Below are 243,793 nucleotides of genomic sequence, written 5' to 3' on the forward strand. Positions count from 1 at the left end.
TTTGTTTGTTTGTTTGTTTGTTTTTTAAATGGCATTTTTAATGCAGATAGTTTGTTTGAAGAAACAAGAAAAGTCAAGAAACTTAGCAGATTCCCAGAGGGTTCCTTGCCAGCCTGGTATTCCAGCTTCCACTTTTTTGGTAACCTGTGTATTGGGTTGATTTCACAACTGGAGAGTTTCACGTTCTCCCTGTCTTACTGATAAACCTCTTAAGGCTGAAGGACACAAGTTTCTTATTGCATTGTTCCTGTTAGAAGCTGCAGAAGCCTGATGGAAACTCAAAAACTGTGAGGCTTTGAAGTGCAAGCCAGGGCTTATCATCTCCTCATTTTTCAGAGTAAGTGGCCCATTATAATTCCCTCTGCCACTGATTATCAGGCTTGTTTTAACTATGAATGGCTGTGATTAATTAAATTATTGTAACTGTAGTTTTACAATGCCAGAGAAAACCTGTCTTTGTAATAGTGTTTTAGGTTGTCTCTGGCTGGAGACTGTGCATGTGCTAGATGTAGTTGAGAATTCTATGGCAAATACTGGCTACGGGAAGCCTCAATCTAGGCTTTGTTATCCAGCCTTTCATGTCTCTGAATTCCAAATCTATCTGAAAGGAGAGAAAGCAAAACAAACCCTTTCTTAAATATAAGTGGTATTCTCCAGCTGGAATCCTGTTACACATCATCAGATACAAATATTGGTTTTAGTGAACTCCTCAAATTGGTGGCTTTTAAAAAATGTTCCACTGCACTTGGCAAAATGAGGAAAAAACCCATGTAATTGAAAATTTCTTTGTGATAAATAAAACATAGCTGCTATTAGCATTTAGATTTGTATATGATAAACACTATTTGTGTACAGGTTTGGTGATGATGTAACTTTGAGTCAATCTTAAATCAGAGACGTGGGTCTGAATCACAGCTAAACGAGTCTTTTTTTTTTTCTTCAGGGATCTTCAGCCTGGCTTTGTTCAATGAAACTGAATATGCCACATTAGAGCACAAGCAGATGATTACCAACAATGTTTATTGATGCTACCACTAAGAGAAAATGGCAGACTGATATAAAATAAAGAGACTTAGCAGATGGGATATTGGCATTTGAATTGGTTAAAATAGATTACTGATTTTACCCCAAACCTGCCCTTTTATGAACACTACAGTATTGTCGCTTGTTGAAGGACTGTAAATCATATTCATCCATATAAAATTATTTCTCACTGCAGACCCAGACTATTGTTACATATGCAAAGAATATTTTATTAACAGGGAAATCTAAAGCAGTGGTTCCTTGTTAGAGCTCCTGTCAGCACTGACTTTAGACATAAGCTGCTAGTGTAGAAAGTTAGATTAAAAGAAACATTTACTGTTTCTAGGCATCCCCCTAATATAAAACCAGCAGAAACAGAACTGAAAACAGAATTAGACACATGGCTCTAATAGAAATCAATGGAATTAGAAGCAATATCAAATAGCCTGCCTTTCATCAAACCCCTGTGACTGAGCAGTGCTGAGAACCACATGAGCCTGAAGCAGGATTCAGAAAGTCCAACTAAGGGGTAGAGCTGTGACCTGCCTTGAGTCTGCTAAAAACAAAATGCAGATGTAGAATAGGCCTAGGACAAGTGTAAGAACTTAGTGGAGTTTAGGCTATCTGAATCTGGCTCTAGGTGTCTAAATAAGGCTGTAAGGTCTTGGTCATGGTAATTCTCACGCCAGGTTAGCCTGAGGAGGCATGTAATGATTAATTAGCTCTTTGGTTTCAATATCTAGCATTTTGTGCTATGAGTGTCCAGCAAGCTCTGCAGGGACTATCTTCATTATTGGCAACCTTTATCATGGGTCAAGGAATGTTCTTTACATGTAGGTCATCAAAACAGTCCTGACTAGCCAATATTTGCTCTGGTGGCTTTTTGCACTGGATACAGTTCTTGATATATTTGAATTAACAGTGACCCTTAGTATCCAGGATGATTCATCACAATTGCCAATGCATATTTATAGCAGCAAAAATTCATTCAGTGCTAGTCAAGGAAATCATGTGTGAATTTAAGTCCAGTTGGCAAGGTAGTACAGTATCTGAAATGTTGGCTGTGCAGCAGCTGTCATTCTATGCCAATCTATTCTATCATACAGTAAGCAGGTGGCTCACACATATTGTTTTTACTACATATCATTTTAATTTTGCAATGTCTCACTGAAATAGGAAATGTGTGCTACTGATTTCAATAAGATTTTCTTTATTGAAGCCAGGAGAGCATGTTAATAGCATGCAGCAATTTACAGTGTAGTTAGAGTAATACAGCAGCTGGTGAACCTGTTTATTCCCTATGGCTGTAGTTGTGTATCAGTCTTAAGTGTAGCTAATTAAGTTCTATTCATTAGGGATTTTACATAAATTCAAGCAGAAAAGAGAATACAAGCCCCAAACACTTTGTGTTCCTTCAGCACCCTTTTGTGATGCCATACTGCAGCAACTTCTCCCCTCTGGTAGACATGCATTGTCCTCAGGCCAGCCCAGGGGGTTTCTCTGTGCTCTTCTGTATTTTTGAGATTGGCAATTTTTTGAGGGCTTATTCTGCTGAAGAAATTGCCTTTATTGCAATTTTGCATGCTGGTTGGTTTGTGCAATAATGATATATCGATGTATTATAAATAACAGTTTTCACAATACAGCCCTTTGGTGTTACTCCACTCATCAGAATCAGTGTTTGGGTAGGTCAGGTGAGGCTGGCAGCACACGGAGTGACAGTGTTCAGTTATGGACAGTCTTAGCACCCCTGTGCAAAATGTGGTCTCTCTGGTATTTGATGATCATCTTGGCTTGCTTGATTCTCAGTATCTTAGCTTCATCTTATTTTGGTTGGGCAAATATTTTCTTTCACAGTAAGCAGTATCTCCTAATCAATTTTTGTTCTCATTTATATTTTTAAATTTTCTGATACTTATTGGCCTGGGAGGATGTCTTGCTTGGTCTGATTGTAACCCATTCATGTTATGGAAAGCTCTTGTAAAATACTTCTCTTTATGAGAATTACTGTTGATAGAACTGGTAATGTATTATCTTTTTTTTTTTTTTTTTTCCTCTGTGAGTTGTTTGTTTGCCTTTCACTTACAAAGCACGTTGATAGCAGAACCCTTATTTTGGCAAGGTGTTTCAAAAACGTATCCTCTAAGGGGGTTTTTAAGTTAAAAGAAAAAAAACCCTCACCCAAAAAGAACAGAAATAATGAATAGGAATCAGGAAGGAGAAAAGGGGAGAATAAAGGCATATGGCATTGCTTCTTATCTCTTAGGCTGTAATGTGTCTGAATTAAAGATCTGCATTTTGGTGAAGATGAGTGTTTCCCCAGGTGAGCCAAAAGACAGCAATAGCCTACCTGACTCTTCCTAATAGCTTGTTTCATTGTCCCATTCTCTTTGTGTTCACTTTGTCCTTCTCTCACTTGCACATATTTGCTGAATGTCTCTTCTTGCTCCCTCTGATTCTGTCTCGTCTCCTGTGTCCTGCAAATTTCTTTCACTGTCCCTTCTTCTCTGCTGTTGATTTCTTTACTTCTTACAGCCGTGACAGTTTACCAGTTCATGTATCATTTCATGCTGAACGTCCAGTTCCTCTGAAAACCTCACTGTGACTTTTATGCTTTTCCAAAACAGAATTATGGAGGCTGAGATCAAGTGAAAGATCAGCCTCACCCTCTCTTCTAAAATTCAGCTATTTTCTATGAATTAATAAAGCATCGTTCCACTGTGTATCACGTTAGTGGTAGAGCAGCTCCCTGCAGTTGTGTCATTTGAACACTGAGTGGCACTAAAGCCCATGTCACTGACAACACAAGGTATTCCAAAATAAGGTCTTTAAATCACGAGGATGCAAACGACTAGATAATGTATGAGAGGGTTGTTGTATGGCTGGGAAGAGAGGTTTTATAGATGCAAACCTGTAACAGGCATTACATATATTGGGCGTGTTACCTCTCCAGTTATTTTTGAGGAGGAATTTATCTTAAGTTTTCCTAGGGATCATTCTGAAACCGTCGAAGAATTCTTTTGACCAGGATATTGACTTTTAAAAAAAAAAAAAATTGACTTTAATTCTTAGCTTCAAGCACGTTCAGTATATTAAAAGCAAGCCATTTTTCTAGAAGTCTGATATAAATGTGTAGTTCCAAAAAATTTCTCAGTTTGTTTAGCTCGGAGAAGGTGTGGAGAAATGGCCAACGCTTTAAATGCTATTCAACAACACTGACGTTGTTTCTAAAAATTATTTGTTGGCAGTAATTCATATTTTGCAATATGAATTGCATTGTTCTGGTGAAATTTTGTACAATTTAAAGTTAGTTGAGACCCAGATCCTACTTATTCAAAAGGTACAGTTTGATCAAAGGCTTTTAATCTTCCTCTGAAAAAATAGCTCCTGCTTTTGCTGTAGTAGCGCTGTTTTTGTGACTAGTTCATGACATAAACGTTACATACAGTTTTCTTAAGAGTCCAGAAACTTCACTTGAACAAAACACCTGAAACTTGACCTTAGACAGCTGTTCTTTGTGTTTGACAGTTTTTACTGGAGCCCAAGTCTAGGTCAGATTTGGCATGTTGCCCTCGTTTGTCATACTGAGGACGAGACCGAGACTGTACTCCGGGCTCTGACCTGAAATGCTGGAGGCATAGCTGTAGTGTGTGCTTAACAGTGAAACTCTGGGGAAAACCACCAATTTCAGGCATACCATGGTGGTCCTGTTTCAAAGCCTGACTTAGACGCAGCAAACACATCAGCTAAATGAAGCTAACTATAAAAATTATTTCCGTTCCTCTCTTTACTTATTTTCCATCTTTTCCTATGATGCTGCAGCAGTTGAAACATTTAATTTCAGTGCACTAAATCAATTTCTGAGTTTCCCATAGAATGGACTTTGGCTATTAATCCCTTCTGGAGAGTGACAGGACACATGGTATCATCAGCATCTTACTGTTTTTCTTACTTGATCAAATTTACTTCAGTTGTTGAATTGTGTATACAAGTGGCATGCCATATTTATTTAGTCACTAATCAGATTGTGCATTACTAATTGGAGTAGTACCTTCTTTCTCTTCACAGCTGGCAGATGGTTGTTAGGTACAGAAGGATTTTAAGTGGGTGGGGGGAGGATTAGTGGCACACATTACTTTTTGCCACCTTTCTTCTGCGCACTATGGCACTGCTTTGCTTCTTCACACCACTTTGAGGCAGGTAAAAACTTCTTCCAGTTAAGTGAAACTGAGCCAGCTGGACAAGGTCTGGCATCATCTGGAAAAGATAACAGTTTCCATAATGATCTACCTACACTTAGAGGGGAAAAACCTTAACTTCATGTCCAAGTACAGCTTAAGGTGAAATTGTAATTATAATTATATTATGATATAAATGATTTTTATCAGAGAATAGTAAATCAACTTTAATCTGCTGCAGGGTCTTTCAACTCTGTGGTTTGCATTAACTTTCTCACTGGCTCTGTATTTGAGATATGGGAAGGTGAGACTTCAGAATTTTTATAAGACTTATGCTTGTTTCCCACATCTGAACCCTGTTCAGCAGTATGGAAAGGGCCTTCTGCAAGTAGACCACCTCTTTTGCAGTATCTAGCTAGTAAGTAGCAGAAGCAGAACCAGTGACCAATGTATTTTCTGTTGTAAACATCCCATAATAATGTCATGGAAGAAGAACAGTTAATAACTTGATGCCCTGCATTCATACACTGCAAAAAATTTATATTTTTGTCATGTTTTGCTGAAATGAGAGAACTATATATATATAAAAATAAATAAACATAAAAAATATCTTGGTTGTATGGTCCGTGTTAAACATGGACCTGAGTCCATGGGGATCTGAGATTTTAGTGGATCTGAGTCCATCTGGATCAGACTGGATCTGAGTCCATCTGGATCTGAGTCTTAGAGGGATGTCAGACAAGATTCCTATTTTAATGTTAGTCGTTAGATAAAGTTTCAGGACCAGGTATATATGATGGAAAAACTTACTCATGTTCTTATTGCATGACTGTTATTGAGTTCCTATTCAAAATGGGGACTATTTTTGATATTTGCTTCTTCTGCAGCGGCAGATCAGAGTTACTGCAGGGAACCTTATGTCAAGTGTTCTGATGAACTCGTCAGGCCTCCATCTGTGCTTACACAACTAATATGTTCTTGTAGCTCCGTGTGTCATGTTTCAGATAATTCACTAGTGTATGGAGTTTCAGACAAGTGTAGAATTGCCTTTTCACATGACTCCAAGGCTCTATGCTCTAAGGCTTGTGGCATTGCATAGTTATCAAAAACTGTGCAAAATATGTTTCATAAATTTGGAGGAGATGTACTTATGATATAATCATGATTGCTTTAAATGACCATAGATGGTGGCAGTATCCGTTGTGTCTCAGAGGTTCTTCATGCTCTTTCTACAGATGAAATTTGGATACTGAATTCTTTCCTGACAGCAAATTCATTAGTAGATGGAGAATCTTCTTTACCTTCCTTCTATTTAATATCCCCAAACAGGTATTGACTGTTCTATGGTGTGAACTGTTTTCTCATATTTAACCCAGTCTGGTGATACATTGTCATTCCTGAATAGTTCTGCCTGGAAAATGAATAATTTATTACAGATGTTTCACAAGGAAGAGAAAAATGTCTTTCATTAAATTGTTTTTTACTATCTCTAGGCATTAAATGATATTCCTTTCTGATTGATGGTAGCCTTATGATTTGGACAAACAGCAACAATGACCTAAGGTGAAAATGTACTCCTCTCACCTGAGGGTTTCTCTGTGACCTAAAAAGAAATGGCAGAACTTGTGACAATATTACTCACAAGGGTATCTTGGGCTAGATTTCCCTTTGAGATACAGGCTTTTTCCACTTATCTTATTAGAAAATATGTTTAAATTTTGTTATCAAAATTTAGTATTTAAATACCATATTAATAATATTAATAATATGGTATTTACTATTTTTCTCATCATGCAGAAATGACAAAGTTTTCATGTTGAATTTGTTAAACACCCTTTCAGTAATTTTTTAAGTTTTTGAAGATGACCTATGGCATCATACAGAAATGCAAAGATGTGACCTTCATTTTGTTTTTTCCTTTTGAATGATCTCAAAATATAAATCACCATGACAAATCATACAGGGAGGTGCTCCTCAGTTATGCTCAGCATATCTTTACATCTGTTAGGCTGCCATGGTCATTATTAGGCAAATGGAAGTTAGACTTCCAATACTACCAGTTCCTCCAGAGGAGGACAGTTATTAAACAAACTTGCAGTGTACTTGGTGATACCACAGTCCCACTACCGGCATTATCATAGCTCAGATATGAACATGTGTGCTGCAACTATAGAAATATATTCTCAGAAATACTACCAAGACATATAATAAAATATAAATTATTTTCAATGCTGGGAGCATTGACATGCAAAAAAGTGCTCTTTCCTCTAAACAGGTTAATCTGCCAACGCTGAATATAATTCAAGTGACCTAACATACTCCAGTTGTGTATTTGTAGCTTGGCCTGAGGATGTGAGAGAAACTGAAGTCGGTATGGAGAGGAAACACCTCTCTTAGTATGGTGGGAGAAAATGGATATACTTCTGAACTTGTAATCTTTTCACTAGATCTAGCAAGAGGCAGCAAAATTCAAGCAAAATTTACATTTTACAAAAGTGGTCCAGACATGATGCTAGACATTTGAGACATGATTTTCTTATAGCTGATACCTGTAGCACTATCCTGATGACTGTTGGTTCCTGGAGTAGGGCAGTGTGATTTGTTCTCATGAGAAAGCTCTGGCATGCATGTGCTTTCCAGTCTCTCAGTTTTGAGTGCTTCATGGGGTACCTGGGACAAGCTCTGGGCTCTGGGTGTCCCACTTGTGTTGGCTGCAGCATACTATAGCTTCCTCATATCATAGTTTCCTCTTGTGGGAACCAGGGCACTGGAGGAAAAATGGTACAATGGTCTTGTTTTGATATGGATATGCCAGAGTGGGAACCATAGGGGATGAGAAACAGTCTTTGGTCCTTAGACAGTTTAGACATTACTGTCCAACAGTCTAGGTTGTTTGAGATGTTGAGCACAGTTTATGACATAATTTCTGTCAGGTTTAATCAGTTCATCACTGTTTTCAAAAAACAAACCCTGATGCCAGCATCAGTAGCGCCCCAAGGTACGTTTCCAGCAGTACAGTTTGGTCAGTGTGATATTTATGTTTGATGCTTCAGGTGATCCTGACAACCTCACACTTTCACTGTAATGTGTTTTCATGTGTGCAGTGTGAGAGTATTAGAGGAATTCTGGAAGCTTTGGCAGCTTCTGGTCCTGCCGGCAGGTGGTAACATAATTTACCTGTGACAAAGCATCGGCTCTGTTTTTTAGGAACAGATCATGATTCCTCAGACTAGAGCACTAATACAGGCATTGCTGGGTATAATGCAGTGGTTAGGGAGTGGATTTAATCCGTCTCCTTACACTTACAAACCTACAAATAACGTGGCATTTGCAGAAATGGCAGAGAGATTACATGTACTAAATGGCTTGTGTGTCTTTTTTTTTTTTTAATCTCTTAATGGGCTTAAAGACCCTATAAATAGATGAGATACAGAAACCTCACACTCGCTGTTTTAGAGATCCACAGACATGCAGATAAGATTTTTTGAGAACTCTTATCAGAGTTCTCTACTGCTCTGGTAAGAGTTCGTACAAATCATTTTATCTATGTGTTTAATGTTACAAAAGTAATTCCTGTAATGTTGCTATACTAGTACTTCTCATTTTTCTCTTTATACCTGGAGTTTTAATCTTATGAGGAAAGTACAATTGTATTTGAGCTTAATTTTTGCTTCTTTTCCCAAGCAAAAGTTTTGAGCTCAGTTCATGTGTTTAACAGTGGTCAAAACTGGACAAAAAGTGGAGTTCAGACCTTATGCTGATGTTTACTCTGTAAATGATCTCTCTTCAGGTGTAATGCAAGGCACCATGTGGGGTTACTCTGACAGCATTAGATGTGCCAAATACGGCTATTGGTATCTGAGCAATTTGTGTGAAATCCTTTTGAAGTCATTGGAGAGGAAAAGGTACTCCTACATCATGATTCACCTTAAATGTTTACCTTAGGGTGAGATGAATTATAGCTGAGAAATGCCTTTTTCTCTCTATAAACTAAAAAATGAGTCTAGACCGCCCATGGAAATTTAAGCTGTCAATGCTGTAAGTATATAATTTGAACAGACTCCAGTTTGTTGATCTTTCTCTGTGTATTGGGGGCCTGAAACCAGAGTCTTGTTATTTCAGATGTGGCTTTGTGAGTACTGAGCAGAGGGGAATAATCACATCCCCATACCTGCTGACTGTGATCTTGTTAATTCAGCCTATAGCGTTGACCCATATGAGGTACAGGACTCTGCATTGTTAGACTTCATGAGGTTTCTGTCAGCTCACTCCTCCAGTTTGCTGTGATCTTCATGAATGGCTGCCTGGTCCTCCAGTGTATCAGCCACTTACTCTAGCTGGATGCCTCTCCATGGGCTTCAGGAGGGCTTGTTCTGTCCCGTCATGTGGGTCGTCGATGTTAATCACTTGAGGCATGAGACAGGATCAGCCCCAAAACTGACTGACTGGAAATGGGCACCACTTGTAGCTGGCTGCAGTTAGATTTTGAACCACTAACCCCTAGACTTTGGGCAAAAGGCCCATCCAGTTTCTCACCGACTTTGTGGTTTACCCATTCAGTTTATACCTCTCCAGTTTCTCTGCAAGGATGCTGTGGGGGGACTGCATTGGAAACCTTGTGAATGTCAAGGTAGATGCCAGTGCTTGCCCTTCCCTTGCACACAAACACAGCAATTACACTGTGGAAGGCAATCAGGTTGGCTAGGCTCAACATGCTTGGTTTAGTTCTGAGCTTTAGGACAAATGCTGTGAATTACAGTTGCAGTTTACAGAATATGTCACTAATAGTTGTGTATTGTGATCCCCAATATGTTTTTATATTATTGTCACTGTTATCAAACATAATGAAACGGGGCTCTACCACATACTGTGTAGTCTTCCTGAGGGAAAACTAACGGGGTGAAATTCTTACAAAACCAAGGAATTGTTTTCATTGACTTCTGTGAGGCCAGTAACAATTTTGCTTTCTGTGTCCTAATTACCTGACTACTGGGGAACTTGGATGAATTTGTTCTCTTTGCAGAATTTAAAAGCTCAGGTGAAAACTATTTCTCTTTAAAGAGATTAGTTACTAACGTATTAATACATGAAGTTCTAAGCTCATCAATGGCATAATCAGAAATAAAACACAAGTTTCCTGTGGTTTAGTCTAATCATCTACACCTGGGTAAAGAAATACCTTCCTTTAATATATGACCAGGCTACAAAAGCTTTATGCCATCAGCCTTTTGATTAAATGTGCGTTTAGTTGGTTTGTCAACATTGCAAGGAAACAAAACCAATCCAGGCATTACTTTTTTTCTGTACCACAGCATGGAACATACTTTTTTATTTTAAAAAATGTAACAGAAAAAATGTAATCAGTACAAACCTAAAAAAAAAAAAGTTTTCAGGTGAGATCTTACTGCCACAGAAGTTGATAGCAGAATTTCCATGGACTCCATAGAGTCAAGACTTTGGTATTGTTAGGCTTCTCTGGGTTTACATCAAGGTAAGTACATTTTACAGAAATGTTTTCTTTCATTGTTTTCTTGTTCCTGAAATTAATTTGCAGTTTTACTTGAAATACAAATACCAGTAAAAGGTTGCAAATAAACCATCTTTTAAAGGTTTCTCTTTATTAAAGGAATATTTTTCTGATAAATTTCAACTAATCCTAGTTCTCTCATTGTTTGGTTTTGAATATTGTGTGAAGTTCTTCACTCTGATCCTAAAATCTGCTGGCATCCTTTTGAGTGCATTTTGGTTTATGAATTATGAAGGTGGAGAAAGCATCAGAGAGACATAAACAACTGAACTAGGTGGACTTCAAACATTTCTACTATGGGGACACTTTAAAATGTGTAGGCAGTACTTTTATTCAGTTTGGTAACTACAAAAGCCTAGCTCTGAGTGTCTGATGAGTTTTTGAGAATCAGATCTCAACTCCAACAGTTAATTTGGGTAACTTTTTTGCTGAAACTCTGTGGAAATCTAGAATTTGCTCCTGTGTATAGAAGCTATTAACTGTGCCTTTGCTGTGAATCTCATTGTTAATTCCATGCTAATCTGATTTTGAAGCAAATAGTGGCCACCCTGGCTGGGGACCATGCTAAATCAAAGGAAGTCATCGTAGGTGTGTGTATGTGTTAGGGAAGGGTGAGAAGGTCCATACCCGAGCAACCCTGAAGGGCTGATGACTATGACACCACATTAAATAAATACTGTTCTGATATTCCTTTCAAATGCAATCTCAGCTTTCTAGCTGGGTGAAACAAAGCCAAATATCTGTGTAAATTCCCGCTTCGCATCTAACAGCTCAGACCTGGCACGATGCAAACTCTGCACTGCTTCAAGGACCCATGTGGCTTGGGTGTGGATGGGTCTAGTTCTCATGGTTTAGTGCTTCTGTTTCTGGGATTAACACAGATAGCTTTGGTGTCTTAGATATGTGTGCTAAACATCACTGTTCATAAATCGTACACATCTCAAGGCATAGTTCTTTTTATAGATACATGAATACCTGTGGAAAAGCTTCTGGCTGAAGTTTTGTGCCTTTTGCCCAATCACAGTAAGGGCCATGTGATCCGTGTGGTCTCTTACAGAGGCTGACAAGGGCCTCTGCTGAAGTGCTTATAGTCTAAGGCAAGTGACAGACAAAGGATATGATTAGGATTTAAAAGGTGAAAGTAGGTACGTGCGCTTCATAATATATACTTTAGTATGTATTTGCAAATTTGAAGTATTGTAAACAAATAAAACCACAGCCAGCCTCATCCATCTTTCCCCGTAACCATTATCTGACCCTGTAGAAGCCCCTGTTAGGAACTCTCCTTGTGGTACAATGTTTGAGGGACTAATTGTGTTTCATGCTGTGGAAAACAGGGGATGATCCCAGAGGTCAAAGGCATATAGTCTGGCTTCTGAATGCTACATTTTTAAGCCAAGTTTTGGAATATTGTGGTGTTCTGTGCAAATTAGAATAGGTCAGAGGAGCCATGACAATGGTGGTAAGTGTTCTCTTGTGGTAAGGAATTAGAAGCACTATAAAGGAAGAGAAGTATTAACACAGTACTTGCCTATATAAAGAAAATGTTCCTGATGGTAGAGGACTTCTTAGCCTAGAAATAAGAGATGTAGCAAGATCCAATGACCTGAAGCTCAGTTTAAACTAATGTTGCCTTACATCTCTAAGTTCTATGTTTAGTTACAATTTGCTGTTAGAATAACTGAGCAAGAAACAATGTACTACCCCTCCCCTGCAGGTTTTCAAATAAGCATTATTTAGGTCAGTGACTAATCAGGGCCTGATTCAATGTATTTTATTTAGAAAGTCAGATTAAATGGATGATATGTCTGAGAAATTTCTTTCACTTGAAAAATATGCCTAGAAAGGGTAGCTGTCTTAACAAGCTAATGTATTGATTAATTCTATGTATTATTTAATTTTCTCTACCTCCTCCCTCCAGTGGTGCAGGAGGATGGGGAGTAGGGATTGTGGTCAGTTTGTCACATGTTTCTATGGCTCCCTCCTCCTCAGGGGCAGGACTCCTCACACTCTCTTTCCCTGATCTAGCATGAGGTCTCTCCCATGAGAGACAGTCCTCCATGAACCTTCTCCAACATGAGTCCTTCCCAAGGGGTGCAGCCCTTCAGGAACAGGATGCTCCAGCATGGGTCCCCCATGGCATCCCTAGTGCTGCCAGCACACCTGCTCAGCGTGGGCTCCTCTCTCCATGGGTCCTTAGTCCTGCCAGAAGCCTGCTCCAGTGTGAGCTTCCCACAGGGTCACAGCCTCCTTTGGGCACCCACCTGCTCCAGCGTTGGGTCCCCCATTGGTTGCAGGGGAATCTCTGCTTCAGCACCTGGAGCACTTCCTCCCCTCCTCCTCACTGCCCTTGGTGTCTGCAGAGGTGTTCCTCCCACAGATTCTCAGTCCTCTCTCTGGCTACAGTTGCTGTTGTGCAGAGCTTTTTTTCCCTTCTTAAATATGTTATCCCAGAGGTGCTGCCACTGTTGTTGATGGGCTTGGCCTTGGCCAGTGGTGGGTCCGCCTTAGAGCTGTCTGGCCTTGGCTCTGTTGGACACAGGGGAAGCTTCTAGCAGCTTCTCACAGAAGCCACACCTGTAGCCCCCCCGCTACCAAAACCTGGCTATGCAAACTCAATGCATTTAGGTAAAGAGTCTTTAACACCTCTTAATTTTATTTTAGATTTTAAAATAGTATTCTCTAATATTAATTTAGCAAATAGCAAAAATCAAAGTTCCAGCTTAGAATCAGAATACTGTAAAATTAATAACCTTTGGTATATGATCCATTTTGGGGAAAATTAAGGAGGTAACAAATATTTGGTGCTCTTTACCAACACAGATTGTCTCACTGTGTTACAGGATTTGTAGGACTGAGCTTGTGGACATAGACATATTTCATTGGCATTACTTCTTTTGGCTGAAAAATGTGAGAAGTTATATTAGCAAGACAATTATTAGAATGCTTTTTTCCAGTTCTGATGCCAATGGAAAAAAAGATTATGTTGCAATTGAAGAATACATCCCAATCGGCACTGAACCTTTTTGGATCATATTTCAAATGAATTAACTTAGAGTGAAATAATTTCAGAGAGAGTATATTAGCAAAAGAAAGAGCCGTTACCGCCTTCCAATGAAATGAGAAACATAACTGAGTACCACCTGTCACAAAGGCAGTACAATGATCCAGATGGTTATTTATTTTCAGATAGGGAGGAAGAATGGAGAGAGGAAAAACTGCTGCCAGAATTTTTTTTTTTTTTTTTTCTCCTCCCCTTTGTTACCTTCTTGTCAGAATAGTTTCTCTAATTACAGGAAAAAATTTCTTAGGAATAGAATGTATTGATGGGATGTTCCTTTTGATATCTTAAGGTAGTTCACTTTTTGTTTTTATTAGCATGAAATGTAGTTTGAGAGGTCCACCCATTATTATTTCATCTTGTATGATCAATAAGACAAAACTAGAATGAAAAGGATTTTGGCTGCTTGGTAGTGATTTCTTTGCCCCCTGAACCTTAGAAATTAATTTGCAATTTTATTTCAAATAGAAGTACCTGTAACAAGCTTGAAAAAAAGTTTTCCCTTCGTTAAATAAATATTTTTATGATAATTGTGCACAATATAAGCATTCCAACTAATATGTATTGTGCACGCATTTTATTTAGCAGTATATTTGAGGCTTGAGTTTAGGCAGGAATCAAGAGAGGGCAAACTAATCCTTTCTGATTTTGAATATTGTGTGAAATTGTTCACTATGCTGCTAAAATCTACTGGCAACCTTGTTAAGTCTGACAGAGTGCAGGTTCTTTTTGGAATTAAGAACATGGTGAGAGTATTGGACATAGATGTAAATGAGTGAATTAGGTTTCAAGCACATTTCTACTATGGGGATATTTTAAAGTAAGTAGTTCTCATGTTCAGTTTTGTAACTAACAACCACATGGAAATCAAGAGTTCACTCTTGCTTCGTAGCAATTCCCACTCCCCTCCATCCTGGTAGAGTGACATATTTTATGGCTGAACTGGGAGAAGAGCCAATACACCCAGGATGTCTTCCTAGAACAGGAATTGTATTCAGAGAAATGGTTTAAATAAAGCATTTCTTTTAAATTGTAGCTATATTTTCATCACAAAATGAAAACTGACAGAAAGGTATGACAGTAAAAATGTGAGTGGTACTGGGCCAATAAGTGATACTAGGCTTCTGTGACAGCTTTTATGCATATATAAAAATATACCTATACAAATAGAATCACTTATTATATCAGAATACCTTATTGGGACTTAGGTGGAGGAAGTAGCTGTCACTGTTGATAATTAGGGAGTACTCTTTAGGTAGAAAACCAGAACTTTTATTACAAAGACATTATAAGAGAAGTATTGCAAGACCTCCCATGAGCTTGAACTCTGATTTTTAGGTCTTTATTCTGGAACTGCATCTTATCACACATCTATTTTTATATATATAGAGCTTTATCAGTGATGGGCAAGCCAGAGAGAATTATTTAAATCCCTTACCATCTTTATGTCAAACCTGGATAGGTAGGTATGTGCCATATGCCTCCAAAAATCTACACTGTATACCTCCAGAGTGGTTTGAGAGTGGGCTGAGCCCTCTGAATGTATTTCCCCATATATATAAAACATACCCTTTGTGAACAGATTTTAAGGAATTAAACCTCTGTTCAGTGGGGTTTAAAACATTGATCATGATTCAGGAGAACACCTGAGTTACTGCCTTGCTGCAGGCCAAAGGGGTAAGAGTCCATGTTAGAAAGGAGAAGAATAAAAGTCAAATTTTGCTGTCTTTATTTTCTTCTGAAAGGTGACACCAGGCAGGGATCAGGTCAGTTTCTGACCTAAGTTCAGAATATCACTGAACAAGAAAAATATTTCCTCTTTTTCCCATTGAAGTTTGCTTTAGGACCTTTGTCATTGTAAAACTAAGTGTAGAAGCCCTTGCAATTTCATTTGTGTAATGCACTAGAAATCTGTATAAAGAAAAAATTAGTCTGACATAAATACATCACAAAAGTATTTATTTCAATAGTGCATCCTAGGTATCCTTAAAATCTTAAAATTTAAGTGTATCTGCATGTTGTGATTTCACAACATCTGCTCTTCTTGTGATCAAGTTTGTCAAATTATTGATGACTTGAGAACCTCCTCTTACTTTTTCCTCTTAGCTTTCATGTACAAAAGCTTGAAAGTATCTCCTAGTTGTGTACTAGAAGTTAAAACTTGATACTAAATCTTGCTCTATCTCATGATTTTAAAGCTTATTCTTTTGGGATGAGAAGTGGCATTGCTACTGTAATACAGTAATACTGCAAAAGAGAAGATTGCTGGACATGCCTGGGAGTATGGCTCACATCAGATGCCATAGTGAGAGAAGTCAATTTGAAGAAGGGAAAACGGAATTCAAATTCAATTATAAAGCAATTAGAGAATAACTATTACTTTCTCTTCATTCTCTCTTTGGTGTGATATATTGCTAGGATGTTACAAAAAAAAAAAAAAATCAGTATCTTAGTTATGTTTGATTAAAAATAGAACTTTTAGCTCAGTCCTTTATGTTTTTGCACTTTTGTATGTGGAAAGCCTTTGGCTTTGGAACTTTTGGATTCAACATTTTGGATCTTCATATTGAAGCATGTTTGTCACAGCTGTCAAGAGAATGACTTGCACTCTGGCTGTTAATTTGTGGTTTTGGAGGTCTGTGATATTTTTGGAGCAGGACAATACAGAATGATTTGGGGAGGTTTGTTATTTGACATTTTTTCCGTATTTCATTTGGTACTCAGTAATGGCAAGCTCCTGACTGAAAAGCACTCTGACAAGAGAACCTTTGCAAAAACAATTACATGACTGATCCTAACTCTCTTCTGATGGACCATTCAGTAACTCATTTATAGCTTGTGCAGATGATGCTTGTGGTCTTGATCCTGTTTCTTACTGTGAAATGTTGAGGAATAGCACCATGTACACAGTAAGCTGATACCCTTCCTCATGGTCTTTGTAAAATCTGATTTGTTATTGGGCTTTGCTTGTAGATGTGTGTGTGTGAATGAGTGTGTTCTGGGGGAGTCTTTTGGAAAGTGAAAGATGTGTACATGCTATTGAGCTTGATGTATAGCAGTATCTTACTAAAAAAATGCTCTTGGGCATGCTTGAGATATTTAGGCAGGGAAGACTAAGGATGCTTATAGTAATGCTCATTGAAATAGCTGCCTGTAGACCGAAGGTCTTTGCTGCTCCTGATTTCACAAGTGGTGTATTCACTTAAAATCTTTTTTCTTTAAAGAAGGAAAATCACTTTTAAACACATCCCTTTCCCAGCTTCATCATGACTTTTATAGCTTAATTATAAGCTCCTACAAATAATGTTTTATGGCACAGATGCTGACACAGCTTTACCTTTAGTGACCTGAATGGCCTCCTATGTTAATTACTGTAGTTCAGTAATCATGTTATAAAAATATGCATCTGGCTTCGGTCCTGGAATGTGGACCACAGTGTTGTCTATCTTTCTGTACAACGTTACATGTGTGTATCACTTTGTCCAAAGACCAAATTCTCAGCTGTGACTCAGAAAAATGGTCCCCTTCTTGGTAAGAATCAGCTTTGACTCCCCTTTTCTTTATACTACCTCCCCAGCTCTGTGTGTTGCTTGGCTGATGTACAAATAAATCAACCTGGAAGATCTTTAAGAGACTTGAAGAATATGCCTCATGGCAGATGAAATTAAATCAGATTTAGCCAAACTATTTATTGATCTATTTTTAGATTGCAAAGGATATCCAAAATATGGGGATGGCCTGCTGCTTCAGCAAGGAAATTAGTGTTAATAGGGAGATAGAGGTTTAATTGCTGGCTTACTTTTCCTAGTCAGGTCTCTGTTAATTTTGATTCTTACAGAGGTTTGGATGGGTATGTTTTCTGGGGGAAAGTGCTGGGAAGGAGGAGCACTTCTCTAATTCAGCTGTCTTGCTAGGCAGTATTGTGCTTGTGTCTTTAATAATACAAGTACTGTGGGTGCTCAGCTATCCCTATGCTCACTTGAATAGCCAAATTCGGCCTTCGACAACTATTTGCGTAGCTTGTTGGGGTTTTGATATGCCTGAAAGTAACCAGAGTTGCAGAGCCAGACAGATTAGAAGCTAAATGTGTAGCAGGCTTGAATGATGAAATTGGGTGAAGAAGGGGATAAGACTCCTATTAACTGTATCCAGAAGGATATGGTAACCAGATGTGAGTTTAGAACTTGCAGGTAAAAGGGGATGGTGGGGTTATTTTTGTGGAGAATAGGACAGTCCTCCGTTTTGAAGGTGCTGTCTGCGTCTAAGGGTCAACGCCCGGCAGGAGCGAGCAGGGGATCACTGGTTTCAGTGCTCTTCTGATGCTGATTAAATCAGAAAGCACCTCGGCCCAAGACTGCACTGAAGCAACAGCCTTGGGCGGACGGTGGCCGAAGCCTGGCGCCCGGTGGTGGACATTTTTTTTTTTTTTTTTTTTCTCCAGTAGCGTCACTCAGGCGTCGGTGGGGTCCGGGCCCTCCGCTCCCCGCTCCTTGCTCTTGGGACAGGGAGCCCGCTCCCGCTGCGGCCGCGGGCACTGGGCAGAGCCGGCCGCAGGGAAGGCGCCGTGCGGAGGAACTCCCGGCCCCGGCGCGCTGGGGCGCCGCTCGGCAGGCGCAGCCGCGCAGGGGGCAGGTCCGCCCCGGCGGGCGGGGGCCGGGGGGCGGCGGCAGGATCCGGCCGCATCCCGCAGGTGGATCCGGCTCCTGGCTCCCCCCGCGCTGGGGCCGGCGGTGCGCGGAGCCATGTGACTGCGCGCGCTTCCTGCCTCCCCGCCACCTGATCCGCGGAGGGAGCGCGGCGGCGCGCGGAGCGCAGCGCAGGCAGCGGCTCCCGCAGCGCCCGGGCAGCGCGCCCCGGCGGGCGGGCGGGCGGGCGGCGGGGGGAGGGGGGCGCGCCGCCGCGGCCCCGCCGCCGCATGGAGACCCAGGACCAAGGGGCGCAGATGGAGCCGCTGCTGCCCACGGTACGGCTGCCGCAGCGCGGCCCCGGCCGCGGGGGGGTGCGACGCGCCCCGCGGGGAGGCAGCCGGGGAGGGGGGCGCGGGGGGCCGCCTCCCTGCCCGCCGGCGCTGGGGGTCGGTGCCGGTTTCTCGGTGCGCGGGGAAGCGGGTTGGCTGGCTCCGGTGCCGGGCGACGTGGCGGCGGGGGTGTCTGGGCGCCAGGGATGGAGCGGTGTGTGTGCGTGTGTCCCGCCCGGGCGAGCAGCTGCCCTCCGCCTCCCCCCTCCTCGCTTCAGGCATCCCCTTCCCCTCGGTCCCCCCTGTCTGCACATCCCCCTGCCCCCGACATCTGCTTTCTCAGGCTCCCCCTTGTCCCGCCGCTCCCCGGCGGTGGGGCAGTGCTGGGGAGCGAGCACCTGTGGGTTGCTCCGTGGGGATCCCGCTCCAGCGCTGGGACCGTCTCTGCGGGCCCCCGGCCCTCCCTCGCTTGCGGACCCCAGAGGCATCTGCTGAGGTCTGGCACTTGCGGGGCAGGGTCCGTCTCCCCACGGATCCCGGTCTCTGCTTCGTGCCGCGGTGTCGCAGTTTCTTGTGCTCAGACACGGAGCTGGTAATCTGTGGGGTTATTGCCGTCTGGGGGGGTACGCGGTGCACCCTTGCCTCTGAGCACGGTGTGATTGCACAGCTACGGCTGGGCAGCGTTTCCCCAGCCAAGTAGGAAAGGGGTCAGTCGGTGGGGGACTTCTTACACTGTTAATCAGTGGAGACCCTCTTTCCTGCCTGTCCTCCCCCGAACACGGGGTCTGCAGACGCGCACGAGGTGTAAGTGTGGGTGTCGATCTTGCTCTCCTACTGAGATTCTGTTTGTGAATGGTGGTTCCTGCCTTGCACTGGAAATCAGACTGTCTGGGGCAGGGAGAAGTCTCTCGTGTGCATACACAAGCATCTGACTGCGTACACATCCCTGTGAACACACCACATAGGTCTGTCTGCAGAGGCTTCACTGGCTCCTGGAATAGCTCTGTGGTAGCACGACGAGCGGCACAACACTGACAAAGCTTGAAAGAGACAAGTCTCAGCTGCCACACGTTGTTGTGATACACTTGTGGCAAGCCCGTTTTTCGTAGGGTCTGTTCCCATCATCTGTTGATGTGGTCCATTTTGCAGTCAGGTGGCAGGTTGCTACACAGTGTGAGGTTATGTCTGGCATCTCCTTGCTCCTTGCGGCAGGGACAGTTTTTCCTGTTGCTCTCTCGATACCTTTTATGAATCCTAATCCGAATTCCTATTACTTGCTGCTCTTGTGGTTTCTGACACTGGAGCAGAAGAAGGTCCTGTCTTTTTTACTGCCAGACTGGCTGCCCTGTTCCTTTCCTTAGAGATAATTCAGTGTAAATCCAGTTTCCATCTGTGGTTCATGATGACTGTGGAAGGCTTAGCGTGTCAGTGTTTCACACCAGTGTGGAAGTCTGCAGCCAGTAGCAGTCTCGCTCTTGCTCGTACTTTGCTAGCCTGTGTGCTGGTCTTGCTGTGTCGATGTGTGTTGTCTCTGCTTGCATGACCGCCCCTGAGCAGGGAGTCGGGAGTCAGCTTTCAGAAGGTGCAACATACAGGATTGCCTTGTGCTGCTTGGCTTTAAATTCTGTTCCCCCAGGGGTGTGTGCAGGAAAAAAGGCTGTTGCCCTGATTGAGAGGGCCAAAGAAGATAGTATTTCTTGTGTGCTGATGAGGGGAAAATTGTCCCCAGTTCCCTCTGCAGCCCTTCCCTCTGAGCCCTGCCCTTCGTGCAGTGCCTGTGTGCAGAACTGCAGGTCCTCATCAGTGCTGTTGCTCGTTAGGTTTGTGGCCTGGTTCCTACCTCCATTTACTACAGCTATCTAGTTCAGCAGCTGTTGGATTTGCTTCAAGTAGAGAGTGACTTCTATACTCCATGTAATATATATTGTGGCATGTCCTCTTCCTCAGTCCTCTCTTATTCTTGCTGCTTCTGAGGGGGCCTCTGCAGGTCAACGACAACAATGGTAAAGGCACAGCTCCTTCAGTGTTCGAGATTTCCTCTGTCCTGGTGACATTTTCTCTGTGCGTCAACCAATAGTGTGTATGTGCTCTGGCAGTCTCAGCCTGGATGATGTCTAGAGCCCTGCATGTGGTAAGGCAGAAATGGCTTTTGCATGATGGGAGCCTTGTACCTGGAATCATCGCAGTGTTTAAGGAGAAGGAATCGGTGATAACTTCAGCTCTGTTACCCTGGGAGGTAACACTGCAACATAGAAATACCTTTAGAGTACTTTTGTCTTGGAAATCAGTCTTCATCTTGACTGGAAACAAATGGAACAGGAATGCAAGCTGTAAAACAGAGTTCTGTTCCCAAGCATCATCCCAGTTCGGTGGACTCTGGGTGAGAAGGAAAAGGCTCCTAGCAGAGCTTGTTTCCTTCAAGGGCTTAGTCTGATGGCTTTGGTATACACAACAGTTAATATATTTTTTGTGAAACTGTAACACATGATATGTTTTAATATATAGTAAAAAGCGGTTGTAGCCCTTGATTAATTTTATCTACTAATGGTGCTCAGAGATTGTGAAGACTCCGTATGATTTCCCACCAAAATTCCACAGTCCATACGAAGTGGAATCTATTGTAGTGTTAGTCATATGTTGTTACTGATTTATTATAGAAGCTTTTAATTTAAAAGCCAATCCCTAGAAATTTGCAAAATGTCAGAATATATTGTTGCATGTGGTTTTGAGGAGTTAAATAATTGCCCTATCAGTCTCTTTTCAAAAATTCCTTCTGGAAACAGTTCTTAGACAGTAACAGTATCTTTGTTAGCGGGTAGGCTGCTGCTTCTCAATTTTTTTGCGGTGTGGGCAGATTTCTGTGAAAATTATTAGAAATCTATTGCAAATTGTCTTTAAGCGCAACATTGTAGAAATAAATTCTACAGGCATTCTACAGGGAAATTGGTCACCTGGAAACATTCTGTTCAAACTGCTTTTGAAAATTCAAATAGTCTCATTTTTATTGTTCAGTACGTATACTAATATGGTAAAATAATGCTTTCTGCATCATCTGATGTTTTATTTATCCCTCATCAAGTATATTTTTCAGTATGATTACTCAGAGTGCTTTAAAATAGTTGTGAGTAATTGAAAGATTGAGTAATTGAAAGATTACCGAGGAGTCATCATTTGTTTACAGAACAGGAGAAACAATCTGCAGATCTTCTCTACAAAGATCTTTTATTGATTTCTAATCAAAGGACCAGATATTGTTACTTTGTATACATGTATACCGCACTGCATGTAAATTATTTTGCAAATTGTAACTTAAGGCAATGTTTTCATAGCAAAAGTTACTTGTAGAGTATTTGTTTCTGTCTGTTCTGGATCTCTCTTGTATGCAAGTCAAAACTGGCTTTCAAAACAGAGTTGTTATCTGACAAGTTTGGTATTTCAGATGTAAGGAGCATGCACAGACGAAGTGCAGATGTTTTTGTTAACTATGTTTATGCTTGGCATGTTGTTTTCCTGTGTTTTTTGAAGGCAGCAGTAAATGCCATGTATGGAAAGCCAAACTGACCCTTTCTAAGCTCATATTCTCTTGCCTCCCTCGTTAGATCTTAAAATTCAAAAACTGTTTCATTTTATTTATTTGTTTATTTATTTTTAAGATCTGGTAGATACAAGACCTTAAAGCATGCCACTGCTAATATATGTCCACAGATGTATATAATGCATATGCATGCACTGTGGTATGATACATACGCAGTAGGTAAGATATTGTTTGCATTGAGTATTCTTGCTGCTGCTGCAAATGGCACGCAGCTATTACTACTTAGGCCTCCATATGTGGGAGAATGGTATAGCGAGATCTTGGGTAGTAACTATTTATAATGTAGCAGGTGAGTGTGGGAAGCTGCTCACACTAACAGGCCAAATTCTTTTGCTTTTGTTAATGCTGAGTGGGACCTCCGACGAGACTTGCCGATGAAATGTATTGCTCATTATGAGAATGGATGGCAGAGCCTGACCCCACAGTTTCTATAACAGTACTAATTCCCAGTTCACCAAAATTTAGCGTTATAGCAACAGTTAAGGCAGGTTTATAGAGACTACTACGGGAATGTTGTGATTCTTTTGGAAAAACAGAGAGGCAGCATTACATTTTCAAGATCAGAGTATTGAGATACTGAGATAATGGCACCATTGAAAATAAAACCCTAAAACCTAATTATAAGTATAAATTTGGGATTGAATTGCTGCTTTGGGTATTGCCTTTTTACTGCCTGATTCCAACTGAAGAGTGAAAAGAAAAAAGAAATATTTTTCCAGGAAAATGCTAGAATGAAATGAAGTAACAGTCAGGGATGCATATTTATTACACCCCCCCACCCCCCCTTATATTTGTCACTGTCATGATTTAAAAAGATTTATCTGAATCGTATAGTATGTTACTGCTTAAGAATAATTGGCAGGCTGATATGTATTTGTGCAAAAATAAGAAAAAGTATGAATACTGTGTGGAAATCATCCCACTTTAATGCATCTATGTCTGGTTAGAGTTCTTCCCATAATTTTTACTTCTTAAATATACACTTTCAATTTCCTCTGCTAATAATTGCATCTTCCCTTTCTACCCTTTCCTTTGGGAAAAAATATAGAATCAATTCTGAACCAAAATACTTCACTGACATCTTTTAATGCTTCTTAAGTAATGTTTACAACCTCAGTGGTTGAGAGGATTTAAGCAGGTGAAGGAAAACCTAATCCACTGTAAATCGTCTTGAACAATTAGTTGTGGATCTGATATGAGAAGAAGAAGCCATAGGCATAGCACGTTCCTTTCATTTCTGTATATGTTCAGGTCTGCATTGTAAAAAACCCAGACTTTTGAAGATTTGTAGCACTGTGACTTCCTTTGCAATAATAATGCCATTTTTATGTTGTCCATATTAGTGGAGGACTGAATGTGTTCAACACGATTTTCAGCACTGGTGAAGTTTAAAAGTTATTCTTATGAAATGAAAAATAACCTTAGCATATTTAAAGATGATTAAAATCCACCCTGCTTCTACAAGGTTGTTGATTAGGATAGGCAAGGTGAAAGTTGGAATAGATGATAAAGGCAATTGCTAAAAATAGAAAGCAAGAAGTGTCTTGGGGGGAGGAAAAAAGAAGTTGCAGGGTGAAATGAGGGTAAAATTGAGAGTGTGAAGAGATTTGTGCAATTGTGGAGAATTGAGGCCATGGCTGACTGTGGTATGAAAAGAAAGAGGCAGCTAATTAAGTTGCACAGGGAAGAATTGATTTGGTTATGGCATGGGGAAAGAAGACAGAAGCAGAAAGGCCAGCTGATGCGCTTGTACAGCTGGGGCAGAACAGGGTCTTGGGTCCTGATTCTTCCAGATCTTTGCCTATTCCCGGGTCCATGTACTGGAGCCTTTTCACTTTGCTTAATTAGCTATTTACAAGACATTGTGAAGTTGATTATAAATAGATTTTGGAATTCAGTAGAAATGTGAAAGATAATGTCAAGATTTGCAAGTTCTCAATTCTGATCAAACAGACCAGGAACTTGCTGCAAAGAAACAGGCGCAGTAGCACATTTAGAAGTGAAGTCTTCAAGGTACATGAAGTAATGTTTGGCATTTGTAAGGTATTAGCTGATTAGTACAGTGCTGTGTGCTGTGTTTTGAGAAAAGAATAGCAATTGTAGAACAATTCAAGAAGAAGAACAAAAATCAGCATGAGTCTAAAAAATAAGGAAAAAAAATTGAAGAAACTGGGATTCCTTAGCCCAACCATGGAGACACACATTTAGTATGTAAAATGCTGCTGCTGCAAAGACGACTGTTTCTTTCTCATATCCCTACTGAACAGAAAAAGAAGAAAAGGCTATGGGACTATATTAAAAGGATATTAAGAAAAGCTGTGTAATGCTAAGGATAATGAAGCAATGAAACAAATTGTCTAGTATGTTTGTGGATTCTCCATTGTCCATCTGTAAGAACAAGACAAATATCTGACAGGAAAGACACATATCAGTTATTCCTGCTTTAGGGCTGAGTGATGTACTAGAAGACCTCATGAGATCTCATCTTGCCCTTCTTTGATGAGTGCTCAACCTTGTCTTTTTGGAAAGACTGTTTTACAGATGGATGATACATGTGCAAATTGAGGAGGAAGGAGTAGTTTATCTGGATTATAAACATTGATACCTTTGGTTAAGTCCACGTGAATCTTGAATTTACTACATTTACTATAAACACACTCAAAGAGTATATTAAAAATGTGTATTAAAAAAGAATATGCTTACTGTTCATCCAACTTAGTGATTGCAAGCAGGTTTTAAAACCATAAAAAAAATATGTAACATTATGAATTTTTATCTGCAAAATGCTAATCTTAAATGTAGATTTTTAAGCTTTAGCAGAGTCCTGTTGACTTTTTAAGGCCCAACTTGCAGTGGGGCTGCAAGAAGTTCCAGGACGAGTTTCACTGGGAGCAATCAGTTTGTAGCGGTCACGCTCCAAAATGCCAAAAAGTATCTCACGTTTGTGTTGCTTTTTGGAGAGACATTGGTATAGTTTTGTGCCTTTTTCTGGAAACTTGTATTAAATGTAGTGAAAATGCTATAAATTAAGAAAAACTGATCTGAAGCCACTGTTCTGAGGAATTTTTCCAGATATCAGTCACTAACTGTTCTGGATTCTCTCTAGAGACATTCAGAGTCACTGAAAATATGTAAGGATGGAAGAAAACCCAAACCTTACTATTAGATTCTGACAGAAATAGCAAATAGATTCTGCAAATCTATCATTAAATTCAATAGCAAAATGCCATGTCATTTCTGGAGAGGAAGATCATATGTACATGTAAACTTCCTTTTCAACATATGAATGTGTACAAGGGTTTTATTTTAGAAGTAAGCAGCCATCAGCAAGAATGTGATTTCATGGCAAATCTTTCTCAGTGAAACACTGAAAACTCTGTGGGGGTTGTGTGGTTTAAGGATGTTTATAGTGTTGTAAACATTATTAGGAAATGGTTTAAGGTACAAGCAGAATCATGGAATCATCTAGGTTGGAACATACCTTGAAGATCATCCAGTCCAACCATTAACCTAACATTGACAGTTCCCAACTGCACCATATCCCTCAGCACTATGTTGACCCGACTCTTAAACACCTCCAGGGACGGGGACTCCACCACCTCCCTGGGCAGCTCATTCCAATGCCTCACAACCCGTTCTGTAAAGAAATGCTTCCTAATACCCAGTCTAAACCTTCTCTGGTGCAACTTGAGGTCATTGTCTCTTGTCCTGTAGCTTATTACATGGTTAAAGAGACTCATCCCAGCTTTCTGCACCCTCCTTTCAGGTAGCTGTAGAGGGCGATGAGGTCTCCCCTCAGCCTCGTCTTCTCCAGACTAAACCCCCCCAGCTCCCTCAGCCGCTCCTCGTATGACCTGTGCTCCAGACCCTGCACCAGCGTCGTTGCCCTTTTCTGGACACGCTCGAGTCATTCAATGGCCTTTTTGTAGTGAGGGGCCCAAAACTGAACACAGGAATCGAGGTGCAGCCTCACCAGTGCCGAGTACAGGGGTCAGATCCCTTCCGTGTCCCTGCTGGCCACGCTATTGCTGACACAAGCCAGGATGCCATTGGCCTTCTTGGCCACCTGGGCACACTGCTGGCTCCTGTTCAGCTGGCTGTCAGTCAACCCCCCCAGGTCCCTCTCTGACTGGCAGCTCTCCAGCCACTCCTCCCCAAGCCTGTAGCCTGCTGGGGGTTGTTGTGGTCCAAGGGCAGCCCCCGGCATTTGGCCTTATTGAAACTCCTCCAGTTGGCCTCAGCCCATGGCTCCAGCCTGTCCAGGTCTCTCTGCAGAGCCTCCCCACCCTCGAGCAGATCAACACTCCCACCCAACCTGGTGTCATCTGCAAACTGACTGAGGGTGCACTTGATCCCCTCGTCTAGATCATCAGTAAAGATCTTAAACAGAAGTGGCCCCAACACTGAGCCCTGGGCGATACCACTCATGACCCCCTGCCAATTGGATTTAACTCCGTTCACCACAACTCTCTGGGCCCGGCCATCCAGCCAGATTTTTACCCAGCAAAGCGTGTGCCCATCCAAGCCACGAGCAGCCAGTTTCACCAGGAGAATGCTGTGGGAAACGGTGTCAAAGGCCTCACTAAAGTCAAGGTAAACAACATCCACAGCCTTTCCCTCATCCAATAAGCAGGTCGCCCTGTCATAGAAGGAGATCAGGTTTGTCAAGCAGGACCTGCCTTTGCCTTTCATAAACCCATGCTGATTGGGCCTTATCAGGGAGACTTGTGTATCAAATCATAAGTGCTTTAGATTTTTTTATTGGTACTGACTAGTAGTTTTCATGTTTTTTCTTTATAGAATCAAAGAATAAAATCCACATGGGAATAAAAATAACTTCATGATTGCAGAATTGTTCTTTCTTCTCAAGCATTTTAATTTTGGGGTTCAGCAAAATGCTACTGGAAAATCTGAATAATTGGATTTATGACTGTAGAATAGAAATTAGCAATAAAGAAGGGATGCATTATACTGATGTGCTCAGTATTTGTAAGATTTAGTAAAATTTTCTATTTTGTGTTTTGTTAGTGGACTGAAACACCAAGCTTCTGAATATGAAGATGAACTATTTAATTCTGTAAAGCTATATTTTTGTTATAAAATTAAGCACAAAAAAAATGTAATTCCAGGATAAGGTGCTGCAGTCTCTTCTAGATCTGGTTGGATCAAAGATGCAATCAGTAAATATGTGCTAGAGTATATTTCTAGAAAGAGGATTTTGCTTTCAACATCCATCCATCTATCCATCTGTATCTTTGACAGTTTCCCAATAGTCAAACAGGAACCCTCTCAGTTGTACTGTTAAAATTCAGCTAAGAAAAATATCAGTGTGTTTCCTCACAAATTAGAATGTTGACTTTTTTTTTTTTTTAAATGTATGCTGAAAAGAGAGAAAAGTATAAAAGCTTTCTTTTTGGAATTAAACCCCACAATGATGCCTGAAATCAGCTTGAGGAAGTTGCCAAAATTCCCATGCAACAATCAATAAAGTCTAACTGCAGCTCTAGAAATGCTCATCTTTTTTCAAGGCCCAACTTGCAGAATTGAAGATGTCATTCTCATTTGTGTTTAATTATTTAATCTACTTACCTCATAAAACAAAGTCTATTACAACAGCCGTAAACCAAATGTGAATCTTGAGCTTTTAGCTAATTCCATAAATTATATGCTCTGCTAGACATAAGAAGTTAATATTTTTCATTTGAACTGCAGCTAAATGACCACAAAGATGAGAATTAGAATTCCAAGTATTAGCCACTCATTTGCTCTGGAGATTTGTTCATTACCTTGGCATTCGAGGTTGAGCAGATTCTAGATACGCTGTTTCCAAGGACTGCTAAATACCCATGCAGAAGTGGTTGAACCACTATTGTCCCTGTTAAAAAAATTCTCACCTGTTCTACCCAAGTGGGAAATGGATAAAGTTTGATATCATCTCATAAGAATGAAGAACATTTTTTTATGAGATTGCACTACTAGCATATCAAGTATATTGATGCAAAATTGAAAAGATTGGAAGTTTGTGATCTGAAAATTTGTAAGGAAGATGATATATTCTTTTGCTCTGTAATATGAAGAATGTAACAAAAATTGTAATTTTATATTGCCTGTGGAAGTGCGCATTCTTCTACCTTTGATTTCATGAAAATGTGGATAACCTGTATAGTTTTTCAGAAAAATCAGCATGCTTTAAGAATTTCTTTTAATCATTTTTGTGACCTATTTAGTCAAGTACTGAAATAGAGACAGTGTCCCAGAACAATATGTTATTGTGCTGACATAAGGGATATTAAATGTATTGTTATTTTAAATGAATTTATAGAATAAAAGTAGTGTTCCCTTCTACCCCCTTAACCCCCAGATCTGTGCAGCAGTTGCTGCTAGCCATCTTAATGCTGTCCTCAGAAACAACCTGTTTTCCAGTTCTTTTGAGGCTTCTGCTACCTTGTTTGAGACTCGTATAAGTTCCGAAAGTATCATGACCAATACAAATGTTCATGCAGTCACTGCCAGTCTGTTGTGTTCTGAGACTACGTTTTTTTCAGAAAATTTCATAACTTATGTTGTAACCCGTATTATCCATCTCCTTCAATTACTGTCATCCTTTCCCTTTATTTGAAGAGAAGATAGAAATGCAGAAATGTTAGACTTCACTGACTATATAATTATCTTTTAAAAGGCTTACACTTTATTCTGTTTTTCCTCTTAATGACTGTGTTATAGTGAAATACTTAACTGCGTCCACTTGTTTTTATTGCAACATTATAATTGCTTTTGAAATTAAATGTGGTAATGAGCCGTAAAAGCACTCATAAAGCTATGTTTCATACTCGTATGAGAACCTTCTCACATGAAAATTCTAAGATTAGGTGAATTTAATCTTTTTTTTGAGAGAAGCATCTGAATAGATCCAGAATAGGTGAACATGTTCTCAAAATTGTAGTATTAAGCAGTACAGAAGCCTTCAGGTTTATCCTCACCAGTTTAATAGAAAAGAGTTTCTTCTGTAGCCATCCAGCTGGCTTTCTTCATTAACATCAAATGTGCCTCTTGCTGTTGTGTCTTTTCACTCAGTGAAACCTCACATAACTCACAGGACTTTGCTCTAAAAGGATGTTAAAAGAAAAGGTTAAGGACTTCTAAAGAAACTTTTAAAGGAAAAGCCAAATTCCTTTTTAGAGAGGATGAAATGTTTTTCAGTGATCTGTAGCTTTCATAGTTTGATTGTGTTCATTTCACTTCATCTTGCCTAGAAGTTTAGGACTCTATGACCACTGTATCCGAATTGATTTACTTTGTTTGGCCAGCACATATATGAAAATCTTTTTCTATTCATCTAGCCATAACTAGAAGTAGATGAGACATTTCTAAATGCAAGCCATTATTGCCCAGAGCAACAGAAAACTGCAGTTACCTCTGGAGCCAACCCATTGAAAAGAAGCTTAAGAAATTAAATGTGCAAAAGGCTAGTGACTTTCCACTGAGTATTTGTGAACTATGATATTTTTTGACTTCTCTGTCTAGTGCTTCTATATTGGCCAAATTTGGGCAAAAATGACAGAAATTAATTTGTTGGAGGCTGCACATGGGTAAACAAGACATGCAGCTGATAGAAGCAGGTTTGTGGAGGAAAAGAATTGGTTTTGAGAACTGGGTATCTCCACTGTACCTATGATGAGGGATTTGCTTTGGGCTAGCTTTTGCTGCAGGAACCGTGTTCCCATTAACAGTTACAATGAGAAGTAGCACATGGTAACAGGATTATAGCTCACAAGCCCCAGCCCCAAACCCCCAATTCCTAAAGCTACCTTACCTACCTCCTTCTCCCAAATTTTTCCATAAATACGCACCTTGTTAATGTATGTATGTCTGTGAAAAAAGTTAAGCTAGAGAGAACACATAGAACTTCTTAAAAGAATCTTTGAAAGAAAAATACAGAAATATTAAAGTGAAGACATCTCATGAAAGTTATTAGCTAAACATAAATGTGTAAAAGGTGACTAAAAGCTTTTGTTTGACTTTTGTTTATTCTTGTGTGAATGACTCAGATCTGTACAGTCCAGTCCTGCGCACATTCTCATACCATTTACATGTCTTGTGTAGTTCAATATAAAGAATGTAGGTTGCAATGAAGGATCCAATGTAGGATTTAACAAAGTCTTGTAGGAAAGTAGTGTTCTTGTTCTGAAGTCATTTTTTTGATCTTAAAGTCTGGAAGTTACGATTCCAGAAGCAATCTGGTATTTCCAGCAACTTGTCATCTAAAAATGCTGAGTAGGGTTTCAGTGACAATATTAGAAAAAGGTAATCTCTACAAACCCAGTTCTTGGTGACTCTTAGGCTACTAAAGTTGCTAACTGTGGCACTCATCTGAAGTTATTAATTACTTCATGTTTATTTGTTTATGTCTGTCTGTTCTCACTTGACTTGCATACAAAGGATGGCTGTATAAAAAAACTGCTGTGAGGAAGGTGGCATCAGAGCCTTCTTTTCTAATTACTTAGTTGCATGTGCTGACCTTACAGAAATGCAAGATAAGTTTTACCCTTGATAAAATTGGGGTAATCTGCTTTATGCTTGGCATCACATAAGACTAAACGCCATAGTTTATTACAGCATGGATAAGACGCTGTAAACAAGCCATCAAGTTTAGGTGGTTATATTTTTTATTTGTTCATGTGAAAAACTGGGATGAGGACCATATTGTTGTTCTGGTGGATGCTGGATCTGGCACGAGGGGGTCCTGGTCCATGACTGGCCAGTTCAGGAGCTAGGACAGTACACATATGCATAATGAACTTGTTTAGTGACTATAGATTTCTGGCAGTGCAAAAATAATAGAATCTGCTTCTTTTCCCTAGTTTGTTATTTTCATGTTTGCTCATGGAAATTACTAAATTATTGCAGCATAACCATTATGATTGCAATCACATAAAGTGCTTGCTTGTAAGACTGCAAATAATAATAACAGTTATAAATTGTGAATGGACAGAATTAAAAATACCTCTTAAGTTTGTGCTTTTATTTCTAGATTTGTTTTCCTTTTTAGACTAATAAAACTTTAATTTTCTTGACACAACAAATAGCAAATTTTATATTAAGGAAGTGCTGTTTTATGGATAAGAAATTAAAAAATTCTAGGGCATTACGATTAAACTAATTCAGATACTGTAACCCAGAGACTGTTATTCTGCTATCTGCTATACTTTAGTCTTTGAGTCTCAAATTATTAATTTCATAGTGATTGAAGAAGTAACTGTTTAGATAGATCTTCCATTATGAATATTCATTAAGAAGTAAGAAATATCATTAAAATAAGTCTGGAAAGATTGTCTTGAACAAAACCAAGAGTTGGTAAATGGTCTGTGCAAACTGTAATACAATATTGTTAATGCTTTACAGTTATAGTACAGGTTTTAATAACTCATTTTATTACTGAGTGGGTTTATTTCTGCTAATGATATATTTTGTATAGGAAAATAATATTGATTTATAATTATTATGAGGTATTGTTTATTTGTTTTAGTCCTTAATATAACTGATTGTTTTTCTGCTAACGTTTAGTACTTTTCCAGCAGGCTTTTCTTGTATGTTAAGAAAGGGTGTGGGTTTTGTGTCCATATATATGCAAATATGAAAATATATTTCATTCTAATGTGAATATTTTTAAAAATTTCTGCCTGGTTTTCAACTTCCAACAAATACATGACTAAATACATTTTTATTTGTTTTTGTTATTAATGCTATGTTTTAGTACTAGTTGTAGTCCATTTGAATTATCTAACCTAGGCTTTGTTTTGAGATGGCAGGTGCTCAGCATTTCCTAATGACCACATGTCTTCAAGGCACTAAAATCACATTGAGATTTGTTACTATATTCTAAGTCTTAAAGCAGCTTCCAACAAGTGTTAAAAAGAGTTGTAATATTAACAAACAGTGTCCGTCCGTCCCCCCCCCCCCCCCCTCCTATTTTTCGTTATTTGGAATGGGAAAGCAATTTAATCCACAGCAACAGGATTCCTTCACAAAGTCTCAATTTTCAAGTGTATCACTTTGTGTCTCTTGATTGGTAGGGACAGGAATACAAGTGATAGGAAAGTTTCTATAATTTGAAATTTTAAGATTACAGATGTGTAAGCAATCCAAGACATGCATGTGAATTGTGAATGTAATGGAAAGAGCAAGAAATTAAAAAGAAAATTCAGTATCAAATGATTATTGTCAACTTTTTTGTTTCTGCTATAATCTTGCAGTCTTGTAGCTTCAATACCAACACCTATATTCTAGATTTTTATTTAAAAGGTAAAAATAGGCAAGATTTTAGCTCTCATGGTAGAGATGGAAAATGTGAAAATGTCAGTCTTGATAATCCAGAAGGCAAAAATCATCCTATGTGTGGTTCTTTTTAAATCTCATCTTTTGAGCCAATCTCTTGATTTTTAGATGCTACTTCTGGCTCTCAGTATCCTTTTTCTGTAACAAATTCCATCTCTCCCTAGGATGGTTTTCTCTGCTGTCTAGCATGCTCAGTGTCCAGGTTATGCTCCTTTTCAATGCTGTGGTCTACTCAGGCATTTCTTCCTGCACTTCTGTTGCTTGTGCTTCACGCAAGTGTATGCCTATGTTTAAGGGGAGGTGAAGTTAAGTGGCTGCTGATGCGGACACAATATAAAAACCCCTTTCAGAACACCTTCTGCACATTTTTTTTCTTCCTTCAAGAAAAAATGAGGAATACTAAATGTTATTTGACCCGTCCATAGCTTTCATGTGGCAGTGATAGTCACCATCTGGAATGGTCTCCCATGTTACTGATGATACCCCTGAGTGCTGGTAAAATGGGACTGGGCTTTCCCTGTGTTTTCAGTTTTAGGACTGTGAAATCTGGATCATATTTTGAGGTTGTATCATTCAGCATTTTTTGACTGGTGGGAAAGTATTTTCTGTTCAAGTCAAAGCTATGTAGATTAGGAGTTGTTCCAGAAATGTGGCAATTCAGGAGAGAAAGGATATGATACCATGAAAAATAAAGAAAAAGTGAATACAGAATAAATTTTAAATATTTCATTATAGCAGAAATAATGAATTTCAATAAAAATATCAATCACTAATTTAAAAACAAGAGAAACACGTTTTCCAAAAAGCGTAGAGTTCAAGTGCAAAACTTAAAGTGATGTGGGTTATTGTGGAAGCGCAAGTGTAAATAGGTTAAAAAGGAATTAGGTAATTAAGCACAATGATCCTAATTCAACAGATGCAATCACCAGCTTAGGAAAACTTTAAACTGCTGATTATCAGAAACTGGGACTGAATACCAGAGGAAAGACCATTTGTTAGTTCCCTTTTTTCTTGTACTATATGAACCAAGTAGTGGGGCAGCCCGAGATAAGATACTGGCTTACAAAGTTTTCTGCAGTTCTGCTTTTGCTTTCCTTCACGGGGTCCATGAAACAGGGTTTGTCATTGTCAGCTTTGCAGTGATGGGTTAGGTCTCAGATGTTTTTGTGGGAAGAGAAAGAATTCTCTTTGGTCTTCCCAATGACTTGTTCATCTGTAGATGAGATAATTTTAAAATAGCATCTGATCCAAAATGAGTTGAGGTTGCCCATGCACTGTCTTTACTTTCTTGTGCCAAAGAGTTTATTTTCTTTCTGATCAGTTACATTTTTTGTTGACTTGGATATTTCAGGAGGCAGATGTTCCTGACTGAGAGGTCCCAAATGTAGGAAAATGTAGCACTTGTCAAATGCTTGCTGTTAGCAGTGGGCCACAACAATTTGGGAGAGGTCTGTCAGACTGCATTCTTTCTGAATTCAGTATCAAAGGAAGAGGAACCATGTTCTGCTCTGCCCATGCACTCTCATTTTTTTGCAAGCAAATGAGTTATCTATGGACAAATGGACAAGAAAATGGACATCTTCACAGACTTGCAAATTGCTGTCCTTCCTCCCCAAAGCACCTCCCTTTGCTGAATTTTTGGAGTTTTGTTAATGTCATGACAGATTGGATTTTTTTAATCCAGATTACTTTCAGGAAGTTTTGATGATCATTGTGTGTTGCCCAGCAATTTGTAGGCTACAGCTTGGCAGAACATGGCGAATACTTGCTTTTACAATGGGCAAATAGTTTTATATTCTTTTACAGATTCAGTTATGAACTTCAGAGGAGGGCACAATGCTGCCACTGAGCCAGGGAGAGTCACTGAAGGAGCTGATGATGATGGATGCCAAGTGCTTTCACTTTAATTGTATTAATGACAGACTATTGTAATGATTTTGCTTGGTTGATTCATTTTACCAGCTGTGTGTAATTCAACTGATGTGCCCTAGATGGCTTCTCGTTTGTCCCTTTGTAGCTGCTCTGCACACTTTCTTTGCATCCTTACTATGTGCTTTACTTGGGGAAAGAGAGCTCATCACCTGGATCATGTCAACACATGGCTGTTGAAGCAGAAAAACAGCATTGTAGCATTTCTGGGAGTTAGAAAATTTGTTGGTTTCAGAGGTCCCCACTAGTTTTGGTGGTTCAGTCTTTGGATACTGAAACTGAGATATGTTTATTTACTCTGCAATTTCATACAAGAGAATCGTGGTCTCTAGAATCAAGCAATATAGTCATGCACACTCTTAGTAAGATCTGTTCAGATGCCTAAACACTCAATATGTTGGGAATGAATAATTTTTTTTTTCCTGATTGTTTGACAGTACCACTGAATGCAAAATTAATGGTCGTTGTTTCACATAGAACTTCAGATGGATCAGGAGAGGCACAGAAACAGGTTTCTAATTTATACGACTGCAAATACTTACAAATAAGATTTAAAACAGTGTGCAGGTATGCTAGAATAAAAGTTGAATGCAAAGATCTGTAGAAAAGAGATGTTTATGAAACATTTTCCTTGCAGGACTGTGTAAGACTAGATGCTGTGTTGAAACATTCGTAAGAAGGAGATCTAAGAAAATATTCTCTGTGTCAGGATTAAAGAATTAAGTTCTCAGTTTTGGATTGTGTTTTGCTGAGAAATGAGCTTGAATTCTATTTGAAAGGTTAATGCTCAGGTTTAGAAGTTTGGGCTTAAAAAAAATCCCTCTTTTTTTTAAATCAGTATTTCAGTCTCAGTTTCTAGGTTTGGATCTGATCTATAATAAATAAATGTCCAGATACAGAAGTTTTTCTGTACGTATTTTTTGTTTATTTGGATGGTAAGACTTGATCAGATTTTATTCAGGAAGGTGCAGTGCAGCGTAATTTGGTTGAAACCAGCGGAATTGCCCAAGATTAAAATTAAAGACTGAAAATGGGATTTCTCTCTCAGGGTATTTCTATAGTAGTTTTACAGTTTACACAAACATGTAATAGCATCCTGTTTTTGTATGCTAACATCTTCATGCTTTCAATTTTATTTTGTTTTTCTCCTCTTCTTTGGTTCTTTGTCCATTGTGCCCCACCATCAGGAGTAGATTATCACATGGCGTGATTGTGCATATGGTTCCCTACAATATTGGTTTTCTGATCCTTACAGCTGAGAGCTATGACAGCAGCAGTCTGAAGTTAATTTAGAAACTCAGGATCCTAATCATTGTGTTTTGTGCTGCTTCAGCTGTCTGCACTTTCAGCCAGCTAAACCAAGGCTGTATATTACTTGCAGATGTGTAAGTGTGATAGAGCTGATTGATGGGTCAATTCAGGATTCATTCAAAGTTGAGAACCCAGATGGAAGTTGAAAAAGCAAGAAAGCCTTTTTTCACATATGCACACGGAATATATTGAAGAAGATGAGATCTAACTCTTGAAATTTAAAGGATATGTACACAAATTCTCAAAGACATTTAGACATCAAAAATACATGGAAGTTCCTACTGAGATTTAAAAAAAGTGTGTAACTAGGTTTGGTATAGTATTTTCACTGAACTAGACTCTTGTGCAACTTAACTGATTAAAAAAAACACAACAAAGAACCAACTAGCAATTAAATGCCATAATTTTCTGACAAAATAATACAAAATTAACACTGAACAAATGATATGTTAATAAATATATAGTCACCTAAGGAGCTATGTAAACACACATTGAATCCTCCTGGCTTTTAAAAACTGACCAGATATGTTGGATCTTGGTTTTCACTTCAGTATACTTGCAGTGTTATACTAATGAATGAGAATAGATCACTTTTTGGGAAAGTATCTACAAATCTAATGGCAAAACAACATCAAAATAGACTATTTAACTAAGATGACCTGCAAGCTCATTTAAATAGTATTTGCATCAATTTTATTTTAAATTGATCTTCTTTGCCTAGGGCACAGTACAAAAGGGCAGAACCTGGAGAGAGCTACACAGGCAGGATGCATGTGGCAAAGTCTGCTGTACATTTCATTAGTCAAATGCTTGAAGATGCTTGTTTCTCTAGGTACCTTTTAGTTTTCATCCTCTTCAGCAAGGATGAGTGTGTTGTCAAACTGTATTTTCTTTGTCATCCCTCTGATGGGTTACTTTCTGCTACTGGTTTCCATTTGGGGAAAAAAATCACTGTTCTCTCATTTACTTCTTTGTATATTAAGAGATATAAATCAGGTAGCAAAGATAAGCTTAGACTAAAATAGGAGCGCACTCTTGATGGTCCATTTGTGGCTTGAGAACATCTGGATCACTGTAACCGGAATAGATCAATATGACTGAAAATTCTAGATAATTAGCATCTGTATTTGATAATTCTTACTCTTTACAGAGTGTAGGGAAATCTCAGGTCATAGTGCTGAATATATCTGAATTGCTTCTATAATTTGTACTTGTTTCCAAAATGTATTATTTTGGGGACTTCTAAAACAAACAAGATAAAAGTAGAGGGACTCTATTTTTTACCTTGCAGCATTCCCTTAAAGTATGGGTGATCTAGTTGTGGTTTCTCTCCAGCAGCTGAGAGAGCACTTGAACACGTATCTCCCATTTACAGGGTGAATAACTGACCCACCCCAGTGAATCACAGCTGGACCTGCTAGTGGACCTTCATGGTACCATGCAGAAGATGGGGGTTACTGGTGCGTTGCAGAGGTTTCATGTTGTTTCACAATACATTGGAAAAGTTGTATAATAGATTACATGAGAGTTGTGATTATTTTCTTGTTAATTTACCTTATTTATTTTTAATTCATCCAGTTACTATAGTAATTGGTGGAATCTTCCTTCACTGAAGTCTTACAGCATAATTGAGTGCTTTCTGTACATGTCAACCTGTAAAGTTGGTTTTTTTTTTTTTTTTGGAGGGAGGATGGGGATTTTTTATTTTAAAATAATTTTTTTGTATGTTTCTTGTTGGCAAGTTTTTATTACATAAGGGTTGTGTAGTGTTATAACTATAATTTTTAGAATAGAGAGGCTTTAGTTAAACAAGACCACTTTGCACTTTTTTATAATGGTGCATGATTTGGCTGATCTACTGTGGGAGTTCATTCTAGAACCAGATTCTCTCCAGCCACAATTATTTTTCCACTGCTTTCTTAAATACTTAGGGATCTGCATTAAGAGAGCATGGTTAAGTCTTTGCACTGTTCATAGACTGTCATGCAATCTTTGATCTATATGTGATTTGACTAGGATCACAGTCTTCAGTTAAGAGTTGACTGTAAATATTTTGAAGAACTTGATCATGGGCTGGAATGCTCAGGATGGGCTAAATGAGGATAACCAGAGAAGGCTGGCAAAAAAAGGGGGTTGCACTCATGCATCATCAGTTGCATTAAATTACAGTAACTTATCTAGATGGAGAAAATGTCATACTTTGACTGCAGTGAAATTTTGAAATAGAAGGAAGGGGCAGCATTTCCAGGTTACTGGTATATATTTTTTACATGCTTATCATGTTTATAGGTTTATTTTTTTAACTGATACAGTTTTTTCGCTGTTCATAATTTGACACCACTTTATCGACTGTAGTTTCAAAATAGAAATGAAACATTGGCTTAATTATTATTTACAGAGGGGAAATATGGTAATTTTCCTAGCATAAATACCAAGGCTTTGAAAAGAAAAATCTTCACATACTGAACTGAAGGATTATGCTCACTTAAGGAGCCAGAATTTTCTCCAACTATTTATGATTCGAAAATGGATTTAATAGTCTCTCTCCCTCTGGAAAAGACTTGTTAAGGCTGAATGATACAAAATTTCTGAAAATAGGGCAACTGTTATTAGAATAAATGAAAAAAAATGTAGTGAAAGGCATTTATCATCTAAATAATGTATTTTTGCTTGGAGGCTTACTTGTGTTATATCACAGTTGTAATTTTTCAGTAGAAGAATCACAGCAGTAATTGTTCTGATACACTGGTAACAGATTTTGGCATATTCCTCAGCACCCCATTATAAATTTAGATGATGAAATATAAAGATGGAGATTTTTTTTAATGTTGTCTAAGTGATTTTGATGCTGATTAATTTTTAATGATGTCCAAAAATACCCTGAATATGTAACTTTATCCCTTTATTTTTACATTTATGACCATTCAAAAGTATTTCCAAATTTAATTTTCTTCCTGAAGTTGTAGAGCCTCATATAAATCTTTGCAGCATTTTTTTTTTTTAATTTCCATTTTCTTGTCGTGCTGACAAGATTAGGTTGGTTTTCTAAGTTGTGTCACCTATCAAGAAAGATTTTTCTCACCTTATGTGGTTATCTTCTGTTAAGGAATGAACAAAGAAAGGTCTGCTTGATTATTATTTGATTGCATCTCTTTACCTGATTCCCTTAGGCCAGAAATGTTCTTACCCTTTACAATTAAAAGCTAATTTAGCTGTGAGCCATTATCTGGGAAATGAATAAGATTAGTGAGGATATTTACTTCCTGACAATGCAGAGAATTTATTATTTCTATCAATTGTATTAGGAATGAGTCAGCTGCTACCTTGTATTTTGTTCAGTCTAGCATTTCTGGGTGTCTGGAAAGTTGCATTTTCAATTCTGTTTAATTTCTTGAGTTCCACAGTCTTTAATAATCTCATTGTTTAGAAGTTCTTGCTGAAGTTTAACTTGAATTTTACAATGGAAAATTTACTCATGTTGTTTTGAATTATGCCTGCTTAAACCGTCCTGAATCATTCTCCTTAACCCTCAGTTTAAATATTACTTTGTTAGCATCTCTCCTTAAGCCATTTAAGCTTCATGTTCATCATCTCTTCGTTTTTAAATGAACACATTTGTTGACCACTTAACTGTCTGGATTTCATGAAACTTTTAGGGAGCATTTTGAACACACCTCTCTTTACCTGCTTAGGTTCCTTAAGCCAAATTCAAAAGGTGAATTTTAAGACATTAAATCCTGGCCTACAGCCTAAATTTTGCAGGTTTTGGGACACTTGAAAATAGTTAGCTCTCAAAGCACAGGTATTGGTAAAACATAAATAGGAATGGAAGTGGGAATGATCTGTCCTTTCCTGGGAAGATTATTTGCTACATTTTTAATTTTTTAGGAATTATTTTAATGCTTACAATCTTGGTACCTGAGCTCCTTGCAAGGATGATGTTGTGTTGCTGTCTTTCAAAAGCAGAACTATCATTGTTCTTTCATCTATTTAACTTATTCCAGAAAGTATGATGTGTAATGATGATGAGAGACTCCTTGTTGGATTTCCTGGGTTCTTGTTAAGATGATTTTGAAATTTAAAACAAAAATCTCTTGCAGTTGGTTTGTACAGCTGAGCAGTAAAACAGTCAATCACTGCATTTTAGTTTAGGTATGGAAAATGCACTGGGGAAATATATCCCATGAAACTGGTTCAAGTTTTGCTTTTTGTGTATCTACAGGGCTTCATTAAATCAGCGCCCCTGTTTGAAAATAACTATATGCAAAATTGGACTTAATTATAATAAATCCTTTGCAAGTAACTAAGTGAAATGCAGAGAGAAAGGACTGGAAAGGGTGCATGTGCTGAGGGAAATGCTTGGCCAGTAGAGATACTTGAACTCTTGGTAGAGAAGTTATTTGTGTTTGATGCTATTCATGTGTCACAGAAATGTGTTACAGGAAATGTTGCAACTTTCTCCTGACAAAAGCTCTGCAGTTCCAATGCCATGAATTCTTCTGGAGGACAAACCATAACCAAAAAAAGCTGTTTCTTTAGTCACCTCAGTTAATTTTTAGGGCAAGAAACTTTATACAATGGTTGTGGTTCTTGTGAATTTGAGCGTAACTCACATTAATATGGTCTGCCCTGTGTATTTACTGTGTTATCCTCTCTAAGTAGGTATTTGTTAATGCTGGGCAGTGGTGTGGTATGTTCTTGAAGGAAGTTTACTTGAGACTAAATTTTCTCAGAGAGGTCATAACTGTGGAGAGGTGAAAGACCTTGCAACTGAGTGCTCAGAAGTTGGTGTTAATAAGCTTACACTTAAGCAGTGAGCATTAGGGATAATAATGTTTGTGAACCTTGTGGCCCATGGTGAGTTTGAGCTGGTTCCAGCAGTTCTCTTCAGACCTTGCCTGAAGGATGCCCACCATCTTGATGTGGAAAAACACACTAGGACAAAATTTGAAAATGTAATTCATATGCTTTTGACTGTGTGTGAATAAAATAAACCCAGAACTGGAGGCAGTTTTGCTGCAACAGTATGACACTGTGCCTCTGTTAACTACGACTTACTCAGGCGAGTATCTGGTTAGCCTGAGCAAACCAGGACACAGATGCAGCTATGCTGCTTCTGAGCTGGCAGCTGATGCAGCGTTGTGCTGGTGCACCAACTCACTTGAAATCACCCAGGTGTCTGACATTTGACAGGACTAAAGATTCTGTTTCCTGGGCATTTATGAAGGTTTTGGGCTTCAGTTTCAGGTGCAGACTTGTGAACTTGGTGCAGGTGTTGGTGCTCAGTGTGAGGGTCTGGGTTAGGTGCCTTGGCAGGGTGCCCAAGTATTGGCCTCCTCCCACAACTCCCCGACCCTCTCCTGTGGGAGAATGTGGCCATGCTCATGGCTTTCCTTGTATCAGTGGTTAATATAATTACACAGGACACGAGCAGACCTGGGTTCAGCTCCTTTCTGTTTTTTAAAAGGACAAACCCCTTTTTCTGTCTGTGAAACAGCTCTTGCCCCCCTCTCCCACTGGAGCTGTTTTCTAGAGCTGTGAGAAGAAAGTGTCTGAATCCATTTAGGTGGAGAATTGAAGCAGATCTGTGTCTCCCATATTAAAGTGGGGCAAACAAGCGTGGATGGCATTACAGTATTGCTAGAAAAAAAGCAGTGGTCATCTCAGTATTTTAGGTGGCATTGGACATGTTTTTTTCAGAGCAAGAAAGGTGAGCAGACACATGTGAGATAAGAGTAACACCTGAGCCCAGGCCCTGGCTGGCTTTAGGCTCTGGTTAGGAATCGAGATTCTTTGCCCTGTTGAGGCCAAGATGTCTCACAGCAGAATTTTAGCCACAAGTGGAACTTCAATATTAAAAAAAAAAAAGAGTGGCCTCTAGGCCTGTGTGGCTACCACACAGATGTCTAGATGGTAATCTAGATGTCTAGGTTGTTTTGTTTCTGTTTATATGTTTGTGTGTGTGGTTTTTTTTTTTTAAGCTTTAGACTTGCTTTTATCTAAATTCTATCCAGATTTCACTATGAGGTTCCCTTTCTGAATCTGTCTTTCTTAGTCTGTTATACTAGGATTCACTTTTTAATGACTAATAATATCTAGAGTGTATGCTGCTGAGTTTAAGAAAGAAATTAAGAGGTTTGCTTTTGTCCTGAGTAGTTTGCTATTTCCAGCATCTGTCGTCTTTGTTACTGTAATTATTCCAGTTGTCTTCTGAAGAAGGTACAGGCCTTTGCTTTAATGAGAGCCTTAACTGGATTTTTTTTCCTTTCTAATAACATGTACATCAAAACGCTTTCTAGGTTTGGTCATGCCCTTTAAAGTCAAGTGAAAAGCAGGGGGATAAGATATGAAATGAAAAAAAAAAAGTTTTAACATAAGCCCAGAGTATGTTTTAATTGCACATAGAGCATTACATGGGCTTTATTCTCAGTGCCAGGCATACGTATGTATATTTCCCAGCATTTGCCCTGTGTGAGTAGGAGTTTAATTAATAATTTTTTGCTTGTCAGTTGTTTTTCTAACCAAAGCATTTGATATGAAAGCCTTAATCTCAATTTTCATAATGTAAATGTAAAAAAACTGGGAAGTGTGTACAGGGAGAACTGTTAACTTGTACAAATAAAATCAGATTTTTGCCATTTTATTGACAACATCAGCAATTAAGTATTTCTTCCTAGACTCTGAATATGTAAAATTCCCAGTGACAGCACGTTGTTTATGGGCTTTGAAACGATACTTTCTTTGTTAGAGTGCCAGTTCCTTTGGTATGTATTTCCTCTGTCACCTGAGGCTATTTTTCCAACACATAACACATGTGATATTTTTTCTGCTCTCTGAATAATCAGCTTTTCCTTTTGCTCATTAAGCATAAAAATACAGCCAAGGTATTAACACAGTACAAGGTATTAACAGTGACCAGTCTCTACCAAATACTAAGTTGTTTTTGTCTATTACCTAATTAACATACTTTAATTAGTTCACTACATTTAATGAACATGTTATGTAAAACTCAACATTTTCTACCTTCAGGATAATCATGACATTCAATCTAATGTGTCAGACTGGACTCTATGAATAATTAATACAGTTTATATTTATTAATTTAGTATATGGACTAGTTTGGCAGACTGGGTAGAGGAGTGGTGCTCACCATGGGGGGTCAGGCAGCAGTCTGCTGGGAGAGGAGCAGGAGGAGCACCCTGGGAGGGCTCTGCCTTGGAGAAAAAAAAGGATGAAGGTGAACAGAAATTGTGAACAGAAATTGGGACCCTGCTGACACCAGGTGTCCCTGAGCCTGTCCAGGATCCCCTGTTGGGAGGAAGCAAAAGAAATACTTGGCTCTGTCTTCTCTTTTTGTGCCTTTCACCTCTTTTCATCACTATGCTGGTAGCACTGGTTCAAACCATAAGTGTCTAATAATGACGATAATAATTGATTTAAAATGCAGTACATGCATTTCTTTTTAAAAACTGTGCTCTTGAGCTATTAAAATCAGGAAGATAACTGTTGAATACTAATTTTTTAAGCTGCTTGAAAAATGAATTTTAGAAAGAGCCTGCTATTTTAATACTTATGATAGCTGCCTGAACTTCAGCATGTCTTGGAGTATGAGAAATGAAATTATGTACAAGAAAAAACTATGAAACTGCAAAAAAGGTTGAACTGAGTGGAAGTAGGTCTTTATTTTGTCATGTCAATGTGTTTTCTCTAACCAGAGTGGCCTGTTGTGCTTAGTAGCGTATGAGAATTTTTGGCTTCCTGATCATTTGAGAGGCTGGTGGTCAGCCTTTGGCATTGCTTTGTGCACCATCTGGGTGGAGGGCCCAGTGCTCCAAAATATCATGTATGATTAAGACACATGATGTCTCTACAAATCTTGAAATTGTCTAGAACTTCTTTTTAGAAGACCCAAGGGCTTTGCTTACCTTACTGGTAGCAAAAGTGATAGTATAAGTTTCCATGTGGTTGTAATGCCATTCAGCTATAAACAGCGGCTGTAAGGCTTTGCATAAAGGTCATGTTGATGACCTGGAAAATAGGCTTAGACTTAGGAATGTCAAGTTGGTAGAGGGGCTTGAGAGCATGACCTAGGGAGAGCAATGCATTTTTCTTGAAATAGATTATGATGGTGCTAGTAATGAGAGATTCAGATTTTTATTTACAGTGCATTTTTAGGCACTGTATTCTTGGGAGGAGTAATGAGGTGAGTACGTGGAGCATCTGTTTGAATCTCATTTCTCCTAGTCAGACGAATTCTGTTTCTCCTGATGGTGAAAGAAGCTTTTTGGTTTTCAAGGTGAGAGAGAGGCAACAGGCCTAGATATAATACTATCTTAAATTCAAGCTCTGATTTAGTTTCCCTAGCCACTTTTTTCTCTTCCTTGTCAAGTGAATGAGTGGTTTCTGATGATTTAGAATAGACTATATATAAGCCTATGGCCTATTGACTGCTGGAGGCTAAGTGAAGTAAGAAAGTAATTTTTAAAAAATGAAACATTTATGAGAATTTTCGTTTTATGATATGGTTGGAACTGCTTTTCTTGGCTCATAAGGCAAAGTACTGCCTTTTACATTAGCATGAATTATTTCTATTGCATTTATTCTAAATACTTATGCCACTGAGTGAATTTTATATTCTTTTGTTGCTAATCACTTTCTTGAATGAGTTATTTATAGGGATTCATGTTTGTAGGGATTCATGTGGTATTTAAAGTGATTTATGGTAAACTGGCTTTTGCATGAATTGTGTAAGAACTTTAATAACGAGGAAGAATTTATGAAATAATATATAGATGTCTCTCATCACCTTACTACCAAGTGGACGCTGGCTACCATATATTTGTTTTCAAAATAAGTTTGTTTTCTTCGCAAGGTAGGGAAGAGGCTGAAATTGTGATTTACATTGTCTCTGGCCAGCAATTAGAAAATGCTGTAGATAGCAAAATGTAGCTGAAATGTTCAAAACTTTCACTAGTAGTGTGTCAGGTACCATATTTGAATGATTCTTTTAATCATTTTCCTTTTATATACTATTCTCCTTTGAATTTGCACACAGTACTGACCATGTTATACTGTAGAACTTGTCCTTGAAAACAAAAATTGGGTTGGTGACTAGATGAAGAATCGTTATGTAGAAGTACTATATAGGGATTAATAATCAGTCTATTGAAATAACTCAGGTGTTCTTGGATTATATCTGAGGTGGTATTTGTGGTGTCCTGTATCACCTTGAAAGGCAGTAAAGAACTTACTGAAAAATAGATTTTGGAGGAGCTAATAAAAATATTATTCCTTACGTATACTTAATGAAGTTAGAATTCCAGTTATTTAGAACCAACTCAAATCTTCATATGTTTTTTCATCTCTTCAGCTTCACTTCTGAAACCTCTAACTTTTAGTAATTTATCTGAAAACTCTTCAAATAAATGAATGTGTCCTTTAATATTTCATTGCCTTTTGTTTTTATGTAACAAAAGTAGAAATAAATCCAACACTCAGAGGTCATCTGTTAGAATTCAGGTAATTTCTATAAGACAAGCTTGATAATTACAATATTCAGTGCTACTGTGACTAATGTCTTTGTGAGGCTGTTATCTCATTATAAAATTGCAAATAGCAGGCAGTTATAATTTGCATTATTTTTCTAAAAGTTTTTTCATAGTAAACTGTATTCATTATTTTTACCTAAAAGACTTTGTACCTTAAGCCAGTCCAAGAACCAAAGTCAATTGAAGAGTTATCTGGGTTGATGGTGTTCAGTAATGTGTTCCCTTATTTAGGTAGGGTATTTAAGTTTGAGACTTCAGTGTAGGGCATGATATGGCTAAGCAAGTCATGAAGTGACTCAGCAAGTTTGCAGATGACACCCAGGGGTCATCTGGGTGGGAGTGTTGATCTGCTCGAGGGTGGGGAGGCTCTGCAGAGAGACCTGGACAGGCTGGAGCCATGGGCTGAGGCCAACTGGAGGAGTTTCAATAAGGCCAAATGCTGTGGGCTGCCCTTGGGCCACAACAACCCCCAGCAGCGCTACAGGCTTGGGGAGGAGTGGCTGGAGAGCTGCCAGTCAGAGAGGGAACTGGGGGGGTGATTGACAGCCAGCAGAACAGGAGCCAGCAGTGTGCTCAGGTTGCCAAGAAGGCCAATGGCATCCTGGCTTGTGTCAGCAATAGCGTGGCCAGCAGGGACAGGGAAGGGATCTGACCCCTGTACTCGGCACTGGTGTACTTGATTCCTGTGTTCAGTTTTGGGCCCCTCACTACAAAAAGGACATTGAATAACTCGAGCGTGTCCAGAGAAGGGCAACGGAGCTGGTGCAGGGTCTGGAGCACAGGTCGTACGAGGAGCGGCTGAGGGAGCTGGGGGGGTTTAGTCTGGAGAAGACGAGGCTGAGGGGAGACCTCATCGCCCTCTACAGCTCCCTGAAAGGAGGGTGCAGAAAGCTGGGGATGAGTCTCTTTAACCAAGTAATAAGCGATAGGACAAGAGGGAATGGCCTTAAGTTGCGGCAGGGAAGGTTTAGACTGGATATTAGGAAGCATTTCTTTACAGAATGCGTTGTTAGGTGTTGGAATGAGCTGCCCAGGGAGGTGGTGGAGTCCCCATCCCTGGAGGTGTTTAAGAGTAGAGTCGACAGTGCTTAGGGATATGGTGTAGTTGGGAACTGTTAATGGTAGGTTAATGGTTGGACTGGATGATCTTCTAGGTCTTTTCCAAACTAGATGATTCTGTGATTCTGTGAAGTGTGGGTTTAAGTACACTTTTTTACTGCATTGATAACAAAAGTTTGCTTTGTACAGGAAATTTACAGTGTTTTATCCAGCTGAGTTTTGAAAGTCTCTGATAGCAAAGCTAGCACCGTTGCCCATGTGAGACTGTTCCACAGGTGATGTAGATCAAACTCAGTTTTTAACCATGTACTTTTGTGAATTTCACAGTATTAAATGTATTTCTTCCAAAAAAGAGAAAACAGCATAACATTTTTGTATCAAATTTGCAAACCTTTCTTGGAGTACTGAGAACATTTATGCCTAAGTGATGTGTATTTTAAAGAGGGTGTTGGAGAGTGAGGGAAAAATGGAAATCCTATCACTGAATGTTTCTCCAACGGATTGATGTCACATGTTTTTACCAGTACAAATTTAATGTTGCTACAGGCCTTCATTTAGTTCCTGAGTCTGGTCTAAAAACTCAGGTTATCAGGTACAAAGTATGGTCCAAGTTATCTGTCCAAGTACGTATGGTGGTGTCTTTTGAAATACTGGATGCAGCACAGGCTGAAGCCATGTAACCTCTGAGAAGTACAGTGAGGCTGCTAGACAACTGTCTGTGGTGAGAATGCCCTTGCTTTATAGTTACCCTTTTCTCTGAAATTTGTATGGAAATTGGCTCACAGCTGTAACTTAAGAGGAAGTCTTAAAAATGCTTTTGAGCAGGGGAGATTATAAGGGAATGTAATGTCTGTTTGCTTGCAGAAGCAGACTGACATCTTTTCCTTTCTCACTTAGCCTTGAGTTTCCTTCCAGACTAATCTGGTTTTTTCTCACCATCTTAGAAAACGTAAGTCTTTAAGAGAGCAGAAAGGCCTGAAACAGGGCTGTGCTGGTGGTCAGTGTATGGTTGTTCCACTGATGATCACTGGAGGGAGATGAGAGTAGGAAAGAAATCGTCTAATTCAGGAATCCTGGGTCTGCCATTGTCACTCTCCGGGGAGGTGGTTCCACTGCTGTTTTTCTCCCTCTCTGAGGGAGAGGAAAAAGAAAAGGTGATGTTGACTGTTGCTGAATTTCTCTTTCAGGGCAAAGAGGCAGGTTTATTATCCTGTATATATTTAGTCATGATAGATCTGATCATTTAGGTTTAGACTGTCAAACAGTAGCTACATTTTGTGTGTAATGCAGAAAAACATCTGTCAGGCAGTCCAAGTTCAGGCAGTAGTTTAGGATGAGAAATGGTAGACTTTCTTTATGTGTATGTATATGGTATATATATACACCTAAAAAGAGAGTGACTGTGAAGAATCGTGGAAATAAAAGTCTTTGCACCTTTGACACCCTCTCCCCCCCGAACCCAAAAAAAAAAAAAAAAAATACCCAGTTACACAGCACCACAGTTAATATTTATTTAAGGGTAAAGAGCCTTTTCAATGGAGCTATTCCAAAAGACATGTAGTTGTACTCTGGGTATTATAATTTTACTCTGGTGTTGCAGTATTCTTTTTGCTTAAAGCAGGAAACAGTGTTTAATAGAACTAGTATTCACAAGAATTGACTATTTTTTTTTAGGTGTTTTTTTTAATGTTGCTTAATAATTCTAAGACAAGCATATATAAAATCACCAAACCCTCTTCAAAACCAGGAAAGTCCCCCATGACTGGAATGTGTCTAAGTGTTACATTTTTAAAATTTCGGTGTTCTTTTATCTTTCTTTGTCCTTTACACTTATTCTCTCACAAGTGTCTCATACTGAAGTAGTTAGCTGAAAGGAAGTTTAAGTATAAAAGCAGGCAGTGTCTGACTTTTGAAGCTCCTCTGGGAGACTCTGTATGTTCCAGTGGGCATTTTGTCCCAGTTTTCTGTCTTTGAAGTAATCATTGGCTATTTTTTTTCTTGAGATTGTAACATTTTTATCTATATCCTTGCATTATTGAGTGTAAAATTGTGATTTAAATATTTTAAAAAATACACGGGGAATTAAATATTTAAAGTATTTTGAATTGGTCTAGAAAACATATCTTCCTTCCCATTTTTATTCATAAATAATTATGGATTTGTCTAGTTTATATAGTTTGTATCTCTAATTTAATAATTTAATCCAAAGCATCCCAACATCATCTTTGGGGCCTGCTCCTAGTTTGGGGGGACTTTTCTTTCTTCTTCCCTTTCTGTGTTCTTCCTACATCTACCAGAGGGGGGCTGCCCCCAGCCCTTTGCCTGTTTAGACTGTGGATGCCTTGCGCAGTCATAAATAAGATGTTTAAATTTTAGTGGTGTGTGCTGCTTGAATAGCTTTTCTGTGTCCCCTCCCAGAGAAAGGATAGCAAAAGAGAGCTGGTGCAGTTAATCTTGGCCTGTTTGCTCTCTGTGTTGCTTTCTTCCTGTCATATGTTTTTTGTCAAGACTACTAACCTAATCCTAAATTATATTCCTGTAACAGCTCTTTTGCTCCATTGCCTCCATTCAAAGCAGTGGCTTTCCCTCCCAACCTTTGAAATTCTCATTCCATGTTACAGTATTTTAAGACTCTTATAAGACCCTCCTAGGGCAAAGGGTATTTTGCATAGGACCAATTTTAGGTTTGGGCTCTGATATATTTAAGTGTACAAACCCACTTGTTTTTCGTGACTGAAATAAGCATTTAAAACAACAAGGAAATTTGGATGGGCCTTCACTGACTACTGTTGGCTAAAATTGATCTTTATTATCATTCTCATTTAGAATCAGTATATTTTATAGCAAATGAGAAGATTTTAAGTGTGTGTGTGGTAGATGAATTTTAAAAATATCTATATATCTATCTGTCTTGCCTGTTTATATTTTATTGATAAAAGTAAAACTTTCAAAGGACTGTGATGCACAATGATGTGTAAATAAGCTGCTATCTGGGTGTTCACAAAGGTATATAATGCACAGCTGAGTTTGTATTCAAAGTAACTATGCTGATATTTTTATATACAGTGAAGAAACTTGCCTTTTTTTCCCCTGTTTGATCTGAAGCAGAGTTTTGACTGATTTAGTTCTGAATATGTGTTCTAATTGTATATAATCTTTTTAGAGTTCTTCCTTTAAGAAAAATGTCTGGGTTCTCAGCTCACAATGAGTGTATCGGTGTTGAAGCTCAGCAATGTGCTGGGGTAATTCTCTAAGGCTCTACACAGATCAAAAAGATTATTGAAGAGTGCACAGACACCTTTTTGTGCTGAATCTGAAATAGAAGAGGCTAAATCCCCAGTGGGTAAAAGTTACATAATTTGGTGATGCTATGCTGATTTATGCCTCTTGAGAGTTTGCCTGCAGCAGAAGCTGGAGGTGATGAGAAGAGATTGGATGAGAGAAAGACCATCCAGGAAAAATTCATCAAATTTGTCATTCTTGAAAGGACCATCATAACATATGGTAAGGCATATCATTTACCTCAGGCATGGAGGAAAATGATTTCTGCTAGGAGAATATTAATTTTATTTCTTACAGGATCAGCTGACAGGGTAGGCTTTCTCCTGGCTGGTCTTCCCCTTCTGTTTTCTCTAAAAGGAAGGATGGAAGCTTGGAAATGTCTTATCTGTAGCAGACAAGCAAGTTGGCATTTTGCCATCATTTTCTGCTAGCAGAGAGGATAATGGTAATTATATGTCAAAATTTAACATTTCTTTTCCTTGAAAGAGAACTTTTTAATGCAAAATATTTAGGAAAGTCGGATCTATTCTGAGGCAGATAAGAAGCAAGGATTAGTGAACTGACAAATTTTTCATAAGAAAAAGGAGTTTTTCCTTCCTCTTCGGGGACAAGGGAGAGATAAAAAGGATCAAAAGAGAGAAGAGTATGAGGTGTGCTATATAACTAGGCTGAAACTTCAGTATTGTGTAATATTTAGGAGATACCCAGAGCAGCATCACCTGTCCTGCTGTTCTTTCTGTGGAAAGGCTGGTAGCACTTGCTTTGCTAACAGGTTCCAGCATTTTTGATGAAATAGTTATTATTTCATTTATCGGGAGAATAAATTACTGTTGTGCTGTACAATGTGCAGTCCAAATTCCACCATGACCTTTCTGAGGAGGTGAAAATGTTTTCCTATAATCAATTCTAGTGTCCCCAGTGGTCACAGATTAAGCCCTTAGGCAGCCATGTCCTTAGTTAATAAAAGGAGAAGGATTTTTCCAGGACATGACATGTTACAGTACTGTTGAGATGCTTAAAAAATTGGAAAGTTTTGCTTTCTTTAAAGTCAGAAAAGGAAGGCATGGTCTTTTTAATATAACCTATTCACCTTCTAGACACACATAAGCAATCCAAGAGGTTCCTCGAAAGTGTCGATGATAACTTCCTTCTCCAAGTGATGGAGGAGCCAATGAGGGGCGATGCTATGGCTGGACCTTGTTCTCACCAACAAGGAGGTGCTGATGGGGCATCTGAAGCTCAGCGGCAGCCTTGGCTGCAGTGACCATGAAATGGTGGAGTTCAGGATCCTTAGGGCAGCAAGCAGGGCATGCAGCAAGCTCAATACCCTGGACTTTGGGAGAGCAGACTTGGGCCTCTTCAGGGATCTGCTTGGCAGGTTAACATAGCATAAGGCCCTAGAGGGAAGAGGGGCCCAAAAACTTGGTTAATATTAAAGGTTCACCTCCAAGCTCAGCAGCAATGCATCCTAACAAAGAGGAAATCAGGTGAAAATCCCAGGAGGCCTGCATGGAGGAGTAAGGAACTCCTCAAGAAGCACAAACACAAAAAGGAAGCCTACAGAGGGTGGAAACAAGGACAGGTGGCCTGGGAGGAGTACAGAGAAACTGTCTGGGCAGCCAGGGATCAGGTTAGGAAGGCCAAAGCCCTGATAAAATTAAATCTGTCCAGGGATGTGAAGGGTAATAAAAAAAGCATTTACAGGTATGTTGGTGGTAAACAGAAGACTAGGGAAAATGTGGGCCCTCTTTGGAAGGAGAAGGGAGACTGGGTCACCTGGGATATGGAGAAGGCTGAGGTATTCACTGGCTTTTTTTCCTCAGTCTTCACTGTCCAGGGCTCCAGCCCACCATCCAAGATGCAGAAGGTAAAGGTGGTGACTGGGAGAAGGAAGAACCACCCACTGTAGGAGATCAGGTTTGAGACCACCTAAGGAAGGTGCACAAGTCCATGAGACGTGATGAGATGCATCTGCGGGTCCTGATGGAACTGGTGGGTGAACTGGCTAAGTCACTGTCCATCTTATTTGAGAAGTCATGGCAGTCCAGCAAAGTTCCCACTGATTGGAAGAGGGGTGACATAACCACCACTTTTAAAAGAGAAATAAAGAGGCCCTGTCAGTCTTAGCTCTGTGCCCAGCAAGATCATGGAGCAAATCTTTCTGGAAACCATGCTAGGGCACATGGAAAATAAGGAGATGATTGGTGATGGCCAGCATGGCTTCACTAAGGGCAAATTGTGCCTGACAAATTTGGTGGCCTTCTATAATGGGGTAACAGCATGGGTGGATAAGGGACGCGCAACTGACATCATCAGCCTGGACTCGTGCAAGGCATTTGACACTGTCCCACATGACATCCTTCTTTCTAAATTGGAGAGACATTAATTTGATGGATGGACCACTTGGTGGATAAGGAATTGGCTGAATGGTCGTGCTCAGAGAGTTGTGGTCAACAGCTTGATGTCCAAGCGGAGAGCAGTGATGAGTGATGTTCCTCAGGTTGGTGTTGGGGCCAGTGATGTTTTAACCTATTTGTTGGTGACATGGTCCGTGGGATTGAGTGCACCCTCAGCATGTTTGCTGATGACACCAAGCTGTGTGGTGCGGTTGACAGGCTGGAGGGAAGGGCAGTGCCATCCAGAGGGACCTGGACAGGCTTGAGAGCTGGCCCCATGTAAACCTCATGAAGTTCAGCAAGGCCAAGGTTCTACACATGGGTTGAGGCAACCCCATACACAAATGCAAGCTGGGCAGAGAATGGGTTGAGAGCAGCCCTGTGGAGAAGGATATGGGAGTAGCAGTGAATGGAAAACTGACTACAAGCCAGCAATGTGCACTTGTAGCCCAGAAAACCAACCGTATGCTGGGCTGCATCAAGAGAAGTGTGCCCAGCGGGTCAAGGGAGGTGATTCTCCCCCTCTACTCCACCCTCATGAGACACCACCTGGAACACTGTGTCCAGCTCTGGGGCCCCCAACATAAGAAGCACATAGGCCTGTTGGAGTGAGTCCAGAGGACAGCCACAAAGATGATCCGGGGGTTAGAGCACCTCCCTTAATGAGGACAGGCTGAGAGAGTTGGGGTTGTTCAGCCTGGAGAAGGGTCTGGGGAGACCTTAGAGCAGCCTTCTACTACCTAAAGAGCATCTACAAGAAAGCTGGAGAGGGACTCTTCATCAGGGAGTGTAGTGATAGGATGAGAAATAAACATACTTAAATTCACAGAGGTTAGATTTAGATGAGATATAAGGAAGAAATTCTTTACTGTGAGGGTGGTGAGTCACTGGCACAGGTTGCCCAGAGAAGCTGTGAATGGCCCCACTCTGGCAGTGTTCAAGGCCAGGTTGGACGGGGCTTTGAGCAACCTGGGCTAGTGGAAGGTGCCCTGCCCGTGGGAGGGAGTTGGAAGTAGGTGATCTTTAAGGTCCATTATAACCCTAACCATTCTGTGATTCTGTAATTTAAAATTTATAATTTCAATCTGGTTTGGCAAATAATTTTCTAGAATACATGGTTTATGTACATATAATTTTGCTAAGAAAATGTATGATTGCAAACTTTGCGGAGATTTTGTACTCTTTATTTTTTGTATTTTTCAACAACAAATAACAACCACCTCTTGTGTGCACTGTAAGTATAGGGTTGCTTCTCAGTCTGAGAGAGAGGAGATGTCTGCCTTCTACACTGTCTTCTGGGAAATGGGATGTCAGACATTTTAAAGCAATATTTCAAGCAAAAATACTAGATAGAAAGCTTCCTTTATTTTCATTGCTTTAAAACTGTTTATTATACATTTATTTTAATTTGTTGACATCACGTAGTGTAGTGATCTGTATCGTCAAGGACCAGCCTGAGATACAAACTTGAGGTTTAGTGTTAGTATACAGCAATACTGACAGTGGGGTATTTGGAATGGCAGGTTTTGATACAGCTACATTAACTGTTAGGCAGAAATGGAACCAAGCAGTTCGTTTGCAAATTTTGACTCTGCAGCCATGGTTCAGGTCTCCCGCTGCTCATTTTCTATTTTGTTTTATAAATATTTCAGGTTTCCTTTAACCACAGTCATGGTTATCCACAGACGAACTGATTAGATTTACTTTGAACAGTATCTCATTTAAGAGAACATAGAAGTACATCTATAAATATAACAAGTTTTTACTGAGTTAATAAATTTAAACTTAGATTCTCTAAATGACTTTCCTTTTTGCATACAGAAGGGTGCTTACACTTTATAACAAAAAATCCCCAATAATTTAATGGGAGAATTAAATAAGAGATATATATGTAGACTAGAGAAAGGTAGTAGAAACAGTCCTGTCATTAGGATTAAAGGGGAATGGGCTATCATTAATTACTTTTGAGCTTATTCCACTCAAGTAGAAAGATATTTTTTAATCTGTGTTGATCCGAGCAATTGGCTGAAATTTAAGTACTGATGAATTACTTTGGTTAAGAGAAATTGCTGAGCTATTTATATTGTTAATACCATTCTGTGTATTGAAATGAAAGTTCAGTGCCTTGAGTACTGGAGAAACCAACTATTATAGTGGGTTTTTTTGTTTACTCTTTTTTGATTCAGGGTTCTAAACTTATTTCCAGTTGAGCCCCAGGGCAATCTCCTGTTTTTCCTTAGGTCCTTCTCTTCGTACTAATCCTGCTGTGCCTTAAGTTTCTGCTTTTTTTTCCTTCACTTGTCTATATTTTCATGATCAACAAACCCATGAAGAGCACAAGAGTTTGTCACAATAACTATTATAGCTACAGCACACTTAATATAAAACTGCCGTTGTCGTGCCCCACACTGGGTGCCAAAAAAGACTGTGGTGGTTTGACTTTGGCTAAATGCCAGGTACCCACCAATTGCTCTATCACTTCCCCCCCTTTCCCCTTGTTTTCTCAACAGGGCAAAGAGGTGAAAGAAAATAAGATACAAAGGAAAGAAAATAAGATAGACCAACTCTTGTGGGTAAAACAAAAGCAGTTTTAATATAAACAAAGTGAAGCAAAGGTCCGTGCGTGGAAGCAAAAAAAAGAAAACAGATTTATTCTCTACTTCCCATTAAAGGTGATGTCGGGCCTTCTCAGGAAGCAGGGCTCCAACACGCATAGTGGTTGCCTCGGAGGACCAAGGGTTGACACCCCACCCCACCCTCCCTTCCTCCTTTCTCCCAGCTTTATACTCAAGCAGATGTCATATGGTCTGGAATATCCCTTTGGTCAGTTTGGATCAGCTGTCCTGGCTCTGTCCCCTCCCAAGATCTTCCCCACCCCATTCCACTGGGGGAGGAAAATGTCGGAAAGAGCCTTGGTGCTGTGTAAGCACTGCTCAGCAGTAGCCACAACACCATGTGCTATCAACACCCTGCCAGCTCCCAACATAAAACACAGCACCATGAGGGCTGCTGTAGGGGAAAACCAATTCCAGCTCAGCCAGACCCAGTACAATAGGACTGAAAGGCACACTCTTGGTATTTGAGTTTGATTTCCTGCTTCTGCAGACCTTCAATCTCTGATAGTTAAAAAAAGCCCCAGATATTAATGAGAACTTTGTATGCATTTGTGCTTGTTCCAAAACTGTTCTTTTACTTGAAGATTTTTTCTTTGGCACTTCTATATTGACACCTGCACAGATCTCGCCTTTAGTCTTTCATTTGTAAAGCTAAACAAATCAGTTCAGTTTCTTCTCAAAATTTCCCTGACCATTGAAGAAGCGTTTATCTCTTGCAGTTTGAAGTCCTTTTTTAGGCATAGATGATCAGATCAAGAACAGTAAGATTTTAATAGAGCTTCATGTTACTGTATTAATGTTGATGTCTATATGCTAGATATATCTTCACTGATAATTTTAAAATTTCATTTCCATAGGCACATCATGTTGGTAATTCATAATTACTCGGTGATCAGCTTTGTCCCCACAGTTTCACCCACTGTAGTTTTCAACTGCTGAGCTCTCAATTCTTAGAAGAAACTTAAGAATCTACAAATTCACATCTTCACATTTTGTGTTGTTGTGCTCCAGTTTTATTCTTGTGGTCCTAAAGGTAATCCATGTCTTCCTAGTGATATTCCATTCCTCATATATTAGAGTGCTATATGATATAAATTATATGCTGTATTAGATTCAAAGTGACCATTATTTCACCTTGCATAATCCACAGGAACTCTGAATTTGCTTTTTTTCTTTTTTCCTGTGAGGAAAAATGTAATAAAGGCAAACTGGATTTGTGAGTAATGTTTCTGTATGACATAATGTGATACCTGTTGATATGCTGCAGAGAACAGATTACCAGATTTTTGCTTTAACATCTCTCACAATAAATATCTATAATTCATAAAATAGTATTGTATTTATACCCTTTTTCTGTTTTAACATTGATAATGAAATGTTAAAGTTTTTGCTTTTGCAAAATAGTAAGCCATGGGAAAGAACATGGAATAACTTCTGGGAAAAGATTCCACTAGCTGGGATAATGTGCATGAAAAAACAACTGTCTATTTCTGAGAGCATTTATAATTTGTACTGAGATCCTAACCTAACTCAGTAAAATAGTCTTCTGTCTTCCCTTTTGCTTGAATTCTTCAAATGTCCAGCTGAGGGAGAGATTATGTACTCTTAGTGAGCAGAAACTCTTAAGTGATGCTTCTGACAGCTGCGGTTATAGCTGTTGTTTTTCACTCTTTAATTGGAGATATTCATGCAGTACAGGATTTGCACAGAGAGAGCCTACGTAATATTTATGAAAACTGATTGGCAGAATATATTTCCATCTTCTTACCATCTTGCTGGCCTTTGTATTGTAGCTAGGTGGCTTGTGGGGACTTGGAAGTGGTTGCCAGCAACTTACAGATGCAAGGTTGTACTCCCTTATGCAGTTGTACGTAGCTACTGGTCAGAATATAGTATTGCAGAACTGAGCATTTGCATAGGGGTAAATAACAATATTTAGTGCTGGGGGTTTTTTATTTCTTTGTTTTTTAAAATTACCTCTGGAAATAAAATTATTGCCTTGTAAGATATTCCCATTTCATACTGATTTGGGGAAAGCTGTTTTCTCCTTCTTTTAGTGCTGAATCACTCTCATCTATTTTTGGAAAGGTCTTTTGTCTCTCTGTGTGCATGCATTTATATCCTGTGGATGTAGATTTAGTAATATTTCCTAAGTTGAAAGTGAATTCATGAGTTATTCTGGAAAAACTGTTTAAGTGGCAGCTTTCAAGGACATTCACCATGTTCGGAGTGGCACCCTGACTGCCGCTGTCATCAGCAGTAAAAAGCCAGTGTCAGGTTGTTGGGCCTCAAGATTAACTCTCTTGGAGAGTATAAAAAGCAGCATCAAGTCTGGCCTGATCTGGTTCCCTCCTGTACCTTAAAGCCTCCTAGGGCTTCACTGACTAGCCTCTGCTAAGCTACCAGACACATCACCAGAGACTCTGTAGGAATGTATGGCTGAGTTCCCTTTCACTGTAGATGAGGCATCCTTACGTTGAGTCAGTTGTATACCGTACAAAGTGGATCAATTAAATATTGACAGCAGACAGTTTCTCTCTCTAAAGGGAAGTATGTGGTATTCGTGGATGAGAGCAGTTTGTTATTATCAATGCCATAATGTGAATGACTATAAGCAAAATTTGATTAAGTTACTCAAAAGAGCAATTACTACAACTGTATAATAATAATAATAATAATAATATTCTGTTAGTTTAACATTACTAGGATCTGGGTGAATTAATTTAGAACCATTTACTTCTAGTTTCAGCTTCTGCTTATATTTCAAAGTAAAGGAGGACATCCAAATTAATTTGAATAACGTGCAATCTGTAGTTAAATTAAGGAAGATTTTTTCCTCCAAGTTTTCTTTGTCTGTAAAATTTGACTTATAGCAATATATTTCAATATGTGTTGAGGGGATGTTGCTGTGTGTTTAAGGATATGGACTGAGTGCCTCAATGGGACTTTCTCACTCTGTGAACACAAGTAATTTTTCTGTGGGTCTAGAATTCAGAGGAATTATTAAATGATAACTTCTCCCAGTTTGTTGGTCCCACTGTTTTGTCTTAGTTCTGTGAAGTGATTTTTTTTCTTTGCGTAAGTTTGTTGCCATAATGATAGCAACAATAAAAATAAATAATGATTTATAATAATAAATTTCACTTGCATCAAGCATGTGTTTTAATAAAAAGTCTAGTTATTACTTTGTAGTCTTAATAATTCAAAAATTACTAAAGAGGATACTGTACATTTGTTAGCTTGAAAGGTCTCTCATATCAGAGAAAACCCATGCATGATTGTTTTGTTTGATATCAAAACACATTTTTGCTGTCATAATACTGGCACACTTTCAAGGCATGCTGTTTTCTGGCTGCTAGCAGGGAGTAATGGAAACAATGCAGTGATCATGCAATTTATTGAAATTAAACATTAAAAATACTTAGGCAAGCAATGTTTTTAATTTAATAGGGACTAGGATTCATAAGGCTGCATAAAATAGCTGTTTCAGTACCTCAGAGGTGTTTAAATGTCTTGCTGCCTGTGAATTATTTATAATTTCTTTCTGGTAAATTTCCTTTGGATCAGGTTGTGATGCTTCTTCTGAATAGTGATAGTGCTTGTTGAGGAGTGGTCATGCAAGCAGAATTTGATAACCTCGATATGTCACTTCATCTGCCGTTTTTCTTTTGTTAATGCAAAGCTGGTTGCATAATATGTAATTTCTCCTTTAGCTGGCCACAGATGAAAACAAAATCTATAATGGCAGCGCTAGGTTTTATAAAAAATGCAAGTGAGGAGTTGAAGGATGTGGCTTGTTCTGTTTGGATGATGCAGGATTGCTTTAAGCAGTAAGCTTACTGTTTTCAGATGGCATTAGCAGCATCAGTGATATAGCTGTGTCAGCCTCCTTGACTACTGGATGTCTGTAATCGCACGGAGGAAACTATATTTAAGATCTGATATCTTGAGGGTAATGACTCCAGCACTTGCTGATGGACAGAATGGCTGCTAATGCTTTCTTCACTAGCCCAGAAGATTTTGAAAGATAAATGGGTCTGTGATGTACTTTCATAAGACAGGAAATGCAATTTTTGGGGGTCTCTGGAAATAGAAAGGTCATGCAGCTGGGAACCGGTGAGACATTACAGTCTCTAAGTCATCAGGTATGACCTCATAGTTTATACTAATATTTCTAACACAAGGGTTTGTTTTAACGTTTTCGGTCATTTACAATCTCTTTGTCTGTGTAATTGCTTCATGTTGGATTTGCTACAGGATTTATAGGGTAGATTGTTTACATAAGCAGAGCAATGTATATCTTGGAAATCTAACGTGTTGTTAATTGCTGTTTGAACAATGTAAGGTTATTCCATATATATTTTCAACCTGTTTTTATTGTGAATGTGATTTCTTTTAACTAATTCATGATAAAAGATTATACCTTTGCTGTAAAGTAAATTGACAAGATTGCATTGCATTTTTATTTTGCTTTATCTTTATGTGGCGCACAAAGCTATTGCAAATGTGTGTATTTGTCATATGAAATGCAATATAAGGCTACTGTTTACCTACAGTGGCAGGTTATTTAAAACAGCGTATCACATTGTGTAACAGTACTGAGCTATTCTGCAGACACAGATCTTGCTTCATTTTGCAGTAGTAGATTTTTTTTTTTTTGCTTCATTTCAAATCAGTTTTAAAAATAGCTCACTGAACATAACAACGAAAGTTTGGCAAGATAACTCTCCCCTTTTTTAATTATTACACTCAGTGACACATACTAATACTAATGGATTGTAAGAGAGAAGATTAATAACTTAAATATTTAGAATGTGATTTAAAAGCAAATTCATTTTACTGAAGCATGTCTCATCCTTTTTGTTTTTAATTGTTGCCAACTTTATTGCAAGGGTGATACTTTAGTATCTGCTAATGTATTGTGTTGATGGATAGTAAAGTCACAGTACATAAAAGAAAACAAATACATGAGTATTTTACATAGGAAGATAGTGGCCTAATTTCATGTAAGAGGCACAAAATAGAATTTGAGATACTGTTACCACTTTAGTTGTTATAAATGCTAGATGATAGCCATTGCTTCCTTTGAATACATCATAGAGCAATTATATTTGGAATTGTAGAAGTTTATTTTAAAAAATGATATTCAGCTCCATCTTAAGAAATTCTAGATGTATTTGCAGAACATTTCCATGGCAACGTGTTTGGCCATGTGTTTTAAAAGCTCAGCTGAAGCCTGAAAGTAGTGTGCAATTTTTCTGTTGCTTGTTCTACCTTTGTGGAACAACAGTTTCCACATACAACTGGACTGCAGATTGGCAGGGGTGAGTGATATTTCCTGACCCCAAAGCACAGGATTAAGTGATCAAGATTTTAAAATATTTTCATATTTCCACCTAGAAATGTAAACATGTATTTGATTTTGCATTTAGAAGTGTATTCTTTTTTCACTCTGTTTAATAACATTTTGTTGGAAATGTATGTGTGTGGGAGACCACAGAAGACCACTTAAGAAAACTTAAGAATGTGCAGCAAGTTGCTACAGTAAAAATGACTGTCTTTTTAATTAAAAACATATTTGTAAAAACCGTTGTATTATTTTTACTGGCCATAATTTATAGTTTCCCAGCCTACTTATCCAGATTACATTCTTATTAATAATGGGGAACGACTGCCCTGCTCTTAAGCTTGATTAGGTTTGGAATGATTTAACTATACCTTTCACTTGCTACAAGATCTTTTTAATCTGTTAGAATTTATTTTCAGTATTTTAATGTGTTAGTCACAATGAGTACATTCTGTTTCTTGGCATTGGAATGAAATTCCTGAAAGTATTGGTTTCATGGTATTTTGGTGCTTTGCAGAGTATTTACGGACTTTTTAATGGGACCCACCCTCCCCCCAGCTTCTTAGTTTTCCTTATTAAAGTGTAATTTAAAATCTTGACTTGCCTGTATTTTGAAGTTGTTCCTGAGGTCTCCTTTGCTCATTTAAAATAATTAGATCTCCATGGAATTTTGCATAACTGGAAGCTGTAGCAGTATGTCATGTGCTTATCCTAGACTCTGTTTTATCATTTATATTAATTCTGCAGACTGCATTCTGTGGATGTTTTTGAAATGTATCGTTGATAATAATCTCCAAATAGTGCAATAGTCATCCATTGCAGCCTATTTAGGATAGAAACTGTATCTACAAAGGCAAATAAATTGGTGTAGAATGCTTGCTTGAGAAAGTCTGTGTTTAGGTCATTCCATTTTGAAACAATGATATTACTGGCTGTGTGTTTTCACTCAAAGGACACAGAGCCATTAAAAGTCCTTCTTAATTTAGAGGGACTAGGGAATAATACTCCAAAGGAATGTATTAAGGAAGTGAAGTTCTTCTGTAAGAGGAGGAACTGCAGCAAGGTAGAGATACAGATGTGAGAGCAGGGAATTGGACTGAAGTGATATGAAAACTTAAAATTACAAACTATTTTGCTTGTTTAATGCCCCCCCCAAGTTAAAATAGACTTGCTGATATTTGGACATATCGCACAAATTTGGAGTCATTGAGTCCAGTGCATGATGCTGGTATCATCTTAACAAGGTTTTTTATGCTGCCTTATAACTATACCATCCATTTTCAAAAAGAAAGATCTTATAAAGAAACAAAGCTCTGTATAAATGTTTTAGGAACGGTGTTAACTAGCAAGTTGGGCAAGAAACCCAATATTTGTGTCATTCACCAGTTCTAAACATGAATTCTCACACTCATGCACATATTCAGCTGTGTAGTGATTTTACTTATTACTGATTGCTGTTCTGATTCCACACTGTTTTCATATGTTATAGTGCCAGTTTTTAAGGAAATGGCAACACTAGGACAAATAGGATATCATGGCCAAACATTCATAAATGGCAAAACAACACTAGAAGCAAAAAGTACTTGCAGAGTGGCTTGAAGGAATTAAAGTCTTTTGTCCTACATTAGTCTCCCTCCCAAGAGGTGATCCTATTCTCTGGTCAAATTCTTCTCATTTAGTACTTGAATTCATATACCAAGTCATTGGGCCTTGAAAAGTTGAGGACTGAATGCCCTGAAAATTGTAAATACTAATGTTTGGTAATCTTATGGAGAAGAAAAACTTTAAACTTTGAAAATAGTTTTGCTTAATTCATAGCAGTTTTAGTGATGAAACCTCCAGTTGTGTTGGAATGTCTTACATGGAATCTATGTCCCCTGACGCCAGTTGATGTAAGCAGAGAGTAAGTCCTAAAGGGAAAGAGTAAGCTTTAATATTTTGAGCTAAGCGGATTTTAAAGTAACTGAATAAAAAGATATAATCTAGTAATAATAATAAAAAAGGTAAATTAAGGGAACATGAACTCCAGAGATTCATAAATTGTTTTTAGTCAACTCACCAAAAATTATTTGTTAATTTCTAGTGGAAACTCAGAGCATGCACAGAGCTCTCAAATGTTCTCAACTGATGCAGCGACCACCAACTGATACAAAATATTCAGCTTGGTGCATTGAATGAAAATGTAAAACAGGCATTAAGTGACATGAGGGAGTGTTGAGGTATTGTAAAAATTGACTCATTTTTGTAATACCTTTCCCATTTTCCCCCAGGCTGCTTAAATAAAACAAAAATGTATATAGGAGCCTTCAGGAATTCAAGATTCATCTGTTGTCTCCTGATAACATAATGAGTTCACTTGTTTAAATTCTCTTTATTAAAGATTTTATGCAGGCACACAGTGTTATTAAAATACGTGCAAGAAATCATACCCATATGGTTTGTATCCACATTTAATGCAATTAAAACTATTCTAACAAAAGCACTGTCACTTTTATGTCCCAGTCCTGCGATAAGAATTTTCCAGGAAAAGCAGTGTCACTTTTGTGCCAGAATTCTGCAAGTGGGACAGCAGAGAAATACCTTGTTCTGGTGTTAGTAAGGGGAGCTGCAACTGAGCAATTCTATTCAGGTGTGGAGTCTGTTTGGAGATAGGAATTTGCATGGTGGAGACCTGATGTCAAGGGGATTATCTATGCTTAAGGGGGTTTCCATCTGAAAGTTAGCCATGCATACCAGCTGATGTCACTCTTTAGTTCCATTTTTAAAGGTATTTAAGTGTTTATTTTCTATTTTCTTGCTAAGGTTATCTGAAATACTTTAAACCTGAAAAAAAAAAATAAAAATCAGACTTATCTTTTCCCTTTTCTTTTCCCCATTGTTCATCTAATTTTTCTAGTTCTGTTCCAGGAATAAATTTTGGTGAATATAAATTTTAGGCTTCATGCGTGTATGTGTGTCTTAAACAGTGGTTGTGCATAGCACAACTTAAAATTTAAATTTAGGCAACTCCTAGTATGTAAGAAAGTGGAGTTTGGTTGTTGTTGACTGCCATGTAGCGGTTTTAATGGAGTACAGTGAATGATCATTATAAAAATCTAATATGTATGGAAAATGCAGAACAATAGTTTTGTAACAATGACAGAATATAGTGATTTCTTATGGTGATGTATATTCTGTTGAAGATTATTCTTGTGTGCTTATATTCCACGTGGCAAGCGTAGGCCTAGTTCTGTGATGGCTATTGAGAATGAAGTTCAGCGTCTGGTAACTGTGCCTGGATCTTATCTTTAGAATATCAGCTGTGATTGTTGGGCGAATACATGTCAAATAGAGAATTTAGATCATCAAGGCAAAGGATTTAGTGGAGGTGGCTGCATATTGCCAGTAAAGTTTACCTAACATATGAAATGTGAAACATGAAAATGAAATCTTGGCATTCTTTTGTTCTGGAAGGAAGTGATGACCTCTTTCTCCAGGAGCTTGGTTGCCTTGTTGCTTTCACCAGACTTGTCCGCTCTGCTAGATCTCAGTGTACTACCACCAGTCCTTCTGCATGTAGTCATGAGTGAATTTCTTACTGCTGCTAGTGAACGTCTCACAGTGACTCACTGGGTTCGGTTATTGCCCAGTCTGCCTTCTGTTCTCCTTCCCCTCTTTGGTTTTCTATTTTGTAGGGTGCAGATGTGCTGAAATTTTTCAGTCATCTAACTTCTAATGCAAAGATGCATAGTTGCTGTGGATGGCAGGGAGAGATGTAATCTGTGCTGTCAGAAGTAGTTACTAGCACTGCCTTGTGTCCTGAACATCTACAGCAGCAGCAGCAGCAACCTCAGCACAGATCTGAGACGTGCTCTGGGTCCTTTTCTTGCCTGCTTCAACAGATAAGAAATGTTGTTTCCTCTTTAGTATCCTTTGCAGTTGCTGAGACAGGGATTAAATTTACATTTTTAGCAATGTCTGTATCATCAGCTATAAACAAAATTCCCTGGTAATCGCTTAGACTTTATTTCCCTCATGGGCCTCCTTTTATGCCCATAAAAATGTCATTATCAATTTCTAGTTTAATTTCCTTTTAATTTTCCTGTCTTTGCTTGGCTACACTGTACACACCTGTAGATCTCTAATTTAATGTAAGAATGTACCTTTATCTTCCACTATGCCCAGCATAAAATTTCTTCAGGTGAACTGAAGAATCTCTTATGCTGTTCAGTCATAGAAAACAAGATTCAGGCTCTTTGGCTCTGGATACTTTTGGTACCTGCTTCTGTACAGAGCTGGGCAGCAGAGATCCTGTAAAGTAAATTGGTTAAGCCCTGCAGCTGATGCTGTTCCTGTAATGGATACTTCTGCCTTCCCAGCATGTTTATCACCATAACATCATCTTCTCTTGGTTTACAGTTTACATATTTGGGATAGGCATAGTGATGTACACTGATGTAGCAGGCAATTGTGGAACAACACTGCTCTTCTCAGAAAACAGCAGGGAGTTAAATAATTTCCAAGACACGAAGCACCCCATGCTCAGTAGCCCTCACTTTGGCAGATTATCTGTGTTAATGAAGGCAGGATTTTCTGTGTTTCATCAGGTTCCTAGTGCAGTTCTCCTCAGTTTGAAGTTATGTGTATTTATAATTTCCAAGTCTCTTGTCAGAGGACCTCTTGATCAATCTCAGCATGAGACTGCAGATGTCCTCCAAGTATCTCAGTTGCCATATCTTTCCCTGGAACATTACACAGGATCAATATTTTTCTAGTATATCATAATTACTCCTGTGCTCTGTTATTCTTTATAATAGTTTCTCTAAATCTGCCCATTGCCAGCAACAGGCTTACTGGTTGATTGTTTACAGACTGTTTGGAAATCTTTCTAGAAGTTGACACGGTATGTGTGGTCTTCCAGTTTGAAGGTGTGTTCAAGTAATCCATTTCAAAGGTACCAGGAGTGATTTAAAGTAAGGATGTTACACACCACATTGTATCTCACCTGTAGAACTTGGGATAATAAACTGGGTTTTGTTGACTAAAATATCTTGTGAGTAATTCTGTTGGAAGGATATTCAAATTTAATACCTCTTCATTTCTAGGCTGGCTGGATCTCCACAGACGTGTAATGCAGCACAACAGTAACAAAAAACCCGAGGAAGCTGGAGCACTGACAAAGTGTTTAAAACACAAGACAGACAAATACAAGATAATAATGTCACATAAAGTTTCCATTTTTTCATGGACAGATTAAAAAAGTCATCACACCTTTGCTAATCTTTTATCATTCTTTAGCATGAGCATTACTTTTGTGATTCAGGGTGATGAAAAATGAACAATAATGAGAATAATCATGAATAAAATTTTCAAGGGAATAATAGTAGTATCTATTAATGAAACTATGCACAGGATTTATTGACTTGATCTTTAGGCTTTTGAAAAGGAGACATTTCTTATCTTTCACTTAGTTAATTATATGTCACCTGCTACTTCCCCCCCTCCCTTATTTTTTTTAGCAGATGAATAATAAATGGGCATAGACAGAGTGCTAGTTAAGCTAAACTGGCCATTCTGGTGATTGTGAGGTGAATGGGCTTCCTGACTGCCCTGTGCAAGTCAGACTCACTGTTAAAGGGAGAAGTGGGGACATTTTCTTTTTCTCCTTCTCTCTTCTTTTTTCCCTCTATGAAAAATTTTTCAGTTTAAATGTAAGCTGTACGATGAGATGCAGTTTCTGTCTTTAGTGGTCTTATAAAAGCTTTGGGCCTTTTTTGTTTGAAGGAGAGGTTCAAGGGAGATTTCAGTTCTTCTGACTTCCTATTATTCTTTCTAGTCTCTCACTGACTTTTTCTGTGCTCTGTCCCAGTTTAAAACATGCTCATTCTATTTCTAAGCAGAGGAAAGCTCTTACGATACGCACTTTATAAAGTGTTCTGTTGCAGTCCAGGGCAATGCCTTAGTTTAAAATAAAATTTACCAGGAATCTTACCTAGCTCCCATCCTGCTGGGTTCCCATTGACTACACAGGAGTTGTGCAAGATGCAAGTTAATGTAGGATTTCACATACCTTTTGGGGAGTAACATCTTTGTTTGTCATGATCCAGTTTACTGAGAATTCCACCACTTGGAAATGGATTTGTAATCCTCATGGGTTACAAACCTGCTTCCTCAAGTTTTGAATTCTGCCATATTTACATCAGAAGATGAAATTACAGTGGAGCGTAAATGTTTCAAACAAAATTACTACACATAACTCCTAATCCTTTTCGAAGTGTTGGTGCCTCTTTGTTTTGTAAGTGTGCATATGTGTGACTTTAATAGCATGTGAAGTGACATGGGGAATAAATAGCGTGAGTGACAGGGAAGGAGTGGATTTCAATTAACTTTTTTTTTTTTTTTCTTTCTTTTTCTCATTCTCAGGGAGATCAACTCCTAGAACTTTAATATGCTAGCTAAAATCTATGGTTCTTATATATAGCAGACCTGATTGCACCCTTATTTGGGGATCAAAAGCCCTTTGTAACTTCCTGGGATAAGTATGGTTTAAAATACATTAGCTGGCCTCATTCTGTTTATAGTTCTTTGCCTTCAGAAATCTTCAACTTGAAAACAGTCATTGGTAAAATTAAGTATGAGACATATTAGCTGTGATGTTGGGCTTGGAAGAGAAAAGCTGGGCTTAAAATAACAAAACAAGCTCCTTAAACCCTGGAACACTCCCTTCCGAAGACCCAGACATCTGTATGTCCAAGGATGCAGAATAACACTTGACCGGTGATGTTATTTACTCTCTTGTGTACTGTATCTTGAGAAGAAATAAGTAATCAGTATGCTATTCTGGCAAACAATCCATAAATACGATTAAAATTCCTGGGAGAATAGGGCTCAGATTAGTCCAGTTCTACATTACAAAAGATTTATTAGCGTATGTTGGCATGAACTTCTAATATAGTTACAGGGTGTACAAGTATAAAATGCCTTAACCACTATTGCTTATATGAACTTGGCATGTAATATAAGCTTTAGTGGATTAAATCTTTTCCTAGTATGTCATAGCAAATCATCCTTATCAACTAGCATTTTAAATAACCATGTAATTTGTTAAAAAAACTAACGTATGTCAGAGAGAATATATGTAACAGGTTCAGATAACAGAAGTTTCAGGATATCTGAAAGAGCAACAACCAGGATGGTACTGTTTCCTTTAACTTCTTCTTTTGATTGTTTTATTAGTGCTTGTTTATCTCTGTGCTTTTTGATGCTTTTCATGCTCTTACATCAACCCATGTCCAGATTGCATTTCTTTTGGTATTCTCTGTCCTTTTCTTCTTCCTGTAAATGACATCTGCATTCTGTCCAGCCTCCTTTCTGTGCCATTCCTGTCACTTCCTTTTTTTCTTCAGGTGCAGAAATCACCTGCTTCATTATCTGGTCTTTCCTTTATTTTCTTGATGTTTCTGGAATGTCACTGGTCTCAGAGAACCTGGAAGTTGTCTTTTTACCTCCTGCTGTTCCCTCCAGCCCACAGAAATTTGTTCCCTTGTTTATTAACACTGTCTCCTCTGTGGTCCTTTCAATGGAGACCTCTAACAATATTCACTCTGAATTTGGGTCAAAGAAGTTGGCACTTCTGTGCTGTTGTTCTTAAATTCTGCCTGCTCCTAGCTCTTTATTGTATTTTTTTTTTTTTAAACAATAGAATTTCCTTCATCCTGCCTCTAATGTTTTTATGGTGTGCATGCACACAACTCTACCTATTCCCATCTCTCTGACTTTGACTTGCAACTTTCTTCCATTCATAATTTCTCACCCTTCAGTTTCCATATGGATAACTATCTTAACTCTGTAGCTGCCCTGGTGCTGTTTCTCATTTGAATTGTATAGCATGTGCCAAATCAGCTACACACTTGAGATGGTCTTCTCTATGCACTGTTCTCTGAGTTCCTTATCTGTGATAAGTGTTTGAACTTTTCAGCATTTTTATTCTGTCTCCACAAATAGGACTTTTTAAAACTTGTTTTGTTGATCTTGATGACTTCTTTTCTGCTCTTGTTTCCTTTGTTCCTCTGTTACTTTCCTCTATCAGTTTATCCCTTTAGGCTCTCTTTTTTTTGTTCTCATACACTTCCAAACCCTTCTGACAATTCATGGTCCTGGCTGACTCCCAGTATCCACTTTCTCAGTTCCTAATGCCATCTGCCATGCTTCAGAGATACTGCTGACTATCTCCGGTGAAAATCTTTTGATTCTGCTGACTTTCTGTATTTCTTAATCTCTGGGATTTTTGTCATCTGTTATGAGTATCTTTGCTTGCAGTTTTTCCTGTTCTGTATTTTTTATTAATCATAAAGCCCTCCAATCAGTTTAACTATTCCCCCCTCTTTTCATGTGAACTTCCTAAAACTAACTAACCAACTAAGGGAAAAATTCAAGCTTCCTCCTCATTTACTGAAACAGACATTAAGATTTTGTTTTGTAGTCTTTGAACTGTTTCATTGAACATATCCCTGTCCCTATCCACCTTCTGACCTTCTGCTGTTCTTTTTTTTAAATTTCTGTTTCTCTCCTTTAATTCATTCCCATACACAAGAAGTATGTCTGAGTCTCTTCATATTAAAAAATTCAACACAAAACAATTTAAGAAGTTTCCATTCACCAGATTAATGTCCTATCCCTAGATCTCCTTCATTTCCTCACCCCCTTAGTATGCTTTGTACAGTTGTCTTAATTTCTTGTATTCTAATGCCTTTCTAGAACTGTTCACTTCTGGTTTCTGTCTTTTGCACTGAAATTTATCTCACTAATGTTCCACTTGACTTCTTCCTGGAGGAATTCCAGGCTAGTCCTTTATTCTCCTCCACTCCATCTGTCATCTCTCTGCAATGCTATGTTGTAGTCTTCACCAAATTTTGTTGTTCTTAGACATTTGTAATTTTGTCCTTGTTGATTCTCTCTTTTCAGATTAATTTTCTTGTTGGATGGGTCTTCCTCTCCCCTTCCTCTTCTTTCTGTATGTAGGTGTGTGTTTAGATCTCTCAGGGATCCATCCTTAGCCTTTGCATCCTCCTCCACACCTTACTTCAGATAATGTAGCTATAAGCATAATCTTTATGAAGGCATCACTACTTTACCTTTTAGTGGTCTTTCCCCACTCTGGTTAAACTACCTATCTCAGAAAATTTTCTTCATTTTCAGTGGTTACCTGAATAGAACCATGTCAGAAACAATGGGTTTTCTTTTCTTTCCTTTCTTGATGTGCCCTTCTTGCTCTGTGCAGCTCTGAGGTCTGACAGTTCCTATTTGTCCGTGTAGCTGTAAATCAGATTGAAGCCCTGCTCATCTCAACACAGTGACTGTTATGATCTCATCTGCCTATCTGACGTTAATACTTACAGCTTTACTTCACTTGATTACTGGTATTAATATCGTCTTCACTTATCACTCTGCCCACATCACTTGCTTTTTTAAGTCTATTTACTCATCATTTCAAATACAAACTTCTAGTCTTTCTTTTAAAAGCTTTACAACTTGCCTTGTCCTTTCCCTTCTGAGAGAGATATTTTACCACAAAGTTGAATTTTGTGTTTGCTTTACTGGCAATATTGGTTTTGATTTCCCAGTTGTTACTCATTTTACAGTCATTATGCACTTTCTCTTACTGTGCCCAGTCTTTGTTGGAGCTCCTCCTCAAAACTCCTTCTGTAGTCTGTAAAGTTAAGTATAACCTGTTAATGACTAGGCAAGTGTGATAGTTGTATGCATCTTAGTATACTTAGGTTGCCAACTATTCTTAACCCGAGGCTATTTATTGTTTGTATACCTACAAGCTATGATGTGCCTTTTAGATTATATGACTATTGAAATATTTATAAAGCAATTTATTTGAATTACTATCACATCATGCATGTATTTGCAGAGTGTATGTCAATGGAGCCCACTGACTCTTTCTTTCTCCACACATCCATGCACATACATATTTAATAACAATGCTAGTTAGAGAAAAGGTAGGCAAGATTTGCAAGTACAAGGAAGGATGCTTAGAAAACCAAGTAAAGATCAGTAGATTACTATTATTTTTGTAGTACCTACATTGAGATCCTGCCAGAAGAGGAGCAGCCTGTTGTAGTAAGCCTGGTAGAGACTTCTAATAAATGAAAGACTCAAGTAGCTAGCAGCATAATGTTTAAATGATAAGAATTTTCTTTCTTGTGCTCACCACAAAACCACCCATTCTTTAATAAAAGGAGATGGTAAGGCAAGGAAGGGTTTGAAGAGCATCTGCTGGATATTGCTTTTCATCATCGTAATTGTTTTCACTTTAGAGCAGTGTAGAAAAATACAAATAATGATATGTAGTTCAAAAATTTCATTACTTGTGTTGTGCCAGTAAAACTCGGTATCTAGTAATTTCTTCCATTTTCTCAAAATACTGAATATTGGGGACATTAGATCAAGGAGATGGAGTTTGAAAGGTAAAATTTAATGTGATACTAGCTATCCAGTAAATGCATAAATAAACAGGTAAATACAATGCCTGTGAGCAGGGTTGAAAAAAAATTTTGCTTTGGAGAAGTTTCCCTGTCAAAACAGGAATTCAATCCTGACCACCTTTCTATTTCAAATATAGCTGCCTCCACCAAAAAGACTCCCAAATTCCTAAAGTAGACAATAGTTAAAGGTTAGCTAATATCCTTCAAAGCTCCGATGGAGATCATTGTATCCTCCTATGCTGTTCTCTGTGGCTGCATGTAAGTCTGTCAATTTAGTGGCATTATGAGAAAATTGACAATGAAAACGCTCTTTTCTAAGAATAAAATCCTTTCATATGGAAGCACTGACAGAACATATATAAACTGGTGATGCAGTGTTCACATTTACTTTCTACTCTATATTATAAATACTTGTCCCTTTCCTTTCCAAAAGTGATGTTCTATAATTTCAATATAAAGCACACTGTTAGTCACATCTGTTTCTAACTTTCAGCTTGTTTTTATTGTCAAATATCTTGACTAGTCTAGAACAACAGGGTCCTGGAAGCGAGGATGTTCAAAGCTTGCAGATTACAGCAGACAAGCAATTTGTACAAGTCTAATTCTTAGATCTCTGAGAGTTGGGAAGGCCATTGAAATACTGTTTATAATACCTGTTAACCTTCGATTCTTTGGCAGTACATTTCAAATTCCTGAATGTATATGTTGTGTTCTTGTGCTGTCTAGACTTTTAAAGTATACAAATCCCTCATTATCTAGTCCACTGTCATGATCACTTTCCCCATACATTTTGAGTGAGTCTTTGATATGAAAATTCTCTTTACAGTGCAGTAACACTTCTTTCTTTTCTGCCTTTCCTTTTTTATTTCTCATTGCTTCTGCACTGTTTACTGCTTTTCTTAATCCCTGTGTGAATTAATTAGACTACCTGAACTTTCAGATAGCAGATCATATCATCGATGGCTCAGAGGACATAATTATTTTTTATCTTCTTTATGAATAGAGTGGCTCCTAAATGTTTTCTGTGGCATTGCCCTGCCCAGTCACCATGACTTACTGATGATGTGAGAGAGATAAAGAATGAGAGCAAAGATCATCAGAATGTCATTGTCTAATTATGAGGTGGGGAGGTTTTTCTTGTTTTATGCTGTGACTATACAGACAGTGCAAAAGGTCTCTTCATTTCCATTAGGGTAGCTGTTCATTTGCATGTAGCAGAACATTTCTGAGTGATAAAAATCTGTGGTTTTCAGTCACATCAGTTACAGTTGCCTTGATAATAAAATCGCTCATGACAACAAAATCATGTAGATGAAGCTAAATCGTTGAACATGAGACGTACTGGGTCATCTGTTCTGGATTTTCTGCTGAGGTTACTTCCTGAAGATAAGAGATGATTTGGCGACTCTTCAGACTACATTTGAATTAATACATTTTGGTCAAGAAAGACGTTGCCAGTTGTCTTCAAGGAGATTATTTATAAATTGCAGTGAAAAAAGTCAAAAAATTCCAAACACAATCTTAATTTATCTTCTGGATGATAATAGATCGTATGGAAGATGACTCTGAAGGACCACAAGGAATCCAATTTAATCTTCGGGCATGCAACAGAAAATTGTATAGTATTCTAAGTTAATTTTTACTTGACAGTGGATGACAAAAGGGCCGTGCTATTTTTTAACACTCCAGTTAGATTTGGTTCAGCCAGGCTACCTTCACTGCTAGTAGAGGAACAATATTACTGGGGTTGGCAAACTTTATTTGAAACATTAGCAATGAGTTTGGCTATGTAGGAATGATCACACTCAATCAGGCTAAGAGTCTATCTAGTTTACTATACTGTCTCTCCAGATAGTCCTAATTGGATTGTCCTAATTCTCAAAAATTTTCAGCCCATCTTCAGTGTCAGTCAGTCTACCGAAGATCTTGCTTATCCTGTGGAAGTGCCCATCTCTTTGCATTGAATATTAGAAGAGTTGATGGTGATGTCATCTTTAATTAATGCAACTTCATTTAGGTGCCAAAAGTTTTATGGAATTAATCTGATTTTAGAATATCTCTGTCCTGGAACATCCTGCCTGCTACCTTGATTAATCCTTGGATTATGCTTGTAGAGAGTGTTTGTCAAATACAACTGAAAATAGTGGGTATGTCTGAGAAACAGAAGAATCACGGAACATTATATGGGTGTTTCTGAGAGAGGGAGTGAATTTATTATTGACTGTGGTTTGTGATGTCAACAAAAAGGTGACATTTTGAGCTATGGTTGTCATACATTTGTATGTAAAAGTTGCGGGTGCCAGATTACATAGTTTTTGTGGCTGTAAAGGAAGAGAAGAAGTCCTCTCCTGTGTTGCAGCTGCTGTTAAAATACGTTGTGAGAAGTTGGTCGTGACCTCTTTTCGTCTCTGCACTTGCTACTTCCACATGAGTAGCTACTGCAAGAAGACTGCCTTCTATGATTCTTCTCCCTGACCCTATTTCTAGGTAAAGAAATCTGAAACATCATCTTTTCTAAAGCTGAAAGCAGATCCTTTGAGATAGGAAGTGTATCCAACTTAAAACCCAATATATCTTACTGTTGATTTAGCAGTTAACATAATTTACTTTTTTCCATTTGCTGCCCAGCAGCTACTATCCTATTGCATAGTGGGCTAAACTCAACCCATTTAACTTCTAACTACACCTAAATAATGCTGTCCTTCTGGATCTATTCTCACCTGGCACTAGGCCCAGAGAGAGAGCCCAGACAAGCTAAAAGTAAATCTCATTTGGGCTTTGGATAAGGTCTTCATATCCATCTTCATGCTGTTGGACTTTTCTGTAGTAGCTGATATAGCCATTGCTATGAAGTGAAAAAAGAGGATTTCAGCGAATGGGACTGCACTAGGATGACATAAGACATTGGAATAATAACACAGAGGGGAAAAATAACCATGCCTCAGCTTGAAATCTGTGCTGTTCTCACCTCCATAACTTCTAAGTATTTGACAGTGTACTAAAGAGAAATATGAAGCAAAGAAAGTAAAATTTCAGTCAGATGTGACCCAACTTCTCCATCCCTTAACTAGCAGCAAGGAGCACTGTCTTTTATTTATTCAGAGGTCTGGCTGAGACTAGCAATTGAATAAAGATTAGTTTACAAATCCAGCAGATGTGATATGATAGGAAGGAAGGGGAGAAGTTATGAGAATCTTAATGCGGCTGAAAATGTTCAAAGGAACACAGTAACCTCAGTGCCTTGTTCAGGTTTTGTAAGGCACTTGAGTCATTTCAGTATTCCTGTTAATTTTACTCTGAGGCATACAAAACATGGGAAGCACAGCCGCAATTAAATGCAGGTGCTTAAAACAGGTACCAGAATCCAGAAAGGATTTATCAGTTCATTATTTCAGTATGGTATATTTCTAATGCTCCATCAGGTTTATCCAGCCCTTTGAGTGGAAATGTGTTCCCCCCTCACCCCGTTTTTTTCCTGCAGCTATTAGTACAACGGGGTCCTTATCTGGTGGGAGAGTGTAGACAGAGAAAGTGGGGCATCTAGCTACTGCAACAAAGTAAGTTACTATTTTGCCTTGATCTTCTGTTTTATCTTCTTTAAATAGAAATCTTGTCTTCAGTTGGATAGGATGAAGAATAGATAAAGTAATATATTTGCCTTGCAAATGTATGAAACATATTGTTTATACCTAAAATGGCTTTTCTAAGAAAGAAGATTCCTTATCAGATGATAAGGAAGTATTTTAGTGATTATGTGTTCATTTATGCATCAGTTCACAGTAGCTGTATTGTGCGTGATGGTATATAAGCAGCACAGGACGCTTCAATGTAGATAAACACAGGAATTACGTGTATTAGTGAGCATTTTACTTGTCTGTAAAACTGCTTTGTTTTATTCGTGTGTACATTTTCTGCTTGTGTTTTGTCTCATTAAATTTCTAACAATAGCATGTGCTTAGATTTAATGTCTGCAGTGATCATCTATGTTTATATGTGATAGGAATTGAATTATTATATTAAAAGTATGCTCAGTGTCAGGTCAGTAGCAGATCAGTTCTTTGGAGCCAGTGCTGATTAGTGCAATTTTTAGCAGCATTGCAGAAGATGGTATTTCTTTATTGAGTCATGCTAAACAGTATCTTGGCTTTTGCTATAAAAAGAGAAAAGAGGGAAACAGAGAAGGATGCTTTTATGCATATGACATGCAGCCCTGGGGAAGATGCAAATCTGGAATGAAAACTAATTGCTTTCTACATTGTTGCATAGCCTGATCTATGTGGAGAAGAGCTGACCAAAAGGAGTGTGTGCTTTATGTTAACTAGTAGTGATTACTGAAGAAAGCCGCTGCAAAACCAGTACAATTAAAGGGACACTTTAAAAAATAATCCTTCAGACCTTACAGAACAGACATTATTGCATTATAAAAGTGTTTTGATGGGTCTTTCTTGGTAGGTGGATAGAGAGGAAAAGTATGATGTAGTGTAGCTAGTGGAATGGAAAAGCAATTTTATTTAATCAGAAAGATAAAATTCACTGTACTTTCCATCTCAAAATATTGCTAAATATGATTATATATCATATAAGCAGTTAAACACAGGGATATTAAAAAGGTTTGTTTTTGTTTTGTTTGTTTGTTTGTTTGTTTTCCCCCCTGTGCTTGTCTTCAGAAAGAGAAAAGAATTGTAGTATCTAAATTGTGGGCATTAAATCAGTTCTGTATGACGGTGTCTGCTCAAGGACAGTTTAAAGGACAAGGCTGAACATGGCAGTCACCAGTGATTTGCCTCCTACAACAGGGAGTCATCTATCTACATACAGTAGCTTTTTAGCCATTTAGGTTAATTGTCTTTACAAGATATTTCCAACATGCTCTTGGCAGCTCCTGAGTTCAAATAACTCACTTTTTTATATCTTTAATAATGCCATCTTTATGAAAGGGCAAACTGAATTTAACAAAATGATCTTAAAAATACAAATATCATGTAATGGGTCTGTGGAATAAATACAACACAAAGTGATAAAGCTGGAATATGTTCAGACTGAGAAGGCAATCATGGTGTGTATGTGATGTCTGGATAAATGTTTAGAATTTCATTGCAGACAGTTTGAAAGGTGAATGCAGAACATTTATACCACTAAATTATGATAAAATACATAAACTGAAATGAATATATTACAGAGGGCCATCTTTTAAGTATATGTAATTATTGATAATATAAAATAACTAAAATAATTCTATATTACAGCTTTGTATTGTTTATAGGAATGCAGTATTTTATGCTGACAGGCATTCCTGAGTGCCAGATGGCATTTGAGAATTATGTAGGTTGTTTAATCATCAATAAGTGGCTTATATGGACAAGTAATTAATACCATGATTATTTTCTTTATGAGTCAGCAGTTGTGTCATATGTGTAATTTTTAGTGTGGAAAAAATCAAAATGGCTTCTGCTCTGCTATATAATTTACAGAAAGTATGTTGATGCTGAAAAAAGATTATTTTTGTTTATGTTGTGATTTGTGCTGTGGGTGTATTAAGAATGTAATTAAAAAAGGGAAAGGATTTTACCTGACGGTTTAAAAAACCTGAGTTTTCTGGAATACTAATTAATACTCTTTGTAGCTGATATTTGCGTTGTATTTCAAAGAAAAGCAATCATCCAGTTTATTGAAAATGCTGACCAGGTATCAGAGACAGAAAAGTAGTTCAGTGTGAAAAAAATTAGGTAGAAGGATTAAGAAAGTAAATAATTTTTAATTTTCCATGTAAAATGAAAATTTTAGTGTTAGTCATTTTGTCTTGTCTGTTCAAAATAACTTAGCACCAAATATCATACCAGGGGAGCACAGTACCTACCAAGGGAAGGACAGCGAAACATACTCATTGCAACTATTTAATAATTTCCTATTGTCCTAACAATTTCCTGTTTTGTAATGTATATTTATTGTTATACTATTATTTAATTTACTGTAGTGATCAGCACAGATGATCTTCAGTAAATGTTTGTGCAGTATTCGGGTAGCTTTTATGATATATGCAACAGTGTCTTTTAAGATCATGTATTGTTTTTCCTTTTTTGGTAAATACGTACAATAAATGTATAGATAGGTTCAAATCTGTATATTGTCACCTAGACTTTAATCTACCTTCTTGTCATCAGAACATGAGGGGTATGTCCTAATCCCATCATCCAGAAATATACTGAAGTTCTACAAGAGTATGTGTTTACGTTAGCACATAGGTATCTAAAAATGCGTCATATGCCTTTGTATGGATCCACCTTTAAAAGGAGTTACTTTCCTCTTTTTTCCAATCATCTACGACACGATGAAAGCATAGACAATTTATAAGGGCTATAACTAAAACCATCCAAAAACATATGTCAAAAAATGACATTTCTCAGCTTTTTTGAATGTGTAGTTTCTCCATTATTTAAATTGATCTGAGGTGTGGAAGGGCAGTGCACAGTTCTGGGAGGTGACAGGTTTAAGAATCAGACTCTGCAACATGTTATAATTGCAGCTAGGGCTGTATCATAGCTAATGAGAGTCAATTTGGGACGCTTTCCAGGAGGTCATTTATCTATCTTTGGAATATCCTGGGTAGTGAGTTTTATCAATACATCAGTGGAAAGGCACTTCAGACATTTGGTTTTGGTTTCTAAACCATGGGCCTTTCTGTTACTTCTAAGCAATACACTTACCATCTCTGGCAACAGCTGCAGCCTCACTTTATATTCTGATAAGCAGGTTGTTGATCTAAGTGTTGAAAATAAGTACTCCTGGCACTCATGGTGACCTTCTTCCTTCATGACTGCATACCAAAAAAAGTAGAAGCCAGTTCTTTGAAGGCAGTTTATTTCCCTTTAAATTTTGTTCAACTTCTAGTACATGTTTCAGTGTTGCAATGTGTGGTTGCACTGTAAAGGATGGGAGAGGATGACTCTACTGACTGCTTTTCTATACTCACCACTGTGTTTAAACTTACAGTACGAAGAGACAAAAATAGTAACAACTGTAGTTATTAGACTCTGTCATTAAAATAGATTTTTCCTGTGAAATATGTGCAGCAGATGCAGCTGTGCGGTGAAGGTCATTTCAGCATTCATTTGGAAAATGTAAGAGGTGAAATCATGGGCTGAGTAGAGTTGTTGTGACCTGGTCTCTAAGGAGGTTGTGGTCTCCATGTGAAAGCCTCAGCTTTTTCTTACTCTTTTATCCCAGTTACATTATTTCTTTTACTGTGTGTTTGATGATATTTTATTGCTTTAGGGAAATTGTTTTGTGTCTACATTTCAGGTAAACCATTGAGTGATAACTCTATAAACCCATAAAATATTAACAAATATAATTAAAAAGAAAGAGAAATGTTAGGCTGTTTATAAATATATGACAGGTTTATGGCACTCTGATTACAGTTTCACAGAAATACAGTTCCACTGGCATCTGTAGAATTGCTCTTGAATTAGGCCAACAGAAAGCCAGTCCAGTATATTTACTTTTATGTAAACTTTGTCCAGTTGTCAAAGTTGTGCACTGTAAACGTATTACAAGGTATTAATACACGTTGGTTTCATGTCAAAAACACATTTATTTCTAAATGTTGATTTTTATCAATCTGTTTTCTCCTATCATCATCTCTTCACAACGGTAAACTGTGCACTTTCATAAATTGAATGGCTGACTTATCACTTCTGTAGTGGTTTACAGCTATAAAACGCTGTGTGATTATTAATTATGGCACAGAGCAGCCTGGTGAGGAAGGTAGGTAAGTAAGTATTATTATCCCTATTTTACAGATGGGGAAGCTGAGGCACAGAGATTAAGTGACTTTCCCAAGGCCACACAGCAAGTCAGTGGCAGATCCAGGATTAGCACTCGGGAACCTTCTGGATCCCTCTCCCATGCTTTAAGTAGTAGACCACAGTGTTCACGGGACTCAGCAAGCAACTCATTGCAATAATGGACAGTTCCAAGGACTCGTACCTGGTCAGTGTGTCCACACATTTGTTTGCAGAGTGCTGCAGTATGTCAGTATGGTTTGAATACCTCAGTCCTAGCAGATTGTGCACTATGTAAAATTTCTGACTTTCATAATCCTCAAATGGGTGAAAGGAAGAAGCTGTAGAATTCTGACCGAAACATGACATGGCTGTGAAAAACATTTAGTTTTCATGTCTTACTCTGATCCTGTTGAAACAGATGGGCAGTGGATTCATATCTTTGAGAATGTTAGTGTGGAGGCTGGTGGCTGCTTGGTCCGTTAAAAGTCATCCAGGGCATGAATTCTATCTTCTGTCTTATGGTTAGTCTTGCCTATACTTTCAGTTTCAACTAAAATTAAAAATAATAATGTTATAGTTTTCCTGATAGGCTAATAAAAAGCAGAGCATTACCAACTGAAATGAAGTTAGTAGTCTCTAGTCGTCATGGGAAAATGGAGCGGTTCTCCCACTATTTTTACTCGGATTGCGATAGTGTTTACATCCAAATGAGATTAAGACCTAAATGCACTAAACTACTAGCGATCCCTTCCCTCCCTTCTCTCCTCCTCCAAGGAGGCAGTACAGGAATCACAGAAGTTACTCCTAGACTAAAGGCAGTGTGACTTGTACTGGTAAATGCAAGGTGGCTTTCTTACTGCTCCCTGGGAAGTGAGAGTGTACAGTGCAAGGCCTGTTCAATTGGACTTTGCTCAGAGTTTGACAAGTGAATTGGCAACAACTCCCAATTAAGCTGTTTTTCCCTGTAATATTAATGGAATAAACCCACTTCTGAGAATGAGGCAAGGCTGAGACTTGCTGTGACATTACAGGAAGACAAGGCAGGGAAGAAAAAGATTGCCAGAAGATGAAAATTGAACACATGGGAAAAGAGAAGTCGCAAGTGTATGAGCATATTTTGATAAATATTAATGAATTAATTTGTATTTAGTTCACTTAGATAATCTGTAAAGGCTTTAAACTGTCCAGCAATTTAATATTTTCCCCATTGTAAATTTCCCCTATAATTGGCTCCATAAGGTCTTTTCAGGATCAGTAAAATACTGATGGCTATGTCTTACGCTAGATAGTTCTACTTCTGATGTGGCTGTAATACTTGGCCTTTGGCATCCTGCCTAACCATTCACCCAGCGGCATGGCATCACGCCAGCGTGACAAACACACCCAGTTATGTCTAACTGCTTAAAATAATGGATTCATTTTACCTAAGATTATCAAATGGTTTGTGTGAAATTATACTGCCCTGGTATATTTTAATAGATTATTAGCTAATTCTACATTACTAAAGGACAGACCAGTTTCAATAGAAGGCATTTTCTCAATGTCAGATTTTAGTTACATACTATTATCTGCAGAAAGGCTCTAATAAAGACATTGTAAGACTCACTCTCTCTAACAGCCCAGATGCTTGATGCTGACACATTCCTAGGATTTTTCTATATAAGATAGCTACAGCATGACAGCTATTTTTAAAAAGGAAAGGAGCCTGAAACAAAAACTTGTATCCCGAATGCACGACATCCAGCTCTAGATGTGATTTTTTTTTTTGCTTGGGGCATCTGCTCTTTAAAGAGAGGTGCTCATGTAGTTTAATTTCTTGTTATACTCTATTGCATTCTATATATAGATATATATTTAGCATGTAACATTGGTATTCAAATTCTCTTGCTTCAGACTTCCAATAAGAAACCTATTTTATGTATTGAAGTCAAGCAGTTCCAGTTCTAGTATCACTTACTAATACCCTTCTACTAATGACAAGTAAATATATATTCACGATCTATTAAGTTGTTTTTGTATAATTCATCATTTTTTTCTTCATCATCAATTACTGGAAACCACTCTAAATCATGCTGTGAAATACAGGCTGGATTTAGCAACTGCTTTTTTGCAATTGGTGATGTTAAACTCATAGTGAAGCCAGTATTCGCTTAGTGCAGAATCCAGTGCCCTGCTGCTGAACTCCCAAAAGATTTCTCTACTTATGGATGTGTCATTATTTTTTTCTTTTCATGTCAGAAGTGACCAAACCCACTAATTTCTGTAGCTTTTTTAACCTGAGCAGAATATACTAATTCATTACATAGTACATTTACAGTGCAGAAGAGAATGTAGTTAAAATGCATGTATGACTGCAATATAAAATTAAACATGAAATATATCTTCCTGAGGAAGAATAGCTTTTCTGTGTTCTGCTATTGGTGTGTGCTATCTATCTTTATTGTAATTAAAGCTTGGTGTTTATAAAGAAAAGCAAAAGCTTTGCAATTCACTAGTAAGTGAAGTCAGTTGTTTTCATGGTATTGAAGTTGTCTTTCTTATTGTATTGCCAATGAGTATCATTCTCTAGCTTTGCCATAATATAAGGAGTGTTAGTGCTCATAACTTGGGAATTCTGCATGTAGCTCAGGCTCCTGGTCTAAAGACAAAAATGCATGTGCAATCCCTTTCTTTAAGAGTACAAGAATAAAGCTGCCTCAACCAGACGTTTTTTCTCTCTTTTCTTTCATTGTCCTTTTGACTCATGTTTTTCAGTAACCAGTGTTTACTCATCATCTTGCAGGTTTTAACAGAACTTCTTCATGTCCAAGTTAGCTGTAATCATACCTCAGTAAAAACTGATGGATAAGGAATATATTTTATTAAGGAAAATTAAATTATTAAAACCTTTTTTGTTCCTGAGTAGGAAGAGTAAATATATATATAAATGAAGTATCTTTGTTTTAGTACTATACAATCTTGCCAGTAGTTTCCAAATGAAAAGCAGCTTACCTGTCATTTTTTCTGTTTTGCAGAGAAATGATGAAGAGGCTGTTGTGGATAGAGGTGGAACTCGCTCCATTCTCAAAACACATTTTGAGAAGGAAGATCTAGAAGGTGAGAGATTATTTTTCTGTGCATTGCATTGTCTCTTTCTTCTGAAAACACTGAAATGCAGTTCCGATGTGTAAACTTACTGGTTTGAGCAGGGATGCAAAAAGAGCGAACAAGAGAGTAGAGTCTCGTAATTTACTTTAGAAGACCAATGTTACTCTTTTCTTGCAGTGATGCTCAGATACAGGTTATGGTGGAAGGAGTTTGCTTGTTTTCAGTGATTTATAATCAAATCCTGTAAACATGCATGTATGACTTTAAGTCTTCCTACTTTTAAGTTTCCAATTATATAAATGCAAGCAGGATGGATGATTTAGTACTTATAATGGCTTCTACACTTTTCAGTTCTCATGTAGTTGCCTAGCCACATCTTCAGCTGAACAAAAAATTTCTAGGTCACATATTTGATAATATACACTGCAGAAACCACCTAACATCAGCATGTAGAAGAAAGTGAGTAGTTGTGAGAACTTCTTATTATAGTAGCCTAGTAATTTAGATAGTCTTTGAAAGAGTTGCATTTCAGTTTGTTTAGTAGATCCCAAAATTACTCTGGTTAGTACTGTACTTACACACTCTTGTACTGAGCTGTGTGATCTCCCCCCCAGTCATAATCATTAGATAAAATAGAATTTCTGTTGCACATACAATATCCCACCCCTGAGACTGGAACTTACTTATTTTAAATGTTAGCTTCTTGTGATGGGACATGGAAGGTTCTTGTCTTTGTCATACAGAGCCACAGGAACTAGCCAAAAAAAACCCCCTTCAAACCTAAGATCTGGAGTGTATTTCAACATCTGACATATGAAAAGTTACCTGCCTCAGGCCTAAAGAAAAGTATCTCCATCGGTGCATGAACCTGAGGTTTCTAAATGCCTACCCTTGATTACTTCATCATATATATTTTTTTCCTTTTCTTTCTGGCTGTATGAATTTTGCATTCTCTGCTGCATGATGGCCATATTGATGATTCCATGTGAATGTCAACATGATACACAGCAACTCCCTGTTAACTGCTTCCCTCAGCAGCAGACATGCATTTTGAAAGGGGCCTGTCTGTGTTAGTCTGTATGAGGTTGTTTCTCATAGAAAGATGTAAAATGTCACGCAGCATAGCATGTATGAGGTAGGTAGCTCTCTGCTCAGTCTGGAGCAAGTCTGAGCACATGCCAGGGTAGGTCTCGGGTAGGGTGTTTCCAGGTGTCTCCAGAGGTAAGTGGTTGCCAGTGGATCAGGCTGGCAATGACAGTTTTGGACTTAGGCACATGACCCTCTTCTTTGAATCTCTCATTTAAGTCTTCTATAGTCTTCAGTCCTTTGATCACATCCTTGGACAAAGTGAAACTGTTGTACCTGGTGTCCTTAGAGAAACACCTGATAGAACAGGGGGGGCCTCCTGACTGCCCTTCTCCATGATACCGTCTCACAGAGTTTTTGTGGGGTAAGCCTACACAAAAAAGTGTTCTTTGCTGAGTCATTTTACTGTGATGGTAAGGTGGCATTTTAAAAACAGACAACTTGCTGGAGAATGACATCTTTAAGCTCAGTCATATGGGTAGACTCAGGTGCTAAGGCAATCAGAATTACTATAATGTTCCACATGTGACTACATGAAACCTAAAGAATCATCTCAAAACTTGAACATGTATCTAATTAAAAAGCTATTTAATTAGTGTTTTTCCCCACCATCCCGTATGTGTAGAGTGAAAATATTCTTTCAAAAAGGTGCTCCTAGGATCTTAGAGTAGAATAGGAACATGACAGTACCCCCACCTGTCATGTTTCCATCAACTTAAATTGTTTAGAACATCAAAAAATTCTGTAGTTAGCCAATGAGTCTGCTTTTCTTTAAAAAATGTCACACTACTTCATATGTTCTAACAAAACAATTATTCAGTGTAGAATCCTCCATAATGCAGTTAACTTTCTCAGATAAAAATCATGTCCACTCTCAGATCAGATCAGTGGGTCTTTAAATACATAATCACTGCACCCAGAAACACCAAGTGACATAAGAAGATTTGAATAGACTGTAAATTTTAATATCCAGTTGCTGTTAATAGCATGTCCATTTATTTCACAGCACATCTAGGCACTTTTCCATCTGGAAACAGTGGATGTGACTCACAAATGTCAATCATGGTGTTATTCTTATCCAGTGTACATTGTATTGGGTTTTGCTGAAAACGTACCTTTTACCTAGTGGCATAACTATAAAATATGAAATTATATAATCAAGTGCTAATTGCATAGCTTAGGAAAAATAATATAATTATAGAATTAATATGTATTATGTAATTAGCTCTTTGACAGACATTTAATTGGGTTTATGTTTTAAAAATGTAAATAGCTAGTTACTGAATATTCTAGCAAAGACTAGTTTTGACAGGGTTTAAGTTTCAATAGCAGCATATCAGCAACATTTCAAAAACTGCAATTCATATGAAGAACTAAAGGTTGTTTAAATCTGAAAATCACTATCAATTTCATCTGATTAAATCTTAAAATTGTAAGTATTTTGCTATTTTTTATTTTTAGACTATCAGCACTCAAATGCCAGAAATACTGATTTAAATGTGTACTAAAATTCCCATCTGAAATTTCTTGGCCCAGCAAATACTTGTATTTGCATATTTTGGGGCAGCCATTGTACAAATATATTGCAAGTACATCTCTTGCTGAAAGTATGAAAATATCATGGTGATTAATGCTGCCTGGAAGAACATCTACAAGACTAGAATTTTGCCTCAGTCTCTCTAGATCAGTTTTTTCTTTCCCTCAGCAGTGTAGTAAAAATCTGGAGAGATAGGACAGGAGCTTCTGTTCTTATGGGAACAGAAGAGACGTGGTGGTCATCTTAGTGCCAGTAATGATACTCGCAATGTGCACTTCAAATTGTATCATTTTACTTAAGCTTTGTAGTGCTTTTTAGGTGGATTGTTTGCAGAGCTTTGGCATTCAGTTTTTCAGCATGAATGATTTTTCCACGTAATTCATTTGTTCTGAGTTGGAAGGTCAAGATCATTCACTAATACCAAACAGGTCATTTGTCTGACTGATGCATAAATGAAGAGACAGAGAAAGCATTTCTAACAGCAGAACAGGAAGCCTATCTCTCCTGGTTATAATCATATATTTTGCATGTTATCTTTCAATGTGTGTACAAACAAAATTCCCACTGAAATAAATATGCTCATATTTTTTTCAGTGGTGGAATTCCTAAATGAGAATTGGGCACTGATTCTGGATACTAAAGTACTTAATTGCAAAAGAACAGGTTGTACATGTACCTGTACTGGGAGCAAGTAGGCAAGTTTCATGAACAGATGTGCACATCAACAAACAGTTGCGCTCCGCACACTCCATGTTGTTGTCTCTGACTCTCTGCCGTTGCTTCAGTGCTTGTTCAGTACTAACAGTTTTCTGTCAAAATGGATATACCTGCTTTTTCTCTCACAGATTGGATTGATCTGTATGTGTCTGAAGATCTCAGATTCTCTCAGATCACATGCTGAGACTTTTGGACTGTATAGATATGCAAAAGGATTGGCACTAAGTGCAGTCTAAGGTATTTTGCTTATGCCCACTTTATGAGCTGAGAGTGAAAATGACTGTTCCATGGCTGTCCTTGTTAGAAGAGGTGGTCAGCTGCAGATCCTGGATTTTTGTGGCAGAACTGCTGTGGGTATTAATGTGGCCTGGTTTGAAGAGCAGCTTCAGTAGGAAGATGGCTGGAGATAGGATTGTTAGGTGGAGGTCCAGGCATGAATCAGGGATGAATTCTGGATCTGTTGGAGGAGACCACAAAATGATCCTTGATTCAGAGAAGTCAAGATTTTGCTTAAGCTTTTTATGTTTCATATATTTTTATCTGCCGAAGTGGTGTGGGGAGAATTTGTCTCACAGGAAATCAAGTTTGCCACCTTCATGTGTCTCAGGACAGATAAGCCACTGCATCCAGTATATAAATCACTGTGCATCAGAATATACATTCTGACAAAATATAGATTATATGGACTGATTACTGAAAGTCACAAAAGACTTCAAGCTAAGTCTTTTCTGGGAAATAAACATCACTAGTACAACACTGAATAGGATGCAGAAGCTGAGGATTTAAACTTAGTAAACCGTAAATTAATTTGAAATGTTAGCGTGCTTGTAGAGATGTTTTCTATTTAACGACCTGCATGAAGATTAATTTTGATAGTAGATGTCCTGCTGACCAAAAAAAGAGAAATCCCAGAGTATTAAATTATTCTCTTTTAAAAAATGGTTATTTTAGTTACTATTTTTTTAGATTTGTTCTAGCTTGTGACTTTAATTTAAACATTATTTTAATGAAATTTGGATTATATACAGTTAGGGTTAATATATGAAGAACTCTTTGTGATTGGACTGTAATCTCTATATATTATTTAGTAAAATTCTGAGTTGCTCAAGATAGTGAAATAGGCTTTTATTCTAAGAGCTGGACATTTTTTACAGAAATAACATAATAGTGGTCCTATCTGCCACTAACGTTATTTACCTGAAAATTAATCGGACCTAGCAGCTCACAGGACTGAAAGAACATAAATCTTTTTAACCTGCTGCCCTTGAATCAGCCTTGTCCCTATGTAGAAGCAATTCTGCTTGGCCAGACAGGACCAACGACCAAGGTTGACAAGGGCCAAGGTTGTCCCTTTGGCTGCCAGGATGCTACAGCCTATTGTAAATAATTTGTTACCCCATCAGTACAGATCCCCTGCTCCAGGCTTCCTTGTCTCTGCTTCCCTTGGGTGTGCTGTTCATCCTGATGTTCACCCTGATCTACCTCACGGTCCTTGTGGCAAGGTTCATCAGACTTAGAGGGGGTAGAATATAAGCTGTTGAAGTAAAGAGTTGGAGAGAGATTCAGGTTAGTCTATGTCTGTAATGTTGGGTGTGGTTGTATAGCTGTAGGTCTCTACAAAAGAGGTCTCTTGTAAAGCCAAAATGATTTTTTTAAAGCACAGAATTCTTTCATTTTGTTTCCTACCAGGAATTACATGCTCTAGCTTGTTCCATTTGTCATTTCTAAGGCACATCTTTCTGCAGTGCCTCTCATCTAGTTTGTTCTCCTTTTTCCTATGTCTCTCAATATTTCTTGAGACCTCACTTTTCACCTGAACTTGCTTGCACTTGGCAATTGCCTGGTTTGGTCCCTTCACATGGGTCTCTTGTCCCTTCCCAGGTGTTCCCGTGTTTGTGGGAAGATGGTTCAGCTTGAATATTCATGAATAACTCTGCAGGACGTTTTCACAAAATCTCTTTAAAAGGTCACAGGAAGAATAATGAAATAACAAAAGGAAACATGTTATCACATAGTGTTGGCTGAATGCCACAGTCATGTTGGTCATAAGCTTTGGGTTTTGAAGTTTGACTTTGCTCTGAGCTTCACTGACAAGAAACCCTTTCAGTATTTGTGGGGACTAATATTTCCAAATATTTCACCTTGTGAAATTCTGATAAATGAAGCTGGCATAAACCAACTTGTCATTGTTAGTGAAAGCTGAAAAATTGCAACATCAGAAGACAGAAACATGCTGTTTTTAACATACAGTTGTGCTAGTACTGAGTTTGCAATTTATTTTTTGCTTGTTGCTAATTTAGAAATATGGGTCAAATTCTTCTCTCTGATAACCACAGCTTCACTTTCCATCAGTGGAAAGTGTTTTTGTCTGAGAGGGTCATTTTACTTTCTCTGCTGACTTTTCTTTTTTCTATTGTCTGGCAAGGTCTGAGACCTGATCTTGTGATAGGACCATGCACGCAACACCTCTGGACTCCTCTGGAGCCACGTAGGGAAATCAGGATTGAACATAAGTGCAGTTAAGACTTTTTAGCCCAGTCACAACCTGGAAAAATGTTTTATTAAAAGGAGAGATTTGTTGGGAGGGCAGTGATTGATTGGGGCTCTTTAAAAGATCCTCAACTTTAATGACTTCAGTGACATGCTCTTATCCTCTATATTCAATACATCCTTAATGCTTTCTTGAGCCAGGGATATTGTTTTAATTATTTGTCTATATAATTTCTGTTGTACTTTAACCTAGAATGTAAGTTACATGTATTATCTAAAAACTTTGAGAAGGCTTTCTTGTCAGTTCGTCCAAATTATAGCATGGCAAAAAGGTGAAAAATGTCCCTTGAGCAAACAATAACCACAAACAGCAATGTAAACTGTTGGTTTAGAAAGCATTGCTTTTGTCCTTTCTGCTTTCTCTTTAGGTCTGCCTCCCTGCTGCACTACAATAAAGAATCATGAGTCATGTACTCTCTACTCCTACACAATTCACCATAATCACTTTTTATCCTGTAAGGAAAAAGGCAAATTTTTTTTTAACTCTATATGGACTGCTGTTTTCTGTCTCTACCTGAGTGTTCATTTTTGAGAGGATGGAAACTTGTATTTGGTTCAGCTCTAGCTGGCAATATATAAAAGAGGCTTCAAGGCACTGAGTGTTTTCCAGAGGAGGGAGAAACCCCTCCAGTCCTACAGAGGTCAGAAGTCATGTGAGACTTGGCTCAAACCACTGGCAATATACTCTCTTTCAAGACACCTTGACTTTGCAACGTGTTTCTTTAGTAGGTCACAGAAGCCTGCCTTTGCTCTTTCTGGAGATGCTTCAAGACCCATGTGTTTCCTTATCTGCCCCAGTCCATCATGCCTGTGAGCAGGGATCTGAAAGCCTTGGTCTCAACAGGTGCCTAAGGCAGATTTGGATCAGTCTGAGTGGAAGGCAGCACAGGCAGATGTACCACAAACACCTGGTGCTCACAGATGTTCAAATCCAGGACAGTCACTTTTTATGCAATATGCACCAACTTGGTGGGTTCAGTAAGGAGCCCACTTGAGTCCCACGTGCCTGGTGTAACACAGAGGCCGTTGGAGACTCTGCTGCTGGGGAGGTGAACACACTTCACATGTGTGTTCTTCTTACCAAATGAGTGTGTGTTTTCTGTGGTAAAATTGTGTTTGGAAGGAGAATGGGAGGTGCTGAGCCAAAAATACATGTACTCTTAGCATTCAATTAAAAATATCTTAATTCCTTCAAACTGAGGGAAACATTTATAATTCCTTTCTTTCCATCTCCATTTTCCCTTGCAATGTCACATCCATTCAAACAATTGTAATGAGATTTCTGGAAGTTCATAAGATAAATCATCAAGCACCATAAATTATAATGGGATATATGTTTTCAAAGATTTAGAAATCCTACTACATTTCTTCTTCTTTACATTTACCTAATGAATAAGATAGATGGCTAGGACAAAATGCTGTTTTAAAGACTCAGAATTCCAGGTTCTGAAAACCATTTTTAGATGTTACATCTGTCATTTTCAAGGGCTATGCAGAAAATATTTGCTTTTCTGAGATTGCTTTTCTAAATGGTTAATTTACTGTTGGGTTCTTAAAATAAAATTTAGGTGTAAGGAAGAATTTCTTCACTGGAATACAGTAGCCCCAAACAAGCCTTCAGCTTGGATTTTATTCTGAGAAATGTCTCTTCAAGATGTATTCATATTAATAATGTATATTTCATATCTGTCTTTTCTATGGCAAAGAATTCATACCTCCACGAAGTGGAGATAGTTACAGCACAGTAAAATTTTTCTTCAAAAGTTTAGGGCAAATTCTGATTTTTACGTATGCTTATATGTACTTTCATCTGTCTGAAAATTAAACATAATTAACAAGATCCTTTTAAATGTTTTATAATTTAATATAATCCTGTGAAAACGAAAAAGAGCACTTTATAACAAGGGTCATTATTTCTTTAAACCTTAAAATATTTTTACTTCAGGAGTGTTTAAATGCTTTGAAGGTAAACCACAAAGGGCCAAACCTTCTTATGCTGTAAATGCATAGATTTGAACCAACTTTATATTCTGGGGTTTGTTCCCCAGTGATGTGCAATTTATCTGAGAATAGTCTTTTTTTAAAAACAGTATTTATAAAGTTTAACAGTGGATGTGTAGCACTGTATAAAGGTGACATTGCAGAGCAGATCAATTAGCTGTATTGCATTTCTTTAATAAGCTTTCAAATTGTAAATACTCTTTGTATGTTATTTTCTCAGAGGTTCAGTTTTCAAAAATTATTTGCTCCTAAATCCCAATACTGAAAATATTTATGCATGTGCTTATGTTTAGCTTTCCTAGCGGCACATCTGGAATAAATCAACATTTTAGTTCAGAATGTGTTTTTGCAGGCACAAAATCATAGTCTTTCCATGATAAAACTCTATTTATGTTAATGTAAGGTTAGATAGACCAGATAAATCCTGTGACTCACTGATATCTAAATTAATTCAGATTAAAAAAAAAAGAACATAAATTAAACATAATGTAAACCATGTAGAGGAATAAACCATTCAGCATATTGTCTTTTCTTATTTTAAAGTAAGAATTAGCAGGACAAATCCTTTTTGAACTATTAGAGCTACATTTTTTTTCAGAGAAAGGACAATAGGCCAAACTCATAAGTGTGTCCAGAACCGCAAATCTGCATGTGTGTACCTGAGTGCATTTTATTTGTATATGTTTCCATGGACTCGACTGCATGTCACTATCTGTGTATGCACACACAAAATATCTTAACGTTGTATCCACCATAGTCCTTGGCTGAGAGGGATAGTCTAAAGAAATGTTTCAGGTATGAATTTTCCCATTACAGGATGGTTCCTTGGAAGAGGGCAGAAGCAAACCAAACCAACTGACTAAATAATAATAATAAAAAAATAAACTGTAATTGACCACTTCAGCTGTTAACATCTTTTGCAAGAAAACACAGACATTGGAAAAATACAACAGAAAAAGCCTTTTTGTAAACATGGAACAAAACATAAAACATTAATCCATTTGTAGATGTTTGACTAACAACTTTAGCCCTTTCTCGGGTGGTGGGACTCTACAGCACATGGTTCACAAAGCAGGCGATACAACTGTCCAAAAGTAATGCCCAGCATGGTATTTTTGAAGACTTGGCTTTAAAGAGTTATAAATCCATTGTTTGTTATACTCCCTTCTTAAAACCATGTGCAAATTCTGCATGAGAATGGTTGCTAGGTTGTACCTGATGTCAACAGTACATCAGGTATGTAGTGATATATATACCCTGATGTAACTTACAGTTGTTACTATTTCCCATGCTTTAGTGCCTTTGTACCCTTGCCAAAAGAATGAGAAATTATGATATAATTGAGCTAGGTGCTGTGCGAATGTACACCAGAGCAGAATTACTTTACAATATTTAAGCAATATTCAGGCATTTTTAGATGACATCCTAATGAAGTAAGTAATAAAACACACAAAAAGCTCTTAAATAAGGAAATGTGCTTATACAGTTATTTATAAACTACAGAGAACAAATCTGAATCCTGTTGGATATCCTGCAATTGACTTCAGCCAAATTGAAATTATAGATGTTTTTTCTTTGGAAAATTTAGTCAGTTTAATAGAGATCTTACAGTAAATATAGGTGCTAAATGTATAAAAACATCCGTTAAAAAAAAAAAAATTGTCAAATTGTCTTTACCCAATTTTGTATTTTTGGGGAGGAAATGTCTTTCCATTGGTGTCATTTGGAATTTTACAGCTGATGTCAGTGATGTTCAGGAGCTATCCCTAACCTGTATTCGTGTTTCATTGGGACAGAAATCTTCTAGTAACTGCTTTTGTGAACAACATTCAAATGACAGAGTCTAGCTGATTCTTGGAACTTGCCTATGGCAATGGGAATAAAAGCAAATCCTTTTTAGATACTCTTGAAATGTAGAATTTAAAAAAAAATGTTCCTTGTTTTAGAATTGTGGCTTAAAGGTTCATTTGGTATTTCCGTTAGAAGTTTTATATTAAGCAGAGTTCTTGTTTATTCTCATCTTCAAATTATTCTCATGTTCAAATAATGTAAGTCTTTAGGGGGGGGAAAAAAAAAAATCTGTTGAAGAACTTCATTGGAGCATTGGATGCTCCTCCAGAGTAAGGCAGCAAGAAATTGTATGTCAGAAAAGATGGTGTTTCTGCCCTGCTCTGTCCTGGAGGCTGCAGGGGAGCCTCATGGTTGGCACTCTGGGTTTGGGAAATGTACAGAATTCACTGGAAACTCTTCTTTAGTAATGTCTCTGTCAACTTGTACAGGAAAGAGTACCTTACATTCTGGGCCCTAGTTTATAAGCTCTACCATCAAAAGGTTACTTAAGTAAGGTCATTTTACTATTTGGATTTCTTTTATCTTTCCTCTTCCCCCCAACCCCCCTTCTATCATTCACTGTCATTTTGTCAGCAATTTAGAATTCATGTTTTTTTTCTTTTGTTCCCAGCTGGTCTTCTTTTGCTCCATAGTTGTGCTCTTTTAATAAACCAGAACTTCTTAACTCTTTCAGATTTTTTCACCTTTGCTTTTTGCTCTATAATTTTTTTTTATAGAACATTATTATTTTTCCTGCCAATTTCTTGTTTTCTCTTTTTGTTTGCCTGTACCTTGTTCAAGGACATAGATTACATAGATTACATAGATTCCTCTCTATGTTTATTGAAATTGGTGCCGTGGTAGAATTCTATTGGCCTCAGTAGGTTCACACAGAAGGAATAAAATCCATTTTGCTTTTTCCTGTTTATCCATTTCAGTATCCAGGATCGTGTTTTCTTTTTAGTGTGAACTGATTCAGTCTGTATAGGGAGAATTATTGTGGTATTCTGACACATATGAAAGTTCTGGCATTTTAGGGCTTGTTTCCCAGTTTACTTAAAGAACAGTCTGGACTCGAAAAAAACTAGGTTAAGCATGTCCACTTCTATCACAAAGCAGTAGGAATGTATTAAACTGCTAAATTAAAAAAGCAATCTATTTGCACCTGTGTAAAAGATTAGTTTTAGGAAAGGTAACCCCATTCCTTTCAAAATGTTGTTATGGTTTTTTTTCTACGTAGGGACCAAGGAATTGTTGAGTCCTGCATTCCTGCTGTCCTTTAGTATCTTTTTAAATAATTCTTTTTATGGAATACATTTTTCCTTGTTTCATGCACCGATTGTAATACATTTGAAATACACCAAAGGCAGCAGTTCTTTTTAAATAATTTATTGGGTTAAATGTAATAAGCAAGAAGAAAGAGGTGTCTAATCAATCAATCAATCAATAAATAAATTTTCAACTCATGGCCTTTGCTTCAGAAAAATCTCCTGACTCTACAAGAATAGTCTTCCAAAAATGGATGCCTCTGCTTTCTAGTGTCCTCTACATGAATCAGAGCTGAGGAAGTAACTACTGTGGTGTCCAGAGCCTTTTCTCCAGCTTTTTTAGCTCTGCTTCTGCAGAGAATTCCAGCTTTCAATTTCTTTCATGTATTGTGACAAATGCTGCTTTGCTGTGTTTTCTGCCCCTGCTTGAGTCTCCATGGGATTAGAGATCATGTGCTACTTCAGCGTGTGTTCTTGACCTTTTTCAAATGATTGACACTGCTGAATGATTACAGCAAAGCAGCAATTATCCACTAGCTGTGTTATGCTCATTTCAAGGAGAAAATAAATGTTACTTGAGATGAGTAATCTGGACTGTGTCTTTCAGCTGAGTAAATATAGGAGACCTACCTGTAGTGAGTCGTGATTACTTTCCCCTTTGTTCTGTTTTGTGGTACTTTATACACATTTCTCCTGTGCTTTCCCCCTTTTAAATGCTTTATGGTGCTCTGAGCCTGTTAGCCCACATAGCTAAGAGAGCTAAATATTTTGGGCTTCATCAGCAACATGAAATTCCTCAGGCTCAAAGATGGTGGCAGGTATGGCAATGTGTATGTACCTTTTTCTGTATTTGAGAAATAAAAGAGAAGAAATGAAAGCACCCTAAGATACCAGCTATGTATTTATGATGTGAGTATATAAAGTTGTAGAGGGATTTTGTCGTCTAGCTTCCATAGTGTTTTACTGAGTTTTTTGGCCTCTTTTTTTTTTTTTCTTTCTCCTTTTCCCTTCAGTGAATTTCCCACAAGAGTTCTGTCAAGGTTTGGCTCATAAATAGCAGTGAGTTTTGTAAAGTTCCTGTACACAAAAAGCAAACAGCAACTTTACCAAATGTTCAATGCAAAGAGATCCATGTGTCTCTTCATGTTACTGTTTGGAAGAGATTTTACAGAACACCTGTCTGGCTTTAATGAAAGTTCACACACAGAGATGCAAATCTGAAGAAAAAATAAATCTGCCACTGCATCATAAGGACTTTAATAATGGAATTTGGTGCTGTATCAAGGAGTAGTATATGTGTCATGCTACATCATTGTTATTGTAATCAATAATGTTATGACTATTAACATTAGAAAAATACTGTACAACTACACAATTATAATAATTATTATACTATTAATGCAATTATAGATTTTATTATTGTGACAACATAATAACAGCCCGTTTTTAAAAGATAACTTTTTTTTACATATAGGCCATCGAACATTGTTCATTGGAGTTCACGTGCCACTGGGTGGAAGAAAAAGTCACCGACGCCATAGGCACCGTGGACATAAACACAGAAAGAGAGACAGAGAGCGAGATTCTGGATTAGAAGATGGGAGAGAGTCTCCTCCTTTTGGTAAGATAAATTTTATTTTTGCCTAGATCTTTTAATAATAAACATCAGTATGATTATGCATACTCTGTCCTGTTATGGCATGGACATGATTAGCAGCAGGGTTTTGGATAACACACCAGAGCATCTCCAGTCTCTGATGAAGGGCAGCAGTCAGTGGCACTCTATACATGAGAAATCTTAGGAGTTTCTACCACTGTAAGAGACTGTCCATAAATGTTCTCATAAAGGTAGACTGCTGCCACCACTGACCGGGGAGTAAGTGCTTTATGGCACTAGATGCCCTCAGTGAAGGCTCTGGAGTGTTTGCCCCTAAAGGCAGTTTTGTAATAACGTTGATGTTACTGAAGCTGCAGTGTTTTATCAGACATGAACTACAATTCAGATGGTGTTTGCCTTTTTCCTTACGTGATGCTGTAATGTGCCATAGTGAGATGAGTCTGCTGACCGAGGACTTGAGAGCAAATAGGAAAAAATACCTTTCAGTATACCAACCTCATACAAAACTCCTAAAATTCTCAAAATCTTAAATTAAAAAACTTTACGGGGAACAGGAAAAGGTAGTCGTGAATAAATTAGTCAAGCTTTGTCTCAAAACACATGAGAATATTATTTGCTGTTCGGAAATAAAAAACACATGTGCTGAAATGTCCAAGGCTATGGTGAGTGTTGAAAATACAACGGAAGCATCTATAGAAGTCAGTTTGACAGTGTGCAATGGAAGAATGTTTTAAAATCATTGGGGAAATATGCCAATGTAATTTCAGGTTACAGAATAGTAATTATAAGATTTTCTTTTAATTCAAAGTTTATATTATGTATGTAGGAAGCTTTGGAGCAAGTATAGGTGCTGATTGTTAAGTATATTGTAAAGAGCTTGAAATACTCTGTTCACAGTGAATTATACTGCGAATGAAACAAAGTCAAGACTTTCAGACTTTGTAGATATGAGTTATGTTTTGAAGACTGAACAGTGAAGAAAAAATTGGCTGTGGTGGTTCTGTCTGGAATGTATTTTAAATGTACAAAGACCAAGTACTATATTGAAACTGGTTTCTTGGAAAACAACAAAGTTCATAAATTATTAAAATAGTTTTCAAAAAGAATATGCATATATACATATAATGTCAGATTAAAAAGAAACAATTGAAAGTTACATTAGCCAAGAAGTGAGATATCTTAAACTATGAAGCAATGTCTTCTGTTGAGTCATCTGGTTTTATTTAAGTGCCAGTATGTGACACATTTTGGCTGAGAACTTAGCTCTGTTCTTTCAACTTCTGGAGACCCAGGCTTGTGTCCTTCCTAATGTCAAAAGTAAAGAAAACCCAAAACAAAAAACCAACCTGGTTGAATCTGTCCTTAATGATCTTTGACAGCTGTGCGTATGATAAAATGCACCATTCAACACAATTCTGTGTTAAGTGAAAATCAGCCTATGTTCAAAAGAGCTCCAAGAGTGGAATAGCAGTAATATGAAAAAGACAATTTTGAAGTGCATTTGTTAAGTTGGTGTTCACAGCACTTGTCTACAGGCATATTTCTTTGAAATAAGGGCAGGACTGTACTTTTATAAGTCACATTTTCACTTGTGAAGGTATTATAACTACCAATTAAAGGGTGTATAGGTCATGTCACAAATTACTACTTTTATAAAGCTTGGGACAGACAAGACATAAGTCAGAAACATGCAAGTCTTCTCTGGATTCAGAGTGCTGAAGATACTTTACAAAACGCTTGGCTGATAATGATTCAAAGGAGCCAAAGACAGAACGATGAAACATTCAGAAAAATCTGGAAATAGCCAGTTTTCCCACCCTGAAATAATATCTAAGTAATAAAACTTGAGGTTTTTTCCTCTTCTCTATTTGAATCCTGGAAGTTTGGCCAGAGAACCAGACTTTGACTGAGCTTTGACATCTATCCATGCAGGCAGAAATTGTCATCAAATAGACAACAGTGAAGTGGACTTGCCTTATGAAGGAAAATCTGAAAATGATACAGTAATGGAAGGGTTAAGCACAGTCAAAGCAGGTGGATAAAATTGTACAGGGATTCATTGTAGTCTATATCCACATCCTCACTTTTACTATGGATTTTCCTTACTGGAGTTTCAGACAGGTTGTGCTGCCTGGGGAGAAATACTGCCTTTAGAAAGAATATAAGCATAGTTTTTCTATGCTTTATTTACACAGAGGAAGCAGCAGATACTTCCTGCACCAAATCTGAATCCACAAAACCTCAACAATGCTTCTTAGCTCTTGTTCCCCATGACCTCAAGGTTATAACAGTACCCAGAGGCTGAAGGAGGTTGCAGCGAAGACAAATCCACTTCAGACTCTTGATGCATAGCTTCAATGTGAGGGACTGTGCTACGTAAGAGAGCAGATCCAAAATAGTCCCTTAATTTATGAATCATTTAATTGAACATGCAGAAATGCTTAGCTCCCTCTCTCTCTAGACACCTTTTAATGCATTTCTGCTGAATAGTAGGAGGCTGTATTCTTGGGAACTGGGAGGGAGGAGGGGAAAGAAAAAACATTTCAGCGTGCAGATGCAAGAAGAAAGAGAAAATAAGCACTATGAGACCAGCTGATAGAAAACAGTGCTTTGAAGTAAGTCAGAAAATTACATTAGGATTTTATGATACAAGAGAATAAATTAGCAGAGTTTTGAAGCACTGAAGTATGAAAGGAGGTATAATAAAAGCCAAAGATGCAACAACTGAATAATAGAGATGCTGGAACGAATAAAGGCCTGAAATATTCAGACATGAAGTGCTCCAGACTGCTCAGTTAACCAAGCATGGGATGAAGCATTACTTTTGGTCATAATTTATAACTGTGTAAGTTATGACTTAATCTGTAAAGTACCATTAGGTGCAGATCTTGCTCCACTATCACTGCTTCAGGGAGCTGCGTGGTGCATATAGTGCTGTGGGGCTGTGCAGGCCCTACTCAAGAGTTGACAGGTGCCATCTGGTTCCTACCCAGTGAAAAACAATTTCCTAACCAGTTTTCTTTGTATCAACATGGCTAGAAAACACCTGTATTCTGTGTAATGCCCATGGCTGGAAGCTTCCTGGTAATCCCTTTGAATCCTGACTGGGAAAGCTGTACCAGCTACTTTCTGAGGGAAGGTTTCTGCAGAGAATAGATTTTTTAGAACATTCTGATGGCAGCTCATAAGCCTTTTTTTTTTTTTTTAATCTCCTACTGTCACTTTTTAAAAATAACCTAAATGTTCTCAGTGTGCAGATTCAGAGCTTGTAGACAAATAATATGTAAAATATGTGGTTAGTGGAATAAAAAGGAGTCCTGTCATTTAGGGGCACAGATCGGTTACTCAAGTTTTATTTTTGTTTTCCCCACACCTGATTCTCCCTGTCTGTCTGTTGCCCCTTGATGAGATGAGGTTGTACAAGATGTTTCCATTTTGCCATAATGATGTGCCTTTGAATTGCATAATTTGCAGATTACATGGCTTGCTGATGGAGATGCTTTTTTGAATGGTAAAAACTGTAAGCTAAGTGATTTCAAGATCTAGATTTCCATCATCTTTCCTCTTAATTTTTTGGAAGAAAAGGAGAAATCCAGTGAAACTATCCACTCTAGTTAAAAATGCAGTAATGCTCTTTATTGTAGAGGTTTACCATTCCCAGCTGAAACGCTGCTGTTGTAATTAAGGTCACAGTTTCATGCCTAGTTTTGTACCCCTCCTCCACAGCTTTCCTTGTGGGGCAAGTATTGTGGCTGCTCTGTGAGTTAAATTGGGGAATTGATGCAAATGAAAATTAGTTTGGCAAAAAAGTTGTTTCTAGCCTAGAGCAGGTCCTTGGTGCTGTTTGCTGGAGGGGTGATGGGAACCAGCCCTGGCGAGCTGCAGGGCCACAAGCCAGCCAGCACTGCTCCATCAGTGCTGAGGGTCATGGTGGCATTGAAAGCCTGGTGCTGGTTTCCCTTTGGCTGGTAGGGTTGCACTTGCTTGGTATGCATGTGGATTTTAGTGGCACTTTTCAGTGGTTTTTATGATGTCTGGTTTTGCCTGTAACCAGTGAAACAGTTCTCTTGTACTTGCTAGTATGAGTTAAATATATATATATATATATATATTTCTGTTTTAAAATGGGGAGGCATAGGAAGACTTTAGCTCTCAGCAGGGAGTCTTTAAGGACAGGTTCTGTAAGGGTGACCACAGCTGTGTGTGTGGACTGTGGTTTGATTTCAGCCTTCTGTGGCATCTTCTAGGACTAGACATTGTTGGGGCTTGTGCAAGGTTCGGTTAGTTCTTTTAATAAATCAGGCTTTAATAATCTCTAGTTTTAAAGAGGCTTAAATTTGTAACTCATGATACTGAAGTGGCAAGGGAAGCTGAGCAGCCCTGGAGGTAAGCCTAACAGACTGTACATACGGTTCAGGAAAGGCTCTCTGAAGGTAATGCAAGCAAAAAAGTGAATAGTAAAGGGGATTTGGTTACTAGAGGGGCGTGAAGAAAGTATAGTGAAAAGACTCAGCTGACTATATTTGGTAGCTAACCTCAAACCTCAAAGGGGTTATTAATGAGGCAAATTTAATTATTTGTAATGATAGCTGTTAGGACAATTCTCCTGCCCTTAACTGTAGGCTTTGTCTGCCGAAGGATGAACTTGGAAATTTAAATCTCTGGGCAGCTGTGGAACAGATTGCAGCAAATCTGGATTAAAATAATGTATCATAACTGAAGTTTTAAGAGTCTAGCAAAAAGAAGCGAATTGAACCTTGGCAATTGTCCATATTGTCAGATCTAAAAGATAAAGATTGTTTGTCATAGCCTGAGGTAATGGAAACAATTCATTTGAAGAAAATGCAGAGAATACTTCCTGAAAACAAGATTATATGTATAGGAATAAAATGCCAGAGGAGCAAGCAAGGGAATACTTTCTCCCAACCTAACACATGGTTTCTAAGGTCTGTGAAGAGATTTTCAGAACTGTGCTGTATGGCTGTTTACTATTTTATGTGGACTTTAGTAATTTTATTTTAATTTTTGCTGTGTTTTCTAATTAAAAAAAATAATTTATGACCCCTACCTTCACTGATTGTTGAGCTGAAGGACAAAATCTAATCTTGCACAGGAAGGAAGTGGGGGAAGAGCCCCATCCACCACTGCCTTGTTGAGTGCAGACAGGAGGATGTTGAATGTTTGTGTGTGAAATGATCCTTTCTTTTCTGTGATCTTGTGAATTTTTCACACTATTTCCCCTTCCTTTGAAAGGAGTTATTACAGATGTCAATTGTGTTATATCAGTTCACTCCTTGTCTGCAGCCTGTCCTGTGCAGTGAGCAATCAAAACAAAATGTTTGTGTATTTAATATTGCTTTAATGTGAATGTACAAGAGCACGAGGCATGGATTAAATCTTGTCTATGATGTTTTCTAATGTAGAGAAAGTAATTTTTCACCTCTACATCTACTGATCCCGATAAGAAATACTAGCCTACTAATTGCCAGATCCAAAAATAAGATTATTTGTCATAGCCCTGAGGTGATGGAATCAATTCATGTGAAGAAAATGCAGAGAGCGCAACCCTTAAATGTAAGTTCTCAACAGGCTTAGAAATACAAAAACCTGTTCTGACATTTGAGCTAATAGAGTTTTAGCAGAAATTAATTTTTGCACCCTCTCTAGAGTTTATCAAGAGCAGAGGACAAAATTTGGATACATTTTATACGTACCCAAGGCTGTGTTTCTGCTTGTGGTATGGCTTGGGCAGATTGCATGCAGTTCCACTCAATGGCAGGGTGGTTTGTCTCAGGAGAAATCCTGGGATGTGCTGAGGAAGAGATGTGGATCACTCTGAAAGGTGCAGTGGAACAAGCTGTTTGCTGCATCAAATTTATGTGTAGGGACTGAGAATGATCCTGCTTTCTTACTTCAGCCCAAGTCTTGATTTCACCTTGTTTCCTTAGGCAAGAGGGAGCAGTCCTGATCCAGAATTGTGGTTGTGCTTGGGGATGTTTTAAATAGGGGAAATGCCAGTTATGGTTCTCTTCCTACATGTGTTTTGCAAGGCAGGATGGTGATGTAGGCAACCGTTCCGCCCTACCTGAGCTCAGCATTGTTCCAGGGAGCAGCATTTCATGTTGCCCTCCAGGAATTAGGTTATTAGGAATTCTGGGTTTCAGTTCTGCTGCTCTGGCCTGTCTGTGCCCATATCATGCTTCTGTTTTAGGGATGTTAATGACTTTAAAAAGAGTCATAGTAGTGAGTGGTGTGTCAGGTTGCTTCAGGGTCACTTCCTTTCTGTGGCACTGAATCCCAGTGTGAATTTGTGCTTTTGACAATAGCATAACCACCTGGTCTTAGTTTTTACCCCTTTAACTGTGCAGTATTGTTATACTGATTTTAAAATCTGGAATACTCGGGTTTTCCATGCATGCAGTAAATTTGAGATATCGGAGGTAGTTTGGATGTGTGAGTACTGCATGGATGATGTGAGCACAAGCTCAGAGAAGCCCAGGTATAACATAGAGTCTGGCAGGAAACAGGAAGCTGCTTCAGCTTTTCCTGACTGAGATGGCTCATTAGCCAAGCACAGGTGGTTGGTGATGGTACTCCTGCTCCTGTTGTGTACCAGACTTTCTGCTCAATCCCAGATGGTCCTGGAGGATTTCTTGAACTGGTGATGAGCCATTTACTTGGGAGAATCATCAGCTGCTTATTGTGGAAGTTTAAATTCACAGTGCTTCTAATATCTCTGTGATCTGATATAAAACAGATGCAGTGATAGAAATACTAATGTAACAAATTAGTCCCATTAATTTCATTTTTTTAGCTTACTAGATTACTTTCATTACTTTTTAGAAATAGTGATAGAATTGGCAATAGTGATAGGATATGAAGGATTTTTTTACACTGGCTGTACTACTTGAAGTAGGGAAAGACAGATAATATTTAAGCCAATTTCTGTTTTCCTAGACTTCAAAAAACATTGAGTGTCCTAGTTTGCAAATATTATGCTTCTACATTGAAGATTAAGTTATCACAGTTTGACAGTCAGCAATTGAAGTATTCTTTCATACTGTTTTTGAATCACATATTACTCATTTTCCATATAACACATTAATGACATATTTGGTATTTGCTACTCCTATGAATAAGAGCCAAGTCCATCTGGCACTGCTCACATGAGTAATCCTGTTAACTCAGTTTTATAAGTAGAACCAACAGTTCTGTTTTTTTTTCTTATTTTATTGTGTTACTGTTGTTTAATTCTCTTAGGGTTTTGTTCTTGAAATAAAATCATTTTACTATAAAGCAAACAATAACTTTTTCAGTTTCCAGTTTGGTGTCTGAAAATCAAGCTGTGGCTTGCAGGTTTCAGACACCAATACAAATGACAGCAGCAAAGAAAGTTAGCTAGAACCTAGCAGCTAGTTTTACTGGTGCGTTAACAAGGAAGAAGGGAATTTAGTGCATATTTTATTGTTTATATAGATTCTTCACTGTTGTCAGTCAAGGAGCTGTATATTACACAGAAGACCCAGTAAGAGCAAATCACAGCAGTAAGGTGTTTCCTTGTTACTACTCACCTGTCTTCAAGAGGCTTCTGATCCTCTGCTTCCCTTCCCACACTGAAAGTGCACATTTGCATGAGTATCATAACTGTCATAAAACTGCAGCTCTGCTGTACAACACTACTCATTTATTACTTAACAGTAGCTGTTGCTGTAAATCAGTTCTAGTGCTGATTTTATCAGGAGTACAGGATGTTCCTGGCAATGCTTATTCTCAGATTCTCACTACAGTCCACCTCTCTACCAAAGTAGCTTATTTTCCATGTTCTGTCACTAGTCATATGCACTCGTCCTTTGCAAGTTCATATCTCACTGAATTTTGTCCTTCTGGGAAGTAGTCTTAACAAGCTGCACACTTCTTGACCGGAATGTACTTTCTAGTCTCAGATTAAATCGTGATGTTTGTATTTACTTTATCCTTCTCTAGAACACACCAACATGTGAATACGAGGAACATAAAGAACTTCGAAAAAATTAGATAGATAGTCTGGAAGGAGGTCTAGAATAGACGTTGAAATGGTCTTAAAGAAAAAAGAGGACTGAACAATGAGAGAGAAGAGTAATAAAAGAAAGGGTATTAGTGGAGGAGGTTGTTGCTGTACTCTAATGATTCACCAGAAGTAATTTCTGTCCCCTTAGCTATTTCCTGCCGATCCATTCTCTAGAGTTTAGTAGTTCCTGAGACCATCTCTCTCTTCTTCCTCTCCTCTATTTCTTCCTGAGTTTCATTCCTTTGATTTGTGAAGTAGACTTGACTATACTATATCTTTACACGCTGTTTAAGCAAAAGACTTCAAGTGAAAACTGTTATGTATTGTGTGTTACATTGATATATCAAGTTTACCACTACTACTAACAAAAAAGGTATCTTTACTGCTGAATTTAATCTTCTGTATCAGTGGCCCATTTATTTAGTTCTTTTTTACCAGTTTACCAGTATTTGCTCTTTAACTAGCATTCAGTGAGTGCTATCATCTCAGCTTTTCCAAAATTCAGAGAGCTTGAGGATCCTAAGCAGTGATGCTCTTCACTGCTAGATGGAAAATACTGTAGCTTGTCTTACAAATATGGTTGTAGAACAGATCTTCTTTAGACAATGTTCAAGGAATCGCTGAGCTGTTCTGATGGAGTTGACTGGCAGCCTGGCTCTCACAAAGGCCTTTTGGTTCCTCTCAGAAATCTAAACCACATTAGCAGAAAAAATAACTATGTATTTCTAGAGAGACTGAGTTTCATCCAGAGTTTGTTCATTTGAGATCTGCGTTTAAAGAAGCCAATAGGGTGTTTGGTTTGTTTTGGTTTTTTTTTAAGACTTAAAACATTTGAACTATGAACACTGAATATACATGTATGTTAAGGTGCTCTGTGAGTACTGGAAATTTTCTGAGTGATGTGAAAAAAGAATAGTATGTCTCCAAAATATATTTAGTGGCCTGCACTGAAAGGTGATGAAGAAAAATAACTGGAAATAGGAAAGGGAAGAGAGAGACAGGAAGAATAAAATGGGAAGTTGGAACAGATAAACAACTTGTTCATCTGGAACAGCCTAACCACATAGAAAGTTTACAAAGGAGCGGGGGATGGAGGGTATAGATAGTTATGTATTCTTTTTTGAAGTTCCCAGCTGTATATTGACATTAGAGATGTTTCTTTTGGTTTCTTCTCCTGCTAGGTAAAACAAAGAATGCACATTTACTATACCAGCTTTGTTAGCTGAGCTACACCTGTAGATTAAGACTTCTGATGTGGCAAAGTAGTTTTTCTAACTCTGGAGTAAAAGGCATTTATCAGCTCTTCCTGTGATGCTATCTGTGCTGCCTTTTTTCCTGAGAGATACCATTCCAGCTTCCCATAGTCACTACTTCTGTATATCACATTCTATCTTTAGATGAACTTGTTTAATTAGCAGAATAGGCAACTACAATAAATAAAGAGGTCTCAATCTGAAGGTGTTTGTGTATAAATGTTCTTGCAGCATAACGTTTTCTGTGTTGCAGTAAGTGATATGCATGAAAGAGTCTGGATAAACTCATGAAAATTTAGATATTTGCTTGCTCCAGGGAAAAAAAAGAGGGTGTTCTGGACTTGATTTTTTTTTTTTTTCCCCCCCCCAGATACCCCATCACAAAGGGTGCAGTTTATTCTTGGAACAGAAGATGATGATGAGGAACACATTCCTCATGATCTCTTTACTGAACTTGATGAAATTTGTTGGCGTGAAGGAGAGGATGCAGAGTGGAGGGAGACAGCAAGGTGAGTGTTTTCATGAGTTTTAAAAAATTATTGGTACCTAATGGTTGCTGGTGTATTGAGGAATGATTTCAAATCTGTGGCAAGCTCAGGAACAGATTTTGGATATAAAGCTTAAATAAAACTATAATTTTAATCCTTTGACTGCTCGTATTACAAAGGCATTTGTTGTTTTCCAGAGCCAAATGTTTTCATCTGGATTTATGAAATATAGGTCAGAATGAATATCAAGGGAAAAAAAAGCAAAGTAAACATATCATGTATATGAATTCAAAATTACTGGGTTTATTAATTTTTTAGCTTATTATTTTAAGAAACTTTCAGACTTCATATTCTGTTTGAATCCTGAAGAAATTGATAAAATCACCATTATAAAAAGATGAAAGCAAGGACTTAGATTGGTTTTGGAGCAATAAAACTTTTACATATTGTAACTGTCAATGAACAGTTGATTTTGAGACTGAGTTTTCACAGTTGGATTATTTTGTTTCTGCAAAATTAGTGTGAAAAGACTGTTTAGATTGCATTTCTGCTGAAAAAATTAATATTGGAACTGAACTTTTTTTTTGCATGTTTGTTTCCTTGAGCACCTAATTGGGAGATGACTTGCTTAGTTTCATTAAGGCTTTATGTTTCCCAGCAATCATTGCTTCATTTTCTTCTTAGAACCTTAATTCTTTCAGTGCTAGTGTTTGTTGACAGTTTTCCTCAATGGTGCTCCGAAGTCTGTGGACCACATCTTTGGTGTCAGTAGGTTAAAAACTGTGGAATTTCTGAAAGGATTTTGTGGGAAACTATATATGTGGGCTGTTTGTCATGAATATGGCTGTTAGCTTCCCCTTTAATTTTACTGCAAATTCCTTCTTTCCCAGAGGGCCACAGTATTTTCTATGCCGTTCCCTTCCCTTAAGTGTCCATAGGAGACACAGGCAGATGCTAAATACAGGCCTTTACATGTAGAAAATTCTCAGATGGGGATTATGCTGGAAAATGAATGTAGTAGTCTTCCTAAATAATCTTATTAATATTCAGAGAAAGAAAATCTAATCAAGTTAATCATCTGCAGTGTTCTCATACTGATTAGGAATACATAGAACCTCTTCTAGGAAGGGCATCAGCTTCTATTGTGATTAAAAATAAAAATCACTGTGGGTTATGTTATTTTTGGGCAGGGAAATAGCAGCTTCTTTAGTTCAACTGAAAAAATCTGTTTGCAGGTCACTGTAGAATTGTGTTTCTGAAAAACTAGAGCAGTTTTTATTGACATAGATTTAATACTTAAGACAGAATTTGAAAGGAACAGGTGAAATAAAGGAATTTCTATTTAGATTGATTTGTATTTATGTATAGTCTTTCCATTTGTCATCTGGGAACTAAAGAATCAAAAATATTTAACATAAACAAGATGAGGCTGTTGAAAAGGGACAGGAAAAAACAGCCAAGAAAACTGTATTTTTAGTGCTCAGAAAATACAAGAGTGAAGTATAACAGCTAATAGGAAAAATTTCTTTAGCTTTAGAAATAAGATGAAAAAAAAGAAGTGTGACTGACATGCAGAAAGAACTGGTCAAGATAAATGATCTTTTTCCGTTTGGATCCAAAAATTTCAGACTGCATTTGGTGCATGGCGAAGGCTGGCTTTTAGAAAAGGAGGAAATGGCAGTGAAATGGCCAAATTCAAAATGAAGGCAATACTCGAAGCGCTTTATCTGTCCAAATAAGAGGGTGTAATAATTTCCATCCTAGAAAGCTGAAAGAACATGGATTTCCTGGATGTAGTAAATCCCACCTTTCTGTGAATCTATCAGGTGGGTAGTTGTACTGTAGCAAATACAACAACACTGTGCAAGAAAGGATAAAAATGGTTGGAATGAATAGACGCATGATTTCAGAGCTATGCAAGGCTTGGAACAATATTTGGAGGAAAGACTAGGAACTAAGTGTAAAACTGGATAAAATGCAATACAGTGGTGTATCCTGTCAGACTAAATGCTATTTAATCAGAAAATTGATTTTTGTTCATCTGACAGAGAAAACTGGATCAATGTTTTTTTTTAGTGAAGCATTTGATATGATACAGCAGTGGGAATTTATCATTTAAACTCTGTTCTAGTGTAAAAATTGTATTAGTGGGTAAGGAACTAATTGAAGAGGTGCATTAGGTAATGCTGAAAGATTAAACTATTAGTGTGGAGGGTAGTGACAACTAACTTCTGAAGAATTAGTCAGTAAATAGCTTTGTTACTGAGTGACAAAAATAGGATTATAGTAATGAAACTTGCTGATGATAAGAAACTAGGTATTGTTACTCTAGAAATAGATAAGAATATTATATATAAAGAACAAGGTGACTTTGAGTAATAGAAACGGGATGGTGTTTAATATGCAAGATCATGTACTTGCAAACTAATACAATGGATCACTTTCAATACTGGTGATTGATTCAGGACTGCAGAGATATTGATTTGATAAAAAGTATGGTATGGAGAGTATACATCCTGAGTTTGTTGCTGTTCCAGCCTTACCGTATGTTTTCTGTCTGTGTGGAAAATGCCACTGGAAGTATTTGTAAATCTTACTGTCTGGCTTTGGACATAGTTCCAGGTAGATGAATTTAAACGCAAATGAATCAGAGGAAGACTTGGTCATTAACAGCATTTAATGAGAGTGATGTCACTAGGTGGTTCTGTATTCATTTCACCAAGCTCTGCATGGACTGAAGGGTTGGGTTGACTCTGATGCAGTAAATCTGTATCTTCATATTTTCAGTTTGATTGAAAGTGCATGCACAGTGCAGCCTTAAAATTTTTAAAAAATATCTTGATCAACTGCATAAAACTATTTGAGATGTTTTGTTCTTGGCTGATCAAAAGAGTAACTAACATATCAAAGGGAGACGGATAAAATTTGACTGAAGCTTCATGTTCTTTAGGTAAATCTTCTCTTTTCCCATTTCATTTGCTTGGAAGAGTAAGACCTTTTCTTGTCTCTTGGTGTTGTGTCCATCCATCCCCCCCCAACCCCCCAGCAGTTAGGAGACTCCAAGGTTTGTCATTCTTTGGTTCCCATAACATTTCTCACAAGCAAAAGCATTCCTGCAGATTAATGTAGTAGGATTTCGTCAGATTAATTAGTAGGAGCAAGAAAGTACACTGCTTTTACAGCCTATTCCATTCCAGCATCTGATTTAGGCTTTCTCATCCATGGAATTAGTTAGTGAGCCGAATTTAGTAACTTAGTTATATTGATACAGTGATAAAATGAAAGAATTTTTTCCCCATTAATTGATTTCAAGCTAGAAGAAACATATACCTTTTAAAATCAATAGTCAGTTTTATCATAATTTTTGTATGTGGCCCAGCTGTAAAATTGTCTAGACAATGCATGATATATAACTTCTATTCAGAAAAAAATACTTCCAGTAAGTTTGTGGAGGAACACACTGAGGCATGACAGCTGGGCTTATTTTATACACACAATAGCATAGTTGCTAATTGCAGCTATTAGGAAAGCAATTCACGTTCCAATCTATCCTTATAGCCTCTTGTGGTTGTGGCTGGAAAGTAGTGCCTGATTTGCAGCAGGTTTTACCCAAACTGTTGGGACTCATTTATTCGCTAATATCCAATGAAAATTTTTGGAGAATATCACTATGTTTCTGGAACAGAAAAGAATATGTGGTAGGAGGAAAATAGACGTTCTGGAACAAACAGGAAAGTGTTTAGGCTTGAATTTAATGAAACAGCACAGTCATGAAAATAAAGCTCTGTCCATAGTTTAGAAAGTAAATTGTTAATAGTGGCTAGGAAAGGGCTGTACTAGGGAAAAATTACAAATATGAAGTGAAAATACATCTCCCCTGCATCAAAACTTTTCTTCCAAGGAAACTAGGTCACAAAAAACTTGTCACTTCTGCTTTGTTTCTGACATGCTTGTTTACTTTGGTTCATTTTCTAATCAGCGTAGGCTGGCAAAAGCTCATGTGAAAATTTATACAGATTGTAAGATTACATTAATAACATTTGACTTTTGAGCATGTTTTAAGTACATACTCCAGCTCTGCTGAAGGCATATAACAGACTATAAAATAAATAATGTTCAACTCACCCACTTCATATTGTGCACCAATATGTTGCAACTGAGTCTACAATGAAGTGTGCACTCTTTTACTGACTCCTGAAAAAATCAGTGGACATGCCTTTAAAAGGTGTAACAAGTGTATGTACACTTGCATGCATCTGACTAATATTTTTCCTATAACAATATACCTTGCTGAAGCTCTTGTTGGCATGTTTTGTTCCAGCAAGTATGCTGTGAGAGAAACTAAACTGTATGATATACCTGTGCTAGTCTTTATCAGTAAAGGAAAACCGTATAAATGAAGCTGCTCTTTTATGTGATCAGACACAACTAAGATAGCTCTAAATATATCCCAAGCACATAGGATACATGTGACGCATGAGCTCAATATACAAATGGGGTTGGTGGTGTTTTCTGGGAAATTGTGAAAGGCTTTTATGTATCAACTATATCAATTTAGAAGGTTAAACTGCAAAAGTAAAAATTTTTCCTTTTCCCTGAGAAACTAAAAAGAGTAAAAAATTTGCAGACTTTGGATCCATGCTTGAATTTGGATTTCAAAGCCACCTCTATCCTTGATTCTTGTACATGAATTCACAGGGTTGTTAAAATGGTATTATGATTTTTAAAACCACTTGAACACAGAATAGAACGACTGTGCATAAGATTAGAGATTTGTTTGTTTTATGTTTTCTGTTGCTGTTTCTCATTTGATACGTTAAATAAGGATTATCTGACAGAGAAATATTTCTGAAAAGATAAAAGGTGATAAAACGATTTTTCCCTTGATGATATGAGTAAACTCGTGTAATTCTTATTAAAATCAAAATAGAAGTATATTCCAAATGTAGAATTCACTCAGCTGGGTATGATTTACATTTATGTATTAGCCCGTTGGTTCATTAAGTATAATGATGTGTTTAAACACGTAAGTTTTGGTAACAGTAGGAAATTGGATGCAACCTATAGAATTACACTGTTCCAATTGATTCAAAGTCAGGTAGAGATGATTACGATGGCAAGTATGATTATTTGGGCAGTAGCAGTAGTTTTCTAGGAAGGAGGTCTCACGGGCAAAGATGAGAAATGGAAACTGGTCAGCACAGAGGAAATGGAGAGAAAAATGTTTAAATACAAAGAGGAGGAGAGGGCTATATGCAGGAGACTGAGCGTTTTGGAGGAGCTGAAGAGTTGGGGACAAATTTTGTATGTAAATAATGGGAGAGTGATTAGAAGATGGTACAGTTAGAAGAAATGCAATGCATCAGGAAGAGAGCAGATATGCTGGTGATGAGTGGGTTACTGAAGTGGTGACTCCTTGCAGGATGGCATCAGAAGGGCAAGAATCTGGTACACAGGGAGTGGAAGAAGGAAAGCATCTAAATATTTTACAAGGAGGAGCAGGTGGGCCAGGAACAGAAGAGGACAGTTGTGTTTGCTGTGTTACTGGGCTGTGACGCTTGGTAAAACTGGAAATTGCTCAGTTTTAGAGGTGTTAAGACTCTGTGCTTCCCTGCTGTCTGGAAATAAGTGTGAAGGTGCTGTCAAGGTGTGAGGCTCTGCCTGAATTCTCTGTTGCCTGGTCCATATAAAATAGCTGAGTGCTGTTGAGTCAAGTGCTGGAGGCTCGTGCTGTGGCTGCAGCCATTCAAACCTTGCCAAGCTGGCAGGCTGCACGGTTCCATGCAGCAACATCTGTGTATGCTTGAAAGATTTAATGACTTTAATTTAAAACATTTTTGCTTATGTCAACAGAGTTTTCTGGGTTTTGGTTTGTATGGTATAGTATTCTTTTAACATTTTCAGTAACTTAATTTAAAAGGTCATGCAAGAAGGTTTATCTAGCTGGCTAGTGGCGAGACTCGATCTTCTAGTGACGAGACTCGATCTTCTCATGCTGTTTTCATGTATCCTTTTCCTTTACTGAAGTCTCTCCAGATTTACACTGAACCCGAGACTTCAAATAGTGAGATAACGATGTTGTTAACTGGATTCTAAAGTGCTATTTCATGTCATTCACGTGGCTGTTTTGCTTGAGTAAGGTCCATATTTTGGGGCTTGGAAGACTGTTCACAAGTGTTTACACACTGCTTGTGTGTGCATGGATGTGCCTGTGATGTTTTTAATTTTTAATTAACTGAACTTTTAAATGAAGAATAGCCTAAATTTTGCATAATGTTTTACTGCCTTTATGAGCAGTGCAGTTCAGTAACTAACAATTTAAACTAGCAAAGCTTGTAACAGTGTCTTTTGTGAAAAGATTGTGGTTGGTGATAATGGATGCAGATTCTGTGAACCCCGAATATGTCAGTATATTTACTTCAAATGAACAATGTCCCTTCTCTATTGTGTTTAGTCCAAAGTGAAGACTAATTGGAGAAAATTCTCTCCTGTGTTCTTATGTATAGCTTTTCTTTTTCTCTACCACAAATTCTCCTCTATCCTTTTCATACTACTTGTTGTTCTATCATAAAAATGTCATCGTGTGCCAACAAATTACTCAAAGGTCTTGTAAAGTACAGTATGATTACTTAATATGCTTCTCTTCATCTCTTCGGTCAGAATTTATCTTCAAAAAAGGTATAATACAGCATTATATGGGAAGAAGCAGCCAAGGGAAGTTTATCATATTTCTTACAGTGAAAGAATCCAAAAGTATCCAAAAACATGTTTTAACATTGATCTTTCAGTATCCATGGAAATAATTTATTTTTAATTTCTTCTGCACAATGGAGTTATAAAATTGGTTGTTTGTACAGGTGGTTGAAGTTTGAAGAAGATGTAGAGGATGGTGGAGAGAGATGGAGCAAACCATATGTTGCCACACTGTCACTTCATAGCTTGTTTGAGCTGAGAAGCTGTATCCTGAATGGCACAGTTCTTTTGGACATGAGAGCTAACTCCATAGAAGAAATTGCAGGTGTGTATTGATGTTAGTTGCGAAAATGCATCATAAAAATAAAGTGCTTACAAGACTGCTTACAAGAAAGCTATTGCATAATAATCAGTTCAGTTTAGAAACTCAGAAAATATTTTACTCAATGTGTTAGAAAATAATCTAATGTCGAACACAAGTGGTAAATATTTATAGTTTTTGTATAGACTTTGTTATGTTCAGAATCAATTTTTATGTAAAAGAGAAAATTAAAATGGAGCAGAGAAGACAGTTTGGATATATTTCATTAGAACTGGTGTGTTCTCTGCTTCTACTGTGGTACCTCACATTGTGAATGATGTGTGTGCTAACTTCCACAAATTGAATCTACTGCTGTGCTAATTGCAGAGAATCTAGCTTAAAAAAATTAAATTATAGGGAAGTATTAATTATAATTACATAACATGAAAACAGACCAGTTTAAAAAGCTTGTCTCTGAGTTGAGAATGAAATCAAGAATAATAATATTGTTTCAAAAATTTTAAGGTACATTAACTTCTTTAACTGAGGTCAAGTGCATTTTTTCCAATAAAGGTGTATTTGGAAGTTGCAATTCTAGAGCTTTTGAGAACCGTAGAAGCAGAAAGCAAGAGAGAACATAATGGATGGATCTTGTCTCCCAAAAGTATAAGTGAGATTGAGACTGAATGCTATTTTTGGCGTTCCTGGTGTTCCCCATAAAGGCTGTAACTAGTTACTGCAGGGGACTTCTTTTTGGTAGTGCATTTTTTATTTTAATAAAGCAGGTTGTTAGGAGCTGTATAGTGCAGACCTGTAATGCACTGCCTCAAGGAGTCCTGAAACTAGGTTGCATGTCCATGCTAGAATCATGCAGAACAGTCTATTTTCCTTCCCAAATACAGCAGCTAATTTGAATTGGATCACTTATAAATAAATTTGTTAGGAGACAAGAACTGAGCATAAAATAAATTTCTCTAGTCTGTCAAGACAGGGATAATGTATGTATTATAACTATATTTACATTTAGACTAAAACTCATCATTAAAATGATAACACTCTGTCAAAGGGCTCATGTGCCCTAGAGAGATTCTAGTGCTGTGTCCTTGCTCCTTTTTAAAAATCTCTGTCCTTTACAGCAGAGAAGACACAGAGCAAAGAGCTGTACTATTTTGTAATTTGAGGTCTCTAATTTTCTGTTTATCTGCCCTTAGTAAGAGCTAGTTTCATGCTCATGGTAGTTATTGGACTGGTATCCTTCCATATCTTACGTCTACTTAGAAGTTTTACCTTGCTTCTATGTTACTGTATTTCACAGCATTTCAGAAAAGGGTGCTGTATCTGTAAATCATACAGTTGATAATTCGTACAAATAATACAAGTATTGCTATTTTATACAACTATTGTATTGGATTTATCGTATTCTCCATATTGGGAACTTTGAAGTTCGGGCACGATGCAACAGATGTAAATTTGGGAAAAGAACACATGCACAGAGAAATGGAGCACAAGTTTTTGGGGCCTTTATGTTGCCTTGTCACAGGCACAAAGTAGTGTGTTAACAGAAAATGTTAAATACACAAATAAAAGTAGAAAACTTTTGTTTAGATAAAGGTACAAAAGACAGAGCAAGAAAATTTTCTAACACTCAAGATTATCAGGAAAACTGCTTTATGGGTGATAGGTAAGTCTGTGTAAGGGCCCAATAAAATTTATTGTAGTTATTTACGTTATCGGGTAAGAGAGATATTGTTCAGTGGACTATATTTATCAGGGGAATGAAAATTGGCTCAGATGCTCATAGCTGTTTCTTACATTTACCTTTCCCAAATTGTTTATGTCAAACTGACGCAAGATATTATTAGTCCAAATCTGCAGAAACTTGTGTGGGTTTCTACTCTGTGCTGAGATCTGATTCTCCCATGAATCATGGTCTGAATCAGAGCTTCAAAATTTGTTTCGATAATGATAAAAGATAAACATGAAGAACAAAAACCAGCTGATTTGAAAGAACAAAGGTGTTTATAAAGGTGCTTTATTTTTTTTTTTTAAATGATTAAGAAGTACTTAGATCAGCTACTTGATGTTCTTTTATTGCTTTTTTGCTTAAATAGTACACTAGGATTTTTAAGTTTGACCTTTTTGCATGGATCTTGCTTTATCTTTGAGAGAGAAATTTTTTTCCCCTCTGCAGATTCAATAAGCAATGAGGTAACTTTTTTTTTTTTTTTAACAACTTTGCATCAGGTTCTTCTGGCATGTGAATCATTCTGTGTCAGTTGCTATTCTATTTGCTTTTCTCTTACTATTATTATTGTTAGTGTTTTAGTAATGCTGTTTTCCTCTTCTTCAATCAAGTTCCTTTGTAATTTGTTACTCTAATACTACATGTGTAGTTCCTACTCTCCAGTGCTTACAAGATGTTGCGAAGAGTGTGGCATACATTATGCAGCACTGGGAGGGGTAGTAGTGACAAGCATGCTATGAAGATAGGTGTGTTAGAAATTTGGTAATTCCAAATACTCTGGCAGGCTGCTCTTTTACCATATAAACTACTGCTGGATCTGAAGATTAGACAGAACTCATATCTCTGAGGACATCCTTTCTTGTCTGTTCTACTCAGTTGCTCTTCACTGTCAGTAGTTACAATCCTACTTATAGTGTGCTATACAATGCAAACATTATTTTCACCCAGGAGTTGGTATGTATTCCAGTTATATCTGACAGTTCCGACGCTTTAGAATTTAAAGAAATCATTCTCTCACTGTTGGCTTCAATTTTTTTCAACATTTAATTCTTATTTTCTTCTTATTTTGCTTGGTAGCCATTCTCATTCTAGACTAGTCCAGTGATCCTGATGGTTATTTTGGTTGTTCTTTTCAGTGCTACTGTGCATACCACATATAGGATGGTTTGCAAAAATAGATAATACTCCGTGGTTTTAAGTGGTACTCTTAAATTAGCTTTGGTTCATATACTTCTGATTCATAGTTTATTACTATGGGTTTGTTTTTTTTAATGCAATCTACTGATAATATTTCTGCATTTTAATGCATCGTATCTTTTGAGAACAAATAAACTAATTGTGCACATGTACTTTCTTTTACTTGCCTTAACACTTTGTTAGGGAGAGATGTGTGCTGTGTATTTGTTGGTAATGTCTTGCTATCTGGGCTATATTCCAGTATCAAATTATATTTCTGTAAATGCAGTGCCAGTCTTAGTGTTCTTGAAAGAGGTATACTTAATCTTCATTGCTAAATTGAGACAAAGAATTCCTATTTGTTTTAGTCAAGGCTTTTAATCTATAAACACTTACTCACTAAGGCATTAAACTTGCAGCACTTAGCCCTTGAAAATGTCTTTTATTAAAGTCTGTGTTTTAAGACCTTAATGGGCTTGTGGTAAAATGAAAAACATCTTTTATACTCTTTGCGTGGCTTTCAGAACATTTTGTATTTCATCCCTGGAAACTCTGATAGTTCTGTGTAGAAATACTTTGGCACCAGTGATGCGGTGAGAATTTTAAAATCATTCTGTCTTCCAGAATGTCCATTCTTTATTAGATTATTTTTCATTCCAACTGTCTTATTAAAAAATGACTTGATCTAAAGACTGTAAATTTCTTTGGACAGACACCCAATTTTCTTTGTTGATAAAGAGCTTATTTGTACCTATGATGCTGAATTCACAGCAATATCTTATTATAATAGAGACTTTTGAGATGAATTTCCAACGTTGTCATCATGCAGCGGAACAGCATGTCTATTCCTGAAGTTTCTCAAATTGCCTTTAAATTTTGTAAGATGGATTTTACTTTTCCCTTGAAAAGAGCTCAATTCCCCTGCTGAACTTTAGCCTGTTTAAAAATCCTTTTTTAAAATTAAACATATTTTAGGGGTTTTTATTACTATTTTTAATATGTGACATTCTTTTTTCATATGTCTTTGCAGTAGCTCTTATATCAGTAAGCTAGCACTCCATGCACAAGGAATTCCTTTGAACATTTGATGTAGTAATATTTTATCGATCACTTCTGTATAGAACATATGCTAAAAGGAAGTCTGAAAAATCTATGTAATCAAAACAATTTATTTTGGAACTTGTCTCTTGAGGAGGTATTTGCCAGAATCTGGCTGCACCATTAGAGAGCAGCTTCACTGTGTTGTTGAAGTTGGCAGATGAAAATGTTCTCTTTTGATATTTTCATTTAGTTCCTTTGAAACCATGTAGATACTCAGATTACCATCTGGTTTTTTGATTGTAACCACTGAATGAACCCAAAAGGTTCTTCTATTTAACATATGATGCCATTTTCTGTTGTTTAGTTCAAAACCCGTTCAGTCCAGCCTTTAATGGCAATACTTTCTTTACAGAATGAATCACAGATCTTGCATTTTCTTGTAGTTGTGCAGAGTGTACTGTGAACAAATGTCAAACCTAGTCAAATACAAACTGTGGCCTCAGCGTTGCTCAATGGTGCTTTGGCAACTTACGTATGTTTGAAATATCAGATAGTGCCATTTATTTTAGATAGCTTAAATGTAATAATGGTTTATTTTTCACATTAAATTTTAAATACCCTCAGGCTTTCCAATCCAGAGATCTGACTGTTTTTTTTCCAAGCAGGTTTTCGTATGTTCCTCACGATCGAATTTTCAATCTGTGTAACAGCTTAATCTTGTGATTGAGGTCACTGGACTCTGTGCTCAACAACTGAGGGCATTACATCCCAAGTGTGCAATTTCATTGATTTTGGTAATATCATGTTAAGCTTTCAATCTGAACAAGTCTTCTTTTGCCTTTGTTTGCTTTAAGCTATATTACTCCATAATGATATATTTAAACTGACTCCAGTTTAGATTTTATTTCACTGGAACCTTTTGTTTCAGCTGCAACACTTGTGTTATGTTTCTGGCAGTGCTTTTATGGTAAATTTAGCTTTTCTTACAAACTGTAACGAGGCAGTTATACAGTTCCCAATACAGTTGGGATTGCCTGTGAGCAATCTGCTTCTCTGTTTGACCCTACACCTGTCTTTTGCTCAGCTTTCACCTTCTCACTTACCCAGGCTTTTGCGTTTGTTTGCTTTATTTACAGCTTACCATGTGGTGATTATCTCTACAGAGAAAACCTTATCAGGTTTTGTTCCTTTGTGGGTAAATTGTAAATCTCATACCAACTTCTAAGTAGCATGGCATTTTAAAATTTGCTTTGTATTTTCCCTTGTTAACCGCAAATCTGGGAATTTTTTTAGATTGTACAAGTCATTCTCAGCTTTCATTTTGTGTGTAGAGACAGAACCAATGCCACTCATGGCTCATGTTCTGTTTAGAGATCCAAAATATATTGCTTTATGAGGTCTCTTGTTTTGGTAGCATCCACTGTGGCACATTATCATACCTCTTCTGACTTACAACTGTGCTTGCTCTCTGAGCTGCAAGCTGGGAATTTTATCCTCGTCTCTACTGTTCATGGTTTTGTGAAGGGCTTGCTTTTGTTCTGTGGTAAAATTGCATGCTGTTACTTTAAAAAGCAATCATTTTTCACTCAGTCTTTCCTTTTCAAGTAATTCGTCTGAGAAGTTGAACAAAGAAATTTCAGGTAGAGCTGGAAATAGAATCTGTTGCAGTGCATTGGAATGCTCTGCCTCCTTGGATGAGCGGACTGAATCCGCTGGCTTAGATATCTTGTTTATAATCACTGTTGTAAATACTGTAAATGAGTCTTGGTTTGCAAATGCAACCCAAGAATCCTAGTGTTAGTTTTCCATTGCTCATAGTGCCTAACTCACTAGGGAAGTGTGTATTCGGGTTCCTATTAGAGATGGGTTAAGAGAGAGGACAGCTTTTCAACTGAACATCTTCCATAAAGCAGCACTGCTTTAGGGTTGCATATGTTTTCTTCTCCCTCGTCTTTAAGGGAAAGAAAACAACCACAAACCAAACAAACCTTGGATTTTAAATTAGGTTTTGTAGTCAGCTGTCACAGCAATCATGACGCACACAAAAGCCCATGTGTTCTATTTTTTGTCATTAATCTCTTATTTTGTCCTGCAATTGCAGTTATAAAATTTGGAAGATTAGAGGTGTAAATACCAGCAACTTTTCTGGTATATACTGAATTCAGTTTCTTCTGCTGTAAACTGTCAATGCTAACCTATATCAGGAGAATACAAGCCCAGCAATTCAAAATTTATATTTAATCTGGTACACAGCTAGGAAAACAACCACAGAAGAATGTCTGGATCTTGCTTCTTTACTCAGAACTGCAAAAGCCAGGCCCAGTTTAATCTATTTACCCGTTAGTAATTTCTTTTTGGACTTCACAGGTGTGGTGCAAGTGCAGTGTACCTCCTGTAAATTTACTCTGTGTTTCACCTGGGAGTTTTGTGTAGTATTGTACATGAGGTGATGGACACCCTGTGAACCTGCAGCAGTGGGGAATGATCTGTGGCCACACATGAGTGTCTCCTTATTGCTCATTTGCTTAGACGTGGGATGGCTCTGCATGGATCTGGCTGCATGTCTCTCTACAAAGATGCAGTGTGTAATAGATGTCTCCAGAGTGAGTGGAAGCAGCCAACCTGCTTTTGCATTCTTGCTGACCCTAGACATGGGACAGATGCAGTTTGCTGTGCTGGGCAACACATGAGCTGCGCTGCATTTGAACTGATTTGAAGTGTCTGTACCCCTGATGCTCTAGTTCACAGCCTGAGTAAATTGTTCACAGGTGATGAGAAGCTACATTTGAGTTACAACAATAGCTTGTTTAAGTGCTCACATTGCTCACATTTACTCACAAAAATAAATTGATGTAAATGGTGTAATGTAACTGAGTCTGAATAGAGAGAGAGAAAACATTCTTCAACTCTTGAAAGACCAAGTTTCTCTGAATCTTTTTAAATGACCAAGGCAGGAAGGATGTCCGTCTTTAACAGCTTGAAAAAATTATTTCATGGTTCCAGTATGAATCAAGATTCCTCACTGAAGAAACATCCTACTTCAGTGTTCGTGATGTCAGCAGAAATGATATGGTGTAAGCAATCAATAGAATGCTGGTGGATATTCCACACTTTGCATCTTGCTGAAAGCTCCATGTGGTTGTGAAGCATCCTTGAAAAATCTAATGGTAAGCTGTGTCTCTGACTAGAAGGGGTCTGTCTCTGCAGCATTTAAAAGGTCATTCAAGAGCAAAATTCGTTAAAACAAACAAACAAACAATTCCCAAACCTTTGTTGCTGAGCATAGAAACTCTGGAGAGTTTCTGTTGTTACACAGCAATGTTGCTGAGAAAGAGTGCTGTGAAGTTTCAAATCTGTATTTACTCTGTTTTGTCATATAGAGTGTGGAGAAATGGCCATGTGCTCTAGATAAAAAAGTGAAAAACAGGGCTTTGTAAAGTAGGTGCAGCTTCAGCTGGTGGGAGCGTGTAGGATCTTCTCACGGGATTAAGGAAATAGAGTCCGTTCTGAAAATGAGATGTTTAAAATGCTCCTGTTTGCCATTTACTCTTAGACTTAACCATGTTGCTCTTGTTTTCAAGCTTATCTTTGCAATCAAGAATTGTCACTGACATTGCAGAGGCTTGAGCTTTTTTAAAAGATATGTTGAAAAGCTTGGGAAGAAACTGAAATGGAATGACATGATAGGTGCTGATGGAGACAGTCGTTCTTACTACTATTCAGATCTCTTCAGGTCTTGAAAAAATGGTCAAAATACAGCAATCTGGCAATAATTTGACTGCATTTAAACTCCTACAGCTGCTACTGCACGTGGGTCTGTATTAAAGGAATGACAACTGGAGGGGAGTATCAAGGCAAGAAAACACGTCTTCAGTCTTTCCAAATCTGAATGCATCTTCCCTTTATACATGTGGCAGAGGTGCTACAATAAAGGGAAAGTTGTTGTAAAAAAAGAAAGCTAAAGGTAAGCCACTTTCTTCTCAGTTTGTCAGGAAATAAAAATTGTTAGTCACCGCACTGGCACTAACTCCATTGCTTGTGTGACTGTTAACGAGTTTAGCAGATCATCTAGGCAAGGAAGAGGCTAGGGATATGATTTTCTTTTTCCTGGCATTTTCTCTCATCAAGTGGATCATCTTAAGTATTGACATCATCCTCAGCAGTTAATATATTTTAATATTTAATATGGAAAATACTGTAATTCCAGGAATGACACCATACAAGTGGAGTTCCACTGATCTGTAAGCAAGGTGATGACCACAACCCTAAATTTGCCTGTTCTAGAGGAGTCCTTTTTTTCAGCTCTTCCTTTTGATTTCTGTCTTAGAGCAACTCAAAGAAGGTAATCTTTGTTTTTGCATCTTCTACAATATGTCTTCTGGTCAGCAGAATTAAAAAGGAGGGGGGACAGGATCATTTCAATTGTGCTTTAGCACAGATGCCCTAAGTTATATAGTAGTTAGGTTTTTTTTTTTTTTTTTTTCTCCTGAAGATCCCCTGTCATGTTACAGAAAGTACTGGCCTATTTTGGGAACTGACATGCAAATTTACGTACTAAGGCTATCTAAAAGGAAGGTAGTCTTATACTCAGGGCTGAGACAGTTCCTCAGAAGGCACTATAGGAAAATGAATATTTTTCTTGGAGCTGGAGCTTTCTTTTCTTTTTCTCATGTGTTGCAAATTCTTGGCTCCTTCTAAAAAAATGGTACTGAAGACTTTCTCTTGAACATGTGTTACCTTCTCTTTTGCCTTTCTGTCACTTATCTTGCTGCTATGCCTCTCTCTTCCATTAGAGTCTAGAGTAATATAAAGACTATTTGTCTAGACTGGGCGTGCGGAGATAACTGACCTGGTGGTGTTTGAGTTAACCCTGGCGATAAACATTCTCTTCAGAGTCAGGTGAAGCACCCCAAAGACAGTTTTTATTAGTTTAGGCACACCACCAGGCAGCATTAATCTTCGTGGTGAGCCATTTGGTCAACACTGTTGTTAATACTGTGCAGAACCTAATTGCTGGAGAGGGTCAAAGGTAACATCAAAAACCTCTGCATCAGTCTTCATTGCGAGATGCAGATACGTCTCTCATGTTTGCATCTGTTGGCAGCTGCATTTATCGGTGGACCAAGCCTTGTCTTTTTGTGTGTCGCCATAGAGATGTAGATTTGTTGGTGGCCTCTTCATAGTAAGTGAAACATACAGGTAATTTGTTGTTCAGCTCTTAAAGCAGCTCTGTACCTGATAGATTGGCTTGTTATGTGGATATTGAGAACTTCAGAAAAACTTGTGTTTTCAAAATGTATATAAAGTGCATAGTTGACTGTTAGAAATTAAACCCTGCTTTTAACCAGCATAATTATGTAATGCCTTTTAATATCTCTTTCCTTTTCTCTTGCTCTTGGCAATTATCAAAGACCGGGCAAATTAGATCTCTACTGATGATGCATGTGCTTTATTTTTTTTTTCTGCTCTGCTTGCTTTTCCACTGAGTTTACTGGTAGATATGAATCTGACTCCAGCACAGAATCATGAGCTGTCTGAATTTTCAGTACAAGGAGTTTTTTTGACTCAGCTTATTATATCACTATTATTGTGTAGTACAGTATCTTCCAATGGATATACAAGGACAGTGTGCACTTAAATCCTGTTTTACTTGCTTTGATACCGAATTTCTTTTTTCCTTTGTTTTCCTGTTAAGAATTATTATAGTTGCTAGCAGGATTTCCCCAAATAATAATTAAAAAATTCCACAAAATTCTCAACAATTCTTTCCCATTTGAAATACATAATGCACATCTTTTACAAATAGTTTTAAATATGAATATATAAAAATATTTACTGCCAGTGGACAGTTGTAGTTTCTTAGCAGGGGGATCAGTTTCACTCACACCTCCATGTAATGATTCTCTTGCAGGGCCATGTACACCTGGCAGTAGAATGAGATCCTGTTAAGTATTTTCAAATAATCCAGTAAATTTTCCTGTATTGTCTTATCTGAAATTTCTTTATATAATTCTGAAGTATTGTAATTATAGTTATAAGAAATACAGAGCTAGACTGTGATCTTCTGTGGTAAGTATAAAGGGAATAAAAAAGTTGTTGCCTCACAGCATGCCAGTCCTTTGTAGCAAATAGGGTAGGTGCTATTTGGGGAAAAAAAAAAGACACTTTATACACATTGTAAGACTGAGTTTAAATGCATTATGTATGGAAGTGCTTAGGGACTGACTTAAAAGTTACATAGGTGACTTTAATTTGGGAACTGCATATCTTTTGAAGGATTGAATTTTATACATTAATAGCATCATTTAAATTTTTTTTTAGAGTGAAATACTTCTAGATAAAACTTATCATTTAACTCTTTTGCATTAAAGGAGCTGATATCTTTCATCTGTAATCCTGTAGGATACTAATTCTTATTATTGCAATTAAGAAAATAAAATATTTCCTCTTTCCCCTCTTTTATTATGTTTATGTATATATTTTCAGATATGATTCTGGACCAGCAGGTGGGTTCTGGGCAGCTCAGTGAGGATGTTCGCCACAGAGTGCATGAGGCATTACTGAAACAGCATCACCATCAGAACCAGAAGAAGCTGAGCAACAGGATCCCAATTGTGAGATCCTTTGCTGATATTGGAAAGAAGCAGTCCGAGCCCCATTCCATGGATAAAAATGGTAATGCATTGCTTTATTTTGCATTTTGAGCTTTCAGTAACACCTGCCTGTTCAGTATTGCATATGCTTTGTACCCACAGCTTTAACTCAGTGTGATTTTGCTCTGAAAAGCTACTGTGTAAAAGTGGTGCCTTTTACATGAGTGGTTCCTCTTGTTCATTCAGTAACACACCTGTTTAAATTTGAAATTCAAGTATTCTGCACAATTCAGGGCTGTGCAGAGATATTCAGGAGAACTAGCTCAGGTGTTGGAAGCAGGCTAGCTGTGTTAGTGTGCCATTCTGTCCTGGGTCATTGGCATGGCACATTATCCCCAGGGTGGCACAGCTCAAGTACACTTGTCGTGCTTCAGGCGCTCTGTGCAATCCTTCAGCCTGAGCTTAAGTGCCTTTGCACGGTGTTGCTCTGAAGCGTGGATACACTCCGTTAGTGCCAGAAATGTGATATGACTCTTTTTGACTTCTGTTGACTGTCCAGGGCCTATTTAGTTAAAATGTAATGGATTGTTGGAATAGTTTCTAAGTCTATGACAGTGTATGCGTTAACTGGCGTTCAACTAGTGCTTCAGATAGTTGAGTTTGAGAGTCTGGAAAATGAGAAAAATATTTTCAAGATGACGCTGTTGGAGAGATGCTGCAAGAATTGTACCTTGTTTATTCAGAAGTCACTTTTTGGAAAATCATGTTAATGAGAATGAGTGAGCACATTTGCAGAGTGGTTCTACTGTAAAATATTGGCTTAACTTTTTTCTTTCTTGCTTTTACAGAAGTCTTTATAAACTGTACTGTTGTTATAGGTTAATCATAATGAAAGATAAATTATTGCCCCTTCCTTATTTACGTAAGCACAGGTGTGTGTTATGAAACTTACAGCCAAATTTTGTAAATATTTACAGTTAGTTCACTAGAATTATACACTGCAGAATTACTGAGCCTCTGTATCCAGTATCATCACAATACCCACAACACCATTGGACTGTAGTGATTTTTATTCCTGAAATCACCTTAGCTTTAGTAAAACCTCTGTCCTTTCTGCTGTCTCTCTCATTCAGGGCCCTACTGAGTTTCCCTGTCACTCTGAGACTCTGGAAAGTGAGGAAAGAGCTGTAGCATAGGAAAGTTGTGGAAGGCAGCTTTGTTCTGTGAGGCATAGGGCAGGAGGGGAAAGAGTAGTAGTGCAGCTGATCTGGAAAGATGGGGCTGTTGGTATAAAGATTATTTCTGGTTTCAAGGAAGGACCTTTTGTTTCAAACATCAACACATGAAGTTTTAATAGGTACTTCTAAATCTAGCTGCTTCCCTAGGGAAGGTTCTCAGACCTAAAAGGCAACATATAATTTCATCTGAAGAGGATATTAAATAGAAACATATTAGTTATGCCCAAATATTGTGTTAAGAGTAAGGAAAAATTAAGATTTATAAAGATGTGTGTGATTATGCATATGAATGTACAAGAGTAAAAGTAAGTAGGATGCCTTTTAAGGCAACTTTCCTGTTGATTTGTGCAACTCTTGCTGATGACTTTAAACAGATATTCAGGAAACACTTAAGAAAGTTAATACAATAATCTTCCTATTCCTCAGTTTCCACAGGATGTAAGATGGTAGCTTGCATTCCATAAGCTTTTTGCACTAGGTATTATATGACAAATAAGCAGTAGGTTTCTTTACCCCTCAGGGCAAGCTGTGAAAGTATCATAAGCTCAATTTCAGTAACTTTCTGTCTGTTAGGGGAACTGATTCAGTAATTCACTCCAGAAACCTCTCACTTTTGTCTGAGTATCTTCTGGGAACCTTCATATCCCTATCTAGTTCCCCCCAAAATAGATTCTGATCAGGACAGCATCTAAACCCATATTAAACACTAATTTTATATACTCAGTGCTTAAGTGGTTCTGTAAGTAGGGAAACACATTCTGACAGGTTTTCGTTTATCTGTGCTTATTTTGCAAGATGAGAAACTACTGAATTCCAGTTCACATGCTTATGTAGAGATGCTTCAGAGCACTAAGCCCTGGGAAAAAAATCACTTAGTCACTTTCACTATGTTAAGTTAAATTAAGTTAAATGCACCATAAACAATACAAATCTAAATAATTTTAGGAACATTTATATGAAGGTAAGTCAGCCTTTTATCTAAATTACAGTGAAGAGTTCCAAACCCAGCCTTTTTGTACATGGGTGTCTTTTTTTCATCCGTTTGAAGCATTTTTCTTCTACTTGCATCTTTTAAGTGCTAATGAACATTTGGCAGTCTCCTGCATTGACCTCTTCAAAACAGTTGATGGCCCTGTGATAAAACAAAGAGGGGTACCATCTATTACCCTGTTACATTAAAAAGTCTGAATCTTACTTTATTGCCTGAATTGTACTAAAATTAGTAGTAGCTTTAGAAGAGGAAAATTCAGTCTAAGTATTTGGTTTTAAAAGGAATCAGAATTTTTCCCTTTTCAGGACAACAGCATCTGATGGGCTTGGGTGGCAGCTATTGCCCCAGTACTCCAGGATTAAAGGAGTGGGGAAAGAAATTATTCTGGAGAGCTGCCTGATTTCAGCCACACTGACTGCTACCTCTTCTGGTGTACCCTTAGTTATTTCTTTACCCTGGGTAACTTGCAATATTACAGGGTGAATATGTTATTCAGGATCCTACATTGAAATGCTCAGCTTTCAGGAACTGTGCTGTCCTTAGAAGCTTTACCAGGGATAGCAGTGTGGTTTCTGATTGTTTTTTTTCCACTGTTGTCGCATGATCCAAATGCTAGACTTCAGCTACAGTGTTATGCTCGCTGTAGCTATATATTTCTTATTAGATTGCATAGTGCATCTGTACAAGCTGCTCATAATAATACAAAAACGAGTTGTCGAAATGTAACTTTGGATCAGGTGAAAGCAAAAGAAAAATCAGATCAATATGCGTAAAAGAAAGCAAAATTAAGGCATATAAACACCTTATATTATTGTCAAGCATGTGCTGTGAGACATCTTTGTTTCCTGAGGACAAACAGGTAAAATGCAATCAAGGTATTGTGTTAGTCTGCTTATTCCCATTTGTGCACATACATTGTGTAGAATATGTATGAATGTAAAATGTTCCATATATTGCCAACAGTAGCAGTATTGTTCTCTCTTTTTAATAAAAAAATGCATTAAAATAGTAAAATATTTTATTTTTGCTTTTACTTTCTGGATGAGAAGCTTAATTCCTAGAAGACTTCAGGGAGAAAACCAGATCATCTCAGGCACTACAGAATTTACAGATCAGGTCATGCCTATTAGAGATCAGTTTTCAGAAACAGTGAGTGCCAGGAGCCTTAGAAGGGCAACTTATTTGTTAAAATAAGGCAGGAGAACTTCGACCCTTTTTTCTGCACAAAAAGAAATTCTCAGTTTGGTGTAGATGGTTTAACTGATAACAGTTCCTAGCAGTCTGTAGTTTGTAAAATGGGTGTTTCAGAGCCAGAAATCCTTGCCATCTGGGTTATGTAGTACAGCTGAGGATGCGGAACCCCTTCTTTGTCCAACTTCTAGACTATGCTAGCTTATCAATGTATTAACTTCCAGATATTCAGGAGCAAAGTCTGAAAATGAAGACATAAATCTAAATTCAATATATGGCTGTGCTTCTGACAGACCACTGTGATATCTTTGCTGGAAGATAGTTGTGCATATGTTCTCCCTCCATTTTTTCTTTGTTTAAGAGTCTGTCAGACCATCTAATTAATTTGCTTTGTATTTAGTAGTATTATCTTTTGTTTACAATGGCTTTTCTTCACATCCTCTGCAGGGCTAAGATGTCAGGGTGCTATGGATTTACCATGCATTTTTAATGCTGCCATGCTGTGTTTAACTTTCACTTTTCATTAAGCATCAAAACTGTGAGAATTAAAAGCCTGCTTTTGATGTTCCAATAAAAACCGACAGTCAAATTTGGCATAAGAGCAGGAAAAATGATTTTTTTTTTTTTTAAAGTCTAATTTGACACCAAATACCCAAAATAGAGGGTGGCAAGTAATTTTAGCATGAATACCGTAAAAGGCAGGTAAAAATATGAATCTTTGTTATTAGTAAATGATCTTTAGAAAGTTTGGTTTGTAAAGCAGTTTAACTTATTTTTATCGAGATCAGTAGGTTTTTCACTCTGACACCCAAGAGCTGTGTCTATAAATTTCTATGACATGGTCTAAAGAGGCAAAGACAATTGCAAATACGTAACACCTTTCTATTGTTAGAGGAATGCTTAAGTAATGTAATCCTCTCACATTTTATAAAGGGTTCTGCAATTCAGAATTTAAGCATGGATGGCATGGAAAAGTAGCTTATTTGACAAAAATGTAGTTAATAAAAGTAGTTTTCATCATCTAAACGTTTTAGGTTTTTTGACTGGCTATTTCACTTCTAGTCTAAACTTCAGAGTACGTGTGTGTGTGTGTGTGTGTGTGTATGTAATGAGGTCTAACAGACTTTTTACTGATTAAAGTCGAAGAGGAGGGAACTAGGGGAGAAGAGCATGGCAGTATAAGTGACTTGTAAATTGTATTTCTGTGCACCTTGCTGAAGTGTTCTTTATCCACAATAACATGATGTTGTGCCTGTTTTCTGTTCCATACGTATGCCACCTCCCTTGAAGTCAGATCATTACATTATTAGTGTAAAAATTGCATTATGCCACATATCATGCCTGATTTTGAGAAATTCTGAAATTCCAAGGAGAGTTTTATTGATACACCAAAGAGCTTGAAGAAAGCAATGGCATATTAAATTGGGGATCTGCAGAGTTAACAGTGTGAGTTGCTAGAACAGTTCATTTTGACATGTTCTTTTTCAAGTCTTTTTCCATTTTTTTCAGTTAACATGATGGGCTGGTTTGGATTTCTTCATTGTTTTATGGCAGTATGAGCACATGCAGAGGTGTTTGAGACCATGCTTGGGTGTCTAATTTAGGACAGTATGCTTTAGTATCCCAGTAAGCCTATATTAACAGTTATGTGATGGTGTTTGTTAATTTTCTCAGTTTTCTAAACTCTCCTAAACATCGATTCAAGCATTTATGCCATAACCAGAAGTAGCTTACAGCATATGAAACTCTGATGTCAATACTACCATGTGGAGAGAGATGGACATTATTTGGAATCATATGAAAAGGGTAGAGAGGCATCCCTTAGGTATGTGACCGTGTTCCTTTGTTTTGAGAATAAGTCACGACGAGTGCCATACATATACCCAAGTTTCATGGCAATATTGGATCTGAATGACGTGGATCGCTCCAGCTTTCCTTGAAGAGAAGGCGAACTCAAAGATAGTTAATTCTAGCTTAATTTAGCTAATGCCCTATTTCTTGTTTTGTATTCTTCTCAAATGTATATATTTTAATCAACTTGTATTATCCACAGGCTTTTATACTACTAAAATATAACTTGTATTTACAAACATTTTCATCTGATATTTACTCTTTCTTTCTCCACATTTCCTTGTACCCATGATAAAATGTGTGATCTATATGTATAAAACTGTATCATTCATCTTTGTATTTCTTTATTTTGCTCTTTGTTGTGTCTGTCTCTAACAGGCTCATCTCATCTCTGTAACTTCCTCATCTCCTATCCTTTGGGTTCTGTAAACTCCTTGAAGGTTCAGAGGTAGTATAAATACCTATTCTTGCTTGGGCTTCGGATCATTTCAAATGTACACCCATGTCATCTCAGTTTCTTGACAGCATGCAACTTCTTGCTATAGTGATTAAAAAACACCTCAGGCCTTTGTCAGCAGCTGTGGCACACTTAAGAGAAGCTCGTGTGGAATGATGTTCGGGGCAGGGGTGGGGTGAGGAAATGCCATTTCTCTATAAGTTCATTTTCTTACATCAATTTGTAAAACTGCAAATCATAGCATTTTAGTTAAAACTGCATGACTTCATGTGAATTGTGCTTGAGATTCAGGCCTAGCATTAGAAAAATTGATAAAGTGACTTCTTCCTCATCTTCTTAAATTATGTATCATTAGTGAGCACCAAATCTGCTTGCAATTACACAGGTACAATGGGAGTGACATGGTTCTCTACTGATTTAAAATGTTATGCATCAAGAGGCCTAAAGGTACAGAGACTAGTCAGCATGTAAAGATAGTATCACTGTTATATTATAATTTTACTTTATACTTAGGAAATCTTACTGTTTTTCAATCCTTGATTTTTGATCTGGACAGTGTGTCCGTTTAGATTTGGAAAATTGGTGACTAGTTGCAGTGAAAAGCCTGAAGATTGTTATGGCTGGCTTATAAATCTGATTCTTTTTTTCTGAATGGGAAGAGATCTGTATGGTCTAGAAAAATACCAACTGCTTTTCTGATTCAGTTGCCTTTGTGACAGTTGCATCCAGTTTGCTTCCATTAGTTGTGACTTGTATCTGAATACATTGTTCTTGGGTTTTGTCACTGGCATTCTAGAGACCTCCTGTATTTTGATTAATGAACATAATACACATAGTTAAATGTCTTGAGCTTTAAATTTTAGGGAATAGGAGTATGTTGCATATGACACTAATTTACTGGGATTATTTTTTTTTTTTTTTTTTTCAATTCGTCAGGACTGATAGTCTCAAATTGCTGAGCTCTGTCTGCAAATGCAAACTTCTGTGTATCAAATATGGACCTTATTTTGATGGATTTTGATTTTTAAGTGGCTTGGCTTTGCATGATATATTTTTTGTGTGATTTCTTGCTAAGGTTTGGTGTTTGGTTTGGTTGTGGGTTTTTTTTGTTTGTTTGTGGTTTTTTTTTTTTTTTTTTTTTTTTTTTTGTTTTGCACATAGTGCTTTGAACGCTGCCATATTATAAAGGTAAAATTTAGAGGAAACTTGGATTTAGTATTCCAGAGACGGTTTGATGCAGTGGTGAAAACATTTTGGTGGAAATCAAAGAGGAAATTGATTGTTTTAGTCTAGGTATTATGTGACAGCTCCCCTCTTCATTCACATAGCTCTCTAAATTGATTTGGTCTATCATGGTGCCCATAACTGTGTCTTTTTTTCAGAGAAAACAGTTGCTGAAATTAAAAGCTGCTTTAGGATTAAGCACATATATAGTTGCCAACATGCTTTAGCGAACTGAGGATTTTTAATGACATCGGAAAACCAGTGTAGCATGGTGATGCCAGTGTTCACTAGGCTGACGTTAGATTCTTTTGGTCCTACCCCATTGGGAACTATTCATGTGCTTAACAATATTCACCCCAAAGATCTCTCCTTTAAGTCAACATGAAATTATACACTAAATTGAATTAATTTAAAATTTTTATGACATCATAGCTCAGGAGTAGAAGTTACCAAATACAAAAATAAGTGTGTAGCATTGCAGTCCTGCTTCTAGGGAGAGGGCCACCATAGCGCTGCATATACCTACTATCTAGTGAAAAATATACAGGCGTTTGACAAAGTAAATATGTATAGGAGCAAAAATCTCTCAAAAACCCCAGTACTTCTGGGCTCACTTTTCTGTTGAAGGGCCACACAGACACGAAGTTCCAGATTTGCATTTTACTGACTGTATTGTTGCGTAAGTAACATGCATTCCTACAGCGTGTTTAAGATGATTTTTTAAAAAATTTCCTCACAACTATAATTTGAAAAGTGAAATTACCTGTCTTCACTACCTTGTATCTTTGTGATTCAATACAGTAAAAAAACCCAAACTTCTTGTTCCAAGATCCAGAAAGCTGTCTTAAGTTGCATAGCTATTTAAACATCTCTTACTGCCTCAAGGTAAAACTTGTGTTCTTTCAGATTATTCTAGCATATGGGTAAATCAAAGTTTGAGGTCTTCTGTTGGCACAGAAAAAGAACATATGCTATTCTTATAAACTTCACATACTTACTGGTTGTGGCTTTTATTTCCTACTATGTATATTTTTACATATTTTTCTCCTAAAAGAAAAGTGGACACAATGTTTAAAAGTTAGCCTTTGGACTGTTACGCTAATTGCTTAGAGACTTTTGACACCTCCAATTACGATATTAAAACTTCAGTATTTATAACAGGTGGTCCATGCTCTGACTCTGTTGTTGGTCAATATTTTTATCTCGCTGGCAGATATCCCTGCTCTCATTTTCTTGAATTTTTGGGTCCAGAAAAAAGGAAGTATAAATGTAAATCCCTAATTAGCAACAGAAGGATAATGAACTACTATTTCTGTTGCTTTTCTCTAACATCTTTATAACATAGTATGTATATTAGTATGAGTGATAATTGCAAGTATTTCCCTTTAGATAGATCATAGAATATAGAGATCTGTCTAAAAGGAAGAAATTAAGAGTTATGAAGGTCAAATATTCCTAGTTTTAAAATTTTCTGGGAGTAAGTTAGGGCAGAAATTTTCCCTTAGTATTTTATGGCTTCTCTGTTAGGATTAATGGAATGTTTTTCTGTTATATCTCCAAAATAATACAGAAATCAAATTTATGTATTATTTTTAATAGTTATAATAGTACAGGTTGCTTCCTGTAAAAATAATTATAAGACTGCTAAATAAACAGTACTTCAAAAGATTACAGTGCGAAGTAGTGTATGGAGATACATAGTGTAAAGGTGATAGTGTAACAGTGATGGAACTCAGTGTTTTTTCTTTAAGTTCTAATTAAAATAGACAAATTGAATGTCATCTATAAGCATCTTGCATATTTAATAATTTCTGGCTTCTGATTTGCAAAAGTTTTCTCGTGACATTTAGAAATTAATAGTCTTTTTTAATGTGAATTTCTTTAAGTTCCATTAATATGATGCTTTCTGAAATCAATCCTTTATGCTTGTCATATGGAAATTCTAATCCTGACTTATTTTTATCTACTTTGTTATGTTATCGTGCTTGTCATGTCTGTTTTGTGCCATTCTCTGTTTATTTCACTGTAGTGATGAATAAAAGCTGTAATTTCTATTGTTTTGATTTGGTTTTGCCTTGAATCAGAGAGAAAATGGGAATATTTATATCTTTAGGGTTGATACATTTAATGATAAGAATTCTAGCAATACATTTTAAAACATTGTTTTCCTGTACTTCCTAATGAAAGTGAAATTTCTCTGGCTGTGCTACCAGCATGCTGCACAAGAGTCTAAAACCTGGTTTGTGTCATGGGAGATTTGCCTAGTGGAAAATGAGATGTTGGTTTTCATGAAAACCAAAATTTTTCTTGAACAAGTGTTTCAGCTGGAAATTCATGACCAGACTTTGACAGGGATACTGTAGTGCTTAGCTGTGACAGAAGCTGGATACTTCAGTATTTTGGCAATGGTTGAGATACTCTTGCAAGTCTCCTGCCCTGTTCAGACTGGATCCTGCAAAGCGCTCTGTTTCCTGGCTGTGGCTGAGGACATGCTTGGACTGCAAGTGTGTGTAACAGCAGTGTGAGGGGACACACACTGGGCTTTTGAATTGCCCAGATAATGTGCCTAGCTTAGGACTTTCTGACTGTCTTCGTCTTCAAGTATTGTGAACATATGGTCTTTGTTACTGTGCAAGTTTAGGTTGATTTTCACCAGAACCAATGTTTTCACATCACCATTTCTCAGTCATATGAGAGACTTTATTTGCTATGGAAACAAATATATGCTGGGCACGAGATGCTGACTCTGGGCCAGTTGGACTCTGTAGTTATTCCTGGGTATGTGTTAGGGCAGTAAGAGATAGTTGGCTCATATATTTGGTACTTTTTCCTGTACTTTGTTGCAGTGTTCAGAGCTGCCATGCCAGGGAGAGAGGGAGGGATGAAGAGTGAAGGCAAAGCAGGGAATGGCCCATCACCCTGTGGGGCTTGTGTGCTGCCATACTGCCAGCCCCTCACCTTCAGTGTGCCTGTGGTGGTCTCTGGCTGTGCGCAGGGGCGATGTTGGCATTAAGTAAAAATATGCTTATGTTACTTAATCCTGTTTTTCTTTTTGAGCTTTCATTAGCAAAATCTTATTTGTCACAAGGCTTACTGGCTTACGAGACTGAGGTGTGTTTAAACACTTCTTATCTTGAGATATTTTAAAAGTTCTATAAAATCCTTTACTAAATCCTCATCCTCACTGGAATTTTTTGAAAATGTGTTTGCTGAAACGTTTTTTTTTTTTTTTACACGTGTCAATAATGACATTGTTCGATACGAGTTTTTAAATCATTTTAATTTCCAAAACATCTATTTTGATAGCAGCCCACTTTTTTATGCTGGACTTTGTAGTTGTTATAATCAGGACATTCTTATACACAGGAGTAAATTTATGAAAATTAGTAATCCTGGTTTAGTCATTGAAGAGTATTCTTGTAGATGGATATTGCTCAAAATTGGCGTCTCCTCAAATTACTTACAAAAGCTATGTGAATGCAGGAATTTCCTCAAATGTGATATCTTACAAATCATAAGCTTTAATTGGCATAGAAAGTTTGTCTTCCAGTATTCAAGAGTATCTTTTGCATTTTCTAAATTATGTTCTCCCATTCCTAACTGCATGTGATAGATGTTCTGTCTTTTGAAAATGTGCTATTCTAAATAAGTCTTTAATTAAAATGCCATGTTTAGATGCTTCCTATACGTATAACGTGAAATGTATGTAGTTCTTTAACAACTATTTGGTTAGATGTTACTTTATTTATAGAAGTATTTGTTAGTATTTTGTAATAACAGTACTTTTTTCAGCAGGTCAGATTGTTTCCCCACAGTCTGCTCCAGCCTGTATTGAAAATAAAAATGATGTGAGCAGAGAAAACAGCACGGTTGACTTTAGCAAGGTAAGTGTTCACTGATGGCGAAGCGAGCTTCCTGACTACCAAATAGATCTTTTAAATTAAATAAAATGAATCAAGAAAAGCTATGAAGTGCAAATTTTACTTCAGCACTAAAGTTTCATGTGCACTGCAACACAGTTTGTATATAACAAAAAAGAATTGTTTATTTTCTTGGTGAATGATAATGGGAAGTCACAGTTTAGGAACACAGGTATATTTATTGCATGGTAATATCATAGGTGTATATTTGTAGGGGGAATTTTGACAAATAAGCAGAAAATTAACTAAGTAGGAAAGTAATTCAGAATTCTTATAATTCAGATTTACCTCTCAGATTTTTACTTTTTGTAGAAATAATGCATGAATGCAAACTACTCTTTTTATAACCTGAACTCGTGGATTCCAGATGTCTCAAACAGAATGTGTTTCTGTAAACCTATAACTTAATTCTTCTGGCAAGCCAAGATATTTCAGTACACTTCACAAACGATGTTAACTGTTCAGTAGTGGAGATTGCAATGACAGTTCAATGTTAGATAGCAAAGAAAAGCAAACAGCTTCTCAGCTTTAATGTAAAGGAGAATCATAATTTGTTTAAGAAGCCTGTATGTACCTAAAACAAACTGTCACATTAGATACAGATGACAGACCTGACAGGGATAGATGGCTTCAGCTGACACATTAATACAACAAAGGTTGAGTAAGTGAAGAAAGGTGATTTAAACCAAAATTCTGAAGCACTTTGAGTCTGTTGAAGCTTAATGTTAGTCCAACTGAGCTAAAAGTAGAGTTATGTGATTGCTCCATCTGGTGCCAGACTTATTTCCTAGCAGCAGTATTTGAATTCTGGATTGAACATGCCAGACTAGGAACGGTATATGGCTGAAATAAAGATGGGAAACAGATCTTTTTGTCAAAGACAGTGAGAAGAAAGGAGGCTGGCTGGGGATGTGTTACGGACCACATTTCTACAGAGGTAGCAAGGAGATCTGTAAACAATGACAAGTTGCTAAAAATTTAATGCTAATACTTTAAAAAATCTTAAATCTAAGATTATAATGCTTTAAAAACTCAAGTATAATTTTGGTTTCCTGATATTTATATTAAAAGTGTTAACTAAACCTGATTGTTTTGGCAAGTCTTCTAATGTCAAGATGTAAGATTTTGTAAAGGATATCAAATATAAATAAAGCTGTCTATTCAAAATTAAGCTGTGCAGAGGTAAAGCTCATAACAACCCAAAGGGAATGACATGACTTTCAGTAGTGCTTTTCTTGCATGTTTCCCCAATTGCTTTGAATATTGTGGGATCAAAATCTCAGTCTGTTTTCTAGCTGCATGATGTTTGTATTAAACAGGAATGGAGTCTGCATCATTTGATCCTTCACTCACTATTTTCATAGTGCTGCAGCTTTGCTGATCAAAAGAGCTCTTCCTATTTAAACTGCCCTGAGAAGAGATCCACATGTCATCTTTTGGCTAGCCCCAGCAGTGTTAGATACCAAGAAGGACATCAGGAATATGAAAGGAACAACTTTTCTTTGCAGGAACGAAGTAACAGTAAAGGATTGTAATCTAAATACCATTTCTGACTGCGTTTAAATAGATGCATTTATCCTTTTGAAGATGCAAAAGTACAATTTCCCCTTGACACGTGCTATTGCAATAACTCCCAATGGTTATAATTGGAATTATATGCACAGATTGAGAAGAAAGTAGAGCAGTACACTAATTTTCTCTTGAGTATTGTGATTTCTTGCTCTAATTTTGTTCCACATATTAATTTCATTTATCTTCTACAAAAAAGCACCTTTGATTACCTCATATACTCTCTCCTTGCTAATCTCTCTCCCTTGGGCTACTTCTAATATTCCAAATTTTGGAATTGATTCAAAAAGCTGACTTAATCTGAATACAGCACTGAGACTATGCTGATTTTATTGGTATCTGTTTATGAATAATATGAGACACAGCACTAAAAGCTATCTTGAATATTACTTCAGCAGCACAGAGAGGGAGACAGAGTTTCTGATGTTTGTACTTGTATATGTGTCACTTCTCTTCCTCTGGGGACACTACGAGGACTTTGTATTCCGGGGGTGATCTGTCACAGCTCCACTTTATCCAGTGTCTGAGCAGGATGGGGATGGCAGTGTAACAACTGCATCTGATTGGTCTCTGCTTCTTATGCCAGAGGCTGAAGGAAACCCTAGTTGTCCTGAAATATGAAATGCATAAAGAGACTGCACCTGTGTCCCTTCTCGTGGCAGTGTTCCTATGCTTCACATGGAAACAGTATTTCTGAATCAAACCCCAGTCCCATACTGACAGTGTTTGGTCGTTCAAATACTATGTGAAGTAATTTACTTTTTTTTAAATACTGGTTGGCCCCTCTTATAAATGAATTTGATTAATACGTGTCTTGGCTTTCCTAAGATGTGACATTGGGTATTTTCTGTTTGTCTTCATGTCAATTTATGTTAGATTCTGGTGAAGCCTCCAACATTCCTTTCAGTCCCTGAGTTGCCTTGGAGGGGAATGACCTCCATATTAATTATTTAGCTTTATATTTAATTGGATCTTACTGGGACTATTAATGCCAGGTCATGAACGTGGCTCAAATTAGGGTGCAGATCAAGATGCGTGTGAGGTCTCTCCAGCTAAAGACCTCTTGGGATAAGAGATGTATAATGGATAATTTCAGTGAAGCATTCACAAGCTGTAGCTTCGGCTGTTGCCCCAGATTCACTCCAGGGCCATCCCTGCTCTTGTTATGAAGTGGAAACACCTGGAGTTTGGGTGTATTTGCCCAGTTTGATGCTCCTCTGTGAGTTCCTTTACTTTTAACTAGGACTTTGTTCACTACCTAAAAGATTTTGGCATTTTTAGCTGATAAATAACACAGGAAACATCTGGAAATACTTTCTGGTAGACAGGAGACTTTTTCTTTCTGATTTGAATCTTGATCATGTGATCTGTATGTTAGTGGGACCTTAGGGTGAAAACTGTAACATGTTGCACATGAGACAGTCATTAAATGTTAAATCCATTCACAAGGTGAAATCAGTACAGAATGCACATTTCTGTGTGCCTAAATATCCTTTCTCTCAACTATAAATAACCTACAACACCAAAATTAGGTTCCAAGTGAAATCTGTTTGTGTTTAGTATTTAACCCTGAAAAGTTATTTTGTGATTTGAGTGGGGAATAGAATATATGTCACTGATACTTTACCTTGAAAAAGTACTTGGTTTCCAACCTTCCAGGTTGATTTGATGCTTGTTTAACTTTGTGAGGTGTTTGTTCATTGTTCTAGATTAGTTTAGGATAGAATCAGGCATCTCTTTTGTGATCTCAGCGAAATAAGATTTCATTACGCAGGCAACTGTGTTATATCTGAATTCTGATTTAGTGCCAGAGCCATTTGCAAGAAAACAATTTTCTAAATATTACCAAAAACTATGCAAACTAGTACTGACAGATGGCTGTAAGATAGACATTAAAATGGTCCACTTTAACAGTTTATATTGGATTTGGTTGCTGTTGTTGTGTTTAGATTAATAAAAGGAAAGCAAATGACAAAATTCATGCATTTTGAAATGTAGACAATACTGGTGCATAATGAAATCAAACATACATTATATACTCTATTACTCCATGTCGATCTTTGTTACAGAGTAAACTCTAGACTGATACTGAGGAAATAAATACAAATGAACACATTGCTAGGCAAATACCTTGAGCTTACATATAGCAATTGCATGAAGAAGCTGTTTCTCTATCTTTTCCTATTGTCCCCGTGAAAGTCAACATCTCTGCCTTAAAAATCCAACATTTTTATTCTGTTTTGTTCTTTCAGTTTACTCTTGAGAGAGTCATGGTTGTAGTTAATTTTCTGTTATTTTCAGCAGAAGGGCAACTTCTGCTTAAATCTGAAAACAAAAATACATCTCAGAGAATAGAAGGAAAATTACGTGTAGTGGACCCTGTTCTTCTTCTTACTGAGATTATAATACAGCAACTATGAGCTATGAATTTGTGATTTCCAGAATTGTTAATTATGGACAAATAAGATGTCTTCCTTTCTTCTACTGTTTTAACTTAATGATTCTGTTACGAAATATTAATGCTGTTATGATTATTGATAAAAAGTATTACTAGGAAATTAATACTATATTCTTAACAAGATTTTGAATATGATTTGTAGTATTTATAAATGAATTCTGCAGTATTATAGCTATGTTTCTAGGAAAAATTAGTCAAATAATGAAAACCAGTTTTTTGGTTTTGAGGAACATTTTTATTTTTAAAAAATTATTCAACAGACAAGAATAGTAGAAACTGTATAATTGAAATACCTAAGATTATAGTGTAGTGACCAGAAAGTCTGTCAACAAATCAGGGGGGAAAAAATCCCTGTGAATGGCTTTTAGGTTGTAATCTAATATACTTTTCCCAGGTTGATCTACACTTCATGAAAAAGATCCCACCTGGAGCTGAAGCATCAAACATCTTAGTTGGTGAACTAGAGTTCCTGGACCGTGCGGTTGTGGCTTTTGTTAGGTTATCTCCTGCAGTACTGCTTACGGGATTAGCGGAAGTTCCGATTCCAACAAGGTACAGTTGGATTTATTTATCTTCATGTTTTTTGAGTACCTTGTGGAGACAGGGTGATGTGACCTTCAACTTTGTAATTTATTGATTCTTTCTTTAACAAAGACATCTCTTAGAGACATCTTTTCACTCATCCTTTAAATAACGTATGGATCTATTCAGAATCAGATCATTTGTGTGTGGAGATAATAATTCTTTACAGATGTAGAATTGATAGCTTGTTAGGTTACAGCATGCAGTTTATCCTATGCAAACTGGTAGTACTTCAAATGAAATACTAAGGTGAAGTATTAATTTTGTTAGAGTATTTCATCTGGAACTGAAGGTACTGCATAATTATGTCCAGAAGAAAAAAGTGAAGAAGGAATTAAGTAAAGGGAAAAAACAAACTGTGTGATTTGATTGACCTAGGGATAGTGAATGGAGGAAGAATGTGCCATAAATATCACACTCCTCTAAAAGTTCCTTTGTAGATACTTGTGTGGTAGTGGATGTGACTTCTAACCATAAATTGTGATTAGATTAATTTTTTCTAAGTTGAAACTTTTTCTGATTAAGTACTTTGGTTCTGAGAACAGGTTATGAGGATTTTGAAAAAAATGTATAAAAGAGACTTTATAGTGAAACAGAAAGCATTTAAATAGCTCTGCATATACGTTGTTTCCTGCTCGGATTGATTCATATCGAAACTCCAAAGTGATCCTCCCATATGAGTTGACTGAAGTAACTATTATTGCAGTCTCTCACATTTTTTTTTTAATTTGTGCATATGTTTGTACACATATTCTGTCCCTCTTTCCCCTTCCCTCTTTTGGTTTCTGTAAAAGTAGAATTCCGACAGAAGGCAGTAGCGTATTCCAGTTGTTTGTGACGCTCAGAAAGGAGCATTATGCTGTGAAATACAATACTGAGACTCAGATCCTTGCTCCTAGTCAGATAAACAGTATAAAATTTTAAGTTGTAGTTGTAGGTACTTTGGATATGACTTTTTTTGTCTTCTCTTATTTTTGCCTGTGTGTAAGGAACACTGAGAGACTGAGCTGGCTTTGAAAAAAACTTCTAAAGCCTTTCCTCGTAACCTCTCCCAATTTCTCATAGAAAAGTTCACCAAACAGATTTTTTTTTTTTATTTTTGGCCAAAAGAAAATTAAATAATTTAAATTCAAATAATAAAGAATTTTTGCAAAAATGTTTATTTTATAAAAAATTTAATAATGTTAGTCAAAAAATTGTCTTTTGCATTTTAGCAAAATTGAGAACTTCAGTTATTTAATTTGAATCTATCCTCTGCATTTTATAGAACTTTACTAGCCCCAGGCCTAAAGTAGAGGCTGTCTAGAGCCTTGATGGGAGTAAGTGATTTAAAAATTATTTTTCTGTGGGGTAATTTAATTTCCCCAATATTGCAGTAATACTACTACCATAAAATACTTGATTCTGTTGAATTAACAGAATTAAATAAATTAATGTTAATGTGTTCTGCACATAGATTTTAATAGCATATATTTATTATGTAAGATAAGGTTTGTTATGTAAGGAGGTTTTGATAGTCTCAATCAAGTCTGACTGTGAAGCTTATAATATATTTTTGGAAGTTATTTTCACATTTTTTCTAACCAGAGCTTCATGTTTAAATGCATGTGTGAGGATCTTGAAGGAGATTATATATAATATTCGTCTTAGAGGTTCTTCTAGTCCAATTTTTAAATAAGTATTTCTGTAGTATGTATAGTTACTTTCAACCATCTATCTCTCACAGTTTTTTAATGTGTCTCTTGTTTGCAGATTTTTGTTTATTCTTCTTGGTCCACTGGGTAAAGGACAACAATACCATGAGATTGGAAGATCAATTGCAACACTAATGACAGATGAGGTATTTTTACAATGGCTTGGTTTTAGTCATTTTGTACTGACTGAAGAGGTGTGATAGGGAATCTCCAGTGTGGAATCATCCAGATGAAATGCAGCTAACTATTCTGATGATGCACAAATAGCATTCTAGTTCATTTCATGATCCTGTAACAGCCCAGATTATGCTGCCATAAGGAGATAACAAAATAAGAAACAATATTCAGAAGCAAGGATATCTTCACTGAAAAGATTCCATTTTACACAGTTACTTTCTAGTAGAATTAATTGTGTTTTAAACTGTAAAATCTCTAGAACATTTAGCACCCATAAGGATGTTTTTCCATAGCAGCTGGAGCTTCTATGAAAACTATGTACCAGAAACTCTAGTCAGCTGAAGCTGAGATTGTTTGTTTAGTGGTAACTGCATGAAGTGCATTCTATTCCAGAGAAAAGGGGTCATTGTGATAAATGTTATGAGAGTATTCCTTTCCACATCTATTTTTCCTTCCTTCTTCACATTTCACAGGTGTTCCATGATGTTGCTTACAAGGCGAAAGACCGCAATGATTTGGTATCTGGAATTGATGAGTTTCTTGATCAGGTTACAGTTCTTCCTCCTGGAGAGTGGGATCCAACGATACGAATAGAACCACCTAAAAATGTTCCCTCTCAGGTTTGTACACTGTAAAATTCAGACACTTTTAAACATTGTGATGAATTTTTGCTAGGTAGAATTAAGACTCATTAATTTAGCATTTAGCAGAGTCACTATATAGACATTTTGCATGCTTTTTTTTTTTTTTTTAAATTTGCTTTTGTCTTGCAAGCATACAGTGTAGTGGTGACATTTCACATGGTTCAATACAAGTTGTCTTCTGAATAAAGACACGTAGTTGTATGTAAAGATCTTAAATTCGGGAGTAATTGGTCATGAGCATATTTGATTTTTCCAAACAGCCATGGTTTGCTTTTGGTCTAAGCTTATTGCAAGAATTGATCAAAACAGCCTGGCTTGCTACTTTTTAAAATGTCATCTGATACAAGATTTTCTGTGATAAATTCTTTAAATTTCTTAGACTAAAATTCCTTCTGCTATTTCCTGTTATAGAATTCCTCTACGTTTATGAAGAGGTTTTGTTGATGAATCTTACAATAAAAGTTACATGTTTAGTCTTTCAACTCTCTAAGCCCGTTTCCTTTCCTAAGATTACGTTTTGGTTGCTAAGACCCATGAGAGGTACCTTTTCCTTCTGGTAGGAGAAGCGTAAGATCCCAGGAGTGCCAAATGGAACTGCAGCCCATGGGGACGCAGAGCAACCTGGAGGACACTCTGGACCAGAACTGCAACGCACTGGAAAGTTAGTGAAAACATAGGCAAAGTCTTAAGAGTTCTAAGTGAGGCACTTCCAAAGGAATCATGATAGTCTGGTTCTCTCTCAAATGGTTGGCTTAGTATATGATTTTTTTCAGGCTTTTTTCCTGATTTGCATACCACATAGATTAAAAGAACAATGCAAGTTAATTTGCAGAGAGGGGGAGAGGGCAAGACAATTTGGGTTTTCACATTGTATTTATTGTGAGCTCCTTTCTTTATTATTTATACAGGTCAGACCTCTATTAAACTTGATTAATGTTTCTTATTTTTGTACAGCGTGAAGGAAAAGTAGGGAATAGCCTTGTGCCATATATTATGAATGCTTACAACTATTTTGAAGTTGAAGTTTCTGGATTGTGCAACTCTAGCATTTCTTTTTTACCTCAGTAAGCCATGATACGTCCTGGTACATGAGGCTATGATTACCAAGGTGGTTGCAATATTCACATATTCCTTGGGACAAACTCTTCCTTCTGATATTTATGTTGTCCCATCTAATATGGTGTAGTGTAACTTCATCGGCTGTCAGTGGTTGCCTTAGTGCAGTGTAGTTGTACCTTGCTGCCTTTTTATGTGGAGACATCATTCCTGCCTGTGTAAGACTAAAGATTCAGCTGCTGTGTTGGTGTACACAGCAGCGCAAAGGAGATGATGGTCAGTCTGGCTGTAAGCTGTTCTCTCACTGATGAATGTGGTAATTGACAGCTTGAAGGATCATTCTGACATTTAGAAGATGGTGGCACTTTGTCTTCCTCTTTACCCCAGCAACATCTGATACATTGAGTGCCTGTGAGAAAAAGAACATTGCAGGGATATTTATTTTAACTGTATGGTATATTGTAAGGGAGCGTCTGTTCCTAAATATTTGATTATGTTTAGCATAGTGTAAATGACAAAAGATGACAGTTCTTGTCCTTGGAAAATTGTGGCCTAGATTTAGTTCTATCATCAAGTGTGTTTAGGAACAGATTCTCAAATAAAGAATGTGCAGCTCTAAATGCAGACGTTTAGGCAAATGGGCACTGTGGTAGCAGTCTGATTAAAAAAATGTAAATCATTATTTCACCTAATAAATAATAGGGTTTTATGCATGGGAGCTAACAACTGTTCAGAAGCTTTGGGTCTGAATAATTGGATGAAGATTTTATAAAAGAAACATGCAAATTTTTTGTGTTTTTTTTTTTTATTTTATTTAAAAAAAAAAAAAAATTTTGAAAATTTTTTTAAAAACACAATTTCTTGATTAAAGTTATCAAGACAGGGTTCCCAGAAACTTTTTTCTGGGAAGAATGAATGATAAGACTATGTATTATTTGATCAAGGAACAATAACTTCTCTGCAGTGTATTTAAAGCAATACTGTAGAAGAAAGTTTGGCATGCCTTCTTCATTAATTTGATCTCTTCTATCTTTTTAGATTTTTTGGAGGATTGATTTTGGATATAAAAAGAAAAGCTCCCTTCTTCTGGAGTGACTTCAGAGATGCTCTCAGTTTGCAGTGTCTGGCATCTTTTTTGTTTCTCTACTGTGCTTGCATGTCTCCTGTCATCACATTTGGTGGTCTGCTGGGAGAAGCAACTGAAGGTCGTATAGTATGTGTTAAATCTGAACTTTTAAAACAAACTTACATTCCTAGGTTTGTGGTTAGTATTTTCTTACTGTTGCATGAATCACCTTTAAGTATTGGTGTTTCAGTCTTTAGAAAGCTACAGCCTAAGACATTGCAAAAAGAACTTGTTTGAAAGTTTATGGACACTTCTCTCTGTATTATATTCAGAGTGCAATAGAATCACTGTTTGGAGCATCCATGACTGGAATTGCCTACTCTCTCTTTGGTGGACAGCCTCTCACTATACTTGGCAGCACAGGACCAGTTTTAGTGTTTGAGAAGATCTTATTCAAATTTTGCAAGTAAGTGAAGATCATGATATGCATCATCCCTCAGCTGTTGTTAAGTAAAAGTGGAGACACTGATCCCAAAGTTCCAACATCTGCGTATAGATCAACAGTTTGTTTTGGAGTATACTGCTTAGGCTTTCAGAGTCTGAAAATTATGCAGTGACGGAGACAAGTGAATTGGTGATAACGCAGAAAGATTGATGTTGGGGGTTTTTTTTGTTTGTTTTGGTTTGGTTTGTTTGTGGTTTTTTTTTTTTAAAAAAAAACCACCCACTTTTGAAGGGAATGCAAGCTTCAGGGTGTTTGTAGGTTCTTTTCCTGATTGTATCATTTTCTACTCTGAAACAATACATTTAATTCTGTGTTTTATCTAATCCCTAACTCATGCAAAAGGTGTTACCTCTCACCCAGGAAGTAAGCGCAGTGGCAGGGTGACATCTTTCAGTAGTCACTAATATAGACCCTGCCCTTCCTCCACTCCAACAGAGAAGGGGTGAAGCGTCGTGCCAGAACATCATATCCCCACATTTATGTTAATGCGCTATGTGTGACATACCTCTGCCACAGTGTAGGCAAAACTTAGTCTGCATCTTGGTGGCCATCATGCTTCTCTGTGATCCTCTTTGCTTGTCTGCCTCATTGCTATGATGATTCTGCCCCAAGATGTCCTGAACCTCCTGAACAACATAGGGTTGGAGACCCCACTTAGCACCCCAAAAGTTCTTTTATCACCTTCAAGTAGACCTTTCAGTTCTCTGTGATAATATCACCCAATGTATTTGGAGCTCTATTATCTTATGCAATAAGCATACAGGATTTTGATGAAAGTTGTTATTATAGCTACTCTTGCAGCTTATGAAGAAGTTGACAGGTGTTGGCTGTTCACAAGGCAGGAGATGGGTTAAAAAGTGGGTGGACCTTATACACTTCATGTGTGTGACTACTCTCAAAGCTGCTTGCTTAACAGAGTAGAGTATCTTTAGTAGAGATAGAGCTCTTTGTGTCCCATTAATTGGGAGGGGGGCTCAGGTCAGGAGGTGACTTGACAGTATCTTCAATTCACAATAGGTAAACAATTTCTGTTTTGATCTGTCCCCAGAATTGCGCATCCCTAGACAAAGGAAATTTTGGAGCTGCCTATTTTCCGTTTACTGTGGCTGGACAAAAGATAAAATGTGTTTCATTTTTTTCTTTTCTTTCAGAGAGTATGGGTTGTCGTACCTTTCTCTGAGAGCTAGCATTGGACTGTGGACTGCAATCCTGTGCATCATCCTTGTTGCAACTGATGCAAGCTCCCTAGTCTGCTACATTACCCGATTTACTGAAGAAGCTTTTGCTTCTCTTATCTGCATCATTTTCATTTATGAGGCCTTAGAGAAGCTGTTTCATCTCAGTGAGACATACCCAATCAACATGCATAATGATTTGGATCTGCTAACAAAGTACTCGTAAGTAAGATTTCTTGTATTAATACTGGAATTTTTTTTCATAGGTTATGTTTTGTCTGTGAGGAATGCAAACCAGTGCACAGCAGGAAAGGTTTGCAGTAGTTGCAGACTTAACAAGTGGAAGCTATTGGTTTAGGTGCGATGCTGGCATATGGAAGGAGTAGTTACTGGAGTTATGTGTACAAGCAGTACACGTTTACTTAAGGTAAGTGAAAAATACCTTGACTTGGAGTTTGAAAAAGCTTACACACATGCAACTTGGAAGTCCTAGAATAAAAAAATAGGACTTGGAGGGACCTCAGCTTTAGGTCTCTATTCACACTTTTATTTAATGAGGTGTAACTCAATGATCTCTTACTATAACCTTGTACTGATGCTTTATAATATTTTATTGGTTGTTCAGACAACGTTTTTATATCATGTTTATCTGTTTTGCTTTTTTTTTTTTTTTTCCAAATTGAAATATTGACCTATCTAAGAAGGCTATAATTTGATGTACCTCCTTTATTTTAACCTCTCTGGCAGTTAAGGTTCAAGCTCCAAGAACTGAAATGGATTTGGAATTGTTAGGTTCTTCTCAGCAGTGATTGATTTTGTCATAATCAATTTGTTCTTAATAACAAGATTTTAAATCTTTACTTCATTGTGGAGTTTTAACAGGTAGTATTCTACTTCGGGAATAAAAAAGTGGGTGGCTTTAATCAGTATAGTTTCATTTAGAAGTAGAAACTCATAGACTTGTTTCTGTGATATGAGACCAAAAATGTTCTTCTAGTAAAGGACAATATCCTAGTCTGTCCTGAGGCCAGTTAAACCTGATCACTTCAGCAGATAAAATGTAATCAAAAAGCATTTTCAGAGAAGATCTCCCTCCGGAAATGTGTTTATTCCTTTGCTGAACCCATGTGAACCCTTTACATGAGCAGGGTGGGGCCCAAAAGGAACAATGCTTGAACAGTGCCACATCTTCTGTTCACTGGAAAAACAGGAGTGCCTCAACCAAATGTCTCATTTGCATTTTAAGCTGGGAAAAACAAAACACAGTAACAGAGAAAACATTTGAGCTTCGTATATGTTATCACTAAAAAAACAGTTAGCAAATTCTGAATCTGAGTGAACATTATATATCTTAATACACAGAATAAGTGAAATTATAGAAACTCTAGTTCTGCTGTGACACACTAGTTCCTCATGCTGAAAAAAATACTATTTCTCTCTAGTAGTTTATTCAATAGGCAAAGGAATATTAATTTGAAGAGAAAACAATAAACATCAAGAGTAGACCTACATGCAGTTGAGGTTATATCCTGATCTTAGTTAACTTTTATGAAGTGGGTATTTTGCTCTAAAGAGCCTCATATAGCACAGTGTTTGTGGATATTTTTTTTTCCTTTACCACTTCAGAGTAGTTGTCTCAAAGAGAATATGAAGTTCTGAAATATTTTATAATGTTCTGATATGTTTTGAAAAACAGATGTTGAAATACTATACAAAGACAATTATTTAGAAACCATTTAGCAAGAGGATCTGTAATGTTAAAATAGGTGATGAGAAGCATAAACACAAATAGAAATGCGGATTCCTGGGTAGTTAGCTTTATTCGTGGTTAGGTGAATCCCATGATATTGCTTGAGATTTCGAGAGATATAAAATTAAGTCTTGCTTCTATAGGAGTAGGTGATAGGTATCTCTGTATTTTATGAAAGTGTTTTATCCTTGTAGTCCTTATGTTTACAAAGAAATGTTTTTGGTTTAATTTAAAATTCCATTCATTAATCAGAATAACAGATTAATTTTTGAAGGGTGGTGTTTACTCACTGCCTGCCTTTGGTAACTGTCTTCACTGAATGTGGAATATGCAGAGCACGCAGAATGGTAAAAGAACAGCAATTGTCATCCTCTGATTTACAGCTATTGACCTGTCCTGTCCTACAGTGTTGAAATACCAGCACAACAGTTCTAGATTTTCCAGACACAATTCGTGAAGGACAAGTATCTTCCAGGTGTTTGGATGAAAGATTTGACCGCTGCCTGGTGGTTTCAAACATATATATAACTATAAAAATTATTTGATAGAATAGCTTAGTAGTTATTTATGGGGTCATAATTTCATACCTATATTCTCATTTATTCTTTCACTCTGTATAGATAGTACAAGTAAACTGACTTTTAAACTCTTGCATTATATTTCTCTTTCAGCATTTACTTGCAACAGTGTTCTACCTGCAACAATATCCTGCTTATTATAGATATCATGTCCATGGCAACTGACCCTGCTGATACCAAAATGACTAGCTGTAGACATAGGTATAAGCAGCATAGCTCTTATGTGATGTGGCCTATATTTAAAACTGATTGTTGGAGATGCTGGTATGCTTATTGATTATTTTGTAAGACCACATCTACCAATTCCAAGGATCTGTGGTCTGAACACAGCAGAGCGGTAATTTCAGCCTCCTCTGTTCTCTCCTCTCCCTCTCCTTCATCTGAGTATTAGTTTTTCAGAACTGGCCCCGAGAGGCTGGGAGAGCAGAAAGATGTGCTCTGTTGGAGTAACTCTATATCAGCTGCCCAAATGACCAGTGTGTTCACAGCAGGGTTGGTGCAGCCTGAGCTCCATGGGTTTGCTGTGCAGATATGCAGATATTACACTGTCCAGACACAGTGGCCATTTGCCCAGAACATGATGGTATTGCAATTATTGTCCCCACAGAATCACCACAATACAAGAGATTTCAAATAAGCCTCAGTCCCTCCTCCTGTGTGTACATTTCACTTCTGGAAAGATCAGAAACTAGAAGATGAATAAACATAAAATCTTACTTGAAAAAAAAAAAATCTCATTTTTGTGTACTTGAAGTTGGGGAATATCGCTTTCTCAAGGAATTAGAAGCTTTTTCTGCAGCATCTGACTACAGTCCTTCTACTTGCAGTTTAAATGGGTAACAAACTTGAGCTGAAACTGGTCCTGTCCTTAAAGGACCAGCATACTCTGTTACAGAAGCTAATTAGTATCTGCTGTTTTGCTAATTAAAACAGCTGTTTGCATTTTCCTCTTTTGGGAGTTTAAAGACAAGTTTTTAATTGTTAGTAAAGCCTTGGCAGTTCTTTAATTAGCAATGGGTGAACTTCAAAAGGTTGAGCAACTCATTTCTCTTTGAATGCTCAGCCAAAGCTTATGTAAAACTTGATCTTGAATCTGCAATTCTATGCTAGAAAACTCAGGTTATACTGTAAAATTTCTGTGTTTTCTGTATTCTGCCTGTTAGCCACTCAAAAAGTTGATGATAAATAGGTCAGGGTATTGTATATATTTGAAGCTTTCAGTAAAGTCTGTGACCCAGCTCTCCTCTCTTCTGCCATGGGCTTTGTGAGGATGATCTGATGTCCACAGGTAGTCTGTCTACATCCCAGTACTGTTGCCTTTGCCCTGGTGAAGATGTGAATTTGACCCAGAAAAAGTCATTGGCATGCTGTTAGTACTGTCCTTTGGAGTACTTGAAAGACAAAGAAAATAGTAATTCAAAATGATTGGTATTTCAACCAGATTGGAACCATATTTTAAGTGAGAAAGAAACTCATTCTGTATTTTGGGTGGGTTTGAATTCTGTCATAAACAGTCTCTGTTGCAGGGGTTTGATGTAAAAGACTGTACTGCATGTATCTCCTCTTCTATTTAAGAGTATAGGAGTCATTACTAGTATCTGCCATAACAAACCTTAGAAGACTATTGAAAAAACATTCAGAACAGTTTGGATGTTTTTTTCTTTTTAAAATCAAGCAGACCCAAATATTTGAAAATCAGCTGAAATCCTCCTAAAAGATTTCTTAAAAATTCATATTTACCTTTTGACTATTTCAGGTAGAAGACATGAGTTTGAGTTTGTTTCAGAATTCTATTTCAAAAAGACAAAAATATATTTTGCTGCATAATCTAATTAATATAGAGCTAGTCCTAATGCACTTTTTCTTAATTTTCTTTATTATTCTTGTTTGTTATGCTGTTGAAATATTGGCCCTAATTGTCAGGTGATCTACTTGCAGGCAAATCCATTCAGCATTCACTCTTTCTTAAAACACCATCTTTATGATATGGATGATAAAGAATAAGGCATTTAAGATCTAAATCAAAGGAAGGACAAAGACAACCTAATTTTCAGTGTGCTACTATGCTGCAAGTTTTTTCTTTATAAACTGCATTGTTTTGAAGGAATTTACATACAGTAGCTGCATTGTTTATTAAATAAAATACACATACTTTTTGATCTGGGCTTTTCTTTTTTTTTTTTTTTCTTCACTGTGACCTTTTTGTATTTGTCATGCCATTAGCATTTGTAGGTTGGCATAGCAACTCTCTTATTTCTGCACTCTCCTCCTCCTTCTTTTTCCTACCCCTGTAGCAAATATATCTCCAGTTAGTGAATCCTGTCTGGAACACTGATGCACATCACTTTTAATGTATATTAAATATTAGGATATAATTTTTGCTAGGAAAGAACCCTACAACTGGGTGGATTAAAAACAGATTCTCAAAAGGAAAACAAAATAAGCATTGTGGATGAAAGGAACGTGATTTAGAAAGCAATCCAGTATTCTTTAAAATACAAGCATTTTAAGGTAGCTATCTTAGAATACAGAAGACCAGTTATTTCTCAGTGTGAGCTTACTTAGATCTTGGGACTTTATATACCTTTTGGTTTTTATTAATTCTTTTTTTCAGAGTGGTGAATTCATGTTGTTTTTAATAATTCTTTACCAGAAGTTACTCAATTATTAACAGATTACATTGAATAATTTTAAAGTGATTTCTTGGCATAGTAATATGCATATTGCAATCTGTCTTGGTATTGACATGCACTTAAGCATTAGGAGTAGAAAATCCCACTCTGATGTAATTAAGGAGCCAAGATCATGTCAATCTCAATATCTTTTGCAGTCTATAGAAACCATTCCTTCTAGAAGGCATTGTGAAGATTAGTTTTGTGCATACCACTGTTTGCACAAGCAAGTTTTAATTCTTTCGTTATCTATATAACTTAATCTAAGTACATTGTGATTGGCTGAAAATCTTATTGTGTTATACCCTGTATTCCTTAAGTTGCAGGAGGAATGAGAAGAGTCAGTGATGATAAGCACAACATTTCTCATTAGGATCCCAGGTATGTAATTGAATTCCAGTTCAGTCAGTCTTATCTCTGTGCCCAGCAAGATCATGGAGTTGGATCCTCCTGGAAACTGTGCTAGGACACATAGAAAATAAGGAGACAATTGGTGACAGCCAATGTGGCTTCACTAAGGGAAAAACATGCCCGGCAAATTTGGTGGCCTTCTATGACAGGGCTATAGTTTTGGTGGATAAGGGAAAACTGATGTCAACTGATGTCATCTACATGGACTTGCGCAAGGCGTTTGACACTGTCTCACATGACATCCTTGTCTTTAAATTGGAGAGACATGGATTTGATGAAAGGACCACTTGGTGGGTAAGGAATGGGCTGGATGGTATAACTCAAAGAGTTGGAGCCAACAGCTCAATGTCCAAGTAGAGAGCAGTGACAAGTGGTGTTCCTCAGGGGTCAGTGTTGGGGCCAGCGCTGTTTTAATATATTTGTTGGTGACATGGTCAGTGGGATTGAGTGCACCCTCAGCATGTTTGCTGATGACACCAAGCTGTGTGGTGCGGTCGACACACTGGAGGGAAGGGAGATGCCATCCAGAGGGACCTGGACAGGTTTGAGAGGTGGGTCCATGCAAACCTCATGGAATTTAACAAGGCCAAGTGCAAGGTCCTGCACATGGATCGAGACAATCCCAAGCGCAAATACAGTCTGGGAGATGAATGGATGGAGAGCAGTCCTGTGAAGAGTATTCATGGATAGAAAACTGACTGTGAGCCAGCAATGTGCTCTTGCAGACCAGAAAGCCAACCGTATGCTGGGCTGCATCAAGAAAAGTTTGGCCAGCAGGATGAGGGAGGGGATTCTCCCCGTCTGCTGCACCCTTGTGAGACTCCACCTAGAGCACTGTGTCCAGCTCTGGGACCCCCAGCATAAGAAAGTTGTGGACGATGTGGACCTGCTTGACTGAGTCCAGAGGAGGCCATGAAGACGATCAGGGGGCTGGAGCACCTCCCTGATGAGGGACAGGCTGAGAGAGTTGGGGGTGTTCAGCCTGGAGAAGGCTCAAGGGAGACCTTATAGCGACCTTCCAGCACTTAAAGGGGGCTACAGGAAAGGTGGGGAGGCACTCTTCGTCAGGGACTGTAGGGATAGGATGAGGGGTAATGATTTTAAACTGACAGAGGGAAGATTTATATGAGATATAAGGAAGAAATTCTTTACTGTGAGGGTGGTGAGGCCCTGGCACAGGTTGCTCCCAGAAGCTGTGGCTGCCCCCTCCCTGGCAGTGTTCAAGGCCAGGTTGGACGGGGCTTTGAGCAACCTGGGCTAGTGGAAGGTGTCCCTGCCCATGGCAGGGGGTTGGAACTAGATGATCTTTAACGTCCCTTCCAACCCAAACCATTCTATGATGATTGATTTTCTTTTCCCCTTCTTTATAGTTTTTTTCCCATTCTTTACAGTTTTCTTCCTACAATTAACTGTGCCATATCCTTTGTGTCTTTCTCTGAGGATGTCCCTCTTGTTCCGGGAACCATGCAACTGCCATCATTGAGTTTAACTTCTGATTCCCTTTTACTTCTTGATAAACCTTGGAATCCAAAAATAATTTTTCTTTATTCCATTTATTTTAGGACTTCCCTATGTCTGCTGAACCCAGCTGACTCATTTTTCTCTTTATCCCTCTTTTCAACTCAGGTCATGCTACTTTACTTCATTCTTTCCTACTACTCATCCCTTCCACTTTGGAAACAGATCTCCATGTTAAGCAATTCTCCACGTCATTCGGTTTGTAGTTGATAGCTGGTCTACACAATGCCTTCAACATCTAGAAAGTCTTACATAAAATCCTTGGGTGTTTTGTTACAGTACAGTTATGTGTATTGATGAACTACATCTGAGCATTTGAAACTTAAGCTGACCATATATCATTGTAGTATATTTCAGTGTATTATTTCTGAACTAGCATTGTACTGAATCTCTTCTCCCCAGGTGTATGTTTTTTTAACTTTGGCAGTGGAGTGAAGTGACATTCTAGAACTATTTCTCAGTGAAAGCTTTCAGATGTATTGTCAATATGCCACATAATTACACTTCTTTTCTGCACATTAACTTCTATGTATGGCAGTTACATAATGTAGTACTGCCAAGAATGCATGGACTGCATATTGCACCAGCCACCTAATAAAGACCAATCTTGTTGAGTGACAGTCAGGGTTAACAAAACTAGTGTGTGATTATAAATCTGTTTTCTAGACTTTCCCCTTGACAGAACAATGTGCTCCTCCTGATGTGCTATCCAAAGAAACGTGATTTTCTCATATTTCTTCACTCTAATATTAGTTTCCCCATCTTTGATTTATCTTTCTGTGTGTGTGTGTGTGTGTGTTTGTGTGTGTGTGAAATTGCTTTGCTGCTGAGTGCATTGTCTAAGTACTTTTAGAGGCTTTTCCTCCTCAACTTCACCAACTAAACTATGTAGACTTCCAACTTCAGAGAATATATGTGGATGCCTACTGATCTTCGTGATTGTCAGAGATGGGCTACTTAACTTAATGACTCAATAGTCTAATTCAGGATGGCAGATCTCATGAATAAATGAAGAAAAAAATCTTGTCTTGCCGTGACAGCTGGGCTTTGAAAGCATTTCGTGATACTGAGAATAGAACTTAACTGACAAGTCTATTTCCCTTCACTATTAATTATTTTGTTTCCAGTCTCTTCTCCACGGAGACTTTGATTTTGTGGTTGTGAATGTTGACATGATAGAGAATATGGCAAATATAATGCCAGGGATATACAGGTGTTGTAGGTGTGGGACAGCAGAGAAGTTGTTGTCTATGATATTGTTGTTCCCTTCCCATAGCAGTTGTTCAACAAACAGAAGGACTCTGTGAGTGCCCATAATTCACATGAAGATGGTGTATTTGGAGACAACCTAAACATGCATAACATTGTGCTGTTGATGTACTTTCCTTCAACCTTGTAAATGCAACATAAAGAATACTTATGCATATAGTCTAATACCTTTTAAAACAAGATTAGTGATGCTACCTTCCATTTCATACCACCTTCCTATGCTGTCTCTGTTATGTGATCCGTGCACAGCACATTTGTAGAGCATACTCTGTGTCTTAGGGCAAAAAATTCCTACTCATATACCAAATATGTGCTCTGATATTCAGTGAGACATATTGTTTAAACAAGCACATTTTGTAACTTGTTTGTCATACTTGCCTGTTGTTTTTTTAATAATATAAATATTCATATTGAACAAATCTCATTCTCTATCTTAAGTGAGACAGAAAGAGATTTGCCTTTCTAGGAAGGGGAAATGATATGTTGGCTAATCATGAAGAAGCTGCATTTGCATCCTTCATAGATCAGATCCTTAGCTAGTATGAATAGGTGTAGCTTGCAATATGTACATGCTGGAAAAACAGGAGGTCCAAAACAGTGCCTTAAGAATTGGTTAAAATCATCAAGAGTAAGCACCTCCTAGTCTTGAAAACAACATACTGAAAAATGGCAACTGCCTAGGGATGAATGACCATGAGGCTTTCAAATGATCTGCATCATTTAAGTGTGTTTTACTCACAAAAACATTGTGCAAGGCTTTTGTTCAAAGCTCTTATACTGGCTGTAATGGCAGCAGAATGGACTAGCACCATTCTGCATTTTAAGTCTGTGTGGGAGGAGAGCATGCATGACAGGTTAAAGAGAAGAAAATGGCGAAGAACAAGCCTGAAGAATTGGGGGTAACAGGTGAAATTAGAGGGTTCCCCTCCCCAGACCCAAGTTAATTTGAATTGAACAAATAAGCCTAGGAATAAGTGCCATGTTTTGCAGTAAACAACGTTACAGTCAAGATGAAGGTGTTTTTAGTACAGAACTTTTAGCCTGACAAGTTGTTGAGCAACAATGATGTTTGTCTTTTATTGCTGATCTACAGAGGAGGGGGAAATATTCCCCAGCTTTACATATAAAATAACAGGTTTCTAATTTACTAACTCATATTCCCTTTCCCATTGTCCAAGAGGGATCATATGGCCAGTTTTTTTGGTGCTATTAAGGATAGTAATAACTATTCCTGTTGCAGAACAAAAAATACTGCTAGTTGTCTGAGATGTCCTGAAGTTGCAGTTGTCAAATCCTGACTGTTCTTTGGAAACAGGACAAGTTGTAGGAAATGTTGCACACAGTGAGGTTATGATGACTGCCTTAAGTTAATGAAATTTATAAAATTGAGACTTACGAAATAAAAGAAGGAAGAGGAGAAATGCTGGGGAGGTTGGGAGGACAAAGAAGGGAAGGTGGGTGCCATCAATGACCTATACAGCCTATACTGTTAGGTTAGTGCTGAAGATTTAGCTGAAATCTTGATCCTTCTTTAGAAGGGAGAGAGGGACAGGCTCCAGAGGATACCAGTTTGTCATCCAGTGCTAATATTTTATTTTTTCTGATCTACCTTTGTTCCCCATCCTTATTTGCCAGAGATTTTTTGAGCACCTTGAAAGATGTAAAGACAATGAAAACTCCTTTCTCTGGTTATTTTTCTAGCTAGCAGGTTCAGGCCATTATTTTTCTGTTACTTTCTTTTTCAGTCAGTTCTGAATTTATGACAGTTCTTCTGGAGTTTCCTAAAGGCTGTCTGGTCTGAAATGGTTTATTAGTCTACCTTAGATTTATAAGCCATTTTGTAACAGGCTGTATTAGATGTTTAAATACCCTAGAAGACAGCAGTCTGCGCTGATTTCTGCCTAGTTGCAAAATACAGACATTTTCAGTACGGAAGGGAGTGATGTGTGACTGGGTATCTAGTGCCTTTTTAGGTCTCTTAGCCTCCAGCTGCTGTGAAAGTAAAGGCATGAGTCACCATAGACCCTCTCGCATGTGTGCCAACCCATCATGGATGTCACAGATACCGTGGGGTATATAGGCACCTGTGTTTAGACATCTGAATTGCTCCCAGGAGAGCAGAACGTCTTGCAGTAGCCGAAAGTGTAAAGACACAAAAAGAATTGTTCTGTCATCAGTGTGATGAAATGGGTACATTGTGAGATTGTCAGCAGAGATTTTTTTTTTTCCACTGTAGTGACACCTATGCTTTTGCCACCACAACCAGTGTCAGTTTCTTCCCTGACTATATTCTACCCATGAAAAAAGCAGTTTCTTCCTAGCCACAATGAAAGACAGTAAAAAGAATCATTCTGTATCTTTTAGCATAGGGAAGGTGATTGCTGACTCCTTATCACTAAAAGACATAGGAGTAGGTTACTAGTTTGTTACTGTATTTGGAGCTGACAATGTTGCTTAGAAAATATAGATGTGTGTGTAGTCTCTTGCTCATTGGTAACAGCAAAAACTTCATGTAGATCTCTTGTAGTGCTCAGCACTTTAAACAACCTTACAAGAACTTAAAGAGTATTTGAACTTGCAAGAGGCAATACATTTTTACTTATTCCAGACTTCTGAGTAATATTTTATCAAGAAAATAGAAAGATGTGTTAGTGGTTAACATTCAGTGTATTTTACTTTTTCTCCTGAGAGCTGACCTCTCAGTAAAAAATGACAATGAAAGAGACTAAAATTTTTTAAAGATTAAAGTGGAAAGCCTTATTTCACTAATGTGAGTTTTTCTTTGCAGGTCAGTTGCGTTGGGAAGTAGTCATCATTGAAGCAGTTACATCTGTTAAGAAATGTCACATTTTGGTAGACCATTTTTTATGTTCTGGCACTGAATGGTACCCCCATTTGTGTTTTCTGGGCTGGACAGGGAGTATCTTACTATCTCACTTTTCTATAATGTTAAGCGAGTAGTGTGATGCTGAAAGGCAGTTATACCATGATGCAATCTCACATCAAAATGTCAGTGCTGCCAAAAGACACATAATATTGAAAACAATGAAATGCTATATCTATATCTATATCACCTCAAAACACTGAGAATATTTTTTGAATTATCTTTTCAGTAGAAAGTAGAATCTGATCTTTACAGTTAGGGCCTAATTCTGCACCCATTCAGTGACAAAAGCTGGGTGCAGGGTGATTTTGGTCTGCATGGGTGGAGTTTGCTGATGAACAGTCTGCCATTGGTAAATGCCTGTAGGACATGGTAAAGGCCAGACTGGAATGCTGTGAAGGAGGAAAGTGATATTAATATGGAAATAAACAGGGGGATGATCTCATCTGAAGGTAAATTAGTTGAGCTGTATTAAACTATAGCATCAATTGTCATGTTCTGACTAAGGAAATAGAAATTTTGGCTCCTCTAACTTTTAAATGTAATTTTGCAGTTTGCAGCAAGTGTAGCTGTACCATGTAGTGTTGGTGACATGCACAGTCTTCCCTTCTAGTGAGAAAGTGACTGTGATTGAACAGCCCACGTCACCGTGGCCTACTGTACTCAAACCCCAATGGGCCATCGCCCAGCGTCTGGCCAGTCTGCGATCAGCGATGGACATCAGGGGGCAGGGAGCTCCTGTGCTCACAGGAAACAGCAGTAACCTGAAATAGCCACCTCTGTATTGTTGCATGAACATCAAATACTCCCTTGCAATAACATAGACATACTGTTTGTTGACTTTATTATGCTACCGTAGCTCACTAGTAGTGATGTGCTTCATTTAACCCATTTTGTAATATTTTAAACTACGCATTGAACACGCATTCATTCTGCACTTGGGGCCTGATCCAAAGCATGTTGAATATGTTTGAAAGATCCAGTCTACTTCAAGGACTTTTGGCTCAGGCCCTATATTTCTCTGAATGCTGTTGCTTTTTTTTTTTTTTTTTTCTTTTTGTTCATGGGCTGTAAAGGTTTTTTTCTTTCTTTCATAAATAGCTGCATTTAAAATAGAAGTAAAGAGTTGCACAAAGACAACCTGCATCTCTCTCTAGATATATATTAAATGCAGCTGTTGTCACATGTATAGTATTGTAATCGAAATACAGCGGCACTATTCTGTTCTCATAATGTAGATGGTAGAATTTCTTATATAGAAAATACTACATATCTAGATGAGCATTTTCATTTTGTTGAAAGATAAATAGCCACAGAGAAAATAGATGGTGTGGGTAAGTGGATAAACTGATACTCTTCTAGAACTGGAATGCAAATGTATACTTAATGGCTCTCCACTCTATAGTCAGATGTTATCCTGTCCCCAGCTACTCCTGAAAACTTTATCTGAAAGGAGAGTACAGAGTTTATTTACAGCCATCATAAGCACATTAAAATACTAGCAGGATAGATAGTACTATAGATTTTTGAAGTAGGATTAATTTAAAGAGAACTACAAAGCACACTTGACATCTTGGAACCTACAGAGTATCCTGCATATTTTGAAGGCTTTGTCAAAGGAACAGCCTCCCACAGTTGCTTCAGAGGCTTGAAAGACTTAATTTTGATTTTAAATTGCCTATTTGCAGTATTGTCCTCCCACACTGCCTCGCCACGTTTTGTATGTTAAAATACACAATTTAAAATGAAAAGCATGCTTTTAAAGCAGCTGTGGGGAAGGGAAAGACAATGGACCCAGAATTTCACAGAGCCTTTGGTGCTGGTGATCTTGCAGCCCTGAGAGTTGACCAGGCAGTTTGGCAGTTTTGCACACAAAGGCATTCTGGTAAAGAGAAAGAAAGAGGATACAGACAGTTTGCATTTGAGAAGTGGATCAGCCTGGAAGTATGCGTAGCATCTAATCCCCATGTAGGGAAGTGTTAGGTATAAGGGGGTGGAACAGGACTGGTGTATTCTCAGTATTACAAACTCTGCTCGGAAGTATCAATAGAATAGGAGGAAAATGGGTGGAAAAACTTACTGTGCACAGAGGTTTAAATATGCCACGTTATGTACTGTATATGCACATGCACCTCACAGCAAATTGTACTCTAGTAATAGCACTAGCTACTGAACTACAAACTATTTCAAAGCATGCGTTTACTGCATTCATTTGAGCTATAATTATCTGGCAAAGCAGAGCACAGTTTCAATATGTCATAAAGTTGATTGTTTGGATTAATACCTGATGTATCTTTTATTATTAAGGAAAAAAAATACTCTTTTGTCTTTTCAGATGCAATTGTGTGGAACCAGAACATCCTAGCAATAAAACCGTACGATACTGGCAGGACTACAATATATCTGCATCTGATGTGCCATGGGGGAACCTAACTGTGTCAGTAAGTGAAATATTGGAACTTAATAAAGGCATCACCATAAATAATTTTGTCTCTCCTACTGAAGCAAGTATATTGAAAAAATGATCACGTTTTTTTCCGATCAGATTTGTTCAAATCATAAAATATATGTAATTGAACAAAGATTAACATAGGCTTTGTAGCATTACCTCGTTTTGTAAGGATTTTGCAGCCTTTGATAGTGCACATTAAAGCAAGTATGTGCATTTTGTGTCCTGCTTTGGAAAGACACTAGCACAAGAGTTTGAGATTCAGTCTAAACATGTCAAATGACAACGGATTGGTCCTAAATTCTACCAGATGACAAAACCAAAGTTCCCTTATGTAGAAAGACTCAGTGTTTATTTCCCCTAAAACACTGTTACAGCTGTTTGGACTATAAAGGAGAGGGAGAAATTTTGTATCAAAGAGTGCAAAAGACACCAAACTGAAGGGTTCTCTTAAAAATATGTTAATTAACCTCATCATAGACGTAACCAAATGAAATGCTTAAAAGCTAATCCAGTGAACTGTCTCCAGCAGATAGTCCTTTTTCTTTTAGAGGCAGGAATGCAGAAGTATTGATGTCCTCCTATCATGAGTTAAGCAAGAGCTGACTTCCATGGCGGCTCTGACTTGATACCAGGGGCTGCTCCTCAGCTCTGTTGGTGTGGCAACAGCAGAGAGAAAGTTGAGAACTGCTGGCCTGAGGGATTCCAGCAATCCAGAATGAATATTCTCAAAATTGCAGCACACTCTAAGAGCATCTGTGCAGGGGCAGACTCCTCCTCTCACTTTCTCAGATCTCTGACAGTGTTTTTCAGAGTACATTTGCAGCTGAGGAGATTTAAAATAACAGATTTTGTTTTAACTATAAATGTAAAAGACCGGCTGCATTATATAAAACCCTTTAAAACTTCTGTAAAAGCTTATTACCGAAACTTGAGTTTACATGGGTAGGAATATAACTGACCGACTTTTCCACATGAGTCCCTATAGTTGTCAAGGAAATAACTGACATTTTTCATACTTTTATGTATTTATTTCTTGCAGACATCATCAGGAAACTTCATTTATACTGTTCTAGAGAACTGTAGTAAAAGATTAGACCTAGTTAGTTTCCTATAAGTATTTGGTCACTCTCACCTCACTGTCTTTTTTCTGGTCCTTTCTTCCTGTTATTTTTGTGTCCAATTTAAAAGTTCCAAGTTTTTGAAGATCTAGATTGGCTCTCTCTTAAACACAACAGTAGGACCAACAATTCTTTTTTTCCTGTCTAGGACAAAACGAATGTGAGCAAAGTGCTTACTCTGATGGTGACAAAATCCTTTTCAGTAGGTATATGATGAAATTAATCCCTGTGCTGTGCCAGCGTCAGGGTCTAGCTCAGGCCAGGACAAGTTTTCTAATTTGATGGCCCAGAATCTTAAAAATTTTTTCTGGATTTCCTGATTCACCACCCCCCAACCTTTAGTTGATCAGTCAGAAGCGCATCATACTTATCCCAGGTTTACTGGTATATTGGTATAAAAAGTTTTGCACTCCTTTGTCTCACAGTCATCAAATAGCAGCTGTTCAAGCCAGCCTTTGTTCAAAACCAAAGTTTCTCATAACACATCAAGCCACAGTATTGTGATGTGAGTCTGATGAACCAATGACCCAGTTCATTTGATACTAAAGGATCCTGATCTGACAGGGTATTTCTGCCTGGAATCTCTGATACTGGGTGCTGCATTTTTTTTTTTTTTTTCTTAATAAGTATGGAGGGATTTGGGAAGCAGAAGGAAAGGATTGTGAGTCCAGAGCTTGTAGCTCACATTTTTAGACCGACTCTTTATTTCTTTGCTTGTTAACTTGGAACAAGTATGATTTTAGACACCTAAGGATAGTATTGGAGTATTACAAGACATGTTTTCTACTCTATCTGCATACTTGATCATATATTATATTGGATGGAATTAATGTTACAGATTTTGAGGTTTTCTGCATTTTATCAGATCGCTTTTTATAAGAAAAAAATAATTTGTGGAATGTGCTGCCCCCATGTGGTATTAAATGTGTCTCCTTTTAGACTAATACAGTCTTAAGTAGCTTTTTCTTGAATTGCTTGGCCTATGAAGTTAAAACAAAAAAATCAGTTCTTGAGAATGTACCAGAAGCAGCCTTTCCCTTGGTAGCTTTTGAACTTTGCTTTCCTCTCTTGGAAAGAATTAGGAAGTTCAAATCTGTGTTTGTAAACAGAAAATAAATAAGCGTACTTGTTCAGTTTGAAATAAATCTGGTTTTATATTAATGACTTTATTTATGGTATGTCTTAGTGACTTCATCATTTAATACTGGTTAAAAAAGAGATTCTTTTGAGGATTTAGAGTTTCCATGCAGACTAGATACAAACATTAGGAGTCTTAATTTTTAAAACAATAAATATGTAAAAATGATTCTACTGTTTCTAGTAATACAGTTTGCTTGCAGTTTAGGAAAGTAATTGGAAAGGAAATACCAGTGTAAACATGGATTTTTTCAGAACAATACTACTTTGGTCTCCCTGATAGGAATGTAAAAAGTTTCATGGAGAGTTTGTTGGACGAGCCTGTGGTCATCATGGCCCTTATGTTCCAGATGTCCTCTTCTGGTCTGTCATCTTATTCTTTTCTACAGTAACGCTGTCATCCACACTGAAGCAGTTCAAAACTAGCCGATACTTCCCAACAAAGGTGTGTGACATTCTTTAATTCAGAAGTTGTCATTAGTCATGTGTAAGCATGAATTCTATCTGCATTGCAAATTCAATCAACTGCTGGTTAAGTGGATACTGAATCTTTTCTCTGTTAGGAAATTGTGTCAGAATAAGCATGGTTTAACTGTAATGGCTACATTAGCTATATTTGGTCAAACAAAATGGCTTAAAACAGTGAAGAAAAATAAAACCTAAATCACACATGAATGTTTTAGTTAAAATTGTTGTTTCTCTCAATAATCATAGGTACGATCTGTTGTCAGCGATTTTGCTGTCTTTCTCACTATTTTGTCCATGGTTTTAATTGACTATGCCATTGGGATTCCATCACCAAAACTTCAGGTTCCAAATGCTTTTAAGGTAATTTGTTGATAGACTGCACTCCTTATTATTTTGACAAAGTAGTGTGCTATAGTGGGTTTATTATATTTTTTTTATCATCAGGGAGTAATACTATTCTGAATTTTTTGTGTTCACCAAGTAGTTGCAACCTCTCTGATTAATGGCCCCTGTCAGTGAGCCTCTCCCATCAGGCCCCTTCATGCTTCCTTATGTCTTCTGTGTGAGGACCAATATTACCTAAATTACCCAAATCCTAGACTACTGTAATCTTCTGGGGCTCCTTCCAAATTCTGGGCTCATTGTATCAAATGAAACCAAGTCTGTAATATCCCAGATGATTTTATTATATGTAATTTCTCTTTTTGGTAACATAGGAAGTTCAGCATTTTTTCTGTGCACTTACATAGATTGATTTTAAAGGAAATCATATCCCAGTAATGCTTTTGTATGTATTCTTGTGAAGTTGAAATGTAAATAATCCTTAGAGTTCTGACTGGTCATGCATGACTCTGTTTTTATAGCCCACCAGAGATGATCGTGGCTGGTTTATTACTCCTTTGGGGCCTAATCCTTGGTGGACAGTGATAGCTGCTGTAATTCCAGCCCTGCTTTGTACTATCCTTATCTTTATGGACCAGCAGATCACAGCTGTCATTATCAATAGAAAAGAACACAAACTAAAGGTATTCAGCCAAATAGTTGTATTTTCACTGTTGTTTTCTGCTTCAGAGTATGTAATGTACCTTCATCCACTTGAGTTTATCATTATTATACATTATATAGCACACCTTTAGACTGTTAACGCTTTTTCTCTGTGGTCTGTGTAGTACATGTGCCCTGTGTCAGTGATTCACTGCCTTACAGAAGTCTTTATGAATGTAATTTAGAACAGAGATTCTGAATCAAGAGAGTGCTATGCTCTATGCTTTATTAGAAATATGATACCCATTCATGTAAAGAAAAAAATCTGGAAGTTAATAATTTCCTTAAGTACCATAATATTAATTGCCTCTTCAGATATTGGCAGTGTTGTTCTACTGGATTGGATTTTGAAAAAAACTATTCAGGGGTTATTTTGTAATATAAGATTTTTTTTTTCCTCTCTTCATCGTCCTCTGTGGTTATACCCATCCCTTTTTTGTGCCCTTCCTATCTTAAAGAAGGGAGAAGAATAAAACTGAGCCTTAGAGGCACAATGGGTTCTTAAAACAACATAGGACAACTTCCTGCTCTGTTCTCTAACACTTTAGTTGCCTACAGATGGAGAGAGAAAAAGGGACATCACCCCTCTGAAAAACTGTTGGGCAAAATCTAGCAGCAGGTTTCTGTACATGTATATGCAGTGAGCTTAGGCTTTTTTTGACATACTTTTAATAAGCAGCAATCCAATCCCAAGTTGCTTTAGCAAATGCATTTGCAACCTTCACTTTGCACTGCCTCTTCTTGGATGATTGTGACATTTGATATGTTCTTTTTTTGCCCTCTTTGTCAGCCTGGCTCTTCATGTCAATCCATAGCATTGCATGTGGTTAACTTGACAGATGCAGGAATTTGCTGCCAAGCTTTGGAATGTGTTTTTTCAGCACTGGCATCTGGGAGTCAGATGGTCCTCCTGGCTGCCCCCTTGTCTTGCTGCGTTTTAGTTTTGCTGGGGTCTGGTGTAGCATCACCTGTTGCTATGCTTCCTTTTCTTCCCATATGTCAGGTTCCTCAGATCATGTATGAATGTGAGGAAATGCTCTCGGATTCTGTATGCATTAGCAGATACATTCCTCATAAATGTGTCAGAAGGTAAAAAAAGGTGTCTCTGTTAGGATTTAAACTCTTTCTTTGAGTGCATTGTGCATGTAACTAATATCTGTGTTTGACACATCTCTGAGTTTGTCAAGATGTGTCTTGGAGATAAAACTCCTAAGCACTTTTGGGGAGTGAGGGAAGGTTGCTAGAGTTGATTCTTTTAGTTTTCTTTACTTTATATGAATTCCCCTTTTTAAATAATGTAAGCAAATAAGATGGCATTTTCATTTCGATATGTGGCTTACATTTTCATAAACCCAGACGCTTCCCATTTTAGAAGTAAAAGTTGTCTTCAGAAAGAAATGATTTGTTTGCTTCCAACTCGTTTTCCCCTCTTTTTTTATACTTCCCATAGCAAATTCTGAATAGTGCACATTTCAGCTTTTGGCAGTCTCTGTAGCAAACCCTTCCAAGTTTAGTTTAGTTACTTTTTTTATGTCAAAAGGCATTTGCATGGATTTACAGGCAAAATTATGGTTCAACATATTCACATTGTTTGCATGAACATCACTGTTTCATCAGACCGTGACATCGGATTTGTTGCCATATTGCAAAATTTTGTGGAGATAATTAACTACCTGACTTTTTAAAGGAAAATAGCTTGAGCTCCTGCTTGCAGGTGCATGGTGATCCTGGATACTTAATGCAATTGAAAAGAAATATCCCTCTCAGCTGTGGTAACAGGTATCTATATATGACCAAGTTTGATGCAGATCATTGGTCATTTTCAAGCACTGGTTGTATTTGCAGGTTTTAAAATGTATCTAAGATTTGCCCAAAGAGTTTTATCCACTACTACAAAACCAAAGCAACATCCTCCTGTTGGTAAATTTACGGAGTATTTAACTACTACAGAGATGACCCAAACCCAAAGGTTTTGTACTGACTTCTTATATAAATGTTTATGATATTACTTTTAAATATTGAATAGTGAAACCAGTAAAACAATACCTTATGATTAATATTATTTTATAGTTCAATGTATAGCTTAATTATGGTTTAATTTCTCTTAATTTCTACCTATCTGTTCTTAGATGAAAGTATGTTAGTGAAAACTTACTACTATCACGTGCTTACCATCTATAAAAACTTTAAAAGGATCAATGTGGTTTTATGGCCCTTTATAGCATAAACTGACTTTCCAAATGTTAACTTAAGAATTTTTATGTAGGAAAGAATCAAAATACATATTTTTCCACCTACTGGATGGAAGGTCTATTAAGATTAGTACTTTGGAAATTTGGCAATGCAGCTGGCTGTTCTGCTTACTGCTGTCCACAGAAAATGTTTTAACTAAATCTTAAACTAAATATTTTAACTAAATTTTCCATTGTCTTACTAGTATCTCTTTTTTTAAGCAGGAAAGGTATTTAGTGTCCATTATAAAGTGGATTTATAATATGTACACTTAACTCAACTGGAATGAGTCTAATAATATTAAGCATTTCTTGTGAACTAATAGGAATTCCCCTTAGCTAAGCAGTTTACCATCACTACTGACCCAAGCTGAATAACACATAGAAGAAAGCTATTTTTACCTACAAATTTTGTAATTGTGGTTAACTGTTCAGTAGGAATGCCTGCCAGGAGTGTTCTTAATTCACATGTCATTTTATATCTTCTTGCTGTCATTGCTTTTAACAGAAAGGATGTGGATACCATCTCGACCTACTCATGGTGGCCGTTATGCTTGGAGTGTGCTCTATTATGGGCTTGCCCTGGTTTGTTGCAGCCACTGTCCTCTCTATTTCCCACGTGAATAGCTTAAAACTGGAATCGGAGTGCTCTGCTCCAGGGGAGCAGCCAAAATTTCTTGGAATCCGGGAGCAAAGAGTCACAGGACTCATGATTTTTGTCCTTATGGGCTCATCTGTCTTTTTGACGAGTATCCTGAAGGTAATTTGGGGAAGTAAGGAAAACCTAAAGAATACTGCACTGCACTGAACATTTCACTGTTATTACTGTTTTATTTAATGAGTGTCCTTTCAGGCACATTACTAACTAGCATAATGTTACACAGTGATAAATTAAAGCGGAATTCCAATTTAGCATTATAAAATGGCTGGAGACATCTAATATTTTTAAAACAAAAACCTTGTAATGAAAATCTGGCCTGACTGAAGTCAAAGGGATTTCTGCCATTGACCTGTAGTGTATGACAATTCACCCTTTGTCCATGGCACTTTGGGTCCATGGCAAATTATCATGAAAGAGTTTCGCTAAGTTATACCAATATGCAAATTTATTTAGAAAATTTACAAACATTTTGGGATTTCTGGATAATTTAAAAATACTTTCACAGTTGTGAGAGAAGTTCCAAGGTTCATTTCTATGAAAATTCTCTCATGCTGCCTGCATACTCAACACAGCTCACCAGTGTCCTGAAACTGGGTGTCTAGTTATATGCTGGTATATACTGGGTCTATAGTTATAAGCTATGTACACAATACTTACTGGTTTTAAGAATTATCTGGCCTCTGTGAAATCAGTGAGAGTTTTGCCACCGGCTTCAGTAAGACCAGAATCTAGACTTGCATGTTGTCATAGTGAAGGCAGTAAGCCCTTAGAACTTGTACTTCCCAGTAGTATTTTTTTAAGTATGTCATAAAACTGTCACCTTGAAAACACACAGAATATGTGTTTTGTGTATTAATATTTAAAGCAGATACTTATATGGAACTATTCTGTTACCTACTTTCTTTATACTGAGGGACTGAACATTTAAAATAGTCTTTTACAAAATTATTCCGTATTAGTAATTCACCCATTTTTAAATGCTTACAGCATGGAACATTTCTTTTAGCAGTATGAAGTATTTTGTGCCTTGAACATTTTTCTGCGGACTATGGCTTTACTATTCAGATGCTTTCCTGAGCAGTCTTTTAAGTAAAGAATTTAAGTATGTATAAGATGCTTTAATTTTTTGTGTAGTTCTGTTAATTTTATTAATAGTGAATAAAGTATATTGTAATAACTGGCTGTGAGAGGAAAATAAAACTATAAAGCCAGATTCTTTTTCTGCTTTACCCTCTGAGAAACATTATTAATTTGTAATTGAGTGACTCTGAATTTACAACTTGTCTGATTAATGCGGGCATATGGCACTTTGAATTTCAACTGTTTAGAATGTCTTTCTAGAAGCATTTTAAATTATTGAATGGTAGTTAATATGCTCTTCTCTTTCTCTGATTGTTCATGCAGTTTATTCCTATGCCAGTACTTTATGGAGTATTTCTTTACATGGGTGCTTCATCTCTAAAGGGAATTCAGGTAAAATGGATTTATGACAAGTGTGTTACTGATGATGCTTTCTATAAAATGAGTAGTTATTCTTACTGTATTGTTTTATTATCTTTTGTGTATAATCCTAAAGGAATGTTGCCAACCTTAAATTCTTGAAAGTGACTCGCTGAAAAAGGAAAATGGGATTCTCTCTAAATAGAGCATTCCCCTTAGGTAATGTGCTCCAATTTTTTAGTTTTTGGTGCCGATTTTTATGTTCTCCCTTGTTATCAAGGGAATTTTGGCTGAGCCTAAAAACTGAGTATCAACTATCAGGAGCTCTTCTCTCTCCCCTGCCTCTCCGTTCACATGCTTGCCTGCTGCTTTTTCAGCTTCCAGCTTAGTGCCTTTGTAGTGGTACACTTGATCTTGAACTTTGCCTATATGGCTTTTGGCTAACTTGCCCTAAAACTGACATAGGTGAGACTTTGCAGATATTTCCAGTGCAAATAAATGCCCCAGGCAGGGAAGTGGAAGTGGTTGCAAGTCCCATGCTACTTAGTTTCTGGCCTCAGGGATGAAGGGCAAGTCTAGTGGAAGGGCAGCATTCCTGCAGTGGCCTTGAGTAGGAGCTAGAAGCTAGGCACTCCAGCATTCAGGGCAGGGTCAGTAATGATATCCTGTGTACCATTTCTCCTGGATGACTGCAGTGTTAAATGGCATGGTGTCAAATCTTTTAGCCCATCTGACACAAACACTCAAATTTTCAAGTGTGCCTTTGTTAGCAAAAGTTGGGGTATTGACACACCTTCCAAGGAAATTGAGAAAGAACAATCACATGACAAAAACTTGAATTATACTGTGCAAAAGGTTGTCAAATACAAAGAGCAAAGAAAATGCCTAATTGTTTATTTCATGATATTTAAATTTTAGGTTACAAATTAAAAATGTCTTGCTTTTTTTTACCTGTAATTTGTAGGCAGAGCTGGCAACATCTCTTGTTTTTGGTCTGGTGTTTTCTATTCAGAGGCTCTTATAACTTTGCCTAGCTCTTATCATTTGGGCTGATATTCTAAGAAGTGTAGTTTGGCTTTTACTGAGGTTTAGATAATTTCAACTTAATATGGTTCAGCTGTTTCTCAGAACAAGGGTATGAGAAAGTACATTATTGAGGAGTGTTTTTAAGGCATGCTAAAATCTGGCTATCTTTACTTGGAGAAGTGATAGCATCCCCCTTCCTCTCTCCCTCCCCCAAGCTGGGACAAGGAATTGAGATTTGATAAGATGGCTTTTGTGGGAGGATGTGCTTTTTGCCGTTTCTGTGAAAAAGAAATCTGCTCAAATCTGGCCAAATTATAAGCCTTTAAAAAAAAAAGTAGTTTGCACATGCTCAGTAAAAATTCCTGAAACTTGAAATTCCTGGAGACTATGAATATAGCATGGTTCATCCATGCAGGGAGAAATGGTGCATCACCATTATCACTGTGCCATAGCAGCTGACACAAAGTCTCAGGTCAGTGTGGAGCCAAATAGGTCTGGAAAACAAGAACCTCTCATGTACATTCCTAATGGCTTGGCAGTTGTCTTTCTGGCATTCCTCGTTTTTGTTTGTTTCGTTTTGTTTTATTTTGTTCCTGGTTTTGTGAAGAAAGTGTGATAGGGAAAACAGCCTGGGATAAAGTATTTGGTGAAGTAAATGGAAAGAAAAAAAAAAAAAGTGTTTCATCCACAGGAGATAAAAGACTGAAGAGAACCCTCCGTGATCAGCTTTTTGTGTGCTAAAGGAAGTGGAGCTCAGCTGTTGAAAAACAAAAGTTTAGAATGTATTAGAAAGGCAGTGTAATAGTGTGTATGTCCAAAAAGATCAGCCAGCTTCCATTCAGTTTGATTCACAATTGATTCATGTCTACTTTAAAGTCTGGCCTTGTCTAACTTTGACTTCTTGACTTCAAATCTTAGCAGTACTATTTTGAAATAACTATTTTCTTTGTGTGTAGCACATTACGCAGTTATAAGCAGGATGCTTCCTGGATTGTAACTATATAGAATGTAGTTCAGTGGAATCCAGTATCTCAGCACATCTGCAATGGAAATACCTAGGGGTTTGTGTATATAACGTGTATTAAAATTGAAAGGAATTTAATGACTAACCAAACAATTAAACTTTACTTAAATACTATGATTGTCATCCATACTCTCATAGCTCAACCAGAGAGATGAATCTGAAGACTAGTTGGATTAGTTTAGGTTCATGGCTCGTGATTGTAACTGTGGTAGTCTTTTTTTGTGCTGAACTTCTGCACAGTTTTTGCCTTTAGAATAACAAGCCAGATTCTTAGGGTATTCAGGATCTCTTAGGCAGTGTGTGAATGTCAGCATAGATGATCATACAGCTTATTTTGATGCAACTTTAAAAAATTTCTCTTTCAGCTCTTTGACAGGATAAAGTTATTCTGGATGCCTGCAAAGCATCAGCCAGATTTTATTTATCTGAGGCATGTTCCTCTTAGAAAAGTCCATCTCTTCACTGTAATTCAGCTGAGTTGTCTTGTACTTCTGTGGATTATAAAAGTTTCAAGAGCTGCCATTGTCTTTCCTATGATGGTATGAAATATTTTTTATTTAATCTAAAAATGTCTCTTTGCTTGTGGATAATTATTATTGAAGAAAAAATTTAATTGTAGGCAGGTAATTACAATATTGCTTTGATTCAGTGTTCAAAGACAATTCATAGTGTATTAAGTAAAGAAAAATTCTACATATAACCTCTTGTTTGAGTCTAGGTTGCATTCTGTTTATATGTGTGGATAGTCCAACTCTATATTCTCTTAAGGAAAATTCTCTTAAAAAAATATGTTATTTAAAGTTTTTATTTAAGGGGTAGCCCTTAATCATTTTACAGAAAGGACATTCATTCATTAAGGAAGATCATTGCACTGAGGAACTTTATTGATAGTTCTGTGTCTTGCTGGAAATAAAAGTAAAATTATCCTGGTGCTTAAGTGATTTCTCTCTGATTTTATTTCACTAATTGAAAATAAAAAATAACCTACTGACCTCAGTGAGTGTTAAATGCTTCAAGCCATACTTAATCTGAACAAAGACCAGCTGTTGTCCTATCCAAATGAAAGGATAGAATTCTAGCTGGAAACTGCGCCACCTTTGAAAGTATTCCTCTACAAGCATATTTATCAGTCTTGTTTAATTTCCTAATTCTTTGAATTAATATCTTTACAGGTCCTAGCTTTGGTATTTGTCCGAAAACTCATGGATTTCTTTTTTACTAAGCGGGAGCTCAGTTGGTTAGATGATTTGATGCCCGAGAGCAAGAAAAAGAAACTGGAAGATGCTGAGAAAGAGGTGGGTCATGGCTTCAGGTTTTTTTGGTTTGTAGCACTTCATCAATTTCTCCTTCAGACATTTAGAGAAAATTCTGTAGATAAGACATATTCCATGCAACAGGCAGATTTGCTAACAGTGTAATATTGTCATATTTTATGTAAGTCCTTTTAGGGTTACAAAGCTAATAGGCTTAGGTGGGGTGACAGATGTAGATTCTTATGCTGCTATACTGTCATGTAACATAGTCCTACAGTGCTCCTGGGGATTGCTCCTGAGACCCACGCAGGTGATGTGCAGGGACGAACCTGTCTGTGGGAAAGCTCTGAGATGCCTGGAGCACTTTGATGCTGTGTTGGGACTGGTCTCATCTCTCCTGGAGATGCACTGCGGTGTTTAAGGGGCATGGCCTGTCCCAGCTACATCCAAGCCATACATAGGTCGTACACCATCAGCCTGTGCCCTCGCTGCTCAGTAGTGTCACAACCCTGTGTAGTATCCTTGTTGTTACACTCTGGGCCAGAATTTCCCTTCTGCTACTGCAGAAACAATTTACTTCCACTTTCTAATGAAAAGGTCAGTGATGATACTTACCCCTGTTAACCAAATCCTCAGACTTTTACTCACAGCCTGTTGCACTACCACCCATTTGACTGTTTCAGATCTCGACTCCTCGTCTCCCTTCAAAGAATATGCATTTCAGGTCATTTCTCATAAACTCGATACAGGACAGTTTCTTACACATTTCCACTCAGAACATTCCTGTATTTTGACAATTTTGATTGTAGCTTTCTAACCAGTTTTGCATCTATTTGGTGGTATTTTCATCTAGCTGCTGCTTCATGAATTGCTTGTTTGAATATTAGATAAAACTGTGGGAATATAAGGTAACTTTATGCACAAGGGACGGAGGCCTTTGTCCTTGGTACCACCCACCTGATCAATGTCAGCTGTTAGGGAATCTCAGTACTGGGCCCACATAAATGAAGGGCAAGTCTCAGTGGAGAGACACTAACTGCAGGAGCAGTAGGTAGAATATGTCAGTGCCAGATTTTTTAAATGGGAGTCACGTGTCCTGTGTCAGCACTTTTGAATGGTAGCATGGTGTGAGGCTGTGGTAGCAGTGGGAGGTGAAGGTGCAGATGATGCCACATGGTCTTGGCAGGCTGTGGTCACTTCTAGGCAGGAGTGTTGTGGGGACAGTTGTGCATATGACTTGTAAGATGCCCTGAAGACCTCTGCAAAAGCCCAGGACCTGTGAGACATAATTTTTTGGTGGTACAAGGGTACTGCAAAAACTAGACTATGTGAATGGGTAAATCGGCAATTTATCCTTAGGGATTCCCCGAGATGTGATCTTAGACCAGGGAAATGGTGTGTGTAAGGATTCCCATTGGTAAGACTATTTGCAGAAGTAGGACGTGAGCTAATATTTTGAACATGTAATTATGAAAACTAGATTTCTCTGTCTTTAGGATTCTTCTGTGACATTTGACAACTCGTCTCTCTGTAACCTGGAGAACTATAACTTTGCCTTCTTTGATATATTCAAAATACTTTCACAGAATACATTTTGGGGAAAAGATTTTACCTAGGTGATAAAGCATCATGATGATTATTTACTATTTAGTATGTGCCTGTAAAACTACCAGGCTGAAATTAAAATACGTGAGTCATTGTTTTCCCCCTTGAATCAGAGCAGACCAGAGAGTTGTTTCATCACAGTATCTGTTGTCATCCCAATTCAGAGTAACCAAAAGTAACCAAGGTAGCTGTTGTCTTGTGGGTCTGGTTATTGGAAAGAATTCCTTCTATCTTTATGTTTTGGTTATATGTCACTTTTCTTCCCTTGCTTGATAGGATGGCATCAGAAAACAAAACTGGGAAAATCTACTGGTGTTACTTTATTTCATTCACTGTCTATTTTGAGAGGTTATTTTTACATGTTTTGGCATTTCTAAATATTTGGAGCTATTATTAAAACTGTTTAACTGTCAAAAACTTATGAAGCTGTGAAGCCTAGAAATGACAAAATTAACTAGTAATAAAACTTCTGACATGTAGCCTAAGGAATTAATTGGAGAGTTGCTATCACACGGCTTTTAAAAATAGAAGTATTCTACCCACAAGAATATTCAGAAATATAGTTGACAAGATCTGAAACTTATTTGATTGGATCCTAATTTGATCACTTAAGTTGTTTTTATATTTTTAGGCCATAATTTTCTGAGACTTTGTACGTTTATAGTGGATATTATATATGCCTTCTCCTCACAGACCTCCTTTGGAAGCTACTTTGATGTTAGTCAATTGTCTTTCTGAGACAGGAATGAACAAAGTGACTTCTATTTGGAAAAAAACCTGTTGTGATTTTTAAAATAGTTGTAGTAGTAAAACATAGAAGAAACCAATTTCTGTGTGCAGAGAGAACTTAAATTCTGCTATTTTGGAAAATTTTGCTGGCTCTTCCAGCTAATACCAATTTATCAGTGCGCATGATGCACGTGGGGTTTTCGGTGATCTGCCAGAAAATTGTAAGCTCTCTTTTTGGGAGAGCCAACTCCCACTTTCAAACAGGCACCAGGGTAAGCTGTTACAAAGCCATCTAATAAAGGGAAGTGAGATGTGGAGCTCTCTGGGTTTCTGTTATGTTCATACACACAGTGGAACAGTTCAGGGCAGGATTTGATAGTTACATTCATGTGAAGGCATGTTAATTTCCTGACTTAACAGGGGTGTGAGCCTTGAAAATCCTCCTGTGGAGCCTTGAGTTGATGTCTGAAAGACAGAGACTTGTTTTCCTTTGTTCTTGTAGGCAGGGCATGGTGCTTGAGGGGTGTTGTTTTGTTCTCCCCTCCCCCTAAGATAGATTTTCTAAATTTGTAATTATTTCACAAAAAGATTTTTGGTAGATATGACCCCTAGTTCTCTTCACTTCCTGTTAGAGAAGTTGCTTCCCTACTCAAGTGTAAACTAATTTTGGTGTCCTGTTTCACGACCTTTCGCTGCAGTAAAACTTTATCAGTATTAAAACTGTGTGTGCAAACTTGACTTCCCTAATTTTTGCATGTTAACTTTGCAATGTATGTATCCTGTTATGCATGATATTTAAACTTCACCATACAGTTGCTCACTCCATGTTACTAATTTCTCTCTTTCCTTTTTATTAGAAAAGTGTCTCCTCTATTTGGTGTTGAAAATAACATTAAGTGAAGATACATCTTTTAAAATAGAGGGGTTTAAATATTAAATATTTAAAGAGTTGAAAAGTAGCTTACCTTAATAACTTCAAATAAATACTTAAGAGTACATAAATTTCACTTTCCACAACATCATATTCTGTTTCACATCTAAATTCCTTCCTTCTAGGAAGAGCAAAGTATGTTAGCAATGGAAGAGGAAGGGACTGTTCAATTACCACTAGAAGGACATTACAGGTAAAATATACCTTTCCTCTTTTAGGTGAGTTGCAATTAAACAAATAAAATAAACATGCCACAATATTTATTCTTAATGCTTACTGAATGTCAGGAGGATCTTTGTCTGGCAGTAGAGTACGGATAGGTGAACTGAACCATATATTGCAGCTTTTAACAAGCCTTTTCTAGTCTTTCCATGTGCTCTCACAGAACTGCAGGATCAGGCCATTCATAATGAACCTTGGCTTCTGACATGTGCAGTGCGAAAGGAAGATGTAGAGCAGGTCAAACCCTTCGCCCTGATGCTAGCAAGGAGCCAGGAAAGGTTTTGAACACACCCCAGAAAAACTAGGTTCTTAAAGAGTATAACATTTTAAACCATTCTAATTAAGATCCTGTGTATGTGCGATAGTGAATCAAGAGCTGTCCAGGGTAGATAAGGCATAATGCAGGGTTGACCCAACTTAAAAACATGAGAACCTGTGTTATCGATAGGAGTAATACGCATGGCCGGCCCATAAGGGCTTACTCTCATCTACAGTTTTCAGAAAGTTCTTAATAAAGATTTGAAATATTTGATGATAGTAACCTCTGCCATTAATGCGAGTTCATAGGAACACTATCTCAGAGCGGCCTTCTCTCATATTTTAACAAAAAGTTACCCTTACGTCTCCTAAGGCAAATAACTGTCTGTGTCTCTGAAAAATCCCATCTCATTTCTTACTTTTGATTCATCACATTTCTGATGGTCTGTTTTTCTTTTCTTTTGTTCATACCTTTTTGTTCTATTTTATATTAGCCATACTTAGCTTAGTTTATCTTGAGGTGTGATCTGTATTGATCTGTAGTATGTTTACTTAGGTGGAGTTGCCTGGGTAATATCCGACTTTCTGTGCTGTAAGGGGTCACAGTCTTACAGCTAAAAAGAAGAGTCAGGACACTGGTTAATAAAGTGGTTCCTCAAAACACTGAAAACAAGTTTATTGAGGTCTTACTGAATGTCAAGCCATATGTAAACCATGAAGTCAGGAATAATGTAAAGCCAGGCCCTTAAAACATTCAAGACTTTATTATTCTTAAGTGTATGAATATGTATTTGGAGCAGTCCAGGTAAAGCTAAGGGCATAATGGGAACAAAATGCTGCTTAAAGCTACTGATTAGCTTGCTTAATTGGGGCATTTTTATTAGATCTCTTAAGTTTTTGACTTTGTCAAGGTTTTTCATGGATTTTAAAATTTTAAAAAGCAAAACTCTTTTAAAAGCAGGTGGAGTTTCAAAGCATAAGTACTTTGAAAACTGTTAGGAGCTCTTAGGATTCTTGCTTAATCCAATATGCCACTGTCATGCTTTGAGATCTTGGGCAATATTTAATTTCACAGTTCCTCATTTTTCTGTCTACTAGTTGGAAGTGACACAATACATTTTATTGATGTTACTGTGATTAATTGCTGTTGGAGGAGGAAAATACTAAAAAAGTGCTAAGATGTTTTAAGAGAATATTTTAAAGTCATTCAGTATTTTTGAAATTTAATGTAATCTCTTAACTTGCATTGCACTTATTTATTATCATCACTACCAGTTTTCAAGGACTTTTGTAGAGTTAATAAGTAACAAGACTGATTGCTCATTGTTTTATTATGTATTTACTTTTAATCTTGTCTAGAGATGACCCATCTGTGATAAACATTTCTGACGAAATGGCAAAAACTGCTGTGTGGAAGACATTGTTGATAACCTCAGAGAATGCAAAAGATAAGGAGTCAAGCTTTCCTTCTAAAAGGTTTTAAATTTTTTTTACTGTATAATACTTTATATATTCATGTCAAACAAACACTAGAATATTTTTCTAGGGAAAGATTTCTAGCTTCTTGCAGTTTTTATTTTGTGAGGTTTCCTTTTATTTATGTCCAGTTGTAATATTCTGAGCTCAAAACACAAATTCACTATTTATTTTAAAAAAACCCACAAATATTTGCATGCTACTTAGTTATGCTACAGTGGAAAATGAAGATGAGCATGCCTGATGCTTGTGTAATGAACCATCAGCCTACACCTGGATAATGCACAACAGCGGTTGTGTTTGTTCTGCTTGCTTTTGTTCTTTCCTTTTGAAAAAGAAGTGGTTGTCACTGCCCTGGAAATACCTATATGAAGAACCCAGTACTCTGAATGCAATCTACTAACATTTGGAATCAAAATAATTTTAAGATTGCATTGTATCTTTTTGGTTTTGTGCCTACTTCACTTGTACTCAAACCAGTTAAATACTTTCAACTTTTAGTCCAGACAAACGTAAAATGAAGCAATGTTTTATCTGTGCTACAGAGTAGTTATGGGAATAAGAAAATATTGAATACAAGCACAGTGTGATTGTAAGATAAATTTTCTTCTGTTTCCATAAATTATAACTATTTTCTACTTAATTGTTTCATATCACATTTTTGTCATAAGCTCCCCTTCCTAATCACTCTAGAAGCTGATTCCCCAAAGGTAAGACCCTGCCCCCAACCTTTTCCTTGAGTGTATCTTCCAGTTCAGAATCGTGTCACCTAGGAACCCAAATGACTTTGTGTAGTTTTTGGGGAGACAGAATGAAAAGAAATTTCAAATAGAAATGTAAAAGGTCTTCATTAAAGCCCTTAATATTAAAATTTGAAAATTTATTGTGTATTAAAAGTAGAAACTGTAGGTGTAGTATATTTAAGTATGAAATTGAATTTATTAATAAGAATTATTTTTCATTAATTCTTTGACTTTTAAAAAATATAAAATTATATTCTGCCTGTTCTTAAATCTCATTTTCAAAACAGACTCCATGTTTGAAACAGATAGTCATTGTTTTATGGTGAAAAAATGCAGTAAGAGAAAAAATTTAGTAGTGAAATAGATTTTTAAATTTTGTCACCCCAAAATGGCATGCTGCCTTTCAGTGTTGGTTCCTTTCCCTCAACAGCATAAACAAGACAAACAGTTGATGACCAGCAAATCTTCATTTCAGATACGCATGGAGCATCCCACCTAATGTGATCATTTTAATGCTGTTTCACTGACAGTCAAAATATCAGCATAGTTCTGATTTGCCTTCCACCCTACATGTGGGCTGAGAAGGATCCTGGCACAGTGAAATCAGCGTGGTGCATGGGAGAAGGATGTACAGTAGGGTTTTCTTACCTTATGTGTCTCTGCTGTCCAGGCTGTGAAAGCCTGGAGAAAGAAGAAACTGATGTTGTACAGTCACAGCCACTGGGTATGCAGTAGTTGTAATTTTTCTGGTGGATGTTGCTTTCTTTGATGGTATTATGGATTATGTAAACATGTACTGTTTTTATCGGAAATTTTCAAAGATCCTTTGAGCATTCACAGAGACTGTGGCTCAGACAACATTGGTAAAAGATGATTTGGCCTTTCCACTGCAGTAAAATAGAAACTCATTTTTCAATGAGCTCATTTTCAATTTGTTCTTGTATCTTTGCTCATGAAAACAAAGACTCGGGTGAAAAGGAACTAAAGGATCGCAGGTTTTATGGTTTTAGATACGAGTGTCCTGTTGTAAAGGAACAACATAAATAATCTGCAGTCCTGCTTTTTCATGTACTTTAGCTTGTCTCAGATTCCCAGACAGAAGTAGATTCAAAGACCTTTAAACCTGGAAGGCTTACTTTCTGATAAGGAAAACCATAGACAACATTAAATTTAAACCGTATTACAGACAGAGCTAAAGAAATATTGTATTCCTAAATGCACATATCATTACATGAAGATATAATTCAATCCTACGTAAGTACTGAGAAAAAAGAAAGCTTGGAATGGTGGCAGTCGTAAGGATAATTTTTGCAAATGATCATCAGTATTACATTACACAGTTCCCCTCAGTGAAGGGTCTCTTAGCAGAAGGGAAAAAAAATAATGTTGTGTTCAACTACACAAGTGTTTAGGACCTGTTGTCAGGTCTACTTTCTCATACTAATAACCCAAAATATTATTAAATGGGCACAATGAAATCATCGTACAGTATTATAATTTAATGTAATGCTTTTTACGTAAGGCACTGATCAATTAACAATACAGGGTGATTTCTGGAATACATAAAATCTGGAAGTTCTTAATACTAATTAAATACTGAGTTTACCTGACCAATGAAATGACTGGCCAATAATAAACTAAGATCATCTCCAAAGAGAGATTTTTAGGGAGGAAGGTTTATACAAATGACTTCTTGGCCTGATGCATGTACATTATCTATAATAAGCTCTGCCCAGCCCCTGGCTCTGTGAAGTAGTATAGTGCATGATAGTTCTTACATCCCACACTCCTAACTGTATTTAAGTGTTTAAAGAGGGGATTTAAATGAGATTTACTTAGTCAACTGTTGCCTTATGGTAGAGGCAGCTGGACTTTACAATTTTCCAACCTTAATTTTTCATTATGAAAATTTCTAGGGACCTAGAGGTCTGCTTTTGAATCTGTCTTGATAGAATTCACACCAAGGCACATGTCTGAAACATAGCCCTCTGTGGTACATGTAATTAACTATTCCTCTGCCTTTCCTTATATTAAGCCCCTCAGATAGCAATTTCAAAACATATGCAGAAGATCTGACCATGTATAGAAGGTAGTCCTAGCTGGTCTTTTAAAGTATTGGAAAAAGAGGCATCTATCACTTTGTAGATGGTGTGAGTTTCCTTCTCTACCTGGAAATATGCAAATCCTGCATTTCAAACCTACTTTCTCAGGACTGCTCCCTTGGTAGGGAGGAAGAGAGCTCCAGGTCCCTTACAGATCTACCAGTTATGTGTTTTACTGGTAAAAGGCTGGACTTGTCCTTTTTTTTTTTTTTCCCCTGAATTTCTCAAGGCATTAAAGCCCACATCCGCAGGAGATGCTCAGAGGTGTGAATCCTAAATAGAAGGAGGACTTTCCTGGTATCACAGAGGCACCTAAAACCTGGAAATATTATAAACTGTAAGGCACACAACACATTCTCAGTGTTTGCTTTTACTAAGCACAGGTAACTCTCCGCCTGCTGTACTGCTGCACTTTGAATTCACCCCCCAGGAATTTGTTTGCATACCCTTTGTGTGCAGAAAGTGTAACATACCCAATTCTATCACTGTTCTACAGAAGGTGACAGATTTGGCAGTTGAAGTGGCAGAAGTTGGTATTCTTTAGCTATTTCCATTAACACCTCTGGAAGCTGCCATAGGCATAGAAGTAAGCTTTGGCTGAACTGAATTGTATCCTTAAAGCAATTTTTATGTGAAGAAAAATGTCAGATGATTGTAAAATTGTGCATGAATCACCTTAAGAATTTGAGAATTGATCTTGCTTTCTTTAAGCCTTGTGTAACTCAGACTATTTCTCATTCATTCTAGTTAAGGAATTATTCCCATGAAGCCTGGTAGGTTATATGCTTGATACAGGTTTGTTCTCAGAACCATCTTTTTTTTAGATACCCTGCCACTCTGTTGAAGGCTTGATTTGCCTGTGTTGTGGAAGCCTCGTTGCATTTTCATAGTGTGACTGAAACTCATTGCAAGAACATGACTTTTTATTTATTTACACTGTTGTAAATTAGGACCCTCTTCACAAAAAAAAAAAAAAAATCATCTGCTTTTCACATATATTGCTTTCTGTAGGAAAATTATCAGTGTTTTAACTGGAAAGAAGCTGCATACAAATTTGAACTCTGCTACAGAGTTCTTATGGCATGCATAAGATCTTCCAGGCTTATTTTTTTAAAAAAGCTATTTCCTTATATTGTATGCATGAGGAAGTACGTATTCAGCTCCAACTGAGGAATACTGTCACTCCACAGCCCCCAGTCTTCTCCTGCTCTCCCCAGTCAAGACTGAAAGCCAAATACTACAGTTGAAAATTGGCTTGCACTACTCTAGTTCAGAAACATTTCTTCTAAATATACACTGAGCAGCAGAATACATCTTAAAGACAATAAATACTTATTGTGACCTCTTGTTTGTGCCATTTAAGAAAATGCTGGTATTGTCTGAGAACTGTACCATTATTTAATCAATTAACAGTTTTATTTGCTGGGGAAAAAGAAAAAAGTGGCTCTCTTTGCTTGCATGCTGGCTGACTTGTCTGTCTGTACATCTTCAGTTCTCTACCTACCTCATCACTAAAATGCTGGCTGATGTCTTCTGCACCATTCAGCACAGAAACTTTCACTTGCTTCCCAGTTTGTGCTATGCAGCATGAAAAATTAATTAAAATACGAATGCAATGTTGGTTTTCAGGTAGATTATTAATATATATGATAGTGCTGCTCTAACTTTCTTTTCCTTCTTTTCTTAGTGCTGAAATCAGAAAAGAGAAGAAAGCTGACTCAGGGAAAGGTGTTGACCGGGAGACTTGTCTATGACTTGTTCTTCAATTATTTTTTTTACAAACGAATGAAAGGAGTGCCACAACCACTAAATATACATGATTTGACCTTGTAACTTTGTCTTTCATCTCAAACTAGCACAGGTAATGTAGTGCAATATATGTCTCATTTCACCTTGTCTAAATGTCTACATTGTCTAGTATCTGTGTAAATGTCTGCAGTAGCCAATGCAAAAAAATCTTTGTTCTTTGCTGATATTGGCCATTTATCAGTATCCACATCATAAATTTAACAAGCAAAGTTTCTTTCAAATTCAACTTTCCTGTTAATAGGTTTGTACTGTATTTTGCTACTTTTTCTGTGTGAGAATACTTAATCGTCGTTCAAGATGAACTTGAAAACACTAGTTCCAATTTTTTTTTTTTTTTTTTTTTTTTTTTAAATCACCTAACTTGAGTAAATGATTTCAGGAGACCCAAACTGACAAGCAAACATTAAAGAAGTTTTTAAAGTAACAACTGACATGACCCTGTGAACAAACTAACAAGGATAATCCTTTCCTCCTCAAGCTGCCCTTTTGAAGTCATGGATTACTCTTGCAATGAGGATTGCAGGGTCAGATTCTGTATTTGTGAAGTTTTCCTTGATTTAATACAGTGTATTTAATATTCAAATTTGTATGTAACTGGAACATAGTCATATATATATATATAAAAAATATATTAAAATATATATTAAAACATTCTCTCACCTTAGTTGAAAAAACACCACATCCTTTGATGTGAAACACATATTTCTTAAAATGCAATCTGTGATTACAGTATCTTACCTTGTATTGTATAAATTTTGCCATGGTAGGCCAAACAACTGCATTACGTTATTAATCCACCCATTATTTTATAATAGGGAAAATTTTGTAGATACAAAGTATACCCCATATGCAGTTACATCACCTGCCCAATGATCTTTCTCTTTATTGCCTAAAATACAGCCACATAAAGGGCATATTTATATTGTCCTCTCTCTACTAATAACTGTAAACCTCTTAATTTCAGAGATTGTTTGTAATACTTAAATGGGTATCCTGCTGTTGGTTTTGTTACAGCTCTTCACTATTCCATCAAGTACATATTGATTAAAAGGTAAAAACAGCATTGCGCACAGTAATATGTGGCTTTAAAGCCATTGCAAAGACACTTTTCGTAATGGATTTTGTTACTGCCTGATCCTTCAAGCTGTTCTTTTGTGCAGAACAAGGACTGTGAGATTAGATATTGAATTAATAGAGGCATGGAGCAAAAGTTTGACTGCGTTATTTGGAATTCACAGATTTTAAAATTTTTTTAAGATAAATTTTTAAATGATTAAATGAAAGCTAACTCTCATTATTATGCTATTATTTTGAATCCTACAAATATAAGAATTAGTCTTGTAATCTTTATAACAACGCATCTACAGGACTCTTAACATTCCCTAGCTTCCTAAAATATCATAATTTTTCCATAGACCTCATGTGAACAACTTTTCAAATCCAGCACATTGAAAGTATTCCTTCCAATGTTTTTGTGTGTGTGTGTGTATGTTTTACTACTTTAGCCATAAATGATAATTGCATTTTGCTTCAAACTAATAAGGTCACTGTTCTAAATTTGACTTAGCATTATTAAAGCCCATTAAAGGCAATTTTTATGGAGAAAAAAAATAAAATCTAATGGACACAAAGGATTTACATTTAATTCAGTGTTTGTAAATTTAGGAAAAAAATGCTGATGCATTAACGTTAAATGCTTTGTTTTGTGTACTTGATAAATTTTAAGATTCCAATTGTTTTAAGGTTAGTATAGAAGTTCAATACTGGTTTGTCCCGAAAGCTGCCTGGTGGTGTTTTAATATGTTGCTGACTTTGTTACAGATAATGTATACAATCAAAATGTATTAGTTTCACTTGACCAACTCTTAGAATATTAAGAAATCAGTGTATTCAATGGCATTCTGTATTTCTGTTCAGTATTTCAGAGTGGTTTTATTTTAAAAGAGTCACTCTGTTCTTGTGCGAATTTAAATGCTATTCCAATGTTAATCTTAACATTCTGAAATCACACACAATATAAAGCAAATGTAGTGCTATATTACTTCTAATTTCATATTCCTGGTCAAAATTACGCAATTTCTTGGATGTAATTTATTACAAAAGTTTATGTGTACATGTGAATAGACTATTGTGTTTTTCACGATTAAGAAATGTTATGTGAAAATAAATATTTATCCTAACTAATTTTCAATTTTATTTTTACCCTGCAAAACCCAGAACAAGTATGCAATAGGGTACAGTGTTTTAAATGTCTACCTGACACTTGACTATGCTTCACAAATTAATGAATCATAGAGCTCAGTACTGCTCCATTTTCAAGTGCAATCTTATTGAAACATGCAGTGTTATCAAGTGTTGGCTTGCCATGCGTGGCTGATGGTGGTGTACTTCGTCTGACAAACAGTAAGTGCACCATGGGGGATGGCATATAACTGACCTGTTCTGGGAAGAGAGTAGGAATTACATTCTGAGGTACTGGTCAGGAGTTGGTTCCCCTTCCTCCTGGGAGAGATGACACAGACTAGGCAGTAGTTGGGTCTTTTTACAGATCAATAAGTAAGGAATTCCTCAGTGCTACAGTATTTCAAGGGTCTAATAGTTGAAGAGCAGCTTAGCCTGCTGCCTATTGTGGGAGCCTCTGCTATTCTCAGGACCCTAAATTTCTGCTACTGAAAAATTTTTAGGCTTATAACCTAGTATTACTGCCAAAACCCAATACCTGAAGTACTGACTCTATCTGATTAAATCCCTGTGAGCTGCTTCACCAGTTTTTAAACCAAAAGACTGGAAGCCTCCTAGCCTGAGAATGGTAACAGTCACACCTCAGGCTGCAGCGGCTTCTGTTAGGATTTTACACAAAGTGTCTTGTACAACAAACTTAAGTACCCATTTCACATGGAAAAAAATACAGAGGAAAAGAAGATAGTTGGTAGGTGCCTAACTCATTCTAGCATGTGACACTACTTCAGACATAACTGGTTCCCAGTGCTACCTTCATACATTAATGAAAGGAACTGGCTTGCTTCTGGGGCCTCAGTTTTAGGTATTTACCTGTGTTCATACATTTCAAGAACACTGTCAGGTCCCTGAGGCAGCTCTACTGTCTGCATTATTTTTGGAGCTGAGGGAGAGCTACCAGAGAGAAAATTAGACACTAAACTGATGTTTATTATTAGGACACTTACTATAGCAATAAACTTTTTTGATGTACTAGCAGGATATCTTAGAAGTTGCTTTCCATACAAAGATATAAGATAACTAGTACTGTACTGCCTCACAGATTAGACTGAGAGTACAGAAGTTTCCCAGTGAGATGCTAGCATCAGTAAGGTAGGTCAGATACAACAAACTGAAAGACTTAATGAAAGACTTAGGACAAAATATTTGGAAAGGGTTTGTTTGTTTGTTTTTTTTTTTTTTTAATGCTTCTCTGATTACACTAAGGGGATTCTTGCAGTTCTTAATGAGAGCCTAGTTAATGTAGTTTTTGGATTAACAGTTTTGTAACTGTTTTCCCCTTGCATACACAAGCCATCTAAAAGTTCATAGTGATCATTTTTTATAGCCTATCTGCTATTACTGTTATCTACTGATTTCTGTTTCTTTCCCTTGAGTCAACAAAGTCAGAGACATTAATACTATAACCTCTTCAAGTCAACTGACAGCCTGTATCCTACAGGACTTTAACACTGGTGACTGTCTACATTAGAGCCACTAATTCACTGAGCCCAAGATTATATTTGTAATACCCATCTCCAGTTTGTTTCCCAAAAAACCTTATTTTGTAAGTCAAGGAAGTTTTGGTTTGTTTGTGAGCCCAAAACCTTATTTTCCACCTCAGGCCCTCTTCTCTTTCTCATTTAAGTACAAGCTGCACAAACTGTCTTGACATTCTCCCCCATGCTTTATCTGTCTGTACAAGTACTTTCACGTTCACACCTGATGTCACCAATAACCCAAAATACATACATAATCACATGCTGGTGTCTAATACAAAGAAGCTAAGTAAGTGTTAGATAATCATGTGACACTCCATTACATGATACCGTTAAACAAAAGCAGAAACTTCACTGTGTCTGTCAAAATTAATGGATTTTTGTAAAATTCTAGGAGTTCCTTTCTTGAGCAACATTTTCAGTGATACGGACTACACCTCCTTTCATAACTTAATGTCTTTATTATTTTAAAGCAGCACAGTTTGTAGTACAAGTGGGTTGCATCTTTTCTATCTATGTGAAATTAAGAAAACTAATGTAATCTTCAGATGGAGAAGCCTACCTGGAGTGCTGAAAATAAATCAGAAGTTTACTGGTAGCCTGCAACAAAAAGCAGGTTGACTAAATAGCATGTTCACATGAGAGTTACAGTCTATCCCTTACTTTAAGTGCCTGCTAGTTTGCATTATGCAGTTTTATGTTTGAGTGCAAGGAATATATCCTATTCATCAGTAAATAGGAAACTCTAAGGAAAAAGATTTTCTGTCCCATAGAGAAACATCTTAGAACTCTAGCAGCCCACCATTAAGATTCTACCAGTGCAGATTCCCACAGTAGCAGCCTTTTTGACTATAAACTAAGCAAAACCCACAGTGCTATGAAACAGAAATTCAGTGCCATTGATTTGATTAGGTATAATTAAAAATCTTTGGTGAAAGCTGGTTACATACTTGCCTTGCGAGACTTCCACAATTGTAATCCAAGAGATAGCAGAGAAAATACTAACTCAACTGCAGTAAAGTGTTTGATTCTGCACAGAAAATATTAACATTATTCCTGATACTGTTTCTAAAATAATAATTGATAAAGCATTAAGTAATTTCTGGAAAATTTCTTCAAAGTTTTATCAGTATTTTCACAGAAATTTTTATTCAACTGATCTCCACATTAGTTCCTCTGTGACATTTTCATCATTCATTACCTAATATAGAAACTGGACTATTTGTCTTTTAGACTGAAAAGGTACTGATTCAAGTAAGTACCATGCTTTCTAGAAGTCTGCAACATACTTACATTCTGGTGATGTTAAAACCTGATTAAACACAATCAATAAAAATAAAGTAGTTGCTTGGCAACAGAAGTCATTATAAAGATCAGCATTTCATTATGTATACAGGTATCCCAAGAGCTGACCCTTATCTCATTTTGATTCTTAAAAGTTCATACTGGCTCAGTGTACATTAGCTAGACTTTTCTGGAGAAGTACCATCAGTAACAACCAAAATGCTGGTGCTAGGACAGTGAGAAACACTGCTTTATGAAATGGCTCATATGGGTATAAATATGCTTATGTGCTTGACCCGTGATGGCATGGTCTTTATCGGTATACCACTGTGGGAAAGAAAAATACAGAGAATGTTAGTTCTAGCTACATGCAGATGATGTACATCAAACATGACAGACATAAAAACACATGCAGCCATTTAAAATTTCCCAGCATGAGGCTATTTCTGCATGGAGGCAAAGACATGACAGTGGGAAGAAGCTCAATGATACTTTTGTCCCTGCTTTGTGTGTGGGATATACCATCTATTCGTGCTAAAAGGACAAAATGAATTCATGGCTTATCCCCACATGGAGGGTAGATGCAGCTCCTCAGTTCAGAGTGGCACCTGATCTCTGTCCTTGTTAGCCCGGTAAGTCTGGCTAAAGGACAACCATGCACTGGTGCACCTGGCTTTCTTCTGTACTTCAACCTTTTCAGCACGGCTCCCCAAGAGCTGGGAGAAGGCAGGAAAGGAAGAGCTTGCACCTTAGTCTGAGAGTTTCCATGTACAGCATAAGAAGGGGCAAGTAACTACTTGGCTTACAAGTTCAATAGAGAAACACCAAATGTAATGGACAGGTTATCTTGCACTTAGATGAATTTAACCTTTCCTTATATCCTATCTCTAAGATACTAGTCAGTGGACTTTGGGTATATTCAGAGATTGGGATTGGCTTGGACATTAAATAACACAAAAAATTTACCAAAATTAAAGGTTAGGTAAACAGGGTGAAATATGAAAAGGAGTTATTTTACATCTTTTCTTGTACAAAAGCTACATGGGTGTGTTATGTTAAAATTTCAGTTACTGAATGTGAAATGCAATTATGTGAGCTTTAAGATAGCAATTGATTTACACCTAACAGGAGGGAGCTTTTACTGCTGTTATTCTCATAATACAGACTCATTTGTATCATGATAAACAAAACAGAACCATACCATTGCCTGAAAATCCACTTCAGCATCAACAAGAGCTTTGGAAATCTGTGCTGCTTGCTGAAAGTGAACATTATCTGAAAAGTGGAAGAAAATGAGGAAATGGGTAAACAAAAAATTACTTCTGTACTACTCTGGGGGAAAAGCAAAGCAATGAACACAGTAGACTCCCCAGCACTGCTGACTAAAACACAAATTAGTTGCAGAAAGCAGTATTATTTTATTGACGTAAATGTAACAGCCTTGCCCCTTCATGCTTTTGTTTTGTCAGTAGTAGAATTGCGAACCTGTCTGTAATACTAAAATGTCTAATTAACTGCAACTCACCATCTGCTGTTCCATGAATAAGGAGATATTCAACTTCCTTGAATTTTTCAGCTCTGGCCATTACTGTTGAACTCTGAAATTAAAGAAAAGGAAAAAAAAGAAAAAAGGTGCTATTTATTAGAAGATGATTTGCTACCAACTGACTTTGATTCCTGCTGACAGTCTGGGGTCCTTCAGATAAAAACAAGCACCCTGGCTCCCCACCCCCCCAAGCAGCATGTTCACATATCCGACAGCGCCGTGCTCGCACTCAAACCATTCTGCACCGGTCTGCAATTATTACCAAGGGTTATGTCTGCAAAGTAACAGGCAATTCCAGAGGGGAAGAGTTTTGTGAGTGAGATACACATTTAATGCATTGCTAACATGTTGTTAGCCTGCAGCACACCACTTGCCATAGGTTTCCTGTGTGACTGCAGACAAGTTAAAAAAATGTTGCCATGGCAACAGTGCACCCTATGATAGCAAGGAGTAGCTATTGCAGAGACTACATGCGTTATCTTCCCCACCAAAACGTGTACTAGTTGACCTGTAGGTAAGTCAACAGAGCTAGTATCTCATCAGTCTCAAGTAGAAAGGGCTGACAAGAAGTTTAAAACAATGCTCTCCCCCAAATATGACAGAGAAATGCCTGAAGTGAAAAAAACACTTGACCAAATCTATGAATAGAAGTCGAGCTACGTTTTGGGAATTTAAATACAATACAGGGATTAAAAAATAAAAAAGCAACTAAGATTAATCAAGAAACTTAAAACAGTAACAACATACTCCCTAGAACATACTAACCACCTGACTTGCTAGTGTGACTAGGTACTAAAGAATGAGGAAAGTGAGGACTGCAGGTGAGATCTTTAATTTGGGCAAGGAAAGGGTATAGGAAAGTGCTCTGACACAAGAGTGGGAAGAAGAAAAGGGAGAAGAGCAAGATGTTTTAGGCATAATGGGGCAAAAATACACTGAATTAAATTTCCTTCTATAAGCAACATTATAGAGGTTCTCTGCTGAAAATTATTAAATCCCTGCAGAAGTTTTCTCTGTATTGCAGCAACTTAAAAGCTACTGTGGCAAGAAAAAAATAGTAAAAATTAGGAACAAAAGAATGTGGTGAGTTTTTTTCTTCCCTACCTTGTATTAAGGCTGTAACCTTGCACAGACAGTTGCATTTAGTACCCCCAAAAAGTCAAATAATTATTAGCAAGACACAGAAGTGTTCTAGTTTCTTTATGTCTCTTGTACACTCATGAATCTCTAAAGCAAGCGTAAATATTAAATTCCTTTTGTCATGGCAGAATAGCATACGACAACCCTCTAAGTGAAAGGAGTTCTTTGTAGTTATTCAAATTTAAAAACCCAAGTTCAGCAGAGAGAAAAAAAACACCCTCCAGTCTGTAACACTGCAATTGCCCCCTTTTGACAGCAAAAGGCTGCCGATCGCCAGAAATCCTGTCAGATGGAAATCCATGCACACTGGAAGCATGACACTATCCACTGAAACGAGTTGGTATCATGGAGTAAGAACAGATAGTTACAAGAGTGCCAAAATCTGAAGAGAGGACTTTGATTCAGTAAGGAGCACTGGTATAGCAGCCAACCAAAAGAACAATTCAGAAAGTAATGGCCCAGTGATATGAAAAAAAAAAAAAAAAAAAAAAAAAAAAAGAATGAACCAAGCAGTATGGTAAATTATTTTCTGTATGTGCAGAGGGAAACTGGACAGATCATCTTTGTAAGGTTTCTTCCAGCAAATCAGTGCTGGTTTAAGGGACTGGAAATCTGTGAGTGGAAGCCTGACTTGAGCTACACTTCTGAGAACTCTATTTTCCAAAAGCAGTTTCAGAAAAAGGATGTTGCTATTTTCCCCCTCCAAGCATTAAACAAAATAAAGCTATCTGCAAAATACTTCAGAAAGAAGGAACACAGAAAATATATACTTCCTCAGTTTTTTTTTTTATCACTTGCAAGTGATGTCTCACTTGCTGTACCCATACTCAACATGAGGAGTCCCTTCCCTAAAACGTGCTTTAAGGACACACAGTACTTCTGCCAAAAAAGAAGGTTGCAAGATAGGGAGCAATCTCAAGTTAGGCACAGTTATAGCACAAAGCAACAGCTACATCAGCTGAACAAAACTCAAGTGGACAGCAAACAAATATGACTTAATTTACCCCTTCTGTTTCATAGTTATACTGCCGGGACAAAGATTCTGAAAAGGTAATATGTACAAGTACTGAAAATTAGGCCCTGCTGAGTGTAACTGGCTTTTCTAAAGATCACACAGCAGTCAACATTTTATCAGCACTCCACAAACAAGTTAAGGTTTGGCTGAAACTGAAGGTCTCTCTCCCTTTAGCATATTCTCAGATAATAGAACAAATGTCAAATCAGTACAAGATGGCATATTTACAAAATTGTACCCTGTTTTGCATAACCTAATGATGCAGCAGTTCTTAAGGACTGAACATTTCAAATCTGCTAGAAAAAGATTGCCAAATCTATGACTGTTTCAAACACTTGCCAAAAGCATATCAAATTCAGAGTGAACTGCAAAATAATCTTCTCACAAGTTGAACAGTCTCTTCGGTATGCTTTACATGGCTACTGCATCTGACCCCTAGAGCTCTGCCCTGATTTAGTCGTAAGTCTTCTACATCAGGGACATTTCTTCCCGGGCAGAGGGCTTCTCTGCCATTCAGCCTAGGATCCCTACACAATTATAATGGGAACTCCACCCATGCTTGCTCCTTTCTTTTACAAAGCTCTAATTTTTAGTAGTTCACAACTACCTTAAAAGGCACTGATTGCACTTAATTAGCCTACTTAGAGGAGTGTGAGTCATCCCCCAGACTCGACAAGTATTGAACATCTCAGATTCTCTTCAATAAATGTGAAAGCTAACATCACAGTAATAGAAAGGTAGGGTGTATCCTTCTTACCACATCTAGTTTCTTGAGACTATATATTCAGAGTCATTAATAGTCTGTGCATTAGGAAGGTGCCTTGCTGCATGCACCTTCTCTAAGCAGATGTGTAGAGTGTCATTTCTTTTAAATTAGAACACAGTACAGAGTTTATAGAACCTTTCACTTTTCAAGCCAGCTTTAGAGTGGATGCAGTAGGGTAGAGAATATATGATGCAGCACACAAACCTGACAGTACAAAGTTAACAGTTCAAAAATGCTTTAACAGCTTCAGCCACAAGAGCTTTCAGTACATGTTTTGCATTTACTTGCTAAAAACCATTCCGTTCAGAAAACGGCTCTCATCAGCAACAAGGGGCCAGGAGGCTGGCTACTGGGACTAGGACAGTGAACAAAGGGGCTGTAAACCAAGGAACATGCTGGGCTGAAGTCAGTAAGGGTCTTCAGCAACAACGAAATCCTACAACCCTTCCACTGATGCTGCATGAAAAGCAACAAACTCACTTCTCAAGCTACACCATGCCTCCAGGTTTATGTGGAAAAGTAAATTCCAAGTAACACATTATTTGGGGCTTATAACGAATGAGGACTTAAGTTGCATTTTCCTATCTCTAAAAGCAGCAGTGAAGTGTGACAATCTGATCTGTGCAATTACCCCTCCTCCATCTAGCCACCGTTCTCCCCAATTAGTCCTCTGAGTAACACATTTGAAACCTTTAGCTCTTTGGTACTGGCAGTTTCAACGTGGCCATTGCCAGCAATGGATACTATGCCAAGAAAATCCGACTCCTGGCTTGAAAGGATTAAACAGTCCTCTGTTGCCATCTGTGCCGTGAAGCTGGTGAATGACTTTGTGCACCCAGAGCGTTAACGTTCGTTCTGCACGACGACAGTAACTTCTATTTACACTGCTACCTCGCAGACCTCCTACTGTTCCTACTGCGTTAAAAGAAATGCATTTGGAAAAAGGCAGGCAGGCGGCTGCAGGCTGCTGGTCAGTCCCTGGTGGGCCCAAGCAGTTAGCTGGTTAGAAGAGGCAGACGCAGTACCAAGTCTTCCAGCAATCACTACCATTGTCCTCAATTTTGACCAGAATGTCTGACAGAACAGTAGACAAAACTAGGTAGTGATACATCAAAACAGATGCTTCAGTCCATGTATGCATGTATTTATATGATTAACCATACTTTTAAATCAGTGCAACCACTCCCAGTCCTTTTTTCCCCCCATTACACCTATTTTTTTAATGCATCACGATACAATCAGTGATAAACCGTCTTCTAGCCTGTTTATGAACCCAAACAGAGAATGGCCCATCTCTTTTCCTCTAACACCCATGTTTGGTTCCAGCAACACCATGGCTAAACACCTCTGTGAAACAAGATCCCAGTAACCAGGTCACAAAGTACAAAGATCCCTCACAGTTCTCCAACAGCCCCCGATTTCCACCTAGATCTGAAATTTAACAAAAACCTTACAAAAGGCTTGGGCTCTGCCCTATGCCCAGAGACCTGCGACTTCAAAACCCCTTGAGACAACAAAAGGCAGCTGGTACACGGAACAGCAAGTCAAACAATTCATCATTCCATAACAAGGACAATCAATCTACAGGTATTTTGCTCCCATTAGAATACCTGGAAATTCCCTCACTTCTGGGCAAACATCAGTCATTTTAAACCAAACCTTGGACATCCTGTGTTTGTGCAGATGGGGTCAAAATACCAGCCCTGACACTGCTGGCTCTCGGTCTATAATTTCTTGGATATGATCACAGTACAGACAGACTTGACTACCTGTCAAAATTTCCTAATATTTAGGGGATTTTGCTTTCCCTGAAAAAAGCTTGCAGATTCCTAAAACATGAAAGTTCATACAATACCCATTTAAAAAAAATTACATTTCAGAAAGAACTGTAGTACATTTGTTTTGGTGGAAATGTTTAAGATAAGGCATAGTTTGCCCACGAGCATATTAAATTTTAAAACAATTTTGTTTCTTGGTGATTAAAATAAAACAGTTTTTACAGCTTGTTTTACAGTCTGCAAAGTAGCCAAATGGAACTGAATGTAAAAAAAACAAAAAAAGCCAACACACCAAACAAACAACAGAAAACCCGCACCATACAGCAAGGAGTAACTGCCTCATGCAAATCCAAACGCATGAGACTACAGCCTCTAAAAGCACAATGCGACAGATATAGCTGGAAAGAAGAAACAAACTTATTTCTTCCCATAGGGAAGGAACTAGACTGTATAAAGAAAATAGAGTGGTTTAGAAAAGAAACAACATACTTCAAGCAATGAAATAAAGTGATTTCTTTCTTACATTATAGTTGTTCAGATTATCACTTGCTATAGGAAGGCCCATGTATCGCTCTGTGTATATTGAATCTGTAATTAAAAAAAAAAAACCAGAATCTGCTATTTAAGTCTGTCTGTCTACCAGTAATTTTACTCACTGATGCAAACAATATGAATGCATAATGGAAATTTAAAAAAAAAAAGAGATAAAAACAGTTTTTCCACAATAAGGCGTGTAGGTAACCATCATTATTCAGAATATTTAATCTTCTTGTTGCCATGGACACCTGAATGCTGAATATTAATAAAGTACTTCGTGTCAGTGTTACCTTATTGTTATTCTTTCAGTAATCCTAAGAAAATTACTGAAAATCTTGCAGTAAATGACTAGCAGTTGAAAAAAATCTTAGTTGTTTTATCTAAATATTTACTGCTAAAAATCTATAAAATGAAAATGAAGTAGTAGACTAGGACCCAGCTTGGTTCTGTTATATATAGCAAAAATTAAGTATCTCTGATTTTCCATGGATTTTTCAGCATGATATATTACCTTTTTTGCAGATTTACTGCTTTATTTTATGACATACAAATCAATGCTCTGTTGCCATATTCTAATGTCCATTTGACTTACCATGTCGCACTGGGGTTTTTTATGTTGAATATGCATCCTTCCATAACCCTTTACTTTACTGAATCAGCTAAGTGGAATTTTAGAGATCCTGATCTTCATTAAAAAAAATATTTCCTGCCATACTGTAATATTCATGTCCAAAACATTATGAAAACATCACTACGTCCTCAACGGACTACTGCTAATACCAGGCAGTATGATTTGATCTGTTGAATTAGCCAGAGCAAATAATATACTATTATACCATCTATGTTCTAGTTGCAGAATGATAAATTCTGCCTTATTTAACAGAGGTTTACCAGGAAAAGCTTTCCCTTTAATGTTTTTGGAGAAATTGAAACTAGAAAAGTATCAAAATGTGATCACATTGTACCAGCACATACTATATTTTTAATTGTATATATATATATTTTTTTTTTTAATCTGAGAGGAGAACCCTATAACTGTGTTTATAGCTTCATGCAACTACAACCTTATATACTATAAGCTTGAAGCACGTATAGACTTGTCAACTTGTTCAGGTTTTCCTCACATCAAGCTATTCTTATTAGATTTATAAAATCCAAATTTTACACTCTAAAAGGAAAAAAAAAATCCAAAGGCAATTCCAATCCTGTTCTGTTACTTTGAGAGAGTAAATTATGATGCAAGTTCAACATTAAGGCTCACAGTTCATTCTTGTAAGTGAAGTAGCATTTTGAAGAAGCAAAGCCTAATAGCGGTGGATTTCTGACACACAATACTGGTGTCAGAACACATGTCAGCTTTGGAAAGCAAACACAGACACATTACAGTAATACTACAAATATTACAATAATTTAGTCTTCATTAAAGGTTAAAGAATTGTGAAGATGACTTTTTAAAATGGGCAGCAAGATTTAGTGCATTGGTTTAATTCTGAAATGCAGTACCTATGAGTTCATAAAAACAGACCAAGTGGCATTTACATGGCATCTAGTAGATAATCAAAGTTCTGCACTATGAATCAACACTGTGCAGCATGTGCACTGCAAGACATATGGGAATCCTTGTAATGAGGAAGCCATCACATACCATAATATTGCCAACGTGACACGGGGGCAACCGCTATTCCACACTTGAACACGCCGCTTCCAGAGCCAAGCACCATGGAGGTCACATATCCCCCATAAGACTGAGAAGAAAACATTGCTGTTATTTTAGTCGGAAAGAAAAGGATGGGGCCCATCTGCTAAACGGTTCATCAGACATTTATAGGCTCATCGTTTTTCATATTAATGAACTCCATTCTGAATTTGGGTCAGATCTCACCCAGCCTGCTCAGTCGGGGAAGCAGGCATCAAACAGCGCATGGCAGCTGTGGCGCTGATGAATGAGAACTTGCTAGGGAAAAAGGGTGCAAACGCTGCTGAACTGTGACTCAGCTAAGGATGACAGTGTTTGGTAGCACCGTAGGCAGCAGCGAAAGACAGGAAACAAGACACTGCTGAACCGCTGTGTCCCTCTCCGTGCTGGGGGAGTGGGTGGAAGCAGAGCTCGGGCCCACAATGTGCCCGAGGCATCCAAAAATTTACAACTCCCTCAGAGCAGGCCTATGGCAGCTCACTTGCTAACTCTCCTCCAAAGCGTCAAGAGCAAGACTGTGACTGGGGAGTGAAGGATCTTCTGCTGAGTCTGTGGGAGGAACTGTGCAGCAACACACTCCTTGCTATGCACAGAAAATTCACTCGCAGTGTAGCCTGATACACAGATGAGTAAATATCTGACACACTTGAGCATCCAGGCAGCAAGATACTTAAACAATGTCACCGACCGCCCAAATGACTGCCCTCACTATAGTTTGAAGGGGTTATTTAGGAAAATGTGCCCACCCACATTCAAAAAGAAGAGCAATTTTTGGATCTCATTCCCATCTTGAAACCAGATTACAGGCAAATGGAATTGTATCTTAGTTCAAAGCCCTTAAATGTTTGCTCCAACTTCGATACTTAGGTCCTCCCAATAAGATTAGCAAAGTAATTAATGTACTTAGTAATTAAACCCATGTATAAATATGTTGCTAATCTGGTCATCATAAAGATATTCCTGCCAAACCTATGGCAAACAAAATTAACGTACATAGTGACAGGCTGACAGTGAGAGGCTGACAATCTGAAAAGTCAAGAAAGAAAATCTTTGCCCATAGGTTCAGTATCCAGGATGCATAACCCAACCTAGCCCTAGAGGATTGTTCAACTATTCATCCTGAGGCTCATGAGGAGTACGGTGGAAATGCATTAAATACTCCACTTCTGCAGGATTTCCCTCCCCCTAAAGTAAACACTATTAGACTCAACACAGAAATGTTGATCCCCCTACAAGAAAAAGCTACTAGAGGCACCATCATCATCATCATCTTGCCATCAAGCAATTTATTCACCGGTGTCTGTCATCAGCAGTGACCAAATTTTAGCCAGCAACTTAATTCCAGATCCTGCATATATTTAAACATAGTATGCCTAAACAGAGCATGCAAGAATACTCTCTGTGACACCAGAAAAAGCAGTAAAACAGCAGCCCAGGACAGAGAAATACACAGTTTGAACCAAACAGATATCACTAATATTATGTATACTTAGCCTTGCAGCTGAGGGGTTATGTATATGCTGTTAAGCACTCCCCTCTACTGTGACAGGTTTTAAAGACACATCAAGTCAGAGATATCTGGCCTCTGGTTGGAAGTACTGCTGAAATAAAATAAAGCCAAACACAACAACATAGCAGATTTAGATATTTTCAGGCTGCTAGTAAAAACACAACCACCATGCCACACAGCTGGTTCACATGTAATTTTACATCTTTTTTTAAAAAATTAGAGTAATCCAACTAATATAAAGAGACACTAGTGAATATATACTTGGATATATTTTTTTTTAAATACTGCTTTATCTTACACAGAAGAACTTGGCAGTATCCCTTTAAATAGTTTTTAATTGCTCTAGTAGTCCTGATTTCTGTTTCAAAGGCCCCTGAATCCTTGCAAAAGGACATTGTATACAGGCACTTGTAAAATGTACTTCATCAGTTCAGTTATCGGACTATGCCATGACCCCAGAAGTGCCTCACACCAAGTACTCCAGCACTTCACACACATGGCAGCAGAACAAATAGTTGTTGCAATTAAATAATAAGCCAGTTAAACTTATTTGAGTACTTACCCAACCCCAAATAGCTATTCTCTCCTTATCAACAAAGCCCATTTCAGAAAATTTTCTAAAAGCAAACAGAGTAATTAAATGTTTAATGGATTACAGGTATCTGCTATTATACAGATGTGCCTATTTTCCATCATGTTTAACTCTTTCTATTGTACAAATAAGCATTTCCCACTTTCTCACAGTGACTGCATATAGAAACCTACAATACTTCAGGCACGTGTATTTTTAAGAAACTCAGAAAAAAAAAAAAAAAATCTGTGCATGCGAAAAACCAAAACCTGGACGCTCTCTAAAAGCCCTCAAACCTTGCTCACGGACATTTGTGTTGTATTAGGTTAGATTTTTCCACCTGCCTCACCTTGCATCACTGTCCCTCAACACACGCCCCCTCCCCTTACCCCCTCTGAAAAAGAGGAGGAACACTCAAATTGCAGCAGTAAGGTAAGTAAGGTAGAAGCTGACATCTGTAAATCCAGTCAGGGTTCAAAAAAAAAAAAAAAAAAAAAAGATTCTTAAATTCTATTTGTTTAAACTCCTTAACATTTTAAAATCCCCAAAAGCAAACCCCATACAATCACTTCCTTGTGATTCTTAGAGATTAATACTGACATCGTTCAATTTAGTGAAGTTCTACAAGCATAAACTAAGTGATGAACATGAACTGGATGTAAAGACTGAGTAGTTCATACAAATAACTCCACCACAACAGAAACTTGCAAAAGGCTTGGAGTAAAACTTCAAGCTCCACGTTCCTTGATAGCATGCTCTGCTACTAATGTCACAGCTATAATTTCTATGAAACCAGAGATATGGTAAATTTTTATTACAGCATTAAGTCTTCTCTCTTTTTAAGCATAAAATGATGGTTGGCCCATAAATGACACACTTCAGCATACAAAAACTAACATAGTTGTGTTTTTGCCAGTAATTTCAAGATGACCATTCAAAACCTTCACCTTTTTTTCCCCTACACAACAAGCACAGAAAATCAGGAGCAGATGTTGACCATTTTCTTGTATCTCACCTGGCTGCTTCTATCTGATCTTCCACTTCATATGTTCCCAGCCTTCGGTTTATAGCATGCATAATTTCGTCCCCTTGGTACCCACTTCCTCTGCCATCGAAGCTGGCCACAATGATCTGCTCGGTGCTGGCAAGGTAAGTAGCCCAGCTGATTCGGTAGACATAATCTACTTTCTGACTACAGGGTCCTGCATACCTGAGTGAAAAGTGCCACAGAATTCAGGCATTTACTTTCGACATATTGTTACATCAGGCATTTGAAATATGATTATTGCTGACAATTTTCAGCCACCAAAGAAAGGTAAACTTTTAAATTAAACAGAGCAAACAAGAAAAGCATCACTGACGGACTCCAAACTGCTGCTTTGCCTGGACGCTAAAAGCAATATGATTTTTTAAAATGTCAATTGTTAATCAAGAACGCAGACTGGATTGTATTTTTTTTATTGCTTTCTGCTCTAATAAGAAACTTTCGTTATGTTAACTTTAAGCAGCTTATCAGAAATCCAAACCAAATTCTTTTCGTGTTGGCATATCTAGTTATCCGAGTTTCAAAGCGATGCTCTTTAACTATTTCTGTTCCATCTACTCATAATTTATTTGGTTAAAGTCTGAAATCAACAAATAGCATTCATTTGGGAAAATAAAAAGATCTTTTTCTGCATTTTTAGCCTCTTATCAGTTCCCTAGAGCCTAAACTATTTCTTATGCAGGCTGAGAAAAAGGAAGCAAAACTGTAATTGCAACTTTTTATTTTAAAATATTTGGAAGCACTTGAGCACTATGAAATCACACTCTTGAGTACCTGGATGGTAAAATTCTATTTGCAGTGCACTTCCCTAGCCACTGTTCAACAGAGTAAGAAATGGGAGAGTGGCTCTTATGGCTCTATAACCCATTCTTCCCAGTTTTAAAAGCAAAGAAAAAACCTGCTAGGAATTCTCTATAATCAAGCTTTGTTTCTATATGCTATGGATCCTGATGCTTCCAAAGAATTTCTGATCTCAAGATCACCATGAAGCAGAGGTGATCCTGACAAAGGCCTGCATAAGTCAATAAAACCAGAATAAAATCCAAAATAAGTCTTAAGAAGCAAAAAGCACTCACTGCTCATTAAAACATTCAATAGGCATATCAAAAGGAATTACAGTGCTACCAAATTACATTATATAAATGTGTATCTAACAATTTCATGGAGTCAGCTTTTCATAAAAAGAGGAAAAGGTTAACATTTCTATTTTAATGAATAGCTAAATTTCAGTAATTTCCAGTTAGAAGAAGACATACCAGCATGAACAGAAGTACCCAAGGAAGAATGGGCCAAACAGCATGTGCTCACGGTCTTGAATTTATGAAAAAAAGCGCAAATGCAATTCTGACCACAAGATGCAGTTTGCCAGCATTAGCTGACAGTCAAATACCACAGAGAAAATCTGACATCACACTCACTACTTCAGCTTTAGGATACATGGCTTATTCAAGGCTTCATTCCGACATGTAAATTTTCTTGAATATTTTTCCTAATGAACTCTAAGAGTGGGGAGGTAAGCTAACGCTACCATCCTGGCTTTTAAGTCAGATATGGAATGTATCTACCTTACTGCCACCAGCAAAATATGTGCTTGTTAAACATTACATCATCTTACGGTATAGAAATCTATCACAAATTGGGATATACCTCATGTTTTTCATTCCTTCTTAAAACAACTTCAAGAAGTAATTAGAAAACATGCCAGTTTTGTTTTTCCCAATCTTATTAAAGCATTTGAAGTAGATGAAAGTGATTATTAACACAACATTGCCATGTAACTTGGAAGACTTACACATCAAGGAGCAGAGGGTACTTCTTTGATGAATCAAAATGGGGAGGCAATATCATTTGATACCACAGGTCTAAAAGTGAAAAGACTTTGACTTAGGTCAGTTCTCCAGTGAAATAATTTGACATGCTTTGCAATTCACACAAGGGCACATTTGAGTAACTGCCTAAAACTTAAGAAGTAGTTTCACCTGAACTGTCCAAATATATACAGGTAAAAGTTCCTAGCTAATATAATGATTTTTTTTTTTAAAAATGTTTTACAGCTAAGTTAGCGGGAAGTCTGGAACTGGAATGTCTACGATAATAATAAAATTCAGGGACTCAACATGCTGTCTCGTAACATTATTCTATATTACGAGCTTATATGTAAAACTTGGTAAGTCTCTACAGCGGTAAATCTGACACTAGCTCAAAAATGTTTCTCTACCCAAATTTTAAATATTTTGAACCTGCCAGATAGGCTTTGCATGACAGTTTGTAAAGCATCCCAGAAACATATCCAAATATCTATTATTTCTCAAACAACATTGATTCCTGTTCCATCCATGTTACTTTCCACCCAAGTTGGCTGAGAGTTAGCTGAACATTTTAAATGCACACCGTGTAAGTTTTGCAAACTGATTGGCTCGATTATTCACTCATGAATTTTAAAAGAACTGATACTGCAAAGGAAGCATGAAGCAATGCTGATGGCCTGCACTGCAGTAATAGCCAGAGTGTAAGTCTTACAGAAATTTCTCCAGATATTAATATGTAAGACATTAAAACACCAAAAAATTAGCAATCTAAATTGAACACATGAAAATACTAATTTTTTGTGTACTCTATAGTCACGGGAGTGGATTTCTTTTTTGATAACATACATACATGGATTTATTTCTCCTATTTGTGACATTAAAAATAGATTCCCCTTACCCAAAAGCTTTTACCCTGAAGAGATGAAATAGTAAGAACAAAGAGGAATAAAAAGATGAATATACAGCTGATAGCATGAAGAACATCTTTAAACCTCCATCTTGCCTGGAACATTTCATCTTTAGCCCTAGTAAATGTGACAGAAATAAAAGACAGAAAATTCAAAGATAAAGAGAGTTATTATATACTTAAGGTAACAGCAGAAGAAGGGAGGCATCAAAAAGAACAGTTAACAATGACTGACAGAACTCAGTGTAGTTTGTAAAATATAATTCCATGAAGAATATTAATTCATTTTATCAAGAGTAAGTTTGCCATGAAGAAAAAAAAGCTAGTAGCAAAGGCTGGAGCAAGACAGGTACCAGGCCTCTCACTGCTGGTCTGTCTGATGTTCCTCACCAAGGAGCCCACCAAGAAAGCTTCTATACCCAGACATGCAAATTCACAGGAAAACCACTAGCAAAGCATTAGCAGTTCATTTTCTAGTATTTTGTTCCAGTCCATATTAAAAGATTTATGTAGTCTTGAATTGTGAATGTGCTTTTAAGAATGTGACTATTTAATCCAAATGTTCCCCTACACAAAGCCAAAGGTGATTTTGTTGAAATGTAGCCTAAATGATTTTGCAAGCTTTTTCATTTAGATTCTGTGTCTGGTTTTTGATAGTAACTGACCTTCTCCACTGTCTCAACCTGTTAACATAAACCAAAGTGACTTGTACCTGTAAATTAAGACCCACTTGAATTTATAATTTAATTTAAATTCAACAACGGTTATGAACATTGTGCCCCACCCCCCATTCATTTTATTTATTTAATGTGATGTTAGGGACTTCTGCTTTTCAGGTAATTATCAAGGAAAAAAAGGAGTTAAGCCAATTAGTCATGAAAACACCAAGATATCACACTAGGGAAAAAACATACTTTAGATAAGAATATTTTGGAATTTCAGGAAAAAAAACAGAATGTTTGCAGATGTCAAAAAAAAAAAAAAAAAAAAAAAAAAAAAAAAAATCTTGTCCTGACTCTAAATGCTGAATAACTGCAATAATTCCCACTACATCCATCTTTTCTGTCATGTTTTTCAGCAGAACGCCTTAAAGCACTTGGCGAAAGGGGGAGAGATAAGTAAAAAGGTTTTGAACTTACTGTATCCACCTACACTAATGAAACCAATTTTTTTTGAAGGCATCTGAATATCTTTCAATGCATTTTCCAGTTCAGTGTTATTTTCCAAGTATCTGAGGACTAAGTAATAGAGTTAGTAAGAATCAAAGATTAAATACATTATTTTCAAACGCACTGCTCTTTATGAGCCACTTAAAAAAAGTCAATCTGAGATGATGGCAACCTACACTGCAATCTTAGTTCACAGCAATTTTTTTTCTTCCTCTCAGATTCAATGTTTACGATATAGTTTTCCTTCAGTAATTTAGTAATCAGAAAGCTGGTTTCCCCATTCTTCATTTAAATGCAATTTCAGAAAAACTAAACAATTATCCAGTAAATAAGTCATACATTACTCACTGTTTTCTAGCACAATGTAAAATAATATTAAATAAACTATGATTAAACATATGCCAAGATATATAATTTATTTTGGTTAAGTATACTAGAGTAATTATCTGAAATTAGGTTTACCCTTTATAACTGACATTTTAATTATTATACTAAGCAATGGGAACAAAATTAAAAAAAAATTATAGTGCAATTTTCTGGCCCAACACAGCTTATGTTTTAAGACAATCCCATACCTTGATCATCACTGCTCCTGTGCATAGTAGACACGGGCAGGCCAGGACCTGTTAATAGAGCACAAAACCTTCATGTCTGCATGCTGCCTCAAAACACAACCCTCATAAAGTTGAAGTGGGTGAATCATAAAAGCTCAGAGCACGTTTCCCTCCAGTCTACACAGGCTTGATTTTAAGTTAGTAGGGCCTCATCTCAAGCCACAGGATCCTGTAAAATATTCAGACTGTCTCGCAGGCGAACCACATGATTGTGAGGTACTGAAGAATTAAACTTCCACTCTTTACCAAAGTCTACCCACGGTTTGGAAATCAGTAAGCCTTGACACTGAGACCACAGCAGTCTTCTTCAAACAGCAATTTTTACAACATGACAACATTTCCCTCTCTGCTATCTTTTTGTCCTTCTAGCCCATAGATCAAGGAAGATCTTGGCATCTTAAAAAACCCCATACATTTCAATTCAAGTAAAATTTTAGAGAAGATTTAATCAAAGGGTGGGAAAAAAAAAGGTTTATCCCTTGTACTATCCACCACAAGCACTTACAGGTCAGAGACAGACTACAGTCCCACTGCTTAATTTATGATTATGTTAATTGAATTTTTTTTGAACATCACTACCTTAGTTTTATTCCCACACACAGAGCACTTCTCTTTACCCAGCCTGCTCCTCGCCTTGCTCCCAGAGCCTCCAAATTCCTTCTACAGACAGATCTTCCCATGCACCTCCTCAGGAGATGCGCAGCAGACAAGAGTCTTTTGCACCCCTTTTAGGTCCACTAATGGATAGAACTATCAAATTTTACCCTGATAATTTTTGTCAAGGTGATTTTGAGCCTAGGATGGAGTATGTTTTTCCACTGCCAATACATTTATCCAACAATATCAACACATATCATTGTTACGCAGTACATATCAAGATCTTGACGAAGTGAACTTCCCCACCCAACTAACCAGTAAGTCATATTTACGTCAATTAATTCCGGATATACTCACCACGACAATCTAGCTGATAATACTGTGCGTCTTTGCTGAAGGACACAGAATAATACTGGCATCTTTCTTGACTCAGATCACAGCTAACACATTTAGTAGAACTTGGACTGCTTTCCAAGAGCACTCTGCAAAGTAGATGAGCTTCATTTCAGAGATTACTTTTTTTTTTTTTAAGCTATGTTAAACAAATGTATGCTTTTTAAATAAGATGACCAAATGAACTATGTTAAAATTCAGGAGTAAAGTCCTTACTGATGTAAAAGTTAGAGAAAACAGACTTTAAACTCTGGAGTTCAATTAATACTGCAATTATAATCACAGCAAAAAAAGCATGAGAGACTTTCTTTAGGGGTTTGTTGCTTGAGGATTAGTTGTTTCTTTTCACAGTTTCCCTTTACTACTAAATTTACATAAAAAAATATTTATTTCTACGGTTTATACTCCTACGCTGATTTTCATTAAGTATCCTATACAGGATCCCACATTAGACTGTGAACATCCCAATCTTTTATTTTGCAATGCTTTTTCTTAAAGTTTCTTTTTCATTAACAAATATTTTACTCATACTGCAGAAAAAAATTCTTACTTATAAAGATTTCTTCCTCCTGGCATTCCATTGTTTTCATTACTAATGTAGTATCTATAAAAGCAAAACATACTGGTTTTGGTAAAATATTTACTGTACATGACAATATTTCAAGGTTTATCTTACATGTTTAGATCAGATTTTTAATTATTTAAATGACAACTTCTCCCTGATTTCCCTCCCTGATTGCTTAAACCCTTGTTACAAGCTCTCCTGATAGGAATTAATAGCTTAATTACAATACTTACAGGAAGTTATTAGTTACAGCTTCTATGCTGATTACTTCCCATTTTCCTTCCGTAATGGGTACTGGAGCCTGGAGTGGGAATAAAAGGCAAGGCAAAAAGTAGAACATGAAGCTTCTTGATCACCAGGAGAAACACAAGTCAGCAGTGACTGTCCTACACCTCATTACTTACCTGTGAGCCATTTATGTAATGGATATGCTTGTAGCCTACTGCATTGCTGAAGACTTTGTAGTAGGTAGCATTGTCGGGTGCAAAGTGAGGGACAGATGGCTGAAACTTGAACACAAGAGAGATGTCTATTAAAATGAACAACAAAACTTCAAAACTAAGATGATAAATTTAGGTTTTGGTATCTCTAAACAGGAGTTTCAATACTTAATGCATCACTGAATGTACTGCAAAAATTTTTGCCTACTGACTTAGTAGGTAGAACCTGTAGTCATTACCAAAAAAGTAAACACACAAAATATTTTTTTGCTCCTTAAGCAGCAGAATTTCCCGAGTATTAGCCCTGATCAATATCCCCTCCTACCTCCCTAGGATTGTAAGGCCTACAGGTGTTCCTGGTTTCCTACCATTTTAGGAAACAATATGTGCATCTACTTTTAAAGTCATTGTTTTATTCTGTCCAACACCAACATGCAACTGTAACCTATAGCAATATAAAAATCAAACACCTGTTTTCCTTGAATTTCCCATTTTAAAACACATATTTCTGAACAAATTCTTTGAATTCTATGTCCCCCTCTATTCAAAGAAAATGAGCTGCTTTCCAAGAAGAAATTTTGCTAGTAAGTAGGTGATTACAAAATGCCAGAGAATCTAAATTGGAATGATATTTATGAAGGAACTATCCATTTATCAACTGCGAGTGATGGAAATTAATGGATTCCCTCTACTGACCGTCATTCGGATGTGCTTCACACAGTGGAGAGAAAACCAGAAGAATGAAATTAAGCAGAATGAAATAAAAGTTAATTCTGTGATAAATATCCAATTGACGCAACAGAACTACCTCGGAGATGTTACACCCATTTTTTGAAATGGAAAGTGAAACAGAAAGATGAAGTGACTTGCCTCTGGTCACTCAGTAAGCAATAACAGAACTTGAGTCTTCCTAGCTCATGTGCTCCAGATAATGTCTCCTTCTTCCCTAGCAATATTTTTGCAAAAAATAACCTGGCAAATATTTTGCTAGCTTCTCCCTTATCGCAGTCTTGCTTTTTCAAAGTGTGACTTTCCTTCAACTCAACTGGCAAGCTCTAACTTAGCTCATGACCTGGAAGCCTTATGCAGTAACACAGGCTGTTCTGAGCATTCTTAGATTAAGTACAATTTCATCTCTTTTTCTGAAAAAAAGAAAACAACACTATAGAGAGAGAACTATATATTTTATGTCCATATATAATTTACTGAAGTTTGTATATACATTTATATGAATTGAATATACATATATATGTGTATGTATACATATCTCATATATATATAAAAATATCCCATATCAGTCAAGTGTCATTTTATCATCCCTAAGTAGATAAGAATAAAAGAAAGGAATAAATACACCTTTCCTATCCCTTCTTCAATCCTCCCTACTTTCCACTCCCTTCTCAAATTCAAGAATCATACAGTGAGATTATCTATTTCTTCCAACAGCTCCTAAGATGTGGGTTGTCTCTTTAAAAGAAACAAAAAACCAACAACCTAGTTTAATGGCACAGACTTGCATTTTGCCCTCTCATTTTGCACAACTGTTTACAAAGTCTGCAGCTTGATCATCACATTGTCTAATTGTGAAGCCTTTGCTGCAGAGAAGCAAAATGTGTCAGCGTTAAGGCCTTCCTTTCCATATCAAATTTGACAGCAGGTGGGTTGATCTCTCATCTTCATACTGCGGATGATTTCATCCCTGCTGTTGCCTCCCTCTTTGCATTTCTTTAAACTTTCATTTTTGACTTCAAAAGTGAATTAGTGACTAAAGCATAATCAGTGTGTGGAAAATGCGGGAGTGGAAAGTGTACTCTGTGTTCTCATCAAAAACTCTGAAACTCATTTCTCCCTCCAAGTCTGAACTTTTGCATCTCTGCTTCACTTCCCCCAGATCTTCTGTGTAGTTCATTAGGTGCCTACTCTCTACCATGTACAAAAGGACTGAGAGGCAGCTTGGAAAGCATCATCCAGACAGTAGCGATTGGTTTGGCAGGAGTATATGAAAATCTTAATCTGGTCAGTTACATGTATCTTGTCCCCAGTTCTCTTCAATCGATATTTCGGGTAGTGGAAAAATAAATAAATAAAAACCCCCAAGGAGAACCTGGAATGGTTTGCTGCAACCTGAAATGTTAAAAATTACTTTCATCCTTTATGCCTTTCCTCCAATACAATTCAAAGGTTATAGGACACACTTCTTAATACATTTTATCCCCTAGATAATTCTGGAGGTGGCAGGAAGACTGGAGAGCAGCCAAACCAGCATAGCTGACAACTCCCCCAGAACAAAGGGAATTCTGAATCCTGGCTCCTGCACTCCCCCACCTACTGCTACTGAAGTGGTAGGTCAGAATTAAAAAGGAGTCTGGAAGGAGCACTCTGGTTTTTGGCAAGCTGAACATGATGCATTGGTCGCGGAGGATGCAGTTACAGCTCCAGCCCATGCTGCACTGTCAGCCCAGCATGGGAGTTCAGAACCCCACACCCATAAAAGCTTAAAACTGGGAGTGGGGTGGCATAGCAACTCCATTTGAGACCATTTTTTCCTATGCATGCAAAATGCAACAAGTAAATGGATCAGACCTACACACAAGAGGCACTGCAATTGGCAAGAAGCTCATACAAAATTTTCATAATTATCAGTGTTATTTAGCATGTAGCAGTTTTCGAAATTGAACACTCACTCTGCCAATCCAGCCAGTTGTACTTTCTTCCTTAAGTTGTTTTTCCTAAGAAAGAAAAAACAAACAATCCCACAACAATTATGTTTATTTTACACCAGGCTATGCTTCTACAAAGATAAACATACAGAGATATGCTACTCCTTTCTAGTTTCATTTATCAAGCACTGCGACACTCCCACCTCATTTTTCTTACCTGTGGACATGACCAATTTCCAGTAGCACTTTCAAAGTCACAGACTGTGAGGACTGAAAAATTCTGAATTCTTCTGAGCCACTGCAGACAGATCCTTTCATCTGTCACCCATGTTACAACACTCAAATAATGATCCCTGAAAACAGCAATAGAATTAGATATTTAAAATTCTTGCTGTAATAGCATACCATACCATAGCACTCAGCAATTCACTGAATGAGACTCATCTGGCTATTTTCATTTCAATCTACTCTTCAACAATAAACAATGATGTAAACCTAATTGAGCCTTTTTTTTTTTTTTTGTCAATTGCTTTTGCTGCTAGTAGATGCCTTGGTTATCTTCATTCATACAATAAAGAATTAGATAGTTTGTACATACCCGCTTCCAGAAAGACAGCAATTAAATTCTAACAGTCAGATCACTATCCTCTAATGCATAAAATAATATCTATTCCAGACTGTTCATAAATCTTGTACTGTGTGGATCTAGAGGAAATTCTTCTGAATATTAAGTTGTATGGGCCCTAGATTTTAGCTGCGTAAAGTTGGTTGCTTGTAAGCACTTTCTGAATGATACAAATCTTTGTTCAATTTAGTACTTTTTTCCATTAGTTAGAATGGAGGGAAAGATCATACCAAGAACAGATATTACTATTTGAGTATTTTATGTTCATATTCAGAATACCATCTACTTGACATGAAGAATTGGGAGTATGTGAAAAAAAATATAATTTTAATGAATATTTCTGTATATTAATTTTAAAAAGGCACACCAAAATTTTGTGGTTTTGTTTATCATTACGATCTGCTAGATGTACTCGTCTTTTCTTATTTTAGATCTCCCCAATCTCCTAGAAGCCTTATGAACTAAAATAAAACAAACCTCCCCTCCAAAGCAAGTATACATTTTTAACTGGAATTTGCACATTTGACGTAGTTCCAAGTTCATGTTCCCTTTTTCCCCAAAGTTAGTTAACAAAAATGTGTGGGAAGTTTTGTGGTGAGAGTAAGTATCTTCGTGATCACTGCTGGGGTGGGGGGGGGGTGGGGTGAGGAGGGAGGAAAAAAAGGAAAAGAAAACACTACAATTAGTGTGGATGGATTAAAAATATATGCTAACTGGTTACTGACCACTTTCAGGTTTATTTCTAGATTGCAGGTTAGAAATAATGAAAAAGGTCTATTTTTGCATTCATATTTGACTAGGAAGTTGGTAGGTCATTTAACTGCTACTGTCCCTGGCTTCAAACAATATATTTTAGACCAATAATATTATGAAATCACTCCGCAGGAGTTTGTTTGAAAATAAAAATCAAATTACTATTCTTCATATACCTATAATAGTGGTTTCCCCTGTTTTGTAAATGGAGAATGAGCCCCACAGCTTCTGTTCCTTCAATGTGAGAGAAGTTAACAATTCTGGAAACTATAAATCATCCATCAGACAAGACAGACAGTACAAGAAGAAAACCACCAACAAAAAATTATTATGCTATTATTATAGGAATGCATCTTCAGTTTTCAACAACCCATGAAATGTTAACTAAGCTGCAATTAACTTAAAGTATAGAGTACAGTAGTTTTGCATTGCCCTTCCTCATTTGCTGCTGAGAAGGGATATTCCTGCAATCACCGTCTGGAGCTCTCTCCTTTGAAGACGACTTATTTTTAGGACAGATCATTTCAGACAAGAAGCATCCACTGCCTTCATTCTCCTGTTAGCCAACAGGAGCCCCCAGTACCCATGATGTTAAAAGCAGTGTTTAAATGCTGTATGGATTTCATGCTGGTCATTCAGGCAAAAAGTGTCAGGTTTCATCTACCATCTTATGTGGCAAAGCACTGCCATTCCAGATTCTGGCAGCTCTCCTTGGCAGGTAATAAAACTTGCCCTCTGAAACCTAAACGCACCATGCACCCTTCTAATGTGGGGGTACAAGTGCTGTGCATACAAGCAGCTCTGCAACAGGCAACATTAGCAGGGGCACTTCCCCTTGACATCCACACTCAGGCAGGTGGGGTGAGGTATGTCACCAGTTTGAATTTACTTATTTCCAAGGAAGTAAAATCAGAATTTTCCACTGCAAAAATTAAGTTTTCCTGTCGTACAGCATTATAAATATAGGTACTGTGCAAATATGCATTATTTTGTCCTTCCAGGAGCAAAACTACCCAACAGTAACACTGCACATCACTTCCTTTTCCCGCTCATGTACTTTTGCTCTTGCAAAATTCCACAAGACTTGTTCTGGCCACCTCAGTGTTTACAGGATGCACATGCTCAGGCTCAACCATTATTTGAATTAGCTGTTGGGAGAAAGACTACGTTTCCATCCTTACATTCATCATTCAAGACTTGATTTAGCTTTGTATTAATCCTCATTTACAGAGTGTTACATTAATTTAAAAATGGATTAACTCCACATAACTCAGGCTTGTGTTAGCCAGATGGGTACAAGGCTGGAAGGCAGATGATGATTATTCTCCTCAGGTCACACAACAGCGCTGTTCAGCTTCATTAGGTGTTAACAAAAGGAAAAACAACTCTAAGACAGCAGAGATCTTAACCAGAACTGACCAAAACATAAAGGGCTTTTAATTCTGAGGCTCTGAAATTCTGGAGAAAAATGGCACACAACAGCTATATAACATCTAGCTATTGCAGTGTTACTGTAGAGAAACGATAAACAACATATTCATAAAAACTTGAGTATCTCAGTTAACGCAGAGATGTCAGTTACACTGTGGTGAGGAATGAAACAGAATAGCACTGACATTCCAGTTATAGCTTTTTGGCCACCATGTACAGAATGCTGGTTTTATGCAGTAGCTAACAGACCTCTTTTGTTTTTTCTGAAGTTTATCAGTATAACCTGCGCTTCCATACCCATCATGTTTGTAAGTGCAAACCTCTAAAAAATTTCCACAATACTGTTAAAAAGAAAAAACAAAACCCAAGATCTGGGATACCAAATTCTGTGTGCATGCATTTTAAATCAATTTAGCTGCTCTTTACAAAATACATTTATATCATGTTGTGCATTTCCAGTGGCATTTTGAAAAATACAATTTTCCATTTACTGTGAGAGGTGCCGGTTTTCACCACGTTTCCAAAGAAAACAAACATTTTAAGTATAAATCTGAAGACAACCATGATACCTTGCCTCAGCAAGGAGTCTGCTTCCAATGAAATCAAATCTTCACTTACCATTAAGATTTTGTTTTGTTTTTTGTTTTTTTTTTTTTTTTTTTTCCCTCCCCAGTGAATTGGAATACATATATTATAATTTGATTATACCAAAACTTGCTCATATTAAAGTTGTACTGTGAAATGACTTCACCATAGTTAGACTCCACTGAATGTGATGAGCCAAGAACTTGTCACATTCTGAATATAACATACATGGAATATGCCATCTATATATAATCACTAGGAGGATAATCTCTGTGCAGATTTTCTCTGGTAAATCTTGTTGCTACCAGAGCCACATGACTGGGAAAAACTGTCATATACACAGAATATAGGGTGGTCACACATAAAAGCTCCTCCTCCTCCAACAAAAGAAACAAATAAACATTCAACCAAAATTTCTTACCCTGATTTTATTTCTTCAGGTGGAGAAATTTCAGCAGAGCGGAACTCGGGAAGAGATTTAGTATCCACAATAAAGAGTTGCACAGTTGGATTTTTAGCTCCTGCCTAAAAATAAAATTTTTCATTGTACTTTTGAAGAGAGAACATTCCTAGTGAAGTGTTTGAAACTATAGACAAAGACATTACTACAGACCATCAGGTAGAACCAGCCAACTTCAAACATGTGAAAAGACAAGTTCCTAAATGCAGTTCTTAAGATCAATACATAAACTATCCTTTGTATTTTTTTTATGTGAAAGTGTTAGTTATGTATTTCTAGGCAAGAAAGACTACTACATTTAGAAACATTTGTAACTACAAAGGGTTTGCTGTACCCAAAACACTGTTTGACCACATCTTGTCCCACATGCCACACACAGTACCCAAGAGTGAATCAAATCCATTTCTAACAGACAGAAAAGTGCTTCTTCATGGAAACATACCTTACGTTAAGTGATCATATAAAAACTGCCTATACCACAAAGAAATCTGTGACTGTACCATGCACCCCACTATTTTTAATGTAGTGCTACTGACAGCAATATAATAACGGTGCCAGCAACAGCTTCTCTAGTAGTTAACTAGCCAAGTCCTCATAACAGTTAGGTAGTAGTAAGTTGACCCCCTCCAGAAGTCAGGAATATTTCAAACAAAGGAGTTTGCAATAAAAGGTGTAATTTAATTGGCAGTTCATTCCACATCTCTTCACAAGCGCCAGGCTCAGGGCAGAGCACCTGCAGCTGTCAGGGAGCAGCAGCTTGCTGTGAGCGTCAGTGACCCCTCTGGGGCAGGCTCCAAGGGGATAAAAAAAGGCAAGTGCTCCTGAAGCCTTGGGAAGAGTAGGGACTGACTGACCACGCCTGCTGCACAGGAAGCCAAACTTAGCACAAAGAGGACCAGAGGGTAGCTTTTACACCAGACAAACAGCTGTATCAGATGAGCAATCAGTTGGCTGTATCAGCTGTTCTGCCCCAGTCAATCAAGAGTGAAAATACCTCCCTGACCTAGCCAGACCAGCATGGGAGGGATATATAGGTGTCCCAGCCCAGAGTATAAAAACCAAATGATGAACAAAAATAACTGAAGAAAGTGATGGGTTTGAGATGGTTTTAACCCATGCATTCCTTCCTGGCAATGGGGATACCCAGCACTGTGGCAGTGAGCAGATTACGGAGACCAGCAATGAGAACCAAGTTTGTATTGCAATTCAGCAGTATAGTGCAATTCTTGTAGTCTAAGTGTATTTTGTACTTGTGTCTTAAGTGCATTGCTCTGCTAAATCAAAATCCCATATAATGTCAAATAACTTCACACAGGTCAATTAAGTCTGAAACCCGTGACTTGTGGAGTATCTGAAAGAACCTCTTTGGACTCTGACTCTCACACCATTTAGTCCAGCGCCAACTGTGCCACGAGCAGTGAGAACAAAGTCATGTGGAGAGGAAAGGGGAGGAGAAGGAGCTGCATGCACTAAAGGCTTCATTCTCACAGCTAAAACTGAAAGAGCTTTAGGTGTGGGCAAAGAATCCCAATATAGGACGCATCCAACAACTAAGAATGCTACATTAGTTGAAGAAGATTCCATTATCAATACCACACACAACCTTAACACAATGTACATCTGCCAAACGCTTTTACCAACTTGAATTCCTTAAGAGCATCTACTCGCTACCTCAAAATTTTCTGGTGAAACAATAAAACCTTAAATCATACTTTTTTTTTTTTTTTTAGCCTTCCTCTGTAATAATAAAATACTTTAACATTGCCAGATACTGTTGACTTCAGAAAGAGTAATCACAGCAAGCTGTTGAGGAGAGACAGACAATATTTTCATTAGCAGAAACTGATTAAATGAGACTACTCTCTTAATGAAACTGCAGAACATCCATGTTTAATAAATAACACAGACCTTGGGATACGGTATTCTAATGGTCTTTGGATACTGCAAGGTGTCCTCAGAATAAAAGGAATACTCTATAACAGGAACTTCTGTATCATTAAATGCTGCATATGCCACAAAATTGCCATTTGGAGACCACCACAGAGCAGAATGGGTGCCAAACATTTCCTCTGAAAGAAATACAAATGTGTTTTAAGTTATAATTGATAAGTTGGCTCTTCTATCCTAGGTACTGTTCTCATTAGTTTTTAATAGGATTTTTTTTTTTTTAATTGAAGTTCAAATACCAAAGTGCAGACTGTCGGTGTTCTGAAATGAGATGGTAGATCAATGCTTATAATCTAGCCTAAGAAGCTAATTCACACACTATGATTTCCAGTGACATGCTGCGAGTTAGGCCAACTCATTTCCATCCTCAGGTCCTCACACTAGCCCAGTAAGGATGCATGCTTCTGTTAAAATACAGACTTAGATTATTTTGAACTTTTCAATAATAAGAAATAACAGTTATAATAAAATAATTATAATAAAACAAAGTTTTTACATCATAATGCAAAGTAAAATATGCTTGGCAGTTACCTTCATAAACCCAATCTGGTATTCCATTGAAAATTTTATTTTCTTCTCCATTTTTAGTGATTTTCACAGGTTCTGTTGTTGGTGAAGTTTTTATATAAACATTATTATTCCAAACATATGCCTGGAAAACATCACTGTGATTACAATTACTGTTAGAGTAAATTCTACTTCCTTCCTTTGCCTAACCTACTGAGAAATTTACTTGTACACCAGATAACAAAAACTGTCTTTGAAAGTTGCATTTCCCCAAACATCATTGATACTTAATGAACTTGAATTACTAATACAAATCATGTGTAGCAACTTAACTTCAGGCCTAGATGCAAAAATCAAGCAACTATGATAGATGACATGATTACAGTATCAAGTTTTGAAAACCTTGCTATTCATTTTCTGTTAAAAGACAAGCTTAATTTCCTTCATTAGAAATTGTTTTTCACTAATTTGTCTTTCAAAGAAAACCATCAGTACTTTGATAAAACATTGATGGGGGTCCCAGCATTGCCAATAAATCTGTAAAGATGGTGCATTTCTTCGGTAGCACTCAGAACTCCTCCAGTTTTTGGCACCTGCTTGCCTCTCTTATCACCCCCGTTTTTCCTCTCCAAAACTGAAGAACACAGTTTTATTCCACAGCTTTGCTCCAAGATGCAGAAAGCTCTTTTCAACATCCTTTGCTTCTGCAGCTGGGCTCTATAATCCTTATATCTACAAGCAATAAGAATAAACACCACATTCTGCTGTAATAGCTCTGTAGTCGGATCCAATGCTCACCACAGGGAGCACACAAGCCTTGCAAACACAGTGGCTGTCACCATTGCCATGGACTCGGGAGGAGAGAAGGAAGAAAAGGACAGTGGGAAAGAGTACAAAACAGATTTTGATCCTCTAATCCCTGTTACATGCAGCTACCAAATAAAACTTCATTGATTAGGGTGTAATTAGGAGATAAAAATCACAGTGATGAGTAATCAGACAATTGTAATACTGCTGCCTTTGAAAGGGATGAGCTACTGTCTGCAACTGTAAAAACATGAAGTTCCTGTGCATTTGTGCATTTCATGACTACTGCGGCCACTACAGGAATACATCTTCTTTAAAGAACAAGTCAAAACACACAGAGGGATTTTGGAGTCTTTCCAGCAACAGCAGTCGATTTGGAAACTAGTTCAGCTACTTTATCTAAGTAAGAAAGTCCCCAAACCTCAAGGGTACAGACAATGTGAGCTTCCACGTCACATCTACAAAAATGAATGTTTATATATTTTACTTATCTTTACTAACCAGTTTGTGACCAACAGGTGACCAGGATATATATTGTGTATCATTATGTAGTAGTCTGCCATCTAAAACAGAACTGGAAAAAAAAAACAAACAACAAAATGCAGCTAAGAGAAATCAGTGAAAAGTCATTTCATTGCAAAATAATGTTAAAACTATGTCTCGTGTACAAAAATTACTGACCTGCTATTGAAATCATAGATGTGATATGAAGCTGTATAGGAATGCCTCCACAACTGCAAAAGAATTATTTTTAATATTAAGAAAATAAATTTCACTGGGATTTACATCTCTTATAGTTTGAATTACCGCTGAAACCTTCCTCATGCTTTTGTTTAAGACAAACAGAACACAATGAACATACAAGGGTAACAAATCTCTGCAAGGTTTAAGAAAAGACTAAATAATTGCCACTGCTCTGAGGCCATCACTTAAATGCTATGACAGAGGCCACTGACTGATCAAGGATAGAGATACAGAGGCCAGAGATGCTGTGGATTTTCAGAAATCCTTGTAGCTATGTGGCAGACTATCGTAGCTATGCACAGTTAATCCTCCTCCTTCTGCTTTACTGGCGCACTTGCTGTTTTCTGTCTCATTTTCCATGCTGTATTATTTAACTTGGCATCTTACTGTTCAGCAGTCCTCACAAGCCCCAGCAGTATTTCTATAGAAGTTCCTCCAGTTCCAAGGTGACCTATTCCCATTAATACTGTCACAGAAACAAACCCCTTCTCTAAGAAACCTGCCTCTTGAAGTCTGTACCACTCTGTGGACACTTACAGAGAGAAAGACGATTATGATAAAGCAGACACATTTAAATGTGTTCACTTTGTGGGGTTGAAGAGGTTTGATATAGCCCACGTGTTGACATGTTACAATAATGCTACCTTCTATGATGGTTCTTGAAGATTTGTATGAAGATATAAAACAATAAGTTAGGACTACACAACCAGATGGCTATTACATAAGAAGCGTCTACATCCTCATGATTCATTACTCTGTTTTCTTGCAATAAAAGATTAATAATAACGAACTTTCAATCACACTATTATATAAAGGTTAAAAGATCTTGCTTCAGCATTAAAATAAAACTCTTACGACTGCAACAAATAAAATACTACAGAGCAATAAATCACAAGTAGAGGGGATGTCTGGGGTGGCTGGAAAAATATAAGGCATTTTGTGGCTACTAATGATGCGGTGAAAAGTCAAACAATTCTAAACAATTCAGAAAGACAAAAGGTAACTGGCTTAGTAGTACCTAGCAAGGAAGCTAAAACTGAAAAGAAGTGATGACTGAGTGCATGGATTGAGGCTGGCACACTGTGAGAGGCATTTCTGGACTGCAAAGCCAGAATATGCAGACAGAACTCAGTGACACAGTGCTTGAGTATTTGTACACTGCACAAATCAGCACTGAGCTTTTTACAAACAAAACAGGCAGCTCTCTAGAAAAAAAAAAAAAAAAAAGGAAATAGCAACAAATTTACTGGCTTCTCAGCACACAAGCTGTAGGGCAAATTACCACCTCCATTAGGCTTCTGTGACTGTCCTCAACAGCACACAGTCAGGTTTTCATGCCACCTGGCATAAACGTAGGTTGACCTTTGTTGCACGTTTCAGCACCAAACCAGGATGAGGCATATGCTAAAGGTTTTTCACATGCTTGGTGACAGTAGCAAACAAGGACACCCAAGTCCACTTCAAACGCAAGGGGACAGCCTTCTTTTATAAGCAGATGCTGCTTTTCATTCATCTCAGTTTGAAATTCTTATGTCCTAACACCACAATATAACAACCATAAACATACACAACATATATGTACAAGCATATGTATACAAGCATATCTACACATCACTTCTTACACACACAACTCCTTGGACAGTCATGCCTATCTACTCTTCTAGCTTGTCTTCCCAGATGAACCACTCAGCCTCACTTTCCTTGTGATATCTCCTGGTCTACTTTTTATCCAGCTTCTTTTCTCAGGCAGTCATATCTCTTGTGCCAAGCCCACAGTCTCTCTTCTCTTCTCCTCCTGCCTGCCCAACTTCACTGTTCCCCTACAGACATCCATTCATCCATCCTCCTGCATTTCCCCCACATTCTCTCAGCCTCGCAGTTGTTCCCAAATCTTTATTTCCCAGTTTTGTCCTCAGAGAGGTAAAGTGCACCTGTACCTTTGTATAGCTGTACTGCAGAAGAGCAAACTTTTGGTCAGGAGACAATATAACTGTGGTTGCCTTGTATTTATCCTGTCAACAAAGGGCAAAAGGAACGCATTAAGCACTGATTTCAAAGAAATGCACAGAACAAAACATTAAATTTAGTATCTTTCCCAACATCTGCATATATAAGTCAACGTACTAATGTTGTATTCGCCAAGATTACTGAGGATGTTCCTGTGTCAGCATTGATACGTAGAATGTTCCCATCAGCTGTTTTGTGAAGATACTGATTTCCTGGAAGAACAAGAGAGCTGCTAGTAAACAATAAGTAAATTCCTCATCAGTTACTTCTCTTTTCCCCTTATTTTTTTAAGTAGTAAATAAAATTCAAAAATCTGGTCAATGTTGCATTTCCCACTTCTGTAACAAAATGATGCTTACTGAACAAGAACGTGTACAAAAACTAGTACTGGGGCTCACAGACTCTGCCTTCTGGCACCTCTTTCCCGCGGGACACTATGCATATTCAAAAGGAAAAGGGGCATGTATCCTCCTATTCCCTGATACCCTCATGCACAGGAAGCTGACACACTTCATAGGATAACATGCTTCTACAAAAAAGCATAGAAGCAAGTATGCTCTTTCAGCAGTAGGAGAATATAGCTTGCCATGAATGTGAACATGTATTGAAAGGGGGGAAAAAAATAAAATTAAAAAATCACAACTCTGAGCTATGCACCTTTCTATAATGGCACCATTAAATAATTTAAATATTTTTTTTCAGGATACAGTAGTCACCTCAGCTTACTGAAGGTAATAAATTTTCTTGACATTCATGCTGTATGTAGATATCAATCACCTGAAATCCACTGCAAATTATGTGTTCTGTACTTGTAGTCATTGTTCAAGTAATTCTGTAGAGTGTACGTTTTTCGTGAATCAGGCTCAGAGGTACTTTCTGAAAGAAATAGACAGAAGAGAGATTTTGACATTGCTGCAAATTGTTCCACCACAGCTTCTTAGCCTGACTACTAAAATAAGTGTGGTTTTGTTGCCGGTTTGATGTGTTTTAGCTAACCAGCTCTAAAGCACTAGCAGTGAGAAGGCACTAAAGCTTTAACGCAAGATAAATTCAGTAAGCATAAAATAAAGGAGTATTGCGGAGATCATTCAACAAACTCACGTAAAAATTACAGATGCCTTTGCTGCTATTTTACTTTAAGGTACACAAAAGCTGTTATCTTTTGAGTAAATGAAAATACCTTTTTGATAGTAACATAAATAAAAAGACGACTTCTGGCCTTCTTGTCTCAGGAAACATGTACTTGTACTCCTCTAAAACTGAAAAGAAGTGATCTTAGTGCCTTTCCCCCCTACACTCACTCTGGGAATTTTGCTGCAGAGCCCTGACTGCTAATATTTGCATCAGACATCCATTGTGGGGTGGATCATGCAAAGCAGAGACATACATGCTCATATTTGAGAGTGGTGGATAGGCAAGGTTGTCCAGATGAATGAAACGTGGCATCCACGTGATAAGATGTACAGACCTTGAAAGATACCTTAAAATTAAAGCTGCTGCTGTACTTTATCAGATGTTCCGTAATACTGCCGCTCCTGTTTGTGAACCATTCAATTGCGAATCATCTGCTTATTGTTAAACCCATATTTCAGAAATATCTCAAATAAAAAAATCCGAGCAGTAAAATTTTCAGGGAAGGTCCAATTTAAAAACAAACAATTAAATCACAAATGCTTACCGATAAGCTTATGATGAAATAACTGGGTAAGTATTTATCCCTCTCTAGATGTGTTTTACACCAAGATATCTTAATGTGTACTGCAATATTACTAATTTGACTGCAAAATTAAAGCCAAGTAACTGGGTTACTATGAAAAGACTAAGTGAAACTTTGAACCCAGTTAAGCTAACACGTTTGGTTTCACAGAACAACTTCTATGAAAAAGATTTCTTTCTTAATGGCTGCAGTGCACAAGCTACTGTTTCCAAAGTCTGAAAGATTCAAATAATATTAATTAAAAAAAAATGGTTTGTGAGTCTTTGTTATATTTTTTTCTCTGAAAACAAAGACTACAATTTTCAGATTCAGGTCTGCAATTATCTCCCTGCTTCCTCTCCTGCCTTTTTTTTTTTTTTTAAACAGAAACCTAAAATCTACCCTCATACAGATCTACACAGTCCAGATGGAAGCAATTTTTATTTCAAGTGGCTAAGTCATTCCTTTTTTGTTACTACCAGTACAAATCAAAAGACCTAGGATAAAAACAATTGATAAAAACACTCAAATACAGATGTGGTGACTGATCAACCAAAATAATAACCTGCCCTATCAATTCTTAAAAACCTAGTCTTTCAGGTACTTTTGAACAGCCAGCCTCTTCTTTCATTATGCTGAAGAAGAAAAAGAGCACAAAGTCCTTGGGGACATACACACAGAAAAGCACCTCACAATAATTTTTGCAGGTTATCTTTCTGCAGATTAAATACATGTGACACCCGGAAGAACACCGCAGGAAGATATTTATATTAGCTCTTACAGTTTTACTCTTATTTCCAAACAGTAAGCACACTGCATATATATAGCACAGACTGTATAGACACTGATGCAATAAAAGTCAAGAGCCATAACAAACAATGATTTTAGTCTAAGATGCTCAGCAAAGGTTAAAAAAATTTCTTGCTCAATTCCATCCAAAATTTGACTGTTTAAAAAATTACTAGTCTAGATTTCTTGCTCATGAAGTCTCCTGCGAGAATATTAATTTCTCAGGTTAATTATTCTATATTAACTGAATATTTAATTTGATGGATTATGAACAAGTGTGCATTTGATATTCATGGACTGTTGTCTAGTTGGGAATATCACTTCTCTCCTTCCTAATTGAGTAAGTGTCATTTTCAGTTAGAGGGGCTTCAGAAAGCAACAAAATTCTCTCTTGGAAAAGGAGGAGCAATTTAAGACAGGTGGCTGATGAACAGGTTTAGGGATTTTTCCAAACTGATGAATGTTTTTCCCCCCTGGTGACATACATATTTTGCTGAGGTCTCATTACTAAAAATCAGGCCACTATTAAGATTTGTTGGCTGTGTATAAAATTAAAATTTCATTTTCTGTCAACACCTTCCACATAGTAACTGAATATGAAAACATACGCCAAGCTGTAAGGGTACAGTCATAAAAGAACTAGTTGAAGTATTTTCTTAATTTAAGACATAGGCCACTACCAGTATATTCTTACTTACCACATTATGCCACCGACCAAAGATACTCGACATACATTGAATTCTGTATTTTGGTTCTTCTTGTTCAGATTCCAGTTGAAAGAAAGTGTCAAACAGGTTTATTTTGACAAAATAAAGTAGCTGTTGACATTCAAGAGCATTTTATTGGCTTTGAAGATTGGATACAGGTCAATGTATGTTCCTATTTTAGTAAAACAGCTTCTTTCACTCTTAGGTTCCTCAGAGAGGCTGTGAAGGCTGATTTTTCTTGCTATTTTTCATTTTTGACTATCCCAGATACAGACTTATTTTTCTAAATTCCAAATGACTAGCTCTTCATCTCTACCCTATTTTCAACCCCAGCAACACATATATATTTCCACTGTTATAATGATATACTGGAAATATTTACATCATAATACCCCTATTACAATAGCAAAAACTTAAGTAAGTCCTTCTGGGAAGAAGGCTCTTAACCTTTTATGTAAGTAGTACTCATAAGAAGTTGATAAACAGTTCTGGTTTAATTTTAGATTATTTTTTTTCTAATATGTCACCCTTTCTCTAGAGAAAAATTGAGTTGGTTTCTGTAGGTGTAAGGTGTAAGCAAGAAGTTAACTATTGTGTAAGGTTTATGGTATGACACACCACCATACCAAAATCTAAAGTTGTTGACAAATTACTTTTGGTATACGTATTGCTTATTCCCCAGTGTCAAGACACATTTTACTAATTTCCATATGTAATAAAAAAGAGCGAAAAATTATGTAACTAATTTAAAAGAGATGGAAAACTATAAAACCAGTAATAATGGAAGCTTTACTGCATGTTCACCACTACCAAGAGAGATTGGAAGAACCACAACAAGGGAAAGATAAGTACAAGCATGATGCTCAGCAATAACAAGAAAGAAAGGGACAGAGAAATTATAAAAATCAGAGAAGGTGAATGAGTATTGCCATTTATAAGTGACAGCAGAACAAGAATGATAATGATCTGCAATCTAAGAATGTAATTTAGGAGCAGCGTGAGAGATGCAAGAAGGGAAACCTGACTGATTCAGTAGTTAGTCAGAAAAGTAAGTGACATTTCAGGCTATTTTTTCCAAACCTTCCTTCTTCCCTGTTTCTCTTCCAACGTGTGTAAAAAAGCACTCAAAAACCTTCCCCCCTACACTCAAGCCCCCAGTTACTGCCTGAGATATGTGACAATTAGAGCACAGAAATGGATTTCCAGCAAAGAAGAAAGTAAAAATTACTCTACTGGGTCAGGCCAAAGGTTCACTTAACCCAGAACCCCATCTGATACCAGACATCCAGGAGAGACCATAACCAACGGGTAAGCGCCATGACAGCTCACCCAGGTGCCACTCTCTGGGGCTGCAGAGACTTCCCCAGAGGGAGTTAATCATTAACTTTGTAATCAATAGCTCTGGAGTCCCTCTCAAATTTGCCCCATCTCATGCAAAGCAAGGAAATAAAAATAGCAGAAGCAATCAGATACAGATAGCAATCCACTGCTCCAGATAACAATCCACTGTTGGTAAATTTTTTTATATTACATTACTCAACATTTGAATTAAGGTAGATAACCGAGTTAAATGACAGTTACAGAAGTCAAGGACATATAGCAGAAAAACATTTCCATTCTCTACCTTTTCCTTCACTATCTAGGAAAGTAATATAACCACATGTAACATGAAGACTACAAGGATCCTGTAATGCAGAGCAAGGTGGATAAATATGTGGGGAAAAGAGGATAGCTAGAACAGTCAGATTTAAGCCAAAAGACTGTTTGGTCAGACAAGTCTACAGCACACTCACAACAAGGCAGTTAAACTGCTTTATCTCCCATACAACTTTGAAGTGAATTTCAGCCATGATTTTAATGAAAGTTGTCTGAAGCTCAGCTACTGGAATTAACTACTGCTCATGATTTATATAACAGTTCCCTAAAAAAAAAAAACACATACAGAGTCAAGATTCTTATATAAACTTTAATTTTTGAATCTTGATTCAAAGCGATTCTACTTCAAAGATCAATTTCTGATCCATAGATTTAAATTCCCTAACAGATTTTCTAGCTTTCTTCTTGAACATCCTTAAACCTGATGCCTTTCAGAAACTGAAATAATACAGGACCCCTTATTCCCATGACAGATGACAGCTGCCAGATTCATTCATTTTCTGGCACAGGTCTTCAAATACAGGGGTTGTGTATCAGCTAGAAACCTCTCTGTATTCGAAACATACTGTTCAGTTGCAAGCAGGGTGTTGACACTGGCAATAGGTACTCCTCCACACCACCTAGTCACAAATTTGCTTGGTTCAGGACAGAATGCAGATAGAATAAACAGGAGAAGACTGCAGATATGACCATCCCCAACAGAACAATTATGAGAGCTATCTGGAGACTTTTATTTCCTTTTCTTTTCAGTTATACATTAACAGGGCTGTGAGGAAGATCTGCAACCTCACCTCTCTTGAGTCCTTGAAGCACGAAGCTGTGTCAGCAGTCCCAACATTCTTCAACTTCAAATCCAGGATGACAACATGAACTTACTGGACTTCTGCTGCTAGTAACCCTTACCTCTACTTATGGTAGCTTTCTACCAGCCACTAGTAATACCCAACATATCAGTTAGGCATCAGACTCACGAAGTACCATCAGGCACTTTAAGGTCATTAACTTCCCCAGCACCTGCTATGCTTTTCCACCCTCTTCTAGGTACACTTCTATCAAAAGACCACAGAAGACCACACATAGTATCATCCAACCATGGCAGTGATGAGCCTTCTCATTTCATTAGTATCTTGCCCTTGGAGAATTAGGCCTCTGGGTGAAGGAACCTGTTTTTTGACCAGACACTTGTATAGGACCCCCCACTCTAAGGCTGTTTATGACTTGATCTTAACAGCAGAATGAAAATAGATACTGCACCGTCTCCTTCCTGCTCTCAGCATTGGCTACTCTTCCTCTCGTTCCTGGACCACCTGCCCAGCTGGCTGTAACAAGAACTGCTGTTAGAGAAGAGGTAAGGTGTATGGCAACTGGATGTTTCAATCTGTTTTTTGCATGGAAAGTTGCAGGAGAAAAAAAAATGGGAGAAGCATAAGTAAATGGATAAATGAATCACGGACAGACCACAACTATTAGAAAATACTCATGCTTTAAGGGCAACCACTTGGCTCCTGTAGTCAACTCTTGAATAGCTCCTCAAAGCATAATAATGCTTTCATCAACAGACTTAAAATACAACCTCCAATGTTGTTTTAAGATTAAACTGTTTGATGCAAGTAGCTCCATGCTGTTATTAAAATAAAGTGGCAAAATAGGCAGTGTGTATAAACAAAAACTATAGAATTTTGTACACGGTTCTGGCTGAAGACCCTTAAGATAAATAGTGAAGGGCTGCACCCAAAATTAGGGAACCCTTTTGAAAATTTAAGTCTGCAGTATTTGCTTATGCTAAATGGCTGCAAGAGAAGAAGCAGAAATTCCACTTGCCAGGTCTACTGCCTATCCACAGCCAACAAGCCAGAACTCCTCTGGAGTGGCAAAATTTCATAAACTTTTACTGCACTGGAACCCATTTATCAAACTAATTCTGTGCTGTATGACTACTAAACTTATGAAATGAAAACACACTGAAAAGCACAGCGTCGAAAAGAGCAGCAGGCCAAAGGTAAGAAATCCAAACTCAAAATTATCTGTGTATATCAATAATCTTCATTTTCACTCCCTGCCCAATGCTTGAACCATTGGGATGAAATGAAGGCTTGACTGCAATTACAATTACTTTTATCAGATCAGACTTTGATTTCACATAGTCAGTCATGTGAGCATCTGCTGCTGCTGCTCCTCCCCACCACCCCTCAGTTTTGCCACCTCTCATTTTGTACTCAGGCCAGCATCTGTACTGCCCCAGGAGGCCCCCTCAGCTGACTTGCATGCCATGAGGTCATTCATAAAAGCCGTATAATCAAACTGTCAGTGATTAAGTGCTCTGGCCTATAAAGTAGTAATTACAATTGCACCACCTGTACACTCTCAGCTAACAGAAAACATTTCTTTAGCACCCTTCAGTCAAAAATTCAAAAGCATCCTGCAGTTCCTGAACTATAATGGTCACAGTTGTTTTTCAGACATTACTGCTGGCCTGATTTGGGAAGAGATGGGAATTCAAGTTTTTCAACTGGGACCCCTCTAGATAAAATAAGGATTGAGATGGAGACACCTAGTGAACTACTTGGGTGTGCTAAGTTTTTTCCCAGGCATTAATTTGAGCCAACAGTAAAAAGACTGACACATTGCCCTACTCTTTTACAACCAAAATGACGCAAGTCAAGGCTGACAGCATGGTGATATTCTGTATGTCATCCAACAGAAGTGTTTCTTTAAAGTAAAATCTATTTACTATATAGCTCAATGACTGGTACTGAATTGCAGCCACTTCTACAGCAAAAGGATTCCTATGCTACAGTTTATGAAAGAAGAAAACCCATTTGATTTTCAGTAAGACAGCACTAGCATTAAGGTAGACAAACACCAACTCTAGCAGTTTAGGCCTGCATACAGAATTGTTTCACTAGGTGTTATGCCTGCACACATTATCTTGTAAGTTATCAAGACCCTTTCTCTTGTTCTTCCAGCTTCTGAAACTAAGAGTATTTTCTGTCACCTCAAAAATCTGCTTTTTTGAGGTAAGTGGCAAAAAGCTACCCAAAAATAATAGAAAAGCGAGTCAGCATCCATGTATGCAAGTTTTAGCCCAGAAGGTATGTAATTCAGATATCTGGACTTCAAAAATCTAGTTTTCAATGTTTCTGATATTAGTAACGACAAGGCTGAATTGCAGAGAAATTTAAACATAAATTATGCCATATGAACACTAGTGACACAACCTTTGCCTCTTTGACATAGAAAAAACCCACCATAACTTTCTGTGCACATAAGCAATTGCTATGTTCATTTATGAACACACTGTCAAGATCAACATACACATCTTCGTGCTTCTTGGGGTGCATCTCTAACAGAAGACCACCAAAAGTCTAGCCTAGAAAACACTTTGTTTCCTTAGAGTTTGCAGTGCTGAATTCTACGTATCACAACTGCTCAGCTGTCAGTCCTACGAACACAAAAAGGGAGATTAACTGAAACTCTGTCCTCCCAGCAGGAAGCAGTGCACTGCTTGATGAGGGTTTAATGCTGTTTCACATTAACACTCAGAACTACAAGGGCAACCTGGAAAACACAAACTGATCAGAGTCCAAACATGCACACCAAATCTTTTTGCTAGTTTTCAGAGCTCTGTCACTGTGCTGTGTATAGAATTTCACTCAATAACGTTAACAAAAGTTGTGCTGAGAAAACAAAATTATAGGGAATATAATCTTGTCTCTTCAAACACCCTAGAAAACTGACTAACTGGCATTTTACTCCTGGTTCTACAGCCTTCTGCTGCAATTGGAAAGGAAAATGCTGAAAACGATAGCGCTTGTAATTCGTATTTTCTCAGCTCACAGGGGAATCGAGGGACTTTTCAACTCCCACCTCTCCCCGCACCCCCCATCCTCAGGTGAGACACCTTTTTGACAAAATACCTCCCAGTTTCCCCAGAGCTCCAGCTCTACCAACCCCGCTCCCTAAAGCACAAACTTTCAGGAAAACTTTCCCCCCGCTGCCGTGGGCGCCGCGGCTGCGGAACCCCCGCGCCCGGCCGAGCCCCCGCGGCCGCAGGGAGCCCCGCAGGGAGCCCCCCGGCCCCGCCGCCCGGCCCCGCCGCGCACTTACTGCCGGTGAGCAGAGCCAGGGGCACGGCGATGACCGTGACGATGGCGGCGACCCCCAGGATCCCCAGCAGCCACTTCAGGAAGGTCTGCAGGGAGAAGTCCCGTGAGGCGGCGGCGGCGGCGGCCGCGCAGGGCTCGCCTGCGCCGCCGCCCACCCTCCCCTCCCTTCTCCTCTCTTCTCCCCCCTCTCTCCCAAACCCACCTGCATGGCGCGGCGGAGCAGCGCGGAGCGGGGCCGCTGCCCGGGGCGCAGGAGCGGCGCAAGGCGGAGGCTGCCGGCTGTGCAATCCCGCCGCTGCCCGCGGGGGCCTCCCCTGCGCGGCGGGGGCGGGGGGGCCGGGCCGGGCCGGGGGCGGCGGGGAAGGAGCAGCGCCAGGCACCGCCGCTCTGGGCGAGGGCTCGGGTTTCCTGCCGGGTTTGCAGCTTCGCGTGGTGTTATTTGAGCTGCGGTTTCTCCGTCAGTTCAAACACTCGGAGCGCGGTGACACAGCTGTACATTAAAGGGGAGGGACCTTTGACACTGGAAGGATTTCTGTCGGAAATCAGATAAGGGCCACACAGAGGTCCCAGAAGTGAAACGCCTTCAAAACTAATGCCAGAGTCCCAAATGCTTTGGTATCGCCAGCATTTCCTGTAAAGTTTCTGCTCTTTGAACTTCTTTCTGCGGCAATCAAATCATGGGAAGACTGATAAAATTGTGGAAAGGTCTTACATTAAGTTCTTGGCGCTGGTTCTGGGCGTAAAAGAGGTGGATCTGTAAGTCTGCAAAATGGAATGTTAAATCAGGATCAGAAAATGGAAATGTACGATAAAAGTTTAAAATTTAGCTCTGAAGATGACCCTGGTTTCTCACATCAGACAATTCTATTCCCAAGGGGAATTTTGAGTATGTGCTGAGATAGTGGGACTAACTGGTGAAAAAGACTGAGAATAGCCTGTAAATCAAAACTATAAAGCATTTGATTGTTTAAAAAGCTGAGCATCACCAAGTAGCCAGAAAGCTGTGGGAGTTTTAGGAATTATTTTAAGAGAAGAATCCTAGCCTCAAAAAAGTAATTATTGAATGACGTGGTTTGTGCTTTTGGTTTGATCCATCTCAGATTATTTTTTTTTCTGTTTGCAGAACACTAGCAGTCACTAGAGTTGTGTAGGTATTTCACAACTTGAGAAGTGGAACAGAAAAAGTATGTGATCCAATAAAGCAAGAGGAAGAGACTTGAAGCCAAGGGAGACAGCAAATGTTCTTAGTCTTGCCTTCAAAATACTTCTCAGAGCTTTCAGTAAAGTTGTGCTGCTTGTTCTTTCATTCCACTTCTGCAGATTGAGCACAGCATTTAGTATTTTACTGCTGTTTCTTAAGTTATGTGTATCTGGAAGTGGGTTAATAACTTTTTATGATAGATAGAACTCCCTCAGAATAACTAAAATAACTTAATAACTAATTTATCTACATTAAGGGTTTACCTATATGGAAGGTAATAGACTTCATCTAGATATAAATTTATGCTCTGCTCCCTATTGTGTACCATTCTCCTTGAAGGTACTCGCTGCTACTTGTTATGAATTTACGCTGTGCTAGCTATATCGGTTTACTTTAGGAATACTATTAATGTGCCCTGAGAATGGTTCCATGCAGCTCAGTGTAAATTTACAATGGAGGATCTCATGTGCTGCAAATTCACAGCTTGCTTAACGCTAATCTCTGTGTATAGGTAAATCCACTTTTGTACAGTAAAATCACGGTGAAATGGCAGTCTTTTATATTACTTTTCAAACTAGTATCCCATATGTGCTGTGAGATGCATTTCCAGAGTTTCAGAATGTCTTACAGCTCCACTTAGATATCTATCTGGTATAGTGTATACTTGCTCATCCTACCAGCAACAGTAAGAAAGAGAAACAATGCAACGCTCCCCCCACCCTTGGGGTGAGTTTTCCTTTTCCCAGTGAGTAGGAATCACAACATACATCAGCCAATCCGTGCTTTGTTTTCTACACATCTAAATAGTGATCATCACTGTGTCTCAAAGTATAGTAGAGCGAAATTATAATCTCAGTCTTGTGATAAAATGTACCTGAATGTTACTAAACTTTACATGGCCAAGCCGCAGTTCAATAATGTTTTGAGAGATTATCTGCAAGGTTTTAATGCTTCTCAGTGGTTAATTCTAAGAATAAAAAAGGACCTGTGCTGACAAAGCATATGCCTAGCTTCTGCTGGTTTCAGTGGGTACACAATTTTAATTACCTTTGGAAATCTGGATTCATGTATCTAGACCAAAATGTCTATAGTGCTTCTGACTGGTCATGCCAGAGAGGCTTCTGGGACCTGATTCTGTACTCAGAATCACCTGAGTCATCCAGTAAGAGTCAATACAGCAGAATATGTTTTTCATTTAGCTGTAATAGTTCCCATCAGTGATTCTCTGCACACTGAAAAAATCTGAAGTTCCTCCTGTCTGATCAAAATCCCCAAAATTACTGTAATGGTTATGCTTTGGTGCTCTGTCAGATTGTCTTTTGTGATAGCCTGAGACTTAAAAAGTTGCTAAATATTTCAGATTCTTTTATATAATGCTGTTCTTTTGCAGTCAGACATGTATTAATATGATGCTAAGAGATTAAAGAAATTAATATACAGCAGTGGCTGCTACATGATGAAATTTGAGAAGTGATAGCTGTTCATCATATTGTATGCTGAACATGAAAGCATTCATAAAGATTAAGAGGAGGTACTTACTAGAAAGAACCAAAATATAGCTTTCAGCCTGAAGGCTGGCTTTCCCAAACACTTGGTGGACCTGCCAGATGTGATGTCTCCTTCAGACTTCCAGCCTCAGTGAAACTCAAAATTTTGTTACAAGTCTGTTTATATATTTGAGTCTTTCCTCCAGAAATATTTGGAGAAGTCAAACAGGAAAACATAAGCTCTCCAGAACAACAAAAAAGTATTGCTTGTGACTCAAATGTATAGAGTACAGTGCAATAATGTGTTCCAGATGTCTCAGTGTGTGGCTATGGGAGACAAAATATGAGCTGGGAGAAAGTTTTATACTGATTCAGTGGCTCACTTCAGATGTGTTGTGAGGAACAGAAGGCAAAAATGCTATTAGCACTGAAGAGGGTTCAAGTTCTACTTAACTGTATCTTTTGCTACCAAATACATTAAAAATGTCTGTGGTTTTTTTTGGAAATAATTTCTTTTTGTTTCTTTGCATTTTGAAGCTGAAATGGCATAAGGACAGTTTCATCATTACACTGGTTCTGTTTGACAGGATTGTGAAGAGTGTTAACTGTAAATCATGAAAGCGAATGAGAAAAAACCCCTGTTTTCTATGATTGGGACAACCATTTCAATGTGGTGAGCAGCAGCTATCATTCAGTTCTTTCAAGTTTATGTATTTTTCTTTATAAAATTATTTTCCTGGCAACTGAAGAGTCTTGCCACATGTCCTCAGAGCACAGTTGAATGGTTAAGGTATCTCAGATTTCTGTTAATTTTTATTGTATTAATTCCAAATAGTTGTCTTGTTTTGTTTCAATATGCTTATTTTTCCAGATACTTAGTAAATAGGGTGGAAGAGGAAGGATGCTGCACACTCAACATATAAAATACAGTTAATAAAGGAGTTAATACTGGGAACAGTTTTTAATATAAGGCCACCTAGAGGTTCTAGATGGCATGTGTGCAGATACACAGAGGACTCTAGGTACACACGAGTTCATGAAATATGGAATTGTAGAAGTTTCACATATATGATGTAATCAAAACATCTGGGCCAGTGGTACTGTTTTCATACAATTTAAAGAAGGTATAAGGTTCAGTTTTCTACTAGAGTAAGGAAGTCTGTGTGGAGTGAATGAAACAGAATAATTAAGTTTATGCACCATAAAATGCATCTATGATATATTTTACAAGGTATTTCAAATAAGATGGGGCTCATATCCTAACTCTTTTGTAGACCTAAAACTCATGTCAGAGGCATCACAGAGAGGCATTGCAACAGTGCCATCTTTGACAGCATGTTAGTCAAGACCCCTCAGACACACCAGGGTATGTGATTGTACATTTGGGTCCTTGACTGGAAGGAAGATTAATGTTTGTGAGAGTGGTTGAGGGTGTAGCCCTGTAGGTAATGCTGAAATGTGGTCCTGAGCGTGATTCCCTTAAGCAGTCCCACTTCCCTTCCTTTATTTGAAAAGAGCAAATTGAAGCCCCCTCATACAAGCAGCAGGCTTGCAATCAACATAATAACTGACAGCTGTTGCTTCATTGCCTGAAAACTTTGAAAACCATCTATTATTTAAAAGGAATCTTCGGGCCACTCTGTTCCTAGATTTCTATACCAATGTACCGCTCACTGCAAGTAAGGTCTAGAATTATCTCTCTTCCTTATCAGAGTACAAAATTAAAATTAAAACATAAATAGCAATGCTTGCTAGGCTTGAATGGTGCAGCTATTCTGGCCTCTCTCCGCATGCAGACATGGGTAGCTATTGTCTAGTAAAGGCACTTTTAAAAGAAGCAATTGCTGCTTATTTCTCCCTATGTTTGTACCATTCAATGAATTTCATCTAGCATGTATAAGAAATAACCAGCACATACCTCATTTTTGATCCTGTATGGATTTGCTTTGTGATTTCAGGATATATAAATCCTAGTCCTGTTGAGCTAAAACATGTGTTTGGAACTTCTGGAACATACTCAACTTCATCTCATTTCCAAAGAAAGGGTATCTTTTGATTCATGCTCTAGTTTGGGACTTAGAAAATTAGAGGTTAAATATTTTTGCTGTGTTCCAGACATGTTGCCTAACTTTGAGAAAATTATACTTCTCTGTTCCTAAAAGCATATAATTTGTAAAAATTTGGGAACACAGTTATTTTCGTGGCTGACAAAGCCATCATCAGGAGGTGCTCAAATATACTGGTGACAGACACCACAGGAGAATGGATTTGTAACTCAGGAATCCTGTCTGTCAGAGCACTAAATATTCTGGACATATTGGAATAAAACATTTTAAAGATAATTTCTTAGTCTATGAAAATAGAAGAGTTAACTGTACCATTTCAGCCTGGACCATATGAATTCAACTGTGTGTAGCTGAATCTTTTTCAGTTCCAGAAGCACTTGGAACCACTGTGTACAAATGGGATTAAATAAACAACACATGTGTATACACCCCCCCCCCCCTTTAATTAATCTCCAGTGGTATTTTGGATGCTCTGATAAATATTTTTAGTGCAAGGTTCTATTGAGTTTTAATTGTTTAAAGTTGGGATGTTAGAACACCTTTCTGTTACTGTCAAGAAGCTATTTTAAATGCCAAATTAGATGTGATCAGTCCTGATCTCAAATTACAGAATATGAGTTCCTGTAGCACTTTGGGAGTACAATCTAATCTTATTTTTTCCAGAAATTCTAGACCATCAGTTAAAGTTTCAGATGCCTTTAAAAAACAAATGAGACAAAACCCAATACTAGTTATTCCAAGCAAAAGTTATAGGTGCTAATTCTGGTTCAACAACGCTCCTGCTTCACATCAACTTCTAGACACTTGCTAAGCCCATTGGCTTTCTCTTAAACCACTTGCCCTTTAGGACATTTTAATATAGATACCTGGCATACTGCAAGGGGAGAAAGGGGGATTTGGGTAGTCATCAGAAACAAGAGGTGCATGACAGCACCTGTGACTATTTGAGAGTTTCAGCTACTGCCATACCTACAAAAACATGCCCTGGCCAGCTGAGAGGATAATAGTTTGGATTGCTAGAAATTGAGATCTGCAAGCAAAGTGTTCTGTCCCCCTAATGGAGAAGGTTACTGAAATGGCAGTTGTGCCTGTAAGTTACAGTATAATGTTGCTGAATGCAAGAGATGATGGACAAAGCAGTTCTCAAAGGAAGAAGGAAGAAAAGAATACAACACAGATGAGAGTGACCCAGGACCATTTGAGTTGGCTTTACTTGGCAATCTTATAAAATTTGAAGAAGTTATGTGTCTGTTTCCACTACTAATGGACTATATTGCACTTAATATTTTTCAAAGCTGTCCTCCTGCTTTTACTGAGAAACCAGAATTTATGCTAATGAAGAATACTTGTCTGTTCAGTCTTGTTTCCCCCTCTAGCTTCATCTTACATGATTTCTTTTTCAACTGAAGGTAATTCAAAGTTCACACAGCTCTTTTCTGAGAATCATTATGGAGAAAATGTGACATTTGTCATTCCAAACAAACCACTTCCAAGTTCTCAGTGACACTAGCATATTAGAATAAAATGAAATGGAGTGCAAAAAGCCACAAGGGATATACACATGAAAAGTCAACCGAAAAGAAGCTTGAAAAAATTTATTTAAGGCTATCATTTAATATCCTTAAAGCTTAGCCTTTTTATAACAAAGGTTTTTAGAGGGATATTCACTTCTCAGGCATTTGTAACTGCCAGATCCTTACAAATAACACATATACTTGGTGATTGAATCCTTTGTGTGTAGAAGTCAACTTTTTAGAAAAATAATTTTATCATTAAATATAAATGGAGTTACTTCAGTCCTAATAAATGAAAAATATGAAGATATGGAACTTTTGTAGTTTTAAAGCTGTTAAGATAACCATCCCTTAGACAGTGGGTTTTCCATATATAAACCTTTGGCAACACTAAACTATAGTACAATTATTTCCTGGCATGCAAGGTGACACAGCTTTGTTACACCTAATGTAAATGACAGAATACAGGTTTCAGAATCTCTTAATAACTGGCAGTTGATGCAATGAAGATCTTCATGTATCACATTTTTATTCTGCATTTTTACTGATATTCTCCCAAAAGGTCCCTGGAAAAAAAAAGCAGCATCAATTAGGATATATTATAAATCTCCTGAGACTTGTGAAATATGCGTTGGAACATACTTTTTGTTTAAGGATTAGCAGATGTTAGTTCCACAGACCCCTCAATGCCTCTCTCTAATAACGGATAGAAAACAATTATTCCTAAAGGAAAAGCTTTTTAATAGTTTCTAATATATTATTTTCTTTAATTGTTTGTTTCAGTGCTGAACTACAAACAAACACAACAAATATTTAGATGTTAATAAAAACTGTGGTTTAACTAGTTTCTAAATTTTTTGAGATAATATTGGTTGTCTCAGATTTCCAAGATCAAGTAGTCATTTTGGGTGCTTCAGTAGTCCAAAGTAATTAATTTTTATATCCAACATTTTAAAAATCTGGCCACTCACTTGTGACTTGAGTTGGCATTTTATTATTTTTGAAATGCTTTGTTAATATTAACAAATATTTCTTAAATATTAACCTGTTCACAGAGCTCACATAAAAAATACTTCTTTGCCAACAGCATTTGCCTATATACAGGCAAACTAAAGCAGGGTTCTTAAATAATTAGCTATCAGGAACTCAGATTAAAATACCCTGTTCCCTAATGACAAGCCACAGTTTAAGGCAGTGTTTTATATCACAGTCTTTAAAGAATAATCAATTTGATGTAATTTTACCTATATATTTCTGATTTTATAATGCCTGTGCAAAGGAGAATTTTACTTTTCAATAATTTAATATGACCTTACTTCTGGTAACATTCAGTGGCAAAACTCCCCTCAAGTTAAATAGCAAACTATTACATAGGTTCACCATTGATGCAGAATACAAATTATATTTGGAATGAATTTAGTTTAGGATTTTATTCAGTACTGTCTGTAACAAAGTTTGTAACACAGTTACCGATACATCAATAGTTAAGAGGAAAATTAGCAGTATTTTCTCTATGTGTGAGAAATATGTTTAAAACCCCAGTATATTAAGAATAATGCAGTCAAAATTCACACACCTTTGGGTAACTTTTGTGTTAATCAGCCATTTTAGAAACTCTTTGGCAGCCATGTCATCAAGGACTTTGTTGATATCGCTTGTGAAAGTGCCATCTGCATGTCTTCGGCCCATTTCTTCAGCCACAAGAGCTTTTTCTGGGAAACTTCAAAGGGAAAAAATTATCAAACAATTTTCAGATCAAAATAAACAAACCATTTAAAAGGGCCTCAACATACGATTCTAATACACTGCACATTTCCTGTGATTTTAAGAGTTAAGAGTTGAGCCTGATGTTATGGCTTAGTATAGCACAATGTAGATCGGAACACTTCTTGAGGCATTATTTTCACAACAGAATAAAGCATGGAAGTCTCCCTTTGCCAGATGAGGACTGTTCCTTCAGGTGAATTTAAATTCCTTCCAGCATTTTTGAAAAAGTCATACATGCAAAAACATATCTCAGTCTGCAATGTCTGTGTCAAGTAGACTAGACATCAATAAAACTAACAGTAGATTTACTAAGAATTGTTATTTAAGAAATATCACTCCTAAAACATTGTAGTCAAATTTTTATACATTTTTTTCTGTTTTAATTGGACTTAAGTCCTAGTTATATACTTACAATTATATTGTGTGTTTAGATATTAAGAGCAGCAACTCGGGGGGGGTGGCGTGGGGGGTGGGGGGGGTGGGTGTAGAATAACTCAATTACAACACCTGTATAAAATCCAAGTGCTTGTTTGCTGTACAATAGCATTTTATATTTTGAATCAGATCCTGATTCTTGCTCTATCCTTTTATGACCACTGGAAAATCATTATGCCAAGAGTGTGATTTAGAAAACTTTCCTCTCTTGTTTCATCCTATCAAATATAGGAACATTTTAATGGCTTCCATTAAGATGGGCTGATGCTGAAGGACGCTGTGCATTGGGACCAAAGACAGGCAGGCTGGTTCTTTTCGTGCAATAATTTCTGATAAGGCTATTTAAAAATTTGACCACAAATAATACAAAATATTAGAAAGTAGAAGAATGGTTTACATTTAATTGTCCATCTAGGTTTCTAAGCTCAGTTCATCACAGCTAGGTTGTATTTCTCTCTTAAAGATACTGAAATACCCTATTTCTGATCATGAAAATAAAACATGAAAGAAAAACGACTGCAAATCTGAACATCACTAGGAAGTGGCACCAGCCTTTCCCTTCTCTATATAGCTGACCATGTATTTAACTGCTTTTTCAGGAAATCATCATTATTTACAGAATTTACCTGTTTAGTCTTGCTTGATTACAACACACAATCTTGTCTTACAGATTATGTTTTATTATTATTTATTGGTTTTATGTAGTGCGAGAGACTGACATAGTACTTTACAGCTGGTAGTATATATAATCAGAGGATGAACCGCAATCCCTGCCCCGAAGAGCTTACAGTCTAAAGGCACAAATAAGTACAGAACAGTTAAAAGGTGGTGAGTGGCATGTGCATGATGTCGCTCCTAACCATGCAGACTTGGGAAGAGATGGTGCCTGCAGGAGATTGAAGGTAATGCCATTCTAAGTATAAGACTATCATGAAAAAAGATGTCATGAGTGAGTACATGAAGTGAATAGGCTTGAGAAATCTGCAATGGGTATGTGGAGAACGAGATATTAATGAAAGAAATCAGAGATGTGGATAGGTCAAAACCGTGGAGTACTGTGTCCAGGAAACCCTGAAGCATAGCAAAAGAAGTAGATGTGTCTTAAAAAGGAAAATAAGTCATAATTGTAGGAAATGATAGTTATTTTGGCAGTAGCAACTTAGGGAGACTTTGTGGAGCATGGGAAGAGGAAAATAAGTCATCAGTTACTGCTGGGAATGATCACCAGTGCATGGAGTACAGCTGATGACATTAGTAAAAGTTTAATCTTGGAAATATTGCAGAGGAAAAGAATGACTGTGAAAAGGAAAAAAAGAGAAAGTAATTTAAGATGACACTGACTTGAATCATCTTTATGTTAGTTAAGGAGACTAAGCGATCTTATGTGAAGGGGGAAAGATGATAGTTAGACAAAGGTAGTTTTAGATACGTTGACCTTAAATATAACTTGACCTTTCAGAGTGTAACAGCATACTGAACAGGTTTGTTTTAATCTGTATTTGAACTTAATAATGTAAAGTGGTAGTCTAACACTCACGCAGTATCTTCTATTACAAAAGAAAAACATGAAGTACAGCAAGAATGATCAAGAACATATCAAGGTTTCATCAGACGTGATTTCTAACCCCAAAAGCAAGGAAAAATTTAATAATAGGAATGGTTGGATGCTTACTCTCTTCTTCCTCGTCCATTCACTAACCAAGCAATGAACTCTTTGGCAGCTTGACCTTCCAAATAAGAGGTGATATCACTGGTATAGGTGCCTTCAGCATGTCTCTCAAATTCAGCATGACGCTTGGAGATTGCATTGCTGAAAGAAGAGCAATACCGTAGGAGCAGACTGCATGAGGACTTAATTTTGGTTTTTTACCTTTATTGATATATATTTCCCACCCACCAGACTAGCATTTCTTATTAGGGAGAGGGTTTTTTTTTTTCTTCTCAAATTACTCTAGATATTTTTTTTTCTGGATATCTTTTGGTTCTGAAGGTATTGTCTGTGCTATGCAATAGTTTTGTGCAGAGATGCCTGAACTAGTTCTGAAGAGATCAAATCAGGTGCTGAAAGCAATTATAGCGGCATTGGAGTAGTCTTATTCTAGATTAATTAGCTATGATCAACAAACTGTATTGTATTATACAGACATAGTTTTTGTTACCTCTTGTGTTAACGTAAAAATTTCCATTAAGCCACTCCTCCTACCTTCATCTTCATTATTTCTTAGCCAAACTGTTCAGACTTAATTCCTCTCAAATTCATATTTTGAATTGCTTTGTGAACACCCTTTTAATTGTCATTCTGACCAAGTGGTAATCTTGGAACAATTTCAAGCCTGATCACCCCCAGTTTAATAGAGAAAGACAATCAACTTCTCCCTCCTTGCACCTCATTGTGTTTCTTTCATTGAAACAGCACAAAATTATGTCACACTGGCCCTTAGGAAGGCAAACTGCTTGGAGAAGCAGACATTTTATGGAATATTTTCCATGAATAAATTCCCTAGCATTTCTATTTCAGAATTTGATAGTTTCCACCCAATTTTCAGGGCCTCTAGCTCTTTATATTATTTTTTATCTTCTTGGGATTTCACCATTCCTCCTGATTTAGTACCATCTGCACTTTTCATCAGCATGCTAACTAGAGTTGTTTGGAACATTTTTAATGAAATATTAATTTTGTTGAGATATGCTGTTTCACTGAAACTGAGACGTTATTACAGATTTGTTACTGATATTGACTGTTTTGAATGGAAGGATCTTTGTGATCCAGCCTATCCTCTTTGGAATTTCTAACAAAGGGAAGAATTAATATAGGTATTTCAATCTGTTTTGCAAAAACATTTACTGTGTTTTTGTTTTATTTGTTTAAAATTTCCAATCCCCCCAACACTCCGAAAAATACTGTCAAGAAATGAAATTCTGGCCTCCAGCAGGACTTGTGTTTGCTGTAATGAGCAGTTTATGTAACATGGGACTGAGTGCTTAAGGGCTGAGCATTGCATCGTGTTTTATCAGCTCTCTGCAAATTGGTGTCTGGACATTTTCTGTTCCTTAGTCTTCTCACTGGTTTTCTTTTTCTCATCATAATGCTTTTTTTGCTTCACTCTTTTTCTATACCAAGTTTTTCTTTTTATCTTATTCTCTTCTCTCCTTTATTACTTGAAATCCTGAAATCTATTCTTATCCTGTTGCATTCCTTGAAGCCACTGGACATAGCTATAGAACACAGGCACAGGAATAAATAACAGATACATTTCCTCTTTCCTTGTAAAAAGGAGGTGAAAGATAGTTTCTTATGATAGGTATTTCTTGGATTATGTAGCATTTTAAAGAATACTAGTTGTTTTCCTTCTTGTTTAACAGAAAATAAGCTCAAACTGGTTTTGAGTAACAAGTTGTGGCAACTAGAATACCTTGAGAGCTGGTCCGGGAATTTGTCATTTTCTTTGTCCTCCTGTCCTTGTTGGCTGTAGTGGAATTCCACAGTCATTAGATCATTACTACCAATACATTGCAGAGCATGCATAAACTGATAAGATTTTATTGGTTATTATTTAATGATTATGATAAACAACCATGACTGATATATGAATGTTATAAATAATTTCAGGTGTATGAATTTAAATTAATGCAATATCTAGAAACTGTTACTTTAAAGACTTCCATGGGGATTTAAAAGCATTGCTATCATAGAGTTTTGGAATGTGTGGACAGGTCTTCTCTAGAATACATGGCATAGACTTATGTGTTTTTACATTATTGTGGCTCTCAAAGTATATTTTCAGTAAATCAAAGTATATTTTCAAAAAACATGCCCACTCATGCCTTAACAGTATACTTGTGATACTGGTAAAGTATCCAGTGGTCAACAAAACTTAAACCTTAGCTCCCTTTTAACAAATGAAACTTCAGGATTAGAGTATTTATAGATAGAAAAGTTTTATTAAGTGCTAATGGCCCAGATCTTTACATTATATGTACAGATTCCTCTTGAATTTAATTCATTCACTGAAACAATCTGTCTCAAAGAGACTGAGATAGTCTTTTTATATGGCATATCAGGTAATATGGTGATACTACACTTGATTTATCCAATCCTTTTGACTGATTTTCAACATATTACCCATTTCTAACATAATATATTAACATTATGTATAAATTTTCCTTATGTACTTTGCTTATTTGAGGATTATACATGGTCTGTGATGGAAAGCTGAAATCAAGAAACTGAATTCAGCTAGATTTTTCTCTGTTTCTCTATTTGGAGATCTATTGCAATGTGACCAAAATGCTTACCCATTTCTTTTAGTGCTCATTAACCATTGCACAAAGTCCTGAGCTCGTCTACTGTCCAAGTACTTGCTGTAATCACTGGTGAATGTGCCTTGTGAGTGACGTTTCACTTCATTCAGTTGTCTAGATTCATCTAATGGTTCAGACTGGGAAGCTTTGAATGACCTATAAAAAATATTAGAACTCATTAATTGGCAATGGTTATAGTACATTCTACATGGGCATTGACTTTTTAAAAATACTATTTTATACTCACAAAGTGAAAGCAAGTGGCATATTGATCCCTAGCTGGCTAGTAAAACAAATCAACATAGCAGATTGGATACTGCACAATTACAAGGTCTTCTTGAATAACTAAGGCAGCTATTGCTTGTAATACCAAAAACTTCTGTACTATGCTTTGCAATATTAAAAACTTTTGCCAATTCCAATGGTAGATTAAGTACTGTGTAACAGTATATAAAAAACTATTTTTATGTCATAGTATGTTTTGCTTCCAACTGTAAGAAAACAAAGTTCAGGCCAAGTATTTCTAGAAGTTTGATCTAAGAATTTACCTTGATTTCTCCTCTGTATCCTGAAGAGGATTTTGCCAGCTGCCTTGAACGATCATTAAAAGGAGCCCAGCAACAAAATAAATGCTTTTCATTTTCATTGCCTGTCAAAACAGCAGAAATAAGGCAACAAAGAAAAATGTAATCATTTTTACATACATATGAATCAATTACATCGAAAAGAGACTCCTTAATGCTGATCTAAATTTGGAGATATTGAGACCCCGTGAGGATTTGGTCCTTGTCCAATGGATGGAGACTGTAATGCCTTGAGTAGGCGTTTGAAAGATGTAATCTCTGTTCTAGTCTTTAGGCTCTAGTCTCTATTCTAGAATGCAAGGTGAGCTGTGACTTTTTTTTTTTTTTTTTTTTTTTTTCCCAGCTCGTTCACTAGAGAAAAACAAAACAATTTTTTTTCAAGAATACCATCCCATTAACAGCTCCTCTTTCTTTCCTTCTGGCCCTCCACCCTTCTTTTAAAAGTTTGGGGTTTTTAAAATAAAAGATGTTGCAGCAGTAGGACTTTGGACTTAATAATGACTTACTAATAGGTGTGTGTCCTGAGAAAAACTCCCCACCAAACCACACACTGTCTTGTGTTCAAGTCATGATGTGATATGTCAAGTCTTGTTTGTTGCACTATTGACATAATACCTTATTTCAGTCTAAGGGCTTCCATTATGGGGTTATATGAGATATACAAGATCTGGGGTATATACTTATTTATGGTAATAAACCAAAGCAGAAAATATTGTGTCCCAGATGTAATTCTTACTGCTATAGGTCATTCTGTTGGCTTCAACCATGTAACAGAAATGGCCACATTATTATCTGTGTCTTCATCATGTGCACTGTAATAACTCAACCAGTCTCACTGACTTTAATGTGAGATTATTCAGTGTAAACTAGAGCCTGCACAAACGCTTTGGTGATCCACAGCCAAACTGTGATTCTGTTACTTGCATTAGTGACTGGTTTACTCATGCAAGTAGTACAGTTATAACTTCCAGTGAGTAGTCACCAATGCAAATCAGGTATTCCCTAATCCCCTAATTATGTGCGCTACGATTTTAATTATTTATTGTAGTATTATTACTACTGTTGACACATGATCCCCTATAGGACAAACTCAATTGAACAAAGAAATGCTATTTGTTTTAGGCTCACAAAATCCTGTGCAAAAGGGACTATGAGCAGCTAAAGGCTAATAGACTCAAAAGTGCTTTGCATAAACAGGAAATGAGATGAAACCTACCTACAAAATCAACTAGTATATATTGTGTAATTTTAATCATTTTGTATCGCTTAAATTTATGGAATGAATGTATAGAAAAGGAAATTAATTTAAAATTTGTTTAGGTACTTTTGACCTTGACAAAGAAATTGAATATGCCATTCATTCAATGGCTAAAAGCTTATTCACTGAAGGATGAATAGTAAATGCTCATTCATTCTAACTTTAAAATCAGTATGGATCACAATATTAATCTGCTGTAAAGCAACAGAAGTTGAAATGAGTTCACATCAGCAAAATGTCACTGAAAATAATTTCATCATGTACTTGGACTGATACTTGTGTATTTGAAAGAGCCCTTCTGCCATCCATGACACTTTCCTATGGAAGTTTATGTTACAGTCTGAAAAACAGAGAGAGATAGGGAAGATGAGTGCACTGAAGTGGTATGTGGCAAAGTAAGACCTAGCCAGAAACCACCCTCCCCACTAAATGTAATCTGCGCTGAACTCCTCCAGATCCACTGGAGAAGTTATTTATTGAAATTCAATGATTTATAAAATAAGGCAGTCTGAGGGAAATCACTCTGTTGTAATGCCTTGTCACAATAAGCGGAATTGCGGAATTGGAAGAAGCCATAAGAAAGTTATGAAGGAATGATGTGTGGAGAAGGTGCAGGTTACTCTGCCTTGAGATTTAGAGTTGGATCTGCACTGAGCAGTGCAAATGGGGAGGCTATTTGAACATCTCTGAAAAAGTGAAGTCCTGCATCAAAAACCTCACTGCTGTAGGACTTCTACTCTTCACCAGTAGCCTGTCCATCTTCAGAGCAGACTTTTTATAAAATCTGTTTCTTCAGTCTATTATAAAATAACATAGTTGGAGTTGCAAAGCTTGACTGTTGGCAAGCATTTTACCTATGGTTAGGAAAAATGTACTGCTTCTGGTACTTTGTGAGGCCTAATATTTAAGAGAATCTTAATAATATAAATATTTTACTAGAGTGCTTCAGTGTCAGTATCAAATATTTAAAGCAATCAAAATATTAATCAAATCTTAATCATAACTAGGAAATAAATTGAATATAAGATTTTCTGGTGGATTGTACTAATAAGCAATGGAGTTAATTTCCCTCTCTCCATCAGAAGCCACTGCCAGTGTTGCTCATTTTTTCATCAGTGTGCGTGGAAATTCTTTTCTGCCTTTTTCAATGTCCTGATATATGAGATTTGATCCCTACATTTGCACATATCCTGCTATAGTACCAACAGATACTGTAGAGGCCATGTAGTCAGTCCTATTATAACCCTAACTATAGTATTGAACTCTCTTTTTCACTGTTTCATTTGGAGCTCTAATTTGGTGGTGCAACACTGACATCCAATGTTTATCCCAAAGAATGCATAATTTCACATTTCATAGACTTCCAACAATGGAACAAAGCTCTGCCTGTTCTTTAGGAGGTGACTCTGCTGTGGTCACAAAAATGTTTTGATTGTAATGCAGTGACCCCCATGCTAGCTGATACAGCTGTAAATGAGTTAACTTAGACACCAAATAAAGTCTGGCTATTGTACCATATGTAGGTAAATTTGCCCTGCTTAATGGTATGCTAGCAGTTTGGTATACTTTTACTTAACTTGGAAAAACTAAAGAAAAATAGTTTACAGCTGTAGCTTTGTTAAACCATGATACAGATTAGACATAAACCTGAGTCACTGATGTGGAATGAAAGATAGCAATACAGCCTCCTTATAGTAATATCAGAAAAAAAAGCTATTCTTTTATATAAAATTATACAAAACCAAATTCAAAGCCCATTGTAGTCAGTAAAGAGATTTTCAGTTATTTCAGTATATCTTAGATCTAACTCTTATGCCTCAGTTCTATAGAGCGTTCAGATGTGAACAGTCACACTCTATGCCTTAAGAATGTGTTCAAAGTTAAATGCATGTTTGGCTGCTTTCTACATTTTTCAGAATCAAAACCTGGGGAGATTACTAAAAAGAAAGATGTATAAAAACAGGTTTTTAAAATGAATACAATTTTCATGTAAGAGAATCCCTATTAATAAAAACAGCATTTTCAAAAGCTATTAAATGTCTGTCAGATATGTTATTTTAAAAATTTAAAATCAGTTTTGTTTTTTTGACATTCAGTACTTGCTATTGGTAACTCAAACCAGCAACAGCAGTTTTTGACAAGTTAAAGAAGCTACAGTTTTTAAAGAAGGAATTGTTATTTTATTCTTGGGAACACAAACATGTTTTGTAGAGAAAAAGAGATGATCAGCAAAATAATATTTGTTTAGTTTATTCCATCAATTAATTTCCTGATCAGAAGAAAGGTTTTATTTACTCTAAGTTATTTAGGTCACCAGTAGATTGTGCTAAAACCCATGCAATCTTATTGTCAAAGTGCAGAAAAACTGAGGCTAATCTTAGACAGAAAATGTTTGTTCCTATGCATATTAGACTAATGGAAATGTTTTAATTTCTTTCTGATTGGAGATGAAAAACTTAACACATCTCAAATGGAACCACCAGAAAGTATGTAACTGAAATCTTGATCAGACACTTATTTGAGTATTATTTACTTGATCAAATAGATTTTACTATGTTTTCCAATATATTTTACTTCAGATGTCTTTTGTACCCATGTGCAATTTTAACTATCTTAATTTCATTGAGTTTTCAAAAAAGAATAATTCAAAAGTCAGATTAAAAACACAAATGATGGCGTTACAGTAGTAAAGAAGGAATATTTTCATATGAAAATGTATGAATGGATGAAATAGATTTCTATTGACATGAAACTGTTTGCAAATAGCAATTATTTCTTATATATCGATTATAAGCATTATATAGCAATTATAAATCACTTTTCCAGAAAGATGTAGTAATTTACTTTCCATGCTATAATTCCTTGTGGAAAGTTCTGTAAAAATATAATGGTTCTAGTCTAAGAAAATCCATAGTAGGATGGAAGACTAAATTTTATGCAATAATCACAATAACTCAATAGTTATTGAGTTATTAAGGCTTTATTTTTTACTTTTGTGCTATAATGTTTTCTTTTCAGATCTTACAGTGATATGAAAATAATAGTTGCTTGAGACAAACTAATCTAAATGTAGGGCAGTAGAGTGGCAATCTATAGGGCGTGGAGTGGCAATCTGTCTTGGACAGTTTTAAATCAGTGTCTATATAAACCCACCTAATCTGTTTGCGTTCTGCTAATTTAATCCCTGTTGATTCATGTTTAGGAGTGAATATTTTTAAGCTCATGTTCAATAAATATCTCTAGAGAAGATACTAAAGGAGATAAAAATCTAAAAATCAATAATTTGTATCTCACATTTTTTCTCACATTTTAATTCTCACTACAAGGCATGTCTTTCACATTTTTATGCTAATCTTCCTTCTTTCAGTTCTTCTGTAACCCAAACAGTCGATTTCCCTTTCTTGGATCATTCTCTGTTGAACTAATTTAATACATTAAAATATTTAAATGATGATGTAATTAACTCTAAACATCAATGAGTATAACCACAGAAGAAAACACCATTTTGCTGAAGGATCCTGCACCTCTATTGCAAACTTTGGGCAACACAATTCAGATAATGCACTCAACTTTCTCAAACAAATGTACTGTAGCTCAATATAAATCTTACCTTTTTGTACTTTGAAGTGATATGTAGCAGTTGCAGAAAGAGCTGCTACTCTCTCTTCTGAGACTATGGCAAGCCTTGAGGATCCTGAGATCTGCCTAGCTGCCTCTTTTGCACAGACTTATATATATACTGTTCAGCTCTAGTAAGCATTACAAGAGTGCATCATTGCTGACAGTTTCCTTATTCAACTTTAAAAAAAAAAAAAAAAAGTCATCATATTTGCTATTCATTTCATTTGATAATTTTACAAGCAATTTCACACATTCATTCTGCTTACTTTATGACATCAATGCTAACATGGATTTTTAAAAGAAGTGAGGTAGCGATGTCCAAAGAAGTAAATATCAAACAGAAGGGCATTAGGATGACAAACAGTGGGCTAAAGGTGCCTGGGATTAAGGCAGCAATTTCTCCAAATTCTGATTAGCCACATTTAACATTTAGAATCCTGGTCCTGTTGACATCAATAGCATCAACTTCACCTATCAATTTTAAATCAAGGTTTATCAATTTAATACACTGTTAACAATAACCAACACAACTCCCCCAAATCCCTTGAAGGATTCTTCAAGTAATCTTATGCCAATATAACAAATGTGAAGAGATGTGAAGTACTGCAGTGATGGCTACCCACTATGCAAATCTGGCACAGGTCAAGTTTAACAAAAAGATTTGATTACCCTTAGATGTAAAATGCCAACTTTGAAAATTCTACTGTATGAAAATTCATATTCACTTGAGAACTGTATGCCAAACAATCATTATAAATTGAGTTTCACACTGTGGCCTACAGATTTATGCAAGATAAGCCTTTAGTTTATGGCTCCGTTCCCTACAAGAAAATAAAAATAAAAAAAACCTCCTCAGATTTGAGCTTTGTAGCTATGTATGTTCTATGCAACTATTGTCAAAGTCATAAACCATTCAGTAACAGGGGCAATTTCATAGCTCTTGTGGGGCAGCATTGCCAGAGAAGAATATATTCAGCCATCTGGTGACCACAGGTAGGACAGATTGACACAAAGCTTGTCAATGACCCTGGCAGCTGAAAAAACCTGCCAGTCAGGAATATGGATCTTGTATTATTTCTATTTTTTTATAAACAGTTTGTGACAGCCTGTGAAGCAACAAGTGTGATATCTCCCTTCAAGAAATTCCTGGAGAAGTTTTCCTTTACAGACTTTTTCATACATCATGATAATCCTTTGTAAAATGCAAAAGGGCACAAAAAAAGAAATATGATTATTACATATGTAAGGTGCCAGGCAGTCCAGGAGACATGTTAAATATGAAGGACTCCACCTGGAGTTTCAGTTCTGCTCAGAAAAAGAAAGGATCTGGAATCACAGTGGACATCTCACTGAACATTAATGACAGCCTGTGGTCTAGTCTGGAATAGCTGATGGTCTAATTTGTGGCACAAAGCATACACATTGCAGCAAACCCTCTTATTTCCTCTAACACTACCTCATGAAGCCAGCAAAGAATCTTTTTCAGTGAGGTAATTTTCTGCTGGTTGACCACAACCAGATTAGCATAGCCCATATGATACAATTGAGCCAGTGCATAAACGTAATAACCCTAGTGTTAGAGTGGCAAACAAAATTTAATGGATTTTAGAGAATTTTTTTTTTTATTTTTTTTTCCCTCTAGTTTTCTAGAGCTGTATCCTAAATACCATACTGTGGTACCACAGTATGGGTTTAGGGAAACATTCTCACTATACAGGCCACATAATTTTTTGTATGTGTGCATTAGTATAACTTTTCTCTGCTCTTGGATCCGTCTACTGAGGATCATGGTCCATTTTTGTCATTTCTAGGTATAATGCAAGTGCCTACTAATGCTGCTGCCGAAAACTTAAGGGCACTTAAGGGCACTCAGTCATTTCTGAGATCCTTATTTTGCCCTTCTGTTGCTCTCCTTTTTAATGACTACCTTTCCCATCTTTTCCACATGTTCTCTTTTCCATGTCCTCTTTCTTCTGGCTCCTAATTGCATTTTTCACATCTGTTCATTCATGGATTCCCAGTCGTTGACTGGCATAGGATATACAAACTTGCATATGTATTTATCAAACGTGGCTTTTCAGATGTTTTGTTTGAAACAGCCAGAATGTTTGCCACCTTCGCTAGGCAAAAAACTGTGTAACCTCTAAGACATGGTGCCAAAGGAGCCAAAATAAACCTGGGAACAACCTTATACCTAAAATCTTCTTATTTTCATGAGATGCCAATTTCACTGAGATACTTTGTCGTCTAATCTCAGAATTATTTTAAAACCTAATTTCTATTGAAACTTTATGAGCGTTATATAGGGGATGCAAAATCACAGTTTAAATGTAAGTCCAGCGCTAAGTAGTAGAAGGCTCTGTGTCGCCATGAAGTTGGTCAGCTTCGCGGCTCCTGCGGGACGCAGGCTCCCAGCCCTGCAGTACCCCGACAGGACAGCAGATGGTGATCAAAAGGCCGTTTGGACTTTTTTTTTTTTTTTTTTTTTTTCTTACACCAGGACGACACAACACACTTGTGGAAATGGATTGGTACGGACAATTATCTCACTGCATGTGCACCGTTAAAGATACATAGCTTGCTAAACAGGCAATACAGAATGTAAGACAATATCATCTCCCCCAGGAAACTGGCAGTCCTTTTCTTTTTGTTTAGCTCTGTTTATTTTCTTGTGTCAGATAAAGTTCCTTGTTTACAGTAGGATGATTTCAGAAAAAAGTGTATGAGACAGAGCAGCTCAGTGCACCTGGTTGGGCAGGTTGTTACACAGGCTATATCATCTAGCAGGTCATCCAGCATCTAGAAGGTGACTGATTATTTGTTTTTCAAGTGATACACAGACAATAAAAAGTACAGGAAAGAAGTAAATTGCCATCAAGAACCATGGTTGCCATAACTGAATCTATAGTAATACATATTTCAA

General features: G+C 37.3%; 3 protein-coding genes across 5 annotated transcripts; 1 reads left to right on the forward strand and 2 right to left on the reverse strand.

The window, feature by feature from the left end:
* Positions 1-58,551: 58,551 nt before the first annotated feature.
* On the forward strand, positions 58,552-180,229 carry SLC4A10 (solute carrier family 4 member 10). Of its 3 annotated transcripts, none has more exons than XM_074910881.1 (26): positions 58,552-58,961; positions 81,434-81,515; positions 93,970-94,116; positions 103,784-103,922; positions 110,759-110,919; positions 121,343-121,531; positions 132,182-132,285; positions 136,743-136,900; positions 138,683-138,770; positions 139,275-139,421; positions 140,006-140,106; positions 141,540-141,714; positions 141,900-142,033; positions 143,224-143,469; positions 156,665-156,770; positions 159,320-159,481; positions 159,751-159,864; positions 160,368-160,529; positions 163,288-163,539; positions 164,845-164,913; positions 167,296-167,469; positions 168,103-168,225; positions 171,574-171,641; positions 173,288-173,404; positions 177,937-178,110; positions 178,438-180,229. In XM_074910881.1, exons 1-25 carry the CDS (start codon positions 58,881-58,883, stop codon positions 178,001-178,003), a joined length of 3,366 nt encoding a protein of 1,121 aa, XP_074766982.1. In that variant the 5' UTR covers positions 58,552-58,880; the 3' UTR covers positions 178,004-178,110; positions 178,438-180,229. The 3 variants fall into 3 exon arrangements, with proteins under 3 accessions (XP_074766982.1, XP_074766983.1, XP_074766984.1); XM_074910882.1 differs by having other exon boundaries at positions 58,553-58,961; positions 132,194-132,285; XM_074910883.1 differs by having other exon boundaries at positions 58,553-58,961; positions 132,197-132,285.
* A 2,031-nt stretch (positions 180,230-182,260) lies between these two features.
* Positions 182,261-222,900, reverse strand: LOC141962310 (dipeptidyl peptidase 4-like). The gene is made up of 26 exons (XM_074910272.1): positions 222,838-222,900; positions 222,637-222,721; positions 214,459-214,557; positions 213,799-213,893; positions 213,612-213,686; positions 211,612-211,664; positions 211,432-211,504; positions 210,148-210,268; positions 209,578-209,738; positions 207,631-207,734; positions 204,033-204,168; positions 203,840-203,884; positions 201,120-201,224; positions 200,949-201,016; positions 200,701-200,754; positions 200,115-200,239; positions 199,122-199,169; positions 198,517-198,615; positions 196,455-196,524; positions 194,633-194,827; positions 193,609-193,663; positions 191,486-191,585; positions 189,827-189,891; positions 184,584-184,656; positions 184,260-184,333; positions 182,261-183,385 (listed from the first exon to the last, which is right to left on the reverse strand). The coding sequence occupies exons 1-26, from the start codon at positions 222,841-222,843 to the stop codon at positions 183,287-183,289; spliced, it is 2,283 nt and encodes a 760-aa protein (XP_074766373.1). The 5' UTR covers positions 222,844-222,900; the 3' UTR covers positions 182,261-183,286.
* Positions 222,901-229,002: 6,102 nt separating this feature from the next.
* GCG (glucagon) lies at positions 229,003-240,954 on the reverse strand. Its single transcript, XM_074910720.1, has 7 exons — positions 240,860-240,954; positions 235,956-236,056; positions 235,402-235,563; positions 234,519-234,572; positions 232,778-232,915; positions 230,480-230,623; positions 229,003-229,469 (listed from the first exon to the last, which is right to left on the reverse strand). Exons 2-7 carry the CDS (start codon positions 236,051-236,053, stop codon positions 229,445-229,447), a joined length of 621 nt encoding a protein of 206 aa, XP_074766821.1. The 5' UTR covers positions 236,054-236,056; positions 240,860-240,954; the 3' UTR covers positions 229,003-229,444.
* Between the last annotated feature and the right edge of the window lie 2,839 nt (positions 240,955-243,793).

The sequence above is a fragment of the Athene noctua genome, chromosome 7 (genome assembly GCF_965140245.1).
Source record: "Athene noctua chromosome 7, bAthNoc1.hap1.1, whole genome shotgun sequence".
NCBI classification, from domain to species: domain Eukaryota; kingdom Metazoa; phylum Chordata; class Aves; order Strigiformes; family Strigidae; genus Athene; species Athene noctua.

Excerpts from the sequence above, each read along its gene's own strand:
- GCG (XM_074910720.1), bottom strand. The coding sequence starts at position 236,053 with ATGAAAATGAAAAGCATTTATTTTGTTGCTGGGCTCCTTTTAATGATC. Across the intron at positions 232,916-234,518 it reads TTCCCGGACCAGCTCTCAAG|CAATGCAATCTCCAAGCGTC; the intron begins GTATTCTAGTTG and ends CTCTTCTTTCAG. Across the intron at positions 230,624-232,777 it reads AATGGACGAGGAAGAAGAGA|TTTCCCAGAAAAAGCTCTTG; the intron begins GTAAGCATCCAA and ends TTCCCTTTGAAG.
- SLC4A10 (XM_074910881.1), top strand. The coding sequence starts at position 58,881 with ATGCAATTTTTGGGGGTCTCTGGAAATAGAAAGGTCATGCAGCTGGGA. Across the intron at positions 136,901-138,682 it reads GAAGTTCCGATTCCAACAAG|ATTTTTGTTTATTCTTCTTG; the intron begins GTACAGTTGGAT and ends TCTTGTTTGCAG. Across the intron at positions 138,771-139,274 it reads CAACACTAATGACAGATGAG|GTGTTCCATGATGTTGCTTA; the intron begins GTATTTTTACAA and ends CACATTTCACAG.
- LOC141962310 (XM_074910272.1), bottom strand. Across the intron at positions 211,505-211,611 it reads ATCTATGATTTCAATAGCAG|TTCTGTTTTAGATGGCAGAC; the intron begins GTCAGTAATTTT and ends TTTTTTTTCCAG. Across the intron at positions 201,225-203,839 it reads CAACTGGCTGGATTGGCAGA|TTTCAGCCATCTGTCCCTCA; the intron begins GTGAGTGTTCAA and ends CTTGTGTTCAAG.